General features: G+C 38.0%; 2 protein-coding genes and 3 pseudogenes across 7 annotated transcripts; 3 read left to right on the top strand and 2 right to left on the bottom strand.

Moving 5' to 3' along the window:
* Positions 1 to 29748: 29748 nt before the first annotated feature.
* Positions 29749 to 118647, bottom strand: RPGR (retinitis pigmentosa GTPase regulator). Of its 6 annotated transcripts, XM_043991843.1 has the most exons (19): positions 118373 to 118643; positions 108804 to 108929; positions 108263 to 108355; positions 106685 to 106747; positions 101855 to 102013; positions 100526 to 100675; positions 97487 to 97645; positions 94484 to 94639; positions 85762 to 85886; positions 84106 to 84288; positions 82464 to 82638; positions 72018 to 72121; positions 65857 to 65922; positions 62022 to 63065; positions 48687 to 48737; positions 47485 to 47667; positions 46221 to 46278; positions 40227 to 40315; positions 29749 to 31727 (listed from the first exon to the last, which is right to left on the bottom strand). In XM_043991843.1, the coding sequence occupies exons 1-19, from the start codon at positions 118485 to 118487 to the stop codon at positions 31497 to 31499; spliced, it is 3330 nt and encodes a 1109-aa protein (XP_043847778.1). In that variant the 5' UTR covers positions 118488 to 118643; the 3' UTR covers positions 29749 to 31496. The 6 variants fall into 6 exon arrangements, with proteins under 6 accessions (XP_043847778.1, XP_043847779.1, XP_043847777.1 ...); XM_043991844.1 differs by lacking the exon at positions 48687 to 48737; XM_043991842.1 differs by lacking the exons at positions 29749 to 31727; positions 40227 to 40315; positions 46221 to 46278; positions 47485 to 47667; positions 48687 to 48737 and having other exon boundaries at positions 59212 to 63065; positions 118373 to 118647.
* Positions 79657 to 80223, bottom strand: LOC122746323 (annotated as a pseudogene).
* An 821-nt stretch (positions 118648 to 119468) lies between the features above and the next one.
* On the top strand, positions 119469 to 137930 carry LOC122747476 (annotated as a pseudogene).
* An 8671-nt stretch (positions 137931 to 146601) lies between these two features.
* On the top strand, positions 146602 to 226822 carry OTC (ornithine transcarbamylase). The gene is made up of 10 exons (XM_043997604.1): positions 146602 to 146813; positions 170731 to 170869; positions 175311 to 175392; positions 196734 to 196821; positions 208298 to 208451; positions 211998 to 212120; positions 218198 to 218251; positions 218344 to 218493; positions 221561 to 221698; positions 226364 to 226822. The coding sequence occupies exons 1-10, from the start codon at positions 146737 to 146739 to the stop codon at positions 226421 to 226423; spliced, it is 1065 nt and encodes a 354-aa protein (XP_043853539.1). The 5' UTR covers positions 146602 to 146736; the 3' UTR covers positions 226424 to 226822.
* LOC122746072 lies at positions 172179 to 172914 on the top strand (annotated as a pseudogene).
* Positions 226823 to 273009: the final 46187 nt, after the last annotated feature.

Below are 273009 nucleotides of genomic sequence, written 5' to 3'. Positions count from 1 at the left end.
AACCTCATCAGTAAAATGGGGATAATAATAGCACTTACCTCCTAGGGTTGTTGTGAAAATCAAATGAGTAAATAATTTCAAAGAACTTAGTGGGGTCAGTTAGATTGCACAGTGGATTCAGGAGGACCTGAGTTCAAATCCAGTCTCACACACTTGACACTTACTTGCTGTGTGATTCTGGACAAGTCACTTAACCCTCATTGCCCCGAAAAAAACAACAAAAAAAAACCAAATCCCCCAAAACAAACAAAACAAAATAAAAAAAGAACTTAGCACAGTACTCAACACGTAGTAAGTACTATTTATATATTAAAGTTATCATCATCATCATAACAGGCTGCTATAAAAGATATATAGGAGTTTATGTAAAGTACTTATTGATATAAATTGAACTGAATTATTGAGAGTAGTGTTTTCCATAATGTCCAGGAATCATGGGAACTCCACAAAGCAGCAAGCATACATCACTTGTTTTTTTTCCCTCTAATTATTTGAAATTTAAACAGGGTATGTGCTTGAATTATTGCTGCAACTTCTAACATAATCCCCAGTCCAAATACTTTGGGTCTTAAAGTGTCACACATGATAGAACTTTAAAAGGCTGAATTAATGACCTGAAAATAAAGGAATTCTTGTGGGATGAGGTTTGGATCTTTTTGGTTTTTTGTTTGGGTTTTTTACTCCAGTCCGTGGAAGACACTGTTTAGTAGTCACAACCTAATTCTGTAAAGATATATTTATAATCAAGGCAGAATAATGTTTATCATGACACATTGTGTTGGAAATCTATGCCCTGAAACTCCATAGACAAGTTTATATAATTCACCATAACGAAAGATAGAGGTGCTAATTTAATGGAGCCAGGCTGAGCAAGATAAAACTAGCATGAAGTAAACTGTATTTGCTCAATACTTGAATTTTTCCAGGCCTAAATCATTCTAGTTAAGCCAAACAGCTGATGCAGCTTCCCTTAATTGATCTAAGTCAAATTTATGATCTGTCTGACAATATAGGTATATTAAATATAGGTAGATGTGGGAGTTATGAACTAAACTTTTTATTTCATTGGTATATGGAATTCCTAGGTGAGAATCTCTTTCTACAAATGAAGGTTCACCTCTTCTCTACAACGTATAGTTTTAAGACAGTTACCTACATCACCAAGACTTAAGTGACTTACCCAGGGTCACACAGTCAGCATGTGTCAGGTGAAGGACTTGAATCCAGGTCTTCCAGATTTTGAAGATGACTCTATCCATTATGCCTCAGCTTCCTCTCTAGGTAGAAATAGAATCGAACAATGGTAGGAGTTGGAAAGAAAATTAAGTACCAAATATTTAGCTTACCCTTTTCATTGTCCTGATGAGGTCACCAAAGTCTAGTAAGATAAAGGGACTTGCTCAAAGTCACTAAGAAGACTAACAGCCACAGAAATGGAATGAGAACCCAGCTTCATTGATTGTACTCATGTACCTGGGGTTTGTTATGTGGCATAATAGAAAAGGCCCTGACTCTAGGGCCAACTCTGGCTCTAGGATTAAGAAGACCTCAATTCTAGTCCTGGCACCACAACAGATGAGCCCTTTTAGCAACAGTGAGTTAGCCCATCAATATGTAGTTTGGTATAGATATAGATTTGTGCATGTGCATGCATGCATGCATGCAATGCATATATGTGTACATACCAATTACATGCATATACATAGTGTGTGCCATATATGCATGCATGTACATGTTTATGTACACAGGTATGTATGTATGTACATATGCATGTGAGTGAATGGAGGGATAGATGGATGGACAGTCAATATATAACAGATGTTATGGATGGACAATAAGATGAGCCCAGAAATGAACAAGAAAAGAGAAGAAATTTGTGAAATTGCCCAGTGCTTCCCATGATATGGAGCTGCCTTTGGTTGTAAAAGCACAACTTTTTTATTCCTTTGGTGATGTTCTATTTGTGAACCATGGAATGCCCAAAACACCAAAGAATCAAAATTTCCAAGGAATTTTAAGGGCAACGTACCATAATGTAGAGATTACATCAGTGCTTTTGGGCTGGAGTCTCTCTTGGGCACCTAGAAAGACGTCATTGGTAGCCTCCAGCTCATACAATTTAATCCATCCAGAAATTACTTCTGATGCCTTATTCTTACTCTAAGATCCAGAAGTGTTCTTTATAGGCACCTATAATAATAATAACAAAAAAAAAGAGCTGACATGACAAAATCATTCCAAGTCTTAAAAACCATAACTAATTTGTTTACTTAAGTTTTTTACAAACTAAATTATCACATGACCAATAAAGCAGACGAGTGCTGACAAGCTTTGAGACTGATCCCATGCAAAAGGCTTTGTAATCTCTTGGGTGTGGTCCATTCTAGTCCCATAACTCACTTTTGGCCCCAGAAATTGTTTATTCGCAACTATGAAAAAAATGATTAACTAGAACAGCCCTACCAAAGCCTGTTAAATTTAATTATTAAAACTAGTGACCTCTTTTCTATCCTCATCCTTGAACTTTCTGCAACTTTTGACACAATTGAACACCCCCGCCTTCTGGATACGATTTCCTTTCTGGGTTTTCACAATACTGTTCCTTCCTGCTTCTCCTCCTTCCTTCCTACATGGGCTTCTATCTTCTGAGTCTCCTCTGCTGATTCCTGATCCCTGTTAAACCCCCTAATTGTGGGTATTCCCAAAGGTTCTGTCCTGGGTTTCCTTCTCTTTTACTTTCTTCTATACTCTCTCACTTAGCAATCTGAGCAGTTCTCATGAGTTCAATTATTATCTTTATATAAATGACTCAGAAAACTATATATCCAGAGCTTGTCTCTCTCTGAAGCTATTTCTTGCATTGTCAGCTGTTTAATAGAAGCTTCATACTGAATGTTCCAAAGACAATTCAAAGTCAACATGTCAAAAATAAAAATCCTTTCCCTAAAAACCTACCAATCTTTCAAACTTCCCTATTACCATCAACCACACCACTTATTCTCCCACTCACCCAGGTTGGCAAGCTACCACTCATCTTTATCTATCCAATCAGTTGCCAGATCTTATTGCTTTTATCTCCACAATATCTCTCAAATACATCCCATCTTTTCCACTAATACAATCTACTTCAATTCCACGTTCTCTCTAACCTGGACTATTGAAATAACCTCTTATTTGGTCTCCCTAACTCAAGCTTCTTTCCAATCCATTTATTAATGTTTAAAATGACAATTGTTTCCAGTATCTTGGCTTGACTCCCATCTCTGGAAAAAAGTGCTTGGAATTGGAGTCTAGGAATCTGGATTTGATCTGACTCTGTCATTTACTTCTTGTGTGACTGAACAAATCTCTGGCCTCAGTTCCCTTATCTGTAAAATACAGCACTTCAGTTAGATGACCTCTGAGGCCTGCTACATGGGTGACCTTGGGAAAGCTCTTTAACCTCTATGGACTTCAGTTTCCCTATATGTAAGGTCCACTCTGAGGTCCTCTCCAGCTCCCTCTTCCTCCAAGATACAACTCAAGCTCTACTTTCTAAAGTAAGCTTTGCCCAATAGCCCCCGACAGCTTGTGTCATCCTACCCACATGCGCACACACACTCACGCACACATGCACACTTTTACCTATACCTATACCTATACACATACACATACACATGCACATACCTATTTGTGTTTATCTTGTATTTAACTATTTTGAATTTATTTTCTTTAAGTCCTGTATATTCTTGTCTTCCCTCATAAACAGTAAGTTCTAATCTAATATGATCATAGAAAAACATGGAAAGACTGGAACAAAATAATGAAGAGTGAATGAGAGGAACCAAGAAAACATTGTATATAGTAATAATGATATTGTTTTAAGAATGACTTTGAGCGGGAAGCTAGTTGGCACAGTGGATAAAGCACTGACCCTAGATTCAGGAGGACCTGAGTTCAAATGCGGCCTCAGACACTTGACACTTATTAGCTGTGTGACCTTGGGCAAGTCACTTAACCCTCATTGCCCCGCCCAAAAACAAACAAAAACAAAAAAAAATTACTTTGAGTAAATAAGTTATTTTGACAATTATAAATTCCCAAATTAACTATGAAGGACATATGAAGAAAGATGCTATCTGTATCCAGAAAAAGAACTGATAAATAGAAGTATGTATAGGATGATTTTACATATATATATTTATATATATGTATGTGTGTATGTGTATATACATATACATACACACACATATATGTACACATACACATATAAATATACTCACATACATACACATACACACATACCTATTTGTGTCTGATGGTAGCCATCTCTGGGGCAGGGGAGGGGAGGGAAAAAAGGGGAAAAAATAAATTTACATGATAATTTTGTTGTATCTTTAAAAGGAATAGCAAGTTGTGCATAGCAGTTTTCAGTTTCATGCGTAATCATCTTTTTTATTGTACTATGTTATGGAAATGCTTGTTTTACTCCATAAATTAAAAATAAAATAAATTTTTTAAAAAAGAAAGTTCATTAATGAGAGGATTAAATTAAATTAAAGGAGGAGATTCATGCTTTATGTTTGTATCCCCAGGGCTTAATATGGTGACTAGCATCTAGTAGGTGCTTTAAAAAATGCTTGTAGATTTATTGATTGATAATGGTAGATTTGAATAGGCTGGTTCTCAAGACCAGGTTCCCATAAGCTAATATGACCACTGGATGAATGTCTTTATAGGATCATGTGAAGATCAGTTATTATACTCAATCAAAAGGCTATTATGACACCCATTGGTCCTTTCAAACATTGCACTTTTGTTGACACCATTCATATGCTGATCATGCTTATTTGGGAAATGCCAGCCAGTTGGCTTAGGAAGCTCTGTTATGAGGTTAAATCAGTGTGTCATTTTCCCACCAAGATAAGGATGTGGGATTGAGGGGGAGGGAGTTAAGTGGGCATTTGACTTGCTGTTTCTCTTGCTAGTCTGGGTATGGGCACGTAGCTAGAATGAACAGCAAATAAGCCACTGTTGCTGGATCTCAGAGTAGGTGGAGGGAAAAGAAGAAAGTAGGAAAGATGATAGTACTAAGAGCTCTAAAGGTCAAACAGAGTTGGAGCAAGGGGAGAAAACACTCCTAGCCTGGAGGATAACCAGTGAAAAGATACAGAAATGGAGTGTTCTATGAGAGGAATAATCCAGATCAATCCAATAAACATTTATTAAGTGCCTACTATGTGCCAGACACTGTGCTAAGTGCTGAAGATATAAGTAAGAAAAAGAAATCGTTTCCCTCAAGGAGGTTACAGTCTAATAGGGGAAGACAACACAGAGAAGGAAGCTGGGAAGAGAGGGAAACCAGGGGTGCCCAGCTTGAGGGCATTCTGTTACATGGAATTGAAACCAAGCAGAGTTGCAGATAGCTAGTGTGGGTGGACTATAGATTACATGGAGGAGAGTAAAGACTGGAAAGACAAATAGTGGGCCAGAGTATAGAGGGCTTTTAAAACCATGTAAGATATTATATTTACCAGAGTGTAGTAAATAGGGGAATGACTTGTGCTTGGAGGAAGATCACTTTGACATCTCAATAGAGGGTGGACTAGAGCTGGGGGGAGACTTGAGGCAGAGGCTGTTGCAAAATAGTCTGGGTGTCAGGTGATGAGGGCCTGCACCAGGGTGGTGTCAATGTCATAAAAGAGAAGGGGGAGTATACTAGAGATATTGCTAAGGTATAAGCAATAGGACTTGACAACAGATTGCATATGGAGGGGGAGAGAGAATGAAAAGTAAAGAGTGACACAACACCCTCATCAGTTAATAGGAGAGCTAAGAGGGAAACCCATGAGAGAAAAGATAATTAGCTCAGTTTTAGACATAGTTAATTTAAGACGTCAGTGAGACATCCAGTTTGAGATGTCCAATAGGTAATGGGAGATGTAAGACCAGAGGTCAGGAGAGGGATTAATGCTGGACCAGCAGATCTGAGAACTATCTACATTGAGATGATGATTGAATCCATGGGAGCTGATGAGATTGGTAAGCAAAAATATATAGAGGGAGAAGAGAAGAAGGCCCAGAGCAGAGCTTTGGATCACACCCACAGTTAGTGTGCCAGATATGGATGAAGATATGGCATGACATGACATGACATGGCATGACATGACATGATATGATATGATATGGCATGGCATGACATGATATGGTATGATATGGCATGGTATGGCATGATATGATATGATATGATATGATATGATATGATATGATATGATATGATATGATATGATATGGCATGGCATGGCATGATATGGCATGGCATGATATGGCATGGCATGATATGATATGGTATGGTATGATATGGTATGGTATGATATGGTATGGTATGATATGGCATGACATGGAATGATATGGCATGATATGATATGGCATGGTATGGCATGATATGGGATATGGCATGATATGGCATGATGTGATATGATATGGCATGATATGGTATGGTATGACATGACATGACATGATATGATATGGCATGATATGGCATGATATGGCATGATATGACATGATATGACATGACATGGCATGGTATGGCATGATATGGGATATGGCATGATATGGCATGATATGATATGATATGGCATGATATGATATGATATGGCATGATATGGTATGGTATGACATGACATGACATGACATGATATGGCATGATATGACATGACATGGCATGATATGATACGATATGACATGATATGGCATGATATGATATTATATGATATTATATGATATGGCATGATATGGCATGATATGATATGGCATGACATGGCATGACATGATATGGCATGGCATGGCATGGCATGGCATGATATGATATGATATGATATGATATGATATGGCATGGCATGGCATGGCATGATATGGCTTGATATGGTATGATATGATAGGATATGATATGGCATGGCATGATATGGCATGATATGGCATGATATGGCATGATATTATATTATATGATATGATATATGATATGGCATGGCATGGCATGACATGGATTCAGGAAGACCTGAGTTCAAATCTGGTCTTGGCACATTTACTAGCTGTGTGACCTTGGGCAAATCATTTAACCCTCATTGCCCCACAAAAATGGGCCTCCTCTTTCTTGGGAAGGTATAAGCAAGGACACTGGGATCTTCCTTGTCTACCTCCATTATATGAAGAAAATTTCCCCATTCTACTTTTCCCTTCTTCCTTTTCTCAGTGCATCCTTCTTTTCAACCTTTCATCTCTTTGGAGATCATTCCAACATAATTGACTCACATCCATGCCCTCTGTCTATGCAAACTCCTTTTTTACTGCCCTAATAGAGTTCTTAAGAGTTACAAGTATCATCTTCCCATATAAGAATGTAAACAGTTTAACTTTATTGAGTCTCTTATGATTACTCTCCTGTTTACCTTTTTATGTTTCTCTTGAGTCTTGTGTTTGAATGTCAAGTTTTCTATTCAGCTGTAGTCTTTTCATCAGGAATTCTTGCAAGTCCTCTATTTCATTAAATATTTCCTGGGGGCAGCTAGGTAGTGCCGTGGATAAAGCACTGGCCCTGGATTCAGGAGGACCTGAGTTCAAATCTGGCCTCAGACACTTGACACTTACTAGCTGTGTGACCCTGGGCAAGTTACTTAACCCTCATTGCCCTGCAAAAAAAAATCCATTTGCTCCCTGGAGGATTATACTCAATTTTTCTGAGTAGGTTATTCCTGGTGGTAACCCTAGCTCCTTTGCCTTCCAGAATAAGATATTCCAAGCCCTTCATTCCATTTTTAATGTGAATACCACTAAATCTTGTGTAATCTTGACTGTGGCTCCACAATATTTGAATTGTTTCTTTCTGGCTACTTGACATTTTTTTCTCTTTGACCTGGAAACTCCGGAATTTGGCTATAATATTCCTGGGCGTTTTCATTTTGCAATCTCTTTCAGGAAGTAATCAATAGAGTCCTTCAAGTTCTTTTTTACCCTTGGCATTTAAGATATTGGGGTAGTTTTTCTTAATAATTTCTTGAAATATTATGTCTAGGCTCTTTCTTTGATCATTATTTTTAGGTAGCCCAATAATTTCTTAAATTATCTCTTTTTTAATCTATTTTTCAGGTCAATTGATTGTCCAATGAGATAGTTCACATTTTATTCTATTTTTTCATTCTTTTGTCTTTGTTTTATTGTTTCTTGATGTCTTATGAAGTCATTAGCTTCTACTTGCCCAATTTTAATTTTAAGGAATAATTTTTTTCAGTGAATTTTTGTACCTTGTTTTCCATTTGGCCAATTCTGGTTTTTGGTGGAGTTTTTTTTGTTCGTTTGGTTTTTTTGGTGAGGCAGTTGGGGTTAAGTGACTTGCCCAGGGTCACACAGCTAGTAAGTAACAAGTGTCTGAATCCAGATTTGAACTCAGGTCCTCCTGACTTCAAGACCGGTGCTCTATCTATTGTACCACCTAGCTGCCCCCAATTCTATTTTTATAAGGAGTTATTTTCTTCATCATTTTTGTGCCTTTTACCAAGCTATTAATTCTGTTTCATAATTTTCTTGTGTCACTCTCATTTATTTTCCCAATTTTTCTCTTCCTTTAACTGTTCCAGGATTTTTTATTGGGCTTGGATCCAATTAGCCTTTTTCTTTGAGGTTTTTTGTAGCTATTTTCACATTGTTGTTTCCTTCTGAATTTATGTCTTAGTCTTCCCCGTCATCATAGTAGCTTTTTATTGTCAAATTCTTTATGGTTATTGTTGCTTGCTCATTTCTCCAGCCTATTTCTTGACTTCTAACTTCATATTAAACTTGGACTCTGTTTTCCTGGAGGAGTGGAGGCACTATCTTGAGCTTCAGGCTTTTCCATGCTGCTGTTTGCAGAACTATTTCTGGGAGTCTACAAATTTCTGGTACTTCTAAGAAAGTGTGATGTGAGGAGAATTGTGGTCATTGCCCTTCTGGTCTGTACTCTGGTCTTTATCCAGAAAGGGCCCCTGATCCCCTGTACCCACAAGTACTAGCACTCCTTTTTGTTTTGGAACTGTGACCAGGGCCCTTCCTCCCTTGAGACCACCCAATGTTCCTCTCTGCCCTGGAACTACAACCTCAAACTGTGTATGGAAAATAGAGTTGTCAATCAATGCCAGCTATACCCACTGCTGGCAAAGGGTTCCTTGTAATCTCTTTCTGACTAGTTGCCCAACCTCCATACAGTCTTTGGGCTGAGAACACCCAAAGCTGCTGTTGCTATGGAAGCTGTTGTTGCCACTGTGTGTGTGTGGGTTCTGGACAGACCTCCAGACCCCTGTGCCATAGGCTTTTTCTGCTGACCTCCTACGTTTTCTAAGGCCAGAAAAATGTCTCACCCTGACTTTTTGTTGGCTCTGCCACTCCAAAATTTTATTTGGGGTGTTATTTTTAAATTGTTTGGAGGGGAATGTTAGGAGAGTTTAGCTGGGTGGCTTCTCCTAATCAGCCAACTTGGATCCACCCCCAATAGCATGAATTGTAAGACTGACAGAGGAGTGTTTGCAAAAGAGGAAGGCCTAGAGATACCTCATTGAGGGCTCCCCACAATTTAGTTTAGCCTCTTAATGCTTGACTATATGAAAGGCTGTTGTGGGCTCAGAATCATTAGGGGGAAAAGTCCCTTAAAATAATTTTATTGGAAAAAACCCTTATTGATAAAATAGAGAAGAGTCAGTAGTATTTCAGAAGTGTATCAATAGGTTAGAAACTCACTGATTTGTCATTTTTTCCAAAAACACCCACTAAATATTAATACTATTTTAAATGCATTTCTATACTTGCTAAACCTGTTAATAACACATCCATAGTACTTTAACACTTGCAGAGCACTTTCCTCATGCCAATTCTATGAATTATTCAGCATCAGTATTATGATTTCCATTTAAAGATGAGAAAACTGTCTCAGTGAGGTTGTGATTTGACCACGGTCACACAGCTGGCAGATGTTCATTCTGGGACTTGAACCCTATGTGCTCTTTCCCTGGCCATTCTTATGTTTTTGTTTGGTTTTTTATTTTGTTTTGTTTTGGTTTTTTGCAGGGCAATATGGTTTAAGTGACTTGCCCGGGGTCACGCAGCTAGTAAGTGTCAAGCGTCTGAGGTTGGATTTGAACTCAGGTCCTCCTGACTCCAGGGCCAGTGCTTTATCCACTGCACCACCTAGCTGTCCCTCTGGCCATTCTTATGACAAGAAGCACCTGTTCCAAGGAAATCACAGGGTCAGGGTGACAGTAGGTATATCCAGATGTTACTAGAAGCCTACCGCTGAAATCATAACTCCTCACCATCTTCTCATTCACTTTTGAGTCCATATCCAAACACTCTTCTGGGGTGTGGCTCTGGAGAGGCAAATATTACATTTTCAATGTGGTTTTTTATACCTTGAAAAAACAAACACTAGAAATCAGGACTTAATTTATTGTTTTGTTGATTGTCTAGACTTAAGAAAGTGATGAAGAAAATATCAGTGCAGATTAAGCTTAAAAGTATGTTGTATGTGTGTGTATATATATAAACATATACACAAATACAGATACACCTCCATATATGCACAGAGAATAGTTTTATTAAACATTTACCAGCACATATTTGTCTTTATATCACCTCTTGTTTGCCCTGTGTGAGATCTCAAAATATTTCTTCTTCTCTGGGCAGCCCTTAAATTTTCTTCCTCACCTGATCCTGGTTATTCCTGAGTCTTGGTTCTTGTCTCCCTTTCAGGGAATCCATGAGGTCAAAACTATCTTTAGAATAATACTGGGGCAGCTAGGTGGCGTGGTGGATAGAGCACTGGCCCTGGATTCAGGAGGAGCTGAGTTCAAATCCAGATTCAGACACTTAACACTTACTAGTTGTGTGACCCTGGGCAAGTCACTTAACCCCAATTATTTCTAATGTGGTAAATATTAGCAGATAAAATCCACATAAACAAAAACTCTTTGGGGTCCTGAATGATTTGAAAGAATGTAAAGAGGTCTCAAGACTAAAAAGTGGGAGAACTTTTTGGTGATTTAAGTGATGAGGTATCAGAGAGCAGTGAATTTTCAAATAGCTAAAGTTTGAACCTCTAAGCATCAAAATCATATTCCAAATCATTCTAAAATTCATTAAATACTTTCTTCCTTAAAGAATACCCTGAAGATCTTAATGTTTCTTGATGAATCAGGATCCTCATTTTTTTCCAACAATGATTGGCCTTGACCACAATAAAATTATGTCCTCAGAGGTTTGAGATATAAAGGCCTATCTGCCTCTACTTTAAATTATCTCCAGGTTATTCTGCTGAGTTCTTGTTTCATTTTTGGTCTTCATCTTCTCTGTCAGTTGTTACTTGGTATATTATTTTGTCTTCTGTTGAAGGCTCCTTCCTTCTTCTTCCCCTTAATTTGTTATTTTTAACATGTGGGCTGGGAACACAGAACTCTAAACTTCTTAGAATTGTATACAAAATAAGAGCAAATAGTAATTAAGTGAGGAATAAAGAAGTATGTTTTACACTATTCTACTCAAAAGGTAATTTTTTTTCTTGCTTTTCAGGTGTGTTCTTGGTTGCTGAGGTTTCCAGAAGTCTGACCTGCAGATAATGTGGGACATTATTTTAGGATGTTTTCAAAATTTGTTATGAAATAGAAATAACAAAGTTTCAGAGTTGGAAGGGATATTAGAGATTATTAAGGACAAACCCCTCATTTTATAGAAGAGGCAACTACAAATTAGTGGTAAAGCCAATTTCATGCTGTTTCCAATGTAGCAGTGTTACTTTGAGAGCTCAAAAGTTAAGTCATAAGTGATTTAAAATTTATTTTTTAAGAAAAATAAAACTTTTTCCTTTGGTCTATATATTGAGATTTCCTTTAAAAAAACAATAACCTAACTTCAAATCTTTAAAAGAAAGTATACGTTAAAAAACAAACAAACCCAACATTGTCCAGCTATGTTCCACAGAAAATACAATTCACATGTTCATCACTAAGTAGGAAAAAAAGATGTATGCCAACATACAGCAACTGATGAGGTTTGTCATACACAATAGCTGTGTAAGAGGGAAAACTTATAGAAGAAAAATGATATCTGAATGAGAAAACATAAGAGACAATATGGCATAAGCTTTTTTTTTTTTTTTTTGAAATGCAGCTTCTTTCAATCCAGGTGTGGCCCCATTAAAAATCTGAGCTCCAGATAGGAAGGTCACTTTCCAGATCTACAGCAACATAAGATGACCTAAAATGAATTATTGTAATCAAATATGGTACCCTGACCGTAGGAAAGATTAGTCAGTTTAGGTTTTCTAACCCGAGTTTGGGTTAGAAAACACAGTTGCGGGGGTGGCTAGGTGGCGCAGTAGATAAAGCACAGGCCCTGGATTCAGGAGTTCCTGAGTTCAAATCCAGCCTCAGACACTTGATACTTACTGGCTGTGTGACCTTGGGCAAGTCACTTAACCACCATTGCCCCGCCAAAAAAAACCCCAAAAAACAAAAAAACACAGTTGCTATAGTAGGGTTTTGGGGTTTTTGTTTGGTTTTTGTTTGTTTTTTTTATGGGGCAATGAGAGTTAAGTGACTTGCTCAGGGTCATATAACTTTCACCTAGGTGTGGTTTGGATGGGAACTCAGGAAGACCTGAGTCCAAGACCTGAGATCAAGATGAATCTTATTTTCAAAGAGAATAGGACCTTGGAATGGGGGGAGGGGGAAAGAATAAGAAAGAAGGGGAGATCACTGGGTACCCCCCAAGATAATTATTTCTCACAATCCCCCATCTGATTCTAACTGAAAGACAAAAGTCTCTTCAATGAATCGCTGATATTACCAATACTTTATCAAGGGTTCTTAAATACCCTTATGATGGGTAACAATGTGAAGGGGAAAGGGGGAGAAATTGAGTGACACATTGAAAAAAAAAACAACCAGGACAGTCCCCATTAGTAAGTAGACCTTACAGATAATGTACACAAAGGGAAAAGTAACAATGAAAAACATGTCCATTGAAGTCTCAGAAGTCCCATTTCATAGCTCTGATTCTGGGGACACCATCTGATGCAGTTCCCTATTCCAGGTGTGATTGCAGCTCACTGACTTCTTAGATGCATGTTACTTGTAGAGGAGGGTCCCCACTCTTACTTATATCTGATTGTTGTCTCTGGGCGGATTCATAGGGACTGAGTAGAAAGGGGTACTTTGGGGCAGTCAATCAGAAGATAAATGAACAATGACCTGGTCCCCCCTCTCCCTTCTATACCCTGAGGGTAATGTGGTTAGGAAAGTTTGCTGGCCTTCAATACATGGACTACAAGAAGTTGGAAAAGGTAATAGTTTGCTAACATGCATTCCTAACCCTAAATGTGGCTGACCAAGCCAATTAGGGGTACATAAGAACTTCCTGGTGTTTAGGCAGGTCATCAGTGGTCAAACATGGTCAGCTAAGGCCCAGTGATAGGCCAATTATAGGCTCCCAGTCAAAGGAGTAGGAGATAGCATAGTTACCACGGAACCCCCAGCAGACCCTCTGCCTGCAAAGCCATGTGCTATCTGCTGCACCGAGCTAGCTCCATCTCTAGATTTTATGAATACATATCCTCATTCTGAATACAGTATGTGGCTTGCTAAGATTCCCCACTGTAGATTATCTTGATCACAAGGGTCATGATGACAGCAACAAAGAGTAAGACAGCAAGCAGTGAGGGAGAACGTGCAAGGAGGAAAGGATTAAGTATTTATACATTACCTACTCCATGCCAGCAACTGTGTTAAGTGCTTTGAAAATAATTTCATTGCATTCTCTAACAATCCTGTGAAGTAAGTGCTATTGTTATCTCTGTTTTACAATTGAGGAAACTGAGGTATACAGGTGAAGTGACTTGCCGGGGGTCACACAACCATTTTAGGCTAGATTTGAACTCAAGTCTTCCTGATTCCAGGTCTGGTGTATTATCCACTGGGCCACCCGCTGCCTCTAACATTGAAAGGATTTGTGTTTTGAAGTCGTTTTGTAGTTATGAATTGGCCATTTCTCACCACAACCTTGGAGAGTTAAATGCCATCAGTGGAAAACCCCAAAGATTATTTATACCCATCATGTATTGTCTTCCATTTATAACTTGGGCAAAGCACATGGTTTTAGGACATCCACATGATTACATGATGAAATAATCAAACTCTAATAGATAATAAACCGTTCATAAATAAATCAGAAATAATATAAATATAACAAAAATAAAGAATAGAAAAATTAAAATAAATAACAAATAAATAAATGGCAGATAAATCAGAAAAAAAAAATCTGATCCAAAGGATAAGCCTTTATCCTATCTCTTAGGAACAATAATAATAGCATCTAGCATTTATATAGTGCTCTAATGTTTGAAAAGCACTTCTGCAAACCTTAAAATATCTCATTTTTATCCTTACAACAACCCTCAGAAGTAAGTACAATTATTATCCCCTGTTTTGAGAATGGGAAAAATAAGGCAAACAGATTTAATTAACATAAAGTTAAAAATAAAACAGATTAAGTGTCTTTCCCAGGGTCTCACAACTAGTAGGTGTTTGAGCAGTGAGATGCTGGTAAATGTTTAACAATGGGCTTTCTGGGGGGAGTGGGGAATGGATATTTGGACATCTTTGCATTATTAACATTTTTGCTATCACCTTCCTAAATCTAGACAATCAACAAAGCAAATAATAGAAAAAAAAATTAAACCCTGATTTGTAGTGTTTGCTGATTTCCAAGGTATAAATGCTTATACTAAAAATTTAACTATCATGACAGGCTCCAGAACACCAATCTGTCAAAAGGCAGAATTTTAACTTGGGTCTTCTTGAAACCATGACCAGCACTCTACCCCCTGCACCACTAGCTGCCTAATAAAATGGTCCACAGCAGGCCAAATAGAATGTGGTGAGAGAAACCTGAACAATTCAAAGACATGCCAAATTGCCAATGACAAAACTGAGGTTTGAGTATATTTCACAAAATCTGGAGAATTACACAGACTCTGGGTAGAGAATGGCATGGCAACTCACTGGTCAAAATTTAATGGCCCAAAGGCTCTGCCAAGTCTGTATAAGAATCACTGTGATTCCTGGAGTTCTTACAAAAAATAAATTCGACTTGGCCAGTATAGAAATAGCTTGCCAACATCTCCAACCCCTAATTTAGAAATAATCCTCTCCCCCCCACCCCCCCCACACATACAAAACCATGACTTCTGGAAAAATCATTCTTCATACATTGGTGTGAGGCTCAAATGAGATGGCAAATTCATTTTGTCCCACTTTCTCCCATTATTCACTCCCAATATAAGGAGCTTAGCTTTTACAATGGAAATTTTAACAAAACAGTTATATTTCTGATTTTTTTCCCCTGCAACTTCAAAGACAAGCAGTCTTAATATTCTGGTTAAAATGATTTTTGTTGTTAAATCATTTTTCAGTTGCATTTGAGTCTGCATGACCCCATTTGGGTTTTTCTTGGCAAAGATACTGGAGTGATTTGTCATTTCCCTCAGCTCAATTTACAGATGAGGAATTGAGGCAAATAGGGTTAAATGACTTGCCCAGGATCATACAGCTAGTAAGTATCTGAGGCCAGATACAAATTCACAAAGAGGAGTCTTCCTAACTCCCAGGCCCAACGAGCTATCTATTGCACCACCTAGCTGCCCCGCTAAAATGATATTGTGAACAAAATGAACAGATATATGCTCCCAGATTATATAACTTCTTTTATGATAACTATGAATTGTAAAGTGCCCGATGAATTAATTGCCCTTTAGCACCATCTATATATCCTTTGAGAAGAGAAGCTCCTCAGGGACTTTGTGATGTCTCTTAAAACCAGTGGTCATGATAAGGAGAAACTCCTCAATTAACTCCTTGTACTTCCCATGGCCTCCGTGATCAGATACAAAATTCTCCTTTCAATTTTCAAAGTCCTTCATAACCTAGGCCTTTCCTACCTTTCCAGTCTTCTAGCATCTTATTTCCAGACATATACTCTTTGATCCCATGCCATTGGCTTCCTGAATGTTCCACAAATAAGCCGTTCATTTCTCAATGACTGGTATTTTTTCGGGGTGGGGGGGCTCCCCCCCCCATGCCTGGAATGATCTCCCTCCTCCCCTGCAACTGCTGATCCTCCCTGGTGAGAGGAGCATATGTTTTGTTTTGTTTTGTTTCAGTGAGGTAATTGGGGTTAAGTGACTTGCCCGGGGTCACACAGCTAGTAAGTGTCAAGTGTCTGATTCCAGATTTGAACTCAGGTCCTCCTGAATCCAAGGCTGGTGCTTTATCCACTGTGCCACCTAGCTGCCCCTCAGATACAGTCTTAAAGTATAGATGTGTCTACTAAATAGGTCTCTTGCCTTGTAACCCTATTTACTGGTTCATTCCCTCTTTACAATTAGCAATCAGTACAAAGTGTTACTATTCTAGTAAACTGTATATTTGGATCAAATAACAAGGTGTTAAAAGACTCCTTATAATAGCCCCTTACAATCAGGCTTTTTACATGCCCCTTTAGAAGAAAAAGCTGTTATGAACCTTCATCTTGCTTCTTAAGTCCTCCAACTCCAGATCCATCTTTCTTCTAGTGTCCTCAGATGAATTTGCCCTCCTTGCCAAGGTGAATCCTGCCAATCATGCTCCTGATCCTCTTACCACCTGTTGTGGTCATGAACCTGTTCCATGTCTGACTCTCTCTGTGTTTCTGACTCTGTTTCTGTTTCTCATTCTTCTACCCTTTGCTCTCTTCTTCCCTCTCTTATTGCTTTAAGGTACTGTGATTGAATGGAAAGATTTCTAAACTTGAATTCAAGAAGACCTTCTTCAGGTCATTTTACAGATGAAGAAACTAAGGCAAACAGGGTTAAGTGACTTGCCCAGGGTCAAACAGTTAGTAAGTATCTAGGGCCAGATCTGAACTCAGGATGATGAGTTTTCCTGACTCTAGACTCAGGATTCTACCTACTATGCTACCTAGCTACTCTATATTAGAAGGTGGTTACTATTATTATTCCCTACAAATTAAGAAACTGAGACTGAAAGAGGTTAAATGTCTTGCTGAGGGTCACACGTCTTGTAAATGTCTAAGGCAGAATTTAAACTCTGGTATCCCTGAATTTAAGTCCAACTTTCTATTCACTGAACCACCTAGCTGCTTTAGTGTTACAAAAATATTATATCAAAAAAATATAGAACCTAAGTGTGTAAGAAAAGTTTTTGAATAGAAAAATGCTGGGAGAAGAGGGTGGGAACCAAGGAGAGAAAAATCCTCCCCTGATGAGTAGTATCAAAGAAGGCTTAATGGGGAAAATGAACTTTGACTTAGCTCTAGAAGGATGACCAGAAGATAGAGACAACAGACAAGGAATATGAGTCAGTCAATAAGTGTTTATGAAGCAATCACTATATTTTAGGCACCGTGATAAATACTGGGATTATAAAGAAAGAGAAAAGCTAATTCCTACCCTCATATTGCTCACAACTGAATGAAAGAAACAATTTATAAACAACTAGAACTCAAACTTTTAAAAAATGTTTAAAAATTGTTTTAACATGTAATTGGGGGAAATAAAATATGACATGACATGGCATGACATAATATGATATGGCATGGCATGGCATGATATGATATGATATGGCATGGCATGGCATGACATGACATGACATGGCATGACATAGTATGATATGGTATGTAATGGCATGGCATGATATGATATATGATATGACGTGACATGACATGATATGGCATGACATGGCATGACATGGCATGACATAATGGTATGTAATGGCATGGCATGATATGATATGATATATGATATGATGTGACATGGCATGACATGGCATGACATAGTATGATATGGTATGTCATGGCATGGTATGACATGATATGGTATGATATGGCAAGACATGATATGATATGGTATGTCATGGCATGGTATGACATGATATGGTATGATATGGCAAGACATGATATGATATGGCATGTCATACCATGCCATGACATGTCATACCATGCCATGACATGTCATATCATGCCATGTCATGTCATGCCATGGTATGACATGCCATATCATACTATGTCATGCCATGGTATGACATGCCATATCATACTATGTCATGCCATGTCATGTCATGCCATGCCATGCCATATCATATATCATGCCATGACATACCATATCATACTATGTCATGCCATGTCATGCCATATCATATATCATGCCATGTCATGTCATGCCATGCCATGCCATGCCATCATATCATATCATATCATATCATGGCATGATATGGTATGATATGACATGATATGATATGACATGACATGATATGACATGGCATGACATGATATATGATATGGCATGACATGGCATGACATGATATATGATATGGCATGACATGGCATGGCATGATATGACATGGCATGACATGATATGATATGATATGATGGCATGACATGGCATGGCATGATATGACATGACATTATATGACATGACATGACATGATATGATATGGCATGCCATGATATGGAATGACATGACATGCCATGATATATGATATGGCATGGCATGGCATGGCATGGCATGACATAGTATGATATGGTATGTCATGGCATGTCATGCCATGCCATGATATGGCATGATATATGATATGGCATGACATGACATGACATGGCATGACATAGTATGATATGGTATGTGTCATGTCATATCATGTCATGTCATATCATGCCATGCCATATCATGTCATGTCATGCCATATCATATTATATTATATCATGTCATGCCATGACATACCATATCATACTATGTCATGCCATATCATATATCATGTCATATCATACCATATCATGGCATGGCATGGCATGACATGATATATGATATGTCATGGCATGACATGATATAATATAATATGATATGGCATGACATGACATGATATGGCATGGCATGGTATGATATGCCATGATATGGCATGACATGACATGGCATGATATATGATGTGGCATGGCATGGCATGACATGCCATGACATAGTATGATATGGTATGTCATGGCATGACATGACATGCCATGATATGGCATGATATATGATATGGCATGGCATGACATGACATGACATGGCATGACATAGTATGATATGGTATTGTCATATCATGTCATGCCATGTCATAACATATCATGTCATGCCATATCATACTATGTCATGCCATGTCATATCATGCCATGCCATGTCATGTCATGCCATATCATATATCATGCCATGTCATGTCATGCCATATCATATATCATGCCATGTCATGTCATGCCATATCATATCATGTCATATCATACCATATCATGTCATATCATACCATATCATGCCATATCATGCCATGCCATATCATGCCATGACATATAATGCCATGACATATATCATACTATGTCATGCCATGCCATATCATATCATCATATCATATCATGTCATGCCATATCATATCATGCCATATCATATATCATGCCATGTCATGTTATGCCATATCATATCATGTCATGTTATGCCATATCATATCATGTCATGTCATGCCATGCCATGCCATGCCATATCATATCATGCCATATCTAATATATCATGTATCATATCATATCATAGCATGCCATAGCATGCCATATCATGCCATGCCATGCCATGCCATGCCATATCATATCATATCATATCATATCATATCATATCATATCATATCATATCATATCATATCATATCATATCATATCATGCCTCTCTCTTGAATATACCTTTAACTTTAAAAAAAAGAACATCAATTTCTATAAGTCAATCCTCTGAAATAATATTTAATCTGTCTTGGGAAGTACATAACAACAGAGTATAAGACCAGTTCAAAGTCTCTGTTACGAATAACAGATGAGTCATCTTGAAAGGGGGTTTATCTTTCACTAATGAGGTTTCAAGAGACACACATACACATAAAAAAGGGGGAAAAAAGAACCCTTTAAACCTTTCTCCCTGAGTTAATATTGAATCTGCAATTTATACTTTTAGAGAGTTGCTTGAGACATTAAGAGTTTAAGTGACAGGGCAGCTAGGTGGCGCAGTGGATAGAGCACCAGCCCTGGATTCAGGAGTACCTGAGTTCAAATCCGGCCTCAGACACTTAACACTTACTAGCTGTGTGACCCTGGGCAAGTCACTTAACCCCAATTGCCTCACTAAAAAAAAAAAAAATACATAAAAAAAAAGAGTTTAAGTGACTTGTCCAGGTTTACACAATTAATAAATGTCAGAAGCAGTTACTTGGATTATATTCTTCCCAACTCTAAGTGTAGCTCTATACATTATACCAAACTTTCTCTGTTGTTGTTATTGCTATTTAGTTCGAAATTGTGGGAAACTATTCATGTGCAAAAATCCTCTACCATTGGGCATAAGAGGTTTTGATTTGTCTAAGGTAATACAGTTAATATTCCTCAGAAAAAGGACTTAAACTGAGAATTCCTTGGCTCCAAAATGGACCCTCCATCCAGACAATATACTGCCTTTTCTACTTTATCAAGCAGCAAATTCATTTTAATGAATTGTTGTGTGGTTATTGCTGACTGAATATTGTACCTGTGGTTTCTTCAGTGTAAGTGGCACTTGGTGAGGAAGTACCTCTATCAACACAGATCGAAATCTTTTTTATTCTCAACTTACATTTTTAGAGTTGCCCCAAGAGGAAAAATGGCTTGTCTAGATTAATGCAGGCAGTCATTTAATAGTGTTGCTCCACAGTAAGCAGAAAGTTTAAATCTCTCTGCTATCTTGCTACCCTTAATTTCTCATTTCTTACATTTCTGGTAATTACATAAGAAAAACCAAATCCCCCAATTTGTATAAGGTAAACTTATTCAAATTAGTTGGATAAGATTTTTTAGTAAATAATAATTATTGAAAGCATTAAATAACATTGAATGGTGGTCATTTAAGGGGCAGTATTAGCCCTCAGTTGCAAATGGGGAAATATGACCATCATCTGCAAATGTGAAATCAATAATTCCCAAGCAATTTTAAGAATAGAATTTTACTTACCTCATATGTGTGTGTTTAAAATATTGTTAAAATAGTTAAGGGGGAAAAGGGTATTTTTTCTCAGCTAGCAAGTAAAAGATATTTAATATCAAAAATGTTATGAAATAATTTTCTTAACTAATATCTTTTTCAAATAGATCTGTAATTTCATTGATGTGGTATTCTCTCTAATGAGGCAGATCACAATCTTTCCACATCTGCCCATTTTATTTGATTTGTCCATGTCCTCCCAAAAGCTCATTACAAGGGATGTCCTTTGTAGGGAGTGCAAGAGGGAATCAATTATAAATTTTTTTTAAAAGATTGCTTTACTATGGTGAAGGCCCAGTCAATTGTAGAGTTATATAGGTAACACAGTCAACATAATTGCATGACTTCTCTCAGAACAATTAAGCAGTATATGAATAGTAGTGGAGGATGTCTTCACTCCAGTGAAAATTATGATCAGATATAGGAAAGTCAGAATTGTTTTGTTCGTTTTTTATTTTGTTTTCAGTTCTTAATTCTCTTCCTCCCACCCCTCCCTCTTCCACTCATTGAGAAGGCAAGAAAAACAAACTCCATTACAAATATTTATAGTCAACCAAAACAAATTGCTTCAATATCCACCCCCCTCACCAGAAAAGAAAACATGTTTCATCCAGTACTCTGAATCCGTTAGCTGTAGATCTAGAGATGGGTAGCATGTTTCATCATGAGTCCTTTGGAATTGTGGTTGGTCATTGCATTGATCAGAATTATTGTCTTTCAAAGCTATTATTACAATATTGTTATTATATACATTTTTCTCCAGGTTCTGCTCACTCACTTTGTATTAGTTCACCCAAGTCTTTCAAGGTTTTTCTGAAAACATCCCCTTCATCATTTCTTACAATACAATAGTATTCCATCACATTTGTATCACATAACTTGTTCAGTCATTCCCTAACTGATGGGCATCCCCTCAGTTTCCAATCCTTTATCATCATGAAAAGAGCTGTTATAAATATTTTTATATATGTAGGTCCTTTTCTGCTTTCTTTGATTTCTTTGGGGATATACCTAATAGCAGTATGGTCAAAAGGTATTCAATATAATAGCTTTTGGGGCATGGTTCAAATTACTTTCTAGAATGGCTGGACTAGTTCACAGCTCCATCAACTGTACCTATTTTGCCACAGCCCCACCAACATTTGTCATGAGAAATTCAGAATTCTTGATTATCAGAGTGTAATACTTTTGGGTGATGACTCAGGGTATGACAGTTCTTGCATGTTAGCAGGAAGGAAAAGCTGAAGAGACTGAGAGGTCAGAGAGCTCGAGGGAACAACAACATTTATGTGGAAGATGTCTATATGACAGGGATTGGGGTGGACCATGGACCAGGTACTGAACTACTCAAAAAAGGAATTAAAATCATTCAGGGAGCAATAGACCTGGACTGGGACTCAAAAGAGAAGAGTTTGCTAAATTGTGATGGCAGAAGAGCTTATTAGAAATGGCAAAGAGTATAACAACTCTCTCTCCAGGACAGGCATGGGGTGGAGGAGCACTTGAGAGGTGTGACCAGTATTGGAGAAGCTAGTCAGGTATACCATGTTTTCTGGAAGGAGCCAGGTCTGTGTGAGAATGAGAAGATTGAAGGAACACAATAGAAGAGATTTATTAACCTCTAAGAAGAGTTTTATTAACATTAGACTGGAGATCCCAGAGAGCACAATGAAAAGGGCAGCCAGAGTTAAACTGGGACATGGAATGAGAAGGGCCATGTTGTTTGTACATGAATTAGAAATTTCAGAAGGCTAGGGTTGCTTAATTATGTTCTGAATGATGTTCAGAGTCACTGGGATTGGAAGACTAAGAGGTAAGACTTTGAGAGCCATCAAGGATATACTATCTTTTGCCTGGGACTTCCACTCTTGCACATTCCTGTGAATGGCTAAGGATTCATCAGTTCTGTTATTTTTCAAGTGTTGAGGAAGAGATATTGGTCTTGGTGCTACCAACTCTTCAGGTACATGAGGTTTTCGTAGAAAAAGATCTGGTATCTGGGTCTTTATCCTGGTCTAAATCTTTTAGGTGAAGACCAGTTGTTGGAGGGTCTAGTCCTGGAGGTGAGGGACCTGCTACCTTGGCTGTAGAATGAGGGGTCTGGTACCTGGGTCCTAGAGGCACAGACCTGATGTCTGCAAGAAGTTGACTTGAGCCAGATAGCATAGTTGCCTCTAAGTTATGTGGGGAGAGAATGTCTGGGGGAAAGGTAATAGTTCAGGGTACAGGGCTTCCTAGTCTAGATAAAAGGTGTTCATTTTTTTTTTTTTTTTAGTGAGGCAATTGGGGTTAAGTGACTTGCCCAGGGTCACACAGCTAGTAAGTGTTAGGTGTCTGAGGCTGGATTTGAACTCAGGTACTCCTGACTCCAGGGCCGGTGCTCTATCCACTGCGCCACCTAGCTGCCCCTGATAAAAGGTGTTCTTGATCAGTTTTCTGCGTGCCGAATTTTAAGACCAAATTTTGGAGTGATTATAGATCTCAATTAGCAGATTTTAAAGTTCTGGGACTAGCTAAAAGAGCATCATCCTCATCAGGAGAATCTAGAGAAACTCATGATTCATAGGGAATGCCTTTTCAATTTGGACTCTATGCTTGAACCCCTCCAGAACAGGGGGGAACATCTCTGGCAAATATCCATTTCCCTCTTTATGTTTTAGTCGATATTAATGATCAGAGGGTCAAGGAGGTTATCTGTAATGTACTTCAAGGAATCTTATATAATTTTGATAATATATATGGGAGACACCTTTGAGATGGCATTTTGCTCTACCAAATTGTTTTGTTTTTATTCAACAAGTTTTGCAAAATGGGATCTTGAATTCTTTACACCTTTCAGTTGACTGTATGATGATAAAGATATTGTAGGATATAATTTCTGAGAACCTCTGTTCCCTTTTAGTAGCTCCATCAAGGATCCCTTCAATGTGTATGTTAACTATGTTCATAAAAATTTCTACATAGTTGAGAAACCAGGTGTATGGGTTCTTGGTTATTGATGCTCTCTCAATCATTATTTTTTGTAGCTGTGATGCTTTTTGCATGTTTTCCTTGCTTCGGGGACCTTAAGTGAATCAGTCTGTCAGCAACCTCAAAATTGTTTGACCTCTAGCGCTGACCTCTTCTGTAAGTACTTGGTCAAATCCAGCTGATTTTCCCATTTTGAGTTTCTTCAGTACCATTTTCCATTTCCTCTATAAGGATATCCAGGACCATTGCTGTCCAGTGCACCATCATCCTCCCTGCTACCCAGGTTCACAACCTCAGTATCCCCTACTCCTCACTGCCTACACTCCACATATCCAATCTGTCAATATGTCTTGTCATTTATTTCCACCTTTACAACATCTCCAGTAGGTTTGTTTCTCTTCACTCACAGCTGTTAACCTGGTGAAGGCCCTCACACCTGGACTACTGCAAAAGCTTTCTGGTTTGTCTCCCTGGATCACCTCTCCCCACGCCAGTCCATCTTCCACTCAAGTGCCAATATGAACTTCCTGAATGCACAGGTCTTACCACTTCACTCCCTAGTCATTAAACTCCAGTATCTCCTTATTACCTCTAGGATCAAATAAAAAAATCCTGTTTGACTTTTAAAGCCCTTCACAATCTGTGATTCAGCAATACTGGCCTTTTTCCTGGTCTTCCTGCCAGTCCTTTCCCATTGAAATAGTTCTTGTTTAACCTTTATGTATCTTTTAGGTGCATATTTGTGTGTTTCACCCATTACAATGCAAGTTCCTTGAAGCCAGAGACCATAATTTTACCCTTTTTTTGTATCCCCAGCACTCATCACAACACCTGGCACATAATAAATGCTTAGTAAATGTTTAACTAACATCCAGAGCTGATGTGGTAACTCCACTATCCTTGATGATCAAGAATTTCTTTTCCACCTTTCAGTTTCAATGTTATCAGGATAGTGTTCTTTTCTAGTTCTCTTGCCAAGTAGTCTTTAATTCTTCCCTCCAATGGTCTTTACTGTTTGGGGAAGCAATACTGATCTTTCACCATTCTTCCCTGTAAGGTTTTATAAATATGTTCATATCTAAAACCATTGTTGCCCCTGGCTGCCACGTATCTCTACTTGTCAAGAAGCATCATATCTCTACATCTGAAAGACAATTCAGAAGCTGTCTAGTCAACTTTTTATTCTAAAAATGAGGAAACTGAGACCCAAGGAGGTGATGTGACTTTGTCCAAGATCAATCAAGTAAGAGGCTGCATGATTTGAATCCAGATCTTTTGGCTCTAGAGCCAGTATGTTTTTCACTATACCATGTTACCTCTCTAAGTAAAAGTGTTTTTTGGCTCTTTTAGTCTTATTGTAATAATAGATTTGCATCAGTTAAACCTCCATATAAAATTGCTATAAAATAGGTCAATGTCCTTTCCTTTATCCATTTCCCATTTTTTAGTTTAAGAAACTTATTTACAAGAGTCAGATTTGATTTGTGCATATAATTTCTTTTTATTTTTTATTCTTTGGGCTTTATGGTCATTTTAATCTTCTAATAAATTGATAGTTTGACTGTATACAAATAGTTGATTCAAGAAAAACACTTCACTAAGTCATTTACTGTGTTTTTAATCAAGTTCATTTTTTGTTGTTGTCAACATTACTTGGTGCTTATCATGACAAGTACTATCCTATTATTTTTTCAAAGAAAATATTCATGGTGTATAGGTGTGAGGCTCCTGTATAGTCTCTCTTTGGTCTCTCTCATTTCTTACTCCTCAATCATGTTCTCCAATATATTTTTCATCATCCAGGCATCAAATGCAAATTAAATAAGCATATACTTGGATATGCAGTTGCTTCCCTATAAGGTGTGGAGAAATATGTTGGAAAATATGGTTGAGGAGTAAGGCATGAGAGGCTAAATTAGGCGTAAAGACCAGAAAACTCAGTAGTGATGAATCTGTCTGTACTTAGCTAGTTGACACAGTCTGTTATTAGGACCATATACAAAGTTTCTCCAGTATGGTAAAATCTGACATACCTTATACTCTGCTGAAGCAGACTCTGAAAACCTAAGAACCTAAGGGTAATCATGTCATGATGATGCACTGATTGAGGACTTTGTGGAAATTCATTGGCTTATCAGAAAACAAAGAAAAACCTCTATAAGATATCTAGTTGTTGCTGTAGGGTCATTTCATTCATGCCTGACTCTCTGGGACTGACTCCATTTGGGGTTTTCTTGGTGAAGATACCAGAGTGGCTTGCCATTTCCTTTTCCAGCTCATTTTACAAATGAGAAAACTGAGGGAAACAGGATTAAGTGACTTGCCCAGGGTCACACAGTTAGTGTCTGAGGCCAGATTTGAACTCAGGAAGATGAATCTTCCAAACTCCAGGGCCAGTGCTCTACCCACTACATCACCTACCTGTCGCATACAATATCTAAAACATTTCCAAGGTATTTTGTAAAAAAAAAAAAAAAATTGGCTAAATCAGTTGGTCATAAGGCTTGTGAGAAATTCCCAAACATTTTGGAAAATAGAAACATTTTTTCCCCTTAATTGATATACTAGGCAAGATGCTAAACTTTGGGTTTTTTTTTAATTTAAAAACTACTCCTAAATTATCATGCCCTACATGACTCTTATGCTCACCTACTTCATTTGTTTTAAATAGTACTTAAAATACTACAAAACTATTATAATAGACTCATATAAATTTTACACTAAAAGTAAAGGCTATTCAGAAATAAAGGGCATCTAGAGTTTGATTCCCATAACTCTCTGCTAAAGTAGATTTTAATTTATCTATCATAATTGTTAGAGTAACTGATATTAAAGTTCCTACTGCACTATAAATGTGTTTTTCTCTTTATCCTTTGACATGAACCAACTGTCACATATCCCTCAAATTTTCATAGATTCTTTTTGAAAGATTGTGCTTATTTTCCCATATTTGTTTCTTCTTCCCATTTTGACCCTTCAACCTCAGTACCTGTCTGTGATATTGAAACTCCAATTACATTAATTGTAATTGTACATTAATTACATATGTGAAATGATCACTTCTTTGGAAAATTTTTAAACTATATAATGATTGTTTAAATTTGAGATCAAATCAAGGCAGATCCTATAATTGAAATAAAACCCAAAGCCTTTTTATTTATCATAATATCATCTAAAATTGTTTTGCTAGGTCAATGATTTTTTGTTCAGTCCTATTCATAAAAAGTCCTATTTATAATTCAACATAACTTTTTATCAGTTAGAATTTAGGCCTCCTGAAATACACACTCTGAAAGGATCCAATGAGTCTTAACTTCTTTTTCATTTACCTATTCTCTGTATGTGGGAAGTAGAAAAGCTAAACCATCTTTTTTTTTTTCTTTTCCCTGTGCTAAGTATCCAAGAACTTACATAGTGTTCTATAGACTCGTAAAACCATTTTGAAGCTCTATGCCTGCACTTAAAAAATTTGTAGGACTGAAAACACTTTTGATTTTGGTAGCATCACAAACTCAAAATGGATAGGGAAACTTTTACTTCTTACTGAAGATTAAACAAAGGCATATAGGCCAATCTCTGCCTCAAAGTAATTAATATAAGGACGTGGAAGGAAATTTTCTAACTAGGAACAATTACTAGGTAGGGCCTTTCATGGTAGTTATAGTCTGCTGTCTGCTGCCAACACTATTTAAGGTTAAATAAAACAAACAAACAAAACCCCAAAACAGGCAGCTCAATTCTCTCCACTCTTTCATATAAATTTTAGAAGCTTTAGGAAGCTCTTTAAAAACTCAGAGGAGGAAAATGTTCTTTGCTTCTTAGTGAAGCAGATCAACTAAACTCTGTCTTTGCATGGGCCTATGCATAGCCCAAACTCTGACCCATGGACAAGAGAATTGGGCTGCTATTCATAGTATGAAAATATTCAATAAAGAAGAGAATTGGCTTCTGAATTTCATGTTTATAATAATCTGAAAGAAAAAAGCAACAAAAACAATCTGTTCAAACAATAAACTCAAACTGAGAAGCAATTTCTGCTTTTAACATTTACAGAAACCCATAGTTTCTGGGACATTGCAAAGAACTTAAAGATAAACAGTTCTAACAACATTCTTGCACTGCAGCAATGGGGTAAATGCTGGGGGTTTGGGGTTTGTTTTAATGCAAGTATCAGGAATATAATCTTAGTATTACAGGAACACTTCCACTTATAAAATATCATTTAAGCATCCAAGATTCAATGAGAATCTCTTTAGAATACTGGAACGTTTTAGTGTCAGTCCAAGAGGACTAACATCATAAACAAGTATTAATGATTTTGCTGGTGAATCTACACCTCTAAGACTGAAGTATTCTTTCAAGACTGCACAATTTCTTCCTCATATGTTAAAGCCTCTAGTGCTATTTTTTTGTCATTTTCATTGAATAGGTTTACATGGACTTAAAATTGCTTAGAAAACTTGCAAAACATCCCATGCAAAAAAATTCATTTCTTAGTATTAAAAATGCATGTAAAGGGGGCAGCTAGGTGGCGCAGTGCATAGAGCACTGGCCCTGGAGTCAGGAGTACCTGAGTTCAAATCCGGCCTCAGACACTTAACACTTACTACCTGTGTGACCCTGGGCAAGTCACTTAAGCCCAATTGCCTCACTAAAAAAAAAAAAAAAAAAAAAAAAAAAAGCATGTAAAGTGTGATCCAAGAAAAAAAGAGAAGTAGCAGATGTCTTTTTCAGTGAACTATTACAGGATGGCAGGAATAAGAAAAACACAGAATGAGGGAGATATGATAGACAACTGCAGGGAGTATCTACACCAATGAGGTCACATATTATTAAAATATTGAATTATGGAAAGCTTAGAGTAATGTTATTAGAGAAGAAAAATCAATCAGAAGATGTAGTATAAAGATCAGGAATTTTAGGCATAAAATGAGTCTTTAAACTTGGAAAATGTTAATAAATGCAAGCCCTTTTATTATTGAAATCAGTAGGATTTGACAATTCTGTTGGATTAACTCTAACAATGTTCTTTCTCATTTGTTGGGTAAAAAAGAAAAATTGCAAACACAAGTTGGTTTCTCTAAAAGCTCTGTGTTCAAATGTCCCCTTTTTATCTAATTGGAAATTTGTTATATTCAAAATGGTTCTAAAACTCTAGGAAACAGTTTAGCATAACAGTCCATTTTTTTATGCCCTGTATTTTCCTGAAGTTAATTTTTTTCATATATCAGATACTCAACAAAATTCAAATGACAAATACAGTATAAGCACACTTAAGAGTCTAAAGAGAGATACAATGTTCTTAGTGTGGTTACTACCAAATAGTCCATTAGCATTCTTACGATGGAAGTATCCCTTGGCTTTCATTATACTCTTCTACAAAGCACATGTGAGAAAGGCATAAAGGTGTCTCTTCCTCTGATTAAGCAGTGTTATTTATTTACTTGAAAACCTTCTGACCTCTTTGACTTCTAACTTAATCCTTTCCTTAGCCTCTTCCCTCTCCCTTTTCCTAGTACAGGAAAAACTTTTCAACCAAAATGACTGGCATTTCTTGGCATTCTGGCTTTTTTTTTTTGTATTGCAATCCCACTCTGTGTGTGTGTGTGTGTGTGTATGTGTATGAGAGAGAAAGAAAAGAAAGCACATATATATTTCTTTAATAGTAATGCTGTATTTGCAACAACCAAGTCATCAGGAATTGCACTGATTCACCATTACTAAAATTGGAATTCTCTTCAAAGGAACATTATGACCACCAGAAAATTTCCATGTTATGATAACCAAAGGTCTGTGGTGAGGAGATAAATAAGAACCAGCCTGGGTCCAAATAACATCTCCTTGGAGGAACTACTGAGCTGTATCTTTGTATTTAAGATATTATTATTACCTGAATGAGAATGGAGGCGGGGAGGGGAAGACAGCAGACAGCATCTGCTGCCGAGATTTTTTCATCCTAAAGAAATCAAAATAGTTACCCTGAACTTTATGATATGTGATAGTTGGTGGTGGTGTCTACAGGGAAAGTGCACCACCACTCTGTATGAAATCTGCACATAGCCTAGAAGGGATGGTATTATAGAGGTATAACACATGTTCATGGGTTGCTCTACCCAACTAGGGCAGGAATTGGAGGGGGGAAGAAGGGGCTTTTATTTAGATGAGTCCTAGAAATTATGGCTTCAAGGAATGCTTTGGCCCACGGCAAATGCCTTTAGAACTACCTTTTAGCAATTCTGGTTATTTTCAAGTAAGTCTAAAGTTGGGACAATGGGGGGTGGCCACTGCATCTCAAATCCTAAATAGATCTGTGCTACTGTCTATGACTTGAGCAAGAATTTAATAAAGAGAATATCGTTTCCACTGCTTCAGTGAGTGACAGTGACTTCAATGGAAGTACAAAATATCTATCACTAAAGGGTTATGTACAGAGTCTATTGCACAGTCTTTTCTGTGGAGGGCAATGACATAAGTAGAACCTTATTTTATAAGAAGGTACCTAAGTAATCATGGATATTCTTAGCATTTTGTACCTCAATGGTTAATATAGATCACCATGTGATTTATTTGGTCATGGTATCTACCACTCATCTTAGAGAATGTCAAAATGATTAGATCTAGCTTTATCACTCTCTCGACTATCACAAAAGGGCAAGTCTAAAAATGCAAAGTTGGTCTACGTGGTTTTAACAAATGCAAAAATTTCAAACCAATGGCTCAAAAAAAGGAAATGTAAATAATGAAAATACACCATTAATATTAACATGTTTTTTTCTATAAAACTGGGCTATTTATATCAGCAGCTGTGTATTTATTTATCCTAGTAAATAAATTTTGCTTTCATCAGCACTTATAAGTGATAATTTAGAAAATTACAGTGTTGTTAACAAATTTAAATTTGTCTTGATTTTTTTCAACTAATAGCTGCAAGTGCCCCTCCAACTTTTATTTGTATTATCATTCCTAAGAGTGTAACACACCAGAGATGATTTATTAAAATATCTCACTGAAATCAATTTTGCTTGTTTTTAAACAATGCAAAAAAGTTACAAATACACTGTCATGAGCTTGAAACATTGTTTTAAAGAATTGTAAAGTAAAAATTGCTTAGTAAAAATTATTAAATGTCTGAATTCAGTTTTCACATAAAAAAATATATTTTTATTACAACACTGAACAATTAAGGCCACAACACTTTAGTAAGATTTTCAGAGTGTACTTCTTATACTAATATTATCAGTAGAAATAAATACCAATACCATGGTCACAATGTCCAAACCCCAAGAAAACAAATAATTAACTTACAGTACAAAGTTCATTATCAGCAACTTTCTTTCAGAAGTCATAATTATTTTCAAGTATAAATTGCAACATGTGCTTGGAGACCACAAACAATAAATATGTATTTATAGAATTGTACATGACTTTGACTTTCTCTCCTGATTAGCTGATGAAGGTTCCATATGGTTTTGCCCTGTGTGGTTTTGGTTTTCATCTTTTCTCTCTTTCCCAACATTTACTTGATCTCCTATTGGTCTTGCTTCTGCAATTACGAGTGGCTCAGCAATAGGCTTTGCTTCGAGAATACTCGGCACATTTTTTTGAGTTGCCATTGACTTCCTCTTAAAAAGAGAAACCTAAAAAAAGGCAATTGACAGAACTCTTTGAAAGAACTGACAGAACAAATGACTTTCTACTTAATGCCATACATACATGCATTAACATCTTTCCACTGGGTATTATGATTATTATATCACATCGTTAGAGCACAAAGATTAGGATTGTGTATAAATGCACCAGAATAAAATATTCCTAGACCATGAAGCATCATTTGTTTCTTCTTATTATTCAATAATGTTCAATTCTACCCAAAACTAGTAAAACAAGTCCCAGGGCATGACTTTTACATTCCCTGTACTTTTAACTCTGTTCTGGAAATATCTGGAGTCCATCCATCCTGATCAGTGTTCTTCTTTCCCCCACATACCTTTTAAAAATTACCCTTTTTGGGGCAGCTAGGTGGCGCAGTGGATAGAGCACCGGCCCTGAATTCAGGAGGACCTGAGTTCAGGTCCGGCCTCAGACACTTAACACTTACTAGCTGTGTGACCCTGGGCAAGTCACTTAACTCCAATTGCCTCACACCCCCCCCCCCGCAAAAAAAATTACCCTTTTTCTGCTTTTAGCATTTCCTTACCTCATTCTGAACTTTAGAGTTCTTGACACTATCTTTATAGACTGTAATATTCTTTTGTATTTATACTCCATCTACTTTTGCTTTCAGAATCTTTTGCATATGTCCATTTCATTTTATTTTATTTTTTTGCGGGGCAATGGGGGTTAAATGACTTGCCAAAGGTCACACAGCTAGTAAGTGTCAAGTGTCAGGCTGGATTTGAACTCAGGTACTCCTGAATCCAGGGTTGGTGTTTTATCCACTGTGCCACCTAGCTGCCCCGAACATGTCCATTTTAAATCTAGGTAGTTCAATGATCAGTTTCCCCCTTTCCCCTCATTGGCATTATTTCCTTTTGTGACTTCAGACTGCCCTTAAAGAGTGTTACTCTATGTGAACCTACAAATATTTTCCCCAAACCTTTTGATACCCGTTCTTCCCAAATCATGTCAGACAATGCCCCATTTTGTCTCCTTCCCTATTACAAATCCTTACATGGTTCCAATAATTTCTTTTTCATTTTTTCTTTTTTTTTTTTTTTTGGTGAGGCAATTGAGGTTAAGTGACTTTCCCAGAGTCACACAACTAGTAAGTGTCAAGTGTCTGGGGCCGGAGTTGAACTCGGGTCCTCCTGAATCCAGGGCCGGTGCTTTATCCATTGTACCACCTAGCTGCCCCTCCAATAATTTCTAATTCAACAATCGACCATCTCCCCCTTTTTGATGAAAATTAGGAGCAGCATGAAAGTTTCAGTAATTGTTTCTTCCACTTTTTGAAATAGACAATTATCATTAAGACAAGCCAAAAAATATTAAGAGCTCCTCTTCTGGCAAGAAAGAGCACTCCATCTAATGTTTGGAGTCCCCCCATTAATACTATACCATGTCTTCAAGCTAGGTTTGTGATCAGTTTCCCAAACTACTTCTTCCCCAATTCCTCTTTCTGTGCAAGTAATTGTAAGGGGCTAAAATTCTAGCTAGTCTGTCTAAAATATCTAATGAGTGGTCGCCAATAAATTATAAGCTTTAGCAAGAGTTAGACTTTTAAGCATTTATTAAAGAGAATAAGAATTTGGTGAAGAGAGAGAAAGAGATATGTCTACATTTATCTATCTCAGGGGGCGTGCATTTTAGCTCCACTCTCCACAAGAGTCTTCACAAGAGAGAGAGAACCACCCCTTCTTCATCCCATAAGCCTCCTGTGAAACTGGGAACATCCCATCCACTCGTGCATACACATCTCCAAGCTAATTGGCCTTGATTGACAGTACCCACAAGCAAACATCACTTCCTGACACCAAGGAAAGCCGTATGGCTTGCCCTCAGAAGCCTTCTCCTCATGGCGGAGCTTTCCTACAGTAACTCTCCAGCAGGTGGCGTCATTCCAATCGTTACAGTGTCCTCTCATGACAATATTATATCTGTCTCCGCTGATCTTTGCTCAAATGTTCTTCATCATGCTTCCCTGTTATGATCCCCAAGTTTTCTTTAATATACTAAGTATATTGCCTACTTCCCACTCCTCTGTTTTACTTCTAATCTTCTTGCATAAGATATTTCAGATCCATATTCTAATATTGTGCCCCATTCCACAAAATCTCAGTAAAACCTCTGAGATCAAAGTTTTTCTTGATTTAGGATTGCCAGTCCCCCTTATTTATTATACATACTTTGTACTATTTATAAATAGACATCAGAGGTCATGAGTTTTACCAATGCCTTTTTTCTTGGATTTTGACCTTCTGAGCTTTTTTACTGCTCTTTTTCTTCCTATATGTAGCTTTCTTCATTCATGGTATTTAACTTAGTGGATAAATATAGAATATCTTCCCACTTCTCTTTCTCTCTCTCTCTTTGCAGGGCAATAAGGGTTAAGTGACTTGCCCTGGGTCACACAGCTAGTAAGTGTCAAGTGTCTGAAGCCACATTTGAACTCGGGTCCTTCTGAATCCAGGGCTGGTGCTTTATCCACTGTGCCACCTAGCTGCCCTGCCCCCACTTCTCTTTTGATTAGATCTATAAGATTCCAGGAAAATGAATGCATATATACATATGTGTGTATGTATGTATGTATGTATGTATGCACATATGTCACCAGCCACTGTTAGGTGTCCTTCATCCCTGACAGAAAGCTCATCACATTTCTGCATTTTAAGCTGTGGGCCAGAAATCTAAAAACTTCCTCAGATGCTACCTATTCAGAATATGCCAGAAGTATTCTGACTGAGGTGGCATTCAGAAGGTCAACTGTCTACCTCATTCTACAGAATATATTTCTACTGCTGTTTTCTAAGTTTCCATGAGGTTTTTTTTGGCTGCCACATCACACTGCTGACTAGTACTGAACTCACAGTCCATTAAACTATCGTTTTCATTTGAACTCTTGTCTAAACATGTCTTCCCTCATATTAGAATCATACAGCTTATTTTTTGAATCTAAGTTTTTAAATGGTATAGTACTTTACATTCATCACTATTATATTCCAACTCATTATATTAGCTCCAATTCATTGTTTTAGCCTATCAAGATCTTTTGGATTAAATTGTCATCCTTTTCAACTTCATGTCTTCCCTAAATGTAATAAACACATCACTTATGACTTAATTCTACTATCCCCAAACACCTCATGTCTCCATTTATTCTCCAATTTACTTGTAGAGTGGTTACAACATGAACACATAAGGAATCAATGCTCTGTAGTTTTTGATTTTAGAAGCATAGGAGCCATTGATATATAAGTACACATATGAATAGGAAATAAGAATGTCCGTTTAAATCTAAACATGATATACAATCATAAAATAATTGCTTATCTGGTAATAAATAGGGTCAAAAAGCATGGGCTACAGAAATAAAACAGTATTTCTAAGGAACAGTGGTTGGGGATACTTGGGAAGAGCTGGCTCTGTACTTCAGGGTGGTTAACTGATCAGAGCTGACAGAGGTTTCACCCAAAAGCCAAAGTGTAGATGACCCCAGGGCCCCAGTCAAATGGAAGTTGACAGTAATTAATCTTGGAATTAGAAAGTGGTTGTTTGACTAACATGAATAATAGTAAGCTCAAGGGTACAGACCGAGAGAAAAATCTATTAATGTAGTCAAAGCCTAAGTTAGATTTTTTTTTTTGGCTGGTTTGTCACAGTGTTGATTATATTGAACTGACAATCTACTAAAACTAAAAGGGAAGTTATGATAGGGAACCGCTGGAAGGGAATGCTTAAAACTGTGAACCCGTGCCAAATTGAGTAAAATGAAACTGGTTATGTAGTTGAACTTTCTGTGATGGATTTCAATGGACAAGATGGGAAAAGAGGTATACTGCTGGAGAAAATGAGACTGTCATAAAAGCAAGGGGCATGATTCTTAGGGAATTGATTTCACTCCTTTATCCTCTATGGTACTGTCATCAAAGGGTTAACTCTACATTCACCAGAAAGAAATGAGACAAGGAATCAGCTGATGTTGATGTACCCTGCTTGGCTGTAAAGCCCTAGAGTTTATGAAATGAATCCTAAAAAAAGGAAAGTTTTCTGTTTTGTTAAATAGCTCACTAAAGTAGAACATCCAGATGAAAGTGTATTCTCAAGAGCTAACAACATTCAGGTCCAAATAAAATTGCACTGACTATTTTGTAGGTGAAACATCTGGTGATTCCTAAGTAATGTCCAGTCACAAAGTATCCTTTGCTGTCCATTAAAAATCAAGGTTCTAATCTGGCCATCAGCAATAAGGGGCAGACTTCTGGCAGAGTCAGAGTAAAAGTATCCATGCTGTAAGGTCCAGAAATGATCAAGGCAATTTAAAAATGAATTTTGATACTCTGAATATAGCATTTTAAAATGTAAAATGCCTCTATTTAAAATACACTACTAATCCAACTCCCCAGCATACCACAGGGCATTTGTTCTTGATCTTGCAAAAGCACAAGGTCCATGTAAAGCCTCTTTCAATTATGTTTTCCCTCTTTTGTTTGACTCTTAGCAGGATGTGATTAGGTCAGAGGCTATAGATGTCATGCAAGAGCTATTAAAAATATCTTGACCAAACCAGATATTTCTTTTCTTAAACCCAGAAACGAGACAGAATTGTTTTGACACCATTAATGTCCAACCTTGATTTCATTTTCCTTACATTACATATATTTGGCTCAGTTTGTGTGAGCTCTTATGTGCTGTTAGTGTTACAGAAACTCCCTTTCCCCCTCAATTAAAATGTGGAACATAAATAAATTGGGTTAGCCTCCAACTCAGGTAATGCTTAAGACCGAACTCCTTAGCCTGACATTCAAGACTCCCTACAGAGTATCATAATGACCTGACCCCAATCTACCTTTCCAGCTTTCTTTCTCATTGCTTCCTGGCCCAGACCCTCTTGTCCAGCCAGAGAAATATGCATATTAGGCCCAGAGAGGGGCTTTCCTTTTCCCACTTAATGCTATTACCACCACTTGGAATGCTATTACTGGTTCTCTCTACTGAGTTAAATACTAACCAATCTCTAAGGTCCCAGTAAATTTCCATCACCACCATGATGTTTTCCCTGAAAACTCCATTTGGAAGTAATCTTTTTCTCAGTTTAATTAGCATCTACTGTCTAAGTTACTCAATTGGCATTTATCCCTTTCTACTTTATATTGTGACTTTCTATTTTATGTATTTACATCTTTTTTTGCCAACCAGGCTCTAAGTTTCTAGACAGATCTAGCGTCCTATCATTCTTTGTATCCCCCAGAATGCCTTAGCATATAGCAGGCACATATATATAGCATATAGCACATAGCAGGCATTCATTATCTTTGACTGCCTCATTTGGTACTGGAACCAAATGGTTAAAGATCTTGAGAATCAGGAGACTCAGGCTTTTTTCCCTTTTGTGGGCACTGATTACATGGGTGGCCTTAAGAGTATTATTTACTTAATTTCTATATACCTCAGATTTCACTGAAAAAGGAAATATCAATTATCTTTCTACATTCAACCTCATGGCAATGTTATATGGGTTAGAAAAAGTCTAGGTTAAATATTAGTTCTAGTTAAGGGACACATACAAAGAAATATCTAGGATGGAGACTGAGAAATTCTTATTATAAAATATTTTTATTTTGTCATCTTAAAGAACTAAGTATTTTAATATTTTAACATCTAGAATTTTATGGGTGTGGTTAGTCTTATGACCTTGGCCAAAGTCACTCAACCTTTCTGAGCCTCAGTTTCATTATCTGTAACAAGAGAGAGTAGGACAAGATGGCCTCTTATGTCCCTTCCTGTTCTAAATCCATGATACTATAGTTCCATTGGTTTTAAAAATATATTTTATTTATTTCATTAACTATCTCCCAATTATACATAAAAATTTTTAACATTCATTTTTAAAAATTGAATTCCAAATCCTGCCCCTCCCTCCTGCCCCTCTCCTCTCCTTAAGAGGGCAAAAAATTTGTTAATTACACTATCTCAGCCATATTGTGAAAGAAACCAAGGACAAAAAAGGGAAAAAAATAAAGTAAAAAAAGTATGCTTCAATCTGCATTAAGAGTCCATATGGTTCCATTGTTTAACAGCTATCCTTTTGCTAATGTAGGCTGCGACCCTTTTATAACTTACTCTGTCTTCGACAGATGCTGTGGTCAAAATATTCATCACTCTATAGCTAACCTGACAATGAGCTTCTTTAAAGCCATCTAGCTAAAAAAATTTTCATTCATTAGACTATAATAGTATTGAAAAATATATGCCCAGGGGCAGCTAGGTGGCACAGTGGATAAAGCACCGGCCCTGGATTCAGGAGGACCTGAGTTCAAATCCGGCCTCAGACACTTGACACTAGCTGTGTCACCCTGGGCAACTCACTTAACCCTCATTGCCCTGGAAAAAAAAAAAAGAAAAAATATATGCCCAAAATGTCATTCTATATTTTGGAGTCAGGAATATGTAAAATTTTAAAATGCCATACTATAAATATTAGTGATGAATAGCAATATATTAGTTCTGTGAATCAAAGAACTTCAGAGATGAAAGGAACCTTAGAGATCACCTAGTCCAACCTCTCATTTTATAGATGAGGCGACTCAGACTCAGAGAGATTAAGTGCCTTGTCTCAGATGAAAAAAAAACAAACTGGTTAATAAGAGGGAAGATTAGAACCTATCTGTTTGGGAGTATAAGATCCTCAATTTAGTATTGAAAAGTACCTTAAAGGGCAATTAATTCTTCATTTTTACAAATAAGAAAAATGAGGCCTAAGTTCCTACAGGTATTAAGTGGCAGAACTGGGATTTGACTGAATTAGGCCTTGAAGACAGAAAAAGACTTCAATAGGGGAGAGTTCATTCCAGAGATGGGATCACATGAGTAGAAATATGGCAATATGAGAGCACATATGAGAACGTGTGAGGGAGAAGAGGCTAATTTGGCTATATCTGGACTTAGCACACCAGTGTCCTTTCCACTACACGATGAGCTATGGCAAAATAATTCATGGGACACTTCTGAAAAGCATACTGGAGCTACTTATTTGATAAATAATTTTAAACTGTCACCCACCCCCAACCATGATTAAAACCAGTGTTAAGATTCAAATATTTCTTCCAATTTGCCTTCGTGGCTTTACTTAGGTCTCTTTTTCTCACTCCCTTACTTTTCAAGTGTCTTCCCCCTCACAATTTTCCTCTTTTTGACATTCTTCCTAGTTTTAATACTGAAAACTATTTCTACTTTGCTCTTGTGCTCACCCCACACCAATCCAAATATCTCTATCGATTCTACATCAAGGGGAACCTGTTCAGTTTTCCCCTGCCGGGGTTAGTATCCCACAATATAAAACACTGTTATGTAGTTGAATAGCAGAATTTTTAGCTAACAAAATGGCTATAAAACATGATGATTGATTCTCCACTCGAGTAGTTCTCGTTCTCTTACATGCTCCCATTTTCTTTGCAGGAAACAAATCTGAAATATAACTCCTACATAAATGCTTATACATGATCATGTAATCCTTGAAAGCATGACCTCAATTAATTTGCTCACTGCAGCCAACAAGAAGTCAAAAGAAGCCTGCCCCTACTGGTGCTCCTGCCTGAATCAGGAGCCTGGACTTGAGGTGCCTTCACATTTGGGGCACTTATCTTTGTTCTTTCATGTCCCTCCTGGCTCCTCCTTTTCTAGGTACTACACTAAGGGCTTTCTGCTACAGTTTTAATGCAGAGGCAATCATTTCTTATTTTAAATTTTGGTTTTCAATTATATTTTTATTAAATAACTATACTTATATGAATGGGAGAAGAAGCATAAACTTTGTGACAATTTTGGCAAAATACTCGGAAGAAAAGACGTTATGTTAATCTAGAAATAGGCCTAGAGGGCAGCTAGGTGGTGCAATGGATAAAGTACCAGCTCTCAGGATGACCTGAGTTCAAATCCAGCCTCAGACACTTGACACTTACTAGCTGTGTGACCCTGGGCAAGTCACTTAACCCTCATTGCCCTGAAAAAAAAAATGAATGAATAAATAGATAGATACATAAATAAATAAGTAAATAGATAATAAAATAAAAAAGAGGCCTAGAGCAGTCATCTGCCTCCTCATTCAAATGCAGGCAGGAAAGAGAGCAAGGATGAAAAGGTTTGGTCTCTGGAACTTTCAGTATATGTGCTCTGTTCTAAGGCACAGGCCAAAAGAAAAGCTCCTTTCCATCAAGCAAAGTAAGCAAACCAGAAACAGCCCCAGAGTATCTGTGAATCAATCCTCTGTTACATGGGGGATGGCACAGGGCTGGCTTCCCATTGGCTAGTGCCTTTTGCACACTACATAAAGATGGGAAAACATATGGCCTCACTTCTCCACATCTCAATAGGCCATAAAACATATTTATCAAAAGAATGAAAATATCTGAGTAAAGAAGCCAGGAGGATTGACTCAATACTCATGTATCTGCAACAAGACAGATATTAATTTCACTTACCGTTCGTGATTTTTTAAGAAGTCTATTTGGTGCTACTATAAAATATTCTTGGACTTCTGAATTGCGTGGTGTACGTTCATTTGTGTTTCCTAAAAGAGAATTACACCTTTAGAAATATATTTCTAATTACTAAAAAAAAAAGCATTAACTTAATATTTCCACTGAAAACAACCAAGAACCGAATTTGAGATGATGATTCAGAAAACTGCTAATAATACTTGGCACTAGTCAGCCCACAGATGGAAAATTGTGCTCAATTCTGGAACACGACATATAAAGGAGATGTTGACAAACTAGAGTGTGCCTGGGGAAGGGTTTGTTATTGTTGTTCAGTCGTTTCCAATTTTTTGTTACTCCATTTGGGGTTTTCTTGGGCAAGAATGGTTTGCCATTTCCCTTCTTCAGCTCATTTTACAGATAAGGAAACTGAGGCAAAGAGGGTTACGTGACTTGTCCAGGGTCACACAGCTAGTGTCTGGGGCCAGGTTTGAACTCACAAAGGAGTGTTCCGGCTTCAATGCCTGGTGCTCTATCCACTGTGCCACCTAGATGCCTCAGTGGAAAGATACTACAGCAAAATAGTGACAGAACCTGAAATCATGCTCTTAGGGGATAATTTTTAAGAACTGGAGGAATTTAGGCAGGAGAAAAGACGACAATAGTACAGCAGAGAGAATACTGAGATCTGGTGTCTGAGCACCTAGGTCTGAATCCTTGCTGTGCCAAGATCCCTGTGTGACCTTGAGCAAGTCACTTAACTTCCCTGGTTTCAGTTTCTTTGTAAAGTGGCTAGTAGATGTAATCTGGCAGCTTTAGTTCTCTTGTTTCAAGACTTCTATGTGAAGTCTTTAGACTGCCTTTACTGTTGGGGCCCTTCTTCTCAGACTCTCTTCAATCTAACTACTTTGTGTTTGGGGCAGCTAGGTAGTATAGTGGACAGAGCACTGGGCCTGGCATCAGGAAGACTTAAGTTCAAATCAGGTTTCAGATATTTACTAGCGGTGTGACCCTTGGGCAAGTCACTTAACTCCGTTTGCCTCAGTTTCCTCATCTGTAAAATGAGCTGGAGAAGAAAATAGCAAACCACTTCAGTATCTCTGCAAGAAAACCCCAAAAGTGATCACAAAGAGTAGGACATGACTGAAACACCTCAACCACAACAAAACTTTGTTTAATCTCTTTATATTTATTGTTATGCACTTATGAACAACAGACTTGTTGTTCCCTTCCTTGCCACCACCTACTCTTCCCACTTCCTCCACCTCTATACTTGCTCCTGGCAAGTAGTTACTGTTGCATTCATTGCATTTGTATCCCTAGAGCCTGGTAAAGAGAGACAATAAATATGTGTTCTTTCATTGATGGGCCTTGTGTGATATTATATCTGCCTTCAAATAGCTGACATGGAAAAGCTAGAAGTATATAGTTCCAAGGGAAAGAACTAGGGCTAATGGGCAAAAGCTATGGGGAGACTCAGTTTAACAGAAATCATTCTAACATTTATACCTAAAAAAGAAATGGGGGGGGGGGGAGAGCTAGGTGGTGCAGTGGATAAAACACCGGCCCTGCCCTGGATTCAGGAGGATCTGAGTTCAAATCTAGCCTCAGACACTTGACACTTACTAACTGTGTGACCCTGGGCAAGTCACTTAACTCTCATTACCTTGAAAAAAAAGAAAAAGAAAAAGAAAAAGAAACTGGATGCCCTGTGAGGGATTAAGCTCACTGTTACTTAAATGTTCAAGAGGAAAGGCAGGAAATTGTAGGGGATTCTTGCTAAATTTAAGAGTCTATGATTCATGATTAAGTACTACCAATCTGAAAGCATGTATAGATAGCAGACAAAATGTCCAAACTATGCTTCAGGAGCTAATGTTAAATATAAACCAAAACACCAGAAAATATCTCCTTGATAAATGAACTGTTGCACTTCAAAGAGAAATAGATTACAGGTGTTCTGATTTATACTTAAACTGATAGTGAACTTTACCTGGGTGAAGCCTGTCTGGATATTTCAATTGTACTCATGGTTCTACCTCAATTGCTTTTAATTCAAAACATTCAACAATTTAAAGTGCATGAATTAAAGGGCAGCTAGGTGGTGCAGTGGATAAAGCACCGGCCCTGGATTCAGGAGGACCTGAGTTCAAATCTGGCTTCAGAGACTTGACACTTACTAGCTGTGTGACCCTGGGGAAGTCACTTAACCCTCATTGCCCTGCAATAAACAAGTAAACAAACAAACAAACATAAATAAATAAAGTGCATGAATTAAGTAAGAAGCAAGGACAAGTAATAAAGGAGGAAGGAAAAAGCAGGGCATAGTTCTGAAAGAATAGTGTTTAGTTAGGACTGTCAAAGAGCAGAATTCAGAAAGAGCTGAGACAGTTTTTTGGTTATGAGGGGAAAGGAAGAGGCTCAAAGAAGGGATCAGTCAAGAGGGGTAGGTAGGATGACAATAACAGACGAAGGAGAAAAAGCAGACATTCTGAATTCTTATTTCCTTTGCCAAGGAGAATAACCTTGGAATTGGTAGAATAGTCAGAATCCAGTTGGCCATCTGAGAGCTGAGACCCGAGACAGGAAGGGAGATAATAAGAAAGCATGTAGATTTCCTTAATGAGTTCAATTCTCATCAAAGGGGAATCCATCAAGCAAAAAGCAAGCATTTATTAAATACCCATAACGTGTCAAGCATCATACTAGCAACCTAGGGATAGGAAGAAAAACAAAAATAATAGGCCCTCAGCTTTCATTCTATATAGTGTGACAACACATCTATCTAGGTTAGAGAGCTTGATCAGACCTGTGATTTCTCTAGTAACAGAAAACTAAGGGAGGCAGAACTTCTTTGTACCAAAGGAGGTGCCTTCTTTGCAACTGACATTTTCAGTGAGTTGCCTATAGCACTGAGAAGTTAAGTCAAATCAAAAAGCATTTATTAAGTGCTTACTTTGTGCTCAGGATCATAAAGTCAATAAGTGTCAGAACCCAGGTCTTCTTGCCTCCAAGATCAGTTCTCTATCTAATATGCCACTATTAGATGAAATGTACACAAACCATACAAAATGAAATCCTGAGTAGAGCACCAATAGCTGAGGGAATCAAGAAAGGCTTCATGTAGAATGTGGCATTTGATCTGAATAGTGAAGGGAACGAGATGATGAGAATGAGGAAGGAATTCATTCTAGAGACAGGGATAGCCAGTGCAAAGACATGGAGATGGGTGGTACAGTGGAGTGAGTGATACCTAATGTAGGTTTGAAGCCAGCTTGTAACAGAGGAATTTAGGTTTGGTCCTGGAAGAACAGTTTATTGAATAGAAGAGTGATATTGTCAGACTTCTGCTTTAGGAAAATCACATTAGCAGCTATGTAGATAGATGGGAGAGCAAAGAGATGAGGCAGGAAGGCCAATTAGGAAGTCATTACAATAATACAACTGATAGATGGCCTTTAGCAGGATGGTGGACATGTGAAGGGAGAGAAAGGGACGGATGTGAGAGATGTTGTGGAGCTGCAAATAAAAAGATAAGGTGACTGACTGTACAAGTGGGATGAGGGAGGATGGGGAGTCAAGGCTACTGAAAAAATTGACAGGATCCATTGTCATAGTCAATGGTCTCTGTAAGGATATTTGACTTGTTCTGATTTTCAAAGAAAAGAGAACAGAATTCACTGAGCTTGACTTTGGTCCCTAGCAAAATTCTAGAACATATTTCTAAACATTTAGAATTTAGAATGGCTAGAGAAAAAAAGTGATTAAAAAAACAAGCATGGCTTCAACAGAGAGGTCATACCAGACTAACCTGATTTCCTTGTGACTGGTTACTAGATAACTAAAGGCCTGCTACAGAAATTATTTACCTAGACTTCAGCAAAGCATTTAACAAAGTCCATAATACTACTATAGAAAAGATGAGAAGACATATTAAATGATAGTACAGTTAGATGGATTTAGAGTTAATGAATTTGGAACTAGCCAGACCTAGAGTAGTCTATTAATGCTTTGATTTTAACTTTAACAAGGTCTACAGTAAACAGACCTAGAAAAATTTCTTTGGTCCTTAGCTATTTAAATTTTTATCACTGACTTAGAGAAAGAAATAGATGACATTCTTGGATCATTTGCAGATGACACAGAGTTGGAAGAGCTTGCTAACACAGGGTATGAGTCATGTTTCAAAAAGGTCTCGAAAGAAGAATTTTGGAATGATAAAATAAGGATAAATGTAAAATTTTACACTCGTGTTCAAAGGATGAACTCTACAAGCATAAGGTGGAACAGATGTGTATAGTAGCATTTTATGTGAAAAGTACCAGGGGAGTTTAGTGAACTGCAAGATCAGTGTTTAATATAATGAAAGAGTCCTGGCTGTTCCCTGAAAAGACACTCCACCTCTCAACTCTGGGCATTTTCTTTGTCTTCCATGCCTGGCGTGCTATTCCTTTTCCACTCGGGTCACTGACCTCCCTTTAAGCCCCAACTAAAACCCCACCTTCTACAGGAAGTCTTCCTTAACCTCTCTCAATTCTAGTGCCTTCTCTTCCTTATTTCCCATTTATTCTGTATGTAGCTTGCTTTGTATATATTTGTATGTTGTCTTCCTCATTAGATTGTAAGCTTCCTGAGGACAGGGACTGTCTTTTTGCATCCCCAGTCACTGGCAGAGTGACAGGCACATAGTAAGAACTTAATAAATGCTGACTGATTAATTCAACTGTGGGAAATGGTAACTTAAAATAAGCTACTGCAATTTAAGCTGCCACTGCATACTCTTTGATCTGGCAATACCATTACTAGGTCTGTATCCAAAAAGAGATTTAAAAAAAAAGGAAAAGGACCTACAGGTAGAAAAATATTTATAACATCTCTTTTTTTGATAGCAAAGAATTGGAAATTATGGGGAAGCCCATCAATTGAGGAATGGCTGAACAAATTGTGGTATGTAATTATGATGGAATGCTATTGTGCTATAAGAAATTATGAGCAGGATGCTCTCAAAAAAAACCTGGGAAGACTTACATTAGTTGATGCAAAGTGAAATGTACTGTACACAAAGGAACAGCAATGTTGTGGAATGATCAGCTGTGAATTACTTAGCTATTCTCAGCAATCTAAGATCCCCGGAGAAAGAACTTATGGTGTCTGAATACAGATTGAAGCATATTTATTTACTTTATTTTTCTTGAGGTTTTTTGTCTGTTTTCTTTTACAACGTGACTAAAATGGAAATGTTTTACATGACAACACAGGTATAATCTATACTGAATTGCTTGTCTTCTAAAAGTCGGGGAGGAAGGGAGAGAATTTGGAACTCTTCAAAGTTTTGAAAAGAGATGTTAAGAAATTTTTTTACACGTAATTAGAGAAAAATAAAATACTAAATAAGAAAAATAAATTAAAATAAATAGGTGGTACAAAGGATTACTACCATTTTATAGATGATTAAACAAATGACTGGGGTAGTAAAAGTTAGCACTTGGATATGAACTCAGGTCTTCTTAATTTTTTTTTTTTTTTGGCGGGGCAATGAGGGTTAAGTGACTTGCCCAGGGTCAAACAGCTACTAAGTGTCAAGTGTCTGAAGCCAGATTTGAACTCAGGTACTCCTGAATCCATGGCCGGTGCTTTATCCACTGCGCCACCTAGCTGCCCCACCGTCTTAACTCTTAAGACCAATGTTTTTTTGTTTTACATTATGTGGATTCCCTAAATTATGGTGATTAGAAACTCCAGTTTATTAGGAGTCAAAAGACCTGGATTCTATCACTGATTCTAGGCAAGTCCTAAAATCCCACTGAGCCTGTTTTCTTTATTTGTGAAATATGACTAATAATGCTTGTCTAACAACCTTCCTGTTGTGAGGATTAAGTGAATGGGTAAATTTGAAAAGTATAAAGCCATGGTACAACTGCAATATATGCCACCCCATACTTTTTTTTTCAAAGTCTGACATTTTTTAGTTTAATTTTTAAAAGGAAAAATGTTTACCTTTCTGATTTTCATTGCATTCCTGAATGGCTTGTTCACCTTGCTCAACGTTTTCTTCCTATAAATGAAAAGTAAATCATATAATCAAATATCTGCTATGTTTCAACAAACATATTTATCATTTGTTATAACTATATCATTTGTTATTACTATTTCATCTTTAGAATTCTTGTCTTATGCCACTATCCTTCTTGTCGGAGATGTTTAAACATAATTGTGGTACACTGGTCCATAGATCATAGATTTAGAGCATCTTAGAGGACATTTACTCAGTCCCATTTTTCCTCACGCATATATACGCCCCTTTGTGGACAACTGAGGCTCAGAAAGGTTAAGTGATTTACCCGTCACTCAGGTAGTAATAGACAGATCTGGGATTCAAAGACACATACCCTGAATCCAAATCCACTGCTCTTCTCACTGTGCCACAAATGATATATCTTTATCATATTACTATGTCACAGGGTATCAACAACTATTGATGTTTCACAATCTTAATACATCTTGTAACTGAGCAAATTAAAGAAATTAAAGACTTATGCATTCTAAGGAAATGCATCTTTTAGCAAGATCCAGTAAGTATTACAGTCCTGATAAACAGAATTTTTCATTATGAAAAAAATAATAATTACTATAAATTTAATGATTTCTGAATCTGAGAATATTACAGGTAGAAGAAACAAAGAAAAATATGTTCCCCCAGTCCTCCTGCCTCTGCAGTGACATGGTGATACATCATAAAAGAGGACAAAGGATGCAAAAAAAAAATGACATGGTTTTTGGAATGTCTATAAATGTGAACTTAAATGTGATATTTTTTTGGCCAGTAAGAAATCGACAAATGAGAATCAACTGAAGTTAATGAAAGATGAAAATTCAGGGAGAAACAATAGATGTCTTCAAATATTTAAAGAGCTGTAACAAAGAAGAGGAATTAACTTATACTGCTTGGCACCAAAGAGAGAGCTAGGGCCAAAGACTGGAAGGTTCACAGACAAATTTGGGTTATTTGGAATGATATTTATTTCTATGTTTTTTTAAGGGTGATAGTTTGAAAAGGTAAAAAACAAACAAACAAAAAACCCCAACCCCAACCACCACTTTTATAGAAAAAAATCTATTTTTCTTTGCTAGAATAATAGCCACTTAAGAACAAATTCTGTTATTGGTGTCACATCACAATTACCTAAAAGCTAAACCCAAATAAAAGTCTTTGATTGCCTGGCTACTATAAAGGGGTCTGTAACATGTTCTTACAAAATACCTTTTCGGGGGTTTCAGCCATGGTGTCACTGGTTCCTTCTGCTTCGTCGTGGCTCTCTGACTGGACCTCCTCTTCCTCCTTTTGCACTCCTTTACTCTTTTCATTTGTGGGCTCCTCATTAGCTTCCATGGCTCCAACATCCATTTCTGGTGCTGCTCTTTCTTCATTTGACTCTTCTTGATCCTGTGACAAAGTGAATACTCAGAGAAAGTTTTCATTCTTTCCTTTTAAAAAGGAAATTTGACATGATCTGTCCTACATGATTTCTACTGTTTACCATTTCCTATCACATTTATTCTAGTACTAAAATAATAGAAAATAAAATGATACACAATTCTCACAGGATATTAACTTACCTCATTTTGAAAGCAAACTGCTGTGTTAAATTTTTTCCCCTAAGATTCTTGAGATTTGTGTCCATACAGGCAAAATGAAAGAAATCAATAAAGCACTTAAATGTGTCATAAATTCTTTAAAAATATTTTTATATATCATAAAACCTCAAAGAGCTTTGTCACTATTGTGCTATACCACAATCATATTTTCTATACATTAAATATACTTTTCTCCTTATAGATATCAAGCCAAGTACTAATTAAGTGATATCCACAAAGTGGGGTGAAGATATGAAGCCACAGAAAAATATTTTAAAAGATTTACCTTTGGTCATTTAAATCTGCATCAAAGCCAAGAAGAAAGAGAACCAGAATACTTGATTGGTGGACTACTACTTAATAACCCCTCAATAGCTCTCATTTTAAAAAACTTTCCCTTAATCTGTGATTTGATTTTCCTTTTCAAATTCATTCTTTGGTAAGCACTTACTACTGCTTAGTAAAGAATTAATTATCGTTTCCTAGCTTCAAATTATGTACTTCATTGAACATATGGGAATACTTGGAGTTTTACACATAAGCTCTTATTATCTAATCACAATTTTTTCCTTTAAGTACATGTGTGCAATATTTAGTTCATTACTTTTTTCTCCTTCAGTATCATACCTTGATTTTTGTTGTCAAGCTTCCCAGCAATTCCTTGACTAACGTACAAATGTGGCTTGACTTAAAATTCCACCAACAAAGCATCCAGTGGTTAGTTTGAAAATAATAATGATGTATCCCCAAATCTTTTACAAAGGTGGGGGGATTGACAAGTGTATAATATTGCATATAATGTCAGATCAATTTTGCTGAATTTTTTACCTTCATCTTATTTCTTTCTTTAAAAAATTCTTTGTTGTAAGGAATGATTCTCTTGGGGGGGGAGAGATAACAAAAGAAAACGTAGATAATATTAGAATAAAAGATAACAATAAGTCTATTAAAAAGATGATGATGTAAGTACAATAATTTAATTGTTCCTGTTTACATATGTGAAATGAAAGATTTAAGGAAAGGAAAATCTTTTTTATATTGTAATACTGTAATTAACCAACAGACAAGTCTCAAGCAGCCAGCCTGACCAGAACTTTTGAAGCCCCGAACTCATCAGTCTAAGGCTCTAAAAGATCTTCAATGAATCTCTGAAGCCCTAATAAAAAAATCAACAAAGCATAAGCCATTTTGGATGGCTTTACATAGTGCTAATCAAGTACATTGTTGTAAATTAAGTAAGAGTGGGGGAATCTACCATTACATTTTAATTAAAGCAACTATAGTAAATTGTTAGAAAGATATAGGTTAAAATAGCTAATTCTAAGGCATAATACAATTACTTCATTTGCCTACCATTTTCTAAGAACTTCAGAAGTTTTTCTACCTGTGTAGTTTTTGTCTGAGGGAAGTAATATTCACCTTACTTTCACTGTAGGCTTATTTTGCCAACTAAACCAAAAGCAGTTTGTTTACTAATTATTTTATTTTTGGAGGAAGTTGGGGTTAAGTGACTTGTCCAGGGTCACATAGCTGTTAAGTGTCTGAGGTCATATTTGAACTCAGGTCCTTCTGACTGTAGGACTACTGCACAACATAGCTGCTCCTACTAATTACTTTAATAAGCCTGGTTTTCCCTCCACATTTATTCTGTAAGTCATAAGAGACAACTTTAACTCTGAAAGTAAATAGACACTACCTACACACAACAGCCACAGAGGATTGGTTACTAGAACAAAAACGGTCATTAAATGCATCATGTCTAAAAATACACAAACATTAGAATTTCACAATTGGAAGAGAACTTAGAGATCTAGTGCAACTCCTATCTGAAACATGAATCCTTAAATATTTATAATTTTCCAGGCCTTGGTTCTACTCTTTGAGTTGTCAATAAGCAGAATTAAAGTCTTACATGCCAACCATTCCAATATTTGAAGTTAAGTACAATGTTCTCCTCTCTTAAGTCTTTCTCCAGACTGCATTATACTCATTCCAACTTTCTGCTTACCTGTGTCTATCTTAAAATGTGGAACTTTTAATTATAGGAATCAGATCTGGTGAGACCAATGGGACTACCACCTTTGTTGTTCTGGATACTAATTTCTATTAACGCAGGCCAAGATCATATGAACTTGTTTGGCCCGTTCAAAATCCCCAAATCCTTCTCAAGTGAACCACTATATATTCACATCTCCCCTATTCCTATTAAATCTCATCTTATTAGATTGAATCTGGGTCCAATATTCTAGTATTTTGGATCCTGATTCCTTCATAAATAATTAGAAAAAGTAGTATGAATAAAAGAAGTCTAAGGTCAGAATCCTGTGACACTACACTACACACTTCACTTCTAGCTGGTGTTAATCTATTACCCAAAGCTATGTATGCAGACATTTTCCCATCATTTCCCCAAGAATAGGCAGACATATCAAGTCTTCTAGCAGAGTCTATTTCTTTGAAAAACAAGTAATAAATTAGAAAATGCTCAGATTTTTACTTTTGTAGTAGGTCACTAATTTCACTACATAATCCTCATTGATTGCACTTCATAACATAACCATACAGCAAAATTAATGAAGACCTCCATTCAAGGGAAACCTACTGGTTGCCAAGGCTGTTGATTTTAAGTTTTGATAACTGTTAGATTTTTCCTTACATTCTGTCTCTCCAGTCACCATTCCCTCTTACTGGTTCTGACCTTTGGGCCTTAGTATAACAAATCTAATTCTTTCTCCACACCAGAGATCTGCAAATACTTGAAAAGGTTTCTTGGCCTTTCCCTGTCTTCTCTTCTCTTGGTTAAATGACCTGAATTCTTCAACCTGATTTTCATGTGGAATTCTTTACAGCCTTTTCTGGTCACTTTCCAATTTACCAATGGCTTTTCTAAAATATTGCACCTAGAGTATTCTAAAGGCAGTCTGATGAGGGCAGAAAACAATGAAGCCATCGCCTCCCTAGTCCTGTGAAATAGTTTTTTCCACATAGCCTCTGATCCCATGAACCTTAGTGGCTACTCTATCATACTGTTTAATTGTGTCTTTGTGACCCCATTTGGGGTTTTCAGGGCAACAATACTGGAGTGGTTTGCCATTTCCTTCTCCAGCTCATTTTACAGAGGAGAAAATTGAGGCAAACAGGGTTATTAAGTGACTTGCCCAGAGTCAGAGAGCTAGTAAGTGTCTGAGGTCAGATTTGAACCTGGGGAGATAAGGCTTACTGACTCCAGGCCCACCACTCTATCTACCAGCTAGGGGCTGCTCGATCATGTTGCTGACTCCTATCAAGCTGGAAATCCACCAAAACGCCTACAAGTTTTTTTAGCTGAACGGCTTCTCTCATCTTTTATTTGTGAAATTTAATATTTGAAACAGGTGACATTTATCCATATTAAATTTTATCTTACTTAATTTGACCCAATGTTAGACTGGTTATAATCTGTTAAGATCTTTTTGGATCCTGACTGTGTCACCTAGGGTGTTAGCTATATTCCTGCTACCTTGCATCATATACAAATTAGATAAGTGTGGCTTTATGTAAGTTATTGATAAAATTCTTTTAAAAATAATTTTTATTGATCTTTTATTTTTACATTACCACCACTGTATCCTGGAATTCCTCTTTCCAACTCATCTTATAATACACTGTCCACAACTCTTCTTATCTGTTAGAATTGCCTAACAGTTGGGCTGGTGAGCGGGGAACTAGCTCCTTCCTTTTAACTAGCTTCTACCTTTGTGTGGGCAACTACTATTTGCAATTCCCATTTCCACTTTTTCCATAGTTAACTCCCATGGATCTAACTCCTCTCCTTTGAGAGGAAAGAGGGCAAAAGTAGAAGAGGAGAGAGAGGAGAATAGAGGAAAGGGTGAGAGAGACACAAGCAAGGAGGAGGAGGAGATGGGCAAAGGACAATAACAAACAAACAACAATAGAAGAAATGCTTGATTGGGATGGCCCCCTCAACAATACAGGCTGACACCTTTGTTCACAACCTCATCCAAGCAGACCGTGCTAGGCTCATTTTGTGTCTAAAACAGTTCAGATCTGTAATGTTCCCTGCTTTGAGGAAAGCATTAAAATATGAATCAAAGTAGTGCCTACTTCAGGAGAGCTGCAAAGCCCACTTGTACCAAGAAAGGACCCAGAAGCATTAAGATCTTTCTCTTTTCTTGTGTACCTCACAACTCATTAACTCTTCCTCAAGTGCCTTTAAGCAGTGAACCTCAGAGATCAGTAATGCAATGGTTAAACACAGTTTTGGCTTAATAATAGCTTTTAAAGATTAAGTGAACAAAAAGGAAATAAACTTTAAAGAAACAGAAAACAATTTGAAATTAATACACACTATCCTGGAGAATCAGAGGGCAAAGAAATGGAATTACTGCCTAGGATCTACCCCACATGATGAAATCAGCAAAACCAAGATCTACATAAACAGGGCCTCAGGACCAGAGTCCAGTGCCAGTGACTTCAGCACTGTTCTACTCCTGCTATCACTCTCCATGGCCCTTTCTATCCCTCCATTCATAGTCTCCAGTAAGGATGCTGCTGGAACCTTAATGTCTCTTCTAAGTCTAGTCTGGGGGGCGTGGAAGCCCCCTTTCCCTTGATGTCTCTAATTTTGCTTCTGTCTGGGATGCAGCAACAATGGCAGAGGCAAGATCTCTCTCTGCCTCTGGCCTTTTCCCTCTTAAAAGTCTCTCCCTTGCTCTCATAGTTTTGCTTTCCCTTTTCCCCTCCCTTAAGAATGAGGGGGTGGAAGGGAAGAGGAAGGGAAGTTCTCCAATGGGCTTAGTAAAGGGACTTTGTAGAGATTCCTACCTAACAGTATGCATCAGCTTTCAAAGCCGTTATAACAGCTAAGAAGTTTTTGTCAAATGCTTTACAAAAACCTAGGTAAACTATACTGTAGAGCAAAGCTTCTTAAACTGTGGGTTTAAATTCTTAAACTGAATGTAGAGGTCATGAAAAATTTGGCAGCAGTAAAAGGTTATGTATACCTATTTTATATACCTATATACCTGGGGTCATGTAAAAATTTCCTGGACAAAAAGGGGTCAGGAGTGGAAAAAATTTAAGAAGCCCTGCCTTTGAGTATCCCCTTGATCTACAGTCTAGTAACCCTATCAAAAAAAGTAAATTATTTCTTTGACATGGCTTGTTCCTGACAAATTCACCCTTGTTCTTTGTGTTCATTGTTTTTTTCTAAATAGTCACTAACCATCTCTTTAATACTTCAATTTATAATTTTCCAAGGCATCAAAGGTAAATTCACTGACTTAAACTTTGTAGACCCCAATTTTTTTGCTTTTGAAAAAAAAAAAGATATTTTTCTCTTCTCCAGTCCTACCTATATATATGTCTATAGCAGCTCTTTTTTGTGATGGGTAAGAATTGGAAATCAAAGAGATGCCCATCAATTTTTAATGGTAAAACAAGCTGTGGTATATGATTGTAATGGAATATTATTGTGCTATAAGAAATGACAAGCAAGATGATTTAAAAAGGGCCTGGAAAGACCTTTGTCCTTTTCCCATCACCTGTGTAGTGAAGTGAGCAGAACCAGGAGAACATTGTGCATAGTGACAGCAATACTGTTTGGCGAAGAACTGTGAATGACAACTATTTTCAGCAATACATTGATCCAAGACAATTTCAAATATCCATTTCCAAAGAAAGAACGGATATTGATTGAACACGGACTGAAGCATGCTATTTTTCACTTTCTTTCATTTTTTTCCTTTTGAGTCTTCTTATACAAAATGACTAATATGGTAACATTTCACATAATTGCTAAATGAATGAATGAATGAATAAATAAATAAATAAATAAATAAATAAATAAATGAATGAATGAATAAGCATGGCTGATAAAAGCTCTCAAAAGGAAGCAATCATATCTACTACTTCTTTTGGTACCCTAGGAGTTCATCAGGATCTGGTGACCTAAATTAATGAAGGCCAGATAAGCACTCTCTTATCTTGAATATCAATTCTTTTTTAGCCATTTAAAATCTCTTCTTTCCAGACCAAAGATTATTCTCTTTAGCATAAAGAAGCAGACCAGCCTTCTGCCTTTCATTCTCTCCTCACTGGAATTTTTTTCTTACTATTTTTGGAATTTCTTTCCTGACAGCTTCTCAAGGGCTCATAAGGTGATTTTCTAGAAAGAATTTTAGTTTGTAGGATACTACCTATGATTTCTTTGAAGTCTTTGAAATAATAATTGGCAATTATGTAGCACTTTTAATATATGTAAAACACTTTACATTCATCATTTTATTTGACCCTCTCAAAAACCCTGTGAGATGCTATTATAACTCCTTTTTACAACTAAGGAAACTGAATTGAAGGAGTTAAGTAACAACTCTGATCGTATAGCTATGATTCAGTAACCATCTGAAGCAGGATTTCAAACCCAGGTCTTTGTGAATCAATGTCCTATGCATTGTTTGTATTATGTTACGTGGCTTGTCTCTAAATCTAGGACACGTGCCAAACTATATTCAACTTTCTTTTCCCTCTCTATCATAAATTCTAAGAGTCATTATTTCCTCTCCATCCCGATGTTCCCATCATTTCTCCTTCAGCAGCCAGGTCTTTTCGTTGGAAACAATTGGGTCCAAAAGGGCAATTCCTCTTATTGTTTCTTTCACATTTTAAAGAACAAAACTGCCATTACAGCGAGCCAACCCATAATTAGCTTTTCACTTAGCCCAAAAGTGGTTTCACAGCTATCCAGATATCTGAAGCTCCCTATCCCTACTATACCACAGCTTCACATGAGGCTCATGAGCTGCCTCCCCAACATCTATTTCCTCCTGTTGACAGGTATTTCAACATCACTTCTTTCTGCCTGTTGAACTTCACATTTTCTCCCTTGAGTGTATCCTATTATTATATGATGCAATTCTACCCCTTATTTTACCTGTCCTGATCCTTTTGAATAAGGTATTAACCTTCTTGAGCTAGCTCCTGTCACAATTCTCAGTGAAACCCACAAGGATCTCCAATTTCTTTTTTACTTGTTACTAATATTTTGGCCATGTGCATCTAAAAGTTAGATGCCATGGATATAACTATTTTCTCCTATCTTGGATTCTGTCTCCTTTGAATTCCTTGGTGTCTTGAAGGGTATTCTTCCTACATAGTGGCTATCTTGTATGGTAAATCACCCTTGCAATATAAGGCTCTTACTTCTATGTTTGGAGGGGCATGATTTACTCTACTGTATATGTGAATCCATGTTGTCAGAGGTTCAAGTGTACTTCTGGTTCTACTGTATTTGGGAAATACCATTTTAAACAGGCCTACTTTCACTGTTATTCCTTTTGTGATTATGCTATGCAATATTTAGACAAAAACAAGGTTCAAGAGGCCTAGATGATAGGAGTACAGATTTAGAGTTGGAAGAGATCTTATAAACTTCTGTTCTAACTCCTCAAAATGAAGCTGAGCCCCAAAAGGTTGAGAGCTTTGCCCCCAGCTACACTGCCAGTAAGTGGCAGAGCTGGGAATGCTAATGTAGGTTTTCTGACTCCAAATCCAATATATTTAACCCTTCACATGGTTCTTCTCCAGGGGGTTCCTATTACAGACCTACAAGTAGTCCCTCCTTCACGCGAACCACAAATGGGACTTTTCTGTGCCACTGGAAGACAGTGTGCAGTTAAAATTTTAAAGGCAGATTCTTTGTCATCACCAGGTTCTAGCGCTTCTTTCTAAAAGAAGAAAACACAGAAACAGCAACTCCAGCAGTAAGGATAGATCATTTGGCTAAGGGTTCTTTGTGCTCTAGGCAACAGGTGTTGAGCCACACAGGATTTGTCTAATATTATACAATTATTGTTCAGTAATTTCCTAAGAGACTAGCAGTATGGGAACAATAACTTTTCTCAGAGGCAAGAGAGCAACTGGTTTATACACAGGAAAACTCATTGTATGAGTATATAAACATGAATCTATTGATAAGAGCTCTTTAGTCAGGAAAACCTGAGTTCAAATCTGACTTCAGTTAACTTACTCTCCATCTGGATCAGTTTCCTCATAATAATAGCTCCTACCTCCTAGGATTGTTATATGAGGATCAAGTAGGATAATATTTGTAAAGCACTTAGGCATAGTACCTAGAACATAATAAGCACTATATTAATGTTAGCTATTACTTTTTATCTTTCACAAGATTATCTAGAGTAATAAATAATAAAACAAGTATAAAGCTTTTCTTATGATATAGCATGATTTACTACCTAAATGTTTATATACTAAATAATTTATATTTAAATGAATAATGATTATAAAAGCACATATTTTCTATTTAATATAGTTTTGATAACTTTCAGCTACTCTTCCCTATGTGAACCAAATATTCCTCATATGCATTTTGCATATATTCTTCACTATTCTCTTCTGATATTTTTCTTAATATGAAAATCTCTCCAAATCATCCTCTTGGAGGATGATTGTTCTTACTAGAGTGTTCTGATTTTGTAAAGATTCTGTGCTTTAGTAACAATTCTTTAGAAGCATTTCCTCCTACTTAAAACGAGAGTATATATGTATTCTTAAAAATTTAGGATTTTCTTCCTAATTCTCTAGATTTTTATATTTTTCCCAATATGCCTGAACTTTAATCTATAAAACTGGCCCATTATCCACCTTAGTATTTATTCTTTAAGAAACCTATTTTCTAATTATGTGTAAGGAATATCCATGTACCTTTTCCTTCTGGCAAAGGTTGGTTTTTCACAACCAAACCTACAAAATCAAAGATCTTATAATTAAGTTGTGTATATAACAAGGAGAACTTTGATTCTGTAGGTGTTGTTCTGAAAACCAACATATTACTGATCTAAACTATTTCCAGCCTCACTCACCTCTAATCTTGCTGCTGAGGTATAGATGCCTTCTATAGCCCCTTTCCATGGCTTATCCTAAAATCAGTGGTTGCACAGTTCTAAGGAAGAAGCTGTAACTCAACACTTGCTGTCACATCACTACTAGTTCCCATGGTATTCATTATTGACCAAATGCAGTAAAAACATAATAGGTTAGGTAAACAGGAAGATCTATTATTCAAACTTAGTTACCTAAGAATAATTTAGGAAACAACAGGTGGTCCCCTTCTTTTGCTTCTTTTTTTCCCTTTCAAATTCTATAAGAGCCCTGATTTACTCATAAAAATCATCATTTGGGGAGACAGTTCTAGTTTTACTGAAAACATTGAGAACAATTGCAAAGAGCACCCTATTCTCCCCTCCTCATCTTATATCACCCAGATGCCTTCTCCCAATATCTCCTCCTTAACCATGTTCTTATAGGAAGAGGCAGCCCCTCTACAAGGAAAAGTGATCCCATTTTATTCCATCTTCTCAAAAAATTACCCCTTCTCTCATGTATCTCTCCCTTTCTACTGGCTTATTTATTGCCCACAAACATGCCCATATCTCCCTCATTCCCCCCAAATCCTCACTTGATCCCTCCATTCCCACTAGCTATTGTCTCATCTATCTCTTTCCCCCCTTTTAAGTGGCTAAACTTCTTGAAAAGGCTATCAATAACTGATGTCTCCCACTCTCTTCTTAACTGTGCAATTTGGCTCATAAGTGAAACAAAGCAGCTCTCTCCAAAGGTATCAATAATTTCTTAATTGCCAAATCTAATGGCTTTTTCTCAGTATTCATCCTTTTTGATCTCTCTACTGCCTCTGACACTGCCAATCACTCTCTTCTCCTTACACTCCTCTCTGGAGAAAAAAAAAGTATTTCTGTATTATTTTATCCTGGTTCTCCTAAACCTCTGCTCAGTTGCTACTGTTCTTTGTCCAGGTCACACGTGATTAACAGTATTATCCCAGGCCACTGTCCAGGTTCCTCTTATTTTCTACCTCTATACTATTTCAGTTACTGACATTATCAGCTCCCATGGATTCAATCACCATCTCTATGCTGATGTCCCACAGATCTACTTATCCTCTCTTCTAAGCTCTAGACTCCCATCTTCAGTTTCCTAATGTACATCTCAAAGAGGTTGATGGACATCTTAAATTCAACATTTCCAAAACCAAATTCATTATCTTTCCCTTCTTAATACCCTCCCTTCTGAACTTTCTCATTACTGTCAAGGGCACCAGCATCTTCCTAGTCACTGGGCTCACAGCTTAAGTGTTATTCTCAATTTCTTTCAGTCCCCATAGCCAATTTATTGCCAACTCTTTTGGATTTTTATAACACCTCTCACATACATCCTCTTTTCTCCTCCAACAGTGCCACCACCTTGGTTCAGGCCTCTAACATGTTACACCAGCAATAATGCAATAGTCTCCTGCGTGACCTCCCTTCCTCAAGTTAGGTGTCTCCACTCCTGTCCATTCTCCACTCAACTGTCAAAGTGATCTTCCGAAAGCAAAGATCTGACTGTGTCACCTCCCTCCCTCCTTCAGTAAACTCTAGTGACTCTCTATCACCACTGTGATCAAATATAAAACCGCCTGTGTATAAAGTCTTTCCCAACCTGGCCCCCTCCTGCTTCTCCAGTCTTCTTACATCTTCTCCAACCCCACACTCTATGATCCAATGACAATGCTCTCTCTGCTGTTCCATGTATAAGACCGTATACTACCTGTCTCCCAGGCTTGGACAGGGAAAACTATCTTTCCTCCTCATCTCTGCCTCCTGGCTTCCCCTAGTTTCACCCAAATCCAAGCTAAAAGCCCATCTTCTGCAAGAAGCCTTTCTCAAGCCCCCTTAATGCTATCTGCCTTCCCTCTGATATTACCTCTATTTATCCTGTTTGTAGCTTACTTGTACACAGTTGTTTCTGTCTCTCTCTTCAGATAGTGAGCTCCTTGAGAGCAGATACTATCTTCTGTTTCTCTTTGTATGCCTAGATCTAGTACTTAGCACAGTGCCTGACACACAGTAGTAGCTTAATAAATGCATATTAACTGTTTTTACCTGGCAAGTTGAGGAAGGAAAGGATAAAAGAGGGTTAGGAAGGGGAAATGTTAATGAACTGAATATTAGCATCAGGGGAATAATAAATGATACTTTTAAAAAATCACTTTACCAAATGATAAACACAACTTTTCCAAAAGAATTATAACATATTGGAGCTAAAAGAGGCATTAGAAATTATATTGTCCAACTGCATTAGAAAAAATATTGTCCAAATCCATTTGACAAATGAGAAAACTGATGCCAAGACAAATTAAATGACTTGCATTAAGAGTCAAAGCTGATAGGTGGCACAGTGGATAGAGCACCGGCCCTGGAGTCAGGAGTACCTGAGTTCAAATCCGGCCTCAGACACTTGACACTTACTAGCTGTGTGACCCTGAGCAAATCACATTGCTCTGCAAAAAAAAAAAAAAAAAAAAAAAAAAGTCAAAGCTGAGACTATATTGTAGACTAAGTGATTTTCCTCCAAAAATTCTGCTCATGTGAATACTTATTATTTAGTGTGTAGCTATTTTGGTGGGAATGAACCAAAAGGAAGCAGGCATAGATTCATGTCTATCAACTGAGTATGAACTCTATTCAGTTACATACCCATCTAGTGGGTTTCCTTTTGTTGAGTCCAAATTGTCATGCACCTTTTCCAAGAACTATGGCATGTAACAGAATTTTAAAATTTACTATTGAATCTGGTTACTTAATGTTTGATGTTTTGTTACATTACAATTATAGATAAACATAAACTGGTCTAGTTATATAATTTGTTATATAGGTTGTTTCAACTCAATTTAGATTTGATATAAGTGATTCTTATCACAGTCGAAACGTGTAATTCTGCTTCTGGCAACTTCACCTTGCTTTTCCCTTAATCTTTCACCCATATCATTATCCACATATTTATTCTATCCTAATTTTTAAAGACTCATACATAGAAAGCTTTACACAAAATTCATAGTAAGTCCACTCACCGTAATAATTCCTATTAAAGAGCAAGAATTCCTCTCAAATAAAATGAAGAAGAAATAGGAAAAGTGATAAGTTAAAAAGAATTAGGAGTAAATTAAGAGCAAATAACCTGAATTGTGTTATATATCCTGGTTCAACTAAGGGAAAATGAAAATAACTAGTGTAAATGCTACTTAGCTAAAATTGAATCTACAAATTAACTTATTTTTTAAAAAAAGTAATAATTATGCAAATTTAAGCAAGTGTTTTATTTGAAACATTCCAATGAAAAGCAGATAAAAATGAAGAATACAGGAGTCAATGAAGAATATATTGAGAACACATAATAAACAGAGAATGAAGTAGAGTACAGATGTTTGGATAGTTGGAGAATACGAAATAGCAAAAGACCTTTATTCTGCCCAATTAAAATTAATAGCAATAATTCATGGAAAATTAACATTATTTTAAAATGCTAAACATTTAGAGAAATTATTTCTTTAAAATCAAGTATAGATTTAAACCAGTTTGGTGACTACTCAGAAAATAACCAATCCATTATCCCTAGTCAACTATTTCTTTCCTTTTTTTGCAGGGTAATGAGGGTTAAGTGACTTGCCCAGGGTCACACAGCTAGTAAGTGTTATGTCTGAGGCAGGATTTGAACTCAGGTCCTTCTGAATCCAGGGCTGGTGTTCTATCCACTGCGCCATCTAGCTGCCCCCTAGTCAACTATTTCTTGAAGGTATTGTGCACTTGTATTAAAATTAATAAAATGAGGATTATTTTTTATTTTCTTGGTGCAAATTATTGTTTCCCTCAGTGAATAAACACAAATCTTAAGCCACATTTCAATGGAAAAAAAAATACTCTAAAGAAGATTTATTGATTAGTATGAAGGAATGCAACTATGACTTTTGTAAAAGAAAATAATTAAAGGATTTTAGAAATGGAAACCTATAAATATATAAGAAAATAAAATGATAGTACTTGTTTCTTTATAATCTGCCTTATCAATTAGAGTTTTAAATTTAATGCCATGTTTTCATAAAATCAATAAAGATGGCAGGCAAATCCAAAATTGAAATCTAGGGTAGAAAATTTGTTGAGATTTTCAGACATTTTTAAAAAATGTTGAATCCTTAAGGTATACTCTTTAAAATTATGATAATTTGTATAGGCAAATAATTATGTACATTTTAAATCATTTCCTAAATTCCTCCTCATTAAGGATAATTACCTACTTATTATCACCTTTATATTATGTTACAAATTTACATAAAAGGCAAAATAACATTTTAATTATCTAACTATTTAATAAAATCTACTAAAGCCCCAAGTTGGCCCCAGTAATAATAATGGAATCCATTTAATTACCATTGCATTAAGGATTTAGTTGGTAAAACCCCAAATTCTGAACTTGTTTGGTAGAATACTACACTATTAAACCAGAATTTCAAATCCACTACCTCAGTGCCAGGTAATGAGGGAGAACATTATTCCAAAATTGTTTTGAATCTGATAATCCATTCACCAAATGGTGCTTTGACTGTGATTTCATTTTAGACCTCTGCACATTATTGTCTTTCATCTCTGACTTAGTACCATAGTTTCTTAGGTACAGTTTATTTTTGTCATATTTTATTTGACTCACCTTTTTCTCTTCCTCATTTCCACCCTTTCCCTCCTCTTCATGGTCTTCTTTTTCACCCCCCCTTTCATCATCTTCCTCTTCTCCTTCATATTCCCCCTCCTCTTCCCCTTCTTCCTCTTCCTCTTCCTCCTCCTCAGCTTCCTCTCCCCCCTCCTCTTCTTTCTCTAACTCTTTTTCCTCCTCTTCCCCCACCTCCTCTTCTTCCTCCTCCCCCAACTCCTCCTCCTCTCCCTTCTCAGCCTTTTCCTCCTCCTCTTCCTCTACTTCTTCCTCATTTTCCTTAAATTTATCTTCTACCTCTCCTTTATCCCAGTCCTCTTCCTCCCCCCACCAAACCTCTTCCTCTTCTTCCTCTTCCTCATCCAATCTCTCTATCTTTCTCTTATCTATCTCTTCTTCCTCCTCCCCTTCTTCCTCCTCTTCTTCCTCCTCCCCTTCTTCCTCCTCCTCTTCTTCCTCCTCCTCCTCTTCCTCCTTCCCCCACTCTGGTCCTTTGTTGACTTCAGGACCCTCTTCCTCACATACTCTTTCATCTCTATTCTCAGTAGTTTCCAGCTCATCTTCCCCTCCTTCCATTTCCCACTGATTTCCCTCTACTTCACTCACCTCTGCATTTTCCTCTCCTTCACCTGTCTCTGGCTCTGCTTCTTCCTCTTCTGCTTCATTTATAGCCATATTTTCCTCATCTAAGGAAACCAAAGCTTCTTCATGCTCCTCTTCCTCCTCTGACCCCCCTCCCTTCACCATCTTTTCTTCTTCCTGCATCTCTAGCACTTGGCCATCTCCACCATCATCCTTGGCATCTACTTCTATTTTTTCCTCTTCAGCCTGTTCCTCGTTCTCTTGCTCACTACCTTCTAGGTTACACAGCTGGTCATCTATCTTTTCACTATCTTCTTTTTCTTCATTATAACACTCCTTATTTGACTGAGATTGCTTAACATTCTCAACCACATCCTGTTCACTATCATTTTCACCCTCCTTGCTGTTTTCTGACTCTACTAAAGATTCTTTTTCATTGTCAGAGCTTTTATCTTGTTTCTCATCTGTAAGTTCTTCAACAAAGCCTTCATTTTCTTCATCTTTAATTTTAATTTCACTTGTCCCACTATGTTCACTCTGGGGAAGTTCCTCCTTTTCATCTTGCTCCTGTGGACCATCAGATGATTTATTATCATTATTTTCTAAGTCCTCTCCTCCCTTCCCTTCTTCCTTAAGAACTTCCATTTCTAGTTGCTGACTTGTGTCTTGTTCTGTTTCATTGTCAGAAGCTATTTCTATTGTTTCTAAATTCTTCAGAGTACTTCCTTTATCACTTTCCTCCTCCAATACTCTCTCACAGCTCTCACCAATATTGATTAACTCATCTTCATTTTTAAGTGTCTCTTTCTTTGAAATTTCTTTATCAGGGTTTGCTTTTGGTACAAACTGGGCTGGGTCACTATTTATGGGCTTGGCTGAAAGTGGCTTAGCTACTGTTGCTTCCTTCATAAGCATCTCCTCCTCCTCCTCCAAAGACTCATTCTCTGTCTGCCCCTCTTTGCTTGTTTCTGACATCTCTTCAACTTCGCTAACTTTTTCACATTCAGTCTCAGAATTGTTTTCAGTATAAAATTCATGTTTCTTCTCTGTCTCGGTTGTTTCAAGATTCTGTAAATTTGATGAATTAATTATCATACAATACTTGACTGATAAAAATACCTTATTTACTCTAAGAGTATGCTTAGATTTTTAGATTTTTCACTATTAAAATAAAAATCTCCAATTTCACTAGTTTTTTCTCCATTTTCATAATCTATACAAATTGCTTGTGGTAGAATTAATTTACCACATTTAAATTTACTGTGATGTACCTGTGTCCCCTATTTCAAAATTTTTACATTCTTTTTTATTTTATTTTTATTTTTAGTGAGGCAATTGGGGTTAAGTGACTTGCCCAGGGTCACACAGCTAGTAAGTGTTAAGTGTCTGAGGTCATATTTCAACTCAGGTCCTCCTGACTCCAGGGCTGGTGCTCTATCCACTGCGCCACCTAGCTGCCCCCAAATTTTTACATTCTTAATGTTTTAATTTTCTCACTAATGATGCTCTTCTAAATCTGAATCTATTCTTCTAGACTTTGAAATTTAGACTTTTTAAAAGAACCAGAAAATTTAGAACACTACATAAAAGATCCATTTTAATCTTTCCATCTTCCTCATGTTTCAGTTTTACATTTTTATTTTTCTTCAATTCTATGAGAAGCACAAAATTAAAAAGAAAAGAATAAATAAAAGTGTCAAAGGAGAAATAAAATTTGTAAAAAGAATGATGATTTGATGGAATGCAAACATCATGGAGCAAAGAAGGTTTCAAATGAGATCATTTTTTCAAATTATACCAGACAAAAATGAATTATCTTTCAAAACATAATTTTCTGCTCACTTAAAAAGTTTTGGCTTGTTCTCTTTGCCAGTTTTACTGTGCTGATTTTTTCTGGATCAGACTTATAACTTCATCAGTTTACAAAATTCCGAGTGTGGAAATCTCCACAAATGCAACTCAAAGGTAACATAGTATTCATGTTATTCCTAGGTCACTGAGGGGTGACTTGCCCATTCATGATCATTTAGCCATTATGTGTCAGACAAACAAATTAAACCTAGGTATTTCTGATGCCGAAGGTGTAGCTTCTTACATTGTTCAATGGAAAGAGCACTAGAACTATGATCCTATAATATATTAGGTTATTTAATTAAGCCATCTTACATGAGATACAGAATGGAGTAATGGAGAGAACTGGTATAACCTAAATAGAAGTCCAGCCTCTAACACACACTTGGCCTCATGACCCAGGGCACGTCATTTAACCTCCAAATGATCCAGGCAACTCCTGGAAACTACTATAAAGAGCAGAACAGGTGCTGAGGAGCAATGGAAGAGGTAGTTTCCTCACCAGGAAGCCTTCCTATATGAATGAATCACAGGCTCATATCAAAACATTAAAACTTTACAAATTCATAATCTATTAATTTAGAATTTATTTTTTAAATGATCCAAACTGGGGAAAGTTTTCTTCTCTCTAACACACACACACACACACACACACACACACACACACCAAGAGAACCCCAGAGTCTGAGAGCAGACACAGTGACAAAGGCACCAGAAGTCTACCTGGGACCCATTTTACTTTCTATACTATCATTACTATCATTTATCAACAAGGTGTGGACAGCTCAATGAGTCCTCCATTTTCATAATTCATAATGTTTTCATTTATGTGATCCTCAGGAAAACATCCATAAGGAATAACAAAAATTTCCTATATTTTATTCCAAATTAGTAAGGGTTTACTTTCTTTTGATAACAAAGGTTTATAATTTTTTCAATTGCTTGCTAGTAAAAATATGCTTTCTATATCTAAGCTCTCACTTTCTTAAATGTCTACAAAAAAGATTGTTAGAGGAGCATCCTCCAAGGTTTTAACTAATATAATATCTTTCCTCACCAATTATAACATGTTTTGTACTTATTTAATCTTTCTTGTTCATTCGACAATTTGGTAATCCATATGCTTTCTCTTTGTAAACTTTAAAGATTTCTTTTCAAAAATAATATTATCAAGGATATTCCCATAATCATACTCAAATTGAACTCTGTCAATGAAGTAATTAAGGATTATTGTAGCTTCCCAGTCGAAACCATTCTATGGATTGGCAAAATGTTAAAATTCTCTAACAATTCATAGTCATCATACAAACTCAAAAGGGAGCAGAAGTGAGAAGAGCAAGAAAGAGAGAGTGAGGAATTACTTGTTAAAAGTTCATAGGTTTCAAGAATGAAGAACCTTTAATATTAAAAAAAATGAATTCATAAAATTTGCTAAGAAACAGTACTAGACCATTGACTAGCAATTAAGAAATATTTGATCTAGCCCAAATCTACCATAAAAAGGAGAAAATGAGGACATAGCAAGATACAATAATATGCAAAGTCACTTAGGCCAATATAACAACAAAAATATTCACATTTATATAAAAAGTTTTAAGATTTACAAAGAGTTTTCTTCACAACAACACTGTACAAGTGTTATACCCACCTTATAAATAAAACTTAGAAAAGTTAACTTATTTTTCTTATGGTCATGGAGCAACTATTCTATCAAATTTACAATGTCATCTTACTGCCTTATGGTCACACTGTCATGGACAAAAAAAGAATGAACAAGACAACAATCCTAAATAGGAAAGATACTACGAAGCCAAAATATTTTAAAAATATTTATATATCCTATGCTGAATAGTATGTGTTGGAGCAAACTCTTTTTTTCCTATGTTCTAAAACACAGGAAAAAATTACCTTTGTTGAAATCTTCTAAGAAACCAGTTTAAAAAAAAAAAGGTCATTTTCTAAATAGATGTTGACAAGTACCATCATTAAATAGCTCTTCGTACTTTACCTTTTGTTTCTGAATTGGTGATAGTCTTAAAGATTGATCAGTGGGATTTAGGCTCATCATATGTGTCTGAAATGAATAAAAATATCTGCTATAAAAATATTGTGATGCCATATAAATAAGTTTCCTTGATAAAAATGACATAAACTAGTTCAACAAATATAATTAATGCTTAATCAACCACACTAATAAAAGAAAAGACGGCTTAGATAACTTAATATGTCAGATAAACCCAAGGTTAGTTGTTCTTCACTTTGGCATGTTATCTCTCTCTCTTTTCAACAAGCTTATTTTTATAATTATATTTACTTAGGTCAATATTAAAACTAGCTGGTATTCTTCTGAATAGTTGTGGTTGGTAACATGATAATTATACTGGACATTAAAGAGGGCCAGAGATTTAAGATTTTTACAGTTAACACACAAGCAGATAACAGAATTTACTAACTCCCTTGATTTTCATCTTGTTTGAGTGCTTTAACAACTGCCTATGACTCTCACCTAACTGCTGTAAAAAATAAAAGAGAAATAAAAGTACCACCCTTGAAACTTTAAAAAGTACTTCTTAGATCTGGTATTTCAGGATTTGGTGCTCTCCCTATCCAGATTTTCTGGGCTTTTATCATATCCCATCTTAAATCAAATCAAGTTAACTCTTAGACTTTCTTTTCCTAGGTTAAGGTCAAGGTGGAATGTAAAGGGAAAATTCCTAACAATCAGAGCTGTCCCAGAATAGGATGGGCATCCTTAGGTTCTCACATACTAGAAGTCTTAAAGTAAAAGCTGTAAATATTTGGATATGTTAGAAAATGTACTCATAATTGAACTAGGTGGACTTTGAGGTCTTATCCAACACATTGTTATTCCTGATGAAGATTAAGATAACATTAGCTTATTAAGGCTATGTTTATTTTCTAGTTTTTTAATTGTATCTTCTACTCATTAATACTATTTTTTTTTCTATTTTGTTAACGTATGTTCCAGAGGTTTTGAACTAGGGTACATTTAGAGTACTAAGAATCAAATTACATTTATTGGTGGTCTAAAAATGTTGTGATCCCTATCACTTTCTGCCTCCTCCCACTCTATCCATCAGCACTGCAAAAATGGAAAGGCTCTACAGAAGAATGAGAATCATCTTATATTTTCATTTCCTTAGTTGCTGACCCACAAAAAGTAATCATCATGTGGCCAGCCTACTGGTAATGTGTCTCTCCATACCTAGCTTGACTGATGCTCAGAAAACAGACATTAGAATGGGAAGAAAGTTTGAATTTTTCCTCTAAGGAATGCTTTAGTTACATATTTTAGTATAATGTCTCAGCATTTTCATTTTCCTTCACAGTTAATGTTTCTCTGATTTGTTTTGACTGATTTGTTTCAAGATGTCATTATTTTCTTGATCTAAGTATGTATATTTTGGTTGTGTTCCCTATTTTTATTGTTTTGAGCTGTAAATGATGTGTTTAGTTTACAGTGGTGTGCAAATTAACTGAAACAAAGGAAAATAATTAATTTCTTGATAGACTATAAAAACCTTGAAGATTTTTACATCTTTAAAAAGATGTAATGTATTATGTTTTTTTCGACATGATTGGACACTGAGTTCACAAGACTTTGACACATACTCTTGATTTATTTTATCGCAATGGATATTAAATATATGTTTGATGATCAGTCCATTTTTCCAAAGACTAGCCTTGATTACAGTTCATGGGTTTTCAATGGGTTTTAAATTAGATGAGTTATCAGTTACCTTCATCTCTTGGAAGAATTTTTTAACTTTTTGTGATGTCTAACATAATGTAAAGTCATGTTACAGTATTCCATTTTCATTTGGGAATTTCTCTAATTTCAGAACAATTCTGCTGCTCTGTATATTAATATGTTTAGCAGAGTTACTCATTCTTTAAATAGGACCAAGACTTTCAGGTTCATTAGAAATAAAGATCCTCAATTATTTTTAGGGGAAGATGTTTTGCAGTCTGATCAAGATGCACAGATCTTACTAGCTCACTTAGACTTCTGACAAGGACTCTAGCATAGCCTTGAATGAAAAAGTTAAGTTTAATCAGTAAAAAATTAAACTTCCTAATATCTAAGACTTTGTGTTGTCTTGCTCAAAACAAGTGTTTTTTTCTTCATAAACAGTTAGCAGCTCTTTTCTAAACTGTTTTCCTTGATGTTCTTTAAACTTCAAGAGGCCCATTCCACACTGTAGTGGAATCAATAACAGTCCTTCTAGCTGTCAAGTACTTCTGATGGTTCTTGCTTGTTTCTGAAGATTTAATTAGGTTATTTTAATGCAATCCTCTGTAAATTCTTGGCAATGTATTCCATTTTGGGCTATACTTTCCTTTACTTTTCAGTACAAAGTTACTATATCATCATGGGTCTGAATGATCTTTGAAATGCTTAACTTTTACACACCTACGACCGAAGTGTGCTCTTCAAGAGATATAACAGTCACACATTTCCTTGGAGCAGTATCTATTCTTAAAAATCCTATAATTAAAACTCAACAAAAGGGAACAACCAAACGTGTTTATGGCATGAAATCTAACACTGAATAGAAAACTAAAGGTAAGGAAACAAACTTAATCAGTTTCCTCTAGTCAAGGTCAGATATTTTGAGTCATCTTAATGTCAATAGAAGCACACACACACACACACACACACACACACACACACACAGAGATTATTACTGTCATAAAGTGAAACCATATTAAAATTATTGCATGCCTCAAGTAATTTACACAGCATTATATATCTACTTTTTAATGTTAATTAAAAACATTTTCTTCCCTAGCACATACATCTATTTTTTTAAAAGTATACTATGGAGGGGCGGCTAGGTGGCGCAGTGGATAAAGCACTGGCCCTGGAGTCAGGAGTACCTGAGTTCAAATCCAGCTTCAGACACTTAACACTTACTTGCTGTGTGACCCTGGGCAAGTCACTTAACCCCTATTGCCTCACACACACACAAAAAAAACCCAAACCAAACCAAACCAAACCAAAAAGTATACTGTGGTGCTAAGAGGAATGAACTCTTTAATGTTCCCATTCAGAAGATGCCAGTAAGTCTTTCAACTAAGTTTTCTATTTGTTTTCACATTTCTATTTTTTTCAATTCATTTCAAATTTTTGTATTCATCCTTTTATTGTTCATATCTGAGAACAGACGTTCTCCTATATATGTATGTATATAAACACATATGTATGTACATACACACATATATATCCTATATCTATGTCTATTTGGAATTCAGTTTCCCTTTATAAATTTGGATGTCATGTCATTTGGCATATATTGGTATTGTTTCATTTTTTGCTGTACCTTTAAGCAAATGGTAGCTTCTAATCAATCATGCAATTGTAAATTTTACTTTGCAAGCTTGAAAATTTTATTATTGAAATTGTGAAAAACACTACATGATTTAGGGTTTAAAGATGACCATCTATGGTTCTGCATAATCTTTTGCTTTGTTCTATTTTCAAAACTTATAGGCAGCTTTCTTTTATCATTTCCTGTCACATTAGGATTTTTAAAAAATGTTAATGTTCTTCTGGGAGCTCTAAATGTTCTACTTTGAAAATAAATCACTTTGGTTTGTATAGAATTCATGCACTGTTTTGAAATTATTTCCTTTTGCTTCTCTTTTGACAAATTTTCTTCCCCTTCTCTATTTGTTATTGATCTGTAATTTTCCCACAGAGCTTCTAATCCTTTGAAGAGATTCTCCATTATGACTTATAATTTGTATATTTATTTTAATTCTCTATTGAAAATTCTGATTTCTGATTTAACTTCTTCCCTAATATCTTTTTTATTCTGGGTGAGGCAGTCGGGGTTAAGTGACTCGCCCAGGGTCACACATCTATTAAGTGTCAAGTATTTAAGGCTGGATTTGAACTTAGGTCCTCCTGACTCCAGGGCTGATGCTCTAGCCACTGTGCACCTACCTGACCCCCATCTCTCCCTTCTCATATCTTCTTTAAAAATTTCATTTCCCTTTGGAACTACTCTATTTTTTTTTCTGCTGTTAAATAACCTCAAACTAGTTTGAAGAATTCTCTTTATGATTGAGGAATTTGGGTTCATTTTTCTTTGCAGTTTATCTGATCATAATAGTCTGAGTTCTCTTAATTTTATTAATTTGGATTGTCTTTGGGCAGGTTGGTAGAGCAGTAGTCAGAGTGCCAGACATGAAGTCAGGAAGACACATCTTCTTGAATTCAAATTTGACTTCAGAAACCTAACACCTGTGTAACCCCAGGGCAAGTCACTTCACCTTATTTGCCTCAGTTGCAAACCTATAAAATGAACTGAACAAAGAAATGGCAAACCACTCTGGTATCTTTGATAAGACATGACTAAAAGAATTGAACAACAATATTTGTGAGAGAGTTTAATGACTAATTATTAATTGGAAGCACACCAGTGGGATCAAATGAGTGAAAGTATTAGAAATCTAGCCCCTCAGAGTCAGAACTTAGAATGCTGAGAGTAGTAATTGCCCCCAGCCTTTGAATGTGAGTGCAAGTTGATGGAGTGGTCTTAGTGGTCGAACTACACTATTATATTTTATATTGTCTACAATACAACTATACTTAATGGATATCATTCAGTTCTTACAATCAAATAATTTCCTAATTAAGCTGATCAAAAGTTGCAGTTTTAATCTCTATCTTATAAATGAGGCCAGGAATTCAAATTATTTATGTGACTTCATCTCTTGCTAATCCTATTTTTTTTTCAACTTTAAGGGACTTGGAGGGTTAAAAGAAAAGAAAGGACCATAAAAATGATTTCTCAGTTCTCAGTCCAGGAGATTATATTACTTGTCACACAGTTTACAATTTAATAACACTATTCATCGATGAGGACATATAGTACTGTGGTTCAAAAACCAGTCCTGGTGGGGAAGCTAGGTGGAGCAAGGCCCTGGATTCAGAAGGACCAGAGTTCAAATCTGGCCTCAGACACTTGATACTTACTAGCTGTGTGACCCTGGGCTAGTCACTTAACCCTCATTGCCCCACCAAAAAAAAAAAAAAAAGAACCAGTCCTGGAGTCAGGAAGACCTGGGCAGTCAAGTCCTACCTCTGCCACATACTCTGAGCAAGTCACTCTAGCCCTCATTGCTCCAGGTAATTCTCATAGTTTCAGAATAGGAGCTGATCTACTTTAGTAGAGGGAGTTTCCTCTTTTTCCTATACCAATGAAATCACAGGCTCATTCCAAAAAAATCCCCAAGACAACAAACAAAGCTGTCTAACAGATACCCAAAGGTCATCAAATCCAGTGCTCTTATCTTACAGGTAAAGTTGAGACCCAGAAATTGTTGACATTCTGTAAACTTTGTTAAGGGACATGTGTGAAAATTATTTCAATATTAGCAAACAATGCTAAGCTTCTAAATCCAATTTGGAACACCAATATATCTTCTAGGTATGCTGATGTCCAAAATAGCTAGTATTTATATATTACTTTAAGGTTTACAAAGCATTTAACATCTCATTTGAACTTCACAACAATCCTGTGAGTGGTCAGTTAACAGCAGTGCTATTTTTTTTTTTTAATGAGGCAATTGGGGTTAAGTGACTTGCCCAGGGTCACACAGCTAGTAAGTGTTAAGTATCTGAGGCCAGATTTGAACTCAGGTACTCCTGACTCCAGGGCTGGTGCTCTATACACTGAACCACCTAGCTGCCCCTAGAATAAGATAAGGAAACTGAGGCGAAGAGGTTAAATTTCTTGTCCATGATCACATTAATATGTCTGAGGCAGGATTCAAAGTCAAGCTTTCCTGAATTCAAGCCATACACTCTATTCATCAATAAGGACGATCAACTTCTAATAAGACACTAAACAAAAAACATCTAAAAAAGTTATAGGGCAGCTAGGTGGTGCAGTGGATAGAGCACCGGCCTTGAAGTCAGGAGGACCTGAGTTCAAATCCGGCCTCAGACACTTAACACTTACTAGCTGTGTGGCCCTAGGCAAGTCACTTAACCCCAATTGCCTCAACAAAAACAAAACAAAAAACAAAACAAAAAAAGAAGTTATAAGCACAGTAAGTGCTCAATAAATACTAGTTGAAATTAAATTGAATTTCATGTGTACTTCAATGCTTATCGTGCACAAATAGAACTCTTACCATATTTAGAACATCAGTAGTATCTCCAAGGCTTCTCTGCTCATTTTCAGGTTCTGACTCTTCTGCTGAAGAACTATTTTTTTCTTTCTCTTGAGTTAGTTCATCTTGAAAATAAAACAATTAAAAATGAAATTTGCAAATATAATATAAAAGAAAACATGCATCTTTAATTAGATTTATTTTTCAGAATGTGTACTAGACTTTTTAAAAGGAATTTTACTACAGAAGCTAAACAAATTGAACATAACACACTCAAAGATAAATTTTTTCAAGTCTATTTTCAATTTAATTGGACAGGGGGCAGCTAGGTGGCACAGTGGATAAAGCACTGGCCCTGGATTCAGGAGGATCTGAGTTCAAATCTGGCCTCAGACATTTGACACTTACTAGCTGTGTGACCTTGGGAAAGTCACTTAACCCTCATTGCCCCACAAAACAAACAAAAAACAAAAAACAAAAACATTGAGCATATTATAATTTAATTGAACAAACATTTATTAAGCTTACTATGTGTAGATGCTATAGATATAAAAATGAAAAATGAAATACTTCCTGAACTCTAGAATGAGCAAGAGCATGAGACTTAGAGTCAGGAAGACCCGAGTTTGAATCTTCATCTACATCCTTACTACCTTGGTGACCATGGGCAAATCACTTAGATTCTCTTAGTCAATGTTACTTTAATACAAATTGAGGATTATAATATTTACAGTATGCATCTTATAGGGTTGTTGTGGATTATGTAATTTGTACTTAAAACACAAATGACAGCAATTATTACTATAGCAATAGGTTTTTTTAAAGATTGCCAAAAGATCCAGTTTAAAAAGGTCATCTCAAGGGCATTTAAAGATGAAAATTGAAGAAAAACAAGAAAAAAAATCCTCAAAAACTATTTTATAATGTTTTCATATCACCTTACCCTGTGTCCATATGAAGAGGTTAGAAACTGAATGAAAAAATGAACAGAAGCCAGAAAAGCAACCAGATTAGACCAAGTTTGGTACTGGATTAGACTATGACTGGTGGGAGAAGTTCTAAGATTTTTGAAGGATTATTTCACAAGGCAATTAAAGGAGAGGAAGATATCAAACACATACAGGAAAAAAAAACACCTCAAATCTTATTAATACCAAAAAAACTAATAGAGAACATCAATAACTACTAATATGTCTGTCTACTGCCTGTACAAATCTTTTATACATCAATCAAGGGTATCTTCAATGAGAGTTAATAGGGAATATGCAGTTTTTTACAAGAAATATATTTGAAGTACTCTATCTTGACTACTATCTTGTAACTGACTAAAAAATATGGAAGACAGAACATTCCATTGGGTTGTTTGTTGATTATGGGAAAAACATTTGATTCAGTAGAGCCTAATGCTGTTTTAAAGCTCTTCCAGCAAAGTTTCTCTCATTCATGCATCAAAATCATTCAAGATCCTTTGAAAGATATTGATAATCAAAATAACCCTGTATGATGACTCACTCTCTGGTCATAAGTATGAAACAAGGCATAAAACAGAGGAAGCTATATGCTTGCCAAAGGATTTCACAGCACTGTGATGAAGAAGATCCAGTGTAGCATCCGACTTCAAGAGGAATGCTCTATGAATAGTGAGATGCTCCATATGCTTTCATCAGTGGACAACATTGTACTTTTGTTAAGCTCCAGAATGCTGCAAAGTTTCTTGAAAAAAATTTGTAACTACTCAAAAGTTTGGCTTGACCATCCATATAGGAAAAAACAAATGGATAAAACCATCTATTGCCCAGATTATGACATAGAGATGAATGGACTACCTGGCACACATATCTCAGACAGAGAGTATAAATTCACAATGACTTAGACCCAGAATAAATCAGGAGAGTGTGGCCTAGACTAACTTGGAGAAATTACAAAGCTATTTTTATGATTCCAAACTTTTGTCAGAAAAAAATCTTATCTTTTTCACAATATTCTACCAACAATGTTGTATGGCAGTAAGGTACAGAATACCACCAGCCCTGAAGAACTGAAAGTCTATTAACACAAAAGGAGATGAAGAGGCACTTGGTGGGAGTGAGCAGGCTGCAAAATATAACAAAGGACTCAATGAAAAACAGGAGTAAAAAGTGTCATTGAAATGTGTGGTAGGAAGAGAAGAGGTGGGGGTAAGGGATAACAGGTAAAGCTACCCTTGAAATGTAGGATAAGATGAGGAAAGCCTTCAGCAAGTTTAATGAACTTATGGAAAGGCATGGATGAAAGTCACATGGGATGGGCAGGCACAAATGTAATCTTCACTGCTGGAGGGATCATCCAAATTGAATAGATCAGAGATTCATTGGAGTGAGTATAATGGAGTGGAGAATACATACACACAAATGCTGTAATACAAATGTATACATAGCAAAGAAGTTATAGCAGCAAGAAAGATTTGAGGATAGAGGGTATACTTGTCTTTAACAGGGTCATGGGAGGTTTCATGCAAGAAGTAGCATCTGAAATAGGCTTTGAAGTTAGGAAGAATTTCAAAAGAGAGAAATGTAAGGAGAGTTGATACCAGGCATGAAGGACACACTGTTTACAAATGCACTGAGGTGGAAGAAGGCTGGAAGAGATTAGGGAATAGCAAGGATTCCAGTTTCACTAGAACGTATGTGAACTAGAGAATTCTAATATAAGGCTGAAGGAAGACTGCAGCTGGAGTGTGAAGGATTCTAAATGACAGGATGAGTTTACAATGCAAAATCACTGAAACTTTTTGAATGGAGAGTGATATGCACATTAGAACGTATGTTCATTTCTTATACAGTAGGAATATTACTTTGCCAGACATGTGGACTGCATGTCAGGAAACTAGTTAAGAGGCTATGACAATGAGCAGAGTAGTAGCAGTAAAAGTGGAGAGGAAAGACCAGTTATTACAGAGGTAGAATGGATATGACTTGGCAGTTGCCTGAAAGTAGAAGGTAGACAGAAGGAAAGAATTTGAGGGTGTAAACCTATAAAACTGGGGAATATGACCATACTGTCAGTAGACAGAGGGAAGACAGAAAGGGCAAATTTGCAGGGGAAAATGAATCATTTGGGACGATGAAACAATGACAGTAGATCCACTCACCACAGCAGTTTGAACGAGAGCCTGTCTTTCTGAGTTCCAGTTTTAAAATGAAGAGACTTGATTAGTTTTTCCTACCTACTTCAGTTCCTGCATGAGATGACAAAAGCCCACCCAAAAGAATGATGATGTGCTAGCTGAGTATCAGCACTAGGACATTCACATATAAGTCTTAAATGTCCTAATGAGATTCATTAAAGGATGTTCTATATCGACAACCAAGGTATCTGGAGTGGGTAGAGATGAGTTGAGTGCTGCCATTCTCCAAAACTGCAGACAGATTAGGATGGTGGCATGGCAGCCCAAAAGGCAGCTTCCTAGCTTTTCTGTTTGGTACAGGCAAGGTCCCATTTCTCATGTGTCTTAAAAATGTTCCCTCCTTTTTTTTGGCAGGGATTAAGGGTGGGGATGGGAGAGATTCCCAGCATGGTGATTGGTGATATCTGCTATCTCCCTCTTCCAGATCTATACTTCAGAATCTTGGGAGTGCTCCAATTAGCTAAGGAAGGTAAGAATGTTTCTTCTCTACTTTCATCCACCACCCTAATCTCCTTGAAGTCTACAAAGAAAATGGTTGTAGAGGATCCTCTTAACTATGATCCCAGGAGCTACTGGGCTATTTGGGCAAGTGAGCACTTATTTATGAAGTTTTAACTGGGGAGACAGAGACTTTCTCAATTAGTCTTAGTGTGATAACTAACTGAAATGAGAAGAAATTAAAACTACATATTTGTACAGAATAGTAAACAATTAATGGGGACATAAGTTAGGGCAGCTAAGTGGCTCAGTGGATAAAGCACCAGCCCTGGATTCAGGAGGACCTGAGTTCAAATCTGGCCTTAGACACTTGACACTTACTAGCTGTGTGAACCTGGGCAAGTCACTTAGCCCCCACTGCCCTGCAAAACCAAAAACAAACAAACAAACAAAAAAGACCTTATTATGAAGGTGCTTCTAACATTTCTCAAAGATTCTACATAGGAATGCTAACTCAACATTCCTCAGAGGATGATGAAAAAAATTCTAATAAATATATAGCCTCAATTATTTATATAAGTATGTGTAAATATCTGGATTATGTAAGTAATGCAAGTTCATTTGCATTTCTCGAAGGAGAGGTTAATAGTTGCAGGTAAAATCTTATAGGAAACATATACATTTTCATATACATCATAAGAAGTGTCACAGTAACCACAAACCAGACACTATGAAATAAAACTTATCAGTAATAGTTTAACAGATCCTATGAAGATGAACTTTTAGGTTTTGTTCGCGAGACACTAACACTGAGATATTCAGCAAGCAATTGGAAATATGTAGCTGGGTCTCAGCGGAAAGGGCAGTTACAGGGAAATATCATGGGAGTTATCTATACAGAGTTTTAAAGGATTACCAAGGAAGTAGTGAATGACATGAGAGTGGCCAAGATAACTAAAGCAGTGTGTGCAGAAAGAGACCAGATATGCAAGGGAAGAGCTATGGGGGATCTAAATTTAGTGGAAAGCCCTCCTGGTCAGAAGAAAGACGAGGAATTGGGGGAGAAAAAAGGTGAAGTTCTTAAAGAACAGGGAGTAGAATCAGAAGAGAACCAGAAGAAGGAGGCTATATGATTGGCAAGAAGTCAGAGTAGTTTTCTTCAACAAATCTCTCCAACCAAAAAACTTCAAAAAAATCGCTCCAGGCAATAACTAAAGTTGAAGTCACAAGAATCAAAGGCAAAAAATTAGAGGAAAATGGAAGAGGAAAGCAGGCTCCACAGAATAGAAAAATCACAATTTCACTTGAAATCCCCTCCTCCTGTTCTACAACATATGTAAATATGCTTACTATATTTGATGTCTGTTAAATTCAAAATTAAAAAAAAATTCAAATAGAAGACAATAACTAAGGGAAGTTTTTTTTAACCAAACAAAGAATATAAGAGATCACAAAAGATAGAATAAACACTTTCAGTTATACTAAATTGAAGAGCTTTTGCAGGAAGAAAATAGAAACCGCTAGGAAAAGAAGGGAAATTGTCACCTGGGAAAAAAGTTCAGTTTGGACATGCTGAGTTTAAGATGCTCCAGGACATATGTTTTGCAATGTCCTTTAGGCAAATGGTGATACAGGACTGGACATTCAGGGGAGAGACTGAAGGTGGATATATAGAGATTGAGGTGTCATCTGCATCAAGATGATATTTACTCATTGAGAGTTGATGAGGTCACTAAAAACATATCAAGAGAAAAGAATCTAGGACTAAGCCTTAGGAAACACCCAGAGTCAGGGGATTTGATATGCATAATGAGTCAGCAAAAGAGCCCAATCAGGAAGAGTTAAATAGAAGGGGAACAAGGAGAAAATGTCATAAAAAAAGCTAAGAAGAAAGAATATCCAAGAGGAAAGGGTGTTAACAGTGTCAAATGCTGCAGGTGGATTGGAAAGGCTGGGAGCTGAGAAAAGACTGTTTTATGAGGCAATGAACAAAAGAATATCAGTAACTTTGAAGACAGCAGTTTCAGTTGACTGATGAGGTAAAAAATGAGATTTCAAAGGGTTAAGGAATGTGAGGAAATGAAGTGGAAGCAGCAGGCTTTGAAAGCTTTTCAAGGAGTTTTCCTAAGGACGGAAGGAGCAATGTATGTTGATAGTCTAAGAAGATAGTGGTCTAGAGAATTTTTAAGGACTGGGGAGACTTGGCCCTGTTTAAAGGCAAAGGGGAAGGAACCAGCTGATAGGGAAAAGTTGAAGTTGAGGAATGGGGAATGACTGAGGATGAGATGTTGGAGAAGGAGGGGATGGGATATCAAATGTACAAGTAAAGGGCCTTAGCCAGAAGGATTCTCTCTTTGTCAAAAACAGAGAGAAAGGAGAAAAGAATAGGAAATTATGTCAAAAAGTTTTGAGATGAACAGAATGGGAGAAGAAGCAGCTCCGTTTTTTTTTTTCAGTTAAAAGGCAAGGTCTGGGGCAGCTAGGTGGCACAGTGGATAAGAGCACTGGCCCTGGAGTCAGGAGGACCTGAGTTCAAATCCAGCCTCAGACACTTGACACTTACTAGCTGTGTGACCCTGGACAAGTCACTTAACCCCAATTACCTCACCAAAAAAAAAAAAGAAAGAAAAGAAAAAAAAAAAGGCAAGGTCTTTAGATGATGAAAAAAGGATAGGGGATAGAAGATAAAACAGCACTCACACGGTACAAGCAGTTCAATTTGGTAGGAACATGAGTACATGTGGGAAACTGATGTAAGACAAAAAAATCCTAGAAAGCTAGGTTGGAGCTAGATCATGAAACACTTTCATGCCCAAAACAGACAGTTCTCACTTTATGTAAATTCACATTATGCAAATCTGACTTTATGTAAAGAATTCTGAAATTCACATTCCAAAAAAATTATGAAAATTCTTTACATATAGTAAGACACTGTATGATGTGGGCAACGTAAATGCTGGTGGGAAGCAGAAAAGCATGTCTAAGTCATTTCCTGCATGTCTGCAGTGAGTAATACTGTGCCTCTCCCTGTGTTCAACAGTGATCCTTATATTTCACCATGGCTGGCAGCAAATATGCTCTTGAGGGGAAAGAGTGAATCATCTTGTAAGCATAAGTCTATTAGCTGCTAGTACAGATATTAAAATGGCAAAGAAGTTCCCAAAGTTCCTGTCAAAAATAATAGAGGAGGGGCAGCTAGGTGGCGCAGTGGATAGAGCACCAGCCCTGGATTCAGGAGGACCTGAGTTCAGATCCAGCCTCAGACACTTGACACTTACTAGCTGTGTGACCCTGGGCAAGTCACTTAATCCCAACTGCCTCACAAAAATAATAATAATAATAATAATAGAGATGGGGCAGCTCTGTGGCACAGTGGATAAAGCACTGGCCCTGGATTCAGGAGGACCTGAGTTCAGATCCAGCCTCAGACACTTGATACTTACTACCTGTGTGACCCTGGGCAAGTCATTTAAACCCCACTGCCCCGCAATAAATAAATGAATGAATGAATGAATAAATAAATAAATAAATAATAGAGGAAGGTCCTTACTTGTCAGAGCAAATCTTTAGTGTAGATGAAACCAGCCTATTTTATCAAAGAACGCCATTTGAAACCTAGCTTTTGTTGGAGGAAAGACTATGCAGGGGAAAAAAGCTTTGAAAAATAATTGTTCTTCTGCTTGGAGGGAATGCATCTGGGACTTGGAAATTAAAATCTGTTCTTGGGCCCAACTCAGAAAATCCCAGAACAATGAAAGGAATCAACAAAGCAATATAATATGTGCATTATTTCACTAACCCTAAGGCATAGATAACCCTTATGATCTTAGAACAGTGGTTTATGCACTACTTCACTGCCTAGGTTGAGAAATTTTGTAATAATAGCATTCCTTTCAAGATTTTACCTATTTTGGATGATGTCCCAGGTCACCCTCCCCATCTGGATGATTTTAATGAAAATGTAAAAGTGATCTACCTTCCTCCAAAAACTACCTCATTATTACAACCTATGGATCAGGGAATAATTGTGAATTTCTTTCTTTCTTTCTTTTTTATACTTCAGGGATCATTTTATTGATCTTTTATAGAAAACAGGACTTTATTTGCCAGGAAGGATAATGCCATCGTACTTCTGCTGGAACCAGCGCATGGCTTCCTCTTTGCCAATTCTGTGTTTGGCCCCGATGCAGCCTGCCCTCCGCTTTTTGTCTGCAATGCTGAAGCCGGGCCTGCCCAGCACCACATAGAAGTTCAAGCCATAGATGCCAATGCTTGCGTCGTATTTAATCCCCAGGCTGATATGCTCTTGGATCCCAAAGCCAAAGTTGCCTGTGTCTGAGAAGTTATTTTTCCTTAAGTCATATTCTCACACCTTTAGCCCCTTCTCCAGAATCTCTTCAGTTTTGGCTCCACGCACTATACAGTGAACTGCGATCTTCTTGTTTCTCCTGATTCCAAAAGATCTGACAGTATAGTGAGCTTTGGAGAACACGGTGAGCTGCTCCAACACGTTAGCAGCCCGGGTCAGGCGATCCCCACTCTCCTCAACACAGATGTTGAGGCAGAACTTCAGATGCGCAGTTCCCGCATGGGGTTTTCTTTTTCACCTTGATCTTGCACCATGGTGGAAAACCAGAAGAGAGAACAGAGCTTCTGATCCAAGGCCTTAAGTAATTGTGAATTTCGAGGTGTGTTATTTACACACCACATTTCCCCAGGTAATTGCAGCTTTGGATGCAGATAAGGACTTGACATAGAGAGATCTCTGGAAGTCCTATAATATTTACCATGCAATTTTCAATATTGCTAAGGCATGGGAAGATGCAACAGAAACATATATGAAGAGAGTTGGGAAGAAGTATGCCCACAGTTTGTTCCTGATTTTCATGGATTTGACAAAGATGAAATTTGAAGAAGTAAGTAACAAGACTGTAAAATTAGCACAGGAATTGAAACTGGAAGTGGATGAAAATGACACTGGAGGTGAATGAATCTCATGGAGAAGAACTGTTGAAGGAGGATCTGACTGAGCTGCTAGCAGTTAAGATCATGGAGGAAAGAGAAGTTTTAGAACTTGAGGTTGAACCAAAAAGGTTCACAACGAAATAGCCAGCAGAAGTATTTCATCATGTAAATGAATTTTTTCTCATATAGAAAAGATGGATCCAAACACTTCAAGATTTTGAAAAGTTTAAAGATCAGTTGAGGATAACATTGCTTGCTATTTCATCAGCTAGATAAGGAAAAAAAGAGAGCTGCTGTCCAAACATTTCTCTACAGCTTTATAAAAAAGTTGCATGGCCTAAAATGCAGTGGGTGGGGAAGGGGCACTCCTATGTTAATTCTATTGCATCGTACTAAGCATATCAATACTTTACCTTTCATTTCACAATTCTGTTTTATTATCCTGGTACAGTAATATGTCTGCACTTCAGTACATTTTATGATACATAAAAGGGATTACTTTGTGTATGCCTTTGTCATATAGATTAAGTGAAGTAGATGGATAGGGGCAAATTCACATGAAGTAAAAATCACTTTATGTAGAGGTCTGCAGAATGGTCCACTCATATAAAGCAAGAACTGCCTGAGAGGAATTTGTATTTTATCATAGAAGCAACTGGGAACCACTGGAACTTCTTGAACATGGGAATAATATGGTCAGACTTGTGCTTTAGAATTATCAAAGCAGCAACAACATTATACAGAACCTTACAGCTACACTTGAAAACCGTAAGCTTCTCCTTTCATATTTTATTTACAATTATGTTTTAAATAAATACTGAGAGGTATACTAAGGGTTGGCCTTAGAATAAACTAAGGAAGACGTAGATTTAAGTCCTACTTTCAACATTTACTAGCCATGTGATCATGGGTGAATCTCTAGGTCCCCAGACAAATCCCTAAAATGAAAAGTTAAATTAGTTGTCAATGTGCACAAATGGAAGGAATTTCTGCACCAGGAATTCCATACCATAAAATTACAGGGTTTATTTGGCTACCAGAATCTGCTGTTTCCCCCTATACCTTTTACTTTAGTCAGATGTTACCAATTATATGCTATTAGATAGCTAGGTGTTGCAGTGGATAGAGTACCTGGTCTTCACTCAGAAAGACCTGAGTTCAAATCCACCTCAGGCATTTATTAACTGTATGACCTTGTACAAGTCACTTAACGTCTGCTTCAGTTTTATCATCTATAAAATAGTACCTACCTCCCAGAATTGTAGTGAGGATAAAATGATATATTTGTAAAGTGCTTATCACAGTACCTGGCATACAAGTGCCACATAAATGCTTCTTATCATCCTCCTCCTCCTCCAACTGAAGGATAAACTACTTTGGGACTGATTCATACTTCAAGAGAACTATATTAAAAGCTCTAACTTTCAGATGGGGAACTAGGTCTGTAACAAGATCTTGGAGCTGATGCCCTACATCTGTTGCATCATTTCCTTCCTGGGTTCCTGATCCTGATCCCAGATTGTCTCTCCAGATTACAGACTTGTTACTTGCCCTAACCATCAATAGCTACCTGGTCCGTCAAGTAAATTCTCAACTTTCCCATGCCTGGTTCCTTACCTAGTATCTAGGCCCCAGTGTTAGATATGCATGATATACTTCCACAAGTCTTTAAATTAAATTATTTGCAGTAGGTCTATGGCAGTTAATGATGAAGAATAACATCTTAAGAATATTACATCCAAGTTAACTGGTACTACTGTGGCTCTTGGTGGCTCTTTCTGGTTGTTGAGGCTATGATGGGTTAGGAAATAAACAATTAAATCATTTTGCAAATTAAAATAGGATACGAAGAGTTTTAAGGGAAATAACAATTTTTTCATGTGAAAACATAATATTACCTGCTTCAGACAATTGTAGGTTTTCAATTTCATTACTTGTATTTGCATCAGGATGATTATTTATAGGGAACCTGAGAGAGACTGTACTGCCAGAGGCATGTACTGGTGGTTTGAAAGGAACGTCCAATGGGGGTAGAGTTCTTATCATTCGACCGTGCTGTTCTGGTGAATTTTCCTTTGAAATAAGAGTTAAAACAAGACTGTTAATGAGATTGATCAAGCACTGAGTTCCATATTTGATATTAGTTTACTGCATTTGCTGAAAAATATGAAAGACAAAAGTTGCCACTATTCCATAATGTTCACAGTTCCAAAGGTCCCTGGGAGGGGGCGGCTAGGTGGCACAGTGGATAAAGCACCGGCCCTGGATTCAGGAGTTCCTGAGTTCAAATGCGGCCTCAGACACTTGACACTTACTAGCTGTGTGACCTTGGGCAAGTCACTTAACCCCCACTGCCCCGCAAAAAAAACAAAAAAAAAACGACAACAAAAAAAGATAACAAAGGTCCCTGGGAATGAAGGAAAAAAAAATTCCTTCAGTGCTCTTTTCAATCTTAATACATCTAAAATGTCAAAATGGCAGAATGCAGGTTTTTCACTTCCACAAAAAAGTAATTTCCAACTTTCCACACTATTTTTTTTTTCTTGGAGAAAAACCAAATATAACATTTTTAATCGCAAAAGAACATACAGAGCATCATTCTTCTCCAAGCTGCACTCCTTAATTACACAGCCCTTAATTATCCAACCCCGCCCCAACACACACTTTTCAGCCTCCTTTTTTTTTGGGGGGGGGGGCAATGAGGGTTAAGTGACTTGTCCAGGGTCACTAGTCCTGAGTGACACATTCTGGCTTTGTAATGTTGGGCAAGTCACTGAACCTTTCAGGGCCCCAGACAATTTGGAAATCTAGAAGTTGCAGAGTCAGGGCTGACTTGTTCTGGAAAGGGAAGGGAAAAGAACAAGCATTTATATAGCACTTACTATGCGTGAGACACTGTGCTAAGCACTTTATACAGAGTATTTAATTTGATCCTTACAACCACCCTGGGAGATAGATGATGTTATTAGTCCCATTTTACAGTTGAGAAAATTGAGTCAGACAGAGGTTAAGTGACTGGCCCAGAGTCACACAACTGGTAAGTGTCTACTGCAGAATTAGAACTCAGGTCTTCCTGACTCTAGGCTAGTGCTCTAATCCACTGTGCCATCTTAGCTGCCTGCATTGGGGAAAAAAATAAGTTTTCTTCTACCAAAAAATACCTCACATAAAAATAGTATCTTGCTTATGAAACAGAACCAAAAAAGTAAATCACATGTAAAGCATTATTAAAAGTAAAAGAATATTCAACATAAGCTTATATTTATGAATGTGAGTTTTTTACTCCCAGGGCAATAAGGCTGGGCTTTTATGTATGTTTTTACATCATAATTATATCACTAATAATGTATAGTAAATCTTAGAATGTGATTTATGTTGTCAAAAATTAGTTTTTAAAGTTTTAAATATTTAGTCTGCTTCTAAGCCAACAAGCTTAAATTGAGAGTTCTAATAATATTTTAATGATCTTTTAAGAGTATTTTTCTTAAGCTTTCTTTACATTACTAAGTAGCCATCAGAAATGTTAGATGCAATAGCTACCCTTTCTCTTCTTCGTGACCTTGCAGATAATGTTCTCTGCAAGGTGTTTCCTGAAGGCTGATCATCACCAAGAGAAGAAACTACAGTCAAGCCACTATCGTTTACTTTTTCTTCCGTAATTTCTTCAGATTTGTTGAGCCTTGGAGTAGCAAAAACTAGCATGTGGCATCCACCACAAGCAACCTAGAGCAAAAATACAAACTAAATTAGCTTATGCTATCTTTAAATGGAAATGAATTTAAAAGTAGCTTTAAGCTAAAATGTTACTTAATGAGAACCTCTTTTGACAAAAAATACTTTAATCACTGTAATTTAAAGCAAAGGACAGTACTAACCCCATTATTTTATTTTGACCAATATAAATATATCATAGAAAACAAAACTGGCAAACTACTTGGCAAATAATACTTCTCTTAAGAAGGAAATAAAAAAAATTAAATAGTTTCACAGTAATTTCAACTGAGAAAATGTGGAAAACTAATTTCTTAAATACTGGCAGAAGAAGAATCAAGGGGAAAAAAATAACACAGGAAGAAATAACCATCTCTTTTGGCAATTAGGTTTCCAGTCCTTAAGCAAACACTTCATATTGAGACCTTCACTTTGGACTAATTACTACTCTGTGTGTGTGTGTGTGTGTGTGTGTGTGTGTGTGTGTGTCTGTAACTGGCAAGCGAGATTTTTAGCACTTTTAAGTGTTCTGCACCAGAACTGTCAAACAGCATTCCTCCCTCCCCCCACGCCCAACCAAAGCTAAGTCAATATGTTGTCCAAGGTATCCTTATGTATGGATGAGTGGCCCTGTTTCTATTTGGAACACCAGCGCTTTACATAAGGCAGTGGTGAGACCTCAGAGTGTAATGGGGAAAGGTCTATAAAGACCTGGGCTTAAGTTCTTACTCTTAGGCTTTACTAGCTGTGTAGTCTTGGGCAACCCACTTAACAACTACAATCCTCAGTTTCCTCATCTATAAGAGATAATAATACTTAAACTCATAGGATATTATGAGGGAAGTAATTTGTAAACCTCAAAGTATAAATGAATCCTTATAATATCATCATATTATTATCAAGATAATCAGGTAAATATAAATTGGAAGAGTGAAAAACAGCAGCTATATTTTTCTAGTAAGATAATTCTAAAACAACAAATTCTCCCAAGGCACCTTTGGAGAGCTCATGTTTTAACCCCATCATTACATTTATCTGTTCCTATGCTGTATTCTCCCTGTAGGAAGTAAGGTCCATGAGAACAAGAACTGTGTCATTTTAAATAGCTTTGTAAGCCCAGCACCATACACAGTGCCTTGTACATAATAGTTACTTAATAAATACTAGTTGAATGAATATGAGGAGGGCTTGTTTTGAGGAATCACTGCCCTACAGCATCTGAGAGTCTATTAATATCAGATTCAAAAGAAAAGGTTGGCATAAAAACAAATAAAGAAGGAGGCAGAAGAAAAGCTAGAGAAGGAAACTGAAGGATATAATTTTTCAGGACAGAGATGACTGCAAAAAAAGTGGCTTTTAGAAAACTTAAAACTGTAATTAACATAAAAGTTCAAGATTTTTTTCCATCTTAAAAATATTTTCCATGAATTTCTAGCAGGCAAAATATAATATGAACATCCAAACAAGGAAATGTTATATCCTTACCAGACGGACTATAAATTTCAAAAAATTAGAGCACAACGTGGGTACAAATTGATTAGTAAAATTTTCCTGTCCAAGTCCTAATTTTCCATGTCGACCATCTCCAAAAGTATACATATGGCCTGTATCTGAAATATTAACAAGTGTCAGAATATTTTCTTTTATGTAGATGCTGTTTCTAGGACAGCCACACCAACTAACATGTACTAATGAATATTGCAATTATAGTATTTTGTTCCCCAAATACAAATGAATTTACAAAACAAGGTTACTAATGATCTTCTACTTAGGGAATAAATGGATGGATAGAAAATTATATTCAAAAAGTTACATAAAACCAAAGTACAGTTACATATGGTATTGTGCATGAAATTATTTGGACTAGCAGCCATGAAGTTCATATAGCACATAATCATTTATGCAAATATTATATCATTATATCAACATATCTATGAAATCATTTTTACACATATAGTATCAGAAATCTAGAGATGTAAAACCTCATTCTGAAGCTGAGGAAACTAAGGGTAAAAGTAATGAAGTGTTCTGCACAAGGTCACACAGATGAGATGAGGTGGCAGAGCTGAGATTTGAACTCAAATCCTTTCATTCCAAATCCAGCACACTTTCCACTGTTACCACACCAATACATAATCTACAAGCTTTTGGTTTCTTTCATTTGTTGATCCTGAACCATAATTTCCAAGATTGTTTTCACTGTTCTCCCCATGCTTCCTTTGCAATCAAACTGCCATCTATTAAGGTATATGTTGATTTAATATAGGGAGTCTCATCAAATTCTTTATAAAATTTTCCTGCATTCTCATTACACAAATTTGTAATTAACTTCGTGGTGGTGGTTTGCTTATGCTTATCATATGCCATACAGTGCAAGATGACCAAATGTACCATGAAACTATACTTCTTGTTGCCTCTAGAAGAATAAAACCAACTCTGTCAATTACTTCATTTGCCTCTCCAAGAACATGTAAGCCATTCTTACATTTAATTGCAATTTTTCTTATATCTTCTGTCCATAATGATATAAACCAGTTCGTCTCTTGTGGTATGCCAACTCAATGCACATTGGAAAAGGAGTACCAAAAGCTAAGTAAGTTAATGTTTCTAAATAATTTAAAAAGTGATTCTTAGCTTTTCCTGCTCCCTTTTCTCACATGTGCTACTATCGCTGCTGAAATAGAAAGGGGGGTTACAAAGAAACATAATTTTTTTATTTGCTTCACTGGCTGTCTTAACCAAAGAACTCATTACAAAGTTGTCAACCCATGTGTGATGAACTTTTCTGTGTTATTTCTCAAGATTAAGAAAAAAACCTCCCTCCTTATTTTTCAGCAAAATATATTTTGCTGCTCTAATAATCTGAACTTAACAGTTTACCATGAAAATCACAGACTGCTATATCAGAGATAAAACTTTATTTCAAATGTATTAGTTTTATCAGTAAGCAATAATTCATATGGAAAAAATACTTTCAAGAAAAATGATAATGTGTTAAAGAAGGTAAATTATTCTAGCAATAGTAAAAGGTATCAAAAGGCTGAGAGCAGAAGATCCAGATAAAGAAGCATAAAAGAAAAAAAGCTTTACTTTGGGGAAAAAAATAGAAAAAAGAGGATTAATCAGTGGACAGATGGGTCAGTTTGTATTTATGGACGAAGGCCTTGAAGTTTAATGTGAGACTCAAACAATGAATGGTTATTGCCTACCTATTATTTTTAAGGAATTATTGCATGAGTGAAGTCACTAGATGACTTAAGGAAGGTCTGATGTAGCTAAGAAAAATTATTTTGATTGTAGGAATGTGAGTGTGGTGAAAAAATGGGGTTTTTGAAGATTTGTATGAACTGATAAGAACAGAGTTAGCAGAATCAAGAGAACAGTGTCAAGACAAACAATTCTGAAAGACTTAAAAATTCTGAACAATGCAAGAACTCTACCATGATTTCAGAGGACAAATCATAAAGCACTCTACTCATCTCCTGATAGCACGGTGATGGACTGAGGGTACAGAGAGACATATTTTTCAGCCAATGCCAATGCAGGAATTTGATTTGTTAAGACTATACATATTTGTTACTAGGGTTTTATTCGCACTTTTTTTTTTCAATTTTCAATGATGAGGGGGTAGGAAGGAGAGAATTTATTTTAGTTCATTGAAAAAATAATATAAAGCTTTAAAAGGTAGAGTGGACGAGTTCAGTTAAAAAAAAAATAAGCAAAATGTGAATAAGGAAATGAGGTGAAAAGGAGACAGTAAAGGACCAGGAAGAAAGAACACAAACCAGTATGTTTAATTAGACTAGGAAAAGGCCCCAGACTATCTTCTTGGGTTTCCTACAGTAACAGCAGCAGCATCATTCATTTGGAAAGAATTTAAATGACCCTTTATTGTCTTGTTGCTTGATATGATATTTATTGACACTGTGTATCTTTCCTCCTTCCTCATTTTCCCCCTCATTCCATTCCTTGATATCCCCTCCAATCCAACCACTGTAAACTTCCAGACCATGAGACCAACAAGATGAACAACTAGATATTTTCTCCAATCCTCATGTCCTCTTAAACCTCTCCAAAATAGGAATTATGTGAAAAGGATAAAGAAATGCCACCCCGGGGCAGCTGGGTGGCACAGTGGATAGAGCACCGGCCCTGGATTCAGGAGGATCTGAGTTCAAATCCAGCCTCAGACACTTAACACTTACTAGCTGTGTGACCCTGGGCAAGTGACTTAACCCCAATTGCCCTGAAAAATAAATTAATTAAAAAAAAAAAAGAAAGAAAGAAAAAAGAAATGCCACCCCTCTCCATGGTCTAGGACACCAAGAACGCTAAACAAGGTAAAGGCTAATCCCTTGTCCTTAACAGGCTCTCTCAGTACCCTATCCCTCACTACCCATGTTCTGACAGGGCTGCACATGCTGAACCACTAGCTTACAATAGACATCAATTCTATTCCCCCCCCCCCAATCCCCTCCTCCACCAATGCTATGGAAAACCAAAGACTTGCTCTGGCTGAGACTCCAACACAGCAGCACTCTGGGCTACAGCAGTACTCAGCCACAGAACAGAGAAACAGACACCATTTTTTCTATGCCAGGATCTATCAGGCCTGCCTGGAGTAAAGGACCCAGGATCCAGCCAGGGTGGTTTCTGTTCCTCCAGAAGTCACCTATGAATTGTCTCATGTAAGAAGTACATAAGCCAGCCAGCTTTGAGGTCCAGCCCTCAGGGAGGCTACAATCAAAGGGGAAGGATAAGTGAATAGGGGAAGATATGGAAAAAAGAGTAAAATAGCCCAAGAACTCAGGAGGATAAGCAGATAAACCAACAGAAGAATATTAATAACAAGGAAATATGGTCTCCAAATTAGGTAAATTATTCTAGACATAATATTATAAATCAGAGGAAACGAATCAACACTTGATGAGGCAGAAGAGCCTATAGATTCCCAAGAAAACACGGAACAAAGTTTCCTTCAAGAAAGCATCAGCTAAAGCATCATCTCCTACATGAGGCCCTTCCTGCTATTCCCTTCACTTGCTACCACCACTGCCTCAGCTGCCAATGACTCCCCTCCTCCAATTATTTGTATTATGTACTTATTTTGCATAAACACACACACACACACACACACACACGAAGGGGAGGGGCACGATGGTCTTCCCCAATAAGCTCCTTAAGGACAGGAACTATTTCACTTTTATCTAACATAATGCCTGGAACATAATAGGTTAATAAATGCTGACTTGTTTGAATTACTGTGCGCAATTTACTTTACCTTTTGGTGCTTCTGTTTATTTATCTGTGAGATGAGTAAGTTAGCAACCACCCAGCGATGGTGGCTGAGTCAGCAGCCCCTGCCTGGGACCATAGAAAAAATAAACCAAGGCCAGGCAGACATTCCTGCAGAAGACCACCTAAGCTTCCAGGAAATAGTATGATTTTGATCAAAGGTTTAGTTTTCATGCGTTCTGATTCCCTGATCCGATAAGATTCCCCCAGCTTTGAATTCTAATAAGCCATCCCCTCCCACCCTTCCAGTCCCCAGATCTCTGCCTCTAGAATATCAATGCCTTTAAATTCTACTTCCATTTGGGGTTTTTTCTAACTATAGGGGGGAAAAAGACCTATAAAAATGATACTAATTAAAAAAAACACTATAAAATTCTGTCAAAGCTTTAGAATAAAGACTTACATCCAAAAATAAAAAAGGAAAAGGAGCTATCTATACAAAAATATTTATAGTAGTACTTTTGTGGTGTCTAAGAATTGGAAATCAAGGGGATGCCCAATAAGTGGGGAATGGCTAAACAAGCTGTGGTATACGATTGTGATAGAATATTATTGTGCTATAAGAAAGGACAAGCAGGATGGTTTCAGAAAAACCTGGAAAGATTTACATGAACTGATATACACTGAACATAACCAGGAGAACGTTGTACACACTAACTGCAACACTGTTCAATGAAGAACTGTGAATGATTTAGCTGTTCTCAGCAATACAATGATCCAAGACAATTCTGAAGGACTAATGATGAAGCATACTATCTGTCTCCAGAGAAAAAGCTGATATTGACTGAATACAGACTGAAGCATGCTATTTCTCATTCTTTCATTTTTTTTCCTTTTGAGTCTTGTACAAAATGACTAACATGGAAAGGTTTTACATGATTGCACATGCAAGGGGGCAGCTAGGTGATGCAGTGGATAAAGCACTGGCCCTGGATTCAGGAGGACCTGAGTTCAAATCTGCCTTCAGACACTTGACACTAGTTGTGTGACCCTGCGCAAGTCACTTAATCCTCACTGCCCCGCAAAAATAAAAAAATAAAAATAATTGCACATGCATAACCTATATCTGACTACTTACTGCTTCAGGGAGGGACACAGGAGGGAAGGATAGAATTTGGAACACAAAACTTTAAATAAAAATGTTAAAAAAATGTTTTAAAATAAAGTTGTTTTGAGGGGGGGAAAGAAAATCTTAACATTAATGCCTTTGGCTTCACAGAACCATAAAATCTTAAGAATTGAAGGTCATGCAGTGCAACTTCACACCAAATGCATAAAACCACTATAATATCCTCTAAGAGATGATTTTGGTAGGTCTCAAACACTTGCAGAAAAAGAGAAGTCAACAATTTATAAGGAGAACATCACATTTTCTGATACCTATAATTGTCAGAAACTACTACTTTATATTGAGCCAAAATATGCCTTCCAGTTACTTCTGCCTCTCAGTTCTGGTTCTGCTCTCTGGAGCAATAGAGAATGAATAGAATTCCATTTTTCCATGTAATCGTCCTTTTACAGATATCAGTGTACTTAATCTTCTCAATGACCTTGCAAGGCAGTCACAGAAGGTAATGATAAAGAAATTGAAATTACTCAATTTTGAGAACCTTGCAAGAAGGAATGGTCTGATTTATCTTTATACTTCTCCCTCTGCTACTCAATAAACATTTACTAAGCACCTACTACCTAAGTGCCAGAAGCAGCTAGGTGGAGCAGTGCATAAGAACACTGAGCCTGGAGTCAGAAATGGAGTTCAAATCTGACCTCAGACACTTACTAGCTGTGTGACCCTGGGCAAGTCACTTAACCCTGTCTGACTCAGTTCCCTCATCTGTAAAATAAGCTGGAGAAGGAAATGGCAAACCACTCCAGTATCTTTGCCAAGAAAATCCCAAATGGGTCACAAAGAATTGGATGTGACTAAAATGAATGAACAAGAAGAAGCACCTACTATGAGTTAGGCACTGTGCAAAGCACTGGGAATACAAATACAAATACAAAAAAGATAGTCCTTGACCTCAATGAGTTTACAAAACACAAAAGGAAATTGAAAAGGGCTGGGGGAGAGAGGAAGAGTGATGCATGGGGGCATGATGGAAAACGTCCAGAGGAATCCTACAACATACTGCTTTGCACATTATAATGTTCAAATACTTTGTGTAATTACTTCTTCCTCTAATGAAGATTACAACCTCTCTATAACTTACAGATGACCTTCAAGAGGTGCTCTGGAGAATTCATTATTCAACAAGAACTTCTGAGGATATTGAAAAGGAGTTTGGCAAAAATTAGGTTCAGACCAACATTGCACACACTTGTTCTGATAGTCAGATTCAACTATCTATGATTATCTATTGAAAAGTAGGTGCTGATCTGCATTAGAAGAAAGAGTTCTTTACTGTGAGCTCCCTACACTGGTGAAATCACAGGTCTGTCCCCAAAAAGATGGTTCTTATTAATATTCCATTACATTCCTATGTCAATCTGTTCTGTTATTCCCTAAACTATGGATACCCATGTTGTTTCCAGTCTTCTGCAACCACACAGAACACAACTATGAATATCTTCGTCTAAATAGGATGGGTTTTTGTCATTAAACTTCTTGGAGTATAACATCCAGTACTGATATCGTGTCGAGGAAAATAGTGTGAACAGTTTAGTGACTTTTATTGCCTCAATCCAAACTATTTGCCAGAATAGAAGAACCACTTTATAGCTGAGGTCACATGGTATATGTCAGAGGTAGGATTTAAAACCACACACATCTTGACTTTAAGGCCAGTTCTCAATCCATGATATGCTACTTCTCAGCAAGAGGCATAAGAAATAACCCAAATGAAGTGTTTAGGGAAATATGGATAAATGTATATGAGCTGATGCAAAACAAAAAAAGTTAAACCAAAAGAACAAAATACACAACAGTTAGAATAATGTAAATGAAAACAACACTAAAATACCTTAAACTCAGATGGGGGCGGGGGGGCTAGGTGGCGCAGTGGATATAGCACCGGCCCTGGAGTCAGGAGTACCTGAGTTCAAATCCGGCCTCAGACACTTAACACTTACTAGCTGTGTGACCCTGGGCAAGTCACTTAACCCCAATTGCCTCACTAAAAAAAAAAAACAAAAAAAAAAAAACTCAGATCAGCACAACAACCAATCTTTTTTTTTTTTTTTCCTGGTGAGGCAATTAGGGTTAAGTGACTTGCCCAGGGTCACACAGCTAGTAAGTGTTAAGTGTCTGAGGCTGGATTTGGCAACAACCAATCATGACCCCCCAAAATGATGATGGCACATATACATATCTACTTCCACTCAGCAAAGGCAGTAGATTGCAAGTATGGAAGGAGACAGACTCACGGGCATCACTGATGTGTTGGCTTGCTTTGCTTAACTGTACTTTGCTAAAAAGGTAAGTTCTTTTGGGAGGAGAGGTAAATTAGGAAATGGCAACAGGGCAGGGGGAAAAAATCAATAAAATTGTGAAAAATTTTTAAAAAGAATTGTTTGGGCCAACATATCCATCTTTGTAGCCAGCCTGATGATAAACTCTAAACTTAGGTTGGTCCCTGAAAAAGAAACATATAGTACTTCACCCTCCCAGCTTGAATTTCAAGAGTTTCCACTTGGTAGGACCTGCCAGAACTCATGAACAAACATATGCATGAGTTTACTTCCTTCCATCTCACTCTCTTCTTAATTCTTGCAATTCTGGCTCTCCCCACCCAGTACACTGTCCACTTAGCTGTCAAATCGATTTTCCAAATGTACAAATCTAATCATATGACCTCCTATTTAAGACCAGTGACTCCCTACTGCCTCAAGGATCAAATATAAAATCCTCTGTTCAGTTTTTAAAGTCTTCCATGACCTCTGTGCTCCATGGACCCTGGCCTTTTTGAAGTTTCTTACACATGACTCTGGGCATTTACACTACCAGTTCCTCATGCTTGGAACTCTCTCCTTGTGTCTGCCTCCTGGTTTCCCTCAAGTCTCAGCTAAAGTCTTGCCTTCTGCAAGAAGTTCTTCCCACTTCTCCTAAATCTTATTGCTTCCCTGAGATTACCACCAATTTACCCAGTACATAGCTTGTTGGTACACAGCTGTTTGGATGCTGTGTCCAAACTTAGATTGTGAACTCCTTGAGAACAGGGACTGCTCTTTGAATCCCAGAGCTTAGCACAGTGCCATGCACATAGAAGGTGCTTAATAAATGTTGGTTAACAGACTGACAACCCAGAGTCACACCATGATGAATTATCAGAGCAGGACTTAGCAGAGGTTGCAAAAAGGTCCATGTATCTTGATTTTTTTTAACTGCGTGCTGTGAGTTCAATAAATTTTAACTTAACAAGCATCAAGTGCCTAATGTATGCTATACAATAAGAACTAGGAGAGATACAAAGTTTAGATAAGATATGAGCCCCGACTTCATGGAGCTAACAGTTTAGTAAGAGGGAAAGATACCAACAGATATTACTACAACACATAATGTGATGGAAGTATGTTACAAACATGCAAAATAAAATATTGTATAAGGGGCTGAGCAAAAAAAGTTATGAGGAACACAAAAAGCTTTACGAAGGAAGTGGCATTTGGAGGCAAGCCTAGATCACAGATCTTCTGACTCCTAAGTCCAATTCTATTTCTAGTACACCATCCTCCCTCTTGTATATATCATATATATGAATTTTTTAGAGTACATAACACTAATCCTAATCCTTTATGCATTCCTATTTTAAATAAACTGGAAAAAAGATCATGTTCTTTTTAACTTATCAAGATAATATTTCCAAAAAAATGTATTTGTTTCAATCACTGATTGAACAATTATCCTATAGAAACATTTCAGTGTTATCCATTTTATTACAGTGTTAAAGTAAAAAATATATTGTTACATTGACCTTACCTGATATTAAAGCTGTATGGTTTTCCCCACATGCAATGTAATGTATTTTCTGATTCTGAAGATGTTTAATAACCTTTGGTTCTGGGGTTTCAAATATAAAAGTGCCAAGACCTAATTGACCAAACTGTCCAAGGCCAAATGTATATACTTCTTCCTCTGAAAGTGGAAAGGAAAAAAAAAGTCTTAAACTTTGAATAGCTTTAAATAAGAACAAATATAATCTATATCATAACTAAAAACATAAGCACAGCCATTGAATATTGTGTAAAGATATTAAGTACTATTCTAAAAGAACACATTCAAAAGAATATCCAATACCCAAGTTGAAAATTTCAATGACAAAGGAAATCTGGAAGAAAAAGTAAAAGAACCAAGTTTTTTGATATCAAGGGCACGGGTCTGATCTTGTCTGACATTTTAACAGAATATCTACAATAATTTGTATTCATCTAAGAATAAATGTAGCTATAAATATATAACTTCTTATAAATCTAGTCCTTTATTATAGGCCTACTCTTCTCTGAGATGTCATCGTGATAGAGATCAACAGATGCCATTCTCATATATATATATATATACACACACACACACATGTATATATATACATACACATGTATATGTATATATTAAATTTATTTAAAATAAAAACTATCTTCATAATTAATTTTAGTGTTATTATTATAATAGGGATGTAGATAGAGACTGGACCGGTAATTTCACTGGCATAGGAACTTCCAGATAATTGAAGTCCCTCGACCAATGTAGGTTGGCACCTGGTGACTTGCCTAGAGTCATATAGCCAATATGTGTTAAAAGCAAGAAAGCCATGCTACTCTGAAGATATAAAATTATTTTAAAAAGATAAACAGATTTGAAGATAATGTTACTATGGAATTTAAAAAACATAGAAAAACAGAGCAAGGAAGGATATCTATCTAAGGTTACTAGGTCTAGGCTCTTTCCTTTAAGCTAGTAATTCAGGGGGAAAAAAAAGAAAAAAAGGGCTTCTTTTATTAAGAGCTCTAAGATTCACAAGTGACTTCATTTTTAGTAATGCAATTCCTATTTTTTAAGTGGTCACTATTCAAGTGAAAGATGATATATACTTAATACTTAAGCCCTTAAGGACTTACCTTTTATTGGGGAGACAAAATACATACAAATATATGTAGTAGTAAGGAACTGCAAGCAACCAAAGTGTATAGATGCTTATCAATGGAGAATGACTAAACAAGCTGTGGTACATGAAATGTAATAATATCGTGCTTTATGATGAATACAATGAATATGATACATACAGAGGAGCATGGGAAGTCTTCAATAGATTCAAAGTGAAATAAGCAGAACCAAGAAAACAACATGCACAATAAAGAAAATGAAAATGGAAACTAAAAAACAATTGAAACTGAATGTGAAACTATAATGACCAAGGTTGACACAAAAGAAAGATGAGAAAACACCTCCTTGGCTTCCTTCCCCCTGCCCCCTTTTCTTTTATTTTTTGTTATAAGGGATGGCTTTCTGGAAGAGGAGGAAGGAGATCAGAGATCAATACTGGGAAATGCAGGTGACACACAAAAAAAGAGATAATTTATTTTTAGAAGAAAATTTATTTAATTTTAAAATTTATTTTTTTTAAAAAAGTGCCTTTTACTTTTTGTCAAAAGTTTCTCTGAAGACAACCTTCACGTTGCTTTTCTCATGTAATTCTTCACTTCTAATGTACTGCGGCCTGTGCATCTCCATCATGTGCTTCTCCATTACTTTCTCTTTTTTTTTGTTTTTGTTTTGCTTTTGTTTTTTTGCGGAGCAATGGAGGTTAAGTGACTTGCTTAGGGTCACACAGCTAGTAAGTGCCAAGTGTCTGAGGCTGGATTTGAACTCAGGTCCTCCTGAATCCAGGGCTGGTGTTTTATCCACCGCGCCATCTAGCTGCCCCTCTCCATTACTTTCTAGATAATTCTTTCATTAATTCCTTAAAGGCCTCTAACTATTCCCTAACTTCCATAACCAGGATACTGGTGGTTAAAAAAAATCTTAATGGGCCTTGATTTCAGAGAGAAGCCTGGTATCATGAAAATAATTTGATAATTTTCCAAAGGCAATTCAACCTCCTCTCCTTCTGCTCAATTTTAAGTCCAATTAAAATAACGGGCTACATCCAGTTTGGTAAATAGCCCAAGAAGAGTATGAAGTTACTTTAGAAGCTGCATTAACTCTTACTAGACATGTAAGTACCCTTTACTACATGAATCTGCTAACTAAAAGTTAATGACATCAAAAGGTAGACTATTTTACCTTTCTACAGTAGAATTTGAATTAACAAATCTAATTGTCTAATAGTAAGCAGGTGGACAAAAAAAAAAGGTGTATTGATTTTAATTTTTTAAAATGTGACAAAATTTTACTAAGTAAATTCATAAACCAAAACAGAAAACATAAATAATTTTTTAAACATTTTGATCATGTCTTTTAAAACCAAACATACCACAGTGACATGACCCTTCTTCAAATGTTTTTCTATAAGCTCAATAAAATGATTAAATACTTTCCATATGTTAAAAATAAAAGGAAAGATATATAGTTTCTCCAAAAAAAAAGAAATTATAGAAATAAAAATAATCATCATTATATATTAAGTGGGGATACAAGTAGAGATATGGGTCTATACATACATATAATGTGTGGAATTTTTTTTAAAAGCATTTATAACATTTTTATCTTTGAAAAACTAGACCATAAAATGACCTACATTATATTTATAGTCATTAAAATATAGTTATAATGATACTCAAAATGGCAGTAGTTTTACTAGAAGAAATTACTTCCTATCTTTTTAACCATTTTACACAAGCAACAAAAGCTATTTAAACTACAGATAATACAAAAGGATTTTTATTACAACAGACTAGAACACAAAATAGTGATTACCTAAAATTCTAAAGTTATTCTAGCCTATCAACAATACATGTTTCTTGTTTACCAAATTCTTTGGGTACCAACCTGTTAAAGCTACTGTATGTCCTCCACCACAAGCCACTTGATTCACCTTCCCAGGAATTCCAAGAACCAATTGGGGAATTCTATGATTTTTCAGTTGCTCAGGTGACAGACCTAACTTTCCATTCTCTGGTTCTCCAAATGTGTAGAGTTCACCCTCTGCTATAGAATATAAAGGAGAATAATTAATCATAATTCATCCAAAAGCTATTACATGGAACCATTTACTTTCGAGCATGAATCCTAAACTAGGCCCATGTTCATATGTTCAAAAGTGATTCTCAAAATATGAACCTTTTTAACATAACTGAGCAATTTAGCAAGGGATTAAGAATGAATTTTTCCTTGACTCATTTTTATTTCAATAACCCACAAAATTTTCTATCATTACCTCCTACGTAAGTATATATACACATATGTATACATGTAATATATTTCATATTGGGCGACTTACAAAATAAAAATGACATGCCATTGGTTCTCAGGATACTTATATTATAATGGAAAAAGACAACAAACATTAATCATTATGGAAATTTCTTTTTAAAAACCTACTGATTGTTAGAGGAAGTAGTCTGTGGGTTGTTCTAGGTGAGTGAATTTCATTCACTTGTCACTTTTTTTGGAAGTAGAATTTCAGGAAGGTTATGAAGGCAGACAACTAAAAAATACTATAAAACATTCTAGCATATTATGGTCTGATGTCACCTTAGGCTTCATCAAGACTGTCCAGGTTCAAGGGGATAACAGTCCCATTATACTTTGGCTTATTCTGATCACATCTGGAGTGTTGTATTCAATTCAAGTGTATCACATTTTAGGAAGGACACTGATAAACTGGAGAGCCTCCAGAGGATATCAACCAGAATGGTGAAAGGTCTCCAGATCATACCGGATGATGGTGAACTAGAAGAATGGGTTGTGGAGCCTTGAGAAACAAAGACTTAAAGGATGACGGAACAGAGGAGGGGGCAAGGAATGGCAGCCATCTTCAAGTATGTAAGGGGCTCTCAGGTGGAAGAAGGAACAGAATTCTTCTGTTTAACCTCAGGAGACAGAACTAGGAGCAAAGGCAATTGGGAGCTTGTTGTGAAGAAAACTTTCCTAAGAATGAGAGCTATTGCTAAGTGGAACAGGCCATCTCAACAAACAGTGGACATATTCAATGGAGGTCTTCGAGCAAAAACTTGCTCTATATCAGAGATATTGTATATTGTAGAGAGCAGCTAAAATTTTTATTGCGTTGTTGTTCCTTATTTGATTAAGAGCACATAAAATAGAAACCAGTTAAAAGCTTAAAACTGTTTCTGCCAAAGATCAAGGTCACTTACTAAGTCTGTTACAAAGTTGACAGTTAAGTTTGCATTACTTAGCAGGATGTAATACAGTATTTAGCTACTAAAGCTTTTTTAAAAGTTTCTCTCCCCTTTTCACTGTAACAACATATATTCAGATCCACATTTGGAAAAATTTTGATTCAGCTGAAATTTATACTCTTTTGAGATTATCCTTCTTAAATCTTTTCTCACATGAGTTTAAAAACAAAAAAATTGTAAGTACTATGTTTTAAAACAGTTATTTAAAACAAATAGCAGATTAAAACATTAGCAGAAGGCCTGAAAAAGTTAGTATTATAAGTATTTTCAGGTTTGTTTGTTTGTTTGTTTGTTTTACCATTTTCTATGTGTAGGTTATAACCCAAATTGCTGAGTCTTGAAGTCTGAAAGACAAACTCAAAGTGTTAAATGGAAACCTTCCCAAGAAGAACAATATCACTGGACCTTAGAGGTCATCAAGTCCAACTTTCTTATTTTGCATACACAGACACTATGGCTCAGAGAGATGAAGTGACTTACCTAAAGTCACACATCCTGTAGCTGAGACGGAGGCAGAATCTGCACATAGGTTGAATCCAGAGCTCTTTCTATTTCATTCTGCTGCCCACTCTTGTTAATCTATTTTTATATGTGCAAACCCAGCATTTTTTTACTTAAGGATCCTATTTCACTTGGAAATTACTGAATCAAACAGAATAACAAGGAAGACTACTTGTGCATGTGGTCCAGTGTAATAGGACAGCCAAAGTTCATATGGGATCTAGCCCCAGACAGATACTGCCAATGAGTACTCTCGACTCCCATCTAATACCCACAGAAACTAAGGAGGAGATTAATGTTCAGAATCTAACTTAAAACACTTATTTCTGCTAAATACATACATACATACATACATACATACATACATACATACATACATACATACATATATGTGTGTGTATATATATACACACACACATAATTCACAAACACACGTATTGAGCAATCATGTACATATGCATACATATTGCTTTTTATCAAAAATAAAGGTAAGACCTCTTACACGGCTTTAACACGGCTAAAAATATTTTCTGCTGTGCTATGGTAGAGAGCCAGGCTTGAAGCAAGGCATGCCTGGGTCTGAGTGCTGCCCCTGACACACTATGTGACTCTGGGCAAGTCATTTAGTTTCTCCATGTTGTAGGTAACTCCCTAAGACCCTCATTTAAAGAGAAGGCACCACCTTGCGCTGGCAGAAGGATCTTCCTCTTCTGCATGTTCCAGGCTGACATCAATGAAATCTGTGTTTCAATGTTTGCTATCTTTTTCCATCATAATATATTTTCTTTCACAACAAGAGATGACAGATGTTAGGCAGACAAGACACAAGGGGAATTAATGTTCTTTGGGCTGTCTGAAATTGTTTCTTTTGTGGGGGGGAAAGGGAGGAAGAATACAATGAATGACAAATGGGAGGAAGAAGGAAGGTTCATGGGGGGGTTTTTGGTCTAAAATGGTCCGCAAAGTTAAAGAATTATTGTCATAAAAGGCTTACCCCATAACAATGTGTTAATTATCCAAATATATGCCACAGTCATTTACACAGAGAATGTAATAAAGCTTTTAAAAAGATTTCATTACAAGCATTAATTCTATGCGATACAGAAATCTTCCCAAGTTATAATTCATTTGTTTACATAAGTAAAATGGAAAATAACTATCTTACCAGTTACAAAGGCTGAATGGTAATATCCACAAGAGATCCAGGAGATAGGTTTTCCAATGACCACTTGACAAGGAACACACACATTAGATTCATCTGCTAGACCAATTTGCCCTTCAGAATTGTCACCCCACATAAAAAGGTCCCCATCCTCTAAAATGAAAAGACAAGAAAAAAGGCTTAAAACAGTGTTCCAACAAGCTACTAAACATTTCCAGAAGATTTTGTAACACTGTATTTACGTGCTCTGAACAATCAATACTTCCCAGAGGAAAAAAAAATGCCACTGAGACACAGTTAAAGTTAATATTTAGAGTAACTTCTACTTAGGAGTTCAATGTCCATAAATAAGTGCTTACAGAATGATTAAGGACAAAAACTTTTACTGTACATGACACAGTCACATTCATATCCTTCAACCTAGTAACAAGATGAATGAATGCTCTTCTCCTTACAGCTGCCTTTTCCTTATATGAATGACTTTAAGCAGAATATGGTTTCTTTTCTTCAGAAAAGTATAGCTGCAACTGAACTAAGAGCTAGAACTACATACTTTCAGGAGGGGTTCCCTGTTGAAAGGGGTTTATGGTATTCTTGCTCTTTAAGTACAATATGGAAGTGATATTCTTAACCTTCAAAACGAGTGCATCCTAAAGAAAGGAAAAAAGAAATTACTGTATATCTGATTACATCACGTATTATTCATATTCAGTGGTATACATATTCTAAATAAACACAAAAACAAATACTGGTAAATGTGATACTGTGAACAAAGAAGTATGTTTCAAAGAAGACTATTCAATTACATCTGCATAGGCCATGGGGTAAAATGTTGTTGCCTAGAAGAGAAGATTAAGTTATAGCCTTAAAAGAAGTTTCTGTATTTCAGAAAATGTTAAAAGTTTAAAATTTTTTTCAAATTAAAAACACTTAATTAAATAGCAACAACTAAATGCATGCTGTCTTCTTCTAATTCCAAAGCAGTTACCTAAGAATAAGAAGTTAGTCTAACAAATTTTATGGCTACAATCTGTATTTTCAATTACTTGGAAAATACAAGTGGTCTATGAAATAAAAGGGAATAGAAATGATGTCCTCGGTTTAATAAGTATTTGAGTCTTGGCTGAAAGAAAAAGAAAGAAATCTTTAGATTTCAAAATGGAAAAAACCAAAACCTTGGAAGATCTACTCAAGCTATAATCAAAATATAGAACGTTTCCTTTGAGGAAGGAAAAAACAATCCCACAGGGGGTTTAGGTTTGTTTTTAGAGATGCTGAGGAGATTTGCTGGGACACTGAGGATCTCTATATTTAGGAGTCCATGAGCCTTACCAGTTAGTGCAGCAGAAGTATTGGATCCAGCAGAGAGCTGTTTAATCTTGTACTGGGATGTAAAAAAGCTGACTAGGTGAAAAGTAGTTCTTTCTTCAGTGTCACCAAGTCCCAACTGCCCCTCACTATTACCTCCAGCTGCATATACATTCCCCTCTTCTGTACAGAGAAAAGAACAGGTAAGCACTACTATATGTGCATCCTTATCATGACAATAATAAACTGAAAGATACAAAAAGTTTGGCTGATAACTACAATGTCTTCAGTTAATATGGTTAAAAACAAACACCAAGTGGGGGGGCAGCTAGGTGGTGCTGTGGATAAAGCACCGGCCCTGGATTTAGGAGTACCTGAGTTCAAATCCAGCCTCAGACACTTGACACTTACTAGCTGTGTGACCCTGGGCAAGTCACTTAACCCCCATTGCCCCGCAAAAAAAACAAAAACAAAAACAAAACAAACACCAAGGGACAGCTAGGTGGTACAGTGGATAAAGCACTGGCCCTGGATTCAGAAGGACCTGAGACCTTAGACACTTGACACTTACTAGCTGTGTGACCTTAGTTAGGTAAGTCACTTAACCTTCATTGCTCTGGAAAAAAAAAAACCAACCAAACAAACCACTGTTACTTAGTCAACAAATTGTTGCAATAACTGAAAAAACAAAATGCAACTGAGGGAATATGTTTATCTGAGATTAATTTTTTAAATTCCTACATTTAACTAGAAGTTGGAATGTGTAACTTGAATGGCATATATTTTCTCAGTAAAACTGAACTCCATTCATTTTAAATACAAAGGATGAAGAATACTGCCTGAATTAAAGTCTAAATTGTAGGATATTTTAAATGTAGTTTTATGATTTTCTAGTTCTCTATTTTAACTGAGATAAAAATGAATATTAATAAAGAGATCAATCACAAGAAAACAATTGTGAAAATCATAAAAACAAAAGTCTGATGTCCTTTAGATTCTTCATTATTCAAAGGAGATAGGATGCTATTGTTTTATATGTAAAATTGTTTCATGTTTATATGTTTAGGTAAGTTCAATTTGAAAGCAAGTGTTGTATAATTAACAAAAATGCTTTCATTCTCAGTACTGCAAATTGATTTTTTTTAATGCTGCAAATTTCATGAAAATTTGCTACAATTCTTTTAGTATGTTTTCACTATAAATTTGTTTAGAACCCCTTTTGTGATAATACAAAGACAAACATCACCCCAGCTATATCTCAACTGACAAATAAATTCCAACATAGTTATATCTAAATTAAGGGGGCTTTATTTTATTCCGTGTATCCAGTGGCATCAAATGATAAAACAAAAATTAATGAGGAAAAATAGAAAGAAAATGCTACAAAACACTAAGAATGATCAGAATATTTTTACCTTGATGTATATTCAGAAACTTTAAGTTAATTCAATTCAATAAACATTTATAAAGCACCTCCTATATATAAGCCACTGCAATGGGGAAACAAAAGACAAAACTAACAATCCTTGCCCACAAGATTTCATTAGCTAGTAAATTAATTACAACCAAAAAGCCATTCAAAATCTCAGGTTTCACTGTAACACTTTCACATAAAGGAGCAACTTCTGTCTAACTCTAATACTCTTCCACCCTCTAGAAGTGAATAGAATTAAGTCTAATCTCTCATATACATGATGGGCCTTCAAATACTAAAATGCTAGAGGTACCCTTTAAATCTTAACCTAAGCTCAATAGCCCTAGTTCTATCAACTGATCGTCATGATGCTGAACTTGAGACCCTTCACTATCCTAGTTGGTCTCCCCTGGATACTTATCAGCTTATCAATGCCCTTCTTAAGATGTGGGAACCCAATACTCCAGATGTGATCTCACTATGGCAGAGGACAGCAAAACTCTGACCACTCTCATCTTCACGCTGTCTCTCTCAATGCACTGAGACACTAGCTTTCTTTCTTGTGTTATCAGAATGGGAATTTCTCTTGGGCCTATAATCCACTAAAAGCCTCAAACATTTTTATATGAACTGCTCTCTAACCACACCTGCCCCAGCTTATACTAGTAAAACAGGTATCTGGAACCCAATTCATCACACAACATTTGTTAAACACCTCTTAACAGGTGTTGGGGATACAAAAGCCAAAGTGAAATAATCCCTTACCCTAAGAAGCTTATACTTGAATGGGTAAAGCAACACATGAACAAATAGAAATGCTACACTTACAAAACAGACAAAAGGTAAAGCTGCTGGGGGGAAGGGGGAAGGGGTGTGAGGAGCAAGGGAGGTGCTAGAGAATTGGGCTAACCACTGCGCCACCTAGCTGCCCCTATATTTGTTTTTAAAGGTAATAAGGAGTCAGTCGACTTTGAAAGAGAGAGAGAGAGAGAGAGAGAGAGAGAGAGAGAGAGAGAGAGAGAGAGTGTGTGTGTGTGTGTGTGTGTGTGTGTGTGTGTGTGTGTGTGTGTGTGTGTGTGTGTGTGTGTGTAATGTGATCTGATCAGACCTGTACTTCAGTAAAATGACACTGGTGGCTATGAAGAGGATGGATTAGGTGGTGAGGAGAGCTTGAGTTAGGGGACCACATAGAAGCCTATCACAATAGTCTAAGTGAAAAGTAATGAGGTTGGGAGCTAGGGTGGTAGCTGTCTGAGTGGAAGAGAGATATATGCAAAATATGATGTGATGGTAAAAATGATGAAGATGGGGGATGTACTACTACTTAATTGGATGAGTTAATGATAACTATGGACAGAGAGAAGGCAGACCTGCTAAGCTTTTTTTTAATCTTCTGTTTTATTTGTCAAGGAAAATAACTTTGGACTAGAAAGGACAGGACAAAAATGATAAGTAGGAGTCGATGTCCAAATTAAGCTTTTCCTTCCATCCACAGCTCATTTTGAGCTTTAGTGTTATTGATATTTTTTGCAAGACTGTGTCTTGCTTTTGTAACTATTTTAACTATTTTCCATTACTTTCCCTTGCTTCTATCATCTGTACATGTCTTTATAATCTAAGTTGGTTGTGAATTACCCAAGCACTCATACAGGTCTCTGTAGAATACCTTGTTTCTTCACTGTATTTGTTTTTCTTTGGGTCCCCAGAATTTCATTCTTGATTACTTACCACCTCTCCTCAGCTGACTTCCTCTGTAGGAGTCTATGGGCCCCACTGGACTCCTTTAAAGCTCCTTTATAAAATCTAGAATGAATATTAGACTACTCCCAGATTTCCTTTCATTCTCTACAGAAATTCTAAAATGAAGTAGTTACTTCCTCCCAAGGTTCCCATCATTTATGCTCCAGCAACCAGTTCCTCTTTGCTGGCAAAATTCAGATCTAGAATAGAATTTCCTCTGGTCGGTTCTTTCACATTCTTAAGAACGAAATAATCACTATATCAAGTCAAAAATATTTAGCAGCTCTGTTTTTCTCAAAAAACTCCAGCAAATGGATAGATAAAAGTTCCTCATCAATACTGTATCACAAATCTGTTTCCCCAAGTCCTCACCTCTTCTGCCCAGCTAGTCTGTTCTCTCCTCTCATGACAATGTTGCTTCCATTTTTGCTTCCACTGATCTTCACACAATTGCTTTCCCCTATTCTTTCCCCTAACGGTTCCTGCATTACTTCATATGAATGTCTTTTAAATATACAATACTATCTCACTCCCCTTTCAATTCCATCCTATTTCTTCTGTATAAGGCAACCTTAGATTTCTGAGCCAGGGACAGTTGATCTTATGCTTGATGATCACCAATTCCTAGGCAGTTCTCATGAGCAAGTGGAGAAGGAAGTGTGACAGCAGCAACTGGCCCTAGTGTATGCAGCAAGGTGTCAACCCTTAACAAAAGAAGTTCAATGAATTTCTTCAAATGGATATTTTATAAATAATAACCCTAGAAATTATTCAAATTCTGCCAATAAATATTCATTTTGCCAATTTTTCTGGAGGACAATTTAAGTCTTGAGAGAAACGATTATTAATAACCAATGATTTGGGAAGATACAGAGTTACTCCCTTTTTCTAAAGACCTGATTTTAAAAGCTCAGTCTCTTGAAGGACATCACTGATAAAGAGATTATACTAACTTTCTTGTTCAGACTCCACTCAGATGGGGAAGCTGTTGTGCTCTACAGGTTTAGGTATGGATAAATTCTTTGAATAGACTGCCCAAGTAAATGACATAATCAAAATTCATTTGAACAGGGTTCAGTCCCTCATTGTAATATTCATCATCTCATTAATTGTTAACCAATGAGAGTTGAATGCCACCCTCGGGAACACCCCAATTCCAATGGGCATTTAAGATCTGAGCCTCCACCCCCCCATGATTGTCTTTTGTCTAAGAGAGAGATGGCCAAATGAACATCCTTTTATTAAAATGCTGACATTATTAATGAAATGATTAAATTACCCAGAAACTATATCTCTCAAATCCTTTTAAATGCCAATCTACCAAACATCTTCACTTAGAAACTTTTAAGCAGTGACTTGTACAGAATGAATGGTGAATAAATGTTCAGTCAAATTGTATCTGAAGTAAATAATGCTTATTTATGGGAGTTTACAAAGCCACAAAAACACAGATTTCAGTCCTCAGATTTTGCTGAGAAATAATGTGTAATATATGCTACTGTAGAGGCAGCTAGGTGGCACAGTGGATAGAGCACTGGTTCTGGATTCAGGAGGACCTGAGTTCAAATCTGCCCTCAAACACTTAACACTTACTAGCTGTGTGACCCTGGGCAAGTCACTTAACCCCAATTGCCTCTCACACACACACACACACACACAAAAAAAAAAAAAAATATATATATATATATATACTACTGTACCTGTGTACACCAAGGTATGGTTCCTTCCACATGCAGCAAATTTTACTTTTTCGGGTTTTAAAGCTAAAAAAAATGATGAAAACATTCAGGTTGTTTCTGACAACAGAAAATTCATTTTTGCTTACAGGCTCATTAATTTGGGTCAGGAGACAGGGGAAGATAAGTTCATTCTCCTTTCAATCTCAATTTGAAGTCCTTATCCTTCAAAGTAATTTGGTTTTTTTCCTTGACTATCTTCCATTGGATATCTAGTCTTCTTCAAATACTAATTTCCTTTTGTCTAGTCATTAGATTGCTGTAATTCTTTTAGAATATATAACTACTTAATTTAACTTACTGTTGACCTATTTTCTCCCTTATCACACTATAAGGGATATGAGGACAAAGATAATGTCTATTACTGACTATGTATTCTCAAGGGTTTACTTTTTTGAGTAATATATAAAATTCAATTTGGATTGACATGAAAACAATTCACATTAAGATTACAATTTGGAATTAAAACTTCCACTGATAAAAAAAAAATTGTTGTTTCTAGCCCTTATATCCCAGAAACAAATCATTATTAGTCCTTAAGCTGTCTCTTAGTTAAATATACATGACCATATATTACAGTGCCAGACACATAATAACTGCTTAATAAATGCTTGTTGATTGACTGATCAACAAGTGAGATCAATTTATACTATATAGAACAGGAAGTTGCCTTATGTATAAGAAACTGCATAGAATCTGATGTCAAATATCTAGCAAGCAAGAGCTCCAGATCTACATGGATGAAGGCAATAGATGAAAGGGGTTCTACAAAATAAGTCATTTTGCAAAGCAGTGAAACCTAAGAGGAAAATCTTTGTATAACTCTTGTGATCATCAGAATGATGATAATGATGATAATAAATAATAACGGTGGCATCTATATAGCATCCATTACATGCCAGGCACTGTGCTAAGCACTTTACAAATATCTCATCTGATCTTCACAACAATCCTTGGAGGTGATATTATTAGCCCTAAATGAAGCAGACAAGAGTGACTTGCCCAGGGTCACATAGCTAGTCAATATCTGGTGCAGAATTTGAACTCAAGTCTTCCTGATTCCAGTCCCAGTATCATCCACTGTCCCACCTAGCTGCTTCATCGAAGTCAACTTGAATTGAGGCACTAGAATACAATAACTTCTTGAATGTCACACACATTAAAATCTAAATATTAATTAATGTTAATATCATGAGAAGCAGTATGGCATAGTGGATAGTCAGGAAAACAAGGGCTCAATTTTGGCTTCAGGACCATTTCAGCCATGTGATTTTGACCAAGCAACTCTCCTAGGCCACAAGGTACTCAACAGTTTCCTCACAACATGTTCCCCACACTGATGAACCCATAGATCTCAAATCAAGGGAAAAAAATTTCAAGTTAGCCTTAAAACTTTTATTATATTGCAAACAAAACTAAAAATTAATTTTATAGAACTTCAAAAATAAAAGTAAATGTCTAACGTAGTGACTCTAACAGGACTTTACTGGTTTATTAGTAAGTTACTTGTTGAATGGGCAAAGAATAAAAAAGCAAACAAACCTTTTACACAGGTTGGCTTGTTGATTGTTGTCTTTGATCCTAATCCTAACTGGCCCCAATTGTTACTGCCAAACATGTAAAGTTTATTATTTCCTGCAAAAGAAGAGGAAATTAATAAAATCGATCACCCTAAACATAAAAGGTTAGACAAGATCACCTACCTCTACTTGTCATACTTTGAAAAGTAGCACTATATTTCCCTTTTAATCAATCTATTTTGTATACCTACTTATGCTTAAATTATATTGGGCACAACAGAAACTCTACTCCTCCACAGTCACTTTTTTTAATGTTATAGAGATGGGCTTAGTAATCCAACAGATCTACTCTTAGAAAATTGAGTGTAAGATTAATCATACTTTAAATTTAGTAAGTCAACGATTAAAGTAAATCTTCGGTGAGTCCTTTGGTCACATGAGTAATCACCCCTTATTCTTTCTAGGTTTTTATATATCACAATGCTAACAGCAGGTTACAATTGCATAACTACAATAAAATAGGTCTCTCAAATTTTATTTTCACCATGTAGGGTTTTACTGACCTGTTATAAGAGCAGTATGTTCATCTCCACATGATAAATATGCAGGTATATCATTTTTTAACCAGAACTTACTGGGAATATTTTCTGCAAACTTGCTTTTTCCAAAAGTGAAAACAGCACCTGAATCTTTAAATAGAAATCATTTCTAATTTAGAATTTCTATTACATTGTCCATCAAAATCAAAACAAATAAAAATACTTCAATAATCCACTTAGGCTTTATCTCACCTAGCTTCTTCTTCTCTGGCATAATTTATATCTTCATTCTTCTAATAGTAAGTTACATTTAGCTTTAAAATCTATTAATATTGACAGAATCAGGGAACTTCAAAGTTGGAAGGCATCTCAGAGGCCATCTATTCCAATGTAGCTCCAAATAGGAATCCCCTCTGTACTAAGTGTTTTTGTTTTTGTGGGGCAATGAGGGTTAAGTGACTCGCCCAGGGTCAAGTGTCTGAGTCCGGATTTGAACTCAGGTCCTCCTGAATCCAGTGCTGGTGCTCTATCCACTGTGCCATCTAGCTGCCCCCTTGTACTAAGTGTTTAATCCTGCTTTCTTGAAGACTTCCAAGCACAAGAGATCCCACTATCCCATGAAGTAGCTTATAACTGGTTGTCCTAACAACCAGATTAAGTTTAAATGCTGGAAACTTCCATTCCTTACTCTTAATTCTACCACATGGAGCCAGACAAAACAAGGATATTCCATCTTTCATGGGAAACCCCCACTGCCCCCCAAGCACTTGGCTCTACACCAAATCTTCTCTTCTGTTGGATAAACTTCTCTCATGCCTTCACCACCTTGGTTCCCTCTTCAGGTTACTCTCTCCAGTTTATTGAAGTTGTTCCTAAAATGTGGTTTCAAGCACTCAACATAATACTCTCAGAGTGATCTAAGTAGATCAACATTTTTTTGGGGGGGGTGAGGCAATTGGGGTTAAGTGACTTGCCCAAGATCACACAGCTAGTACGTGTTAAGTGTCTGAGGCCGGATTTGAACTCAGGTCCTTGTGAATCCAGGGCTGGTGCTCTATCCACTGCACCACCTAGCTGCCCCCCAGGTCAACATTTAACAGTACGACCTCCATAGTCTTCAGCACTACAACAATGTCTAAGACTGCATTATTATTGAATTAGAGAGCATGTAAGAAATATACTAATGCAAGGGAGCCAGCAACCCACAGAAACTAATCTTTCGTCAGTACGTTGTTTTTCTCCATTTACCATAAATGTAAAATTTGTGAATAGAAAGGCCTGAACTTATATATACAAATACACATACATAGATGTGTCGGCACTTGTTTTATATGTGTAAAACAAGTGTGTGCATAAACAGAGAGAGAGAGAGAGAGAACTATTTTATCAATGATTTCAATATAATTGGCTTCATTTATAATCCTATGTCTTTTATTTTATGCCTTTAAAAACATCACTCTGAAAAAAGGTCCATAGGTTTTACTGCACTATCAAAGGATTCCATGACACACAAAAAAGATTAAGAACCTCTGCCCTAGAACTTATCCCCATTAATGGATCAGTGTGTTTGCTTTCCTCCTAACAGAGTAAGGGTCTCTTGTGAGCTATGACTTCATACCCACTAACCAAGACCTCACTATAATCACACCCTATCTCACCTCCTAAATTCCCGGGCCTGAAATGACATCCCTCTTCTCTGATCTTCGATGACAATCTGTGTCATTCATTTGGCAGTCACATGCTACCCTATGACATCCTTCCTATTACTATTTCAAACTTTTAAAATATTTTGTTATTTATATGTTCCGATCCCCTTAACTAAATTGTAGAACTCAAGAATGAGGACTATGTCTTATAATTTTTGGGGGGGTGGGAGGGTTGTGAGGCAATTTGGGTTAAATGACTTGCCCAGGGTCACACAGCTAGTGTTAAGTGTCTGAGGCCGAATTTGAACTCAGGTCCCCCTGAATCCAGGGCCGGTGTTCTATCCATTGCGCCACCTAGCTGCCCCTATATCTTATGATCTATATATCTCTTCCTACCCTCCACTCCTAGCAAATATACAGGACCCTGAATATAAAAGGAGCTTAATAGCTATTACTAGATTTTTAAAAATATTCATTGCCTCTTATTTTACAACAAGGAAGTTCTCCTATGGTACTAAAAAAAACCCAATCCTGGGAATTTGATCATGGAACAGAAGCCCTTTGGCAGAGGGAAGCCTTTTCTTCACATTCTAATTAGTAGAGATGACAGAATTTCCAAAGCTGGTATCAACATCTGACAACATTTCACATATGTGCATACCCTAACATGGAGAACCTAGGAAAGTCAGGAACATAAAAAGCAAAGGAATATATAGCTCTAATAGCTCTAGCCAGCACGGAAAACACTTGTCTTGCAGTGATCACATTGTGATTACACATTTCAGGAAAAGTACAGCAATAACCACAAAAAAAAAAAAAAAAAAAAAAAAAAAAAAAGCCTGAACAAGGTAACAGTAGCCTGTTTTCTATTCCAGCATTTCCCAAACTTCCACAAGACTTTGACATTCTATATAACATAAAGAAAAGGGCTATAAGAAAATGTCAATACTAGACATAATTTATCAACAATAATAATTTGCTTCTTCTAAAATATTCCAGCTTGTTAATGTTTTAAGGAATCCGTGAGTATTCCCTCTATTGGTATAGCTCACAACTCAATCATGCTTCCTTCATCCTATACAATTTTTCTGTTTTCTTCCATGGCCCTTCCAATAATACTAGAAGCTTTCCTCGGGTGGCTTTTGTTTGTCTGTTTACATTCTGTGGCTTAAAGTAGAGCACTCTCACAGTAGAACTGCTGCATGGTTTCCCCTTGGTCACTTGACCAGCCTACCTCCTTTCCTGACTGTACATTTATTTCTTCAATGATATCCCTTACTGTATTTCCTATCCAGAGTCTCAATACTGAAACATACTATATTCTGCCTGAACCCACCATGAATATGTCCATTGCTCTGAGTCACATAAAATTTAATTACTCAGAAATTATAATGTTCTGAGATCTTTGGCTATATAGCATTGCAGGGAGAATATATGTGTTGAAAAGATGCATCTCTGCACCAAAGACAAGACTAAAGTAGATAAAAGTATTACATAATTTCCCAAATGTAATCTCCCTATGCTTTCCTTCATTTTCTGGGGCCAACTCACTGTCCATCTGTAATGCCCATACCAAATATATGTACTGATGTACTGACTCAAAGGATTGGCCATCCAGCTGCGTTACAATCGGGACAATTGGCATTATCCATCCACTTAGGGGTTTTTTTGCATGGATTGTAAAGCTAATCGCTTTTCACTGGAAGCCCTGTGATACTCTAGGTTTCATGAAAAGAGCACATTATCATCCATTAATGGAGCATGTCAAGGAACACACCCTCTAGAGGGAATCCTGTTTCCATTTGGACCGTGCACCAGATGTCATCCTCAAGAGTGGACGGAAAAACAGATCTAGAGAAAGCTTTGATGTGAGCATCAGATAATCCATATCAACTAAAAGCATACATGGATGATACCGGTAGTAGGAAACAAAATAGAAGTAAAATGGACCAAGTTTGTCAGCATTTCTATAATGATCTATTTTCACCATCAGTGATAGAAGAACTATAATTTTGGACTTTAACAAAAGCTTTCAAGACAGTAAAGTTGAGGGGAAAAAAACTGGACTAAAGCAAGCATAGGCTGAAGAAATCTGTACTGGTAGTTATACTACCTTGACAGCACTAAAGGGCACCACTGAGAGTAAAGAGAACAAGAAAATGGAGGAAAATATGGATGATATTAATCCCCCCCCCCCGCAAAGATAAGAATTCTAGAGAACATCAAAAACCAACAGGCCTTTCTCATCTTTATAAAATCCTTATGAGAATGATTCGTGCATCCTTAAAGCATCATTGATGAAAATATGAGAAGAAAACAGTCAAGCTTTCACAAAGGTTTCTGCACAACATATGACATCTTTCTTTACACAACTAATAAGAAAGCATTTGACTCAGCTAAACAAAACAGTCATAAAGGCTCTCTTCAACAAGGAGTTTCATGGATATGTTAAGATCACGTAAGATTCCTTGATAAACATAACCACTGACCTTCTGATTGTTAACAACCAGTGTGTCATAAAACAACCCTTCCCTCCAATGTCCCACCCTAAAGCTCCCTAAGCCTTCCACTGCATTCTCTGGAATGCTTCATAGGTAACTTTTCCTTTCCCACTTCTTCCATCTCACTGTGCACCGGCTTCCTGTTCACCCTTCCCAGCACTGCCTGCACTTTCCTGTACCCCGACTGACTGGCTGAGATAGAGGAGTTGGAATACTCCTTGCTCTCCATTACCACTTCTAGGGTTTTCCCCCTACCACCATCCCTCACAAACCCCTCATCCTTAGAGGTTCACTCTATTCCTATCTACCACCCAATGAAAATTCTGGTCGTTGTTGTCAACTACCCTTTAGGACACTCTCCTTCTTTCCTCAATGAGTGCAGTGTCTTCAGTCTTTCTCTCCTCCTGAACTCTTGGCTTATACTAGGAGACTTCAACATACATAGAGATGCTCCCTCAAACACCACAACCTTATGAATCCTCATCTTAACTGCATTTCCCAGGACCTACTCCTCCACGCCACTTTACCCACACACAAATATGATCATACTCTTGATCCTGCCATCACCCACAAAAGCTTCATTTCAATATTCATGAACCCGGAAATTCCCTTATTTATAACAATCTATTGTCATCTGACCTTCCCTAGGCCTTGCAATTCCAAACTGTTTTTTTCCCCAATGACTTAACCTTTCTCAAGATATCATCCTTGCACTAGCTACACTACTTTGGTGAACCAGTTCAGCTCTACATTTTCCTCTTCTTTTGAGTCCCTTGCCCCTTAAGATACCAACCATCTCTCCTTGACAAGCCTCAGCCTTGGATGGCTCCTACCGTCCACTGCCCTCACTCCTACATACATGCTACTGAACAAAGCTGGAGAAAACCACAAAACTGTTTTGACTGGGTCCATTATAAATTTTTTGTGACACAACCTTAACTGGAACGTCACCATAGCAAGGCAATCCTTTTACACCTTCCTAATTAGCTCACTATCCACTCATCACAGCAGCTCTTCCAAACTCTGACATCCTTCCTCAAACTTCCCATACCTCCCTCTCCCCACCCTACTCTCAGCACCAAAAACCCTGCCTCAGATTTTGCTGAAAAAAAAAAAAAATGTGAGGTTATTTGCCAAAAACTCTCTCTTTCCCCCTCCTTATCTCATGTCACCCAGATGCCTTCTGTGACTACCTACTCCTTTACCCCGTCTCACATGAAGAGGTGGCCCTTCTTACCATGGCAAACTCTTCCACATGAGCAAGTGACCCCATTCTACCCCATCTTCTTCAGCAGACTGCCTCTTCTATCATCCTCACCTTCTCACTTATCTTCATTCTTTCCCTATCTACTGGCTGCTTTCCTACTAACTACAAAAATACCCATAACTCCCCCATCTTCAGAAAATCCTCACTTGTTCTGTAAATCTGCACTAGCTACTGACAAAGATGTCTTCTCCTTTTTGTAGCTAAGTTCTTTAAGAAGTCCATCTATAATTAATTCCTCCACTCCCTCTCCTCTCACTCTCTTAGTTAGTTAGGCTGGCACCTAACTTCATCATTCAACTGAATGAATTCAACTACTCTCTCCAAAGTTACTAGTGATCTAAATCTAATTTTGTCCCCAAACCTCATTCTTCTTGACCTCTCAACCTTTGACATTGATCACCCTCTTTTCCTTGATGTTCTCATTTCTCTAGGTTTTTGTCACACTGATCTCTCCTAGTTCTCCTCCCACGTGATTCTTTTCTCTCTCCTTTGCTGGATATCTTCATGTACTGTCATGCCCACTAAAGGTGGGTGTCTGTTTCCCAGGGGTCTGTTCTGGTTCCTCTTCCTTCTCCTCCTATACTACTTCACCTGGTTGTCGCATCAGTTCCCTCAGATTCAATTATCTCTATGCAGAAGATGATTCTCAGATCTACTTATCTTACCCTAGCCTCCAGATTTGTATGAAACTGTCGATTAGACATCTCAAACTGGATGTCCCTTTGATATCAAACTCAACATGTCCAAAAATGGACTCATCTTTTTCCACCAACAAAAACAAAAACTCCTCCCGTCTGAATTTCCTTATTATTGTCAAGGGTAACACTATCTTCCCCATCACCCAGACTCTCAACCTAGATGTCATCCTTGGCTCATCACTGTCTCTCACCTACCATAGCCAATCTATTGCCAATGCCTATCAATTTTACCTTTAGAACAGTTCTTGTATATGCCCCCTTCTCTCCTCTGACACTTGCACCTGATCTTACCCAGTTCTTTATCTCCTCATGCCTTGATTATTACAACTTGCTGTTTGGTCCACCTGCCACGAGTCTCTACCCACTCCTCCACTCCCAACCCATGCTCCACTCAGTTGTCAAAGTGATATTCCGAAGGTACAGGTCTGACCATGTTACCCCCCAATCAATAAAATCCAGTAGTTCCCTATTACCTCTAGTATTAAATATAATATTCTCTGCTCCACAGGCAAAGCTTTTCACAACCTAGCCTTCCTTCCAATCTTCTTATGCCTTACTCCCCACCATGTACTCTTCACTCACATGACTTTGGCCTCCTTGCTGTTTCTTGCACAAGACATTCCATCCTTCTGAACCTCCTTCTTCTGGCCTCCTGGGTTTTCTTCAAGAAGTCTAAGCTAAAATCTTATCTTCTACGAGAAGCCTTTTCTGATACTTCTTAATCTCTTATCTCCAATTTATCCTGTATATATCTTATTTGTACACAGGTGTTTTTGTTTTCTGAGTTCACTGAAAACAGGGTCTGTCTTTTGCCTTTCTTTGTATTGGCAGTACACAGTGTCCGATTAATAAATACTTAATGACTGACTGACAGTTCAAATCCTAATTATCCTTCAAGGGGGCCTCTTCTACTACCCCCCAACTTCTAGTGTCTTCCCCTCTGAGACTTTCTTCTATCTAATCTGTGCTGTACTTATCTAGTTTTTCACATGTCTCCCCAGCCCCAATTAGAATGTGAGCTTCTTAAGGGCAGGGACTGGTTTTATCTTTCTTTTTATCCACAGTACTTAATAAGTAAGCACTTAATAAATACTTGTTGGCTAAATGATAAAAGAGTCAGTTTATATATGTTTTTTTCCACCTAATCCTCTTCACTATCTGGACTTATATTATCCTAAATATTTTTAAATCTTCAGTTGATTTTTAAGTACCTATAAAATTGAGAATTATTATTTAAGCCCAAAATTAAGCAGAATAAAAAGACTAGAACCCTCTAATCATAAGCAAGGCTGAGGGGATACCAATACAAAGGACATAAAGAATAAAAACAGGAGGGAAAGGAGATTAAGGAAGTCAAAGATTTGTCCATTTCAAAGATAATAAACAGAGACCAATCTGAAGACAGAGGAGAAAATACAATATTGCAATACAATATTTCATGAAGTTAAGAAATTTTTAATAATGAAAAGGAATTTCAAACAGATTTCCAGTTTCAATTTTTACTCCTTTCTGTTGCTGTTTAGTTGTTTCGGTCATGCATGACTCTTCATGACCCCATTTGGGGTTTTCTTGGCAAAGATACTGGAGTGATTTATCACTTCCTTCTTCAGCTCATTTTACAGATGAGGAAATTGAGGCAAACAGTGTTAAGTGACTTGCCCAGCTAATAATTGTGTGAGGCCATATTTGAATTCAGAAAGACGAGTCTTCCTGACTCCAGGACGGGCACTCTGGCCACCTAGCTGTCCCGTATTTCTACTGTGACTACAAAGAAATACTCTATTTTTCAATGATTTCCTTACCAAAAATTGTTTTATTTACTATTGTCTTAAGATCAATGAGAACCATTAGGTAGGCTTTACAGATGGGAAACTCAAGATACAGGAGATGTCTGTAATTGTTATGGGAGTATTAAAGAGAGAAATCCAGACTTACAAACTCCCATTTTGACAATTTACAAACCCAACTACTCTTCCAAAATCTAAGCAGGCAGAGTGGCATAAAAGAAAGTGACTAAGGCCTTATGGCCTTGATCATGTTACTTCCCCTTCTGGACTTCAGAGTTCTATCAGTAAATTGAGGGGATTAGACTAGATCTCCAAGATCACTTCCAAAATAAACATAACTTCTATAGTTGGAGATCTCAGGTTCTTGATAGTCTTGGCTCTTGTCAGATTAGTTTCACTCATTTCCCAGTATAAACTTAATCTCCATGGCTCATATCCTCAACCTAGTATCTGCCCCTGGAACCAGATACCCAAGTTGTGGGTTCACCTCAGCCTTTCTTTTTTATTCTCTGATGTAAGAGATAGCTCTCTGAGTAGGGAAGGGAAAAGATATCAACACATTTTAAAAAGGAAAAATGTTATATAAGGTGATTAAAAAAAAGTAGACACCCAAGTTACTTCTTAGCCCTCTCTTTACTACCATTACCACTCCTTCCTCAAGATTTCATCTGATATAATTCAATTAATAAACAATCAATTATACCACGAATTGAATACTGCACCCTCTTAGCAAGTAGTTCTCAAACTTGTTTGGCCCTGACAATACTTGTAGCAAGAATGAGATTGTAGGGAAGGAAAAGAAAGAAAGAAAAAACATCCAATCCCAATTACTGCTAATATATATGTGTGTGGGTGTATTTATACACATATATGTATGTATACATGTATGTGTATAGGTATATATGTATATATACACCTATATATTTATATACACACACACACACACAAATGTGTGTGTATATATAAAAAGACAAAACAAAAACACAACTTATAACAGTCACCAAAAAATTGGTGGGGCTTTTGATAAGATCCTAATAAGGAATCTCCTAAATAATTGCCCCAGCTATTATTGCTCCCCAATTCCCACTCCCAAAATTAGGTAGTATTTCTTTCATCTGTGTTTTGGATTTATTCATCAGTGTAGACTGCAAACTCATGGAGATCGGAGGTTGTTTCAGTATTTTGTCTCCGTATCTTCACTTTGCATTCAGCAGGTGATGAATTGATGCTTGTTGAACTGATGCTTACCAATAAACAAAGGCACAGCCAGACAATCTCTGACTTACTCCTCGAGACCAAACCCTGAGGGCCTCATCCCATAAGGACCGCAGGGAGGCAGGTAAAGAGCCATCCCTGGGCAGCTAAGCAGCTGTGTGACTCTGGTCGAGTCACCTAACCCTCTCTGGGCTGATCGAAAAGGATTTCATGCTTGCCAGGGATGAGTCTGGAGGAGCTCCCCAAAAGACCCTTCCTGTGGATGGAGGTCACTTCGGGCTTATTACCTTGGCCCCCTTGGGCCTCCCTCACGTCTCCAGCCTCGGGGCTTTTATCCCATCCCCGACCCCGGACCCTCCTCCCGGCGTCCATCCCCCGCCAACCGTCACCTCCGGGCCCTCCGCGGAGCAGAATGGAGAGCCGGGGGGAGGGGAAGGCTGCGGGACTGGGGGCGGCCCCGGCCCCCCGGCGACACTCACCGGGCACCAGCTCCTCGGGCTCCCCCATGTCGGGGGCGGCTCGGCCCGGTCTAAGGCTGCGCCCCGTCCTCCTCCTTGGCAGCCCCCACGGACCCCATGCCGCGGCTCCAGGCATCGGCGGGGGAGCGCGCGCCCCAGCTCCCGGAAGTCAACAAAGAGCCGCCAGGGGCAACGGGGGCGGGGCAGGCAGCGAACGGAAAGCTGCGGAACGGGGGAGGGGAAGGAGGAGGGCAGAGTAGGGCCCGGGGTGCTGAGGATTAGGAGATGAGACCTAACCCGGGACGGGGCCCGGGCCGTGCGCCCCCTCCCGGCACGGAGGAGTCCTGAGCCGTGTTGCGGCACTCTGATGGGCCTGCTGATACACATGCGCACTGCGCACCACTTGGCGTCTGTTTCCCTCGTCTTCTGTCTGCTTCTATATATGCCAATGCATTCTTATACTATATTGGCATAGACAGTGGACGGAAGGGCAAAATCTATTTCAAAGTGGATGCAATCTTATGATTAAAGCCTTACCATCTGCCAGCGTTTAGCAGAGTGTCAGGCACATAGTAAGCAATTAATAAATGCTTGTAGACTGAACTGATTTTTCCTTTTCTATCATTGTCTACTGATGCCACACAACTAGAGACACACTATATTTTGGATTTATTTATCGGTGTACATGTTGTCTTCCCCTAGTATGGAGGTCTGGGGCTGTTTCAGTTTTTGTCTCTGTATCCCCACTTTGCATCTAGCAGGTACTTGATAGATGGTTGTCCTAGAGAATTCAATTAAAAATCCCTTTTCCTCTACAGAGGGAGTTGTGATTCACTAATCTGCCCTTGAACTCTATGGCCACATGCAAACTCATTGTGGCAATACAGCATCCAACAGGTGCTTAATACATGCTTGTTGAACTGAAATGAACAAGGGATTAACAAAACATAGCCTGACTCCAATTTACATCAATTATCACAATCATTGGAATGGATACAACCACAAGTAGAGGACTCAGAAGCTTCAAAGGAAAAAAAGATATGAAATTAGTAGGAAAATGTGATTTGTCTGAAGAAATTGAGCTATAGATGTACAGGGAACTCACTAATTAACTTAAATGCTTGAGACCCCGATCAGCCCACGGAACTGCCGGGTCTCTTGTTTGGTGCTGCTGCCTTCGCCGCCTACCTCACAAGACCGCGGGGTAGAGGACGAGGACCATACCGGAAAGAGACAGCCCCCTGCACCCAAACGGCTGCGATGTCGTCCTCGGCGGCGATTTACCCAGTCTCACGATGGGAATCTGAAGAGATCAACTGGAATAAATGGAAACATCTCTGACCTGAAGTATTGTGAACTCCCACCTGACCTCGGCAGATTGCCGGTAACATTTCAAAAAGGAAGCCAAAGTGAGGGAGAAGACAAACGCATTCCGTTACTGAAGGGGGTTTTTTGAGGTCTTTCCTCACACTCCAGTAAACATTGATATCAAAATCAACAACAATCTGCTGATTAAGAAGGTTTCAGAGTTGGTAACTCAGTCCAAACGAGAACACTTGACGGTGGGGGGCAATGCCAAATATGAAATTGTAGAAAAGTGTCACAAAGAGAATTCAGATATCCCCATTCTCTTCAGTCTACAACGTGTTCTGCTCGTTCTTGGCCTGTTCTACACCGGCTTCTTGCCCTTTGTGCCCTTCTGTGAGGAGTTTTTTGAAATTCCAATGCCTGCGAAGTGGATAGAGTACCGACCCTGGAGTCAGGAGAACCCGAGTTTAAATCTGACCTCAGATACTTTTACTAGCTGCGTGACCTTGGGCAAGTCACTTAACCCCAATTGCCTCACCAAAAAAAAAAAAATTCCAATGCCTCCTATAATATTGAAACTGAAGGAACCACAGAGCATATCAAGAAGTCAAAAGTTTCTCCTCTGGCTGGCTGACAGGTTGCTAATGAGGAAAGCCTTATTTGACCACCTCACTGCCTGAGGCATTCAGGTATATGTTTGGGTACTAAGAACATGAATACAAAAAAAGCTTTTGATTTGGAAGCAACTGGGATGATAGACAAAGCTTAAGGAATTTTTACACAATTATGCATGTCAACATAAAAAAGGCATTCGAAGAAGAGTAAGGAATATTCTTTTTTTCAGCATCACATAAATAAGCCCTTTCCAGAATGGTAAAAGATATAATCAATTGAGTTTCATTACCTCATTTTTAAGCCTGATTCGCAATGTAGAAACTATAATGTATATTTATTTTAAAGTATATTCCAGATTTTATGTTTGTACATGGTTTGTTTAGAAAGCTAACATTGATTGGGATAGAGCTGGTAGAAGATGAATAGGGGAAATCACGATTTCTGCATTCCACCTATTGTGGATCAAGATTTCTGCATTTGGGGCAGCTAGGTGGTGCAGTGGATAAAGCACCAGCCCTGGATTCAGGAGGACCTGAGTTCAAATCCAGCCCCAGACACTTGACACTTACTAGCTGTGTGACCCTGGGCAAATCTCTTAACTCCCATTGCCCCTGGGGGGGGGGGAGATTTCTGAATTCTATCTATTGCAAGCAATTTGCAAATCAAAGACTAACACTAATGGACTAAGTAAAATCCTCTACTTTGAAGCATCTTGACATTCACTGGGCTGAGAACAGTTAATCAGCAAAACTAAATTATTGAAAAACTTCATTCATTCTTTTTATTTCTGATCATGTTGCTAGTCTGCACTGTGAAAAAGAAGGGGCAGTCAAAAAAACAAAAAAAACCACAGTGATATAGTTTTCTGACAAGACACATTGTGATCAATAGTCTCATAGAAGTAATTGAAAATACCGCCACTTGACCAGAAACAAAATCTGTAGATTGAATTCATTTTTCTTTGGCTATTCTCATATACTTTTGTTAATAATGTTAGACTAATCTTTGAAGTCTTTTGGGGTGTGTGTATGTACATCTGTACATATGTACGTACCATCAACTCTGGGACTAACTTTGTTTTCATTGTAAACATTGCAAAGTAGACTTGTAGGTTATTATTGAGACTACAGCCTTTCAAGAATTGGAAGATTACAATTTGTGACAAGGCCTAATTGTATTTTGTGGGCCTATTTCTGGATGTACAAAACCACTTTGACTCTTCAGCATCTTCATTATGTTGAATAACTCCACCTGATCTGTATCCACTGTTTTGCTAACCAAGTAGTCCCTTTTGAGTGGTAGCTGGAAAGATTTCCCAACATTCCAAGACTCCCTCTCTCAGCCTTTCTTCAATAACTACGTGTAAATCTATTTCTAATCCTTTGGGGTATTTGTCATCAGTTGGGGTCTCTGACCACTAGTCAGCAGTAGACCATGCTTTATGGTAGAGCAGGTGAGATCTCGGACACTTGTCATTTGTAAACCATTTTCTCATGAAGTATAATCACTTTCTCCAATCAGGGTAAAAATAGCAGAAATAAAGTTTTACAAGGACAAAAAAAAAAAACCCAAAACAAAACTTAAATGGTTGCTGTTCCCTGTGAACTATTCAGCTCCTAAAGCTATAGAGGCCCACTTTGATAAAGGACAACATCTCAAAGACATGGCTTAATTTGCATGTATGGCTTAGAACGCATTTCCTCAACAAAGGTACTATTGAACTTAATGGCAGAGTAGCAGAATCAATCCTAAATTCTGCAGTTCGGATAATTTCAGTGGCTGTTCTAAAGAAATGTGACCAAGTGAGCCCCTAATTAATTTGACAACTCCAATCAATTTGTGGAGATTAAAGCATGTGATCCTTTGTCCAAAAGGCACCCCCATGGAAGTAGACATATGCCCATGACACCTTGTGGAGAGGACACGGGGAACTCTTCTGATTGTTTCTCAGTGAGGTACCTCCAAAGTGATTGGCAACTGAGTGGATAGGGCAAAGATGTTATCTGAAGAGCCACCCTTCCTCTAAAAATGAGCTGATTGGCTTTTGTTCCCTCTTTCTTAAGCTTCTGAACCAGAGTATACAAAAATGACCCTCCTTTTAGGCTAGAGAGAAAGGATTTCTTCTTCTTCCCTCCTCCAGGAGCATTTGATGGATAGTGAGGACTTAGGTTCTGCAGTAATGGACAATGTGGCCATAGAGTTCAAGGGCAGGATTACTCCTCTGTAAAGAAGAGGGGGGTTTGAATTGAATTCCCTAGGCAGGGAGATAACTGGAATCTATCCTTTTAGCCAGAGAAGGGCAATTTCCTGGGCAGTAACACCAGCTCACATCAATTTCTCTCCACATGGGAGAATTCAGGATTTGGCTTCCTAGAATGAGATTTCTTCAGCAACAGGCTTTGGGCAGCTAGATGGCATAGTGGATAAAGTACGGGCCCTGGATTCAGGAGTACCTGAGTTCAAATCCGGCCTCAGACAATTAACACTTACTAGCTGTGTGACCTTGAGCAAGTCACTTAACCCCAATTGCCTCACCAAAAAAAAAAGAATAACAGCAGCAGGCTTCTTGGAGAAAGAAGACAATTGTCAAGCAAAGGATGAAGCAGTACTAAAACCATGCGGTGGGTAGGGGGGTGGCTGGGAGAGGAGGAGAAAAAAAGATATGAAATTAGTAGGGAAATGTGATTTGTCTGAAGAGATTGATGTAGATGCACAGGGAACTTGTTAATTAACTTAAGTCCTTACAAGAAAAGTACAGAAAATGGAAACAAGGGCAGGTAACAGAAGATGCATCAAATAGTCCTTTAAAAATAGTGTCAGAGGTACTGAATCTCAGAATGAGCTGAGGCTTGGGTGGCAAGCTAAAAACAATGAAAAGGGTGGTAGGTTTGATTTTTTTTTTTGGTTAGCTCTGTTGAGAGACAAAGGAGGATCAAAGAAAGTAAAAGACCTTTGTATGGGGTGGATGGGATGACAAGAACTGAAAACAGAGAAGACAGAACTGCTCTGCTTTTATTTTCTTTCTGTTTTCTCTTCCAAGCAGAAAGACCTTTGCACTAGAAATGAGAGCAAATGACTAACAGGGAACTGATATCCAAGATCAGTTAAACAGTACGTAGTTGCCCATGATCAATTCAAGTCAATTCGCCCAGATGAACTACTCCATCAGGTCCTGAAAGAAATGGCAGATACTATTGTTGAGCTATTGTCGGTGATATTTGAAAGTTCATGGAAACCAGGAAAGGTACCAAAAGATTGGAGAAGTGAAGATGTCCCAATTTCCATAAAAGGGAAGAAGACTGTAAACTATCATCTTCCTGGGAAAATTCTAGAATGAGTCATTAAAGAGAATATTCGTGAACATGTAGAAAATTAAATAGGGATTGCAAAGAATAAATATGACTTCCTCAAGAACAGGTCATGTCAACTAACCTTATTCACTGATTGATCTACCTATTCATTTATTTATCTATTTCTTTGTGAGGACAAATTTACTAACAATCAGAGGAATGCTGTATATTTGACACAAACTTCAATAAAACATTTGATAAAGTATCTCCTACCACACATGTGGAAAATGGAGAGAGGTGAATTGGAAGATAATAAAATTAGATGGATTCAGAACTGATTGCATGGCCTGACTCTATCTCTGTCTCTGTCTGTCTTTCTCTGTCTTTCTCTTACTCTCTCTGTCTCTCCATCTTTTTCCCCTTCCTTCCTTTCTCCCTCTCTCTTTCTCCCTCTCTCTCTCTCTCTCTCTCTCTCTCTCTCTCTCTCTCTCTCTCTCTCTCTCTCCCTACCTTCCTTTGTCTCTGTCTCTTACCATCTCTGTGTCTCTCTCTGTCTGTCTCTCTCTCCCCACACCCTCACAGCTCCTAAAAGCAGTAGCCTGCATAAGGTGAGGATCTCACCAGGTCAGAGGAACAAAGACACTCTCCTCCATGTAATTGTTTTTATCCCCAAAATATAGATCCCAAGTCAGCTCTAGGAGTAGCTTAGGAAATTGTCAAGAAGAGGTCTACATGATTTTGAGCTAGATGTCGCTAGGCTGTCCCCTTCTCCTAGTTTATAATCCTGTTTTTCTAGACTTTCCCCCTTTTAGCTTTGTTTTCCTTCTCCCACTTAGTTAAAGCCTTTGGGGTACTGCTTCATTCTAGAACTTTGTGAGCATTCAGGTCTTGGTACTGTAAGGGGTAAAATTCTAGCTAGTCTGTCTAAAATATCTAATGAGTGGTCGCCAATAAATTATAAGCTTTAGCAAGAGTTAGGCTTTTAAGCATTTATTAAGGAGAATAAGAATTTGGTGAAGAGAAAGAGAAAGAGACCTAGAATTCACCTATCTATCTCGGGGAGCTACAGTTCTGCTCCGCTCTCCATGAGAATCCTGGCAAAAGAGAGTGAGAGAGCCAGGCTCACCCCCTCTTCCTCCCACAAGCAAATGTCACTTCCTGATGCCAAAGAAACGCCACATATCTTGCCCTCAGGTGCCTTCTCCTCATGGCTGAGCTTTCCTATAGTAAGTCTCCAGCAGGTGGCGGCATTCCAATCGTTACAGTACTATTGGCATCAGGGTCTGACCAAAACCAACTACAGTCCTCAAATTTTCAGATGATATACAGGTAATAGAAACACCTAACACACTGCATGGTAGAGTCAGGATCCACAAAGATCTTAGGCTGAAGTGTAAAGCTAAATCCAATGAAATGAAACTCAATAGGGGGAAAATGTAATGATTTGCATTTAGCTCCAAAAAAAAAAATCAACTTCACAGATATAAGATTGGGGTGGCATGGTTAAATACCAGTCATCCTGAAAAATGATCTAGGGTTTTCTAGGGGTTGCAAACTCAATCTGAATCAGTAGACTGAGGAGACCACCAAAGCAACTGATATAATTTTGAGCTGTGTTAAGAAAAGCACAGATTTAAAGGGGAAAGGACCTATTTGTACAAAAATATTTATAGCAGCTCTTTTTTGTGGTGGCTAAGAATTGGAAACCAAAGGGATGCCCATCAATAGGAAAAGGCTGAACAAGCCATGGAATATAATTGTAATAGTATATTATTGGCTATAAGAAATGACAAGCAGGGTGATTTCAGAAAGACCTAAAAACACTTAAATGAACTGATATGTAGTGAAGTGAACAGAACCAGGAGAATGTTGTACGCAATATTGTTTGATGAAGAATTGTAAATGACTTAGCTATTCTCAGCAATCCAATGATTCAAAACAATCCCAAAGGACTAATGATGAAGGATGCTATCCACCTCCAAAGGAAGAACTGATATTGGTGGAACATAGACCAAAGCATGCTATTGTTTATGTTCTTTCTCTTTTTTCCTTTTATTCAAATCTTCTTACACAAAATGCTTATATGAAAATGTTTTACATAATTACAGTCTTGGGGGGGAGGGATAGAATTTGGAACTCAAAACTTTAAATAAAAATGTTTTAAAAATTTAAACAAGAAAAAAGAAAAACATAGCTTCTCTGAATAGAGGGATGATGATCCCACTGTACCCTGCCCTCTTCAGGCTTTATTTGCAGTATTATATATTTTGTTCTGAGTGCCACAGTTTAAAAAGGACATTGATAAACTGGAGAGTGTCCAGAGAAGAGCAGTCAGGGTGGTACCAGGTATTGAGTCACGTCAAATGAAGATGGGTTGAAGGAATCAGGCATGTTTGGTTTGAAGAAGAGAAGGCTCAGGGAGCATAGTTGCTATCTTTAAATATATGAAAGCCTGACGTGGACAAGGGGTTTAGCATTTTTTTGTTTAGCCTGAGAGGGCAGAAACAAGATGCGGGGAATCCCCTATTCCTCCTTGGGGGAGCTGCGATGAGAAAATGTAGCCCAGATGTCATTAGACAATTAGGGCTGTAGAAAGGTGGAGAGTGATACCTTTAAAGAGGTGATGAGGTCCTCTTCTCTTGAGGTCATGGAGAAGAGGCTGAATCACCACTTCTCAAGTATGTCCTAGTAGGGATGATTTTCACGCATGGAGTGGACTAGGTGGCTGCTAAGGCCGCCTCTCAACTGTGAAATTTGGTGATTCTGTGAAGAGATCTCAAACTTTCCAACATGACTATTGCTGTGAGTCCCTCTGGCAAGGGGCCCACAGCCCCTTCAAAGTATACTCACAGTATGGGAGGAGTCTAATGGGCTATTTGAGTGCTGTTTGTATTTCTCTATCTGATCATGGGCTTCTATCAGTCCTTTGCGTCTTAATAATTTTCTATGAAGTCCCATTCCTGATGTGTTGTTAGTATGCTGAATGCCTGAACAGCTGTTAGAGCTCTATTATTCCCTTTTTTTTTTTTTTGGTGAGGGAATTGGGGTTAAGTGACTTGCCCAAGGGTCACACAGCTAATAAGTGTTAAGTATCTGAGGCTGGATTTGAACTCAGGTCTTCCTAACTCCAGGGCCAGTGCTCTATCCACTGCTCCACCTAGCTGCCCCTCTATTATTCACTTTTAAGTAAACCTAAACATGAGCTACATCTAAGCTTTATTTTGGAGTATTTCCCCTCTAGCATGGAGGTGGGAGTAGGGGGAAAGGTAAAGAGGACAAAAATCAAAGAAAGAAAATTTCTTCCTTTGGTTCAGGCTTCCAATATTAAACCCATTTTTTGTGTGTGTGTGTGAACATGGGATCCTTAGAGTGCCCAGGGATATGGATAATACAAGTAATTATCTTCAAAATACAGAAATCAGGACAGCTAGGTGACACAGTGGATAGAGCACTGGCCCTGGATTCAGGAGGACCTGAGTTCAAATCCAGCCTCAAACCCTTGACACTTACTAGTTGTGTGACCCTGGGCAAGTCACTTAACCCCAATTTCCTCACCAAAAAAACAAACAAACAAACAAAAACAAAATACAGAAATCATCATTTCTGATAAAATATAGAATTCTCAGTAATTTATTATAACTGATTTTTTTATTTTTTGGAGTCAAGTAAAAATATGAATCTAGGAATAAGATATTTGATTTAGGAAACACTTTAATATATTCACTTTGCAGAAAGTATTTTAACATTTCCAAGGTTTCCGGTCTAGTCTACTAGATTTGGGGCAGCTAGGTGGCACAATGGATAAAGCACCAGCCCTAAATTCAGGAGGACCTGAATTCAAATTTGACCTCAGAGCCTCAGACGCTTGATACTTACTAGCTGTGTGACCCTGGGCAAGTCACTTAATTCTCATTGCCCTGCTGTATTGTAAAAGATTCGAGATTTGCGAGGTATAATAAGCACACTCACACTTCTAGAGTTACAAGAACTTTATTAATTATAGGATAGTGCATTAGACAAGTACAATAAGTTTCAGAAGCATAGAAATAGAGAAACAAAGACACAATAACAATTCCAATCACAACTACAGTAATAAAAGGCGTATATCACCAAATCAGGGAAGCACCAACATCTGGATTTCAAACTAGGAAATCCCGGTTCACAGCTTCCAGAGTTCTGACTAGGAAAGGTCCTGGGCAGAAGGTCTTCTCCAGACAGGTTAGATTCCAAAGACCACTTTCCCAGTGAAGACTTATATACCGTTTTAAACAAAGAAGACATTAAAGTCAGCTGCTTGCTTAACCACCAGTAATATTTACTTCCTTCCTTAATGGCCAGCCAAACCCATGAGATAGGAAGAACATCCTGCTTTGGCCAGAATACATTTATCTTTTTCCCGAACTTCTGCACAGTTCTGTTTTGTTCCAAGGAGGCAGGCCAGGCTTTCGAGGAAGAAAATAAACCTATCAATCATCCTGATTGATTCCAAAAAACGAAAGGGTCCCAACAAGTCTATATTCTCATGAACAGGAAAGATCTTCCTGATTTCATAATTAGCCCCTCACTGGCAAAGAAAAAAAAAAGAAAAAAAAAGAATCTAATAGATTTTTAAAAAAATAAATTGGAAGCAAAATTTCAAAAGTTCTATTTAATCTAATAGATTCCATTAGATTGTTGTCTCATACTGTTTATTGATTATTAATGGGCAAGAAAGACAATATGACATAGTATTTCGGGAACTAGGCTCAGAGTCAAGAAATCCTGGGTTCAAGTCCCAACTATGAAACATCTGTATGAATCTGTATAAGACACTTAAACTTTCATAACCTCTAGGAAACTCTCTAAAAAATATAAAATCTAGAACAGTTGGTGATCTGCCTTAATAGAGCGATTTTTTTTTTTTAGTGAGGCAATTGGGGTTAAGTGACTTGCCCAGGGTCACACAGCTAGTAAGTGTTAAGTGTCTGAGGCCAGATTTAAACTCAGGTACTCCTGATTCCAGGGCCAGTGCTCTATCCACTGTGCCACCTAGCTGCCCCTATAGAGGGAATTTCTTATCTGATCGAAAATAAACAAACAAAAACCAGTCAATCCATATAGCTAGTACTTCAATATCTGCATCTGGGCCAGATTTTGCAGATTGACTGGGTTTGGCTCAGAATTGAGCAAAAGAAAACAAGGTTTGGATAGCCTTTGGAAATTGGACAGTTCTTTTAATGAGCCCAGTCTTCTCTCTGAAACAAAGGACCATCTTTTTACCATCAATATTCTTTTGTTGATGTTGTGAGCTATGGTATGATGCAGTCTTCAAAAAGAATCACCCAAAGTGCAATGTGTAGGGGCATATGGCAGATGTGGAGTAGTAGTAGTAATGTGTTACAAATTAGAAAGAGGCATGCAGCAGAAGCCATGTAAAGTATATCACTAGAGAAATGCATAACCAGAAAGAAGAATGAACTACCCATGTGGCAAAAGCAAGGGATATCCAATGGACAATCTGATCCAATGCCATGACATGACAAGAGGACAGAAGAAGAGACCCTACACATTGAAGGGATCCTCTATGGTGGATTCATGGAAGGACATGGAAGAGACCAGCACAAAATAGACAGGAACAGGTAGATTATGAGATGAGAGAATACCCAGGTCACAGATCCATCAGAGTATTAGAATATTGTCATGTGTTTTTTGAAATAATTACTATTGCTATTGATGTCAATTTTAGGTAAGCATATTATTTTATTAATATTATATACCAGTAAAGGGTTGACAATGTGTCTCCCTAACTTTTCATCGTCTCAGGCTGTGTGGTAGAGAAAGCAGGGAGAGAGCTTCAACATGCCAGTTAGCAGCGCAAACAGAAGAAAAGTCCCAAAAGACAGAAAGACAGCATGCGGTCTCAAAGAGACCCAAAAGAGTTCAGAAGACCTACAGGAGATATGCTATCCTAAAAGAGAGAGTCAAGACAGTCTCTAAAACTCAAAACCTCTAATGACATCTTCAGAGATTTTATATCCTCTTTTGATAGAGGCAGGTCATTATACATTGATCAAAGCTAATTGGTGAGCATCATTCAATTGCATTGGTTGACATTTGGAAAAAAAATGCAAAAGACCCTCACTCAAGTTGCTTAAGGCAAAGTCCATTATTTAGGTGTGGTTTGGTCTCATCTGTCCTTCACTTAGCTAGACAAAAGAATTATTCTTCATTTCTTTTGTTCCCCTGGACTTTCTAGAGGGGGTTGGGGGGGAGAAAGGACTGAAAAACTAATTCTCTGGGTCCCCCCAAGAAATACATTATTAATCATTATTTTGGGGGCAGCTAGGTGGTGCAGTGGATAAAGCACCAGTCCTGGATTCTCCTAAGATTCTCTTCCAGAGCCCTTAGCTAGGGAGAAAAAAAAATGCCTCCCTCCACCAACAAAGTCCGACAGGGAAGGTGTATGCTCTTCATTTCCCTCCCCACCCACACAATGTGCCAACCACTGTTCCTCCCTGTTTTGCACCTTCCTGGTCACAAATTGTTGTTTGTCCTTTCTTGAAAAGGACCAGTGACATCCAGAGGATGGTGTCTTGACCTGCAAGTCATTCGGATTTAAATGAGGCAGAGCTGTGCAGTCATCACCCTCCAGAGTCATCAGAGTCTAGTGGCAAGACATAGGACAAGATCTCTGGCAATGGTCCAGGATGCAGTGGGAGACCTTGGCCTTTTGAAGTTAAGGTCTTTCCCAGCTCTCAGTTTGTATAAAGCAATGCCCATTCAGTGATTAAAGGCTAGATAAGAATCAAGGCAAAAAATGGCCTAGTTTGCCTTCATAAAAGAATCAGTCTGAGAGGGTAAAACCCTCAGAGTTTCCAGCCAGAACCAGTGACAAATAATGAAGCATATAAGGCAGGGCAGTTATGATCAAATGTTTATCAGAGATAGCATTAGTACTAATTAAAACAGAGATGAAAACAACTCTAAAGAACGTGAAAAACTTCGATTTAGCATACATTTTCTTGGAGAGCAACGGGGGAAGGTAGGAACTTTACCACCTAGTACTTATAGTACCTACTTTCCTACACTGAAGTTCTGCAATGACCAGAGACTCAGACATCCTCTCCTTGCCCCTGTCCCATGTAGTCACCAATGTCTTAGGTGTCTGAGGCTCACAGAGCTCTGACAGTAGCCACATGCCAGTCGTGACCCCTCAACACAGCCCCATAGTTGGTACAAATTCTTATTCCATTTTTCAGATCATCTCATGCACTACCTGGGATGCACCCCCTTTGGAGACCACAGGTATAGGGAGCTCCTGGTTAACAAACTCCCTCTACCAATACAAATCAACAATGGTTCTCCAATTTATAGGTTTTGAAAGTTGCCTGGGATGATAGGAGATTAAATTACTTCGATGAGGTCAAGCAGCAAGTAAGAGTCAGAGATGTGGCTTGAACACAGGTCTTCCTGACTCTAATGCCAGCTTTTTATTTATCATGCTACTCTGTCCCTCATGAAACACATGACAGAACATGAAACCAACTTAATTTTATAAGTTAAAAAACACACAAATAAAATCATTGCAATTAAAATTCAAAGAAAATATATGGAATGGAGGAATATTTGTGTTATCCATCTCTGATAAAACACTGAAACCTAAAATGTGAATTTGTTTTGCTTGAGTATGTTTATTTGCTATAATGATTATGCTTTTCTTTCTTTAATGGGTCTGGGAGTTAGGAGTGGACTTTATAGTGAGAGAGGAGGCCAAAAGAAAAAGAAGATAGTACTTTAGAGGGAAAGGAAAGAAGGAAAAAGGAAGGGAAGGAAAAAGGAAGGGAAGGGAAGGGAAGGGAAGGGAAGGGAAGGGAAGGGAAGGGAAGGGAAGGGAAGGGAAGGGAAGGGAAGGGAAGGGAAGGGAAGGGAAGGGAAGGGAAGGGAAGGGAAGGGAAGGGAAGGGAAGGGAAGGGAAGGGAAGGGAAGGGAAGGGAAGGGAAGGGAAGGGAAGGGAAGGGAAGGGAAGGGAAGGGAAGGGAAGGGAAGGGAAGGGAAGGGAAGGGAAGGGAAGGGAAGGGAAGGGAAGGGAAGGGAAGGGAAGGGAAGGGAAGGGAAGGGAAGGGAAGGGAAGGGGCATTTAAGGACTTTTTCAAAAGCACAAAAGAGAACAGAAGGAAGTAGAGAATGAGATGGAGATAACCAAGACAACTTTGAAAGTAACATGTTGAACAATCCTATTTTTCTGTTCTACTTTGTATATGGAAATAATCTCTTTTTTTGGATGTTTATTAACTTGAAAAAAATTAATTTAACAAAATAAAAGGCAACTAGGTAGTTTGGTAGATAGAGCACTGGGCATGGATTCAGGAAGACCTGAGTTCAAATCTGACCTCAGACACTTACTAGCTGTGTGATGCTGGACAAGTCATTTAACCTGTTTGCCTCAATCCACTGGCTAATGAAATGGCAAACTACTCCAGTATCTTTGCCACTAAACCCCATGGACTGCATCATCCAGAAGGGCACAAAGAGTCTGACACAACTGAACAACTGAACAACAACAACAACAACAACAAACCCCAATAGCAATAAGGCAACCAAAAGAAATTTTGGGGACATAATTAACAAAGTACTAAGAGGAAAAAAATGTGTTAACAAAAGAGAGATGATTTATGAACATAGTATACTATTTTCAAAAAATAGAAAACCATCAAGTAAACCAAAAACAAGTACAAAAAAAGAAATTTTGAAAGTGAGATGAGAATTAGATAAAATGGGGCACAACAGATAACAAATTCTAAACAATATTAAAAGCAATTTATTTTAAGACTAACAAAAGTATTAATCGTAAGCTAATCTGATAAAAAAGGACAGAGGAAAATAAAAATGAACAAAATGCAATCACAAAACATAGAGAATAAATAAAAAGAATGATCAGTGCCCTGTACACATAATTATATAATAGCAAAACAGGATTTACAGGAAATGGATTATTATTTACAAGACACAAATACATAAACTTTTAAAAACTCAAATAGAGACTTTAAATAAAATTATCTTTAAAAAATGAGATTGAACAAACTATAATGGAAACACTCTCTGGTCTAGATGGATTTACAGGTGAATTATATTCAATGTTTAAAGAACAATTAATTTCCAGTCACACCAATTGTCATCAAAAATTATGAAAGAGAAAACTCTACTGAGCTCTTCTTATAAGTCAAATATTGTCAAAATGCTAAATCAGTGAGTAATAAAACAAAGACAACTGTAAAGTGATATCACTGAAAAATGAAACAAAAATATTTAACAATATTTTAGCAAAAATACGACAGCATTATATACAAAAAATTATATACTCTGACCAAGTTGGCTTTATTCCAAAGATGCAAGAATGGTCTATTATTAGGTAAACAATTAAAACAATTCATCACATTAAAACAAAAGAAAAGAAATTACATGGATTTATCAACAGATGCCCGAAAAACCGTTGACAAAGTATAATGCTAATTTTTTTGCTAAAAACCCTGCAAAGTAGAGGCACAGAAAAAGCCATCCATTTTAATAGGGTAATACACATTAAAAATGAGAATAACCATACATATTTATGTGTTTGTTTATATATGTATATAGTATGTGTGCATAGATACACACATGTATATATAAATGTGCACCTATAAATAAAGACATGTATGTATATAACAAAATATATACAAACTATGTATGTGTGTATGTGTATTATACGATATTATGTGTAATAGATGATAAAATATAAACTTTCCCAATAAATTCAGGGAAAAGAAGTTGATAATAATGATGGTAAGGAGAGAATTTGTACTTGGCAATAGTGATCAAGGAGTATTCGGACTTCTACTCCTGGACCAGGTATTAGGGAGTATGACATAGCTTGTATTGGAAATAATGGGTAGGAACGCAGTACCATCTGGGAAAAGGCAAGTCCTTTGAACTCAAAAATGTTGAAGTGTTTTGCTAATTATGAAATGGTAGGTCCTAAGAGCACAGTGGCATTGGAGGGGTAGGGTTGATGGATGAGAATCAAAGAATGGGAGGGGAAGTCACAGGCTCATAGATTTAAAGTTAGTGGTGTATGTAGCAAACTGCCTCAGTTTACCCAAATAACTCGAGGAGACCACCAAGTCAAGCAGAGACAGATTTATTACATTCCCATAGGAATGGGCAAGTTCAATACCTGAACCGCGCCAGCTAATACATGCCTTTACCTTATATGGGAATGTTGGTCAGAGAGGAAGTCCCCACGCACACTAGGTCTAGCTCACAATCTAACATCCAATCCTGTCTCACCCAGGGTGCATGTTCAGCTCTTGATCAATGTATGGAGACATGCAAACGTGTTCCAGGAGCAAGGGGGAAAAGGGGAGGGGGAACAAGGTCAAACCAAAGGAAGAGGAAACAGGGGAGTGACAGTCAGATGTTTCAGATCTCACAGTTCCCACTGACTCCCCTCTCCGGGCCCCTGTCTCTAAAGATATTCAACCTGAATAACAGGAAGAGTCACTCAGGTGCTTCAGCATTGTTAAGGATGACAGGGTTAAAATTTATCTTTGGTTATGTTGGGAAGTCAAAGAAATAGAATAAAGAATAAAAGAATAACACATTGTTGGGACCCTAGGGCCAAGGGGATTCTGCTCTGAGAAAAAGAGACATGTCACTTAACATCTGGTCTCAACTCAATTGCTGCATCCTGTGCCGAGCCCCGTCCTTTCTTCTTGAGTCCTGAGTATTGAATTGGTGGGCTAACTCCCTGACCCACTCAACAGGGACTGGGGTTCTGACACATGATGGATTGCAGACAAAACTAATATGTAGCTGACAAGTGGGGAGACTGAGCAGAAGTAAAAATACTGTTAATTGGCAATAAAACTTAAAGGAGACAGTGAGAATTTGACAAGCAATAAACTTCTAAACGAACTATACTGGGGCAGGGCTGGGTACCTTCCAGACCCCATCCTCAGAGTTTAATCTGACTCAAATCCATAATCATATCATACAGTGGTGACCTTTGAGAGTCCAACCCCCTCTTTTATAGATGAGGAAACTGAGGTCCAGAGAGGTCAAATGTCTTGCTCAGGGGTCACTCATGGGGCAGGATTCCTCCCTAGGTCCTCTGGAGTCCAAGTCCAGTGTTCTGTCTGTTAGATCACGAAGGGGATGGATTACACTTGGGCACCCAGGGTTTCAGTATCATCCAGAAGAGTAAGAAGGATCAGGCATTTTCTAACCTTAAGGGTTATCAGGGTAGAATAGCAACAGATAGCTATTAGCTTTTCTTAGATAGCTATAGCAGATACCTGCTATAGTAGAATAGGTCTCCTCTGTTATAACTAGGAAAGGTTTGCTTGTTAGGGAAATGGGGAGAGTGATGTTTGGAGATAAATATGATGTCAAAACTGTAGGCATAAGTACAGTTTGAAAACACTTATAAAGGAATTTTCTTTTGGGTAATATGATTAGAGAATGTATCTGTATTTTTACATTGTTATATTGATTAGTAATCTAATCCATACTTAGTATGTATTTAGCACATCTACCCCAAGCCATTCTAATGCTATAATAGAAATCTTGTTGAGTGTCAGGAAGGACAAAGAGAACAGTGTTTGATTTTTCAAAAGTGGTTTGGGTTTTAGCAAAGTTGATGTGTCAGTTTCTCTTTAAATCTCTTATCTCTTTACCATTTAGTCACCTTGATTAAAAGGAGACATAACCAATATTGATGAAAAGAGAAAGCACAATCAAAGACGCAGATAAGCAAATAATTAAACATAAATAACTTTTAATTACACTCACTTAATAAAGTTAAGGGATAATGTCAGGTGCCAAGATCACTTTGTCAAATCATAGGGCAAATTGAGGGGAAGGGAGACAAGGAAGGAATGCAGAACATTTTGAAAGATGAATGTCCAGGCTCTAAAACCTAAATGAATAAAATATGTCTTTTCTTCAGTATGGGTCTCAAATATTCCTTTGGTTTCCTGAACTAGCAAATCTAAAACACAGAATCCCCAATAAATCTCAGAGCATATTAAAAAGGTCAACTTCTTGAATGACTCCCTGTATATAGGTATTTGACATGTCTGAAGATAGCCCTAAAAGATAGCTTCCTCATTGGCTAGCAAAGTAACCCGGCTTCCCAGAGTGGCCAGGCCTGCAGGTAACCTTCCATAGTTCCAGCTCTGGGGAATTGAAGGTATTGACTCCTTTGAACTACAATACTAGAAAATGTCCACTGATTTCAGTTGACCATATAGTTTTTCTGAAGATCACTAGCCAATCCAACTTTTGCCTTTACATAATCCAAGGTCACTTGGTCAATATGTGTCTACTTAATCTTGTGCTAACACCACTGTGAGGTAGGGGTTTGCAAACATGTGGCACCTACACAAAAATTCACCAACATACACAGACAGAAGATTTGATAGTATGTCAATTGCAGGAAAGAAATACGGATTGGGTTTAAGCAGGGACTGGTCATTAAAACCCCAAATGGTCTTGAAGTTATAATCTCACTGGGGATATTTCCAACATCCATACAATCATTTTATGTTTAAGTTATCAGGAAAATCTACTCAAGAAAATGGCTGGTTGGACTTCTAAAATGTCTCTTGTTGCCTTGAACAAACAGGCTGTAATTTTAATCTAGTTTTTTAAAAAGTCAAGCTATTGTAGCAGATAAGTTTTATGATCCTTTTTTATTACTATAGGGCTACACCAAAAGGCAGCAAGAACAGTTAGCATTTACAGCAGGTCTTTTGTGTTTTCCAAGCATTTAGCAATCATTAATTGCTTTACCATCCCTGGGGGAGTAGATCTGTTATCATCCCAGGGTCACAGAGGGGGGAAAAAACTAGACAAACTGAATCACTCAAAAATTCAGTAATTGTGAAGTAAAGGTAATCACAGTGTTAAGGATTGGAACAAAAAAAAGTTTTTATCATTTAGCTATTGTGCTGGTCAGGAAGAAAATCAGTCTTCTAACAGGGACTGAAAAACATTGCCCTTGCAAACCAAAGAGTCACATGATTTAAAGCTGGAAGGAAGTTAGACATTTTCTTATTATTTAAACCACTTGTTTTTAATCATTATGTCAGAGGCTCCATTGTGACATGAAAAGCCCGAGTTACACTCGGGGTTCCTCTCACTTCTTTGACTTATTGTCCCCACGAAGGGGATCTGGGTATTTTAATATCTGGAACTCCCCAAGAGGAGTAAACAGTGGTATCAAACTCACACAGAAAGAGGGCCACTAAATCATATACAAGGAACTTTGCAGACTACATGTTGACCTAGAAAACTATATATTAATATTACCTATGTTTTATTGTATTTTTGCCCCAATTTTTCCCAATTTCCCAATATTTCCCAATTTTATTGGTTGGACAGCAGGGAGTGTTGTGGAGACTTGTGTGACACCTCTGTCTTATAATAACCACACAATTCTACAGAGCATAAAGTTTTATCTATAAGTTAATAAAAATAGCCATACCTCACATGAGTCTTTTGACCAAGGCAGTGGTGGCAATCAATAGGACAATGGACAGAGATTCAAGGAAGACAAATTCACATTCTGCCTTAGACACTTACTAGAGCTATGTGACCTTGCTTAGCCTCTTTCTGCCTCAGTTTCCTTATGTGTAAGAGAGTGATTACAGGCTTATTGCAAAGATTGCACAACAAAATGCATCTAAAGGCTTGTTTCACATTAAAGCACTTTATAAATTGTTGTAATTGCTCCTCCAGAGATCTGTACTATCTTAGTGATTTATAACAGTATAGCTCAAAGAGGAGAGGGATGCTATTGGGATTTTTTTTTTGCGGGGGGGGGGGGGGAGGTGTTAGGTAGTTGGGGTTAAGTGACTTGCCTAGGGTCACACAGCTAGTAATTTCTTGTTTTGTTTTGATTTTTGTTTTCTGGCTATTGGGATTTGATCCCCCAAATCCATGTTCCCCTACAATCTTTTACTTCTATTCTGTCTTGATGTCTTCTTACAGCTCCCTGTCCATTCCCCAATTATGCCACCAGACCCTCCTCCCTCCTGATGTTCCTTCCCCATCTCTTTTCCTTATCTACTCCTCTCATGCAGTTCTCCTCTGCTCCCAGCAGGTGGCAGCACTCTAGGTACCATTGCTGTCTTTCCCAGCCCCTTCTCGCTGTTATCACTAAGCGTACTTAGTTGTTTGCTCGTTGTAATTCAGCTCTCTTCCAGCGGATGGCACCGAGTTCTTCAAATTACCCGAGCAAGCCGCTTCTAGAGGAGCTAAGTAAGGCACAGCATCCGCTCCTCCGGAGCTGGGAACCTCCCAGCACACACCACGGAGGGAGAAGGAGGTGTAGACATGTAGACACATGAAAAAGAAAATAGTTTCTCGAATTGGGGTAGGAGGAGAAGAAGGGAAGGGGGAAAGGGGAAGGAGTTCCTTTGAAAATACATTTGTTATGTAACCCAGTTACTAGACAAAAAAAGAACATGCTTAGAATAGGGATTTAAATGCAATAGGGAAAAAGAGTTTAACCTCGTTCAGTGAATGGTTTGCAGTGTCCAGAGCAGTAAGGGACAGCTAGCTGGCTCAGTGGTGTAGAGTGCTGGGCCTGGAGTCAGGAAAACTCATCTTCCAAATCTGCCCCGTGGATACCTACTAACTGTGTGACCCTGGGGAAGTCACTCTACCCTGTTTGCCTCAGTTTCCTTATTTGTAAGATAAGCTGGAAAAGGAAATGGCAAACTACCCCGGTATCTTTGCCCAAGAAAACCCCAAATGGGGTGGTGAAGAGTCAGGCATGCCTGAATAACAAATGTACCCCCAGGTCCCATTTTTAGCAACCTTTTATGTATTATCTTTCTCCATTATAATCTAAAGGACTTTCTTTTGGTGTATATTCCCAGTGCTTAGCCCAGCACCTGGCAAGTAGAAATGCTTGACAAATGTCCAGGGCAGAAAGAACTAATCAGTGAGAAGTTCTCAAAGGTTTCAGCAGGAGAAGAATGCACAGCAAACAATAAAACCAAGTTTGGACCTTTTTACAGTATGTCAACTGTAAGAATTACTGTAGATGTTCGTAGGCTCCTAGCATCATAGATTTAGATCTCGAAGAGACGTCAGAGACATCTAATGCAACTTTTTTTTTTATGATAAAGGAATTGAGGCCCAGTGACTTTAAATAAGTTGCCCAATGTCACTCTAGAAAAATTAAGACCTCAACTGTGGTCCTCTGATTTCAAAAGTGTGTATGTGTGTATGTATGTATGTATGTATACACATATATGCATATGGGTATTTAGCACAATTGGCAAGGGTGCCTTCAAAGTTGGACTTGCCTAACTTAAGAACAATGTTCAAGGGTCTAGTTAGGAAAGTAAACAAAGTTTAAAAGAGAGGCAGGGACCCAGGAGCAAACTCACTTTATTGAATTCATAAGCCCATCCTTCTACTTCCTCCATGTTCTTTGAACAAACATAGAGCCCCAGACCAATGCTGCTAAATTGCAATTGAAGATCTTAGATCAGAAGAGCTTTCTTTCTTTGAATTTAGGGACATTCCTTCAAGTAAACTGCTTATTTTGCTTGATTTAAGAGATCCATCAGTTTTCCCTAGCTCTTCCTGATGCCAGAAATTCTCATTAGGTGGGGGAAAGACCAAAGGTCCACTTGGAGTTTGCCATTTCATACCAAAATCTTCCAAGGCCCACAGTTGCACATATTTTCTGTTTGTGAGCAAGTTGCTTAACTTCCCTGATACCCATTTTCCTTATCTGTTAAATGAGAGGGGTCAACTTGATGGCCTTGGAGGTCCTTTCTAGAACTATGGTTTTGTGAGTTCAAATCCAACACAAGCAAACCTTCCCCAGGTATTATAAGACCAGGATTTCTTATTATAGGGTATTGTGGAAGTTTGGACTATTGGGATTGTCTTATTTGCATTGGAGTTTTTGCTTCGTCAATAACATTCCTATTGACAGTGTTTGGCAATCATGTTTTGTAAGAGGAGGAGCTGGGGCCTGCCTACCAAGATGTCCAATGGAGAGCTTTCTCCAGATTTCTGGGTGGGACCTCTAGCTAATAGATAGGTGGCATCTTTGAAAAGCAGCCTAATCCTTTATGGCAGAGGTGTTTCTGACGCAGGGATTATACTATATATTCCTCCCTCTTTCTCCCTTCCAGATGAACAGCTACGTGGTCCAACAGATAGAGTGTTAGATTTGGATTTAGGAAGTTCTAAATTGGAATCCTACCTCAGATACCTAATGGCTATGTGGCTCTTGACAAATTATTTAACCTCTTTCAACCTCAATTTCCTCATCTGTGCAATGGGGATAATAACAGCACCCATCTCAGGGTTTTTACCAGGATCAGATGACATAGGGCAAACCTTAAAGTGCTATATAAATGCTTGTTGTTGTTATGATGATGGAGAGTACATGTCTTAATCCTATCTGTCCATACTCATCTGACTACACAAAAGTACAGAAATACTTGACATAAAAACCTGTGTACCTTAATAGCTGTCCAGTAAGTTTGGGAACTATGTTTAAGATCAATAACTCCCAGGATTGTGTGTAACTTTAAACATATATGCTAAGGAAATGATTAGCAAGAGAATTCTTTTAAATTTATACAACAGGAGAAAATAGAAGCTTCAATTGTATTTGAGGATATAACATTTGCCTTTGCGTCTTGGGCACTAGATGGTACAGGAAAAAGCTAAGGCTCAGTCGCGGTCTGACTTTTCAGAACAGTGCCAAGGAAAACAGACCACATAAACAAGCCTTAACCCAGTGAGCACAGAACATCCTTGAGAGAGAACCTATAACTTCCAAGAAAGCTCGGAATGCTGACATCAGTATTAATGTTGGAATGGAGACAACATTGGCTGAGTTAAATCCATACAGGTCTTCTCCAATTAGAAAAGCTTTCTATCCTTGAATTTAGGGACAGCTCTACTAGTAGGCCATTTATCCTGCTTGATTTGAGGCACAATACCTTCTAGCTTCTATCTTTCCTACCCACCATGGTCCCTGAAATCCACTCTATTAGTTGCCCAATTCAATTCAATCCAGATCAGCAAACATTAATTAATCATAAAATTGAGGAGCCCTTCTTTTTATATATAAGGAAAATAAAGCTTAGACAGGTAGCATTAATTTGTCCAAGTTGACAAAATAGTAAATATCAGAACAAAGATTTGAACCCAGTTCTGATGATAAAGTCATCAAAATTACTTAAGCTTTTGGGGCTTCAGTTTCCTCATTTGCAAAATGAAGGACTTGTACTTAGTCTTTCCATTCTGAAATCCAATGAAGGAGTCTTTGGGAGAATAACACACACCCTAGAGGGGCTAGGACTGAGTTGGTGGTGTTTACCATGGGATTCTGTTTCCTGTAGAGAAAGTAATTCTGGTAACCCAATTGGCACTACTGTTTTCTTTGCTACAGTTCCTGGTGAAATTCTTTCAAAAATAAACACCTTTCTAAAATAAAAGAAGCAAGAAGAAGCTTATACAGTGGAGGGGAAGATGGGGGAGGTGCTGGGGAATGAATGAACCTTACTCTCATCAGAATTGACTCAAAGAAGGAATAATATACACCCTCAATTGGGTATAGTAATCTATCTCACCCTGAAGGAAAGTCGAAGGAGAAAGGGATAAGGGGAGGGGGGAGGTAATAGAAGGGAGGGCAGATTGGGGGAGGGGGAAGTCAGAAGCAATAAAACATCATTAAGGAGGGAAAGGGTGAAAATAAATAAAGAATAGAGTAAATGACATGGGGAGGGAGTAGGATAGAGGGGAATTCAGTTAGCAATAGTAACTGTAAAATGATGAGCAGGATGCTCTGAGAAAAACCTGGAAAGACTTACATGAGCTGATGCAAAGTGAGATGTACTGTATATAAAGTAACAGCAATACTGTAAGATGATCAGCTGTGAATGACTTGACTATTCTCAGCAATGCAAGGATCCAAGACAACTCTGAAGGACTTATAAAAATGTAATCCATCTCCACAGAAAGAACTGATGGTGTCTGACTATAGATTGAAGCATATTTTTTTTAGGTTTTTTTGTCTGTTTTCTTTCACAACTTGACTAGTGTGGGAATGTTTTACATGACTACACATGTATAACTTATGTTAAAATACTTGTGTTCTTAAAGGGGAGAAGGAAGGAAGAAGAAAATTTGGACCACAAACTTTTAAAAATGGATGCTAGGTGGCGGTGGACAAAACACTGGCTCTGCATTCAGGAGGACCTGAGTTCAAATCTGGCCTCAGACACTTAACACTTACTAGGTGTGTGATCCTGGGCAAGTCACTTAATCTTCATTGCCCCACCAAAAAAATAAATAAATAAATAAATAAATATAAAACATTTTAAAAGTCTTAAAAATGGATGTTAAATTTTTTTACATTTAATTGGGGGGAAAATAAAATTCTAAATAAGTGGGAAAAAATAAACACCTTTCCAAATCTTACATTACGGGGGTTACTTCATTGGGTTGTATTTCTATAACAGGAGAATGGAAATAACTGCCTGTAATGTCTCTCTATGACTCTAACTTTTTTTAATTTTTTCACTGAGACCCAAACATCATCATCATCATGATGGAGCTTTTTATGGTTCCTTAAAGTCTGCATGCTTTATTTTGCCTATACTATCTCATTTTTTGCATTATATGTTGTCTCACGTGAACAACTAAACCTCAATAAATTGCATATCTTCATCCCTTAGAAGGTCTAGTTGAAAGTGTGTATTACATGCAAATGTAGTGAGCTTTGAGTGAGATCTTTTATCTGAACTTGTGATTTTATCACTGTGGGGAACTTCTAATAATGTGGATATTCCCTTCACCAAAGCACATCAGAAATTCATCTTTAACCGAAAGGCTTAGAGGGTTTCTTGAGATCTGAAAGATTAAATGACCTGTGTGCAGTTACATAGTATGTGTCAGATTCCAGATGTGAAATCATGCCTTTCTAATGCCAAAGCTCAGGCCTATATCCACCACTTAGAATAGAAGTTTTCACCCTCCATAAATAATAACTCTTGAGTTCCATTTTAGAGCCCAGGCTACTACCTTTTAACAATTCATTTATATTCATGCAAAATGATACACAATCTATCATTCAACAAGTGTTGATTATCTACTGTGTACAAGGTAGGAAGAAATGAGATGAGGCAGGAGAATGTACAGAAAGCTTTTCCTATTCATATAAGTTGGTATGCATGTCCTTATGGGAAAGCACCAAGGAGATACAAAAAAGCTCAGAAAATGAGCAAGAGAACAGAAAATTTCACCATGTATATGTGATATTTATGGAATCGGTAGAACTTTGAAGGAGGTAGGAGGGTCTCACTGTAGCTGCTATCCTGTGACTTCCAAGGGTTGCAAGAGATCCTTCAGCTTTAGGTGCCTAAATCTTGCAAGAACTCCTTGGGTCATAATTGGAACTATACTATTTCTCTCATTTATTTATAAATGTATTCATTCATCAAATATTATATAGCTACTGTGTTCAGAAGACACTGCTTGAATTGCATTGGGGGAAGCAGATGAGCTTTAAAGACAAGGAAATATATTATATAATGTTTATAAGTTTATAAGATTAGAGAACTACCCTTCTCTGCACTCTGATTTTTCTTCTTGGGCCCTTAAATAGTATGATGAGAGCCAATATGGGGGTATACTTCAGCCCCTACTCTGATCATGAGTCCTTGCTAGGGCTATCAAAATCACTCATTCATGTAACAAACATGTATTAATCTCAAAATATGTGTATTGCACTGAGCTAAGTGCTTGGGGAGGCATAAAGATAAGATGTAGTCCCTGCCATGAAGTTGCTTACAAAATAATGTAGTACGGTGAGAAGACATGTACAAAGATAAATAAAATAATACAGGATAGATCATTATAAATGGAATATAAAGAAATGTGAGATCAAATGGTCAGTTGAGAATGTACTTCCATCTTTTGGGGGACTATGAATTATTTATTGAACACACACTGTGAGTAAGTTTCTTTTTCTTTTTTTTTAAAGGCAAAGTAAATTTATTTTTTACTGAAAAGAGGTGAACGTGTAACCATGGAGAAACAGACAAGGTATTTATATCCCTATTGTGATAAGACCAATGTTTTTCTTTTTTCATCATGAAAGTATTTTATTATTATCTAGTTACATGTAGAGAGAGTTTTCAACATTTGTTTTTATAAGATTTCTAGTTCCAAATTTTTCTCCCTCCATCTTTTTCTTCCCCCCTCCCCAAGATGGCAAGCAATCTAATATAGATTATATATATATATAATCACATTAAACATATTTCTGCATTAGTCATGTTGTTAAAGAAGAATCAGAACAAAAGGGAAAAACCCTCAAAAAACAAAAAGCAAAAACAACAAAAAAAAGTAGAAACAGTTTGGCTCAATCTGCATCCAGATTTCACAGTTCTTTTTTCTGGATGTGGCAAGCATTTTCTATCACGAGTCCTTTGGAATTATCTCGGATCATTGTATTGCTGAGAAGAGTAAAGTGTATCACAGTTGACATGAGTAAGTTTCACAAAGGAATAAAAGACTGGTTAGGACTTGTTGAGGAAGAGGGTGTCCTTAAATATGAGGATCTTTTTTAAACCAATGCCCTAGAGGCATCTCATACTCAATACATTCAAAACAGAACTCATTTTCCCCCCCAAACCTACCCTTCTTCTAAGCCTCCCTATTCCTGTTGAACCCACCACCATTTTTCCAACCTTCCAAGGACAAAAACCAGGCATTATCCTTAATTCCTCACTCTCTGTCACTTCACATGTATACTTAGTTGACAATTTTTGCGGTTCTACCTTGAGACCATCTCTCACACCTGATCCCTTCTCTGTATTCACCTTAGTGCACGCCCTTATCACTTCTGATGGAGATTATTGAAATGGTCTCCTTATGAGTCTCCCTGCCTCAGGTTTATCACCTTTCCAGTCAATTTTCCACATGGATGCCAATGTGATTCTCCTTAAGCTGATGTATAGCTAAGTTGCTCCTTTTCTGAATAAATTCCGGTGGTTCCCTATTGCCCATAAAATAAAATATAAACTCTCTCTCTCTCTTTTTTTTTTTTTTGCAGGGCAATGAGGGTTAAGTGATTTGCCCACAGTCACACAGCTAGTGTCAAGTGTCTGAGCCTGGCTTTGAACTCAGGTCCTCCTGAATCCAGGGCCGGTGCTTTATCCACTGCGCCACCTCGCTGCCCCCTTGTTTAGCTTTTTAAAGTTCTTTTTACAGTTTGGCTTCAACCTATCTTTTCAACCTCCCAGTACATTACCCACTCTCCCTCATTCTGAGATCCAATCAAACCGCCCTTCTCCCTGTTCTTTATGTATTTTCTATTTCTTCACATTTGTGATAGATGCCTCCCATGACTAGAAGGCAAGCCCTCCCTCCCTCTTCCTTACCGAATCCTTCTCTTTCTCAGTGGAACTAAAGCACCATTTTCCACATGAAGCTTTTCCTGATTCCCATCTCCTATTTCCCTCCCTTCCAAACTACCTTCTAATTAAATAAGTTATATTTATTCTGTATATGCATATATATAGTGTATGTATATTCATGTGTACTTCTTGTCTCCTCACCTTTAATAATAGTAACAATAATAACTAGCATTTATATAGTGCCTTCTATATGCCAAGTTCTGTCCTAAGTGCCTTACAATTATTATCTCATTTGATTTTCACAACAACCCTGGGAGGTGTGTGCTATTATTCTCTCTATTTTACAGTAAAGGAAAATGAGGTAAATAGAGTGATTTGCCCAGGGTCACAAAACTAGTAAGTTTCTGAGACTGGATTTGAACTTGGGTCTTCCTGTCTCTGGGCTTAGAGCTCTCTCCACTCTCCAGCTCTATGCAGATGCCTTTGAATATGAACTCCTCGAAGGTAGATAGAGACTGTTTCAGTTTTTTTGTACTTGTATCCCCAGCACCTGGAAGATAGTAGGCACTTAATGAATGTTTGTTGGTTGATCTGTTTCTCTTTATTCTATGTCTTTACCTCCCTCCATCTTCCCCTTCTCCCACAAATGGATGTTTATTCCCAATTTCCCTGTGTTAAGATTGATACTAGGTGTTCAGTAAATATTGTATTTTGGAGGTATTTCTGAGCCTCCAAAATATTAGAAGTTTGTGTTCTGCCATTCCCTTTCTTATGTTCTTTGTTAATTATTTTTGTATCTCCTAGAGTGATATAATGTTTGTAATACTTAGTGTGGCATAGGGAATAGAGGAGGCCCACCTTGGAATTAGGGCAGGTAGATGGTACAGCTAGAACACCGGGCCTAAAGTCAGGAAAATGAGTCTTCCTGAGTTCGAAGCTAGCCTCAGATACTAACTAGCTGTAAGACCCTGGGCAATTCACTTAACCCTTGTATGCCTCAGCTTCCTCATCTGTAAAATGAGCTGGAGAAGGAAAAGGCAAAATCATTGCAGTATCTTTGCAAAGAAAACCCCAAATGGGGTAATGAATAGCTGGACATGACTGAAGAAAAGAGAAAGAAGACCTTGGAATTAGTGAAATCAGTATTAAAATTGTGCCTCTAAAGCTGACTCTATGACTATAGGAAACTCATTCTTTCTGTATCCAAGCAACTTTTTACAGACAAATTGTTGATCTCCACCAGGGGAAGAAATTCCCACGCGAAATTTCCCTATGCCAATGAAATCTCAGGTCCCAATAAACCGACCAACAAAAAGTAATAAGGATTCATATTTATATAAAGTTTTGTGGTTATAAAGTGTTGTATATATGCTATGTCACTTGATCCCATTTTGTTCTACCTTGTCCACAGTGGACAATGTTAATGGATGATATTTGAATATACCATTGTGTGACTCGATCAACAGATTGAGGAGAAACTTCTCTTGGCTTGGCTTTGAAATGGAAACCAAGAGTTAATATCCCTTTAAAAATACACATCAGTGCAATTTGGATTAAAGTACACCTGCCCCTTAACCCTGAACAGCATGGATCCTAACCAGGAAGGCTAGATAAGGTGGTTGAAAAGTGGTATTACCTTTGCTCCCTCATTCAAATAGAAGGTCCTCTCTTTAACTAATGTGCTTCTGCTTGCTGACTTTGTGCAGAGGAATTCTTGAGTACCCATATCTGTCCTTCTCATTATCAGCCAAAGATGCTGTTTAATTTGAAGATCTTGCTGAGGAGTGTAGCTCTCCACCACGGAAGCCAGCTGGCAGTTCGAAATTTTCAGTAAGTGTTTGATATGGGTCTTTTCTTATTTTGGGAATGTGAATCATTCTGGTGGTAAAGGAAATGATAGTCTGTTCACAATGCAATAAGAAAATTGCCTCCTCTAGGGGTTAAACATGGGTCCTCTTTTTTGAGATGGTCAGAGCTAATTTAATCTGACCAGCACATGAGTTACCTTTTCTTTTATTGTTTCTGCACTGGTCACATTTCATTTGTGTCTGTTGTGGCAGGTACAAGTGTATGATTTTCATTTCTACTGTAGCTTTGGGGCTAGAAGAGACCTTAGAAGTCATCTGGTCCAGCCCTTTCATTTTACAAATGAGGAAACAAGTCCTGGAAAAACTTTGTGACTTGCCCATTTCATTCCAGCCAGATCCAGTCCAGCTGAGTTCATTCGGAGCCTTTAAATTCTAATCAATCACCTATCTTGATACACTTAAAGGAGCTAACTTATATTGGGCTATCAGCTAATATCTGAGAGGTAAAGTGGCATAGTGGATAGAGGGTCAGTCTCAGAGTCATGGACACGTGAGTTCATGCCCTGCTTCTAACATCTATTTGCTGTGAGATCTTGAGTAAGTCAGTTAACCTTTGTTTGAAGCAATCTATTAATAAGCATTTATTAAACATCTGCTCTCTGCCAAGACAATTCTACTCTGCACCTGTGAAGGGAATTTTCACACTGGGCAGTTCACCTACAGGGATGAAATCACTGGTTCAGACCAGGATAAAAAATCAGTTAATATTTGCTGAATAAAAGGCATAGAAAGAACCATCTGAAAATATGCCCTTCTCAACCAACTCTAATGACTTCCTTCCTAATGTCTCTAAGAAAAAAATATAAACTTTTCTGTGTAACTTTTGAAATCAAACACAACGGGGTAGCTAGGTGGTACAGTGGATAGAGCACTGGCCCTGGATTCAGGAGGACCTGAGTTCAAATTCGGCCTCAGACCCTTGACACTCACTAGCTGTGTGACCCTGGGCAAATCACTTAACCCCAATTGCCTCACCAAAACAAACAAACAAACAAACAAAAACAAAAACAAAAACAAAAAACCCCAAATCAAACACAACATGGACCCAACCTATCTTTCTAGCCTCATTGGCTATCACTTCCCCTCCCATTCTCTATGATCTAGCCAAAATAGCTTTCTCTCTGTTCCTCACACATGATACTCCATCTCCCAAATCTGTGCTGTTGCTGGCCATCTCCCATACATAGGACACACTCCCTTCTTACTTTCACCTCCTAGAGTCTTTCTCTTCCTTTAAGATGCCACTCCATGTCAGTTATCACACCAGCATAATCAATACATGGCTTATTGCCTAAGCATAATCAGTGATCTAATATTTTAACAGAATACAGTTATATCACATGTATAGTCTATATTATAAATTATGTTTCAAAACATACTATAAGTAAATATAATTTATTTCTATCTCAAAAAATGCTGTTCAAGTACCATCTTTTGTATGAAGCCTTTCCTGATTTCCCAAACTGCTAGTACCCCCCTCTCAAACTTTAAACCTCCCAAATACCAATACCTTGTATTTAACTACTTCAAGTAAATTTGCATTTATTCATTTTATTTTTATGCTATAAATATTTTATATTCACTTTTTGCCTCCCCCATTAGAATGGCAAGTTCGTTGGGAGTAGGGATTTTTTTCATTTTTTGTACTCAGTGCTTGGCACATAGTAGGCTCTGAATCAATACTTGTTGATTGATCTCACTTCAGGGATGCCAGTGTTCATCTAATCTTTGGACAGGCTTAAAATTCAACACTAAAGGACTTAGAGATAAATATTTTAAGAGGTCATATGAAGAAAACTTTCTGCCTAACGGGAATAACATGATTTGTTTTTCATTTACATTTGAAAACTCATTCCCTAAAACACTCAATTATATGACTTGCATCCCTTCATATTCTCTTTAAAATGGCTAGTTCTTAATTCTGGATATTGACCTAGCAATTGAAAGAAAGATGCTTTAAAGCAAGGATAGAAATCATTTCATGGAAACAACAATAGTGGTTTCATGTTGTATTTGTTGTAGCCATAATCAATGTACGGACTGAGTTTCTCTTTTTTTATTGTAAATTTAATTGTTCCAATAGATCTTTGATCTCATCAATGTAAGTATGACCTCCAACAATATAGATAGCAAGCTGTTCATGCCTCATCCTGTTCATTTTGTTGCTATCTTCCTACAAGATCATAGATCCACCCAAAATCCTGGGGGCATTCTTAATAACCATAAGCCAGCTAAATAAATAAACACGTTAAGGATTAAAATCATATTCATAAACCCTAAGCCCCAAATGATGACAATTCAACTCCATTAAACAAACAGGCATTAAGAACCTGGGAAGAAGATGGGGGGCAGCTAGGTGGCGCAGTGGATAAAGCACTAGCCTTGTAGTCAAGAGGACCCGAGTTCAAAGCCGGCCTCAGACACTTAACACTTACTGGCTGTGTGACCCTGGGCAAGTCACTTAACCCCCAATTGCCTCTCAAAAACAAAACAAAACAAAACAAAACAAAAAGAACCTGGGAAGATTAGGAAGTTGGAAGGGGATACAAAGTCAAAAAAATTTTTAAGTCTCTACCCTAAAAGAGCTTACATTTTATTTGGGGATGTACGCAGATAAGTAAATTGAAAAGTACATACAGGGGACAGCTAGGTGGTGCGTTGGATAAAGCGCTGGCCCTGGATGCAGGAGGACCTGAGTTCAAATTCGGCCTCAGACACTTGACACTTGCTAGCTGTGTGACCCTGGGCAACTCACTTAACCTTCATTGCCCCCCCCCAAAAAGTACATACTAAGTAAATACAGGTTAATTTCAGAGTGGTGAGGCATGAGGACAATGCTAGGTCTAGGCATCAGAAAAGGCCTCTTATAGGAAGGAGATAGGACCTGAGGTGCACTTTGAAAGGAGCCAGAATTTAAAGAGGGGAGATTAAGGAGGGAGGAATTCTAGGCATGGGGGACAGCCTGTGCAAAGGCAAGAAGGCAGGAGATAGAATTTCAGGAACCACCAACAAGCCAGTTCTGTTGGAACATAGAGTACATAAGGGTGAGTGATTTGAAATCAGCTGGAAAGATAGGCAGGAACACCAATCTGGCAACTGCATGAGGGATGAATTGGAGAGGGGAAAGATTGGAAGCAGAGAGACCAATTAGAAGGCTACCAACAGGGTCCAAGAGAGAAATGATGGGAATCTGAATTTTGGTGGTAGATTATCAGAGAGAAGGGGACAGATGTCAGAAGGGTAAAGGCAGTAGCCAGCAGGTTCAGCAAAATATGGTTCTATTATTTTGTTATGGAAATAACATCTTGTTTATTCAGTGACACCTTCTGATTTCTTTCTTCCTTCCTTTCTTTCTTTTTTCTTTTTTGGTCTATGTTCATATCAGATTTTAAAACTATGTTTCTGTGGTGAACTTAGGGAGGCAGTATGGTGTCATTGAAAAAACACTGGGATGAAAAATCTTTAGACCTAGAGTTTAGATTGAGCTCTGTAACTGATTCACTGTGTGACCTTGGAAGTGTCACAAACCCCTCTAGAACTCAGTTTCCTCACTTCTAAAATGAAGGGGAACAGACTAGAAAATCTCCAATGTCCTTCACAGATCTAGAATTCTATGCTGCTATCTTAGATACCTTTAAGAAGTCATCAAGAAGTCTAATAGGGTGTGCTGGTATTCCCTATTCCACCCAACCCCACCCCACATTGCTTCCTACACAAACACACACACACACCAACACATACACACTCACCACTCACCCAAACCCACTGGACAGCATCCAGCTAAATAAACTAAGAGCAGTTGACATTTAGTGACGTCTCTGACCTTTGACATTCCCCTCAGAATGAGAAGAAAGGTAGTTGACTCTTGTTTGTTAACTGTTACATTTTAACTTCGTTTATAGTCTTCAGCAAAGTAGATTCTGGCAAGGGACTGGGAGGGTATGCTAACTTTTAATTTGATGTGTCCTGTACCTTGAACAACAGTACTTAATTTTTTAAAAAAACTATGAATTGGACAAACACCAAAAAACTTAAACATTTCCATATATAAAAGTGACACAGAATAATTTTTAAAGAGTTGTAGGGGGGGGCAGCTAGGTGGTGCAGTGGATAGAGCACTGGCCCTGGATTCAGGAGGACCAGAGTTCAAATCCGGCCTCAGACACTTTACACACTTACTAGCTGTGTGACCCTGGGCTTAACCCCAATTGCCTCACCAAAAAAAAAAAAAAAAAAGAGTTACAGGGCGGGGGCAGCTAGGTAGTGATGTGGATAGAGCCCTGGCCCTGGAGTCAGGAGGACCTGAGTTCAAATCCAGCCTCACTCACTAACTGTGTGACCTTGGGCAAGTCACTTAACACTAATTGCCTCACTAAAAAAAAAAAGTTATAGGACAAAGCCAAATTTAATTATTTAGCATATTAGTTCCAAAACCATCCTGCTTTCCCATTTCTCTCTAAATTTTTGTTCTTTTCTGTGAATTAAACAAAAAGAAAAATCATTGATGACATTTTTCTTTCTTTTCTTTCTTCCTTTCTCTTCCCCCCCTATTTTCCTTCCTTTTCTCCTTCCTTACTCCCTTCTTCTTCCTTCCTTCCCTCCCTTCCTCCCTCTCTCCCTCTCTGTTTCTCTCTCTCATCATTATCACTACCCACCCTCAATATCTCCCACCACACATAATTTTTTACAAAGCCTCCCTTGTAAGAAGTTATACAAAGCAGATTAATATACTGGCCATATCTAAAAATGTGTCTTGTTCTATACTTCTAGCCCATTACCTCTCTACCAAGAGGTGGAAAACATACTTTGGTCATTGAATTGATTGGAGTTCTTAAGTCTTGCAAAGTAGTTTTTCTTTACAATGTTATGACCATTTTGTTCTCCTGGTTCTACTCACTTCATTCCTCATCAGTTCATACACATTCTTCCCACTTTCTTTGAATTTGTCCCTTTTATCACTTCAGGCAGATCAGTGAGCTATGTGTTCAGCCATTTTCTAATTTATGGACATCCCTTAAGTTTTCAGTTCCTTGCCAGAACAAAAAAATGCTACTAATAATATTTTGGTGTATGTGTTTTTTTCTATAATTTAAAACATTCTCTTTTGATTATGCCTAGTAGTGCTATCAATAGATCAAAGAATATGGAGATAGTAGCAAATTAATTTCCAGAATGTTGGAACAATTCATAATTTCACAAGCATGTCCCTCCTTTCATATCTCTTCCCACAATTTTCATTTTTCTTTTTTATAATTTTTGTAAATCTAATGGGCATAAGATGGAATTCTAATTTGCATTTCTCTTCTTATGATTTACAGCATTTCAAATATGTTTGTGATAGTTTGCTTTTCTTCTTTTGAAAACTGCTTATTCAGATCTTTTGAATCAAAATTGTCTATTTTTATCCCCTGTAATCTTCTCTATTCCTTATTTGATCAATTATTTTCTAATTTGTTTATGATGTGGCCTTTAATAAATCATGCATTCCTTGGAGCTTACTATGGTATATGAAATGAGAGGCTGGTCTAAAACTTAATTTCTGCCAGTCTGCTTTCAAGATTCCCCAGCAATTTTTATCAGATAATGAGTAGTTGAAATTTCTGGGTTCATCAAATTATTTTAATTTGATCCTGTATCATATATTCCTCATATGTCCTACTGGATCAACTTTTCTATTCTTTTATACATGTCAAGTAGTTTTGATTTCTTTTCTTTTTTTTTAGAGGCAATGGGGGTTAAGTGACTTGTCTAGGGTCACACAGCTAGTAAGTGTTACGTGTCTGAGGCCAGCTTTGAACTCAGGTCCTCCTGAATCCAGGGCCAGTGCTCTATCCACTGCACCACCCAGCTGCCCCTAAGTAGTTTTGATGATTACCAATGTAAAGGTATATTCTTTTTTGACTATCTCTAGAAGAATAGAAGCTTTTAAAGGGCAAGGCTAGAGACTGTGAGGTGCAACGGTCAGGTCCTCAGGCGTGACAGGCGTGACTGAATCATTTTATACCTTTTAAAGTAATTTTATATCTTTTAAAGCCATTTTATACCTTTTAAAGATGCTTTTGAGTAATCATCTGTATATAAAAGGCCAGGAAGGTAGCTGAGCAAATAGCTGACAGAATGAACTTGGCCAAGACTGACTCAGTACATTTTCCACAGCTATTCATTTAATAACAACAAAAAAAATTAAACTCTTAGAGTTTAAAAAATTTGGCAAATCTCTCCCCCCTACCACCAGCTGCTTTGTGATTACTGGGCAAATGGCCATTGTCTGGTTATTGGCCTAGCCTTCAGAGATTTGGTAATCATACCAAATGATGGTGATAAATGAGGTATGTGACTGAGGGAACCCAAGACTAAACCAAGACCAGCAGTCAAAAGGAGAGGCTACATATTTCTTATCCTCTTTCTGGTAGGTTATAAACCTTACAGCTGAGGCTCTGATGGAGTAGAACTGGAGACATTTCTGCCAGTCACAGGCTAATGGTCTCTACCTTTTCAGAAAGAACATAAGTAGGGGCAGCTAGGTGGCCCAGTGGATAGAGCACCGGCCCTAGAGTCAGGAGTACCTGACTTCAAATCCGGCCTCAGACATTTGACACTAGCTGTGTGACCTTGGGCAAGTCACTTAAACTCAATTGCCTCAGTTAAAGAAAGAAAGAAAGAAAGAAAGAAAGAAAGAAAGAAAGAAAGAAAGAAAGAAAGAAAGAAAGAAAGAAAGAAAGAAAGAAGGAAGGAAGGAAGGAAAGAAGGAAAGAAAGAAAAAGAAAGAAAGAAAGAAAATAAGTAGAGTCCTCACTGAGCCTAAGGCTAGAGGTGGTGTGCCCATAACAGTGAGCCCAGGGAGTCAGTCAGTCAATAAGCATTTATTAATCGCCTACCATGTACCAGGTACTGTGTTAGATATTTGGAGCCCAAAGAAAGGCAAAAAAGCAGTCCCTGCCCTATAGGAGTTCACCATCAAATGTGTGTGTGTGTGTTTTGGGGGGGTGATCATGTGCAAACAAAAGTGTACACACAAGCTGTATAAAGGATAAATAGGAAATAATCAACAGAAGGAAGTCACTAGAATTAAGAAGGATTGGAAAAAAAACCAACAACATGGGACTTGGAGGAAGCCAAGGAAGCCAAGAGGCAGAAATGAGGAGGGAGAGACTTTCAGGCATGAGAGACAGCCAGTGAAAATGCCCAGAGTGAGAGATAGAGTGTCTTATTTGAGGAACAGCAAGGTGGTCAATGTTACTGGATCAAAGAGTATAGGGAGCATTGTAAAGTGTAATAAGATTAGAAAGGTAGGAGGAGCCTAGGTTATAAAAGACTGAACAACCAACGGAGGCATTTTGTATTTGATCCTGGAGGTACTAGGGAGTCACTGGAGTTTACTGAGTATAGTGGGGAACATGTTGGGCCCCCACTTTAAGAAAATCATTTTGGTAGCTAAATGAAGAATGGACCAAAGTGAGGAAAGATTTGTAGCAGGCAGACCAACCAGCAAGCTCATTCAACAGGACAGGCATGAGATGGTGAGGGTTTGAACTAGGGTGGTGGCAATATCCAAAGAAAGAAAGGGACATATTTGAGAAGTGTCACAAAGGTGAAATGGACAGGTCTTGGCAACAAATTGGGTGTGGAGTCTTAGAGATAATGAGGAAAAAAGGATGACATCTAGGTTGTTAGCCTGGAGGACCGGGAGGATGGTGGTGCCCTTGACAGTAATAGGGAGGTTTATAAGAGGGGAAGATATAGGGGGAAAGATAATAAGTTTGGTGTGGAACATGTTGAGTTTGAGATATCTGTTGGGCATCCAGTTAGAGATGCTTGAAAGACAATTAAAGATGGGAGTCTGGTAGTCAGCAGAGAAGTGAGGGCTGGATAAATAGATATGAGAATCATCAGCACAGATTGTAGACGATCTTCTCAAGAAATTCAGAGGCTTGAGCGATCCAGCAAAAATGTATTCTAAGAGGGACAAACCCAATTGAGTCATCTGTTTGTTAGAAGCTTTAGCCAGTGGGGAGCATGTCCCTAATGGATGCCATGCTGCTCCAGAGTGAGCCTCATGAGGACTCTCAAGGGAAGGGAAGGAAATCATGGTCCGAGTCCCAACTCTTGCCATTTACCAGCTATGTGAATTTCCTTAAGCTTCTTGACTTCTTGAGCATTCAATTTCCTCATCTTTACAATGGTAATTATCATGATAACTGCTTTTCCTGATTCTGAAAGTTGTTCTGAGAATAAAGTGAGACCATATAGGTAAACTGCTTTGCAAACAGCAAGACCCTATAGAAATGTGAGGCATTATTATTGGTATTGGGACAGAGGTGACTTTGGGAGTCCTGGCTGATTTGATCCAGACTGCCTCAATCTTAGCCAAAAGTTCTAAAATTGATGGATCAGATGATTTGAAGAAGGCCATAGACATTATTTAACCTCTTTTCCAGATTAAATTAGATTGTGTTTTCTAGTATCTTGTTCCATCCTCTCCCCACATTCCCCTGCCCTTTTCCCCACAGGGAATATCTAGAAAAGGGATGCTTCATCATAAGAAGCAGCAGACTGTAGGACCATCCCCTTGAGGGCCCCAGGAACAATAGTAATGAAGGTCTGGTTGCAGCAGTTAAGGCCTTGAGTCAACAATTTAAACTTTCTTGGCTTGGTACTGTCAGAGCTTTTAGGGGAAGATGTCCTAAAGCCTTGATATCCTCTCCTCTCAGGGCTTTACAGGAAGCCTTGGCCATACCTTCCCTCTCCAACCCCCACAAAAGGGTGAGGCACATTGCCCTCTCTCCTGATTAACTGTATCTACCATCACACTTGGTACTGGCTGCTCCCCTCATCCCTCAATTGTTTTTGCCTTAGATGAAAATATTCCCAGTTTTCCACCTCAGGGTGTGCTGAGAACTGTTAATCCAGAAGTGATGGGGATTTTTCCTGCATCCCTTGAAACTTCCTCGGTGTTGTTTTTCAGCCTGGTTCAAGCTAGTTTATTGAAGGAAGTGCTGAGTTGTGGAATGTTAATGTGCTATTGTTATGGTCTTGAAAATAGAAGGTTCATCTTATGTCACTTCCTATTGCTTGGAAACTACCTTTGGATAATAAATGGTTTTTTAGCATGTTCTCACAATGAATAGGTACAAAAAACCCCAACCAAACCAAACCAAACAACAACAACAAAAAAACCAACCCAACCCACCATGCCTCCACCTAAAGTCAGATATTGTAAACTTGCATTTCTTAGGATCCTCCAACAATGCTCATCAATAGTGAGTGTAAACTATGCCCCAATGGCTATAGAACTGTTCATACCCTTTGATCCAGCAATATCTCTACTAGGTTTATATCCCAAAGACATCCCCCAAAAGAGGAAAAAGACCTATCTGAACAAAAATCTTTATAGCAGCTCTTTTTGTGGTGCCTAAGAATTGGAAATCAAAGGAATGCCCATCAATTGGGGAATGGCTAAACAAACTGTGGTATATGATAGTGATGGAATATTATTGTGCTATAAGAAATGACAAGCAGGATGACTTCAGAAAGGCTTGGAAAGACTTGTATGAACTGATGTATTGTGAAGTGAGCAGAACCAAGAGACCATTGTACATAGAATAAGGAATGTTGTTTGATGAAGAATTGTGAATGACTTGACTATTCTCAACAAAAGAATGATCCAAGACCATCCCAAAGGACTTTTGATGAAGCATACTATCAACCTCCAAAGAAAGAAATGATATTGATGGATCAGACTGAAGCATGCTATTTTTCACTTTCTTTCATTTTTTTCTTTTAATCAAGTTTTCTTGTACAAAATGACAAATATGGTAATAGTTTACATAATGGTGCATGTATAACCCACATCTGATTGCTTGCCACCTCAGGGAAGGGACAGGGGAAGGAGGGAAGGAGGGAGAAAAATTGGAATCCAAAACTATAAATAAAAATGTTTATTACAAAAAAAAATAGTGAGCATATTTAATTCCCAAGTAATAAGAGCTCACATGAGTTTCCTTTGTCTATGCAGGTGTGTGCTGGAATCCGTTGAAACTGCTCAAGAACACTAATTATTAAATTTCAGTGTGAGCATTTATACTTTGAAAACTGGCAAATACTGCAAATGAGGGATTGATTTATTGTTTTGTTGATCCTCTAGATTTAAGAAAATGATGGGGGAAATATTAATAAATTAAAATTACACTTAAAAGTGTGTTGTTGGGGCAGCTAGGTGGCGCAGTGGATAGAGCCCTGGCCCTAGAGTCAGGAGTACCTGAGTTCAAATCCGGTCAAAGACACTTAACACTTACTAGCTGTGTGACCCTGGACAAGTCACTTAATCCCAATTGCCTCACTAAAAAAAAAAATTAAATTAAAAAAAGTGTGTTGTTGGTAAAAAAAAAAAAATGGAGAGCCAGTTGTTAAACATCTACCAGCACATCCTGTCCTGGGTGGTAGTTGTGATAGAGAGAGATAGGGAGCTGTAAGCAGAGGTAGGGTTTGTAGTCTATTTGCCAGAATCATACAGACAACATGAAATTAGCAGTACTAGGAATTATAAGATCAAATTCTGTTAAATAAGACATATCTGAATTTTGGGAAACTGAGGTTACCTTCAGGTTCCTAATTCCAAAGGAGAGTGCCCTGGGAGGTATAGGACAACCTAATTCTGAATTCTTTTCTTTCTTTCTTTCTTTCTTTCTTTCTTTCTTTCTTTCTTTCTTTCTTTCTTTCTTTCTTTCTTTCTTTCTTTCTTTCTTTCTTTTTTTTTGTGGGACAATGAGGGTTAAGTAACTTGCCCAGGGTCACACAACTAGTAAGTGTCAAGTGTCTGAGGCTGGATTTGAACTCAGGTACTCCTGAATCCAGGGCCAGTGTTTTATCCACTGAACTACCTAGCTGTCCCCTCTGGGTTCTTTTCTGAGATCTACTACTTATTAGCTGTGTGACTTTGGGTAAATTCTTTCATCTCTTTGGGCCTCAATTTTTTTCATCCATAAAGTTGGGAAAATTATATTTGCAGTACCTGCTTCATAAGTTTCCAAAGTATAAATGCTCACACTGAAAATTTAACAATAATTTCTCTTAAGCAGTTTGAGCTGGCTCCAACACACATCTGCATAGGGGAAAGGAAACTCTTGGCAAAGTCTACTTGTTGGAACCTTTTGCTTATCTCACACTGCACTGTGACTCAGAGTTCTTAGCACTATATTCTCCCAACCTTACTCTCTGCTCACCCTGAAACACATAACTGAAATTCTCACTCAACACAGCCATTGCCTCACCTTCCATGCTTTTCTGTTTCTAAAACTCCTGAGCTGACTTGGAACCACCCTGCTATTAGGAGTGACTCAAAATCCATTTCCCTAAGACTCTCCTAATTGATGGAGCTTGATTACTCAAAGCTCCCTAAATTTGTGAGGAGCAGAGTTGGTGAAAGATTAGGAGAAAAGAGATCCTAGTCTTTTTTATTTCCAGTTTGCAGAGAGAAGACAGAGTTCCAGATTCCCTTTAGGTTCCTAAAAGGAAAGAAAACTGTAAGCACCTCAACCATGTCCCTGTCTCTGACCAAGGACACGAGAGATTTGGGGGAATTTCTCCTTGGGTGAGAAATACTCTGATTTCTGTTTGCTTTGACTTGGATAAATGGAGTTATTCACTATATGCTATATGTATACATTATGGAAGTGACATTTGGTGGGAAGGGAGGTAGGCCTTGGATCTAAAGCTTGGGGCGCTCCTTCCCAGTTAAGGGATAATGATCAGAAGCACAATTTAAACCTCCCTAGACTAAAAACATTTGAAGAAGCAAATAGATATAATTCTAACATAGCATTTCCTTTCACTGAGAGCAGCAGAATGACCAGTCTCTATCCCCAGCTTCCTGCTTTCCCTCCTACCAGGAACTGGTCTTCTCTGGAGAAAAGTTGGGTGGGGGCAGCTAGGTGGCTTAGTGGGTAAAGCCCCAGCCTGGATTCAGGAGGACCTTAGTTCAAATCTGGCCTCAGAAACTTGACACTTACTAGCCGTGTGACTCTGGGCAAGTCACTTAACCCCAATTGCCCTGTAAAAATGAAAAAAAAAAAAAAGTTGGGAGATGAAGTAGTAAACTGTATCCCTCAGAACAATTCTGTCTGAGACTGATTTTGTACTGCCTGAGTACAAAATCATGTTCTATTGTATGTAAAAATATAAACAAATTCTTAACTTATGGGCCAGTTTTCCAACTCCTATTCTCTCTCTATATATATATACATATTACATGTATATGTATGTACATATAAATACACATACATGTATACATAGCCATGTATGTGTACACACACACACACTTGCCTCTCCAAGAACCACATCTATACAAGCCCAAGTTTGCACACCTAACACCTACATGGGCAAAAGAGCACACAGCACTTCAGTCAGTCAATAAGGAATAAGTGCCTGCTATGTGACAGGCACTGTGCTAAGTGCTAGGGAAACAAAGAAAGCAAAAGACAGTCCCTGTCCTTGTGAGGAACTCACAACCTAATGTGGGAGATGATAAATAAAGGAAAACAAACTATTTACAGGAAAAATAAAAAATAAGAAACAGAAGAAAGACACTAGAATGATGGAAGATTGGGAAAGGATCTTAGAGAAGGGATTTTAGTTGAAGGAAGCCAGGGAAATCAGTAGGCAGAAGGAGGAAGGAGAGTGTTCCAGGCTTGGGGGACACCAGTGAAGATGCTGAGAGCTGGGAATATCTTGTTTGCTGATATCACTGGATCCCAGAGTATGGGGTGAGTTTGGGGTCGGTAGTCTGGGTAGGTTATGAAGGCCTTTGAAATCCAAACAGATTTTTTTTACTTGATCCTGGAGAAAATAAGGAGCCACTAGGCTTTGATAAAGGGAATGACATGGTCTGTCCTTTAGGAAAATCACTTTGGTGACCGAATGGAAGGTGGGCTGGGGTAGGGAAAGATTCATGTCAGGGAGACCAACCAACAGGCTACTGAAGAAGTCTAGGCATGAGGTGATGAGGAGCTGCCCCAGGGTGGTGGCAGTAACAGAAGAGAAGGGGGCACATTGGAGAGATGTTCCAAAGGTGAAACCTACAGACATTTGGCAACAGTTTGGAAATGGGGAGTGGGCTGAGAAATAGTGAGGCGTTAAGGATCGTTAAGTTCTAAGTCTGGGAGATGGGAAGATGGTGGTGCCCTCATCCATAGTAAGGAGCTTTGGAAGGGGGGAGTGTTAAGGGGAAAAGATAATGAGTTTGGTTTTGGATATCTTGATTTTAAGATGTCTATAGAAGGCATCCTTTGATTGAATCAATGAGAGGTAATTAGATCACTAAATGAAGTAGAATAAAGGGAAAAAATAAGAGGGCCCCAGACAGAAGCCTGTAGTTAGTATAGGCTTAATCTGGATTAATATCATGTAAAGGATTCTGAGAAGGAATGGTCAGATAGGTAGGAGAACCAGGAGAGACCGTTATATATGGGAATCAGGCTAGAGGAATACAGATACAATTTCTGTTCACTTATTTTTGGCAAAAAATTAGATTAAAATTTTTTTTCTAAAAACTTTGGACCATTTTTTTCTGCCTGAAGTTCTGCAGCATTTTGCTTCAAGAATAGCCCATTGTTTTCTGAATGATTATATATAATCAGAGTTTTTAACCTAAATTGCTCTAGGCTTTGAAATATCCAGAATTCAGTTCCATGAGGCACGTTACTTATACTTTTTTAACCTAGAATGAGTTTAAATAGAGATCCTTGTCCCCTACCCCTGCAAACAGCCCAGTTTACAGTTTTAATATGTATAGAAGCAGTTTTTGTGAATAACTTTGAAGGAAAGATTTTTTCTTTCCAGACCTTTTCTTTCTTTCTTTCTTTCTTTCTTTCTTTCTTTCTTTCTTTCTTTCTTTCTTTCTTTCTTTCTTTCTTTCTTTCTTTCTTTCTTTCTTTTTGTACTGATTAATCCTGAGGGCATCTCTTTCTTTCCTCCTTTTCTTATCTAGACTTTTGTACTTGAATGGGTGTTGTCTCAAGCTAGTAGTCTCAGTGGTAGAAAACTCTTTTGATTCTATTTTGACAGTATTTTGTTGTTGTTGTTGTTGTTGTGGTTGTGGTCATTTTTGTCTCAAAAACGGATTTTTTTCTTCCTATTCTGGAAACACATTTTTGTTTGTATTTTTATTCTATTTTCTTTTAATAGGAAGCTAATTCTATTCTTCTTGGTTGTATCCTGGATTGATTGGTTTTTGTTTTGTTTTCCATGTAACTTTTATTTTTGTTTTATTATTTTTTATATACATAATAAGCTTATCCAAAATAATCTGGCTTCATCCTAACCTGGTGTTAACATGAAAATACTGTTATGCAATTGCTGAGTTTATTGATATAGTGAATAGTAAATAGTAAAAAATAATTTAAAAGTCTGAATGCTACTGTCTGAATAATTAATGGCTATATATCAATTGTTGGGGAATTCTTGAAGCCAGAGATCCCACTCCTCCTTATGAATTCTTCCCACCTTAGACTTGAGATCAATAAATCTTGAGGCAAAACTACAAGAGAGAAATTTTACCTAGCTTCAGCTGATGGACAATTGACAAATGGATTGCAACAACAGTGAACCAAGTGACATACACATATATAGGATTTTATACAGCCATGGTGCTGACATTAAATGCTTCAGAGTTCCAGAGACTATCAGGTGAGGCTGTTTAGTAATAGGGACAGGATTTCAGGTTTGGGGAGATGGTATTAACTTTGGGGTCTCAGAAGTTGCCACAGATCAAATCTATTCCAGTAGTTATGGTCTCACCTTTCTATCTCTGTTTCTTTGATTTCTAAGGTTACTTTTTCTGGAGAGAAGATTTCCCCCAAAAACTTTCAGGTTATCTCCTCTACATTGATAGATGAAATAGTCATTGGTACTGTTTTCATGATTTGAATTCATGTCATTTGCTGTATTATTGTATTGCTTTATATACTGATTCCACATCCACTAGAGAAGACCATAAACATATATATATATATACATATATAGCACCTACTACCTAAGTGCTTTACAAATATCTCATTTGATCTTCACTACAGCCCTAGGAAGTAGGTGCTATTATTCTGCCCATTTTACATTTGGAAAAACTGAGTCAAACAGAGGTTAAATGACTTGCCCAAGGCCACACAGCTAGTAAATATCTAAGGCTGTATTTGAACTCAGGTCTTCTGGACTACCAGCCCAGTGTTACATTCATTATACTACCTAGTTGCCTCTAGGCACTAGCCCTCTCTGAGGTCTCTAAACATCCCAGAATAAGTGGCAAATGCTTTCACAATCTTGTTTCTCATTGTTCTTGTTTGTCCTTCCTTCTGACATCTGGGTGATATCATGACTTTGCAGTGAATTGGATTTAAGTGAGAGAGGGCTATGCAAGGTCACCAACCTCATTCTCTCCTCCAGAGCCATTTGGGTCCAGTGGCAAGAGATAGATTAGGAGGACTGGAGAAAGCCCTGCATGTTTAAGGCAATTGGGGTTAAGTGATTGCCCAGGGTTGCGCAGCTAGTAAATATCAGGGCAGATATAAACTCAGGTACTCCCAACTCTTTCCTCTGAGGCACCTAGTTGCCCCTCTTTCACAATGGAGAGACACAGGGAAGCAATCTTCCCATACAAGAGGCTAGAACCTGTCTCTATCTTCCCTCTCTCAGACCTTCAGCATCCCTATTTTCTAACACTGGATCCAAGTCCATTGTTATTTCCACTTCTTTATAATCAAAGAGACTTTATACCTTCCGAGCCTCCAGAGGTACTTTTGTATTGGTTGCTGTGTTTTCTTAGCTTACTGAAATGCCTCACTGTATCTACAACCTCACCAGGGTGAGGATTTTCTCCCATGTGGCAGATCACATCCCATTTTGCTGATGTTTTCCAGCCTGAGGTGAGAGCCCAGGGAAAATCTTACCCACTATGAAGTCTGCATTACCAGAGGTCAAATAGCGAGTAGCCAGATTGAAAGGAAGAATAATTTATGTGTACACTAAGGAAGATGCCTGGGCTAGGAGGAGCTTTGGCCTCTTTTGGGTACAAATTGGGTTTTTAATAGCTTTTTTAGGCCTGCTTGGAGTACAGTTCCAATCAGCAGCATTTAATCAATCAATAAACACTTATTGAGCACTTATTGAGCCAGGCCACTGTGCTAACAAAAAGAACCAAAAGACAGTCCCTGTCCTCAAGAAACTTATAATCTGATGAAAGGAGACAATATGCAAACAAATATCTGCAAAACAAACTACATATAGGATAAATAGGAAACATTCCACAGCAGAATGGAAATGAGGGAAGTATGCAAATCTTAGTATAGAGTTGTGAAAAGTCAGGCTTGCTCCTGTGGGAAATGCATTTCTCTCTCAGGTTAATCTTAATCAGAATCTGTAAGGGCAGGAAATCTCCAAATTGGTGGAAGCCCCTTTTAAAATAGAATAATTCTTGTTCATCCTGTTGTTGCCAATAGGGAGGCAAGTAAAGGACAAACCCTAAGGTTCTGTTTCCTTGGTCTCAGAAGTTACATTATCTGGGGAGACCATGTTTCCCCTAAATTCATCAAGATAGAGTCATTCATTTCTTCTACACCATCTGTGCCTTCCCATCCCCCAAAATTCTTGTTCCTGTCCTCCCCAAAATCTTCTATCCAGAGGTTCTACTCAAGATAATGACAGGTTACCTTTTGTCCTTATGCGGATACCAGTGGGGTTCACAAGCTCTCCATCCCATCTGTTATCCCTCACTTTTGATACATGAACAACCCACCTCCTTATTAAGTCATATATATATACATACATATACATATATATATATATATATATATATATATTTTTTTTTTTTTGCAGGGCAATGAGGGTTAAGTGACTTGCCCAGGGTCACACAGCTAGTTAAGTGTCAAGTGTCTGAGGCTGGATTTGAACTCAGGTCCTCCTGAATCCAGGGCCAGTGCCTTATCCACTGTACCACCTAGCTGCCCCAAGTCCTATATTTTTGACAACTTTTATTCTATTTCTGACATAATTACATCACTGGGTATAAAGCTTCATTGATAATACATTGAAGCCTATTTTTGGCCATCATGCATTCATTTTTTTTGTGGGGCAATGAGGGTTAATTGACTTGCCCAGAGTCACACAGCCCGTGTCAAGTATCTGAGGCAGGATTTGAACTCAGGTCCTCCTGAATCCAGGGCTGGTGCTTTATCCACTGCGCCACCTAGCTGCCCCCCATCTTGCATTTTTATAGTGCTTTTATAGTAACCCACAATGTGAATTCTTCCAAGACTATAATATTCCATGTTTCATAATGTCACTGGAAGTGTATTGTATTAAAATGGTATTTAGGGAGAAGCTTAGGGTCATTAAATGAACGATTTTATTGTACTGTTTTAGAAATGCTTGTTTTGTTCCATTAATCAAAAATAAAATAAATAAAGAAAAAAAGAACTATCCAATTCTCAAAACTCAAGCATACCTCTAATTCAGATATGGGTCTAGTTTGTTATCAATCTACAGTGTCTGTCCAATATATATGTACTTATAGATCAGCTTTATGGGTTGCCCATCTAAAAGAATACCATACGAAACCTTTTTTACCTGCTTGTTTTTTCCTGTGTGTATGAGTGAGGCCAAGTATTTGAGCGAGTAAGGATCTCATTTAGGAGTCTCTAACTCTCAAGGTCTGATAAAAATCATTATGTCGTTTGCAAACAAGAGCATCTGGGTTTCCCATTTCCATCAAGAGTTCTGAGTGGGAATTTTCCATGTTCCTGGTGTTAGGGATTTCCTCAACCTAAAGGTCTTAAGGTTCTCCTATAAGTAATTCCTCCTAGCTTTGTCCATTTGACTGGAGGTCAATAAATCCAGAAGTAAGAGTAGAAGATAAAAAGTTTAATTAGCATCTGCTGACTTACAATTGAAAGGTGGATAATAAGGCATTGAACCAAGGGAGATAGATACACATATATAGGATTTTACACAGCCTTAAGGCTGACATTAAATGCAGCAAAGCTCCGGAGACTATCAGGTGAGGCAGCTCATCCATTTTCCTTATTTGAGAGGTTGAGTAATAGAGACAGGATGTCAGGTGATTTGGGGGAGACCTTATAAACCTTGGGGCCTCAGGAGTTGCCAAAGACCAAATTTGTTCCAGTGGGTATGTTTTTTGTGTAATTAATCTCATCAGAATCTACTGGTGGGGCTGAAGACCTCTAAGAGGGTGGAAGTCTCCTTCAAGATAAAAATCACTAAGACCCATTCTGCCCTGTCTCTTTAAACAAGCTCTATTTCTTGGCTTGCTAACATTACTTTTTTTCTGGGGAGATGCTTCCCTAAAACTCATGTGATGTATTAAAAGTTTGAGAGACGTAGTTTCTGAGTAATTAATAATTGTATTAATCATGCTAGCATATGATTAATAAAAGGGGTCAGTGATACTCTTTTGTTTGTTGGTTGGTTTTTTGTGGGGCAATGAGGGTTAAGTGACTTGCCCAGGGTCACACAGCTAGTGTATCAAGTGTCTGAGGCTGGATTTGAACTCAGGTTCTCCTGAATCCAGGGCTGGTGCTTTATCCACTGCGCCACCTAGCTGCCCCCAGTGATACTCCTGAATGCCAAAAATCCCTTATGGAACCCACCAACACTTATATGCCACTGGAAAAGTAGATATTCCTGAGGGTGGCAATTAACTCTGATTAGTTAACCAGTAATGAGAAGAATGAATATTATGAGAGAATATAATATAAAGAACATAAATATAAGGAGTAAATATGAGAGGTGGGCCTATTCTAATGTTAGAAGGGCTGGGGTGGGTGGTGGGAAATGTGTCTTTGATAAAGTCATTTACTTCCAAACCACCCACAGCTTTGGGCAATCTAACTAAAGAATTTATCCCCACCCAAACCTGAATAAGACACAGTGGGCTTTCTCCACCTGGGTGGGATCTGAACAAGATTGAGGAGAAAATGAATCCAATCTCATTATCAGCAATGTCTTTCCTATGCTGTCTTGTCTAATAGAGAATAAGGTTTCACAAAGGGATAAATCCTGTGATCCTCAATATTAGCAATTAGTTATTTAATAATCATTTCTCTCATTTACAATTTATTTTCTCCACAGCGGTGAGCAACTGGGAATAGCATATGTCTGTTGTGTGCCTTGCTTGACATTAATAATAATAGTCACTGAAGAGTTACCTCTGTTATTCAATCATTCAAGAAATCTTAGATGATTTTAATACATGCACCTTTTTGGGAAGAAGGCTTTCAAGGTAGCATTTTGCTCTTTGGAATCATATTAAAAAAAAATGCCAGGAGGGGGCAGCTAGGCAGCACAGTGGATAAAGCACCAACCCTGGAGTCAGGAGGACCTGATTTCAAATCCAGCCTCAGACACTTGACACTTACTAGCTGTGTGACCCTGGGCAAGTCACTTAACCCTCAGTGCCCCACCAAAAAAATAAAATGCCAGGAACAGGCATATAATGTATATTGTATGCCAGGAAAACCTGTTTTTTTTTTTTTCAGAACTAGTCTCTGTCTGACAAGCTATATATGCTGTAGACCTGCCCTCACTATCCCCTCAACCTTACTTCTCCTTCCTAATATCCCCTCCATTCTGTCATGTTCCTTTTCAGAACCCACTATATCAGAGATCTTTTATGTCAGAAATCTTCCCAGTTACAAAATTCCAGATTCCTAAAAGAATGTATGCACCTTTTCTCCACCCCCATCAGAGGTGGGAAACCAGATAGATGCACCTCTTTATAGAAATCCTTGCCACTTTTCAGTTTTATGGAGGTGTCTTTGTCCCAGAGCCGCCCAGACCCACAAGATGCCCTTTATGCATGGAGTGAAGGCTGGCTCAGGAGCACAAGCAGCATCCCTCAAGATTATTACGGGCTTCCTCTTCCCATTAGGGCATGAAGGTCATCATGTCTAAAACTCCCTGTCTATATCTTTTCCCTGACCTGTTATTAGTACTAGCTGTGTGTGCGTGCATGCGCACATGCAGCAGGGTGAGTAGGCTGCCCTAGTTTGGAGGTATTAACAGCAGCCCCAGCTTGGGGGATGCATCCGGTCCCTGGGAGATTCACCCTTCCCCTGATGCTCCTGCCTTTCATTGGGTTCCCTTGCATGTTCTCAGTTGTCACATAGCTTTCTCTTCACTATGCCCAATAAAAGGGGCTATTGCATCTGGCTTTTCTATAAAGCCCTCCCTCTAAGACCCAGCAGCAATAGTTAATAAACAATAAGCATGGTGGAATCTTGTAGTCTTTTAGACACTTGATTGTAAAGACTTGGTCTACTGTGGAATATTTGCAAAAGCCTATTTGTGTTTTTTTTTTCTTATGCCTCTATTGAGGCTAACTGATATGCTGTTGTTGAGTCATTTTTCAATCATGTTCCACTCTCTGTGAAACCATTTGGGGTTTTCTTGGCAAAGAGTGGTTTGCCATTTTCTTCTCCTGTTCATCTTACAAATGAGGAAACTGAGGAAAACAGAATTAAGTGCTAGTGTCTGAGGCCAGATTTGAACTCACAAGGGTGGGCCTTCCTGATTTCAGGCCCAGTGCTTTATCCCCTATGCCACCCAGCTGCCTGACTTCAATATTATTTTATTTTCTATAGTGCAAAAATAGACATATGGGCCATTAACTTTTTTCTTGATCACAAAGGTGATCATAGCTATCATTTTTCACCCAAGTATTTAGTATCTGTTCCTCTCTCAGATATTTTGAGAATAGATTCCCTCAACATCCTTGTACTTATTATGTTACCTCCATCACAGACCTGGGTAGGTGCTCTCTGACCCCTACAGGAACATAGATCTACATCTGAAAGGGAGGGACTTTAGAGGCCACCTAATCCAACTCTCTCTTTTTACACATAAGGAAATAGGCCCAAAGAGACTTGCCCAGGGTCACAGAAGTATTAAGAATACTGTGTGTTTATTTGACTTAGTCTAGTTGTTCTTCAAGGGCAGATAGATGGCTCAGTAGATAGAGGGCCTGGCCTGGAGTCAGGAAGACATCTTCCTGAGTTCAAATCTCACCTCAAGACATTTACAAGTTGTGTAACTCCGGGCAATTTACTTAACCCTGTTTGCCTCAGTTTCCATATTTGTAAAATGAGCTGGGAAGTATCTTTACCAAGAAAACCCCAAATGGGGTTACGAAGGGTCAGAAATGACTGAACAACAACCACAACTGCTCTTCCCATTATTGCTTTTGTTAATGCCACTCCTGGCCTATTTCCTTGCCATGCTGCCCACACTCATCTTGTCCCATTGCTACCTTGGACTTCAACCCTGGTTTCCCAGCTTCTGATAAGGAAACTTTTGACTTATCTTTCCAGGAAAAAGAAATTCATGCCATTTTCTACTGTCTCTAAATCTTGCTGCCATTCATGTACTCCAAATTACTTTTCAAGCTTCCCTTTATGTGTTATCTTCCTTCATTAGATTGAAAGCTCTTTGAGGGTAGGAGATGTCTTGCTTGCTTCTATTTATATCCCCAACACTTAGCACAGTGCCTGGCACCTGATTATCTCTCCATCTCTCCATCCATCCATCCATCCATCCATCCATCCATCCATCCATCCATCCATCCATCCATCCATCCATCCATCCATCCATCCATCCATCCGTCCATCCATCCATCCATCTACCTATCTGTCTGTCTATTTATCTGTCTCCACCTACCTACCTACTTCCCCACACAGTGCACTGGAGATTGTGATGTTAGAATCCAAATGTGGAAGCTATATTGTCTTCAATAAAGAAAATATTTTATTATAGTTTTTCCCCATTTTTCATCTGTTGGTTGCCTTCCTTCTAGGTTTATCTTTTAAATGTTCTTTTGATGTCCTTGCTTAAATGTGTCCCCTGGTGAGCTTTTTGTAAATGTCTCTTTTCCTTCATTGCTCTTCAGTCTTTATGAGGAGATATTAATCTACCACTATGCTCCAAAATATTTTATAAGTTGTTTTATAGTTTAAACCATTTTCCTTCTTTCTGCCCCAATTTTAGCTGCATTGACTTTGTGCTAAAACTTTTTAATTTCATATAATCAAAATTATCTATTTTGTCTCCTATGAACCTCTCTATGTCTTGCTTGGTCATGAACTCTTCCCTTATCTATAGATCTGACAGGTAATTCCTTCTATGATCCATCAATTTTCTAATGATATCATCCTTTATGACTAAATTATGTACCCATTTTGAGTTATCTTACTATATGGTGTGAAATGTTGTTCTATGCCTTATTTCTGCCAGTCTACTTTTCAGTTTCCACAGCAGTTTTTGTCAAACAGTAAGTTCTTGCCCCAATAGCTTGGATTTTGGGGTTTCTCAAACACTAGGTTATTGTGCTCATTTACTCCTGCATATTGTATACATAGTCTGTCCACTGATCAAACACTATATTCCTTACCCAGCTCCAAATTGTTTTGACAATAACAGCTTTTCAGTACAATTTGAGATCCTGAATTGCTAGGCCTCCTTCCTTCCCATTCTTTTTTTCATTATTTCCCTTGATATGCTGGACTTTTTGTTCCTCCAGCTCCATTTCTCCCTGTGCTTTGTTGTTGTTGTTGTTTTTTAAATATATATTGGTCTGTATTTTGTCAAAAGCTTTTTCTGCAACTATTTAAAAAATCATTATTTTTTGTTGTTTTTGTTTATCAATATGATGAATTATACTTAGAGTTTTCCTAATATTGAACCAGTTCTGAATTTCTCGTATAAATTCAGACTGGTCATAGTGTATGATCTTTGTAATATATTTCTATAATCTCCTTGTAAGCATTTTATTGAAAATATTTGTATTAATATTCATTAGGGAAATTGACCTATACTTTTCTTTTTCTGTTTTGAACCTCTCTGGTTTAGTTATCAAAACCATATCTGTGTCACAGAATGAGTTTGATAAGACTCCCTCTTTATCTATTTTTTTCCAAATAATTTGGTCGTATTAGAATTAATTGTTTTAAAATGTTTGGTAGAATTTGTTTTTAAATCCTTCTGTTCCTAGGGGTTTTTTTTAGAAAGTTTTTTAATGGCTTTTTCAATTTGTTTTTTTCTAAGACAAAGTTATTTAAATATTCTATTTCCTGTTGTGTTAATATGGACAATTTATATTCTTGTAAATAGTCAATCAATCAATAAACATTTATTAAGTGCTACTATGTGCACTGTGGTAAGTGTGGGGGATACAAAAAGAGGCAAATGCCAAAGAACCAAACAATTTTTTGAACCAACCAGTGATTTAGTCAACAAATTGTTTAATATGGTGATTAAGTATGTGGCAAAATGGCATTCTCACTTCTTGGAGACAAAACAAGTGAGTGAATTTTTCTTTTTCTTTTTTACGGTTTTGGGTGAAATCAGTGCAAGAACATAAGCACAATCAAAGTCTTTTGCCATTCAGTAGCGGTAGCTTGTGCTTCATACTGGGGCCAGGGGTCAATAATTAGCCTTTATGACAACTATTTGGGTGCCAATAATATATAAATTTTAATAGATGTGTTTTGCCTTAGTTATGCTTAATTTTTAATGACAAGCAATAACAATCATTGTCAATTGGGAGCTACAATGTAACAGAGGAACAAATTTTCCCAATTAGTAGAAGTTACCCTATTAGCCACACAATTATTCACTCCTTCACATTCTTCCTTTCCTTAACTAAAGGAAATATTGGATCATTTAAATTCTAAACCACAGCTCTGCAAATTATATTTAAACACATGAGCCTCACAAAATCAAAAGACAGTCATTTTAATTTGTTATTTTGCTATTCAAAAACAGGTTAAATTATTAAGGTTGGTTTGGGTTTTTAAAAGTATTTTGTTTTGTTTTTTCCCATGCAGTTGTGGAAAATCAGTCCAAAGTAATGTCCAGATGAAAGGACGTCACCTCCTAACTCTAAAAGATTTTACAGGAGAAGAAATCAAGTATTTGCTCTGGCTATCAGCAGATCTGAAGTACAGAATAAAACAGAAAGGAGAGGTATGTAAAGCTTTCAACTTACTGATAATCACACTACTTAATGGCAGCCTACCCAGTAAACCCCGGGAATCCAATTTCCTCTACTATATAGCCAAGGAATGAAACCATACAGATAACGTGATTGGTTATGGACATATGAATACAATGTGGGCACCAAAATGAGTGGCTTGATGATAAATTACAGGATTTCATTTCGGTGGAATATCCAAGTTCATTTTTAGAAACTGGATCAGAACCCAAGGAAATCATTCATGGTGAAACATTTTATTTTTCTTCCACTAGCTCTCCTCTTTCATGTCCCCCTGCATCTTACCAAATGAAAAGGACTATCCATTTCCTTCATTCTCCAGGTTTCAGTTTCAGATTGTATATACACATGTGTATCTATTACTACACATACACACACACATACACACACTTCAGCAATCTCAAGGTAAATTCTTTGCCTGAAATCCTCCAGTAAGGGGTAACCCACTATCTCAGGAGGCTGTCTACTCCATTTCAGTATAGCTCAAACTGTTTAGAATGCATTCTTTCCATCAAACCTAAATTTACCTTCTTGCCACTGTTAGGGCTAAAATTCTAGCTAGTCTGTCTAAAATATCTAATAAGTGGTCGCCAATAAATTATAAGCTTTAGCAAGAGTTAGACTTTTAAGCATTTATTAAGAATAAGAATTTGGCGAAGAGAAAGAGAAAGGCCTAGCTTCATCTATATATTAAAGGGAGAAAGCATCCCTAGCTCCCTTCTCTGCCAGAGTCCACACGAAAGAGAGTCAGAGTGCCCACAGATCCACCCATGTGGATCTTTTAAATATCATAAGAAGCACCTATCTAAAACCAAAAGTAAACCTCATGTGCAATGGGGATACATTAGATCCTTTTCCAATAAATATGAGAGTAAAGCAATGATATACATTTTGTTCGTTAATATTTTATATGGTTCTAGAAATGATAGCAGTAATAATAAAAGATAAATAAATTAAAGGTATAAAGATATGGAAAGAGGAGATAAAACTATCCCTATTTATTCCATATACTTATAAAATCCTATAGAATTAGCAAGCATTTTTTTTTTTGTGAGGCAATTGAGGTTAAGTGACTTGCCTAGGGTCACACAGCTAGTAATTGTTAAGTGTCTGAGGTCGGATTTGAACTCAGGTCCTCCTGAATCCAGGGTCTGTGCTCTATCCACTGTGCCATCTAGCTGCCCCCCAGCAAGCATTCTTATGGAGATAATTAATAGTTTCTGTAAAGTTACAGGCTATAAAATAAACCCTAAAATTAGACACACTTCTAAATAATAACAAAACCCCAGGCCATCGCTTGCTTTGGCCTGGCGGGACCCGGGGAGAGCCGGATTGGTGGCCCGGGAACCGGCTGCCCGGGGAGTCTGGGAAGCCCGGGACGGCGTGGAGGGGCCGCTGGCGCCCGGCAGTGGGGACATCTCCCTGCACAACTTAAGCGTGAGGCTGTGGGAGCAGCTCATCCACTTCCACGTGATGCGGCTGACGGATTCGCTCTTCCTGTGGGTGGGCGCTACGCTACCCCTCGCCATGGCCATGTGCAACCGTTCGATTCCATTCCAGTGTCCACTTCCCTTCTTGGAGATACCTCTGACACGACCTCCAACTGCCTTGCTCAGAGACTAGCCAGGAAGACCAAAAAACAGGTGTTTGTCAGCTACAATCTTCAAAACACAGACAGCAACTTCACACTGCTCATAGAAAACAGGATCAAGGAAGAAATGGAGGCTTTCTCGGAAAAGTTTTAGCTCTAAAAAGAGCGGCAGTATGTGGTGATTTGTAATTTATGTACATTAAACTGAATAAATGGAGTGCATTTCACAGTAAAAAAAAAAAAATAACAAAACCCCAGAAGAAATAATGGAAAAGGAAATTCCCATTCCAAATAACTAAAATATGCATGAAATATCTGGGAATAGAGCTACCAAAAAGCACACAAAAGACTTGCATAGATAAAATTACAAAGTTCTCCTTAAAAATAAAAAATAAAAACAACTTGAATAGCCAAAGGAATGTTCAATGTTCATAACTGGGTCTTGCCAATATAATAAAAAAGACAATACAATCAAAATTAATTTGCACTTTTAATGCTTTACCAACTGAATTATCAAGGGGACACTTTATAGAATTTGATTTTTAAAACGAATAATTCATTTTGGAATAACAAAAGATCTAAAATATTAAAGGAATGAAAAGAGGTAAGGACAAAGCATTTCTAGATTTCAAGCTATATCAGAAAACAGCAGTCATTAAAACCATCTGATACTGGTTAAAAAGTAGAGAGACTGATCAATGGACCAGACTAGATGAGGGAGAATCAGAAACAATTGAACTCAGTAACTCAGTTTCTGATAAGTAAAAACACTAAATGTCAGAGTTGGAAGGAACCTTGGCAGTCATCTAGTCCAATTAATACACTCTAAAATCCCCACTACATTTATGAAGTAGTTATTATTATTGCTATTGTTACATTTTGATATCATTTATACATACGATTAATTCAGAAGAAAGCTGAAAAAAAGGCCAGTATTGCCAAATGTATTCAAACCAAAAGAGGAGGCAATAGGAAGACATAGAAATGAGTGTTTAACTATTTTCTTTATTTAGAATTTGCATAGCTCTTTTTGTTTGAAAAGCATTTTAGGCATTCTTTATACAGAACTCTGACTTAGTCAATAGTCAGGGTTTTCTGACTTGGAATCTCAGGAGTCCTAATTACTCCATGGAGAGATTTCAGGAACTTGGATGGGGCAGGGTGAGGGATGGTGGAGAGGAAATCACATCTTTATTTTCACTAACCTCTAAGTAAAATTTAGCATTTCCTTCAATTATGAACGTAGGTAACAAACATTCTGAAAAGGGACCTGTAGGCTCCATCAGACCGTCAAAGCTTCCACGACACCAAAAAAGTTAAGAATCCCTAGTCTAAATAATAGCAAAGGCACTATCTATTCCAAGCCTAATTAATTCCAAGTGTTTGAAACATTAAAAAAAAAAAAAGGAGGGTCCTTGGCTTAAAAAAAGTTTAATGGCAATATATGTTGCCATTAAACAATATATATATATATATATATATATGTGTGTGTGTGTGTGTGTGTGTGTGTGTGTATACATATATGTATGTATGTATATGTGTGTGTATAGAAAGACAGAAATAGAGAGAGAGGAGAGAGAGTATTCACTCCTAAATCTTTTAATCCAAGTTTCAGAGACCAGAAGCTGAGGAAACTTCTGTGGGCTGGGTTTTTCTTGTGTTGTTGTTTGTTCTTCATTCTGAAAGTGGACCATGACACCTGGGTGATATCATGACATGCATTGAACTAGATTTAGGTGAGGGAGGACTGTGCAAAGTCATCAACTTTCACTCTCTCCTTCAGAACCATTTGGGTCAAGTAGAAAGATATATTATCAGGACTGGAGATGGCCCTAGGTATTAAGGCAATTGGGGTTAAGTGACTTGCCCAGAGTCACACAGCTAGTAAATGTCTGAGGTGAGATTTGAACTCTTGTTCTGCTAACTTCAGGACCAGTGCTCTATCCTTTGCATCACCTAGCTGCCCGGTTTCTCTTGTAAGACAAGAAACAAGGAAAACCTTGACAATTGTTGGCATTGACACCCTATCCTTTTTATAAGTGGCAGATTGGTAGAATAACTTGTACTTTTGGGCAGTCTTCCCTAGCAAAGATCTTAATAGGGAAAATAAAGGAAAAAAAGAAAAAAGAGAGAAGAAAAAAAAAAAGAAAAAGCAGAGGCTTTTGCTAGATTATCTATCCACAAGACAGGAAGGAGGAGGAGTCCGTCCTTTCTCCCAAGCAGTTCTTTCCAAACACATGTAAACAAGCCCTTTCCCATCCCAAGTTAAGGTTTATATAAAGTTTATCTGAAACTTTGTAGTTTAGACATTGACATAAGTAAGAGTCTGAGCTTGTTTCCTGAGCTATGGAGAAGGCTGACAAGTGATAAAATGTCTGTCCGTTAAATCATATTACCTCTTTAGGACAGCTCTAGGAGGGGATATCAATAGGATAGGCGGGGCTATGTCCTCATCCTTGATAAAATGTAAATTGTCATTGGAATATTAATAAAAAATAGAATGATTTTTTAATCCTTAAGGCTAGCCTGGAAAAATGAGTAAAATTCCTTCAAGAGGCTGAGAATTGGCGGGGGTGTGTGTGTGGGGTAAACTGTGCAGAGTGGAGAGGGTGCCGCTGCCCCTTTATCTACCACTTCTGCTATAAGATGTGAAATCATTTTAAAACTATTTCTCAATATTTTGGAATATTATGAAGGGAGAATAAGCAGAATTAGTATTACTCACTTAAAGATTGCTCACTTTGACTCCTTCAATCTATAAAGCACTATGTTTAAAATACAGCGGATACTTTTGTAATTCACTTGTTATCATCGGTTTTCAGTATTTGCCTTTGTTACAAGGGAAATCCCTCAGCATGATTTTTGAGAAAAGAAGCACAAGGACAAGATTGTCGACAGAAACAGGTGAGTCTCATTGCAAATATTCTCTAAGTCTCCACATGGGAAACACACATCATTATTCTAAGAAAGTAGTAGAAATGTTTGTGTCCCCATTCCACTTTGGGGGAAGGATTGGTGCAAGGACCATTCTCAGCACAGCGTTTTTGGTTGGAGATGAATGTCACAGGGCTATCCATTCTTCAAAGAAGATCATACCTGCTCACAATGCTCCACATTGTTTCTTCTTTGTCAATAGAAGCATCCAAGCCTTCTGTCATACATAGTTAACCAACTACTAATTCAGGATTTTTGCCTTATAATGTACGGCTATGACAGATAAGGTCATGTTAGTCTTCTGCTCAAGATCCTTCAATGGTTCCCTATTACTTACAGACAAAGTCCAATCTCTTTAGACTGACATTTAAAGCCTGCCACAGTTTGTTACCAAACTATCTTTCCAGAAATATTTTACCTTATTCCACAGCATCTGAGTCATAACTAGCATGGAGCCATCAGGGCTTACCCCAGGGTATGGAACTTAGAGGGTACTGGATGTAAAATCTGCAGATATGCTTCCCTGACCACCAGCTGTCTGACTTTCCAGGTGGTAGCTTTGAGCAGTGAAACACTTCTTCCTCCATATAGATGGGAAATTAAGAAGGCATAGGTAGCAACATTATGAGTTTTTTCTCCCATTCTCCTTCCATTCCCTACAACCAGCCAACATTTCCTTCCTCCCAACCACACTCCCTTCTGTCCCAGAAGTTATAAGTCTTTTAGTAGTTTAACCTCATGGTGTCCTGAAGGTGTGCTTCTATTCCCTGGAAGCCCCAGCTGCACCCTAGGTGAACATCTCCCACAACATGCCTTGACCCATGTACAAATGACCTACTTACAACTCTGTTCACCATATCCTGTAAACCCTAGCCAAATGCCAGTTAAACATTCCCCATGTCCTCACTATCCTCACCTCCATTAATCAAGCAAGCAAACATTCATTAATTATATGCCAGGCACTGTGCTAGGGCTTCTATTTCTGCCTACCTATCTTTTTCAGAACCTGGTCAAATACCACCTCTTCAATAAGCCTTCCCAGATTCCTCCAGTCAGAAATTAACCTTTCCTTACTTGGTTGTCACATAGTACATGGTTGTTTTTTCCCTCTCATATATTTGTTATGCTTTATTTTGCATGATGTTTATTTCTGTATGTCTATATCTTCTACTAGGTTATAAGCAATTTGATGGAGGAAGTCATATCTTCTTTTTGGGGGGGTGGTAAGGCAATTGGGATCAAGTGACTTGCCCAGGGTCACCCAGCTAGTAAGTGTCAAGTGTTTGAGGCTAGATTTGAACTTGGGTCCTCCTGATTCCAGGGCCAGTGCTCTATCCACTGTGCCACCTAGCTGCCCCAGTCATATCTTCTTATCTAACATTTCTGTCCCAGAAATTAGCAAAATTTACAGTGTTTGGTACATACTAAACATTTAATAAATATTTGCTGAATTGAAATAAATATGTATTTAATCATCACAATCAGTCATAGGGTCTTGGGTTAAAAGCTGGAAGGGACTTTGAGAGTTGGGAGCCTTTCATTTTTGTCTTTGCATCAGCAGGAACTGTAGGAGGTACTTACTAAACTGAAGGATTGATCTATTCCAATCTCATCACTTTACAGACTCAGAAACTGAGGCACAGAGAAATTTGATGACTTTTTAAGGTCAAATAGATAAAGTAGAGCAAAGGTAAGATTGGAACCAGGATCATCTGGCCTCAAGTCCAAAATTTTTACTATTGTACCAAACCCCCAAGTTATACTTGGCACTTCATAGAAAAATTTAGATGGATAATACTCTCAATGAGTTATGTCTTAATGAACCTCTAAGCTTGGTTTTGAAACATCTTGGGTATCTCTAATTATCAAGGCTTGTCAATGCAGCTCTCAAAACAAAATCATTTCCAGTTCCTTTGGGGGGGGATTGAAATATGCCAAATATTATCACTTAAATATGCCAACTATTCAAATATTACCATTTTGGCAAACAGTTCAGAGGGAGTTAGGAAATAAATCACCCCCCAAAAAAGTTTTTTGACTAATTTTAATTGCTAACTCCTCACCTATGTTACAGAGACAGCATTATAAGGATTTTAAATGGCTAAGTGCTTTGAGTTTCTTGGAACAAAATCTGTTTAGGATGGCTTGTTAATATCTTATGTTGAAAAAATATTATCTCCAAATTCGGTGGTCATTTGATTGGAAGAGTCCATTAGAATTAAAGCTCTGGCCCTAATACATGTTGAATGGGCTCACTGTCCAAATTCATTAATCAATCATTCTCTGGGGGAAAATGGTTCAATTATGAACCATTTATTTCACTAAAAAAAGAATGTTGTGGGGGCAGCTAGGTGGCACAGCGGATAGAGCACAGGCCCTGGAGTCAGGAGTACCTGAGTTCAAATCTGGCCTCAGACACTTGAAACTTACTAGCTGTGTGACCCTGGGCAAGTCGCTTAACCCCAATTTCCTCACCAAAAAAAAAGAATGTTGTTATGAAATCTTTTCTTCAACCTAGAAGCCAGATTAATTGGATAGCATTAGAAATGTATTGGAGAAATTATTGAATTTATTTAGTGAAGGAACACAAAATGGTATTTTTGGAGGAGCAATTCATCTCCTTCAAATAAAGAAATTTGAGGGAGGAAGACAGCATTAAAGGAAAGAGATGATGGGCTGACATTGACAGAGTTAGGAAATTTAAGAGAAGAAACATGTGGAGTTTAGGGAGAAGATGGTAATTCAATTTGCATTTGAAATGACTTTAGGACCTTCAAATGAAAATATCTAGCACAAATAAGTGTAAAATTAAGACTGAGACTAAAAAGACAGATTATCAGACTATCTGTACGATGGTGAGAGAAGAAGCTATATGAATCAATAACCTTTGGAATATAGTAGAGAGAGTGAAAATGGCCAACACTGTGGATGGATACAGAGAGGTATTTGACATAGTCCCTTGTCCTCAAGACATGTTCATGGTCAATCAAATTTTATTTTATAATACCTATCACTTCTCTGCAGACTCTATAGGTTATTTGATTATAGATTTATTCTGAATTATATCAGGAATTTCATTGTATAGAACTTTCCAGTCTTTAGCATACATGGTACGACCAAAATCTAGAATGTGACCCCTCTGATTAATATTACTGATTTAGTCCATTTTATTAACAAATTCAATTTTAAGGGCCACATTAACTACATACCTGGGTAAGGAAGGAGCCTAGTAGGGGTGATTGTTGATTCACTGTCGGTAAGTCTGCTATTTATTACCTGTATGACACTGAGAAGTCATTTAATTCCACAGGGATTCACTTTCCTCTTCTATAAAATGAATGGCTTTATTCCCTTCCTAACTCCCTTGATAATCTTTATGAACTATCCTAGTCCTAAACGTGTTATATTATGAATTTAGTTACTATTTTTAAATGGTCTTCAAAATTTGTTTTTGTACCTGTCCTCCCTACTGCCTCCCCCCAAAACAAAACAAATCAGAGATGGACAGGAAAAACATAGCACCAGTTTATTTGTTCCCCAAACAAGCAGGCATGATCATGTGGAAACTCCTTCCAAAGAAGCTCTGACACCTTTTTTTTTTGGTCAAGGTATATAAACAGGGTTTTATCAGTTTCATCAGCATAACACAACTCAGCTTAAAAGCAAACACTATGACAAGAATGTATAAAATACAAATCGTTTTAACATTTTCAGGTATAACAAGAACGTTTGAAATGCCTATCAGTTTGATAATTCAACTTAAAGCAACCACTCTGGTAAGATTATATGATTCAAAAAGGGGTTTGTCAAGAACAGGGATGCCTAGATATTTTTTACATGATAGGGATTTACCAATCTGGGGAAAGAAGTGAGTAGATAATACATTTTGATTTCATTAATCCAGGTAGCTCCATGAAATCCAGGTGGCCCATACATTCATGGTAATAATGGTAATTTACTAATTGGTAATTTAGCAGCTAGATGACTCAGTGGGTAGAGGTCTGGAGTCAGAAAAACCTAAATTTAAATCTGGGTTCAGACACTTACTAACCATGTGACCTTGGGCAAGTCACTTAACCTCTTTACTCAGGAAGCAAGTAGGCAGCATACTAGTTGTGTGAACTTGGGCAAGTCATTTAGCCTCTGTTTGCCTTAACCCCCTAGAGAAGGAAATGGCAAACTACTCCAGTATCTTTGCCAAGAAAACCCCATGGACAGTATAGTCCATGGTCCATGGGTGGTCCTTTTTAAGAATAAAGGACAGGGGGGCAGAGCCAAGATAGTAGAGAGGAAGCAGCAAACTGCCAGAGCTCTCCTTCTGTTCCCTCAAAAAGAACAATAAATCAAGCCTCTGGACGGATTCTGAAACTACAGAACCTGAAAAGAGACAGAGAGACACAGTCTTCCAAACGGAGATAATTTAGAAAACTTCAGGAAAAGGTCGGTCTGACTCGGGCAAAAGGGAGGCCCAGCGCAGGGCAGCAGCCCAACACCAAGGGGGTCGGGGAAAGTCAGCAGGAGCTGCGGGCCACAGCCGAACAACTGAGGCCCCTGGAACCTGGCTCAAAAATCTGGTGGCCAAGAAGGACAGTGGAAAAACCTACCTGCACCGGTCGGGAGGGCAGGCTGTAGGGCCATGAACAGGTGGGATCGGGCGCCTGGCCCAGCGCACCCAGACAGGAAGTGCAGGGGGTCGAACTTCACACACTATAAAGGCCTCAGAGTAAAAAGCCAGTCACACAGCACCTATACCCCTGCATGAGAAGCCCAAAACAGGGACCCTGGTGTCCCCAGAGAAGACCTCAACTTAAAAAATAAATAAACAAGGGGGCAGCTAGGTGGTGCAGTGGATAGAGCACCGGCCCTGGATTCAGGAGTACCCGAGTTCAAATCCAGCCTCAGACACTTAACACTTACTAGCTGTGTGACCCTGGGCAAGTCACTTAACTCCAATTGCCTCACAAACAAACAAACAAAAAATAAAATAAAATCAGGATTAAAAAAAAAAAAGCTTTAAATAAACAAGCTGCAATAATGAGTAAGAAGCAAAAAAGAGCCCTCTCCATTGGGAGCTTCTGTATCAATAGGGAAGAAGCCAACACAAACTCAGATGAGGACAATAGCCTCAAATTGCCTACATGTGAAGCCTCATGAGGGAAGGTGAATTGATCTCAAGAACAAAAAGTCTTCCTGGAAGAGCTCAAAAAGGATTTAAAAAATCAATTGAGAGAGGTAGAAGAAAAAATGGGGAGAGAAATGAAAGCAAAACAAGAAAACTATGAAAAAAGAATCAGCAGCTTGGAAAAGGAAGCACAAAATTTCACTGAAGAAAACAATGCAAATGGAAAAAAAGGTGCATAATCTCATTGAAGAAAACAATGCCTTAAAAAATTCATCTGGCCAAATGGAAAAAAAGGTGCATAATCTCATTGAAGAAAACACTGCCTTAAAAAATTCACTTGGCCAAATGAAAAAAAGGTGCATAATCCCATTGAAGAAAACAATGCCTTAAAAATTAAAATGGGACAGTTGGAAGATAAGGAATCCATGAGACACCAGGACTCAGTCAAGCAGAATCAAAAGAATGAAAAAATAGAAGAAAATGTGAAATACCTAATTGGAAAGACAACTGATCTGGAAAACAGATCAAGGAGAGACAATTTGAGAATCCTTGGACTGCCTGAAAGCCATGACCAGAAAAAGAATCTAGACACCATATTCCAGGAAATTATTAAGGAGAACTGCCCTGATATCATAGAATCAGAGGATAAAATCATCATTGAAAGAATCCACCGATCACCTCCTGAAAGAGACCCCAAAAGGAAAACTCCAAGGAATATTGTAGCCAAATTCCAGAATTATCAGGTGAAGGAGAAAATACTCCAAGCAGCCAGAAAGAAGCAATTTAAATATCATGGAGCCACAGTCAGGATTGCTCAGGACCTGGCAGCTTCAACATTAAAGGACCGCAAGGCTTGGAATATGATATTCCGGAAGGCAAAGGAGCTTGGATTGCAGCCAAGAATCTATTACCCAGCAAAACTGATCATTCTCTTTCAGGGGAAAAGATGGACATTTAATGACGTTGGGGACTTTCAATCTTTCCTGGTGAAAAGATCAGAACTGAATAGAAAATTTGATCTTAATATATAAGACTCAAGAGAAGTTTAAAAAGGTAAACAGAGGGAAAAAAAAAGGTTACCCAATTAGGTTAAATTATTTATATCTCTACATGGGAAGATAATACTCATAACTATTAAGAACTGTAAATGTATTTGGGCAGAGAGAAGGAGTTTACACAGAGGATATAAATATAAATTATCTTTGATGTGATGATACAAAAAAAAATTAAGGGGTTAAAAAGGGAGTCTATGGGAAGGAGAGGAAATGGGAGGTGGAATGGGATGAATTATATCATATGAAGAGGTGAAAAAAAAAACTATTACAATAGAGGGAAAGAAAGGAGGGGTAAACATTGTTTCAACCCTACTCTCATTAGATTTGATTCAAAGAGGGAATAACATATACGTTCATTGGGATAAAGAAACTTAGCTCATTCTTTAGGGAAGCAAAAGGGGAAGGGAAAGGGGGGGACTGATAGAAGGGAGGACAAAAGCAAGGGAGAAAAGGGTAAAGAAAAGAGGGGGGGTGACAAAGGGAGGGCAGATTGGGGGAGGCAGGGGTAAGAAGTAAAACGTTGGTGAGGAGGAATAGGGTGAAAGAAGGGGGGAAAAGTACAAAGGGGATAAATAGAATGGAGGGGAATAGACAGTCAGTAATAATAACTGTGAATGTGAATGGGATGAACTCTGCTATAAAACAGAAGTAAATTGCAGAGTGGATTAAAACCAGAATCCTACAATATGCTGTTTACAAGAAACACATTTGAAGCAGAGAGATACACACAGAGTAAAGGTAAAAGGCTGGAGCAGAATATATTATGCCTCAGCTAAAGTTAAAAAAAGCAGATAAATAATTTAATAATTTAACCTAATTGGGTAACCTTTTTTCTTTTAATTTACTTATTCAGTGCCATACCAACCGACTACCTAAAAATTATTTTATAGAGCTAGAAAAAATAATAACAAAATTAATCTGGAAAAACAAAAAAATCAAGAATATCCAGGGAAATAATGAAAAAAAATTCACAGGAAGGTGGGTTAGCGGTACCAAACCTAGAGTTTTACTATAAAGCGGCAGTCATCAAAACTATCTGGTACTGGCTAAAAAATAGAATGGTAGATCAATGGAATAGGATAGGCACAGGAAATGCAGTAGTAAATGACACTAGTAATGTAGTGTTTGATAAACCCAAAGACTCCAGTTTCTGGGATAGGAGCTCAGTATTTGACCAAAACTGCTGGGAAAACTGAAAGATAGTATGGCAGAAATTAGTCATAGACCAACATCTTACACCTTATACTAAAATAAGGTCAAAATGGATACATAGTTTAGACATAAGAGGCGATACCATAGGTAAATTAGGAGAGAAAGGAATAGTCTACCTTTCAGGGGAAGCAAAACAGTTTATGACCAAATAAGAGATAGAGTATATTATAAAATGCAAAATGGATGATTTTGATTACATTAAATTAAAAAATTTTTGTACAAACAGAAGCAATGAATCCAAAATTAGAAGGGAGGCAGAAAGCTGGGAAACAATTTTTGAGGCCAGTACTTCTGATAAAGGCCTCATCTCTAAAATATATAGGGAACTAAATCAAATTTATAAGAATCCAAGTCATTCCCCAATTGAGAAATGGTCAAAGGATATGAACAGGCAGTTTTCTGATGAAGAAACCAAAGCTATCTATTCCCATATGAAAAAATGCTCTAAATCTCTGATGATTAGAGAGATGCAAATTAAAACAACTCTGAGGTACCACCTGACACCTATCAGATTGGCTAAAATGACAAAAAAGGAAAATAATAAATGTTGGAGAAACTGTGGGAAAATTGGAACACTAATGCATTGTTGGTGGAGCTATGAACTGATCCAACCATTCTGGAGAGCAATTTGGAATTATGCCCAAAGGGTGATAAAGCTGTCCATACCCTTTGACCCAGCAATACCACTTTTAGGTCTTTTCCCCAAAGAAATCATGGAAAGGGGAAAGGGACCCACATGTACAAAAATATTTATAGCTGCTCTTTATGTGGTGGCAAGGAATTGGAAGTTGAGGGCATGCCCATCAATTGGGGAATGGCTGGACAAGTTGTGGTATAGGAATACAATGGAATACTATTGTGCTGTAAGAAATGATGAGCAGGAGGAGTTCAGAGAAACCTGGAGGGTCTTGCATGGGCTGATGATGAGTGAGATGAGCAGAACCAGAAGAACATTGTACACAGTATCATCAACATTGAGTGTTGATCTACTGTGATGGACTATATTCTTCTCACCAATGCAATGGTACAGAAGAGTTCCAGGGAACTCATGATAGAAGAGGATCTCCAAATCCAAGAAAGAAAAAAAAAAAGAACTATGGAGTATAGATGCTGAATGAACCATACTATTTCTTTTGTTTTTGGTGCTGTTGTTTTTTATATTTTGAGGTTTTTCATCATTGCTCTGATTTTTCTCTTATAACATGACTAATGCAGAAATAGGATTAATGTTATATATATATATATATATATATATATATATAAAATCTATATCAGATTACCTGCTGTGTAAGGGAGGGGTGAGGGAGGGGAGGGAGGGAGAAAAATATGAAATTGGAAAGCCTGTATAAACAAAAGTTGAGAACTATCTTTACATGTAATGGGAAAAAATTTAAAAAAATACTTTATTAATTAAAAAAAAGAGAAAAAAAGAATAAAGGACAGGGGGCAGCTAGGTGGTGCAGTGGATAAAGCACAGATCCTGGATTCAGGAAGACCTGAGTTCAAATCCCACCTCAGACTCTTCACACTTACTAGCTGTGTGACCCTGGGCAAGTCACCTAACCCTCATTGCCCCACCCCAAACAAAACAAAACAAATATTAAAGGACAAACAACAATCTGTGAGTTGTAGTAGCTGCCCCCTGGGGACCCAACCAACCAGTTCCAGCTGGATAATGCTGCTATTTTCTCCTTCCTTCCTTCCTTCCTTCCTTCCTTCCTTCCTTCCTTCCTTCCTTCCTTCCTTCCTTCCTTCCTTCCTTCCTTCCTTCCTTCCTTCCTTCCTTCCTTCCTTCCTTCCTTCCTTCCTTCCTTCCTTCCTTCCTTCCTCCTTTCCCTCTGTCCACATGGGGAATCATACCCTTACATATGCATGCTCTGCACAAAGGAATGCTCTAAATCTCTAATGATTTTTGATTTCTTAAACCTCAAGATATCTTGGGGTTTGGGAGCTAGATATTTTTTCCTTCCCTACTTATTTATTCTAAGGTTGTTTTTCTCCCTGAAGAACTGGGACAATTAATTCTTTTGTTTCATCTAGTTTTATGATTTCTTGAAATTGAGCTCTGAAAAAACAGCTTTTGAAAAAGCCCATTGGGATTCAAATGGAGCTACTTGGCTATGCCTTTAAACCCAAATCACTGGCTCTCCCTGACTGGCCAATAATAGGTTCCAACCCAAGCTTCACTTACTTGTTTGGGTTTTGATGGCTCAGAGGGAATGTAAATAGCAATTGTTTCTATTCTGGCCAGAAATCCTGAGGGTTTTCCTCTCCTAGATTCTTTTGAGTAGGCAAACTAGGCTATCCTTTGCCTCAGTTCTTACCCTGCTTTAAATCAATAAATGGGTATTGCCTCAGACAAACTGAGACCTGTGAAAAACCTTAGCTTTAAAAGGCCAAAGTCTCCCAATGCACCTGGGGCCATCTCTAGTCATAGTGACTTGTCTTGCCACTGAACTCAGATGACTCTGGAGGAGAGAGTGAGGTTGATGACTTTGCACAGCCCTGCCTCATTTAAATCCAATTTACTTGCAAGTCATCTTCCTCCTGATGTTGTTGGTCCTCTTTGAGAAGAAAGGATGAACAACAACAAACAAGGAGATTGTGAAGAGTCCAACATGACTGAACAACAACAGTTTAGCAAACTAAGAAAGTTAAATACTGCTCCCACTCTTCAAAAATGATAGGAAGAATATAAAGCTCTTAGCATTTTAGCCTATTTCTGGTTGACTCACTAGGAGCACATGGGCCTAGTAGGTCCTCAATACATATTTGTTGAATGGATAAGATAATCAAGATAGCTGTCAATTTGACAGAGTATGAACCTACAGTGGATTTTCATCTCAGCATTATTTTGTCAAGGCTAAATTTTGTTTTGAATGCTTATTCAGCTCAGCAAACTGCCTGAGTGGCCCATCACCTGATTTTTATATGCTAATAATTGTTTTTACATTTTAAAATACATTAATAGCCTACAAGTCCTTCATTTGCTGACCTCTAGTCCAAATGCCCTCATTTTACAGATGAAGAAATGGAAAGTTAAGTGACTTGTCCAAGGTCACACAAGTATGCTAGAGCAGAGAGGGCCAAGGTCTTCCAGCTCCAAATCCATTTATTTAAGAAATCCTTTCTTTTTTTTTCATACCGACTAAATTTATCATCATTATTAGTTCTCTCCTGGCAGTTATTTTGCTTGTTTCCCATCAAGATCAAAGGCATACTTGAGGGGGAGGAGAGGAAGAACATATTGTTCAAGTAGTAAAGGAAGAAAAAAAAAAAACATTTTATGCTGCCGTAGACTGAATGACTCCCTTCTTTTACTTGACTACAAAGGTGATGACCAAACTCCATTCTAACATCAATTCTGCCTTCCATAATTAAAGGGAAAAGCAGCAGCACTTAGATGTCAGCAAACTAATGCTTACAAGTGTTGGCCTGCGCACATCCATTGAAATATAAACAGGGCCCCTCTGACTAGGGATTGTAAAAGGTGCCAGAAGCAATTTTCAAAGGAAGAATAATTCCATTTCCCTTCTTTCTCAGTGCCCAGCTGGCTAAGTACCCACCGGGAAGAAGCCTCCTGTTTGCCTGCCTGCCAATGATTACAGCCTTTTTACTTTAGACTAATTGAGTGGATTCATGGACACATTTGTTGTTGACAAAAAAGTACAGGAGCCGATAGAAAATGGGAGGAGAATCCTGAGAGAGTCTTCTAATTTAGCATTTTGTGCTTCACTTTCAAGTGCTTCACAAGCTTTTCAAAGTACTTAGGCATGAATTTAATCACTCCTTACAGTACCCACATCAAGTAAATTAGTACCGTGCTCTCTCTCTCTGCAGGTGTGGAAAAAAAGACACAAAATAGGTTGAACCTCCTGCCTGGGTTCGCCTAATACATTTGTAGGAGAATCAGCCACAAAATTTAACGCCCTTAAACTTCCAGTTAATGATATATACTTATTTATATTGCTTCTTCTAAGGCTTGATTTACACAGATTTGTAGAATTTGTTTAGCCAATATCCTTGTGAGAGAAAGATGAGAAGAGGGCCACAGATGTTATTTATTTCTATTTCTACAAATTGGGAAGTAAAGATTTAAGGGATTTTTAAAAATATCATGTAACAAGAGAATTTGATTTCATCCCCTTCACTGATGAGGTCCAATTGGATCTAGAATCAGAAGGTGTGGGCTGTCCTGACAGTTCTGTAATTTACTAACCATGTGATCTTACCCAGAGGTAAAGTCAGGTACCAGCGTCACCCATAAAATGAGGGGGTTTGTGGCATGGGGGAAGCAGGTGGTGGGGGTCCTTAGGTATTTCTCTATAAAGAATTGAGCTCTTACACACAATCCAATTAGAATAAAATGGTCTTTTATTTGGGCACTAGAGAAAGTGACCAAGAGGGAAGTGGAAGACTTAGCCTCAAGGGGAGGAGGTGGTTTAGAGACATCTTTCTCCTTTGAGAACAGAAGAAAGGCCAAAACTTTCATAGAGAATAGATGGTGTGACCACCTGACAGTGGAAAGTTCCTTTTGGGGTGGGGTGGGGAAAGCTTGAATGAGGGGTGGTGGTCCTGATTTCTGGAGTTATCTCTATCCCCTGGCTCTGCTCAAGTGGTAGCCTCGCCTAAAGGATTTATCTCCCCTTACTCCTTAGGAGGGTCTGTTCATTAGTTTTGCTTCTCAAGGAGAAAACTTCTGAGTTATCCCAGGCCCATATCAGTCTGTATTTTGTAATTTTAAAAAAGTGGTCTCTTCCCATTCCACTTCCTATGATTCTATGTTGCTTTTTTACTAAAATAATTGTAGTGTATTAGAAATTAAACTGGACCCAGGAGACCAAGATTAGCTGCATGATTGGACAAGATATAACCTCCAAGTTTCAGTTTTCTAACCTGTAAATTAAGAATAATGATACCTGTACTACTTTCTCACAGGATTGTAGGAAAAATAATATGTAAAGCTTAAAGTCCTATGTAATTCTGGGTTTATTGTCAGAGCTATAACTAGGGTGAGGTGACTGGGCTTTTTACCAGGATGCCAAAATTTAGAGGGCTCTGAAAGAACGTGTATTAGTTCATCATGTAGGGACAACTGAATTTAGCACCTAATTTGTTATTGTTGTTTAGTCATTTTTTTTTTCAGTTGTGTCTGACTCTTTATGATCCCATTTGGGGTTTTCTTGGCAAAGATACTGAAGTGGTTTGCCATTTTCTTCTCCGACTCATTTTATAGATGAGGAAACTGAGTCAAACAGGGTTAAGTGACTTGCCCAAAGTCACACAACTAGTAAGTGCCTGGGGCTGAACTTGAACTCATAAAGATGAGTCTGATTCCAAGTCCAGTGCTCTATCCACTTTACCACCTTGCTGCCCTAGAGAGTCCCTAATTAGCATGGATAATTAGTTAAAATAAAAAGCTACCAGGTGGTGTGTTTCCTTCTCCAAAGCAGCCTGGACTAGTATCCTAAACAATCTCCTGAAGTAACAAGCAGAGACAGGAAGGAAAAGAGGCAGGGTCTAGTGTCTCAAGGTCTGAGGTTTATCTTAAAATATTGATCTTAGGGTGTTAATGCCCCTCTCTTTGGGAACTTTCGCTCTGGCAATTTCCCTCTTGTGAGAATAGGTTTTCCTTTTACCAGTTCCTGCTATCTTGTCTGCCAGGAAAGCTTTTTATTTATTTCTTATTTAAATAATTTTATTTTTCATTTATATTTTATTTATTGGCCTTTATTTAGCATTTAAGGTTAGCATTTACTTCTTGCTTCATTGTGCTTCTTCCAAAATATATCTGATGAAGATGCTTCTCTATCACTGTTTCTTTTTCTTTTCATGTTCGTTCCCACTGTCTGATTTTCCATGGATTGTTCACCATTTGAACTAGCCTTCATAATCTGAATCATAAAAGCTTACATTTGCATAATGCTCTTCATTTTCCAAATTGCTTTTCTATTCTTTATCTCCTTTGATTCTTGAATAGCCAAGTAAAGAAAGTAAGGTCTGATTATGCCTTCTCCTGATGACAAATCTGAAGTGACTCATTATTGCCTTGAGAATAAAACACAAACCCCTTAGTCTATCCTTTAAAGCCCTCCACCATCTGGCTCCAACCACCCTTCCAGACTCATTTCATGTTATTCTCCTTCATACCGGCCCCATTCCAGCCAAAGTGGCTCAATTGCGTTCCTGAGCTTGACGCTCCAGCTCCTGTCTTCATGCTTTTGTAGAAGTTATTCTGCATTCCTGAAATGGACCCCTTGCTCACTTTCAGCAGTTAGAGTCCCTAACTTCCTTCACACCTCAAGCCAGGTGCAGCCTCCCACATGAAGTCTTTCCAGTGTTAGGGTCTCTCTCTGTCTCTGTCTGTCTCCCTCCCTTCCTTCCTCCCTCCCTCTCTCTTCCTCTCTCCCCCTCTCTCCCTCTCCTCCTCTCCCCCTCTTTTCCTCATCCTCCCTTCCTCTCTTCTCCCTCTTCCTTTCCATTTCCCTCTCCTCTTTTTCTCCTCATCCCCATCTTCTTTCTCTCCCTCTCCCCCTTCTCTCCTTGTATCAACTAATCTGTTTACATTTTTGTATCCTGCAGTAGAATGTAAAATCCTTGAGAGCAGAAGCTCTGGTTTCTGTTTTCGTTCCCTTGTACCTAGAACACAGTAGTTTCTTAGTAAATGTTTACTGAACCAAATTTAAAGTGGGGCAAGGTATTATTACACACATTTGATAGACGAGGAAACAGACACAGAGAGGTTACTGACTTTCTAACTAATGGCTGAGCCAGGACCAAAATCTAGCTCTCAGACTTCCATCAACCCAGGTATTCATTATATACTTATCTAAGAGACTATTTACATTTTTAAAGTAATTAATTTATTGGTGTTGATATATTTTGTTTTAGTCACCTTCATTTGTGAATAATATCCTTCCCCCTTTCCCTCCCCAGTGAGCCAACCCTTGTAGCAAAGAAGAAACAATAAAGACAAATTTTAAACAGCATTTCAGCAAAACTAACTTGTGTACTGACTTTGACAGTATAGTCAATGCTCCTAAACCATAGTCCTCCTGCTTTCTAATGAAAGCTTTTTTCCCCACCAATGTTTTTTTTTTCACTTAATAGTATTTTTTCATTTATTTGTAAAGATAGTTTCAACATTCATTTTTGTAAGATTCTGAGTTCCAAATTTTTCCTCCCTCCTTCCCTTCTCACCCCCTCCCCAGCACAGCAGGCAGCAGTCTGATATAGATTATACATGTACCATCATATTAAACATATTTCCACATCAGTCATATTGTGAAAGAAGAATCAGAACAAAAGGGGAAAACCATGAGGAAGAAAAAACAAAAAGAAGCAACAAAAGTGAAAATAGTATGCTTTAATCTGCATTCAGACTCCGTAACTCTTTCTCTGGATGTGGATAGCATTTTCCATCACTGAATCTTTTGAAATTGTCTGGGGTCATTGTATTGCTGAGAAGAGCTAAGTCTATCATAGTTGATCATTGCCCAATGTTGCTGTTACTGTGTACAATGCTCTCCTGGTTCTGCTCACTTCACTCAGCATCAGTTCATGTAAGTCCAGATTTTTCTGAAATCTGCCTGCTCATCATTTCTTATAGCACAATGGTATTCCATTATATTCATATATCACAACTTGTTCAGCCATTTTCCAATTGATGGGCATTCTCTCAATTCCCAATTCTTTGCCACCACAAAAAGAGCAGCTATAAATATTTTTGTATATATAGGTCCTTTTCTTTTTTTATGATCTCTTTGGGATACAGACTTAGTAGTGGTATTGCTAGGTCAAAGGGAATGCACAGTTTCATAGCCCACCAAGATGTTATTTCAGAAACAGTGTGTCATCTTTTTGAAAGAGCTCTCTTTGTATTAGAGATATACTATAGTGGAAAACAAATGCCTCTGAATCAGAGAACCTGGATTCGAATCTTAGCCCTACTTTAAAACCTCTGTGACCCTGGACAAAACACTTAGAGAAAGGCTTAGAGAAGCCTTTCTTTTTTCATATATAAAATGATTATCATAAAACTTCTACATTATATACTTCATAGGGTTATTGTGAGCAAAGTATGTTATAAATATGAGCTATTATTATATTTTTATTAACTAAGTGCTCATTTATGTACTCAGTAATGCTGTAGTAGTCCTGTAAGGAGAAATGGATGCTTCTATGATGATCATCTATATACATTTGTAAATAAACAACTGTGATGAAATAATGAGATTTAGCAGATACTCAAAGACCCACCTGGAGATTAATCTAGACTGATTGAATCAAGTGAGAGTGATTAACTACTGATTAACCTACTTCAGGTTAACTGGATTGTAATCACACCTTGAGAACACCTTCAGAACCAATGGATTTGGATGATGCCAACCAATCAGCTTGAAGCAGTGTGTAAGGACCGCCTCTGTTCCAGACCTATAAAAAGCTTCCACAAGGTGTTTGCTGGAGAGAGTTCGTGATTGAAGCAGGCTTGTGGCAGAGGACTTGAGGAAGAACCAGACCAGGCTGGAACTCTAGGCTAAATAGGCTTTTTTCTTAACTTTCTGAACTCCATGGGAATATCTGTATGCTTTAATAAATGTTTAACGCCTAAGGACTGGTGCTAAAGCTTCTTCATTTTTTTTTTTTTTAGGTCAGGCAATTGGGGTTAAGTGACTTGCCCAGGGTCACACAGCTAGTAAGTGTTGAGTGTCTGAGGCTGGATTTGAACTCAGGTCCTCCTGACTCCAGGGCCAGTGCTCTATCCATGGTGCTAAAGCTTCTAATTTAAGGCGACCACAATTTAGATTTTAAACATCACACAACTAATATGATCTAGGTGGTTGAAGAGTTCTGACTTATGGTCCATGGTTCCAATTCTTGATGATCCCTCTACTACAGAAAAATTGGAAGAGATCAGAGAAGAATGACAGTTATTACAGACTTTAGAAATAGGACTCAGAAATAAGAATTGTTGAGATAATATAGCTTAAAAGGGAAAGATTTTTAAAAATAATTTTCTGGGATATAAATTAAGATATATAAAAATAAGGAATGGAAAGATGTTTTAAAGTAATGCCCACTAAGTTCACAAGTTTTAAGAAAAAGAATTTAGCTCCTTTCTATTGTTTTGGTAATTTGTTGCATAGAAGGGAGAGATCTGGCCTCTGAATCAGGAAGACCTGGGCTAAGTCCATTTTCTGCCATATGTTAACTGTGTTACCTGAGAAAGTTACCTCAGAGCCCAAGGTTATTTTCTCATTTGTTCCTCACAACAACCCTGGGGAGGTGGGTGCTATTATTAACATCTTCATTTTACAGATGAGGAAACTGAGGCAAACAGGTAAAGTGACTTCCTCAAGGTCACACAGCATATGTCTGGGGCTGACTCCAGGCCCAGAGTTCTATCCACTGTGCCAACTAGCTGCCCAGCCAGATTGTTTTCTGAGATTATAATTTGCAGAACAGGGTTGCATGGAGAAGTTTTATTCACTGGGAGGTCCCTATAGCAGAGAAATCTTAAATCTATACTAAAGAATAATACTTGGCATTTATATACAAAGTGCTTTCTGTATGTTATAATTGAAGCCTCATACCAGCCCTGTGAAGTAGATACTACAAATAATGAGGAAACTGGGGCTCAGAGGGGTTAAAGCATTCGACCACAGTCACCCAGCTTGTAAATGTGAAAGACAAGATTTGAATCCAGCACTGCAGGGAGAAAGCTCTCTTGGAATCCTAGGGCCTAACCATAAGTATATTATGAGTTAAATTAAATAGATTAAGTTGAACTTGATATAAATTGCAAACCAATTAGCATCATCCTTCATGTGAAAGGATATCAACAACACTTCCTAAATCAATAATTTAAATACATTCCCTTAGGAGTAAGAACTCATTAGATTATTACCACATCCCTCCTCTCAAAAATTATATATTTCATTAATATAGAGGCATGAATTATATATCAAGATTATTTTTAGAGAAGTTCAGTCATCATAAGACCTATGAATAGCTGATAACTAGTTGTAAGTTTGAAAGATAAATTCTAAAGTTTGTTTTTTCATTACATTTTAACTTGAAATATTTTAGGGATACCATAAAAATCAATCATAGTACCCCAAAACTCTATGGAGCAGTTAGGAGATGTGCTCTTAAAGTAATTAAAGAAAAGCATTTGTGAGGAAAAAATTGAGTTGATAAAAGATGATTAGAAATATTGGTATGTCATTAAACATAATCAACAAAGATTCAAGTGTCTGTTGTGTGTCAGGCATTGTTAATTTCTAGGAATACAAAGAAAGAAGTAAAACAATCCCTGCCCTGAAGGTCCTTATATTCCAATAGGGAAAACAATATGCACATATATCCAGAATATACACAAAATATACATATGTAACAGTGGCTGGGGGGGTGGGGGGTGGAGTGGGTGGGGGTTAAAGGTGTTTGGCTAAAGAGAAACCCTACAGAGGAAATTACTAGGAAAGTAGAGTGGCTAGATGGTGTAGTGGACTGACTGAATGACCCAGAGCTTTTTTTCAACTCAGGTTCTATGACTAGCAACCCTTAAGGAAATGAAAGGGATCCTAGCTGTTGTTAAGATAAGATGATTTTATTTGGGAATGGCAAAGACTAATGTAGCTCTCACCTGGTTGGGAATCCCAGATCAAAACCATGAGAAATTCTTTGACCAAGTAACTATCCTGCCTTAGGAAATGTTTTGCCTCTTCCAATATTTTTCCTGCCAACACCTCAAATTGGTTCCTGACCCACATCCTATCCTCACACCCTTGGGTACAAAACCCTGACAGAGGTTGTTTGTTGTTGTTGTTCAGTTGTATCTGATTCTCAGTGACCCCATTTGGGATTTTCTTGGCAGTGATACTGAAGTAGTTTGCCATTTCCTTTTCCAGTCCATTTTACAGAGAAAGAAACTGAGACTGAGTTAAGTGGCTTGCCTAGGGTCACACAGCTAGTCAGTGTCTGAGGCTAGATTTGAACTCAGGAAGATGTCTTCCTTACTCTAGGCCTGACACTGAGTTGAAAAAAAGCTCTGGGTCATTCAGTCCAAGCCAAACTTGAACAGTAATTGTTTCTCCAATATTCCTGAAAAAAGGTTCATTGAGCTTCCACTTGAGAACAGCAAGTTTGTGATGGAGAGATCAAGAAGAGCAGCTGTTAGACAGTTTTTCCTTATGGGAGTGGAAATGTGGCTCTCTCTTTCACCTACTGCTCCTGCCCCCCGGACAGTGTTGTTGTTGCTGTTGTGACCCCCATCTGGGGTTTTCTTGGCAAAGATCCTGGAGTGATTTGCCATTTCCTTCTCCAGCTCATCTTAGAGATGAGGAACTGAGGCAAATAGTGTTAAGAGACTTGCCCAGAGTCACACAGCTAGTAAGCGTTTGAGGCTGCATTCAAACTCAGATCTTCCTGACTCCAAGTCTGGTGCTCTATCCACTTTGCCCCCAAGCTGCTAATGGAAAAGTATAGAGCCAATTTAATCCCTTTCTTCTAAAATGGTCTTTTGAATACTTTAAGATAGTTCTCATTCCCTACACTCCCAACCACCCCCTGTAAATTTTCTTCAAGCTAAACAATTCCAGATCTCTCAAGAGAGCCTCCCATGGTATGGTTTTCAAGATAGCTTGGCTACTTCTCTTTCATGGACTGCAGACTGAATGCCCTTCCGAAAATGTGTTGTGCAGAATTGAACAAAATAATCCAAGTGTGGTCTGAACAGGGCAGAGTATAGTTTAACTCTCACCTTCTTTGTCCTTCACACTATGCAGTCTAGAGTTCTGTTATCTTTGTTGGCTGACATGTTACTCTGTTGATCCACACTGAGCTTGAAGTCTATCTGAAATCCCTAAAATTATTTCTTCACAAACATATCTTCAGCTTCAGTCATGGTTTTGTTTTTTTTCAGTCATGTTCAACTCCTCATGGCCCCATTTGGAAAGTTCTTGGCAAAGATATTGGAGGAGTTGACCATTTCTTTCTCCAGTTTGTTTTACAGATGAGGAAACTGAAGCAAACAGGGTGAAGTGACTTGCCCAGGGTCACACAGCTAGTAAGTGTCCGATGCTAGATTTGAACCCAGGTCTTTTTTACTCCAGACCTAGATCTCTATCCACTAAACGGCTTAGCGGCCCATGTCTTTCATATTCTGTAAAGTTGTTTTTTTGGTTTTTTTCCCCCAATCCCAATGAAGGCTTCACATTTATCTCTATTAACTTTCACCAAGTAATATAGAAGAGTAGATAGCAAGTAAGCTGGCCTTACAACCAGGAAGCCTGAGTTCTTAGCCTCTGACAGATACTGGCTGTGTGACCTGGAATAGGTGATATAACTTTTCAATACCTTAGGCAACTCTCTAAGATGCATAAGTGGCAGAGAAGGTGCTTATTAATATTGGTAAAGGGATTTTTTTTCCATCTGGGAGTTCCCTGTATCAATGGAACCACTGGTTTTTATCCCTGCCCCTATTGCCCTAAATTTAGCCTATAGTAAATGGGACCTATCATTCTGATTTTGGTCAAGGGCTTTGGGTATATTACTTTGTGGTTAATGTTAGATATTCCTTCCAATTTTATGTGATCCGCAGATTTGATATATGTCCTTGTCCTATGCCATAGGAACATTCATGTAGGTATCTGGAGACAGAGTAACATTGTTTGGCTAGACTGAGGACTTGACCCATGCTCTGTCCCACATGTGGCACCTCTGTCCAGTTGGTTAGCTGGAGCTGGGAGTAGATACAGAGATAAAAACAAAACAAAACAAAACAAAAAAAACCCTCCAATAATCAAGTTAGTTCCTGCCCTGCCCCCAAACCAAAATGTTTTGTGTTTTTGCTAGTGAATCAGTCAAAGAAGAAACTTGTATTTTACTGGCAATTTCAATAGGTAAATAGACAAGCAAACTAATACAAGCAGGGAGAGGGACTCCTTACTACTTGAAGGGTTGAGGATTCATAAGACTTCATTTAGGATGGGGTGCCTAAGCTGAGCCTGGGACTGAGATAAGGATTCTGAAAGATAGAAGGACATTCTAGGCATGGAGGATAGCCTGTGTACATTCATGGTAAGGGGAGATGGAATGTCAAATCTGTGGAATAGCTAGTCCAGTTTTACTGAGACACAGAGTACATGAAGTAAAGTAATATGATGTAAAACTGGAAAAAGGTAAATGGGAGCCAGATTGCCCAGATGTCTAAATTTGGGGGTTGTTAATCTATATTTTATCCTAGAGGTAATAGTGAGCTATTGAAGAATTTTGAGCATGGTTAGACTTGGCCCTAATAAGGTAATTTTAGCAACTAAGGATAGATTAGAGAAGATACTAGAAGGAAAGTGATCAATTAGAAGCCTACAATAGTATTTATTTATTTGTTTATATATAATTATAATAGCAAGAGGTGCACAAGGCCTGTGGCCTTGTGAGTAGAAGGTATTCTTCACTCAGCTGGCTTCCCAGGCCTACCTCTGAAATCCACTAAGCTGTAGCAACTTACCTGAGGCAGGCAGTTACAGAGTGAGAGAATACCTGACTTCTTGTGTACCCCTCCCCCCCAAAAGAGGGTTTTGTCCAGTCACTGTTAAAATAATAATGTGAAAGAGACACAATAGACAAAAAGCAATTATTCCATTTTGCAGGATAGCAGAAAGAAACACAGACTTAGTATGAAAAATAAAGAGAACAATGCCAAGTTACCATCTCAGTTCCTCATTTTGTTCTGCCATTGGTGACGAGAGTGATTGGGTGGATTCACTGGGGTCGTCTTTTTCATAGATGGAAACATATCTTAAATTGTGACTTTGCCAAGTTTGGAGATTTTATTTTCCTCTACAGGATTTCTATTCTTTTTTATGCATCTCTGTGATATCTATGCCTGATTTTTTTTTCTTTTTTCTATTTCTTCCTAGGATTTGCTCTGCTTGGAGGTCATCCTTGTTTCCTGACAACCCAAGATATTCATTTGGGAGTGAATGAAAGTCTCACAGACACTGCTCGGTTCGTAAACAAACCTTTACTAATCTACTGCAAATGTGTATTTAGAATATATGCCTGGATCACACTCATGGAACAAAAGCATGGGTGCCTCTGTAAGCAATTCCAACAAGGTGTTTTTGGTTTTAGCCAGAGGCTCAATCGGTTAACAAGCATTTATTAAGCTCCTACTATATGCCAGGCACTATACAGATACTAGGCATGCAAGGAGCAAAGTCACTTTCTTACCTCAAGAAGCTTACATTCTACTAGGGTATTCGAAACACAATGCAAATCAAATAGGAGACTTGAGCAAGGCTTTGTACAGCAGAGATGTTCTCCCGACTCTCTGCCTGTAGGGAATAGCAAAATGGAGCAGCAGGTAATTACAAAAGCCTTTCCACTGGACTATTTAGAAGAGTCAAATAGTTGGAAGGCAGCTGGTATATCCTAAAACGATTATTGAATGTAAATGTTGCCGGAGAGACTGATGCAGGCCATTCTGCTTTTGGATAGCTCTCATTGTTAGGAGGGGCCTATGGGGTGCTCAGGAGGACTAGCACCTCCAGTGTGAGGGCATGCTCAGCCCTATTCAGGGCTGTTTATTCCCCTTTGGTGTCTGTCTTGTCTATCAACCAGCTCTCACTTGTAGCCCTAACTTTCATTTGTTGCTTTTGGGTATGCTCTTTGGGGCCAAACAGAACAAATCTGATTTTCTTTCCATGAGAGCCCTTCAGATAGTTGAAATCAGTTATCCTGAATCTGGGCCTTTCTTTTCTCCAGGCTAATCATGCCTACTTCCTTAAATCAGTCCTCATATGATACAGACTACAGTCCAGTTGCTTTCCTCTAGACATTCTCTGGTCTATCAATGTCTTTTTTAGGCAGGGATGCCCTGAATAGGACATCACAGAAGAAGTCTAACAAAAGCAGGCTACGATGGGATCATTAACTTCTCATTTCTGGATGCCATGTCCCTCTAAATGCATGATGGATTAACTTTTTTTAGCTACCTCATCATACTGCTGACTCATCTAGTGTGTAGTTTACTAAAATCTCTAGGTTTTGAGGTTTTTTTTTGGGGGGGGGGCGCTGATGCTAGGTTATATGTGCCTCCATCATCTCCTACTTGTGAAGTGTTTTTTTGTATGTATATTCCCAAATACTTTTATTTAGTAATAAACTATTATTATAATTCATAATAATAAACATAATGTATTAGATTTCATCTTGTTCTATTCAGACCAATGCTCCATTCTGTTGACAGCTTTTTAGATCCTGACTGTTTGGTACAGGGGACAGATAGCCCTCCTAACTTTGAGTAATTGCAAATCCAGTGACCATAACATCTGCATCTTGATAAATAAGTTAAATAGCACAGGGCCAAATATGGATAGAAGCCTGAGGTACCCCATTAGATATCTCCTGCCAAATTTGTGCTGGACACCCCCTCCAGTCACCCAACCCGGTTCTGAATCCATCAAATTATTACTTTCTATTCCATATCCCTTCATCTTCTCCAGAAGAACAGTTTGAGATATTTTACCAAAAGCTTTGCTAAGATTTGGCTCAGGTCAGGTAAAGAATTTATTAAGGGGGCAGCTAGGTGGCACAGTGGATAAAGCACCGGCCCTGTATTCAGGAGGACCTGAGTTCAAATCCGACCTCAGACACTTGACACTTACTAGCTGTGTGACCCTGGACAAGTCACTTAACCCTCATTGCTCTGCCAAAAAAAAAAAAGTTATTAAGGACTTATGTGCCAGACCCAGTGCTAAATGCTGGAAATACAAACAAAAGGAAAGATAGTCTCTGCCCACAAGGAGTGTATATTCTAATGGGAGCCCTGGAGATAATTCATAAAAGAGAGCTGACACCCAAGGGGGCAGAGCAAGATACTAGGGTGGGGACAAGGTGTAGATGTTCAGGACCACCAGGTTAGAAGTGAGCTTGGCTCCCTCTCTCAAATGGGAGTGTCAGGCAAGAGCTCACCAATAGGAGAAAGCAGCTGAAGGGGTCAAAACATCTTAAATAAGAAGGAAAGGTAGATGGTGTGGATGTATAAAAGTCAGAAGAGTCCCGAAGAGAGCCAGATTAGAGGTCAAAAAACTATATCCACAGAATTTCCCTCATTTACTAGTTTCCTCTCAGAACAGGAAGTGAGGAGACTCAGCTAGGTGGCACAGAGGATAAAGCACTGGCCCTGGATTCAGGAGGACCTGAGTTCAAATCTAGCCTCAGACACTTGACACTTACTAGCTGTGTGACCCTGGCCAAGTCACTTAACCCTCATTGCCCCACAAAAAAAAAAGAACAGGAAGTGAGGTTAGGCTGGAGGAAGATGAGAATTCCTGAAAACATAGAAAGAACAATAAGAGAGGTTTGAGAACCAAAATAATGTTGCATCACAGAGAAGAGACACCCCAGAAGGAGAGAACTTCAAGGTCAATAGAATCAACAGCCACAATAAGACAAAGAGAATGAGAATAGAGAAAAAAAAATTGTGTTGGGTTCTTTTTTTTTTTTTTAATTACATGTCATGTCTTGGCACGTACTCAGTTCCACCTTTCCTCTTCCTCAAACTCAGCCTATTGACATATTAACTCCTCCTCAGAAGGCCTGTGGGATAGCAAACAGCTCTGCCCTTTGTAGCCTTTAGCTGCAAAACAACCTTGTTGCTTTTTCCACACAAGACAGGAATTTCACTTGCTGATGATGAGAAAACCCCTGAGGTGAGGGGAAAGGTAACCTCTTCCTGTGGCTGAGGAGGAGCCAGGCTCCCTTCATACCAGGATGTTTCTGGAATATAAAGAGCCAGGGCTGATAGCTGAGAGACTTTGGTGCCCGCGAGACGTTTAGAGCCTCAAGGGTTCATAGGAGATCAGGAAACTAAATTTCAGGTGTTGCTCGAGGTGGCTTAATTCAACCCGATTTCCCTGACTTTTGTCTTCTTATTGCGATGACTTATATCCCCGCTTCTTCCTGCCATCCCTGGCCTGGCTGCAATGAGTCTTGGAGGAGGCTTCAGATTCAGCTACTCCAAGCTGGATGCACTTACATGGTCAAAGATATGGATTTGTTCATTCCTTTTCACTAAGTACTCACCTTTTTTCATAGGGCTGACCCCTCCTACTTACTGACTCTTTAATCTTCCACATCTTTTCTTCCCCCTCCCCTCCAAAAAAAAAGAAGAAAGAAGAAAAGACTACAGCATGATACTCATTCTCCACCAGCACTCTGACCAAAGCCTCATTTTACATAATTTTCAGGTTTTCTTACTCTTTTGTGTCAGTAAAAAGCCTCCCCTGGGGTGCAGGGGGCTAGAAAGGTGAATTTGGAGTCAGGAAGGTCATAGAATCATAGATTTAAAGCTATTAGGGACCTTAGAAGGCACCCCACCCCCCCCCCCCATTTCACAGATGAGAAACCTGAGGCTGGAGAAGGTTGTGAGCTGCTAAGGTGAGCCAGGTAATGTCAGAAATAGTATTTGAAAAACCCAAGTTTTTTGATTCTTAAGTCAGTGACCTTTTATTGGATTCAAATCCAGGCTTTCTGACATTCTGGCTGTATTGTCCTGAGCAATTTACTTAACCTCTCTAAGCTCCAGGGGATAAGTCAACACTATAAGTTGCCAACTGATCTTCATTGGTAAGAGAGAGTTTCCTCACTTTGTTTAATGACATCACAGGTCTTATGAAAAACCCAACACATTGTTTCCTTTACTGTACTTACACATCTCCTCTTATCTGAGCTCAGATCCAACCTGGTTTTTAAAAGTTGTGGGCTTCTTCAAAGTGCTAGGAAGTATTCTAAGCAACCAAAAAGAGCCTTCCATTATTCTGACACAGGATATTCGGGATGGGAATGGGAGCTGGGGTGAGCTCTTAAGGCACCTGAAAGGAGTTTTCAGGCACAGTGTTTAAAACTGGGGTCCTGAAGTCAGGAGGATCTGAGTTCCAATTTTACTACTACTTAACTAGCTGTGACCCTGGACAAGTCAATTAACCTCTGTCTGTCTCCATAATAGTACCCACTTCACAAGGTTGTGAGCATCAAATGAGATATTTGTAAAAGCATTTAGTACAATTCCTAACACATGGTAGGAACGATGTAAATACTTATTTCCTACTCCTTTTCCTTCCCTTTCAATTCAGAGTGGTAACAATTTTGGCCTAACTGTTGACCACTTGGCTTTGAACACAGAGACATAAGACTAAGTTTCTAAGTTGTTCAGTCTGGTCCAGGACATATGGCAATCTCATGACCCCCCAAAAAACTATAAAATAAAAGGAATATAAAAAAAGAAGAAATAGAATGCATACACACTATGAAATCTTTTAGCACTGAAGGAAGATAAGATTCATTCTATCTGTCCCTGTTCCCTTATGAACTCATTCATCTAAGCCTGAGACCATAACATTTTATAATCACCATGCTGTGCAAATTGTTCTGTAGTTCTATATTTGGGTTAGGACAGATCATGCAAATGCAATAAACAGAGGGAATGAGACCTAGTTTTGCTTATGTTGGTGACGGATGGCCATGACTGCCGGAAGCCATGCTGCCCCATGGGCAAACAGACCTCCCTTTCTTCATCTTTTCAACAAAAATGAAAGTAGACAGAAATAAGAGCATCACTACTGTGGGGAGGAGCGGGAAGTATTTTGAGCATCTATAATCTCATTTGTAGCACTTATTTTTTAAAAAAAATGCTTTCACAGACTTTAAGAGTTGTATTTTAAATTGATGGGAGATTATATAAAGCCCAGATGACTTGTAATGTTTCTAGAGCCTTGCTATAGTTATATGTTTGTCAGTCTTTCCAATAAAAGTTCTTCTAAAAAATCTTAGTAGTCTCCCCCCAAGAAAATTCTCAATGATTTATAGCATCTTTGAGTGAAATAAAATTAAAATGCATTTCTGCTGACAACATAATAAAGCAGTACTTAGCATTTAAACTCTGTTGCTGGTTAATGAGCCTCATTTATTGGGGAAAAACAATTTGAGGGCTACTTCATGTTCTTGATATACCTCAAGATCTCTTTTTCATATCAGCAGGATACTGGAAGAGAGCAAGCATTGTCACATGTTTCAGCAGCAGAGATAGAGTGATAGGACCTTAGCGATAGGACAGTGACTTCCTAACCCCAGACTTCAAATCAAGCTTTAATTGACACCATTTCAAACTTTGTAATCTTAATGGGAAATTTTTTATCCCTCTTCCTACTCTAACTAGAAGAAGACCAGCCGTTTCACTCATTTGACTCTGCCACCAACTGACTTTATGACCTTCTGATTTGGAATTCTCCACTCTTTCCACAACAACCTGCTTTTATCATGTTTGTGCAAGCCATTCCATAACTGTAAAACACAATTTGAATGAAAGCTAGGGAACCTACATTTGTCTGTATGAACTTCATATTCACATACTGTTGGAAAGTTTCTAGGTTACTTTCACATTTGATTTTCATAAAACCCCTTTGAGGGGGAGGCAAGGAATATATCACTTGCCCTATTTTACATATGAGGAAAGAGAGAATACAAATTGGTCAAGGGCCTTGCCCAAATTCACCTGGAAAGTCTATAGCAGGGCTAACTCTGGAACCCACATTTTTTTACTTCCATGGAAAGTGTGGATTTATTTTTTACTTCTTATTATTATTTTTGGTGAGGCAATTGGGGTTAAGTGACTTTCCCAGGGTCACACAGCTAGTAAGTGTTAAGTGTCTGAGGCCGCATTCGAACTCAGGTCCTCCTGAATCCAGGGCCGGTGCTCTATCTACTGCACCACCTAGCTACCCCCTTACTTATTATAATAGCATATATATGCATAACACTTTACAAAATGATTTGCATGTATCTTTAGATTCTCATGTGTAAGGTAAGAAGTTAGTATAATTCCCATTTTATGGATGGGGAAACTAAGGGTCAGTGAGGTAAAGTGATTTTTTTAAGGTCATGCAGCCTCAAACCCAACTGTACATTCAACCTTTAATCAATAAATACCAATTAAGTGTGAATGCAAAGAAGGAACAACCAAAGATTTTGCTCATAAATCAGAAAATAGAATTGTTATAGACTAGTTGAGAATAGAGATATAATGACAACAAAATAAAGGAAAACTTCTTGGGAAAGAATGCAGCAAAAGAATGTTACTTAAAATAGTATGCTAGAGGGGAGTAGGAAGAGAAGATTTTTGAACCACATGCCCAAATTAGCAGAGAAAGAAGGAGATCAAAAGAAAGGGGAGCGATAGATGAATAAGTAAATTTTTAAAAATTTAAACAGTGTCAAGAACTAGATACAGTGTTCTAGATGTAATCTGATGAGTGCAGAATGAAGGATATCTTACTTTCTGTGATCTGGACAGCATGGTTTTTTAAACTGCATTTTTATCAGTGATGTCCCACTCATGGTGTGTGACTGGTTCAATTAAAAAATCCAACATTTCTTCAAATGCAGAGCCAGAACTAGCATGAGTTGAACAAGGCTTTGCCTTCTTCCCTGGGAGAGCACACTTCCTCACATGTACCCACACTTTGCCTCATGAGCCTTCCTTGAAGCATGGGAAAACTGATCAATAGTACTCTCTAAGGGTATTCTGTCCCACCCAACAGTGGGACCTTCCTATATACTATCATACCTATGTCACGTGGTGGCTCTGTGCTACCCTCTTTCCCCCACTATTCATTGCTACTATCCTTTCCTTCCAAATGAATTTGACTTGAGTGTATTGTTCAGTCTTTCAGTTGTATCTAACTCTTCATGACCCCATGGATCACAGCACACCAGACCCTTCTTTCTTCCACTTTCTTTTGAAGTCTATCCAAACTCATGCTCATTTTTTCCATGACACTATCTATCTATCTCATTACCTTCTTTTGCCTTCAGTGTTTCCCATCATCAGGGTCTTTCCAATAAGTCCCATTTTCTCATCATGTGGCCAAAATATTTAAGCTTTAGCTTCAGTATTTGACCTTCCAGTGCCTCAGATATAGTTTTGCCTAATTATGGCTCTAGCCATACTGTTTACCTAAATATGGCTCTAGCCAATCAGTATGCACTGATGCTGAACCAAGTGTATATTTGTATCTTCTCCCCCCTCCCCCCCCCCCGTTTTTCTTTCTTTCAATAAATGGTGGTCTGGAGATCATGGAGCTACAAGGCACTTTATAGGTCTACTTAGCAACTATTCCTTGCTACACTGCCCCTTTCCCCAATTAACTAATTTTAATATGAAGATCTGAAGATCAGTGGAAGGTTAATTAATACCCTCAAGATGGTAGTGTATTTGGAAAAAATAACAACAAAACAAAACAAGACTCTAGATTTCTGTTGTATTTAGTTTCCAATTCACTCCCTTAATCTTCTGCCTGTTGAATCCATCTTGTTGATATTTAACTAGCATTCTATCCTGTCAAGATTGTTTGGGATCTTGGATTTCATAATCTGGGGTATTAGCTGTGCCTTCCAAGTTTGTGTCAGTTGCAGACCTCATAAACATTCTTCTAGGTCAGAAAATTATTGTTTTTGGACAGAGGCCATTGTAAGATTTCCAGCTCTAGAAACAGGTTTAGTGTATTCCTTAGGGAAAGTGTACAAAGCTCCCAGAGAGGATGTTACAATTTCTGAATGTACTAATACTCATTTTAATTGGATTTTTGTGAATAATATAATCTACATGGTACGGGGTGGGGGGGGGATGGCACTGGATTCAGCCAGAGGTCCTGGGCTCAGATCCTACCTCTGTCACTTGCTATCTGTATGATTGAGAAAGTCATCTAACTTCTTTGGATCTAAGTTCCTCTTCCACAAAGTAAGGAGGTTAGATGAGATGGTCATTTTACTTCTAAATTTATGATCTCATTAATGATATCCCGATTTCAACATAGTATCCAAAGTCACTTTGAAAGCTAGAATGAGTTTTGTTGTTTTTCAGTTGTTTCAGTTGTGTCCGACTCTTCATGACTTCATTTGGAATTTTCTTGGCAAACATACTGAAGTGGTTTGCCATTTTTTTCTCCAACTCATTTTATAGATGAGGAAATGGAGGTAAACAGGGTTAAGTGACTTGCCCAGGGTCACACACACTTAGTAAGTATCTAAGCTAAGAACAACAAAAAAAGGCTTTTAAAAAGGTTTATGTTGGGAATGAAAGTTGAGCATCAAAAATAGGATAGGACTGATGCTTGGGAAGGATGATAATAGATGACTGTAGAGGAGTTTGAACTACTTAACTCATTCTGCTTCTGGTTTCTCTGCCAAGAAAAGCAATCTTTTGGACTATGAAGACTAGAACAAAAATAGTTGAAAGTTTAAACCCAATATAAAAAGAGTTGGTTTGAGGGGGCAGCTAGGTGGCACAGTGGATAAAGCATTGGCTTTGGATTCAGGAGGATCTGAGTTCAAACCCAGTCTCAGACACTTGACACTTACTAGCTGTGTGACCCTGGGCAAGTCACTTGACCCTCATTGCCCCACAAAGAAAGAAAACAAAACAAAACAAAAAAAAGAGCGGGTTTGAAATCACTCGGTTGTGCTCAATGCATTCAAGCCTACATCTTTGGGTACTGAATAAACTGGCAGATATAATTATTGAGGCTCTGGTATTGACCTCTGAAAGATCTTAGAGAATTAGGGAGGCCTACACCACAGACCCAGAGAAGGATACATACATATCATTTTTTTTTTTTTTTTTTTTAGTGAGGCAATTGGGGTTAAGTGACTTGCCCAGGGTCACACAGCTGGTAAGTGTTAAGTGTCTGAGGTCGGATTTGAACTCAGGTACTCCTGACTCCAGGGCCAGTGCTCTATCTACTGCGCCATCTAGCTGCCCCAATACATACATATCATGAAGGGAAGAAAGTAGAATCTACAAATCATACACCAGTGAGCCTGACTTCCGTTCTTGACAAAATTCTGTAGCATTGTGTTAAAGGGAATGTTTGTGAACATTTAGAAAATGAAGCAATGATCGCTAAAAGCTGACCTGACTTGATTAAAAGTATGAACCTCATTGCATTTTCTGACAAGGTAACTGGACTGGTAAATCAGCTGAGTGCTGTAAACAGTGTACTTAGAAAAATCTGTGGGTTTTTGGAAAGAGCTCTGTATTTAAAGCCAACTGCTAGCCCTGCTACTTCTTGGCCTCTGTGATTTTAATCAGGTGTTTATACCTTTCTGGGTCTCAACAAGCATATGCTTGTTGAACTACAAACATAAGGTGCTATGGTGAGACAATGTTAGGTGATGGAAAGTGATTAGGTTTGAAGTCAGGAAACAGATTTATATATCACACTGTCTTTGTGACACCAGGCAGTTACTTTGCTTTTCAGAGACTCTGTTCTTAGACATCTGTGTTGTCTAATTGTATGTTTTGATGAATATATATATATATATATATATATATATATATATATATATATATATATACATATATATATATATACACACACACACACGCGCGCGCGCATATATGTTTCTTTGTGTGTATAACCCCTCCACCCATATACTTTTTGTGGTATCAAAGTACTGGAACCAGAGTGTTGTTGGTGTTGTTCATTCATTTCAGTCATGACCCCATTTGGGGTTTTCTTGGCAGAGATATTGGAGTATCTCTTTACAGATGAGTACAGCTTTACAAATGATGAACTGAGGCAAATAGGGTTAAGTGACTTGTCCAGGGTCACACAGCTAGTAAATGTCAAGTGTCTGAGGTTGGATTTGAACTCAGGTCCTCCTGAATCCAGGGCCGGTGCTCTATCTACTGCACCACCTAGCTGCCCCCATTTATCTCCTTTTATTAACATCTCTAGTTCATCTTGCTTATTCATGTTTTATACAGCTGTAGTAATGCATTTTATTGCTGGCCCCTTTCTTTAGATTTTTGTGTCCTGTGAATTTCTGGGCATCTCTTTTATCAAAAGTGATGACATCTGTTAAAGTGCTTTGCCATTCTTAAAGGACTATGTAAACCCTCTGGCTATTATGATGATGCTTAATAATACAATTATTGTTATTTTTAATCTGCAATTCTTCTCCTTCATTGTAGTTACTATTTATAGCTATCTCAGTAGCTATAAGTAGTATTCTCTCTTCCCTGTCTTTTCAGTTTAAAGCTATTTTGATTAAAGTTGCAAGATCACAAATGTATTTTTCTAGTCCTTGTTAAGTGCATGTCATTCATGGTTAAGAGTCTGTCATTCCCATATTCTTAAACCATGGTCTGGGAATACAAATTCCATTCTCAAACACCATCTTCTTAAATTCTTGTTTCACTTTCAAAATCAATTTTACTCTTTGGAAGTTCTTGCCTTTATTTTTTAGCAGCAAGGAAAACACATTGTCCTTACTTTAGTTTCTTGTCTTGATTTCACAGTCCTTGTGTGAGTGTGTGAGGCAAAGCTTTCTAAATTCTTCCTGAAAATATCATTTGTCCACATGTGGATAACTAGAAGTGAGTAGGAGTCATCAAACTTCATGATAGGGAGATTATCAGGCATATCCTAAATTCAATGTACTTCCTCAACCTCTGACCCCCTAGGATGGGAATTACTACTACTGCCTTGGGGTTGGAGTGGTTTCCATTTTCACTGCCTAGCAAATGAATGATAGGGGAAGAAAGGAGTTGCCAGTCAGGGACTTACATTCTTGACATTCCAATATGCAATCCTAAATCCATTTCCCACAGGATCATTATTAAATATGACAGCTAGGTTCCATAGTATCACTACTATGCTTCAAAGTTCTTAATGAATTAAATAAATTTTAAGGGCTGGCCTGAAACTTTGTGTTATCTAGAGAATTGTTATTTGTGTGTGTGTGTGTGTGTAAGGAAAAATGAGATCTCACATGGTTTTTGCAAACAATTGAGATAGATTTGTGTTCAGCGTTCCTGATGCAGGCTGTATTTATGGCCATGGTTCAATTAAAGTGCATTTTCACTATTTCTCTAACCTTTCCAGAAGGGACCTTTCGTGCTAATAGTCATTCTTTCTGCAGAAGCTAGAAGAGAGATTGCTTCCATATCCAGTAGCAGCCATAGTTTTCATTTGAAGTAGAATGAAATATTCATTTGTATAACTTAAATCAAAAGTAGTAGCTATATATCAGTACAGCAACATTCAATGTCAACTGTTTTGTTGTGGTTTTTTTATTGTTAAAAGTTTGCACCTTTTATCTCTTCAAATTCTCTGGCTTTGTTGGAGACTGGATGCTCCTTCTCTTTGATAAGTGATCAATTATTATCTTGTTTGTTGTGCCAGCAATCTACTTTAATCTACTTTACGGCCATGTGTCAGAGCAAAATTGTGTTCTGTTGAGCAAAATGAGATTGTTCATGGAGTAATTCCCCTTTAATCCTTGCAGCTTTTAAACATTGGTCTTTAGACAAGTCTTGTCACTTTACTATTAAGTGGTGCATCTGGTTCTCATTACTCATTATTCCTTATTTATTCAGAATACCTTTCATTTATTAAACTTTTGTATTTGCTACATATAGGGTGCTGTCTAGCATGACAGATGCAATTCTGGCTCGTGTATATAAACACTCTGATCTGGACCACCTGGCCAAAGAAGCTTCAGTACCAATAGTCAATGGGTTGTCAGAGATGTACCATCCTATCCAGATTCTGGCTGATTACCTCACTCTCCAGGTATGCTGCTTTAATTTTTAATTTTTAATTTTTGCATTCTTCAAATGGCTTGTTCATCAATCACTTGAAATAAAATATGTAGGATTGCAAAGGGGAAAAAAGAAATACATTTAGTAAAAAATGAAGCAAAGCAAAACAAAATAAACTCCAAGTTCATGGATTCTGGGTCAAGAACCCCTGCCTAGTATGAAAAGAACCTTTGTGGTGGCTTTCATCCCCCTCCCTTCAGACACAACCTCCCACCCTCCCCAACAAGATAACTCAAGTACCAGTAAACAGCTGCTTTGTATTAGTGGCAATGTGGGAAAAATCTTTGATTTTACTAGTATGGATATAAAAATATTTGATTGCTTGGGTTGAATATAGATGTCATCTAGTGCTGAATCTGGAGGAGCAGGGGTCAAATCTTGGCCCTTCTACACACCACCCTTGTGAATTTAGGCAAATCATTGAACTTGAATGACCTCATTTGTAAAGTGGTTGGATATGATGATTTTTCAACATCCTTTATAGCTCTGAAGCTATAGTCCTTGAACAGGTGTTAGTGTTAATATGGACATCCTATCCAATCTGATGCCATGCTTGGAAGGAAACTTAAGATGTCAGCTCTTTTGTGAAACATTTCTCTTTGAAGCAAATTAAAATGACTACAGAATGGTGCAATTAACACAGTTTAAGGGGGGTGGCCCATCTCCCTGAATCTTAAAATTCATCTAATTCACGGCAGTCACTTGTTTCTAGACATGCAACAACTGGAAAAATCCTGAAATACTTTTCGCATTACTAATGGGCTGTTAAGATGACTTCCAAGTAGAATGAACCAAGTTTCCCTGGTAGGGTTCATTCATCCAGTGAAGAAAGGAAAAACTCTATAAACATATGTAGTCTACCTAAAGTTTACCTATTTCTGTTATCTCTACTGCTGCCCACCTAGCTTCTGAGTACTTCTAGGTGCCCCTAGAGCCCACTAGGGTATACTGCCAAGGCCTTCCCTGGACCTACAAAATGGACCTGCAAAATTTTCTTGGTGCTAATTTAGTTGTCTGATCCCACATCTTCTCAAGACCATGTGAGCTAATCTCATGAACTACCCAATGATAATATATTAATGTCTGATCATGGAGGGGTACATCAACTTCCCTTGGGCTATTTGTACTTTAACAAACATTTCTGAAAACATAACTGCTCAATGCAAAGACATGCAGTTCCTGTGCTAAAATTATAGGCACTAATTGCAAGATGAGGATATAATTTTAAACAAGGGATCTTTAAAGGTGGTATAGTGGATAGAGTGCTGTGCCTGGAGTCAGGAAGACCTAAATTCAAATATCACCTTAGGCAATTCACTTAACCTCTGTTTGCCTCTGTTTCCTTAATTGTAAGATGGGGATCATAAGAGCAGGTACCTCTTAGGGTTGTTGAGATCAAATGAGATAACATCTGTCAAGTGCTTAGCATACTGCCTGGCACATAGAAAGCACCAAAGAAATGTTAAAAAAAAAAATTACACCTTACAGGTGGTTAGCAGCCTTATCTGTATAAGGCCAGGTGGGAGACATAACTGTCATTAAAATGACCTGTATTATGCTCTTCTGTTAAGATTTGAATAAATTCCATTTATTTTTGAGAAAGAAAAATAGTATAAGTTTATGTGCTATGTACCTAGCAAGTCTCTCAGCATGTATTTTGTACTAATGTAAGCAGAAGTGGTGATGGGGCATATAAAAACATTGGGAAAACATACCACACTTTCTCCTTTTTACTGGTTTCACTGGAGAGCTAAGCTATCCATCAGCTTTGGACCAGCTAATAAAGGCTCTTGCTGACTCTGCTGCTGATCAATAGAAGTGTGTGCTATTGTTTAGGAATTGTTAGAGCAATAACAGATGCTCAGTTAAAGCTAAGGGGATTTAGGAGAATTGAGTCACTTCTCTTTTAAAAACAGATTTTTAATGGTAGCTTTTGGGGGGGGGCAATGAGGGTTATATGACTTGCCCAGGGTCAAGTGTCTGAGGCTGCATTTGAACTCAGGTCCTTCTGAATCCAGGGCCGGTGCTTTATCCACTGTGCTATCTAGCTGCCCCAGTGGCTTTTTTTTTTTTACATTAACTAGATTTCCCCCTTTACTCCCCAGTCCTCTGCCTTCCAAAGAACAATCCTTTATAACAAATAACTATTTTTTTAAAAAGAAGAAAAATATTCAACAAAACCAATCAAAACACACACACAAATCTGACATGATGAGCAATGTTTCACACTCCTTGATCCCCCACTTATGCTGTATCTTCTCTTTGGAGATAAGCTTGATATTTGTACTTTTGTAACATTAAATTTTGATTGTGCTGTGGTTACTATTCTTTCCAGTTTCATTGTTGTGGTCACTTTGTGTGTTTTCTTGATTCTACTTGCTTCACTTTGCATCAGTCCTTGAAAGTCCATGCCTCTCTGTGATCATCATTTCTTACAGGACAATAATTATTATATTACACTCATGTACTACAATTTGTTTCTCCATTTCCCAATTGATGAGTATCTACTTTGCTTGAGAGGCAGCTAGATGACACAGGGGCCTGCCCTGGAGTCAGGAAAACTTATCTTCCTTAGTTCAAATCTGGCCTCAGAAACTTATTAGCTGTGTACAGCCCTGGGTAAGTCATTTAACCCTGATTGCCTCAGTTTCCTCATCTGTAAAATGATCTGAAGAAAGAAATGGCCAACCACTCTAATGTTTTTGCCAAGAAAACCCCAAATGGGGTCACAGGGAGTCGGACTCGACTGAAATGAATGAACAACACCACCGACAACAACACTCTGGTTCTAGTTCTTTGAAACCATAAAAAGTGCTGCTAGAAATCTCTTAATGCACATGGAGCCTTCCTTTTTGTCAGTGACCTTCTTAGAGTATATGCCTAGAAGTAAAATCTCTGGGTCAAAGAATATGGATGCAGCTATTTCTAGATGGCACCCGAGGATCCCCTAAATGCCATAGTGTGGTTAACATCCTGCTATCTCATCAACTTGATCAAAATAGTATGAAAAAACAAGCATGGGGTTTGAGATGGGGAGAAAAAAAATCCTAGCCCTCTTATTAGTCACTATCTGGTAATAGAGTTATTACTGTGAGAAGAGAGCTCATTTATCCATTTCTAATTGATCCATGATTGATTGCACCTTGATGTCATGCTTCTCCAGGGTGCAAAGAAGCCCATTAAAGCATGATATGGAGTGGAAAAGAACTTGGAAAGGGTTCAGACTGTAGAAATAATTTAAATAGTGACTCCTTTTCCAACAGGAATAGTGAAATAATAATTTTGTGATTTAATTTTTCTTTTTAATCTAAGACATGGAGGTGATCCTGGTTTTCAGAGACAATCAATAGCTGTCTTTCCAAGCTAGAAATACTTTCATTGTGGACCTGGAGCTGGAAATGTTTATTCTATTTTCAGGGGGTTGAAGAAAGAGAAGAAAACCCAGCATTTCAGTTTGGTGGGTTTCCCTTTATCTCCTCCCAGCCTTAGTCTGTTACTTAAATCACCTATTCTACAGGAACACTATGGTTGTTTGAAAGGCCTCACACTCAGCTGGATCGGTGATGGGAACAACATCCTTCACTCTATCATGATGAGTGCTGCTAAATTTGGGATGAATCTGCAGGTGGCTACACCCAAGGTAAGCAAAGATGTCTGCAAAGGGGAGGGGAGGGTAATTCGTTTTCCTTAAACAACATTGGGGCAGATGGATAACTCAGTAGATAGAGCACTGGACCTGGAGTCAGGAAGGCCTGTGTTCAAATCTGGTCTCAGACACTTACTATGTGGCCCTGGGCAAGTCGCTTAACCTCTATATGCCTCAATCCACTGGAGAAGGAAATGGCAAACCACTCCAGTATCTTTGCCAAGAAAATCCCATGGACAGTGTTGGTATGCAGGGACCATAAGGTTCTGAAGAGTCGGACATTACTGAACAACAATAAACAACTAGAAAAATAACCCCCCTCCATTTCAGGAACCCAGGTTCCATATGTGAACCCAGGTTCCATCCCTGTGTCTGACACTAATTCATTTTGTGACCTTGGTCAAGTCATTTAAATTCTTCAAACCCTGGTTCCCTCAACTCTAACATGAAGAGGTTGAACAAATAATCTCTATAGTTTCATCTAGCTCCAAAATCATGCAGTCCTAGGATTTCAATCTGTATTGGAAATAAAAAACATAATTAACAGTATCAAGTAGTTGAATAATAACAATTCACATCTATATAGAACTTTAAGTCTTGCTGAGGTTAGTGTCCAGAGGACAGACCACTGGAGGGGAAAAGGCTTTCAGGTAGGTGTGGTTTTAATCTCTTTTGTCTACTGAGTGTTTGAGTCAGTCTGATCTCCAACTCTAATGACCCTGGGCTGGCTCTGAGAAGCCAGGCAGGCCCTGAGTGGGGGGGTCCCTGGGTCCCCCCCAAACCCCATTATTAATAATTTTCTCCCACCTCCACCTTCTAGAATTCTGAGATTCCTTCAAGGTGTTTAGATCAGGTGCCACGTCCTAACCCATATCTTTTCTTTTATGTCCCCCAAAGAGAATCTAAATTCCTTAAAGGCAGGGCCCTGTTTTCAATTTTTTTCCTTTGGGTCCTAGAAGAGTGCTTGTCACATAGTACATACCTAAGAAATGCTTGTAGAATTGACAAATGAAAAGAAGAGTTCAACAGTAACAAAGTACAGACATTTCCCCCCATTAGCACTGTCGTCTACACTGGATACGTGAATTGATTCCCTGCCAAGCTGCATAAATTAGCTACAACTTTTACTGTGGCCTCCTGTGTTATGAAAAATAGGTTTAAAAAAGTCCCCACTGTTCTACCTAGAATAGAAACCCATCATTCTTTCTTAAGTTCCAGCCATTCGGTCACACATGACAGAAAATGTGAAGTGTTGTACAATAGTTGAAATTGTACAAAGATAAAAACAAGTCCCTGTGTATCATTTACTGTCTTCATTCTCTCTCACTATCATCTCTGCACTAACTGGTCCAGCACAGTATAACTTGTTGTTCAGTAATTTCAGCCATATCTGACTCTTCATGACCCCATTTGGAATTTTCTTAGCAAAGATACTGTAGTGGTTTGCAATTTCCTTCTCCAGCTTACTTTATGGATGAAGAAACTGAGGTAAATAGAGTTGTATGACTTGCCCAGGGTCACACAGCTAGTAAATGTCTAAGGCCAGACTTGAACTCAGGTCTTCCTAACTCTGGGCTGGGTGCTCTGTCAAGACAAAATGAGGAATGTACCAGTTGGAAGTTTCACAATCAAAGCAGGTTTGGGAATTATCTAAATGACGCCCCCTATCGTGTCAAAATAAACTTAGATAAATGGTAGAATCTGGATTCGAAAAGGTTTGTGAGGGAAGCAGGGGACAAGGAGCAAAAAGAGTTAAGGTGAGTGCTTATAGTCAACAGGAAGGAAAAAGTATAACAAAAAAGTCCTTGGAAAAAAAAATCACTGTTTAAATGCAAGATTTATTATTAGGTTTGTTTTTATTGACAAAATATACATGTATAATATTTATCCTCATGGATAAAATTTATAAAATTCTTTATTTGGAAAAAGGAGTTTAAACATTTTATTGGATGTCAAAGGTCTTTCATTACTAACGAAAGAAAAAAACGATCCAATATTAAAAATAATTACAGCATAGTCCTGAGGCAGAAACTCATTTAAATGATAAAGAGCATTAAAAACTAGCTCAATCTTTGGCCAGGGATTTTGGTGGTGGTTGTTGTTGTTATGTTTGGGTTGCTGTTTTGTTTTTTTTTAATCCTCTGGAAATTCAAATAGTGCTGGAATAGCTTCATAAATTTGCAAGGCAGCATTTATTAGCAGTTCTGTTTTCTTTAAAGATAAAGCCAGAAGATTTATTGCCTTCCCAAATACAGAAAGGCTTCTATGGCCATAATTAATCTACCTACCTGCATCCCTCCAACTTGCCATAGCTTACATTGAAAAGCAAAACGACTTTAAAAAATAATTTTGTTAGGGAATGGAGAGCCAGTCTCAAAGCCAGAAAAATCTGATGTCAATTTCTGCCTCAGGCTCATACTAGCTATGTGTTTTTGTTCAGTCATTTTCAGTCATGTCCAACTCTTTGTGATCCCATTTGTTTTTGTTTTGTTTTGTTTTGGCAAAGACACTTCAGTGGTTTGCCATGGCCTTCTCCAGCTCATTTTTTAAAATGAGGAAACTGAGGCAAACAGGGTTAAGTGACTTGCCCGGGGTCACATAGTTGGCGAAGTGTCTGAGGCTGGCTTTGAACACACAAAGATGAGTCTCCCTGACTCCAGGGACAACACTCTATCCACTGTGCTACCTATTTGCCCCTTACTGGCTGGGTGACCCATAGCAAACTTCTTTTTTTTTTTTTTTTTTAGTGAGGCAGTTGGGGTTAAGTGACTTGCCCAGGGTCACACAGCTAGTAAGTGTTAAGTGTCTGAGGCCGGATTTGAACTCAGGTACTCCTGACTCCAGGGCCAGTGCTCTATCCACTGTGCCATCTAGCTGCCCCCATAGCAAACTTTTTGCCTTGGTTTCTTCATCTGTGAAATGGGGAAAATGGTAGCAACAACCTCCAAAGGGTGTTGTGAGGCTCAATTAAGATTCCCAAATATTGTGAAGTCCTTTGCAAGTATTAAAGCTCCATATAAATGCTAGCTATTATTGTTGTTATAATTATCAGCCATAATAATTATACAACAATTATATTATTATTGTTGACCTTCCAGTGTTCCAGACAATTCCCTGACCATAAGTTGCCAGGAATATGCTGACCTATATTGGAAGAGGGAAGTAGCCTCCCCTTGGAGTTCCCTCTCTCAATGAAATCACTGGTGCAGTCCCCATCCTATCCTTTCTAAAACTTTGTCCTTGGGGCAGCTAGGTGGCGCAGTGGATAGAGCACCGGCCCTGGAGTCAGGAGTACCTGGGTTCAAATCCGGCCTCAGACACTTAACACTTACTAGCTGTGTGACCCTGGGCAAGTCACTTAACCCCAATTGCCTCACTAAAAACAAAAACTAAAACTAAAACTTTGTCCTTGCCTACCATTGATAGCAATTTTTATATTATTGTAAATATGGAAAAGTTTGACTGACATGAGTTTGATAATCAGTCTTCATCTGGTGACCTTCATGTGCATACAAGGTCAGTAAGGACTTTGGCTTTGCAAGACAAAGTATGAGAACTTCTGTTTTTGATTGTGCTCTGAACCATTCTGTGTTTAGATAGCTTTCTCATTTTCAAACCTCTTCAGCTGTCGTTGGAACACTTATTGATTCTCATCTTGGGATGATCAGTCAGTCAATAAGCATTTGATTAAGCTCCTACTCTGTTTGAGGCACTGTGCTATGCCCTAGAAATACTAAGAAAGGCAAAAGACAGTCCCTGCTCTTGAGGGACTCAGGGTCTAATAGAGGAGAGAGCATGTCAACAAGTGTGAAAAACAAGCAATATTCAGGATAAATTGGAGATAATCAACAGAGGAAAGGCACTAGTATTAAGGGGGAGCAGGAAAGGCTTCTTGTAGAAGGCCAGAGTTTATCTGTGACTTGAAGGAGGCCAGTGAAGACAAAAGGGGATAGCAAATGAAAATGTCTGGAATCAGGAGATGAAGTATCTTATTCAAAGAACAGTAATGGATAAAGCACCAGCCCTGGATTGAGGAGGACCTGAGTTCAAACCCAGCATCAGACATTTGACTCTTACTAGCTGTGTGACACTGGGCAAATCACTTAACCCTCATTGCCCCGACCAAAAAAAAAGAAAGAAAGAAAGAAAAAGGAAAAACGAACAGTAATGAGGCCAGTGTCCCAGTGGGGCGGGGTGAGGAGAAGAGCCAGGTGTAAGAGAAGACTGAAAGGGGGAGTCCATCAATAAATATGTGTTAAGTGCTTGCTATGTGCCAGACACTGTGCTAAGTGTTGGCAATAGGAAAACTAAGACAAACACAATCCCTGTTCTCTCTCTCTCTCTCTCTCTCTTTCTTTTTTTTTTTTTTTTGGCGGGGGGAGGAGAAATAAGGGTTAGGTGACTTGCCCAGGGTCACACGGCTAGTAAGTGTCAAGTGTCTGAGGTCAGATTTGAACTCAGGTCCTCCTGAATTCAGGGCCGGTGCTTTATCCACTGCACCTCCCACAGTCTGTGTTCTCAAAGAGCTCCCAATTGAATGGGAAAGAAGGGTCCAGGTTGTGAAGGATTGCCAAAGAGAGGGTTTTATATCTGATCCTGGAAGTGATAGGGAACCTATGGTGGGGGGAGAAGGGTTTGGGATGGGGAGGGGTGATAAGATCAGACCTAAGCTTTAAGAAGATTTCTCGGGCCCCTGAGTGGAGGACAGACTGACTAGATTGGGGCAAAGTCTTGAGGCAGAGAGACCAATAATTCAGGTGTGAGGTGGTGACAGGGTCAGCTAGGTGGCACAGTGGAAGACTCCTACTCCTGAGTTCAAATCTGGCTTCAGACACTTACTTGCTGTGTGACTCTAAGCAAATCACTTAACTCTGTTTGCCTCGGTTTCCTCATCTGTAGAATGAGTTGGAGAAGGAAATGGCAAATTACTGCAGTATCTCTGCCAACAAGACTCCCAGTTAGGTCACAAAGACACAACAAAACAAGGAGGCACTGACGGCCTGCAGGACAGTGATGGCAGTATCAGACGACTTCATTATCCTTCTTAACCTCTAGGAAACTTCTTAATTCCACCTCCTTCAAAATAGTCATTTATTGATGGTAATCTCCATAACTATTTTGTGTCTATACTTCCTAGTCACCATCATTACCTTTGTTACTAAAAAAAAAAGAAGTAATTTATCTTGAAACATAATCTAGAATCAGGCTGGAGAATTAAACAAACCTCTCAATTCATGGAGATTTTAAAGGGGTGGGGGTTGCCACAAGCTAGTAAGAAAAAGCAAAATGTTTTGTCTTATCAATCTAGGTGGCAAAACTATTAAGAGGATGTAGGGAAAAAACAGCTTATTTTTAAAAATAATTTAGATGCAACATCAAGGCTAGAAAACCTAAAACTATAGTATCTTTTATATCAGAAAGGGCCAGGTTACTTGGATTTACCTTTTTTTGGGAGGGGGGGCAGGGCAATGAGGGTTAAGTGACTTGCCCATGGCCACACAGCTGGTGTCAAGTGTGTGAGGTCGGATTTGAACTCAGGTCCTCCTGAAACCAGGGCCGGTGCTTTATCCACTGCGCCACCTAGCTGCCCCCTGGATTTATCTTAAAGTCATCAAGTGACTTAATTATTTGTAACTATTATTGTTCGGATATTAGAATGGTTTGCCATTTCCTTCTCCAGTTCATTTTACAGATGAGAAACTGAGACAAACTGGGTTAAGTGACTTGCCCAGGGTCACACAGCCAGTAAGTGTCTGAGGTTGGATTTGAACTCAGGTTTTCCTGACTCTAGACCCACTGTGCCACCCAGCTGCCCCTATATAATCAAATGCATCAAATGCACAGTTCCCATTCCTTTCCTACAAACAGTTTATTCTATTTCATGCTGTTGGGGAGGACTGGACCATTATGTTTGCTCACCTTATTCAAAAGAATCATGGAATATGTCATTCGTGAGTTGTGCATTTACTTTGCTGCAAAATTTGTTTTGATCCTAACTCCTATGAAAAATGGAAACCCATGTGTGTCATTTATATGTGTGTAAACTAACAATTCAATCCGGTTTTTGACAGGGTTATGAACCAGATCCTGGTATCACCAAACTAGCAGAACAATATGCTAAAGAGGTATGATGGACATAAATTTAAAAAAATATATATATTGCCTTCACATTTCGAGGGGCATTGTTTAATCTAATCTGCTCATTCATCTATGCTAGCATGGTACCAAGTTGTCTCTGACTTTTGATCCAATGGAAGCCGCCAAAGGGAGCAATGTCTTAATCACAGACACGTGGGTGAGCATGGGACAAGAGGAAGAGAAGAAAAAGCGGCTCCAAGACTTTCAAGGTTACCAGATAACAATGAAGGTACAAATCGATGCTTCTCTATAGGTTCATTAATTCCATTTATAAAGGCAAGAGCCATAAAATTGCTCCTTCACTTTGGGTAGAACAGGGCGTCTTTTTCCTCTTCACAAAGAACTCTTTGTCTATCTTCCTCCTCTGGGGTTTTTGTCCTCTCTCAGTTTAGTTGTGCCTTTTGCAAAGAGATTGTCGTGATAGAGGCAGCAAAGCTGGGGCCCAGAGAGTGGGGAGAATTTTCACAATTATCAGCAAAGTGTCATTGTAAGGTATTAGGAGACAAAAAAAAATACATCAGTGACACTTTTTGAGCCACATAATTTCTTGTAATTTTCCTTTAGTTCTAGTCTAATTTTATATTATATCTGCTTTCTTAAATCCCTGTGGATCAAAATGGATTGTTCCAGGATCATGGTAGGAACTGGAATACCTTCAAGTTGTACTCTTGATCTAATCTTGGGGTTTTCCCTAAAGACCTCAAAGGAAATCTAATGCCAAGTTTGGTGAAGGGATCTCCCCAGAAGGAATCAAAATAGGATCCTAAATTTAGGGCTGAGCTAGGCCTCAGGTGTTATCTAATACACTCTCCTATTTTTGTGGACAAGGAAACTGGGATCTTTTGAAGTTAAATAACTTGTTCAAGGTCACACAGGTAAATGGGGAAAGCTGGAACTTAAGATCAAAAGATTATAGAACTAGGGGGTACTTCTTTTTGTTATTTTAATATTTTATTTTCCCACAAATTACATGTAAAACAATTTTAACGTCCTTTTTTCCTCCAAATTTTGAGTTCCAAATTCCCTCCCTCCTTTCCCCACCCCCCCACATTGAGAAGGCAAGCAATCTGATATAGGTTATACATGTGCAGTCATGCAAAACATATTTCCCTATAAGTCTGTTGTGAAAGAATGCACAGACGAAGACAACAAGAAAAAAAGTTTTAAAAGTATGCTTTCATCTGCATTTAGTCTCTGTCAATTCTTTCTCTGGAGATGGATAGCACTTTTCATCATAAGTCCTTCAGAGTTGTCTTGGATCATTGTGCTACTGAGAATGTCTGTCATTCACAGATGATCATAATACAATATTGCTGTTATTGTGCATAATGTATTCCTGGTTCTAGAGCTGGGAATTCTTAACCATATTTTTTTTGTCATGGGCCATTTTGTCAGACTGATGAAATCCCTTCTGAGAATAATAGTATTTTATATATATATATATATATAAAACAAAATATGTAGAATTACAAAGGAAACCAATTATCTTGAAGTATATGTGTAATTGTTTTCCAATTTTATGATCCTCTTAAAATCTATCAATAGACACCACCCCCCACCTTGATTTAGACTTAGAAGGGATCTCAGAGATCTAGTCCAATCCTTTCATTTTACAAAGAAAGAAAGAAAGAGGCTCAGAGAGATCAGATGACTCCAGAGCCTGGGCTCATTCCACTATTCTATATTCCCCCTCATAAATCTATTTTTACATATCATTAAAATGATCCTATTCCAAGCTAGCCACAAATTATAGGGGATCTCTCTGGTGCTAGAACAGGAGGTTTACAGGATAGAAAAGTGCAAGATTTTAGGATGAGAAGGGATTTGGGTGACTATGTAGTCCAACATCTTTCATTTTACAGAAGAAGAAACTGAGTCCCAAAGAGCTGATGTTACTTGCTTAGAGTCCCACAGTTAATGGCAGAACCAAGATTAGAACTCAGATCCCTTAATTCCTAGATAAATATTCTTTTTACTTTTCTCTACATTTTATATTCAGCTTAATGATATATAAATGGTGTGTGTGTGTGTGTGAGAGAGAGAGAGAGAGAGAGAGAGAGAGAGAATATGAGTGAGATATCATTTTTCATGCCAATCCACCAATATTTCAGGAGATTCAGGAAAAAAAATGGCTTGAACTTGGAGCTAAAGTAGTAGGGGCAATATAAATTTCAATTGGAAAGCAGCAATTCTAAAATTGGGAGAGATCGTAGAAATGTGATTTTGTTGTTATATAAGGGAAAATCAAAGGTAATAGCAATTAAAAATGTGAGTTTCAAGAAAAATTACTAAATAAAATTAAAATTAGGATGGAAAATGAAAAAATAATCAGAACTATAAATACTCATTTTCTGAATTATTTTAACTAATATGCTTAAATGTAAATAAAAGGCTAGAATCAAATACTTTGAGATTAGATCTATGCATGATGACCAAAACATCTTGTATCTCCAGATGAGTCTCTTGCAAGTGGTCATATATTTGTTGTTGTTCAGTCATTTCAGCCATGTCCAACTCTTTGTGACCTCATTTGGGGTTTTCTTGGTGAGCAGTTTGCCATTCCTTCTCCAGCTCATTTTACAGATGAGGAAATTGAGGCACACAGGATTAAGTGACTTGTCCAGGGTTACATAACTAGTATCTGAGGCCAGATTGGAACTCAGGTCTTCCTGACTCTAGGCCTGGTAATCTATCCACTTTGTCACTAAACATTGGCCATAAGATCATCTCTTCTAATCTAGGACATATCATATATTTTAGTGATTTAAAACTTACCCTGGAAATAAAGATAACTCAATTAATCAATCAGCAAGAATTTACTAAGCACCTGTTATGTACTGGGCATTGTGATAGGTATTTTGAGATAGGGAAGACAAAAATGAAACAGTCTCTTACCTCAAAGAGAAAATTAAAAGTAAATGTGCACGCGCGTGCACACACACACGTGCATACAAGATTCAAAGGCCTCATTTTTGTGTTGACCTCTTAGAGACATTTCCAGCATTGTGTGCTTGGGTTTGTTTGTTCTTTAAGGGGCAATGAGGGTTAAATGACTTGCCCAAGGTCACACAACTAGTAAGTATCAAATGTCTGAGGTCAGATTTGAACTCAAGTCCTCCTGAATCCAGGTCTGGTGCTTTATCCACTGTGCCACCTAGCTGTCCCTCATTGTGTGCTTGTTGAATGACCAACCAGTTGCTAAGGAATGCAGGTATGCCTGTCACACATGGCCTGCTCAAGCAAAGTGTACTGAGTTCTCATTGACCATTTCCAGCATCTTTTTGTTTTTTCCTTAGATGGCCGGAGTTGCTGCTCCTGACTGGACATTTTTACACTGCTTGCCCAGAAAACCAGAAGAAGTTGATGATGAAGTATTTTATTGTCCAAAGTCACTGGTATTTCCAGAAGCTGAAAACAGGAAATGGACAATCATGGTAAGAACTAAGCTGGGCTTAGCCTAAGGGTTGATGTGATTAAATTATTTACCTATAGTCAGGCACTATGTGCTAAGTGTTGGAAGCAAGACTTGAACCTGAGTCTTACTCCAAGTCCAATATCATATCAGGACTTCTTAACCTATTTATAGATCTATGGAAAGATTTTGGAGTGGGGACAGGGAGTCAATGCACTTGGATGGAAAAAAAAATGATATCTTTAGTTTCACTGTGATTTATTTACTTTACGCTTTTATGTATGTTATTTATGCATTTGAAAACATTCTGTTTAGGTGTCCAAAGGCTTCACAAAACTTCTGAAGAGGTCCATAACACTTAAACAAATTAAGAACCCTTGTACTATAGACCATGTTGTCTATCTCATCCTAATAATGTAATCAAGTTATAGTAAATGCTCAATTTGCCCCACTATACCTCCTTAATGGAACTAAACTTGGGGTGCTTTTGCATGAAAGGGGGAATTTCAGTGTTTTAAAGTTCTAAATTTCAGGTACAAGATAGTAACAATAATCTTTTGTTCTTGCCAGTTTAGACACAGACAATTATCTCAATTCCAAAAAAGAATGTGTGGCCTAACCATATTAACTCTATAATACAGGAAGTGGCATAATAAATGGTTTTGTTTTTGTCAGAAAAATAATTGGAACTCCAATGATGATACAGCCTTAATGATCTTTTAACTTTGTCTTCCTTAGAAATTCAAAAAGGAAGTCTGGAAAATAATAAAGCATGCTGGAATAAGTATATGGAGATTGGCTGTTTTTAGCAGGAGAAATGACATATTTAAGCACTATTGCATTCAAAGCAATTTTAGTTAATTACCTTTGGGAGAAAACATGGCCTTCCTGATTCTTCTTAGCCCTTGTTCACAAAATCACCATCAGGGGCCGTTTTGCTAAAAATTTAGAGGTAACATTCTAAGGGCCCAATTCCAGTTTCTCTACAGAGGTTAGCTCTACATGTAGTCTCATTTGAACAGTAGGGAAATCTCAATGTGAGCCCCTTTGCTAAAAGATCTCTCATGGTTAATTACATGGTGTTTTGTACAGAGATAGTGAAGGACTGGTTTTCAAATGCTGGTAACCGCTTTAACACAAAGATGCTGATTTTCAGCACCCTGTGTAGTTTCATAGCTGGGCACAATTGGGCATATTCAATTCACTGTATCACAAATATTTTATACTTGTGTGTGTGTGTGTGTGTGTATTTGTAGTTACATTTACACAATGTAGTGTTACTGATCAATAGCTACTCCATATTCTAACAGACATATAGTCCTTAGTTAAACAAATCTCTAGGGTCATTTGAGGCTTGCAAACTTACAGTTTTTTCTTGTACAATTTAAAGCATTGACCCTTTGACAATTTCCCTGCCAATATGATGGAATGGAGATATTTCTGGGTCTGGAACCAGAGGATATGGATTCAAATCCAAACTCTGTATGCCCCTCACTACCTGTATAACCTTGGCCAAAGTATTTCCCTTCTCTGGGCCTCATGTATGTTTTTCTCATGCATAAAATGTCAGGGTTGACCTAAGGATTTTTAAGTTCCAGCCCTAAATCTATGATCCAATGAGAAAGACAGTAACCATTCCACAGTGGTTATTAACCCAAATAACATCCTTATTCTCTAAACTGGTGGTATCAGACACATGACCCATGAGCCACAAGTAACCCACAACATTCCTGAGTGCAGGCCTAACCAGACCAAAATGTAATTGGGAAATATTGAACAAAACATAGATAAATAAAAATACAATAAAACATAAATATTACAATATTTTAAAACTAAGTCAATATATAGCCCCCAGGGATCATTATGTATAGATTAGTGACCCCCATTTCTGTTTGAGTTTGACGTTCCCTGCTCTAAACCATAAGACATCTCCTTACTCATTGACATTATTTGGCTTTTCTCAATGATGAGGGATATTGCCAAGGAAGGCAGTGTCTCCTTGTCCTTGAGGGACAGAACAGGGCAGAGTCAGCAGTCCTGACAGAGACCTCAGATGGGTTTGTTCCCTTGCTGACAAATTTTGCCATGGCCATAAAGCATAAGGCAATTGAACAGCCCCGTGTAAGTCTGATTCCAGAAAATGTTCCACTATGAATGCTGAAAACACACAGTAACACAGTGGAGAAAATCAGTCTCATTTTATAGAACTTCCCAAGTGTTCATTTCTGAAGCCATTAAAAATATGAGATGTGATTCCTGGGAATCATAAAAAGATGTCACACATTTCACCTAATGTGATAGGCAGGTCACCCACAAAATAATCAACTTATACTAATACTTTAAATATATTGTCCCTTAAGTATTGTTGCCATTTTAATAAAACATCTCTCCCATGAGTCCTATATTCAGTATTTCTGGGATATATTTAATGGAAAGAGTGATGAACTTGGAGTTTCAGGGACCTGAGTTCAGATCTTGTCTCTTCTATTCATTGTGTCATTTTAGGCAAGTGATTTAACTTTTCTGGGCCTCAATTTAATCATCCGTTAAAATAGAGGGGTTGCACTAGATGACCTCAGATATGTCTTCCCAATCTAGATCTATAACCCTGGGATATAAACAGTGAAAGACCAATGAGAACAGCTAGACCAGTTCCCTCATTTTACAGATGAAGTTGTTTTTCAGTTGTTTTTCAATTGTGCCCGATTCTCCATGACCCCATGTGGGGTTTTCTTGGCAAAGAGGGTAGAGTGGTTTTGTCATTTCCTTCTCCAGCTCATTTTTACAGTTGAGGAAACTGAGGCAAACAGGGCTAAGTTACTTGCTTATAGGGTCACACCGCTAGTAAGTGAGGACAGATTTGAGCTCAGGAAGATGATCTTCCTGACTTCAGGTTATCCACTGTGCCACCTAGCTGTCTTTACAGATGAAGAGAGAAAGGTTAAGTAACTTGTCCAAAGTAATATGGGTCATAAGTAGAAGAGATGAGATCCACATGTGAGTGCTCAGATTTTGAATTCAAGGGTTATTCTACCATAGAATGTTCTCACCTGCTACTTTGCTAGATACTGCTCTAATGTATTTATCATTTGATTTATATTATATCATATTTGTGATTATGTCTTATGACAGCTAGGTGGAGTAGTAGATAGAGTCCTGGACCTGGAGTCATTAAGACTCACCTTAATGAGTTCAAATTTAACTTCAGACACTTACTAGCTATGTGACCTTGGGCAAGTCATTTCAATCTGTTTTCCTCAATTTCCTCATTTGCAAAAAAAAAAAAAATGAGCTGGAGAAGGAAATGGCAAACCACTCTGGTATCTCTGCCAAGAAAACCCCAAATGGGGTCAAGGAGAGTCAGGCATGACTGAAAAAATGACTTGACAACAGCAACTTATCTTACTACTAAGCTAAATTCCATGAGGGCAAGAATCACTTCTCATTTGAACTCTGTATCTCCCACAGCACCTAGGGGACTGTTCTATACACATTAAGTATTTAGTAAATTTTTAAAATAAAATTTGAATTCTTGTAATTTTGTAAACACAGTATTCTAGAGGCATGGGCTTGTATCCCAGCTCTGATTTAGTCAGCTAGGTGGTACAGTGGATAGAGATCTGAGCTTGGAATCAGGGAGACTTGAATTCAAAACCAGCCTCAGAACTAGCTCTGTGACCCTGTGCAAGTTACTTAACCTCTGTCTGTCTCTGTTCCCTCATCTATAAGATAACAGCACCTACCTTCCAGGGTTATTGTGAGGATCGTATTTGTCAAGTGCTCAGCACAGTGCCTGGTACATAATAGGCACTGTACAAATACTTGTTCCTTCCCTCTCTCGTTTTCTTCATCTATCAAATGTGTTCTGGATTAGACCATCTTTAAGACTGCTTGTGATTCTTCCAGAATCCTTGTTTGGTGGAGGCAGAGTGAGAAGTTTTTACCTCTGAAACTTTTCGAAGGAAAGCTGAGCTGGTGAATCACACCTTGAATTTATATAACGCTTCCCAAAATTTCCAAAGCATTTTCACATAGGCCATCTCTTTTTACCCTCACCATAACCCTGGAATAGTGCACAATCACAAAGCTAGAAAGCATCAGATGAGGCCTCTAATCCAGGCCACTTGTCTGCTTCATCACTCTGTACACAATAAGCTCACTCAAACTCAAGATGGCTCGCCAATCCCAAGCAAATTTACCTTTTGCCGATCCTCAATTGATGCACCCCCTGCCCCCCAAAAAAACCCTTGCAAACTTCCCTTGATCCATACTGGCTATAGTAAGTACCATGGTGAACAGTAGGCCTGTGATGACCCACAGAACTTCACCAGCCAATCCCATGGATGCCCTCAAGGTTGCAAAAGTCACTCACAGACAATGCCCTAGTGTCTGCTTTTTCTCTCTTCCACCCTAGAATCATTCCTTAGGACCCACATGGATTGTGTATGTAGCAGGGGCTGTCTGCTCCCTCTTGACTTTTCCTCATCTGCATAAAAACAAATGTAGCCCAGAATCCTCCCCTTATCATTTCAGGTGTTTCAGCATCTTGACAAAGCTGACTTATAATTTGCTTGGGAAAGCTCATTTATATCCCAGGCCCGTTTTGCTCCCTTCGCCTGATCCACGTACCCCATTCATTTCTGACGTTTATTAATTTCTTTTTTTTTTCTTTTCATCTTCACTGCAGGCTGTCATGGTGTCCCTACTGACAGATTACTCACCACAGCTGCAGAAGCCTACATTTTGATGCTTCGGTTCTTTCCAAGGGGGAAAAATATTCTGTAGCAAGAGAATATTCTAGTCCATGGGGAGGGGGAGAGGGAGGCGGATCAAAGAAACGAGCCATTCCCTAATGTAGCCAATGGGTGGATTGTACAATATTGTTTTGCATTGTGAAATCCCATACAATTGAAGCTCTGTCATTTGTTGGGGGGGGGGGTTGTCTCATTGTTTAAAGCTTAGGGTTTGTGTTTAGTTTGTACTTTTTAACTGTCACTTAGCGAATGAATTACTCACAAAGCAGGTTATATGACTTCTTTGTGATAGCCTAATGGATCATTACCTACAGTCATCTGCACATTAAAATTTCACCCACTATCAGCTGTTGATTAGACCTGTAATAATAATAAAAAATAATAGCACTACATTTGTGTAGTAGTTGAAAATGTACAAACATGTTTTTCCCATAATGACCTGTTGAGCAAGGCAGTGAACACAGGTGGCATCCGTGCCCTTTTGGAAGGACACAGAAAGTCTTGGCTACCAGAAAGGCCAGATAGATTTGCCTCCTGAGTGGATTACACTTTGGGGAATGCCAGCAGACAGACCAGCCAGGCATTCTGTTGTGGAGGAGGGGGTGGTAATGACCCAAGAGGCAGCTTAACCATGGTAAAAGTCTGCAGTCATTTGCCAGGCCTTCCAGGAAGGTGGGGGTTGGCTATCTTTAAAAACAGAAATATAGCTACTCTTAAAAGAAAGTTTAGAGTTACAACACCAGGGCACCCCTTGCAAGGAAGTGGAACATCTCTATTTACACAGTTAAGTACACGTGTCCTACCCAGGAGAGGAGCAAAAACTTTTATAAGCAACTGACAACCAGCCCAGAAGCTAAAATGCCAGTTTATTTTTCTTTGACTTTATGTTGCTTTCATCTAAGTTCAAATCCTTCTGATACTAACTGCTTGACTATGAACAAAGACTCTTGGAGTCTCTGTTTCCACTTCTATAAAATGGTAATAATGATGCCCATGGTACCTATTTCTGAAGGTGACTGAGAGGCTCCATTCAGAGATGTATGGAAAGCACTTAAAAAACTTAAAGTCCTCAACACTTATCAATCATCGTCATCTTCTTCTTCTTCTTCTTCTTCTTCTTCTTCTTCTTCTTCTTCTTCTTCTTCCTCATCCTCATCATCATGACTCACCTCCACATATTTCTGTAGAGATATTACATACGGCTTAAGAGTTTCTATTTTATGACCTGAATCTATGCTGTCATATTCTTGGAATCAAAATCAGATTCATGTATTTTGAATAACTATAAAATATTATTTTACAATTGGTTAATCAGACCTTTAAACAAGTTCAGTGCTTCTCCAAAAGGACATTTCACAAGGAAGGGTAAAAAAGGAAAATCACTTTCTTGGCATTCCACCTAGGTGGTATGACAGTTGTAGTTTGGTTAGCTATGACCTTAAAAAAATCAGCAGGCGGGGCAGCTAGATGGCGCAGTGGATAGAGCACCGGCCCTGGAGTCAGGAGTACCTGAGTTCAAATCTGGCCTCAGACACTTAACACTTACTAGCTGTGTGACCCTGGGCAAGTCACTTAACCCCAATTGCCTCACTAAAAAAAAAAAAAAATCAGCAGGAGATAAATTATGTCTGAGATGTTCAATGAAGAAGCCATAAAATTGTTTATGCAAAATAGTCTTGCGTAGTCAAAAAAAATTTCTCCTACAAACTGCCAAGGGTGATTGACTTGTAAAGGGTTTCAATAAAAGATAATTCCTGGGGAGGGGGGGAATGAAAAGACCAGGACTGAACTCAATTTCCACAAGGAAAAGTAGGATCTTGGGGGTAAACTGGGCTTGAACTGTGAATCCTTTCATTGCTCTCACTGTCAAAGGTAACTGCTGCTTAGAAATGATAATATCCAGAATGATTTTCCAATTAGGAAAAAAAACCATTTAAATGGCAAAACTCTTTCTAGGGAGCACTGAAACAAATGGGCATGTGTAAATGCCATCTCTACCCCCCTGCTAGACATTGCAAAGTCTGAACTTTTTCTCAAAGGCAACCCTTTGTCCATTTGTTGTTTTTTGGCCTATTTACCTCTTCCAGTTTATCCTTGGAAACCCTTTCACTCTCAGCAACAATTTCCCTCAGACCTCTTCTTCCCACATTCTTTCCATCTCCTCTTGCTTAATAAAATCTGTATCATTCCTCATACTGCTTCATCCTTGGCTACCTTTGATGTCTCCCAGAATGACAGGCTATGTGGGAGAAGTGGCATCCTCCTCCTCCTTGGCATTTCGGCATTCTCCCTTGGTCACCATTATTTTTTATTTTTTTAGTTTTGTTTTGTTTATGCGGGGCAATGGGGGTTAAGTGACTTGCCCAGGGTCACACAGCTAGTAAGTGTCAAGTGTCTGAGGCCGGATTTGAACTCAGGTACTCCTGAATCCAGGGCCGGCGCTTTATCCACTGTGCCACCTAGCTGCCCCCTGGTCACCATTATTCAACCACTGTTCTCCATCTGTTGATATAACCCTGTCTAGTACCTTGGAATTCAATATTTGGTCCTGGACATAAAAGTCACTAGAACTTTTCAAGTGGAGAGGGGACATGGTGAGATCTATATTTTAGAAAAAAAAGGAATTTGATCCTAATCTCTTGCTCCTCTAAACCTCAAGTCATGTTCTTTCCTTCCTTAAAGGAGGATCATAGTTTTTCTTTTCACAACCAGCTCCTCTCCTCACATTTGGCAGCTTCATGCCTCATGTGAATACCTAGCCCAAATGGCCTAGGCGCTCAGTTCTTCAGGCTTCTGAGCTTTCAAAACCTGCATCTTCAGTAAATCCGTCACCCACAGGAATGGCCACAGCTTACACCTCAGACTGCACCACCTATGTGACTCTGTACTCTGAAAATCTCCTTGTCAGTCAGATGGTGAAGGAGCATTTATTAAGCATTTACTACATGCCAGGCACTGTGTTAAGTACTGGGAATGCAAAGGCAAAAAATAGTCTCTATTCTCAAGGAGATGACATGTAAATAATTAGGTATACCCATGGTATGTGCAGAAGAAGTGGGAGGTAGCCTGAAGGGGAGGCTTGAGCAGGGAGGGGAACTAGGAGAAGCTTCCAAAAAAAAAAAAAAAAAGGTAGGCTTTGAGCAGAGTTTGGAAGGAAGCCAGAGAAACTAGGAGATAGAGATGAAGTAGCAGAGCATTCCAGAGATGGAATGTCACGTTCAAGGCCCATATGCTGGATTTTCGAATATGTGGCAAGGAATAAAATGTAAGAATCACAGAGAGGTAGTAAAGGGACAGGTAGTAACATGCTTTAAATGCCAAACAGGATTTTATATTTGGTCCTGGAAGTAAGAGTTACTGGAGCTCATCCAGGAGAGAGGTGACATTTTAGAAAAATGATTTTGATCATAATTTCTTATTCTTCCATCATTGCCTCTTCCTCATTTCTCCTGAATTTATTTGTTATCCTCTCCATGGCCACCAATCCCAGCATTCTTCCCTTTCCATGACCTGGGTTCTAGCTTCACTTTCTGCCCATAGCTTGGCAACTGCACACTGTCTTCTCCCAGGGATTTCTTTGCTCCATCATCCTGTTGTTCATTCCTTACCAATCCTCAACCTTGGGTTTCCTCCACCATCCACCTTCTCTGCTGCTATTTCCAAGTGACCAGTTCCATCCACCATTCCTGTTCCTATTTTCATATTCATTTTCTCTATCTGCTGATCTTTCCTTGATGCCTACAGAGACACTCAGGATTCCAATTTCATATTGGTGCTCTGGACTCGTTCTTCCAGAGTGAAGCCAGCTAGATTTCCCTGTTGGGGTTCTAGAGGTACCCCCTGAGGCGGAGTGGGGTTCTGGCACATCATCTGTGCTGTTAGCCACCAGGAACTGGCGCCCTAGTTCCAATTAAGATGCCTTTCTTATGGAATATTTACTTTGAAGATATAGCAAGTGCAGAAATACAAACATTTCCCCCCCAACACCTGTACCATACTCTTCCCTGTACCACCTTGGTCTCTGGAGAGAGTGAGTTCAAGCTTAATAGAGTGTTTACAATAGCATTCACTCCACTGAGTTCACTTCCCAATTTGGCAGGCTTCATGGGTGGATAAGTCTGCACATATCCTATTTTTAGACTGGGCCAGGCAGGTCACTTCCTGGGTTCCAGCAAATCCAGACAAGGATGCAACTCATGGACTTCTTTCTTATGGGTTAACCCTCTGACCGTTGGAAGCTTACAAGGTCCCAGTAATCTTTACCTAAAACAAGAAAAAACAAACAGAGGCAAAGAACAGGGCCATATGTCAGCTTTGGATAAAAGAGCGCAAGGCCATTCTCTCCATGCCATTAAGAAAGAGAGCAAAGCAAGGGACAGGAGCTGACCAACTAGTGGCCTCCAGTAATATAGCCAATTAACCATCCAATTCCTTACCGCACAGTGAGTAGACTGGAAGCAGCTGTGCATGCTCCAAACTGGAGAACACATCATGCTGGCCCACAAACAGACTCCCTTGTCACTCCTGCATTAGAAATGCCACTAGCACTAGGCCCCTCAGAAAAACAGAAAGCCTTCATTTGGCTCTGCCACACTTCTAAACTATCTTCTCCTATCTGACATTTTTTTTCAGCCAATATGCCATCTGACATCAAAGAACAATTGAGATCACCTTCTCAAATATTACTATTTTGCACCTGGGTGGTGCGGTGGATAGAGCACTGGGTCTGGAGTCAGGAAGACTCATGTTCAAAGGCAACCTTGCATTTACTAGCTGGGTGACCCTGGGCAAGTCACTTAATCTCCGTTTGGCTCAGTTTTCTTAACTGTAAGATGAGGATGACTGTAGCACAAAACTCCCCAAGTTGTTGAAAGGATCAAATGAGGGAATATTTATAAAGCCCTTAGCAGAGTACTTGGCACATAGTTTTGTTGTTGAATCTTTTTTTTTTTTAGTTGTGTCCAACTCTTTGTGACCCATTTTGGGGTTTTCTTGGCAGAGATGCTGGATACTATTTCCTTCTCCAGCTGTTTTACAGATGAGGAAACTAGGGCAAACAGGGTTAAGTGACCTGCCCAAGGTCACACATCTAGTAAGTGCCTGAGGCCAGATTTGAACTTAGGAAGATGAGTCTTCCTGACTTCAAGGCCTGCACTCTATCCACTGTGCCACCTAGCTGCCTGCCTGGCACATAGTAGTTGCTTAATAAATGCTTCTTCCTTTCTCCTTTCTGTTTATCTCTTAATTCCCAAGTCTCAATGACCTTTTCCACATTTTAATCATCCTTGACTTTCCTTTAGTGTTTGACACCATTGACCTTAATTCCCTCAGCCATTCCCTCTATAGTCTGGCTCCAATCTACCTTTCCAGCCTTATTCTTTCTTCCTTCCCCCCCTGTATACTACTATCCAGGTAAATAAGAGCACTAGATATACTAGTACCCTACTAGCTATACAATGCATTCAAATATTCACATCTGTGCCTCAGCATAAGCTGTCCCTCATGTCTGGAATGCATTCCTTTCCCCTCTCCTTGACCCAGAATCCTTCAGTTCCTTCAGGATTAAGTTCAAATCTGACATCCCTCTATGAAGCCTTTACTGATGGCCCAATCACATCCACAGTTGTGGATGCTCTGTCTCCCCTCCAATTATCTTTTGTATATTTGTTTATTTGCTCATCTATTTTGAATAACATCTGATCTCCTCAATGTCCTTGTATTCCTAAAACCTAGCCCAGTACCTTGCACACAGAAGGGGCTGGATAAACGGTTGTTGGAATGCACTAAATTGAGTTGGTTAGGAAAAGCTTCATGAAGACTGTCAAATCTGAGATGAAACATTGAAAGAATGGTAGGTAGGAAGAAAGGTAGGCAGAGAGAAAGGGGAGTTCATTTGTGGGGGTGGTAAAAGGAGATAGGCATCAACAGAGAGGCGAGACTTGCGATGTGCATTTAAAGTTCAACTTGATCAAATCCAGCCTCAGACACTTGACACTTACTAGCTGTGTGACCCTCCTTGCCCCATAAAAAAAAGTGAAAAAACAAACAACCCCCTCCCCCCAAATAAAGTTCAACTTTATCCTCTAGGGCACAATAAAGTAGGAAACCATTGAATGGCTTGGGGCAGGAGAATGACATAAAGGAAATGGTATGTTAGGAAGATTCATGTGTTTGTGTTGGACTAGATGGGCTGGTGGTGGGTGGGGCAGATATGTATCACAGTTGTCTAGCCATGACATGACAAGCTTGTGGCAGTGGGGTTGAAAACAAAGGGACATTTCTAAGGAAAAAATTGACAGGACTTAGTGACCTGCCTGAAAATGAAAGAGAAATGAAGTAGGAAATTCTAGATACAGAACAATTATCAAGGACATGACTAAAAGCAAGTCAATTAACATCTTGGGCTCAGTTTACTCTTCTGTAAAAGGAATAATAAAATTTGCTTTCTACCTTCTTTACAGGGATGGGATGAGTCTAAATAAGATCCATAACTCACTATTACATAGAATTTCAAGTCTTACAAAGTGCTTTTCTCACATCCATTGTAAGAGTTAGGTAACACAAATATTATCTTAATTTAAATAGATGAGGAAAGTGAGACTTAGAGATGGCCTTTTGTGGCCAGATGTTTCCAATGTAATGGGGATGAGATGCAAACTTCATGTCCTCACTCTACCTCCAAGCTACTTTGAAAGCTTGGGTAAAGAAGATATCTTAGAGGCTGAGCTAGAACTAAGGTTATGGAAGACACTGGATCTTCAGAGTTGATTTTTCAGTCTTGACTTTCAGATGAATAGATCAACCAAGCCCAGAGGTCTTAAGTGCTTTTCAACAGCTCTTCAATAGATGTGAGTGATAAAAAAAAAAACCACACACACACACGCCTCCCCCCCAAATCTGACTATTGCTAATGCTCTCCCTGTCCTTTCTGTTTCATCAGCTAAATTGTCTAAGTGATGTTCATGGAAACTTAGAGCTACAAATGTCACCATCAATTTCATTGACCATGCTCTTCAATAATTAAATTATTAGTCCTTTCAACATCCTTGAGAAGAAGTTATAAATATTTAAGTAAGAGTGAACATTTATTCTCACTATTTAAATGCACGGCCTTTCACCTCCATCAGGATGAAGGGCTATGTAATCACAGTTAGAGGCCAGGAGAAGCATCCTAGAAGTGGGAATCTCAGCCCCTCCTCTCTCTTAAAAAATGGAGAAACGACTATGCTGACTGACCTGTGGAAAGTACAATTAAATACTACTCTACAGTGATGGGCTGTTGCTAATGAGAAGGGCCCACTGCTGTTGCTTCTACAAACCCTTTTCCAAGGCACTTAAAGCACTTCATAGGTCACACACAGAAAAAAATAAAAATAAAAATGAATGCTTATTACCTCCCTGTGAAATAGTAGATGGCAAAGTTAGAACCTTTCCTCAACCTCTACATAGTGATCCTTTGAGTGGTGGTCTCTGGCTCTACCCCATTCCTTTGACTACATATCGCACAGTGTGAGCTGCTCTTCTTCAGAATGCACAATGATAACTGATGCTTGTGTCTTGGGGGAAATGAAGGGAATAAGCATTTTTAAAGTGCCTACTATGGACTGGACACTATCCTAAGTACTTTACAAATATCTCATTTGATCCTCAGAAAAACTCTGTGAGATAGATGTTATTATTATTATTATTCCCATTTTACGGTTGAGGAAACTGAACAGGACTGTCCAAGGTCTCACAGCTAGTAAGTGTCTGAAGCTGGAGTTAAACTCAGATCTTCCAGACTCCAGTGCTCTACCCATTGTGCAGTTTAGCTGCCTAGAAGCTTCCTCATTCATATACCAGAAGCTAGGTATAATAGATTTATTCTGAATTTGGGGCATATGGGATCTGAAGTAGATTCTTTACAGAAGGACTTGATGACTGGCAAAGGTCATTCTTTGAGTCTGAATTGGAATTTAGAACTTAATAGTGCACCAAAGAGAAAAGTCACCATTTACTATACATATTATGTATTTTTTTTTATGGTGGGAGAGGGGGTCTAAAACTAGAATTTCATCAGTTTAGAGAATTATTTTTAAATTTTTATTTATTTGTTTGTTTATTTATTGTTTAAAATTTTTTAAAATTATTATTATTTTGTTGTTTAGGGAATTCTTAATGTGGAATCTCCCTTAACTGATGCATATAGCAACTCATGTATAACTTATGGTCTACAAGAGATGCCTAAAGCACTGAATAGCTAAGTAGCCACACATCTTGCATGCTTCAAAAACAGGATATGAACCCAGGTCTTCTTGACTCCAAGTCATATCCTATGCTTATTAGGTCACTCTGCCTCTTTCTCTCTCTCTCTCCCTCTCTCTCTCTCTCCCTCTCTCTCTCTCTCTCTCTCTCTCTCTCTCTCTCTCTCTCTCTTTCACACATACACACACACACACACACACACACACACACACACAATATATCTTACCCTGCCTCACTATCTCACATATATATAATGTGTGTATACATACACATATATTTATTTACCTACCTATTCATTTATTTATTCAACCATCCATCCATCCATCCATCCATCCATCCATCCATCCATCCATCCATCCATCCATCCATCCACTCATTTATCTATTTACTTATTCACTTATTCATCCATCAATCAACAAATTAATTAATTAATTCATCTATCTATTCATTTACTTGTTTATCTATCCAATAATTTATTTATTTATCTAGCCATCCATTCACTTATTTATTTGATCAGTTATTTGCTCATTTATTTATTTGTTCATTCATTTATCTATTTATTCATTCACTCATCTATTGATTAATTAATTAATTCATTCATCTGATCATTTATTTATTTATTCATCTAGTCATTCATTCATCTATCTGTCTGTTCATCCTTTTGTTCATTCATTCATTTATTCATTCATTCATTCACTTATTTAGAATGAAGTATATATTAAGAACTATGTTCAAAGCAGCTAGGTGGCACCATGGCCTGGAGTCAGGAAGACCCCTCTTCGAATTCAAATCCAATTTCATACCCCTATTAGTTATATTACCCTCAGTGAATCACTTAACCCTGTTTGCCTCAATTTCCTCACCTGTGAAATGAGCTGAAGAAAGAAATGATGAACCACTCTGGTATCTTTGCCAAGAAAACCTCAAATGGGGTCACAAAGAGTCAGATATGACTGAAATGACTGAGAAACAAAATATGTAAAGCACTGTGGTAAGCCTTGGGGACACAAATAGAAAAGACAGTCTCTGCTCACAATGAGTTCACAATCCATTGGGGGAGACAACACATATGGAAGGTTTGATCTGAAAGTCAAATGTATAAGTCCCACATGGTCTTTAGGGTAGACTTATCTCTTTAAATTAGGTCAGTTTTTGCTTTGGCTTTGTCTGAGATCATGATTGCTACCCCTGCCTTTTTAAATTTCAGCTGAGACATAATAAGGTTTTTTAAAAGCTCATTTAGAATGAGTGACATAAGAGTGATAGAGGGAAGCATTGGAAAATAAATGAGAACTATAGAGGAGAGTCTTGAAAAGTCAACAAGTCAAGTCAATATGCATTTATTAAGAGCATTCTATGTGCTAGGCACTGTGCCAAGTTCTAGAAATACAAAGAGGCAAAAAATAATAACAACAACAAAATAGTTCCTGTTCTCAAGGAATTCACAGTATAAAAGGGTAGCCAAACAGTTATACAAACAAGATCTATACAGGATAAATTGAAAATAAGCTCAGAGGGAAGACACTAAGGTTAAAGAAGATTGGGAAAGTCTTCTCACAGAAGGTGTGATTTTAGATGAGACCTGTGGGAATCCAAGCAAGCCAAGAGCTGGAGCTGAAATCAGAGAGAATTGCAGTCTTGGGGGACAGCCAGTGAAAATGCCTGGAGTTGGGTGATGGACTGTTATGTGGGAAGAACAGCAGAGGCCAGTGTCACTGGTTTGCAGAGTCCATGAAGTGGTGCAAGAACACTGGAAAGGTAGGAAGGGGCCAGGTGATGAAGGGCTATAAAAGCCAAACAGAAGATTGATTTTCTGTTAGATCCCGGAAGCAGTGGAATTTATTGAATGGCTGAGGGTATATATGAGGTGCACTTTAGGCAGATCACTTTGACAGCTGAGTGGAGGATGCGCTGGAGTGGGGCTTGACTTGAGGCGAGGGGACCAACAGAAGTTTATTGCAGTAATCCAGGAGTGAGAAAATGAGAGCCTGAACCAGAGAGGTGGCAGAGGGAGAGAATAAAAGGGAAAAAGACACCCTTTGAATGTTATGCCTCAAGAAGATTATTTCCTTCTTGCAGGAACCAGCAATATTATCTAATCACAGCTGAAGAAATGATCACAGCGGGGCAGCTAGGTGGTGCAGTGAATAGAGCACCAGCTCTGGATTCAGAAGGACCTGAGTTCAAATCTGGCCTCAGACACTTAACACTTACTAGCTGTGTGACCCTGGGCAAGTCACTTAACCTCAATTGCCTTACCAAAAAAAAAAAAAAAAAAAAAAAAAGAAAGAAAAGAAAAGAAATGATCACAGGAATAATTGAACAAGAAAAATAGTTTTGTATGAAAACAGTGACAATCCTTTATAAAACCATTCCAAGATGCATAGCTGCCATTCACTGGGTGTGCTCTGAGACACACACACACACACACACACACACACACACACACACACACACACACACACAGAGTTTCTGAAAAATGCAGTAATTCTAGAAGATAGCTAGCTCCAAACTATTTCTGTATAAAATTAAATTCATACATTTTGGAGGTTAGACAGTAATGGGCCTCGGGTAAAATACGTTGTCTTATCAAACTTTCTCCATTATATTAATAGTGTTTTGCTATTTGGAACACGGTCAATAACTATCTCTGGGTAAGTGATTCAGAGGTAGGTTGTTTCCTTCTCTACATTACTGGATATGGAAACAATGCCTATTGTTCTTTTGTAAGAGATTTAATTTATCAATAAGTCAGCAGGGACCCCTCCAGGCTTTGTATAGTGCCTGAATATTCTTTTTTTTTTTTGAGCTTTTAATTTTTTTCCAATTACATGTAAAAACAAATTTTAACATTCTCTTTTTAAATTAAGAGTTCCAAATTCTCTCCTTCTCTCCCTTCCCCCTGCTCCAGCAAGAAATTTGATATAGATGAATGACCTGAATGTTCTAAACCATAATGTAGATAGGCAAAAAAAAAAAAAAATAGGGCCTTCCTCCACTCATTTTTCTGAGGTTACATTTCCCAGGTTTTCATTAAATTAACAAACATTTATTAAGCATCTGCTGTATGCAGAACACAGTGATAGACAATGGAATGGGGATATCAAGTTTAGATAAGGTACCTACCTCAAGGAGCTTAAGTCCAGTAAGGGGATAAAACAGAAACAGAGAAAACTACAATATAAAATATTTACATATGAAGTTAGACATTATGTGATTAGAAAATTCCAGAATGAAGCATAATATGGTAGGTAAGTCCAAAGAGAAAAGTTATTAGTGGAAATGGAGGGATGTGCAGTAGGGGGATAATATATATATTACCAATAGACCCAGATGGCTCCCAAGGAGAGAGTGAGGCTGGTGACTACACAGCCCTGCCTCACTTAAATCCAATTCACTTGCAAGTTATGATATCACTTCCCTGATATCATGGTCCTTTTTGAGAACAAAGGACAAGCGACAATGTGCAGGCAATATGCAAATCCCTTTATAAGTATTATTTGATTTGCTCTTCTCAATGACTCTGGGAGGTAGGTGATATTATGATCCTCATTTACAGATAAGGAACTGAGGCAAACAGGTTAAATGACTTGCCCAGGATCATATAGCTAGTAGGTATCTGAAACTGGATTTGAATTTAGATCTTCCTGACTCCAGGTTCAATGCTCCATCCACTATACCACCTAGCTGAGACTCCTCAGTGGGAGAGGGAACTCTAGCCTCCTGTCATAGCTCTGGTTGGTTGGTATTCCTGAAATATGAATGTGTATACTAGCCTACAGTTTATCTAATGTCAAAGCTGAGGAAACTTCAAGGTTAAATCCTAAAATGGTCACATAGGCTAATGAGATGTATTTCAGATTTTAGGTAGTGAAAATCTGGGGGCAGCTAGGTGGCGCAGTGGATAGAGCACCAGCTCTAGATTCAGGAGTACCTGAGTTCAAATGTGACCTCAGACCCTTGACACTTACTAGCTGTGTGACCCTGGGAAAGTCACTTAACCCCAGTTGCCTCACCAAAAAAAAAAAAAAAAAAAGCATTTCTGCCATTCCCTAACTGTGTTCTCTCTCTCTCTCTCTCTCTTTCACACACACACACACATACACATACACACTTCCTCTGTTTCTGAAAAAAAATATAGTAATTCTAGAAGATAACTGCAAAATATTTCTATGTAAAATTAAATTCATACATTTTGGAATTTAGACAGTAACGGGCTTTGGGTATTGACTGATAGGAAATAGAGTTGGGAATAGGAGGTCTTTCCACTGCTTTTCAAATCTCAGCTAAGTAACTGATTAATGCTCCCATGTATGGGAGCAACCTTATATCCAAGGGGCCTTTTAAAAGATTCTCCTCAGATAAGTAGCTCATTTGGGGAATATTACTTTTGCTCTCCTGATAGGCAATGCCCCATGGTGTGCTAGGTTGTTTCAAGGCCTAGTTGCCCCAAGGAGATTCTTTAGGATTTGAAAGACAACAGGGGTGTTGGTGTAAAGGACTTACTTTGGGGAAGGGTAAGGAAGGAGGAAAATATATCACTTATTTGTCTGAGGGAAAAAGGAGAGCTGAGATTGTAGCCACCATGTCTGAAGCTGGTATTGGCAACTGGAATTTGCTAAGAGATATAAAGAGGGAATTATTCCTGATTCCTGGGTAAACATCCTTGGGGATAAAAGTTGGTGGGAAAGGGGAAAAAATTCTGTAAATAGTAAAGCCCTTATCTGATACTGCCTTAGAGCTACCTGTGACACAGGGAAGGAACTATTTTGAGGTATTGCTTTATGCCATGGATAGAGAACCCATCAAAGAATGAACTTCTCTCTCCAAGAGTTGTGCTTGACACTCTGAAATGATAATGGGGAGGGATGTTGGACAGGACAGTGCCTTCTGGGACTGGTGAGGACCTCCCTGCCTACCCAGGAGAATCTAGAAGCATCACCTGCTGGAAGCCCAGCTCAGTCATGACTGCAGTGTGCATTCTTGGAGGACCAGAATGCTCACAGGTGAGTGTCTCTACTTTCTATGCCCTCCCTTGAGAGTCCTGCTCTATCTTTTTCTGCTTTTAAATAAAATTCTCCTACATTGAGTTTTCTGTGTGGTTGGATTGCAAAAGGAGTTGGTGTCAGTGTTTGGGACAAACTGCCTCAGTTTACCCAAATAACTCAAGGAGACCACCAAGTCAAGCAGAGACAGATTTATTACATTCTCACGAGAACGGGTAAACTCAATGACTGAGTCGCAATAATTAATTCATGCCTTGAGTTTTATAGTAATTTTGAGTAAGAAAGTCCCCATATGCACTAGGGTGAGCTCACAATCTAACATCCAATCCTGTCTCACCCAGGGTGCATGCTTAGCTTGTGATCAATGTATGGAGACATGTATACATGTTCCAGGAACAAGGGGGAAAAAGGGAGGGGGAACAAGGTCAAACGGAGGGAAGAGGGAAGGGGGGGTGAGTACCAGGGGCTGATAGGAATGTAAAAGAAAAAGGGGAGGCAGAAATCACTCCCTTATCTAACTGCAATTAATCCATGACAGAGGCTGGAGTTCTGACATATGATGGATTCCAGATAGGCTGAAGACACAACTTTTATTACAGGCCATAAAACTAAGATGTAGCTGACAAGTGGGGAGACTGAGCAGAAGGAAAAATACTGTTAATTGGCAATAGAACTTAAAGGAGACAGTGAGAACTTGACAAGCAATAAACTTTTAGGCAAAGAGAGAAACTAACTATACTGGGGTGGGGCTGGGTATCTTCCAGACCTCATCCTCAGAGTTTAATCTGACTCAAATCCATAATCATCTCATACAGTCAGCATACTGGGTGTGGTCATATACAGTAGTGAATTTCCCATATTCTCAGGGGAGGAGGGATGAGCAAGAGATAAGAAAAGTCCTCTATGGTATACATAGGGCTCACAGGTACCTTATACTTTTTGTTGTTTTTCAGTCAGTTGTGTCCAACTCTACATGACCCCATGGATTTTGCTATGGGGTTTTCCTGGCAAAGATACTGAAGTGGTTTGCCATTTCCTTCTCTAGTGTGTCCCCATTTTACAGATGAGGAACTGAGGCAAATAGGGGTTAAGTGACTTGCCTAGAATCACACTGCTAGTGAGTGTCTGAGGTGGAATTTGAACTCATCTCTTCCTGACTCCAGTCCCACTGTTGTATTCATTGCACCACCTCGCTGCCTTTACAGACACTAAAAACCAATCTCTCCCCCCATCACCCCCTCCCCAACAGAAACAGGCACAGACAAACACAGAAAATCACTAGTGATGTTTAAGTTATGTTGTTTCTTTGCTTCTTGTTAATCATATGAGCTAATGAAAGTGGAAAATTGGCATTACTGCATATCTGTTTCTCCAGGCTCTCTCAAGTCACAAGGCCTATAATGTCTGTTTGCTCTCCAGAGGCATTCTGGAAACTTTCACAGCCTAAGGTGATCCCTTGGTGAATTCAACACCCAGGCTCTTGCTGGAATTAAACCAGAATGGCCCCCTTGATGCTAGAGTTGTGAATAAACACAGCCTTGTTTACCCAGTGAAAGAGGGTAAACAGCTCTGTCCCTCAGTGGCCCTGCTCTGAGACACTGAGACTTACTCTAAGACAGTCACACCTGGTCAAAGTTTCAGCCAGAATCAAACTGAATTAGAAACTCAGAAAGGAAATAGAAGATCGAGTGTCTTGCCAGAAGCTATCAGGAAGTATTAATTCTCTGGCACAAAGATGAGTGACAAAATCAGCAGTGCCAACCCAGCCTAGCCTCTGATTGTTACTCCTAATAGGATGCTGAGATTCCAAAGGACTTTGGAGCAGGACGTTTTTTTCTGATGTCTGGTTATTTTTCTGTCATTGGATTGTGGGAAGAGGGCAAATTAGAAAGGAAAAGGTATCCTAAGAGAAATTGAGCCGGGGTATTTATACTCCAGGGGTTTTTTTTGCTCCCCCTGAACTCAAAAGACTTAAATAGAATGTAAATTCCTTTGGGGAGAGGGAGAAGCAACAGAGATCTTTTAGGATTTTTGTTTGTTTTTTAAAATCTTGTATCCTCAGTGCCTAGTATAGTTCGTGGAACACAGAACTTTAAAAGGGCTTGTTGATTGAATAATTGATTGGTCGGCTTCTCAGTTTTTAAGTGAAAGAGGAGTTATGAAGGAATCATAATAGAAAAGTGTTTTTTTAAAAATAAAATTCTGAAGTGTTGTGGACTCTGTTTTATGCATGCAGAATAAAAGGTATAACTGGAATACAAGATATTCCTATAATAATGATAACAATAACTAAGCTCTGCTTAGATAATTGTGTGATAACAATGGAGTCTTAGATTTTGAGTCAGAGTACCTGATTTGAAATCAAGTTCTGCTACTTGTTAGCATTGTGGTCTTAGGCAATTCTCAATTTTTCTTGGCCTATTTGAAGTGGACGGGATATCTAGAGATGATTTATTTGAGTCCTTCTAGCACAAAATCTACTATAATGAATTTTTATGGTGAAGAGTGGACAGACCAACTCATTTATGCTCAGAAGGTCATAAGATCAAAGATTTAGAGCAGGAAAAGACCTTAGAGGGAGTCTAGTTCAACTGTCCCATTTTACAGATGAGGAAACAGAGGACCAGAGAAGTTGAGTGACATTTCCAAGGTCACACTGTTAGTAAGTGGTAGTAAGTGGCAGAGATGATATTGGAACCCAGAAGTCCTGTGAATCCAAAGCCCAGGAGAGTTTGAATGTGGGGAACACCCTCCTATTACAAACTATTGTATTTGAAAAAAATTCATTCTCTATGACTTATATCTATCCTGTTTTTCTTTGTGTTCATTCTGAATGAAAAGTTCTCATTCATGGTTTTTAAATTTTAATTTATTTTTTGGTCTGAGAGTTAAAGAGAGAACTTGATACCAAAGAGGGCATTCAAGTACTGCCTTAATTTATAAGCCCCAACTGACCCATCAACATCTTGGAACATTTCTCTTTAGGTAATGACAAAGAGGAAACAACACAGGATTCTGGTGGGGTTTTGGTTGAGTCTCTTGGAAAAGGACTAGCCTCATTCAAATAAGACTCACGCATCATCCGGAGATGTAGCAAAGGAGAAGAGCATCACTCCAGTGGTCTGAAGACTGAAGTCTGAGTCCTGGCTACCTGCATGACCTTGGACAAGTTCCTTGCCTTTCAGGGCTTCAGTTTCCTTTTCTCAAAATAGGGATAATACCTGCTCTAGTTACTTCCCAGTTTTGTAGTGAGGAAGTAGTACAGAAATGCAACCTATCATTATTAATAATAATACATACTGGGGGCAGCTAGGTAGCACAATGGATAGAGCACTGGCCCTGGAGTCAGGAGGACTTGAGTTCAAATCTGAACTCAGACACAACATGTACTAGCTGTGTGACCCTGGGCAAGTCGCTTAACCCCAATTGCCTCACCAAGAAAAATAATAATAATAATACACACTGAATTGAAATAAATGAAAGGCCACAGGGAGCAAATATCACCCTTTTCTTCTGGGCAGGAAGCACTTTAAAATAAGATCCAGAGTATAGTCTATAAAATACTCATTTACAAATATTTTTAGGTGCTTAGATCTTCTGAACATTTATTTTGGATGTGGGTAAAGAGCTTTTTAGCAATGGAATCATGTTGCAACTGAGTTATAGCAGTGTTCTTGATAACGACCTTAGGCAACATTTATATGGGGGAAGGGAAATCTTCCTAACAAGTGCTATCATTATTCCCCTTTTATAGTCGAGGAAACTCAAGCCAACAGAAGTTAAGTAACCTGTCCAGGGTCACACAGCTATTAAGTGTCTGAAGCTGAATTTGAACTCAGGACCTCCTGACTCCAAGCTTGGGTTTCCATCTCTGTACCACCCAGCCATTTATCCTTATGTGCATAAATCCACCAAATCTTCCAAAACTTTACAAAAGCACCTAATAATAATCCTCTCACTTCTATACCCCTAATGTCTCCGATTCATAAATAGTAACATAGTAATAATGATGATAAAGACCTATATTATGGTAACCCAAATGAAGACTTCCTCAGACAAAAATGGTGATACATTCAGGCATATATGAGAAACCATACTTTCAACTGACTATGAAATCAGGTACTCATTAATCTCTGAGGAGACTCTGTTTTCCTATTAACCAGCTGAAGCTAGGTGGTGGTCAGTACCGCTTGGCCAATTAAGAAAGAGAGTAGGGAAAAGAATTTAACACCAGTTTTAGCAGAAAGGCAGGGCCCAAATCATTGACATCTTTCCCATAAATGTGTCTGTCCTAAAATGATCCTATGATTTCCTTGCCTTACTAGAATGTACAAAGATAATACCATTACCTTCCCCATGCTGAATATTCACTGGCCTCTTTCACTTGATGTTAATTTTATATATTCAAACTACTTGATAAGAGAATATTTATTTATAAACAGTAGTTGAAGGAAGAACATTGGAGTCCACTTTGAAGTATATAATACATACACTCATATTTCCAATATATACAACATTTAGTCCTTTGTAGTTTTAAAATGTAGACACATGTGGTGGCTAAGAATTGGAAATCAAAAGAATGCCCATCAATTGGGGAATGGCTAAACAAACTGTGGTATATGATGGTGATGGAATATTATTGTGCTCTAAGAAATGACAAACAGAATGACTTCAGAAAGGCCTGGAAAGACATGTATGAAATGATGTATTATGAAGTGAACAGAAGCAAGAGAACATTGTGCACAGAGACAATATTGTTTGATGAAGAAGTATGAATGATTTGACTATTCTCAGCAATACAATGATCCAAGACAATCCCAAAGGACTATTGATGAAACATGCTATCCACCTCCAAAGAAAGAACTGATATTGATGGAACAGACTGAAGCATGCTATTTTTCACTTTCATTTTTTTCTTTTAATCAGGTTTTCTTGTACAAAATGACAAAAATGGCAATGTTTTACATAATCATATATGTATAACCCATATCTGATTATCATCTCAGGGAGGGAGGAAGAGAGGTAGGGAAAGAGGGATAAAACTTGGAACCCCAAACTAAAAATAAAAATGTTTATTATTTTTAAAAAATTAGACACACAAACTCACCAAACCCAATAATTGCTAACTGGTAAACATTTTCTTTAAAAAAAAACAATTTCAATAACCATCTTTAATTTTTATATCACTGACATTCCCCAATATATCTCTCTTTTTTATAGCACCAAGCAAGTCATCCCTTATGACAAAAAACAAAAAGAGGAAGAAAAAACAGTTTATCAAAACTAACCAAAATGGGAAAACAAACCAAAACTCTCACATAAATATGCAATGTCTCTCACTCATAGTCCCCCTCCTAACACCTCTACAAATATGTTGGGAGGCTACTTTTATATGTTTCTTTGGGGGGGGGCAAGTTTGGTCATTATAATTTTACAAGATTTGGTTTCATTTGTCTTATTGTTCTTTTCATTTACATTGCTGTATTTGATGTGTATATATTTTTTTGGTTCTGCTGATTTTACTTTGCATTAGTTCATGTAAGTCTTCTCATGCTTCTCTGTATTCATTATATTTATTACTTCTTACAGCATAAAAATATTGTATTACATTCATGAGCAACAATTAACCTTTGTCTAATAGATAGCTACTTTGTTTTTAGTTTTTTGCTACTACCAAAACTACTATAAATATTTTGGTGTATATTTTCACCTTTCTTCTTGTCATTGACCTCTTTGGAGTAAATGGCCAGCAGTGGAATCTGTGATTCAAAGGTTAAAATCCCAAATTGCTTTCCAGAATGATTAAAGCAACTCGAAAGTCCTACAACAGTATATGTGTATCCATCTTCCACAATTCTTCCTTCATTGACTGTTCCCATCTTTTGTTATTTTTTGATAGTTTGTTGGGTGTAAGGTGGATCCTAAGAGTTGTTTAAATTTGCAGTTCCCTTTTTATTAATGTTTTGAAACAATTTTTCATATTGTTATTAATAGTTTGCAGTCCTTTTGAGAAGTGATCCCTTGACCACTTAAATATCAAGGAATGAGTGTTGCACTTACTTACACATTTCTGATAGCTGCCTGAGTATATTGGATACAGACCTTTATCAGAAATTTTTCATACAAAGATTTTTTTCTCTCAGTGGACAACTCACCTTCTTATAATAGTTAAACATATTTTGTTTAGTTAAAAGCTTTTCAATTCCATGTAATCAAAATTATTTATTTTATCTTTTGTAATTATTCTTTATTTTGTCAAAAAGTCACCCCTAGCCAAAGCTGAGAAAGATAACAGATCTGGTTCTATTCTAATTTGGGTATGAGCTTTATTATTCACAGCATGTATACATTTTTAATTGATTATAGTAAATGGTCTAAAATGTTACTCCAAAGTATAGATTTGACCCCAACGGCTTTCCTATTACTTCCATCAGACTGCATTCTAATTTTCTAAACAATTCTTGTCAAATAGGGAGTTCTTTCCAAGGTAATTTATGTTTTGGGCTTATTGAGTCATTAAATCCAAATATTTCTTATTCTTCCATGTTTGGTCTATTCCATTGGTTTGCTTCTATATTTTTTTAAAACTAATACCAAATAGGGGCAGCTAGGTGGCACAGTGGATAAGGTACTGGCCCTGGATTCAGGAGGACCTGAGTTCAAATTTGGCCTCAGACTCTTGACACTTACTAGCTGTGTGACCCTGGACAAGTCACTTAACCCCAATTGTCTCTCTCACACACACACACACACACACACACACACACGCAAACTAATACTGGATAGTTTTCATTATTAGTTCTTCTGTTATTTCCCATTCATTTCTCCCTTTTTCTTTACTTTCCTTCATTTTGTAGATCTCTTATTCCTTCAAATGAATTCTAATTTTTGCCTATTTCTATAAAGTATCCTCTTGATAGTTTGATTGATATCGCACTAAATCTGAAAATTAGTTTTGGTACTATTGTCATTCTTATTAAATTGACAGCTCAGTCATGAGCACCAAATATCCTTCCAGATATAGGAATTGTTTTTTATTTCCTTAAGGGATATTCACAGTTGTTATCAATCCAGGTCTCTCATTCTACCACTTTGGTAGTTACTTTATGGATAATTCAATTTCCTATTCTGAAATAAAATTGTTAAAGTTTTCTATTAATTATGATATTCTATATTTTTATAGATAATCCTCTATTTCTTTTCAAATCTTTTTGTTGAACTATGAGTCTATTAGAGGTTTCTTAATTCTTTTTTATTTCTTTTCTGTTATGTTTTCATCTTATTATTTTAAAATTAATTTTATTTTCATTCTTCTGTTGGCTAAAGGTTTGCCAGTTTTGTTAGTCTTTTAAAAGAACCAGTTTTTAGTCTTGTTTATTAGTTCTTTGAATCTTTTTTATTTTCTAATTTATTGATTTTGCTTATTTTCAAGATCTACCCTCTTACACTTATTTTGGGCTTATTTATTTGTTGGTTGTCTAATTTTTATTTGTATATTAAATTCATTTATTCATTCTTTTTCTATTTTATTAATGCATGTTTTTAGGAATAGGTTATTTTCCTTTGAAGACTGTTTTAGCTTTGTCCTAGACATTTTGGTATATTATTTCATCATTACAACTGATTTTTACATATATAATGTTTCTTTTATTCCTTCTTTGATCCACTCATTGTTTAAAATGTTAAGTCTGTTTAGATTTGTGTCTTTTGTTCCCTATGTTGATTATTCTTTTTTATTGTGTGATGCATGCATCTTATAAAGGATATTTTTAGTATTTCTCCTTTCCCCTTTTATTTGTACTATTTTGTGTCCTAGTACATGGTCTATTTTTGTAATGATGGCATATTTTGCTGAGAAATGTGTATATTCTTTAATGGTCCCATTTAAGAGATACTATAAGACTTTCAGCTCAAATATAGGATGTCCCAAAAGCTACTAAAGCTTAAGACTGCACTAAAACTTTTGGGGAAATACTATATTTTCTCTTGTCAAGATTTCTATTAGATTTATCCATCTCTGAGAGAGGAACACTAAAGTCTCTTAATACTATTTTGGAACTATTTATATATTTTTTCAAATTAGTTAGCTTTTCCTTTGATTTTAGATGCTATGCTATTTGCTACAAAGAGTTTTAGTATTGCTCTTGGATTGTTGTCTATGATTTCTTTACACATAATGTAATTTCCATGTTTATCTCTACTGACATTGTGAATTTTTACTTATGCTATGTCTGATATCATGATTGCAACTCCTACTTCCTTGTATTCACCCAATGCATAATATATTTTGTTCCAGCTTCTTGTTTTGATTTTGTGTTCCTTTGCTCTTTTGTATATGTTTCTTGAAAACAATGGATTTCGGTACTTCATTTTCTTATCCATTCTCTCTTTTACTTTATTTGCTTGCTTAGTTCATTCACATTTAAAGTGATGAGAGGTAGGCTTAAGCTTTTATCTCTTTGTTTCTTTAGTATTTTTTTTTAGTATTAAAATAATCTCCCTCTACATTAAGTCAATACTTAGTTTTGGTGATTTGTTTTTCCTAAACTACTTTGATGAAACTCTATTTCCACAAGCTATCTTTTACCACCCAATCACTCTCCTGCTCATGTCTGCCTACCCTTTTCCTAATTTGGGGATTTTTACCTAAATTTTTGGTTTCTTTATTTAATTGCCTAATTTTTACCTCTTTTGTTCCTTCTTTTTCCTCTCCCATTTAAATGGTTAGTTCAAAAATCTCCCTTTTCTTCTTCAAAACTTCTTGTGTCTTTTTTATTTATTTTTATTTATTTTCCCTATTTTTTTTTGGAGATTTTCTTTGTTCCTTTAAAAAATCCATTACCCTAATCGTTTATTCTATAAATATACCCCTGTTTATTCCTTCAATGTCTCTGTGGTCCTCATGGTATTAAAATTTCTATAGTACCAGGTTTGAATTCCCTCTTCTAGATCACTTCTTTCTATCACAGTATCTAACAAAGTGTAATTTGTTTTAGGCCACAGAGACTGGTGACTTACACCAAAACATGTCTTTTACACAGTAGTTTGCCCTGATTCATTTCTCTGAGGTTGCCTGATTTCTATTCAGAAATCACATATTTATGGGTTCCTCATTCCTGCCCCAGATACCCACACATGGGGGGGTTGCAATTTTTTTTTTGGTTGTAGTTTATGATTCTTTCAAAGGAGGAAGTAAGAAATTGTTCAATATATAGCATGTCTGCCACTTTCCTCATTCTACTCCAATTTCTGAGATCCTTCTTGCTGAGATATGATAGGAAATACTATCCCATTATTCTTTTTGTTTGTTTGTGTTTTTGTAGGGGCAATGAGGGTTAAGTGACTTGCCCAGGGTGACACAGCTAATAAGTGTCAAGTTTCTGAGGCTAGATTTGAACTCAGGTCCTCCTGAATCCAGGGCTAGTGCTTTCTCCACTGTGCCACCTAGCTGCCCCCATATTATTACTCTTTACCCAATGACTTAGTAGGTGCTTCATAATTTTTTTAAAAATCCACTACCTCTTTTTGTCCCATTTATCCAACCTTCCATTCTATAATTCTGTCCTAAAAACACACTGATTCACCTGTAGAAGGATGTGTATGGACATGGTCTGCGGTGTTTCAGTTCTGCTCTTCTAATATTATTTTTCCGGTTTCTTTAGGTTCTTTAGTTATACATCTTTATACCCCTATACCCCCTTTTATCTCTAATGATCCCTTATTGTTTTCTCTTTATCCTATAGTCAATCTTAACCTCTATTTAAGAAGAAAAAAAACCTCTGAAATGTATTTCATTATTTATTCTTTCCTTAGTAATTGTACTTATTTATCTTTTTGTGTTTCCATGTTTGGAGTATTTACAACTTGAATACACTGTTCATGTCTTGATCACTTCCTAGCCCCCTCCAATCCCAACCAATACCCCTTTTCTGTTGGGCCCTTCTAATTAATACTGCAAAATTCCTCAGCCTAGTCATGTTGGGGGATATTTTAATCTCTTACCTGTTTTCTTATCATGAGTATCTTTTTTAGAGATTGGATTGTCCTCAGATGAGTTCCCTTCCTTCAGGTTTGGTATAGCCACACACCCCAATTCCTGATTCTTCATTCCAATTCTTCCCTTGGCTTTCTGTTCTTCATATTTCTACTGAATTACTATCTAATATTTTGGGTAGAATAATCTAGTTCCTAACCTAGGATCATTCCCAGGTAGAAGACAAAACTTTTTTTTTTTTTTTTGGCAGGGCAATGAGGGTTAAGTGACTTGCCCAGCGTCACACAGTTAGTGTCAAGTGTCTGAGGCCAGATTTGAACTCAGGTACTCCTGAATCCAGGGCTGATGATTTATCCATTGCGCTACCTAGCTGCCCCCAACTTTTTTTTTTTTATCCTTTTCCAACTTGATCCTCAGCTACAAATGGTTCTCCAGGGATAGAAGTGAGGCATTCAGAAGATTCTATTTACTTAATCAATTGTATTGTCTTCATTCATGACTGTTAGCAGATCATGTTTGTTTATCCAGTTACTATTTTGTTTCCAAGGGTTTTTAAAAAATCTTTTTCAAATATCTCATAATGAGGGCCATGTATATTTTATTTGTATGTTTTACCCAGACATTGGGAATTGCTTAATAAAGTATTTCACTTTTTAAAAACCCACTTCATGGGGCAGCTAGGTGGTGCAGTGGATAAAGCACCAGCCCTGGATTCAGGAGTACCTGAGTTCAAATCCAGCCTCAGACACTTGATACTTACTAGCTGTGTGACCCTGGGAAAGTTGCTTAACCCCCATTGCCCCACAAAACAAAACAAAAAACCACTTCAATATATCCTTTCAGGAAGAAAGTATTACTATGTCATTTTTTCATATTAGATTTGGGAGCTCAGAAAAGCAATTTAAGATTATATAGCAAGTTAGGAGGAAAAGTCAGGAATGTAGACTAAGAACCATATAACCTTATAGCTGAGCATTCTCTCCACTAAGGTAACACACCTAACTTACAATATTTCTAAGACTTTTTTTTTAAAGTTCCCAAGTCAACCATAAAAATGTTGTGTTTTTTTTCATGTAACAACAAAAAAAATGTTAGGGAAATTTGCATTATCCTCCCTCCCCTCCCCACCCCCCGCCACACACACATACTAAATAAGAGAGAAAAACAATTTTTTGTAGATATCCAAGGCTTACATAGGGACAGGTAGGTGGTACATGGGATAGAGTGCTGGGTCTGAAGTCAGAAAGACTCATCTTCCTGAGTTCAAATACAGCCTCAGACACTTACTAGCTCTGTGACTCTGGGAAAGTTGCTTAAACCTTACTTTGCCACAGTTTCCTCATCTGTAAAATGATTTGGAGAAGGAAAAGGCAAACTACTCCTGTATCTGCCAAGAAAACCCCAAATCAGGTCACCAAGAATTAGATGTGACTGAAAAAGGAATGAACAACAACAACAACAAAACGGTTTAAATAGTAAAAGAAATACTAAGATGTTGTTTTTCCCCATCTTTCCTTCTCCCTTTCTATTCTACCTTCCCCCACCTCATGCTAGCATAGCCCTGACTGGGCATTGACAGGGAGCTCAGGATACTGGAGATGAATGCCTGATAATCCAGGTAGAAATCACACAAGCTTCTTCCTTGATTCCTGATTCCTTAAGGAGTTTGCTCCAATATGGGGGTTGTTGGGGTACAGAGTAGAAGGGTGGTGATGATGTGACTTATAGATATGCCCTTCCAGGCTAAGAAATTGTGGGGAGCTAAAACTACCCATGTGAGTATTTGCTGGAAGGAGAGCAGAGTTCAGAAGCACAGAGGACAAGCAGAGCTGGAAAGTGGAAGAATAGAAACTGTGCTGTGAAACCATGACAACAATAAGATGCTCAGCTCTGGACTGTAAGACCAGGGCTGTGGGCATGTGGATCATGGAAGAAGATTATTAGGATTGATCCTTTGTTGTTAGAAATCCCTGAAATGGCTACCCCCTCAAGACAGTCCTCAAGTTTTCTGTCTCCCTTTTTCCTCTCTCTCTCCCAAAAAGGAGTATGCTTGTTTCCTGAAATGTATCTCTGTGTCTTGAATTAGTTTACCTGTTTACTTTGTCTTTTTAGTATGCTAAATGTGGTTAACCATTGCATTGCTCATCTATGTGTTTTCTTGCTCAAATGAAGCAGAGAGGGGCTATAAAGGAAGAGAGACAGATTGATGACTGCAATATTTTACCAGAATTGTTTTCTAGCTGGGGGCTCAAAACTGATGAGAGAGAATAATTGATTTTTTTTAAACAATCTCCCAGAGAAAAGTAAATAGTTATTCCAGGGTATCTAGGCAATGAATCAATAGTCTAGTAGTAAGGCTATGATTAATTGGACTGGTATTAGAGGCAAGGATATAGAAAGATTCTTTTCCTTTTTCTTAGACTTCCTAAGATAAGAAAACCCCTTCAAGTGTTCAAAACAAGGGAGTGACTGAGAAAGAGGGTTTTTGCCTACACAAATGTGAGAGACCAAGAAGGAGGAGTAACAACTGAGCTCACTAACACATTGAGCTGTGCATATACAACATAGCTCCACTACCACTACTACAACCATCACTTTTGCTACACAATTCCTTGCAGATTTTTCCAGCAATTCTAAGTAAAGCCCAAGGGGAAAGATGTTATACATAACTCAGCATCTATCTTTCCATGCCACATTCAGTTTCCTTCTCCTTAGTGCACCAACAAAAACATGGATTCTTCACAAAACAGCTTGCACTATCATAGGAGATGAATATTGAAACAAAATAATTGCCAATTCTACTATAGCCTGAAATCCAAATTTATTTAAAGACTGAAAGCAAGTCATTTGTACTTGAGTCCTTAAGATTGAAGGTAAGCACTACAATGGGAACTTACAGTTCAATTTAACAGCATTTTGCTGGTGTGAAATGTGTCAACTTTGATAAGACAATAACACATCCAAACATAGTGCTATGGGAAAATCACTGGCTCTGGAGTCAAAGAATTTGGGTTCAAATCTGCTCTTGATCCTTATAACCTTTGTGTCTTTGGTAAAATCATTTAACTTCCTTGGACCTCAGTTTCTTATTATATAAAATGAAGAAGTTGGACTAGATTGCCCCTTCAGGTCCTTCCTAATTCTATATCTATGAGCCTATTTCATTTTGCTGATTGTGCAGTGAATGCCAAGTAGAACAAAGCATATTAGTAAATATGCAAAGATTTTATTTTTTTTGAAAGTGGTCATGTGGTAAGAATGAGGTTTAAATAGATGGAAGTATTGCATTTGTATCTGCAGAATGTTAAAAAAGAATTGAAGAGAGGTCCTCCAGCATGTTGAGAGTATCCTTATAGAGTATTTATGTAAATGTACAATAATGTCACAAAATGAGGTCCACTGGGTTATAATCTGTCCCAGTGGAGGGACATCTGAAATATTGACATCATGGAACCATTGAAGTATCAATATATTCCATTTAGCTTGATCACTTTGATGAGAAAGTAGAAGACAGTGGGTTTATGCTCATGTCTTCCACCTTTGGAGATCACTAGCAGAAGATATATCTATACCTTTCACTGTGGATCATCAGCTTTTGTCTTGCTTTTCTAAATGATGAGATTCACTGGAAATTAGGTCTTCAGCAAGAGATTCTCTTTGATGTAAGTTTTTAATCACAAAATCTATAGGAAGCTTTGTAAATTAGCCCATTTTTCTGACTAATGGCTTCCAAGGGATAGGAAGAACATAAATATTACATTCATTTTTCTAGGCCCACTGCTAACTCTACCGGTATAATCTAACTCAAAGGAAATGCTGCTATGCTCACTGAGCAAGTTGTGCTCACTCCCTTTTCTGAACTCAAGTATAAGATTTGGGTCAGGTATTTCCCTGGGGAACCTGGCCTTTAATGAGAGGAGGCCTAGGCTTCCTGTTCTCATACTTTTCTTCTCATTAAACCACCATTCCAGCATATCAGGGATAATTTCACTTAGAACTTAGGTTATAACTCATGGTTAGGGTTGAATCAGGTATGGGGCAGCTAATTTATTTCCATACAAAAAAAGAAATGCTAAACATAAAAGATTCACGGTATGTATTAATTGACAAAAACGAATTTCAGTAATGACTTATAACTATAGTTAAAATCTGTTGCAGGGTTAATACTAAAACTTGTCAAAAAATAATGTGGTTTGTAGTACTTCTAATTAGGTATTTTACGTTTCACCTTGACTCTTTACTGACCTAGAACCAGTCTGCAATTCAAATGGTCAGACCTGCCTGGGCTAATCCTCTTGTCAGTGACCATCCTCTTCTAGACTGCTGGATTAATTCCTGAGGTCTCCTCCTCCTCTACCTAAATCCTATGGGATTTAGGACTTTCAGACTACTCACATTTTAAGGTCACTTTCAAGCCCAGACATGTCTATTTAGGAGATACAGGTATATGTACATACATGTATATGTATGTATATATATGTACACACACACGTACATATATATACACAAACACACATACATGTATGTGTGTGTATTTATTTACCTACAATTAGGAAATATCAAACAGAAAAGAGGAAAAGGAAATAAGACCTGAGTTAAGATTGCCTAATTGAGTCCCCCTTCAGTAACTGCCACATGGACACTATCGCCATGATAATGGGGTGGACAAAGATTATCCCTTTTACACACCTCATTGGAAGTCTTAAAGTTTCATGATGCCACCTAGAAAGTCAAAGCAGGAGAGCAACCTAGAAGCTATCTCTTCTTTTAACTGATGTAGCTTTCTGTACAATCCCTCACTTCCATTTCCACTGTCACAGGGTGGGGGGATATACAAAGTACCACTCAGTCCTTTCAGTGCTGGGTCACCGCATGGCCAGAAGCAGATCCCAAAGTAGCCATGTGGTCCTCTAGAACTAGGAGGGCTAACTGAACATGCTTCATGCAATGACCCCTCTCACCTGAATACACTTGAAGAGTAACTTAGAACCAAAGACATTTCACATGTCATTGATTCCTGATGTTCCCAGAACCATATGGGGTCCCTAAACCCCAAAGTCACTATGAAAATGAATTCGTGTTTACATATACACACACATATATTTCTAATATATGATAAAATGCATATCTCACATATTTATCCAATGCATTGTCCATTATTAGTATTAATTAATCATATATTAATAATATATGATATATGGCAATATTGATACTAGTGTTACTAATATATTGTATAATATATAATTATATATCATGTGTGTATGCATTTATAATATAGTCTAAAATATTAATTATATATTATATACACATATGTATTCATATCTTAGGTGAAAAAACTATTTTAAATAATCTAAAGGGAAACTAGCTTTTTAGAACATTGGAAAGAAGCAAATGCTCCCTAGATATATTAAAAAACCATGGGTAGTCATTTGGTTTAAAATTAATTTTAATTGTTTTCCATCAGTGAAGATCTACCTGTTTTCCCCCTACTTCCCTCACAACTGAGAATAAAAGAAACAACTATTTCAAACATGTTTAGTGGATCAAAACAAATTCCCAAATTGCCATATCCAAAAACATGTGTATGTGTGTGTATATCAGTCTTTCCTGCGAGTCCTTTACCTCTCTGTCAAGAGGTGGATAAGATGCTTCATCATGAGTCCTCTGAATCATGGTCGATCATCTCGTTGATCAGCGTTCCTAAGTCTTACAAAGTTGTTTGTTTTAATGTTGTTGTTATTGTAGAAATTGTTCTCTTGGTTCTGCTCACTTTGAATCAGTTCATAAAAATCTTCCCAGGCCTCTCAGAAGCCATTCCTTTTATTATGTCTGAAATCACAACAGTATTCTATCACAGTCATATGTCAGAATTTATTCAGCCATCTCCCAGCTGATGCGTACATCCTCAGTTTCTAATTCTTTGCCACCAGAAAAAGAACAACTATAAATATTTTTGTACATATGCCTATTTTTCCTCTTTCCATGATCTCTTTGGGATATAGACTTGGTGGCAATATCACTGGGTCAAAAAGTTTAATAACTCTTGGAGCATAGTTCCAAATTTCTTTCTAGAATGGTTGAACTAGTTCACAGATAAATTAGCAATGCATTAATGTACTTATTTTCCCACAGGCCTACCAAAATTTGTCACTTTCTTTTTTTGCCATAACCATTATTATGGAAAGTATCTTCTTCTGTCCTCCTCTAATTTGTATATGACTTTTTGATATTTTATGTGTCCTTATATGTTAAATGTATCTTTTGAAAAAAATGTTAACTTATAAGAACTTGATAAACATTATCAAAAGATGAACATTTCCCTTTACAAGGAATAGAAAAAAAGATTGTGTATGAAACCATGAATCTCTACTATATACTGCTTATGTTATTTTTTTATATTTCAAAGTGAATCTGGTGGGTCAGACACTCGTGTGCTTCTCTGTGCCATTTTTGCCTTTTTTCTATTTATTTTGAAATGATTTATTTTCCCTTCTTTCTTTCCTTCCTTTTTTAAACAAAACAAAACAGTATTGCTATCAATATCCACCACTCCCCACTAACCTTCTTCCCTACAAAAATAGATAAATAAAAGCATTCCCTTGTACCAAATGAATATAGTCACACTCACAAAATCCCTTCACTGGCTGTGTCTGAGAATATATGTCTCAACCTTCACCTCTAGGCCATTAACCCTCTACCAAGAGGTAGGATACATGCTTCATCATCATTCCTCTGCAGTCCTGATTTGTTACTGAATAGATAATAATAATAGTAGCTAGCATTTATAAAACATTTTCAGCTTTTCAAAAAACTTTTACAAATATTGTTTCATTTTATCCTCACAGCAACTCTAGGAGGTAGGTCCTATTATTTCCCACATTTTACAAATGAGGAAACTGAGGCCATCAGAAATTAAGAGATTTGCCTGCAATCACATAGCTAGTATCTGAGGGAGGATTTGAACTCAGATCTTCCTGATTCCAAGTCTGCTGGGTTACCTGGCCACTACACAGTCCCTTAAGTCTTTCTCAGTAGGTTTCCTTTATGAAGAAGTTGCTCTCCTGGTTCTGCTCACCTCACTCTGAATAACCAGTTCATACATGTCCTCTCAGATTTCTCTCAATCTGTCCCTCTCATCATTTCTTGTGGTATAATAAATATTATTCAACCATTCCCCAAATTATGAGCACCTACTTTGTTTTCAGTACTTTGCTATAACAAAAGAGCGCTGTTTGGCTTTCTCCTTTTGAGAACCAATTTTTGTCTTTTGACCATTTATCTATTAGAGAGAGGCCTTTGTTCTTATACATGGAATGGAGAACTGGGCTCTCCTTGGTAATCTCCCCACCAGGAGGCCCACAGCATTTTGTCTTCCTCACTCCAATGTAGCCAGGGAGAGAGAACAATTTGTGGGGAGGAGGGAGTGCCTTTTTAATGCAAAGAGTTCCAGCAGCCAATCAAAATGTCTTTCTTAATGACATAGTTAAGAAGACAAGAATAGTCAGAGAATACCTGTATGTGCTTTTAAGTGAAGAGCTGGGCCCCTCCATAATTAATCATCCCAAACTTCCAGAAGCAGGCTCACTAAACATATACACTCCCATGGAACAGTCTTTCCATTATATATATTTGTATCAATTCTCTACATATCTTGGATATCACACCTTTATCAAAGAAATTTGGGGCAAAAATATGTTTTTGCCAGTTTAAATCTGGAACAGTGGATAGAGGAATGGGCCTGGAGTTAGGAAGACCTGGGTTCAACTCTAACCTGAAATACTTAGTAGCTATATAATCCTGGTCAAGTCATAGCCTCCGTTTGCCTCAGTTTCTTCACTTGGAAAACAGGGAAAACAATAGCACCCCCCCTCTCAGGGTTGTTGTAAGGATCAAATGAGATAATATTTGTAGAATGCTTAATACAATGCCTGGCACATAGTAGGCACTTATAGCTGTATGACCCTGGAAAAGTCACAACCTCTGGCTGCCTCAGATCCTTCCCCTGGAAAATTGGGAAAACAATAGAATCCACCTCTCATCAGGATTGTAGTGAAGATCAACTGGGATAGTATTTGTAAAGTGCTTAGCTCAATGCCTGGCACATAGTAGACACAATACTTATTTCCTCCCTCCTTTCTAATTCTGACTGAATTGATTTTTCTTGTACAAAAACTTAAATGTTATATTTTCATTTTGTCTCCTGTGAACCTTTCTTCTCCTTATTTATTCAGGAACTCTTCCCCTATCCATAGCAGTGAAAGGTTATTTCCTTCCGTTCTCTAATTTGTTGATGATATGACCTTTTATATCTAGGTCATGAATCCATTTGGAGCTTGAATTTCTCTTCCTCTATCCTCCCATGTCAGAGGAGTCTTCTCCTTGGTGGCCCTTTAGGAATGGAAGCAATGTCAGGCTTTATTATTTCAAAGAGATAGAAACTATTTATTGGTGGCAGGCAGGAGGGAAGATGATACTCTGCCAACATGTGTCATGTCAACTAGATGCTTACTGAAGTAATTAACTAATAATAAGCTGAATTTTAACTGATTCGTGTTCAGATTCAAACATTAGGTTTCTAATGTTTGCCTCAAACATCTGTGTCTCATATATTCCTCCCCAAACTCACTGAGCTCATAACAGAGATGATGGGATATAAAAATGTATAACTAAGCCCAGTATTTGCATGGCAATGACTCACAGCACATTAAGTGACTGCTTCCCTTCAGATATGATTACCAGCGACCAGCTGCTGTGTTAAAGAAAAATATTTAGGAGGCTGCAATAGTCCACAGTGTCCTCTCCACACCAAGAATGTGTTTTTGTTTTTGTTTTGTTTTTTCCTTGCAAGTGGAGAGACCACCAAACACAGAAGCCTAGCAGAGGTTTTAAGAGAACACTTGCCCTTAACAACAAGAAATAGATTGAAGGTTGCAAAGCTGCCTCCCACTGAGATCAGACCTTCACCAAAAATTTTTGTCAGTGCTTGGGTTCAAGAGAAGGAGGCTGGTGGGGCTACAGTCCTCAAGGGAGGTCTTAGATGGCCTAGGCATGATTAGGACAGCAACAGTGGTAACCATATGGGCAGCTAGGTGGTGCAAGGGAAAGAGAGCTGGACCTTGAGTTAGGAAAACCCAAGTTCAAATGTGGTCTTAGACACTTACTAGCTGGGTTACCCTGGGCAAGTCACTTAACCTTGTTTGCCTCAGTTTCCTCAACTGTAAAATGAACTGGAGAAAGAAGTGACAAACCACTCCAGTAACTTTAACAAGAAAACAATAAATGAGGTCACAAAGAGTTGGGAAGGACTGAATAGCAACAAAGGATAACCATGAGTAGAAGGAGAAAAAAGTAGGCTATAGCAAAAACACCTTCCTGAGTTCCTTATTACATTTACACTCAGTATCATATGATTTGAATCTTTAATCTCTTTTCTTCTTAAATGATGTATTCATGTGTTTACTTTTTTACATCATACATATTTCCCAACACTCATCCTCTTCTTTCCCATTGAAGCCTCCTTCTTCTTTTTTTTTTCCAGAGTAATGAGGGTTAAGTGACTTGCCCAGGGTCACACAGCTAGTAAGTGTCAAGTGTCTGAGGTCAGATTTGAACTCAGGTCCTCCTGAATCCAGGGTTGGTGCTTTATCCACTCTACCACCTAGCTGCCCCCTGAAGCCTCCTTCTAAGGAAGGAAAATAGCTATGTAAAACAAGCTAACAAAATTATGCCATCTGATAAGGGTGTATGATATTCTGCATCCAAGGTCCCCCCACCTCTCCACTGAATCAAGTCAAAATATGGAAATACATTTTGCATGACTGCACATGTATAATCTATATTAAACTGCTTACCATCTCAAGGAGCAGGGTGGGGGGGAGGTAGGGAGAGAATTTGGAATTCAAAATTGTAAAAAATCAATATTAAAAATTGTCTTTACAGGGGCAGCTAGGTGGTGCAGTGGATAGAGCACCAGCCCTGGAGTCAGGAGTACCTGAGTTCAAATCCGGCCTCAGACACATAACACTTACTAGCTGTGTGACCCTGGGCAAGTCACTTAACCCAAATTGCCTCACTAAAAAAAAAATTGTCTTTACATATAATTGGGAAAAACAAAGAAAAAAGGGGGAAAAAGAGTCAAGTCAACTAGCACATAGTAAGAGGAGGGGAAACGGCTTCATTATCTGTTCATCAAGACCAAGATTGGTCATTATAAGTCCAAATTGTTTCTTTGGAATAAATCTTGTTTTAATGAAATCTTGTTTAGTTATAGTCATAATTAATAAACATTTATGGAAGCTAGGTAATATAGTTGATAGAGGGCCAGAAACTTTATGACTATATAGTGGAGGTTATATAATTGTATTTCAGGTTATACTGGAAAATGTTTAAAATCAACTCTTCAAAATTGCACAACAAACTTTTAAGTTTAATGTGCATTAGTAACATTTTCTCCATCACTTTCCTAAGCCTGGACAAGCAACAAAACAATCCATCAAGCCCTGATTTGTAATTTTTGCAAATTTCCAAAGTATAAATGCTCACAATGAAAATTTTACTATTGGCTCTAGAGTTGGCTGCAGGAGACTCCTGACTGTATAGGAGATTCCTGTTCAGGTAAAGGTTAGACTAAGTAATATCCGAGGTTCCTTCTAATGCTGAGATTTTATGATTTGGCAAGAAATGTGAGACTAGAACCAAGTAGTAGGTGTCTTTTAGGGGCATGGGGTGGGTATGAGGGAGGGGGCTAGACCTGTGATTTCATTACTGTAGGTATTTCCTAGTGAAGAAATTCCCTACACCAAGGCAAATTAGCAACTTTCCTATAAATTATGGCTTTATAGAGTTGCCTGAAGGCACTAAGAGTTTAATTTGTATGGCAGAAGCATACCTTGAACTCCTATTTTCCTGACTCTAAGACTAGTCCTCATTCATTCCCCTCCAGCCCAGTTCCTGACTATCTGAACTTTAAAACCATGCTTCCTCTACTCATCTTGGAACTTCCATAAATTCCTGGGGCCTCCTCACCTGAAATACCCTACTTCCCCTGTAGCCTGCTCATCCTGTAAGGTTTCTTTCCCATCCCCTTTCTTCCATTGGTAGATTCCTCCTGGAATTTCCATTTTGTAGAGGGGCCCAAGCTGGTTTGCCTTCATTCCCCTCTTAGCCTTGTTTCTGACTTTCTGGATTTCAAAAGGTACCTTCATCCCAGGACAACACCAGCACTTCTCTGTGCCACCTTTTCAGTTTCCTTCCCCCATTGAAATGTAAGCCCCTTAAGGTCAAGTCTGTCTTTTCTGTTTTGTTGTGTTTGTATTTGTATTCCCAGAACCAAGAACCATGCTTAATAAATCCTTTCTTTCTTCCTCTCTTCCTTTTTTCTCCTTCCCTCCCTCCTTCTTTGCTCCCTACATTCTTCCTTCCTTTGTACCTTCCTTCCTTCCTTCCTCCTTCCGTCCTTCCCTCTTTACTTCCTTCCTTCCTCCTTCCCTCCCTCTGTCCTTCCTTCCTCTTTCCCTCCATCTCTCTTTCTTTCTTTCCTTCCTTCCCTCTACCACAACATGCTGCCTCTCTCCTTAAATGACTTGCTTGCTCCTGTAAATACTTTTCTAATAAATGATAATACAGAAAATTTCCTTAGAGGAATGGGATGGTGAGAAGAGAGTAAATGGAGCGATTTTAAGCAGCAAAAGCCAGTAGCGCTTACATAAACAGTGAATAAAAGGGTAAGAAAGAATGGAAATCTAGCTAAATGGAATTCAAATGTCTCTCTCTGTTGTTGGGTCTTTCTCCATTTATCATGTCTTATGAATGATCCAAAGTTCAGAGCTTCAAAGGATGAATAAGATGTGGCTTTTATCAGAAGCCTCCTAAATTTCACAACCAACAGGCAAGTATGATTCACTTTGCTTTGTGACAGGGAGTTGGGACATGACAAAATTTAAGGAATCAACTCAACCATAACAGCATTTAACTTTCTTTCTTTCTCTCTCTTTCTCTTTCCCTCCCTCCCTTCCTTCCTTCCTTCCTTTCTTTCTTTCTCTCTTTCTTTTTTGAGACTGGATTTCTCCATCTTGCCCAAGCTGTAAGTACAGAAGATATTTATGGGCCCAAACTCACTACTGATCAGCACAGATCTGACCTGCTCCCCTATGACCTATCTTAGTTCACCCCTGATTAAACAACTTTGTGCCTACACACACACACACACACACACACATACACACACAGGGGTTTACCATATTGATGCAAAACTAAGCACAGGCACTAATCGGCATAGCCTACTGCAGCTCAGAATTCCTGAGTTCGAGTAATCCTCCATCTTCAGCCTTCAAGGGAGCTAAGATTACCAGGTGTGTATCACAGTGCACAGCTAAATTTTAAAAAATGTTTTATTAATGCTTTTAAAAAATCAATGTTATTTCCAATAACTGCCCCATCCCAAACCTTTAATTGTAACAAAGTGCAGTTAATCACAACAAACCAATCCATTAACAACACATACTTCATGTTGAACCTATATCCCACCTGCCTCTCTGCTGAGAGGAGAGCCCATGTTGGATTGTTCTTGCTCTGGAGATAGGCTTGATCATTCAATAGCACTTTCATGGAGGCAGTTCGGTGTTTCAGTGGATAAAGCACTGGCCCTGGATTCAGGAGGACCTGAGTTCAAATCTGACCTCAGACACTTGACACTTACTAGCTGTGTGACCCTAGGCAAGCCACTGAACCCTCAATGCCCTGCAAAAAAACCAACCAAACAAGAAACCAATAGCACTTTCACAGCAGTACAAGAGCAGATTTTACACTTTCTGTTCCCTGTCCCTGCTGTGCTTTCTCCTTTAATTAGCTGACATTTGGATAGGGAGGCCAGATGATTCACTCAATGAACAAATATTTCTTAAGTCTCTGATACGTGCAGTAATGTACTCTTTTTAAAAAAATGATAAAAGTATTTTATTATTTTCTAGTTACATGTAGAGATTGTTTTCAACATTTGTTTTTATAAGATTACAAGTTCCAAATTTTTCTCCCTCTCCCACCCCCAAGACAGAAAGCAATCTGATACAGATTATATATGTATAATCACATTAAACATATAATAATGTACTCTTTAAGGAGCTCTGAGTAGTACAAAGATAATAACAAACCAAGACACAGTTCCTGCTCTTCAAAGAGTTTACAAAGATGAAAATAATTCCAGGCCTTTCTCCCCTCTTCCCCCAATATCTGGGGATTTCACATAGTTAGAAAAGTCTTTGTAGCTCTTTGGCAGGAAATCAAAGTCTTCAGGGTTACCTGAAGGCCCATTAAATTATGCCTATTAAGATCTCTTTAGTAGAAGAACAGGGAACTGTATCTTTTTAAAAGTATATTCCCCAAACTGAAGAACAAGGTCAAACCAGTGGATTATTTTCCATTACCACCTTAATGACTCCTGGGCCCAACTCCATTTCTTCACTGGGCATGGATTCAGAGATTGCAAATTATTTTTTAATATTAGACAAAGCAAAGGAACTAAAAAGGTAAATCTAATGGTGCCTCCCACTGTAACCCATTCTCCCCTCATCCCCCACCAAAAAAACCCACACAACAATAACAGCAACAACCTACTATATCCCATTCTAAAGACTCATCTAAACTAGAGACTGTGTGATGTCAGAGCATTGTACTGGGGATTGGAAGAGATCTCAGAAGCCATCCTGTTGTTTTTGTTCTTATTCAGTCATTGTCAGTCATGTTCAACTCTTAGCAACCCCAATTGGTGTTTTCTTGGCAAAGATACTGGGAGTGGTTTGCCATTTCCCATTCCTAATTATATTATAGATGAAGAAACTGAGGCAAACAGGGTGACTTGCCCAGGGTCACAGAGCTAATAAATGTCTGAGGCAAGATTTGAACTCAGGAAGATGAATCTTCCTGACTTCAGGCCTCATACTCTATCCACTTCTACATCTAACTGTCTTTAGAAGCCATCTAGGCCAACCCAAAGCATTCTCCTTTACAACATCCCTGATTCATCCAGTTTCCACTAAGATACTGCTTAATGATAAAGAATTCACTTCCAAGAGAGGCAATCCATGATGGTTTTTGTAAAGCTCTAACTGCTACCAGCCTTATTCCTCATGGCCCCTTCTATCCCTTGCTCTTGGTTATGCTTTCTGAGACCAAGTAGCATATGGTTCTATGCATTTGGGATTCAACATCTTATTGAATATATGTCAGCATGACAAATTGGAAGTTGACTATTGTAATGATTGGAATGACGCCACCTGCTGGAGACTTACTATAGAAAAGCTCCGCCATGAGGTGAAGGTCTCTGAGGGCAAGACCATGCGTCTTTTCTTTGGCGTCAGGAAGTGACGTTTGCTTGTGGGAGGAAGAAGGGGGGGGGGGGGGCTGGCGCTCTGACTCTCTCTCTTTCCTGAGGACTCCAGTGGAGAAGGGAGCTAGAAATGTGCTCTCCCTTTAATAGATAGATGAATGTAGGCCTTTTTCTTTCTCTTTACCAAATTCTTATTCTCTTTAATAAATGCTTAAAAGTCTAACTCTTGCTAAAGCTTATAATTTATTGGCGACCACTCATTAGAGATTTTAGACAGACTAGCTAGAATTTTAGCCCTTACACTATATTAGGTGTTGTGTAGGTAGAGAGAAAAGATCACTGGACTCAGAAGATCTCAATTCTAATCCCAGCCTCGGCCATTAAGTATCTGTCTCCATTTCCTCATCTCTCAAATGTGGATAGTGGTCATGATGCTGTTTATCTGATTAGACTATGTGCTAAGCCTGGAGTTAGGAAGACCTGACTTCAAATTCAGCCTCAGACACTTATTAACTGTATAACCCATGGCATGTCACTTAACTTCTCTGTGTCTCCATTTCTTCAACTGTAAAATAAGGGTAACAATAGCACCTTCCTCCCAGGGTTGTTGTGAAGATCAGATGAGATCTTTATAAAGTGCTTAGCACAATGCTGGGCTCTGGAGGAGAGAGCGAGGCTGGTGACTTTCCACAGCCCTGCCTCACTTAAATCCAATTCACTTGCAAGTCAAGACATCACCTTCCTGATGCCATTAGTCCTCTTCCAGAATGAAGGACAAACAACCTGTGAATAGTACCTGCCCCACACTGGGGACCCAATTGGCCAGTTCTAGTTGAACAATGCTCCTTCCTCCCTCCCTGCCTCCCTTCCTTCCTTCCTTCCATCCTTCCTTCCTTCCTTCCTTCCTTCCTTCCTTCCTTCCTTCCTTCCTTCCTTCCTTCCTTCCTTCCTCTGTCCTCATTGGGAATCATGCACTTCCATGTGGATGCTCTGCCCAAAGGAAAGTGGATCTCTTGAAACAGAACAAAGGAAAAACCAAGCTTTGGTCAGGCCCATTGGGATTCAAATGGAGCTACCTGAGTCTGCCTTAACTTGACTCCTTCCATTTGTGGCCCCTTTAGGTACAAGTCAGTCAGTAAGCAAGCATTATTAAGCACTTTCTAGATGCCCAGCATCGTGCTAAGAGTTGGGAGTACAAAGAAACATAAAAGCATGGTTCCTGTTCTCAAGGAACTCACCATTTAATGGAGGAAACTATGCAAAAAACTATGTATGTACAAAATATATGGAGTGAAAATGGAAGGTAATTTTGGGAAGAGGGAATAATTTGGAGGGTGGGAGTGGGGAGGCCTACTCTAGAAGGTGGGATTTGAGCTGAGTCTTGAAGAAGGCCAGGGAAGCTAGAGTTTCTAACACCTTCAGTCAGAACTGCTTTTTCAATAAGTTTGCTTCATGCCTAATTCTACATTAATTCAAGCAACATTTTATGATTCATGCATTTATTTTTTTTCTCTACCACTTAATGCTTGCATTCATCATTATGAGAAAAATGTCGTTCATTATAAAGAAAAAAATGCTTTAGGAAGATGAATAGAATGGAAGTATGGTAAAGACATTTCCCTTTCTCCAAAATTAGAAACATCCATAACCCAATGACTCAGAATATTATCTTTTAATTCTAGGAAGACTCATCCCCACATTGACTAGAAAAGCACACAAAACACAAGAGGTTTAAAAGAGGCTCATGTATCCAAAAGTTCATGGCTCTAACACAAGGCAATTCATGATACTCCATGGTTTTACTGGGTTAATTCATTCACTCCTCCTATCCAGTAACTAGGCCAGAGTTACCATCTGTAGGAGATGGGAGTATTTATTATGTGGATGAGAAGTAAAAACCCCTCTTAGAAAGTGCATTCAATAGCAGGAGACTAATTAGACTTAGCTCTGTAATGACACTTTCATTCAGCCTACCATCTGTGGAGAAGCCAAAATACTGTTGCATTTGCTCACTGCAATGTAGTCCGTTAAAGCAGAATTTTAAATTACTATGTCATAAATGAAGTATCCAGACAATAAGTTTTCACATTAGCAACAATTGGGGGGGGACCCAGAGAAGAGGTAAAATGCTTTTCCCCCTCACTCACTGAGAAAACCAGAAAGTGAATAATAGATCCATTTATTTCTATTTGATATGGCAAACCTGTTGCCATTAACTTCAACAGCAACCATTAATATCAACATCAGGGATAGGAATAGAGTAAGGGCATCAACAGAATAGAATACAATTTTACGTTATATATTTTTTTAAATGAATCAATAATCATACTGAGTACCTATTTACAATATACCAGTGTGGGTTGGGGAATTATAGAAATGCCTAGGACATGATTCCTTCCCTCAAAAAGTTTCAATTCTAATATGGAGAACAAGATGTATAAAGATGAAAAGGTAAATAACAATACAAGATAGTGCATGATTAGTGCTAAATGAATGGCTGAAACTGTATTTGTTGGAGGAATTCAAAGGAGGGTGAGACTACCTTTGCCTACCTTGGTCAGGGAGGACTCCATGGCATTTAAATTGGTGTCTGAAGGCATTGGAATTTTGTATCAGCAGAAAGGAGGGTAAAGAGATGCCTCATATTCTTTTTTGTTTGTTTGTTTGTTTGTTTGTTTTTTGGTTTTGTTTTTGCAGGGCAATGAGGGTTAAGTGACTTGCCCAGGGTCACACAGCTAGTTAAGTGTCAAGTGTCTGAGGCTGGATTTGAACTCAGGTCCTCCTGAATCCAAAGCCAGTGCTTTATCCACTGCACCTAGCTGCTCCCTCATATTCTCTTTTAAGGTTTGGCTGACTAAATCTATATATGAAAGTTCAAGGAATTTTCCTCTTTCCATAGTTTTATCTTGGTGCATTGTGGTAAATACATATTTGACAGCAGTAACCTACCACATGAACTCAGAGAGGATATATTTCTCACCATGACAGAACAGTGCAATGACATCACTAAAAGATTTAAGGGACCCTATAAATTAATGACTGAAGTTGACAGTCTCTGTGTTACTTGGTCACATGTGTTCCTTATATGCATGCCCCTCCATGCATGTTCCCTATATTTGTCCATTCTTCTCATTGAGGTTGCATGTATGCTCAAGACTGTCCCAGTTAATGAACTAAATGTTTTGTGCTATTTTCTTGCTATGCCATTTCATTACATAATTTTGCTTTACATTAATTCTATCTCTTGGCTATTAGACATAAATGGCTATTAGAATGATGGGAGCTCATGAGTCATTTAGAGCAGAGATATCAAAGTCATGGCCCTCTGGTCCATGCATCTCACAACACTCCTGAATGCTGTCGGAACCAGATTAAAGTCCTAGGGCATGGAGGACGGTTAGATAATGGGGGGAAAGGAGTTAGGACAGGGAAGTGAAATTGCAGAAAAAGACAAGGAAATGGAGCAGTGGGGAGGGGACACATTACATGTTCTGAGACCTGAGCAATTTGACTATAGTAGAGGATTTGTGTGGGAAATTAGTGATAGTGAAGTCCAGAAAAGCAGGTTGGGACCTGATCGTGGAGGGTCTTGAATGTGAGGCAAAAGAATTCTGATTTTATACCATAAGCAATGGAGATCCAATTAAGATTTTGAGCAAGAGAATGACCTAAAGAATAAGATGTTTTAGAAAGATAAAACTGCCAACCACCCAAGTCCTACTCTGCTGCTTGCTACCTCATGCCACAGAAGTCACTGTGGTTTCTTGTAGACAGTATCAATGGAACATAATAAGCTCATGTAGGTCCTATTGAGGTATAAAAGTTTTGACTATATGGATGGGTCTGTATGACAAGAGATTGTATATTGATTGAGGATCAGCCTGGCTATGTGAAGATTGGCCATGGAGGTAATGGTTTTTGTTGGGGTGGGGAAGGGTTGAACACAGCAATGTATTTGCATTTACATAAGTAGAGAAGGGTTACTTCCATGTAAATGAAGGGGTTATCTACACTGATGAAATAATAAATCCCTGAAGCATTAAAGACAATGAATTGGTAGTAGTGTGCAAGACCAAGAGGCAAAATCAAGGATATTATATAGGTATTTAAATAGCAAGAGAGCAAACTTTCATAAAATTTTTACTTAGAAAATTCAAACTGTAATAATAATTGAGTACAATTTTTTAAAGACCTGAGAAGAATGGACTTCTTTTTTTTTTTAATGAAAGTTCACTTAATTGGGATTCAAAGTTAGTATTTCCAATCATCAAAATCAATTGGAAATTTTCATCTGTTAATGCAGATCCATAATGAGATTTTACATATTTTATCTTTGAAAATATCTTTTTACAAGTAGGTATTGCCAAATATTGGTATCAGTTCATGAGCATGTGATTTTAATTGAGTATATTCATCATTTGGAAAATATTTATAGAATTCTATTAGATAGTTCTCTTATTATTTGCCTTTTACTATACCATTACATTGCAGATTAATCACTTCCCATTGAAGGTTAGGTAAAAGCTCCTCAATTTCACAGTTAAATGGATTTTGAAATATGGAAATTTATTTTGCACTTGCATTAAGGCCCCCCAAATGCTGCAGAGACTGTAGTTTGAGCTCAGAAAATATATTCACTGCAAATTTGTGTGGGAATGCAATCTTGTTTTAACTTTGCAGCACAAGAAATGTATAAAGCACCTTGTATTACTTATGATTCAAACAATGTCAGTTGTCATCAAATTGACTTTGCTACAATATATGTTTCACATATAAGCACTATTTTGCCTTGTAATTTTAGACTGAATTCATCAAGAAACATTATCAAGTCTGCAACAAAAGCTAATTTCCAAAGCCACTCAGTGTTCAATCATAGTGGTTGAGTAGTTCTTGTTCAGAAAAATTTCAATTTCAGCCCTGGCCTTAAAAAAAAAAGTAATAAACCTTTTTTTTTTCTCTTCTTGTTTTGAAACGATAGGTATGCATTGATAACAAAAACAAAATAAAATATCACATCACAGTGATACACATGACACTTGAAATGCTGTTAACAGGGTCACTGTGATTTGTAATGTGTCCAGGCAGCATTTGAAGTGATAAGAGCGCTAGCATACTATAGGGACTAATCAGTTCTGCTGGTGAAGCAGGAAAGCAGCCAGCTACAGACAAACAATATGTAAACAAATGAGCTTGGCTGTGTTCCAAAGAAACTTTATTTAACAATTTAAATTCTTAGCTTTAGGTGGCACAAAAACAGATGTGGGTCTCATCTGGACCCTTGCTTTAGAAAGTAGTTATTTTTCCAGACCAGTTTACAAATGTGAACTCACATTTCCATGGTCAGCAGCATGGCATGGTGGGAACAGCAGTCCATTAGGATCCAGGATACCTGCGTTTTAATCCCAGTTCCATCATTAGCTTTCTGTGTGACTTTCACCAAGCAATTTGACTTCCCTAGGCTTCAGTTTCCTTATCCATAAAATGTAAGGGTTTGGAGAAGGTGATCTTGAAATGTCTCTTTCTGAATCACAATCCTCTCTTTACCCCTAGGGAAATCTTTACCACAAATTCCAGAAAGTGGAACGGTGCCAAGAATGATAAAGAAGTAGCTAGAGGCCTGTGCAAGACTGAGAAACAATCTGGGTTTTAATTTGTTTCAGAAATTGCCATGGCCAAAAATGCATGGCCAAGGAACCAGCCTTTCTCTACTCAGCCAGACTGGTCCTTAGAAAGCAGACATAGCATGTTCCCTGAAACCATACCCAAAGCTTTTCCTCACAGTAGGACTTGCTGGAGCTGAATTTCCATTGCCATAGCCTTTCCTCCCAAAATAAATGAACTCAACTCTGCTGTCATTAGATCCAGTTATATTCATTGTAGTTTCCCCCCTCTCTAATTCAGATGTGTATGTGTACCTACCTGTACAATAATTAAAAAAACAATTCTGATTTTAAGATGATCTTTTATGCAATGGAATTCAAAGTTCTGAGCCAAACTTAAAGGTTGATGACCATCTGAAAAAGCTTTGTTTGTGGTTGGTGTGTGTGTGTGTGTGTGTGTGTGTGTGTGTGGGTGTGGGTGTGTGTGTGTGTTTAACTTCATTCAAGGTTTACAACACAATTGTTAACAATTTCTGGTGCACTTCCTATTGCCAACTCCCAGAAAATGTGCAAAACCCATTTCAATCTAGAAATAGTGTTTCCAATATACTCTTTCTTAGTATCAAAGAAACAGGCATACAAACAGGAAAATGGGGTTTTCTACTTAAGTAATTTGGATTTGTCCAAATCTCTGAAAAAATATTCTAGTTGAATTTCTGACCTTTCTAGAAGAAAAGGTTGCATGCTTTTGGTCTTCCTGCTGTAGATAGGATTTTATAATAAAGGAATCTGCTTCCTCTTTATTTGCTTTGTTGTGATTAAAAAATAATAGTGCCAACTTCTCAAATTACAATTCGAATGACATTCTTATGTGGAATACAAATGGATAATGAATACAGTTCCTCAATCCATAGGTCCTAAGACCCTCTCTGAGAGTAATTCCTCCCACCTTTGTCCTTTTGATTCCAGGTCAGTTAAATTAGGAGGCAAGATAAAAAATTTAATTAGCATCATCTGATGGGCATTTGACAGGTAGATAGTAATGCCTAGGAGCAAAAGGAGATACATATATAAGTGTACATATCTATATACACATGCATGCATGTTTACATATACATACATATCTATACATGTGTGTTGTATGGTTTTATGACATTTTTAGGGAGACATTTGGAGGCAAAGAGGAAAGTTCAATCAACCTATGAGGCGAGGCAGCTTGGCCACTTTCCTTATTTGGGAGGTTGAGGAATAGGAACAGGACGTCAGGCAATTTGGGGAAGAATGTGTTAACTTTGGAGTCTTAGGAGTTCCCTAACACCAGGTCTGTTTCAGTGAGATAAAGTTTTCTCTGTAGTTAATCTCATTAGAATGTCCTGTTTAGGCAGTAAATTTCCGAGCTAGTGGAAGCCTCCCTTCAAGACAGAATGGGTTCAGGCTCACCCTGCCAGCCAGAGGGTATCTATTTATACAACCCTGTAGCCTATGAGGCTGCTTTTTCTGAGAAGAAGATGTTTCCCCCAAATTCACAATACTTATGTTTTTTGTTTGTTGTTACTTTTTTTTTCTTCTCCTTCCACAAAGACAAGCTGATGCCAGACACAAAAAGACGAAATAACTGAATAAAAAGCATTTATTGTTTCCTATGTACCAAACACAGTGTTAAACTGGGAAAACAAATTTAAAAGTGAGATAGTCCCTGATCTTAAGGAGTTTACATTCAGATAGGAAGGACAACCCATATGTGGCAGTGGTTGGTCAACAGGTAAAGGAGTTATGATTCTGGGAAAAACAAAAATTGGTAGTGGAAATATAGGGCAGCCAATTGACATACCTCTTCCAGGAACAATGGCAGTGTTGATAGGATTACTATTCTCATAAAAAAAGTAGGAAGGTAGTCAGGGGTGTGCTGATGGTTAAATTTGGGGTGTGAGCATTTATACCTTGGAAATTGCAAACTTTACAAATCAGGGCTTGATTCATTGTTTTGTTGATTATCTAGACTTAAGAAGGTGATGGAGAAACTTAACAATGCAAATTCAACTTAAAAATGTACCACCCACCTATCAACCCTGCAGCTGGTTGTCAAATATTTACCAGGACATTCCTGGTGGTGGAAAACAGTGGCAGAGAAGAGGATGAAGGAAAAAGGATGGAGGGGGTCAAATAGGCGCGTAGAACCACTGATGTAGGAGGCAAAAAAGGGTTAATAGAAAAATATAAGACCCAAGCTCTAGTACAGATATTAGCTCTAAAACAGAGTCAGATCCCAGTTAATGGATAACTTATGTTAGGTTCTCATACCCATAGTGATCAACATCCATAAAGGACCAGATGGGTCAGGTCAAAATAACAATAAAGGAAAAGACAACCTATAGAAATTCTAATGAAAAATTTTGAAACTAGCCATGGGAATCAGAAAGAGACATGCGCAGAAAAGGCCAAATTTGTCCCCAGATTCACCTTATGACGGGTAAACCCCCCAAAACACACCTCCACTGAAAAAGGTACCCGACTCAGGGGTTGGTTTAGGACCCCAGGAACTCCAAATTAGGATAAACCTTCCTCTGTAACACCCCTAGGTGGAGATTATTATAATGAGACTGATCATCAATTTATCCATACTATAAATATAACTGTCGTTCCTTTCCTTATTTGAGAGATACCTTTCCAATATTCTGGTTCTCTCCCTGTGGTCACCCACAGTATTGCAATAAAACTTGGGAAACTGAGTCAACTGAGTCTTTTAATTCTTTTGGGACAACTCACTATTAATTTAACCCCAAATTCCAGCCCATATCACTACCACCTAGGTTAGATCCTTCCAGGAATGGTCTCCAGAAGGCTAATTCTAAGGGTGGAGTGGTAGCAGCAACAGAAGGCTAGAATTATACGAAAAATTCATACAAAATCACCATGATTTACTTCTGTTGTCTCTCTTGGTTTGTTGGATCCAACTTCAATGTGACTGCCACTTGAAAAACAATTCTTATCACCTTAGCTACCCCCATACTTCATCAAGGTAGTTTTCTTCTCTCTGTGTAATAACAATTGGTAATAATAATCAGCCACAACGACAATAATAAGTGATGATGATAATGAACCAGAGTTATTTATTCATCTCAGCCTTTGTAACTTGACATTCTCCTCTTCTCAGTGAGTCTTTCTTTCTTTCTTTCTTTCTTTCTTTCTTTCTTTCTTTCTTTCTTTCTTTCTTTCTTTCTTTCTTTCTTTCTTTCTTGGTGGGGCAATGAGGGTTAAGTGACTTGCCCAGGGTCACACAACTAGTAAGTGTCAAGTGTTTGAGGCCGAATTTGAACTCAGGTCCTCCTGAATCCTGGGCCAGTGCTTTATCCACTGCCACCTAACTGCCCCCTGGGTGTTTCTTAATGATTAGGAGGCTTTGCTTGATCTT

The sequence above is a fragment of the Dromiciops gliroides genome, chromosome 3 (assembly GCF_019393635.1).
Source record: "Dromiciops gliroides isolate mDroGli1 chromosome 3, mDroGli1.pri, whole genome shotgun sequence".
NCBI lineage: Eukaryota > Metazoa > Chordata > Mammalia > Microbiotheria > Microbiotheriidae > Dromiciops > Dromiciops gliroides.
The sequence above is the reverse complement of the archived record's forward strand: the minus strand, read 5'-3'. Positions and strand labels throughout refer to the sequence as shown.

Coding starts and splice junctions, on each gene's coding strand:
- OTC (XM_043997604.1), top strand. CDS start 146,737: ATGCTGTTTAATTTGAAGATCTTGCTGAGGAGTGTAGCTCTCCACCAC. Junction 212,121..218,197: donor TGCAGGTGGCTACACCCAAG/GTAAGCAAAGAT, acceptor GGTTTTTGACAG/GGTTATGAACCAGATCCTGG. Junction 218,252..218,343: donor CAGAACAATATGCTAAAGAG/GTATGATGGACA, acceptor CATCTATGCTAG/CATGGTACCAAGTTGTCTCT.
- RPGR (XM_043991842.1), bottom strand. CDS start 118,487: ATGCCTGGAGCCGCGGCATGGGGTCCGTGGGGGCTGCCAAGGAGGAGG. Junction 102,014..106,684: donor CCATACCTTGGTGTACACAG/GTACAGTAGTAT, acceptor TTCTCTGTACAG/AAGAGGGGAATGTATATGCA. Junction 85,887..94,483: donor CCATACAGCTTTAATATCAG/GTAAGGTCAATG, acceptor TTAATATTTCAG/ATACAGGCCATATGTATACT.